Genomic DNA, 234,387 nt, shown 5'->3' on the forward strand with positions numbered 1-234,387 from the left:
GGCCTTTGCCCCGCCTTGCCCTCTCTGTGGAACCTTCTGCCCCTGGCTTCTTTTTCATGACTCCAGTTAAATGTCACCTCCCCAGGGACACTGCTCCATCTAAATTAGGTCCTTGGCCTGCTAGTCGTCCTTCCTCCGTGACACAGGTCCCCGTTTCTGATAGCGCTGTGGATTTGGGCTCCCTGGGTGGAGGCTGTGGGTCAGGGTGCTCTGCTCCCCACGGCGGCCCAGGGAACTGGCCCACGAGTAGCCGCTTCCTGGACCTTCTTTGAAGGACCCAGTGGCTGCCATGTGCACCTCCCAGGAGGCTGAGGTGCCACCAGGGTAGGGGATGCTCTGGGCTGTGTGCCCCAGGGGGGAGGGGCGGGTATCTAGTTTCTGCCCCCCCCAACTCCTGCCAATCCCGGCCCCCCCCCCCCATGCTTCCCTGCCTCTCCCTAATGGCCTGACAGAGGAGGTCCCCGTGACAAAGCTCCCTCTGATAAAAGATGCAAAACTAACATCTGGCAGTTAATTAATAAAGAGCAGCAGTGTCTGGCGGGGGCGCCGCGTGCTGACGCCGGCATTTCCCGCCCTCCCAGGAGACGCTGAGGCCCGAAAATGGGGGGAAAGATGGATCTGCAGCAGGTCCTGCTGACGAGGCTCCCCTGGGGCCGGACAAGCCACCACCCTGCCCCTACCCTGCAGGAGGGATCCTCAGCGCCCCTGACCCCCCGAAGGCACAGGGTGGGGGAAGGGGATGTCATTTATTAAACACCTACTGCATGCATCCCCCTCCCTCCTCCCAGACGCCCCAGAATGAACACCTCTCTCTCTTCCCACTTCAGCCCAAGGGCTACCTACTGAGCCTAGCAAATACCACTGAACACTTATTCAGCACCTACTGTATGCCAGGCCCCGGGGTAATCCTAAGAATCCTAGGAAGGATTGAAGGCTCCACCTGTGCTCAGAGACGGAAGGAATGGATCCAGTTCACACAGCCCCCGACAGGCTCCCCCGACCTCTGGCTGGTTCTGGCTCCAGGGCTTCCTGGGGATCCCCTGGGGACGGAGGGAGGGGGCGCTGCCTCAGCCTACAGAGCTGCGACCCGGAAAAGGGCCACTCAAACACTCAGTTAATGTCGCAGATCTAGTAAGGGTACCTGGGCGGGCTGGTCCCAACGTCAACCACTGCCCGAGGGTCCTCGGGTGACCCTTAGCAAGCAGGGGGCCCACCAGAGTCCTGTGGCTGGTTCCCCAGAGAGCGGAGGTGCAGGCTGAGAATCCCAGCGGCCCTCCTTGGCTCTGTGGGTCCACCTGGACCTGCCCCCCAGAGCCACCGTGCTGGCAGCCGGGGGGACTTGGGAGCCTCCAAACTCCTCTGAGACTCCTCCTGCAGGCAGGCGCTTCAGGCCTTGGCCCCCCAGCTCTGGGGCAGCAGGAACGCTCTGCCTGCCCTCCCGGGGCCTCAGTGTGCCCTCCGTCCCTGTCACGGGGCAAGGCTCAGCACAGGGCCCGACGGGGACCGTGCCCACAGACAGAGTGGCCCGGGCACAGCCTGCGGTCCTCTGGGGACAGTGCCCACAGACAGGGTGGCCCGGGCACAGCCTGCGGTCCTCTGGGGACAGCGCCCACAGACAGGGTGGCCGGGGCACAGCCTGCGGTCCTCCTGCTGCTGCGGCCTCAACATATGGAGAGCTCCTAAGTGCATCCTGCTTACACATTTGGGGACTTCCTGTCCCAGCAGAGCCCGGCCCCAGGACCCCCACTTGCGTGTGAGTGGGGCGCAGTCTGGCTCTCCGTGCAGGGAGGGGCACCAGCCGGCCCAGAGCCTGTTGCATAATTGAATTGTCACCGACTGACCAGCCCTGTGACATCCAGGGATACGATGTCACTCCAGGGCCTAGCTGGGGTCCACTGGGAGGCCTCCAGGCACCCCGAGGGTGGCCATATCCTGCTGGGCATTGGGGACTTGCAGAGGCTTCTAGGCTGCATGTGTGCTTGGGGTCCCTGGCTCTGTCACCAGGTGATGTGTCTCTGGGCTTTAAGCTCCGCCTCTTGCCTCAGCTCCAACCTATAAGAAAGGAGGGAGAAGGGCCTCCACCTGGGCTCCTAGCCTCCCTAGCCCAGCTGCCTCCTTCCCAGACCCAAGTCAGCAGCTGATGGCACAGTGGGTGAGGCCCCTCTGCCACAGACACAGACGGTCCCCAATTTATGGAAGTTCCACTGAATTTTTTAAAAAAACCTTATGGGACCTTTCCATGATGATGGTGATGATGATGGTGATGGTGATGGTGATGGTGATGATGGTGATGGTGATGATGATGACGGGTACTGGGAATTGAACCCAGGGGAGCTCCACACTGAGCCACATTCTCAGCCCTTTTTATTTTTTATTTTGAGCCAGGGTCTCACTAAGTTGCTCAGGGCCTTGCTAAGTTGCTGAGACTGGCCTCAAACTTGCGATCCTCCTGCCTCAGCCTCCGGAGCTGCTGGGATGACAGGTGTGCACCACCACATCTGGCTATACCATAGAAATTTTTAGATGGTTTTGCCCAACTATGGGCTGATGTGAGTGTGAGTGTGTTGAAGGTGAGCCAGGCTAAGCTGGGGTACTTTGTAGGTCGGGTATATTCAAGTCATTGTCAACCTAACCACAGGGTTCCACACATGCTGGGTTTGGGGGGGTCGTGGCCCTGCCCGCTGTAAGTTAGGGAACCTCTGTCACAGCAGCTGACATTCACTGCCTACAAAGAAGAGCCTCATGTCGGCCCATTTTTTCAGCTGGGTAAACTGAGGCTCAGAGGCAGATGGTCAATGTCCACAGCAGGAAGGTATCAGACCCTGGACTTGAACCAGCTCTGTGTGGCATCTGAGCCCACATTTTATTTGTTTTTTAATGGGTGCATTATAATTTTACACTGGAATGGAGGTACCTGCATCCTCTCCTGCCTCCCTGGCCTGGATGGAGGCTCGGGAGGGGCTCACCTGGTTTCCTGCCTCCCCACCCCCTCCGCGGTTCTGCGCTGGGCAATCAGTTTCTTCTGAGATGATTTGGGATTCTAATGAACGGAATGATTTGGCATTTAAATAATTATCCACTCTCTAACTGTTAGCGCTGCTGAGTCGGGAGAAATTTCCGCCTCTTATTTATGAAGATGGTTTTCCCCCTCATGGGGTGGAGGTCTCCCAGCCGGCCTCCTCCCCAGCCTCCCTCCTCCCCAGCCTCCCTCCTCCCCAGCCTCCCTCCTCCCCAGCCTCCCTCCTCCCCAGCCTCTCCTCTGCAAGGCCTCCGCTCACAGGGAGCCCCCCAGGCCGGCCCTAAGTGCCCATTAACAACTTTCCCTTCCTCGTGCGTTGCCCATTCCCGCCCCTTTTTATCTTTACATTTCAATATCATTACAAATCCTAGTGTTATTCAAATTGCATCAATTATTCAATTTCTCCTCCCGGAGTGGAGGCTGCGGCTTCCCAGCGGCTGCTCGGGAGCAAGCCGAGGCCTTTCAAGGAGGGTTTGGAAATCGCGGGGGACGCGGCTCTGTTCCATTAACCTGGGCTTTTTGGCTGCCACAAACCGTGGAATTGATTAAACACACGCGCAGCTTCCGTGCGCTTGGGGGGGGGGGGCTGCCGAGAAGCGCGGGAGGGCGGGAGGGAGGGCGGGAGGTGGGGGGATGCGTGGCTCCCCTCCTGAGAGCCAGCGCTGCACGTTTGCTGAGCTCCTGCTGTAAAGAACGGCAGCCGCCATTTATTGAGCACTTACTGTGTGCGAAGCACTGCTGCAAGCTCTTTCCAGAAGATTCCTCCCGGACTACTCAGGGCGACCTGGCCAGGGGGCTCTCATCATGGCTCCATTTTACAGAGCAGGAGACTGAGGTTCAGAAGAGCGAGGACTCCAGCCCAAGGTTGCACAGCGGTAGAGACGGCTTTCATCTTCAGAAACTGGGCAGGGGTGTGGGGGGACAGGAGGGAGTAGAGAGGAAAGCGAATGAACACCTTCCTTCCTACAGGGCTCATTTTTGAAGACTCCCAGAAACTACTCACCTGTCATCCCAAGAACAGTCCATTGCTTCTTTTAAGCGACTGATTACGGTCCCCTTTCTCTGCCAGGAAACTCTGAGCCCGTGTACAGTGTCCCCTGCTGGAAATCAGAATGGGCCTTCTCCTACCAGCCAGTGACCCCGATCCCCTTATCTGGGTATTTCCTGTTTGGTGGTAGGTGTTTGTAAGCCTCTTCTAAGCCTTTTTGAAATGAGGGCAGATATAAACACCTTTTTTAAAAAGACTCTTTATGAAACAGGCAATTTATATAAGTTTTCATTCAACATTGGTGACGAGTTATTCCCATTTTACAGATGATGCAATCGAGGCCCAGAGAGGGTAAGTGACTTGTCTGAGGACACACAGTAAGTGGCAGACCAGAATGGCACACAGTTCTCAGGCCTGCAGAGCCATCCTCTTTCCATCTCCCAGGGGATAGGGAAGGACGGGAGTGGCTTCTGCCAACGTCCCTCTCCAAGTCTTGATGGCAGGAAATTCTCACAGAAGGCGTCAATCTCAGGTCAGCAGACCTGCGTCCCCCACCTTGCAGAGCGACCTGCTCTCCAGGCTCCGGTTTCCCTACGAACCCTGCAAGCTGACCTCCAGGGCCCCGCCATCTCTGACTCCTACCCCTCCTTCTCCGCCTCCTTTACCTGCACAGCGTCTGAGCCTGGTCCGGCCTTTGAGTCACAGCCGCCTCTCCCGACGCAAGTGCAGGCCCCAGGGAATTGTGTCACCTGGCTCCTGGGGTTTCCTCGTGCCACAGATGGGAGGGAGCAGCAATAGCAGTGGTGACAGTAGCGACAGGTGCCACCTGCGTAACTCTTGATCCTGGTCCCTGGGCCGACAGGAGGGGTGGGGTGGGAGGGGCTTGTGTCTGGGTGGGGTGGGCGGGGCTTGTGTCTGGGTGGAGTGGGGGGGCTTGGGTTTGGGTGGAGTAGGCGGGGCTTGGGTCTGGGTGAAGTGGGCGGGGCTTGTGTCTGGTGGGTGGGCGGGGCTTGTGTCTGGGTGGAGTGGGGGGGCTTGGGTTTGGGTAGGGTGGGCGGGGCTTGGATTTGGGTGGGGTAGGCGGGGCTTGGGTCTGGGTGAAGCGGGCGGGGCTTGTGTCTGGTGGGTGGGCGGGGCTTGGGTCTGGGTGGAGTGGGCGGGGCCTGTGTCTTGGTGGGGTGGGCGGGGCTTGGGTCTGGGTGGAGTGGGCGGAGCTTGTGTCTGGGTGGCGTGGACGGGGCTTGGGTCTGGGTGGGGCTTCCCCTTCTGGCCTGGAGGGTTCTGGGTCTGGTCCTGGGTTCCTGCCTGGTCTTGGGAGGTGCGACTCCAAGCAGGCAGGTAGCGGCAGAAAAATGGGAAGCTCTGGGGACTGGGGACAGAGAGAAGGGGAGGAAGAGCCAGAGCTTCCCCAAGGGAAAGGGACCCCACTTACTGAGCACCTACTGAGTGCATTGCCGTCCACCCGAGGCTGCGAACTCTCCCTGTGCTGCTCCAGAGCTTGTACTCATTTCTAACACGAGGGGGGAAGTGCCATCTAGGACCCGGATTGGGGGTTCTCCTGAGCAGCTGGAAGACCAGGCGACACCGGGGGCTGCGGGGCTTGTGTTTTCCCCTCCTGCCCTCCTGCTTGGCCTCCCTGCCGGCCCCTTTCACAGATGGGAAGACTGGATTCCTGCAGTTGGGATCCTTCACACCAAACCCCACAGCCGCGAAGTTTGCCTGGGAATCAGGTTCAGCCCCAGCCTCAGCCCCCTCCCCTTCTGTTCTCACCGTGCACCCCCCACCCCATGGAGGCTACTTCCCCTTTCAGTGGGTGTCCCAAGTCCTCTCTGCTTCTGCCTATAAAGTGAAAGTTCCTGGGGTCCTTTCCAGCCCCAAAGTGGGGTGTCAGAAAGTGAATTGGGCCTCCCTAGATTTGGAACTGGGAATACCACCAACCATCCTATAAGCCAGTGTTAAGGAGAGCTCAGACTCTGCCATTTAAACACGTCCTATCATTAACTCTCACAGCCTCCAAGAACAGAGATTCTGCTGTTACGCCTCCTTAACAGATTGAGAAACCAAGGCTTAGGTACTTGCCCAGGGAATATGCTCTTAGCTCAACCCTCTGACTTCCCTTTAGCTCCTAAATGTGGTCTTGCCCCTTCCTACCCCAGGTCCTTTGCCCATGCTACCTCTGCCTTTGCCTGAAAGGCTTTTACCCCCTACCCCCATACAAACCTCAATTATCCTTCAAGTCTTTCTCGGCTCCCCCTGTTATTGCCTCTTAGGACCCCCCTATACTGCAGCATTAGTAATGACAGCAACACCAGCAAGACTTATCAGGCACTTGCTATGGTCCATTAGCTTCCCTCACCCTCACATGGCTCCATGGAGTGGCCATTACTGTCAATTTGCAAAGGAAGACTGAGGCACAGAGAGATTAAGTCACTTGCCCAAGGTCACACAGCTGATGGTAATGGTTGGTTGGGTTTGGGCTTTTTTTTTTTTGTTTGTTTGTTTTGGTAGCAGGGATTGAACCCAGGGGTGTTTCACCACTAGGCCACATCCTCAACCCTTTTTATGTTTTTATTTAGAGACAGGGTCTCACTGAGTTGCTTAGAACCTCAGTAAATTGCTGAGGCTGGCTTTGAACTCGCCATCCTCCTGCCTCAGCCTCCTGAGCTGCCGGGATGACAGGCGTGTGCCACCACACCCAGCCATTGTTCAATTTATTTTTTCTTGTACCAGGGATTGAATTCAGGGGCACTTAACCCCTGAGCCCTATCCCCAGCCCTTTTTATGTTTTCTTTAGAGACAGGGTCTCACTGAGTTGCTGAGGCTGGCTTTGAACCTGTGATCCTCCTGCCTTAGCCTCCGAGCCGCTGAGATTTCAGGTGTGAAGCACGGCACCCGGTGGTGGTGGAGTTTTTATTCTGGGTTGTGTGATTTTGCGAACCACAGGGACTGTGTCTCACCTGGCCCAGGCTGTGGCTCCAAACTTCAGGTCCTGTGCCTGCGGCTTCGCCTCCCTCCCCTCACAGTGGCTCCTGGGGACAGCACCCAAGACCCCCCCAAGTCCTCTCCGGTCCCACCCCCAGGGTCCCAGCAAGAAGGCAGGAGGTGCCAGCAGGTGCCACCTGGTGACACGGTGGCCCCCTCCTCCCACGGCAGCCTGTAAGACCCCCCCATGCACACCTCACCAAGACCCGGGCCTCTGGGAAACCCCCTGGGGTGCCCTGCCCCCTCTGGGTCCCCAGCCCCGCCCTGCGCACCCCTCCCTGCGCCAGTTTACTGCAATGACATTCAGATAAATGGCCGCTGTCAGCCGGGCGGTGCCCCGGGAAGGCGGGCCGAGTGATGTATGGCGGCATCTCCAGGAAGCCGGGCCTCCCGCCCAGGACCTCGGGGGGGGGGGGGGGGTGCTCTCTGCCCCCCAGCCTCTGACCCTGGGCCACAGCTGGGCTTTGGGATCCCCTGTCGCCCGCCCTGGGGACGAGTCCCGTCAGACACAATCACTGGAGTCTTTCATCAAACCCTAGAAGCCAGGCCCCCCTTCCGCCTCGGGGTCCCAGCCCCACCCCAGCACCCCGTCCCGTCCCTCCGGGGCTGGGGACCAGGGGGCAGTGGCCGTGGGCTCTCCACTTCTGGGCCCAGAGGAGGGGACCTGGCCCTGCCCTGCTTCCCCAGGCCCGTCCCCCTTTGACTGGCTGATGCGCATCTGGACTGGACAGGGGCCCCCAGGAGGGCCGAGTGTCGGGACCACCCTGTCCTCCCCCTCAGGGACACCGAGGGCCCCCTCCTAACCTTGAGCTTGTGCCAGCTGCCGGCTCTGTCCCTGTCCGTCATCTGTAAAATGGATCAGCAAGGACCAAGCTGCCATTTCTGTTATCAGTGGTCAGGGGCGTCAGGGGCAGCTGAAGCCCTGCCCAGGACAGAGACGGGACCCAAAGCCTCCAAGACAGAAAGAGCCCCGTGTGATAGGGACAAAGGGACCGGTGCGGGGGGGGGGGGGGGGGGGCACAGGCACGTCCTGTGCTGTGATTCCGACTCAGGCCACCAGGCCTCCCATCAGCCCTTGTGACAGCCACCGCGGGAGGTCAGCATGGTCCCCTGTCACAGACCAGGTGCACTGAGGCCCAGAGAGGGTCTCCCAGCCAGCAAGTGAGGGGCCGGGACTTGAGCCCAGGGCACAGGCCCCGTCTGTTACCCACCACCTGACGCCTGGCAGGGGCGGATTCCGTGAGCTAACGATAAAAAGCAGGCACCAAGGTCCTCTTGGGTCCCAATCCTGGGCTCCCATGCCACCAGCCCCCTTCAGGGGCACCCACAGATTCTCCCTGGTCCTTGATTTGATCCTCGGTGACTCAGAAATTATCGAATTACATCTCTTCTCCCATTTCCTCCGAGAGGACCTGACAGCCCTTTGTATTTCCTGATCCAGGTAATGGGAATCCGCCTCCCCAGCACGCAGCACCCACACTCAGCACCCAGCACCCCACGGGCCACCTCTCCCAGCAGAGGTTGGAGTGGGGAAATCCATAAACTTAAAGCACATCCACAGCCTCCAACTTCCCGGGGGGGGGGAAAGCAGAGGAAAACCCCCCACCCACAGCAAATGAATACGGACAGATTTCCCTCCGGCCTTGTCCTTCCTTTTTAACGATTTATTGAACACCTACTACACACCTGGACTGTGCATAGTAAGTGTTCAATACAGGAAAAGAGAAAATGCTTTGAAATGCTCTCAAGGGTTTACCATGTGCCCAGGAGATAAAGCTTCCTCACCGGGCATCTGGTGGTCAGACGCCACCCCTGTACTGATGCAGACTAACCAGAACCCTGCGGAGCCTGACTGTGAGTGAAACATCACCCTGGACCCGGGGTGACAATGGCGAACCAGACAGACCATGTTCCTGCATTTCAGTGTAGGAAGGGCCAGCACAGTGCACAGAGGAGAAGGAAACAGGCTGACATGAAAGAGACCGATCGAGGGGTCAGAAAGGACCTCTGCAAAGAGAAGACTGGGGCTAACAGGGGTTTGGCTGCCTAACAGAACGCCTAGCTGTGGCTGCGACCATAGATCTATTCTCTCACGGTTCTGGCGGTGGCAGGGGCCGCTCCTTCTGAGCCTCTCTCCCTGGCTTGGGGATGACCATCTTCTGGCATCTTCTCTGGAGGAGGATGCCAGCCATATTGGATGAGGGCCCACCCCAAGACCTCATGGGACATTAGCTGTGCTGGCTTTTCATCACTGTGACTAATAACTATGACTTAAAAGGAGCAAAGGTGTATTTCAGCTCGTGGTTCCGGTCCCTGGTCCCTTGGCCCTGTCGATGGAGAGAGCACGGTGAAGGACCGAGGCTCACCTCGGGGACTGTCGGGAGGTGAAAGAAAGAGGCCGAGCCGGGGGTCCCAGTGGCCCCTGCACGAACCGCACTTCCTCTAACCAGGCCGCGCCCCCTAAAGCTTCCGCCACCTCCCAGCAGCCGCTCTGCTCCTCTGAACTCCAGTGCAACAGCGTTAGGAGATCTCACCCCTGTCATCCCACGGCTGGGGAGGCTGAGGCAGGAGGATGGCAGATTCAAAGCCAGCCTCAGGAACTCAGTGAGGCCCTAAGCAACTTAGCGAGACTCTGTCACTATTATATATTTATAAAATATAAAAAGGACTGGGGATGAGGCCCAGTGGTTGAGCGCCCGGCTTTCAATCCCCAGTTAAAAAAAAAAGATTCTAGCCATGACATTAGCTCTTGAAAGATTATTAGATTAGTCGTGTTCTTAAGTCCCAGGGGCTTAGGGCATCAACATATGAATTTGGGGGACACGATCAGCAAGAGCACTGCCCCATCCGTGTGCCCCCTGGACCCAGTGCCCGTAGCCCCAACATTCCTGGGCCCTGAGTCCTCCTGCGAAGCCCACCAGGCCACCCGCGCAGGGCCCACCCAGAGTGCTGGAGTGAGCCACCTGCCCCCGGTGTGGGGGCCTGTCCACCAGGACGCCATCCCCAGCCCGATTTTGTACTTTACTTAGAGACAGGGTCTCGCTGAGTTGCTTGAGGCCTCACTTTTGCTGAGGCTGGCTTTGAGCTCGAGATCCTCCTGCCTCAGCCTCCCGAGCCCCTGGGATGACAGGCGGGCACCACGGTGCCGGTGGAGGGTTCTTTTCCTAAGCCCCCAATAACCCCATGAGGGAAAGTCCTGTTCTCTCCCCCCTCGCCGTCTGGGAATGGAACCCAGAGCCTGGCGCAGGCCAGGTGGGTGCCCTACCTCTGAGCCACGCCCAGCCCACGCCTGTCATGAACTCTCCTTTTACAAATGGAGACAAAGGGACAAGGAGGCTCAGGGAGGTCCACTCGCTTTCCAGGGGACGCAGAGCCAGGCTCTCCACCAACGTCCTGTCTACGGCTTGATCAGGTCGGAACCTCAGTCACCCAGGCCCTGGCTGCCCAGGGCTGTCTCTGGGCCGGTGACGGCTCCCGCCCGTGTGCCCCTGCACAGCCCCTGCCCAGCGGGGACCTGTTATCTGCGGTGTGCACGGCCTGCGCCATCAGGGTAATGGACTGTGCTTGTCCTAGCGGAGGTGGCCTCTGGCAGGGATGATGCATGAGGCGCTATTGTTTGATGGGAATGCATTAGGCGACATTCCCGATAAAGACCTTACACAGAGCCACGCTCGCTGGCAGCGCCCGGGGAGGGGGGCAGAGGCAGGAGTCTGCTCCAGGACACCCCCACGGGCACGCCCCCGTTCCTGCTCCTCCCGCCACCCCCATGGCGCAGGCTCGGGATCTTCATCCATCCCTGACCCTGAGGTCCACCTTGGACCGTCCTCTCCACCTGGAGCACCTCATCCTTTAGAATTCAGCCCTAGAGGTGCCTCCTTCCAGAACCTTCCCCGGCTGAGGCCTCGGCCCCTCAGCGTTGCTCAGGACCTTCATAACCCTGTGAGGAGTTCTCTCTGGGAGGGTGGAGGCCCAGCGTGGTCACGGCTTCTTCACGTTGTCCTCACCCTGCACAGAGTTAAAATAGCAGGTTCCACGTCTTCGAAGGAGATTGGAAACATTTTGGTTGTTGTTGGGTGATTTGTGCCTGGGAGTTTATGACTTGGTTCTTTCTACTTTCCTGCATGTTTAAAAAAATTCTGTAATAAAAAGCTGGGGGGAAAAGAACCACCTCCAGATGTATTTAGCAAATCTAAGTCACTTGTGGGTCCACTTTGGAGAGGAGAAGCAGCGGATCAGAGAGGTTAAGAAATCTGCCAAGATTTGCACAGCAAGTGCGTCTGTGGTGGGGCCAGGATGCCCTCAGACCTGCCTGATTCCTAGCCACGGCTCTTTCTCCTAACTGAGGTTCCTCCAGTGGCTCTTTCTCTGGACACCTCAGGGCTCCTGGGCCCTCAGCCAGGTTGACTGTCCTCGTTGAGAAGCTGCCCATCTTTCAATCCACAGTCACTCAACGACCCCGTTGGGGGCAGCAGTGGGGTGTCCAGCCCTGAACCCGATGGACATGATGTCTGTTCTCCTAGACTCGAGTCCCCAAAGCCACCTCCCTCGGGAAGTCCATCTCCGGGTGCTGTGACCTCAGTCTCTTAGGACACCCACCAGGTCCAGCTGCTGCGCTGCCACCTTCCCCGCTGGGCAGGAAGCACCTCAGTGACCAGGGCCCCGTGTCGCACCAACAATTCCCCAATCGAGGAAGAGACACCTTGAGTGGGGGCCCAGGGCACCATGGGCACAGCCACATTTCTATCCTGGAACTTTCTGGAGAGAAAGTAAAGCTGGCGGTGGGGGTTTGGGGCCCGCCGCGGACCCCCCTGGGCCCTCCACCCACCCGGCCCACCCAGGGTCTGGCAGGAAGCAGACAGCCGGTTGGCGGCCCCAGATGTGGTTGTTCAGGCTAATTTATGCTCCGTTTACACTGGCGCCAGATGCCGCGGCTCCTCGCTGGATCCACCCGGATGCCAGGGAGGGAGGGCAGGGCCGGGCACAGGCTGAGCCTCCCCCGCAGCCTGCTCCCTTCCCTGGTCCAGATCTGAGGCCAGCACCACACCCCTCGGCCTCTCGTCCTGTGCAGAGCTGGGGAGCCACTGGCCACCCACCGACTCTCTAAAGCCACGAGCCAAATACACCTCCCCTCCTCTAAGAGGTTTTCCTCCGTATTTGTCAGAGCCACGAAGAGCTGAGACGGGTGCTTCTCAGAAGCTTCTAGCAATGGGGTGACAGCCCGTGTGACAGTGGCTGCTGCGGGTGGAACTGCGCCTCCCCCAAAGATATGTCAAAGCCTGGTCCCCTGGTAAATGTGACCTTATTTGGAAATAGGGTTTGAGTGACGGTGTCACCTCCAGGATTCATGTTGAAACTTCCTCCCCACGGCCACAGTATGAGGTGACCTTCAGGATGTGTGCGGAAGCCACAGGGCTCTTGAGTCGGACTGACCCCTTTACAAAAGGTGCACGGTGGGATCAAGAGCCTCCTCGTCCCCCTGTTCCTTGTGCCACGTGAGGACAGAGTGTTCTTTACCTCACACCAGCAGGGCACCACGCTGGATGCAGAGAGCAGCCCCCGTCACACAGTGGAGCCCCTTGATGTTGGACTCCCCAACCCCGGGACCATAAGGAAAAACCGTCCGTTCTTTATAAATTACCCAGTCTGTGGCATTTTGTTATAGCAGCACCCATGAGCTCAGAGAGGCCTTCGCAGATGGGATCCGGTTAAGATGAGGTCATACTAGATTAGGGTGGGCTCTGATCCAATGACTCGTGTCCTTAAAAGGGAAGGGAAATGTGAGCACAGATGCAGAGACGGAGCCACGTGACCTCGGAGGCAGAGGCTGGCGAAACGCACCTTCAAGCTGAGGAATGCCAAGGATTAGCAGCAACCATCAGAGACTAGGAGAAAGACACAGAATGGCTTTGACCTCGGGGGCTCCAGGAGGGACTAATCCTGTTGGCCTCTTGATTTCCTCCAAGACCTTGAGGGGATAAATCACAGTTGATTGAAACCACCTTCTGCGGGGTTCTTTGTTATAGCAGCTCCAGCAAACTCATACAGTGGCAATGGGGGGAACTGCCCTGCTGACCAGTGGGTCCAGTCTCCCAAGTCTCCTTGTCCATGGCCCCAGCTCTAGGTAGGGCTGCCACGCTGTCCCTCATGAAGACTGTACCCACATCTGATGGCTCAAACTTGTCCCCACCCCACCGTCACCTGTTGTTCACCCAGTAGCCTGGGAAATCCTTCCAGTGCCTTCCCACCACCAGTCACTCCTCACTCCACCGGGATCTGGTCCAGCCCTCCCCCCACGGAGCTGGACACCCACCAGCCCCCCTCCAGGCCTCCCTGGGGCCTTGGTGAGGCAGCAGTTCAAGTATCTATTGGGTCTCGCTCTCTGCCAAGCTCTGTGCTGGGGACTCGAGGCCAAGGTGGCACGTGTGGCCTGTCTTCAGGGACAGAGCGAGGCCCCGTGGGGTGGGGCTGGGTCCCGGGAACCAGTCGGTGCAGCCTCCCGCCTGTCCTGGTCCTCCCTCTCCCTCTCCTCCCAGGCCATACGGAGACCCGTCCACCCACCCCCACCCCTGTGCCTCCTTTGAGGACGGAGGGGACCTGCAGACCCCCTGTGCGCGGCCCCCTCTGCCCCGGTCTCTGCATCTCATTGAAGAGGCTGAGATCTCCAGCCTGTCTCTGACACCTTGATTACACCCATTGTCACAGAGCTGGGGACACTGAGTGATCCCTGGAGGGTGGGCGCTAACAGGCCGTCAGAGCCTTTGATTCCTTGTGGCAGATTGGAAAGTGACACAAATGGGGGACTTGCTCCAACCGAGGCCCAGGGCAGCCCCTGCGGCCACCTTCCCACGTGCCCACCTGCCGGCCGCACAGGAGAGGGGTCCCGCGGGCCTGGCCTCCGGGGGGTCTGGGGTCTGTGTCGGTCACTCTTGGCTTCCCCTAGAGGAGACAGGACGGTGCTGCTCTGTCTGTCTGTCTGTTTCCCTGCTAAACCCTTCCTGCCTTGGTGCGCTGCATGGCACATCCCCAGACCTGTACCCACCCCCCCAGGTCTGAAGGCCACCCCTGCCCACCTCCCCGTGTTGTGCTGAGAGCCAGGCCTGGTGGGTCGCCACCCAGAGGTCTCCACCACCACTCGGGCCGGGGGCCGTTATTCTCCCGTTTTATAGATGGGGAGACTGAGGCTGGGTGCGTCTGAGCCACGGGACGCCCGCCCAGGACGAGCACAGCAGGTACCTGGTCCCCCCACCGCAGCACTACCGGGCAGCGGCACGATCGTCCCCACCACGCAGGTGGCCCCTCGGGGCTGGGCAGAGGGGGCTTCACCAAGGCTGCTCAGGGGGGCCCTGTGGCAGAAGGGCCAGATCCACGGAGGCACCCGGAGCCTGGGATCAGTGAGGGATTCCCCCGAGGAGCACCCCCACAGCGGTCCTCGGGACACAGGGGTTGAGAACTTCTGATTCTAGTGATTGGCCCCATCAGCTCTAGGCAGAGCAGGCACCCATCGCCCCCCAGGTGGGGAGGCCACGCCCCCACCCGGGAGGGGAGACCACGCCCCCACCCAGGCGGGGAGACCACGCCTCCACCCAGGTGGGGAGACCACGCCCCCACCCAGGAGGGGAGACCACGCCTCCACCCAGGTGAGGTTGCGGAAGTCGGCTGACCGCACCCAGCGTGGGAAGGGCACCTCCAGGGCCAGGACCCATGGCTGTGGACGCTGTCCTTCGGGGGGACTCCGCCCCAGGCCTCTAAGTCTGCTGTCCCCTCCCCCCACATCACCTTGGGGGACGAGTGGAAGCAGGCCCTGGGCGCTCACCCCAGCAGCTCTCAGAGGCTCAGCCCTCAGACGTCGGTCACCTCTCAGAAGACGAAGCAGAAGAGGAGAAGTCGGGCATCTTTTCAGAAAAGTGATCGAGTGCCCACTTGGTGCCAGGAGCTTCCCTGGGCCCTGGGGCCACGCCAGGGGATCAGCCAGTGCAGTCCCGGTCCCCAAGGGCCTCACACACCATCAAAGCCTGGTCCTGGTGTCACTCCTGCAGGCTGGGGGCCGGCCCCGTGACCTCCGCAAGTGACTTGGCGTCAGATTCCTCCTCCAGTATCCCAAGGTCACCCGCTCGCAGGGCCACAGGGTCAGTGCCCAGAGGCCTGGCACCTACCACACCATTCCCGGAGGTAGGAGCCCTGGCAGCCCCCGACGGTCGACCCTGCATTTCCAGCCCCTTCCCACACCCGGTGAGGACAAGTGGCTCTTCGTGAGCCTTCTCCCTCCAAATTGTCCTTCCGCGGGTCCCCCGCAGCTCTGGGAAGCACCTCGATGGCACCTTCAGCAGATGGGGAAGTCGAGGCTCAGAGATGGGGCCACACCTAACCCCCCAACAGCCCCCATCTCCTCTGGGCATTCCCTACCCTGTCCCCACCTCCAGCACGGTCCCTCCTCGCCACCGGGAGGCCACTGGGAGGCCACCGGGAAGCTTGGGATCTGCCAAGACGCTGTCACAAAACCCAAACACTCAGCCGTTGCACTCCTCAGTCTCCCCTTGTCCAGGCCAGGCCTCCAGTGAGGGAGCAGCACTCTCCACGCCAGAGAGAAAGACGACCAGAGCCCAGTGTCCCCTGACTGCTGGCTGGACCAGCAAACCGAGCCACCGTGGAGTGTCCCTCAGCCTCAGAAAGGAGGGTCCACACGTGCTGTGGTGTGGACGGCCCCTGAGAACGTCCCTCGGTGAATGACGCAGGGATGGCTTCCTCCACGAGGGCGGGGCAGGGTGGGCAAACCCAAGGCGCAGGGCGCTCGAGGACCTGTGGTCTGCGGGTCTGGGGGCCGTGGGGGCCTCCTCTTGGGGAAATGTCCAGAATCGTTCTGCAGTTGATGAGGGTCCGGATGCAAAGCCAAACACACTGAGAACCCTGGTGTCCTTCTCCGACACCTTGAGAGGCTCTGTGAATCAGCCTCACTAAACCCACTCACCGGGTGGCCATCCCCTGCCCAGAGTTTCTCCAATGCACATCCTGTCCCTAAGGTGAAGGGACAGACTGTCCGGGGCACCCCCAGCTCTTCAGACCGTCTCACTGGAGCTCGGCAGGGCCACGTGACCCAGCCAGGAGGTGGCGGTGCAAGGGCTGCCAGTGACCCCCGGCTCACAAGCCTGTCCCCTGCTAAGGGCTGACAGCGCCCAGGCCCCACGCTGGGGTCGGGGACATGGTGGGGAGCAAGACACAGCCTCTACCTGCAGGAAGGCGGCCCTCGGGGTGGCACCGCTACCATCAAGGCAAGGGACCCTGACCTAGATTATTTTCTGTCACCACCACTGAACACCACCCACTCTGGGGGCTGGGAGAGGTACGTAAGGCATCGAGGGGCACCTGGTCCTGCTCTGGAGCCTGGGAAGCCCAACGCACCGCTCCCGCACTCGGCAAGGTCCTCCTTGTGACATAGGAACGTGGCACAGGGGTCCACGGTGGGACAGCACAAGTGTGCCCGCTCAGGTCTCTCCTCCTCTTTTTATAAAGCTACTAATGCCACCCTGGGGTCCCCCCATCCTTGGGAATCCGTGTAATCCAAACTAGTCCCCCAAAAGCCACCTCGAAATACGGTCAGTGGGTGAGCGTTAGAGGACCATACAGGACCCTGATCCAGCCCAGGCCCAGGACAGGGTCCCAAAAAATGTACCCACGGCTGGAGGAGCACCAGGATGGGACAGGAAGGCACCCCAGGAATCCAGCCAGGTGCTGAGGACAGTGACATCTTCACAGGAAGAGCCCCCGGCTTGTGAGGAGGGACCCAGGAGGGGACATGATGCAGCAGCCCTTGGCCAGCTCAGCGGACCCTGCCACTCCTGGCCACTCTCCGTGCCCTGCGGCCCTTCCCTGGTCTGGAAATCCTATGAGAGTGAGCCTGGCCGGCACAGCTGAGGTCCCCTGACCTGGTCCCCACCACACCCCAGCCACCTCTCTGGTGCCCCTGGAGCGTTCACCCCAGCAGGGGAAAAGGCGAGACTGAATTTTAATGAGACCTCTCTGGGGCGTCTCAAGCAGCATTTAAAAGCCTCTAAGTGTCCCTAAACAGGGGACCAGAGTTAGGAAGGGCGGGTATTTACGGCTCCACTGGAGCAGCTGGGCCCGTTTTTCACGCAGGATTTTCACGATATAGATCAGGCCGAGGGGAGACGTGAGCAGAGAGAAATGAGACCGTGGGAGGCCGCGGAGCCTGGCCCTGAATCACGGATATGAACCTGTCCCCAACTTCTTGGTTTTAATTAAAAAGCCCTTTTCGGTAATTCAGCCTAAGAGGCGGCTGAGGGTTGAGAGTCTGTGGCTTCTGCTCTTTAAATGATGAAATGTCCCTTGGCCTCGTCCACCAGGGGCCAGAGGATGGGAGGTGGGGCCGCAGGAGGGTTCTGGAGGCCGTTAGTCAGGCCCCGAGTCCCCTCCCTGCCATCACGATCCACCCCTGCCTCACCCTCCAGCCCTGCACCTACTGTGCGCCTGCTGTGCGCCCACTGTGTGCCAAGGGCACCATCTCTACCACCTGCTGCTGCCCAAACACCTGGAGAGAAGATCCCCAGGTTACAGGGTCAAGGAGTCTGTCTCCCAGAGGGAAGATGTGGCCCAGAGGCACACACACAGTAAGGGACAGGGCTGGTGCCTGGACCCACGGCCGCCCGATGCCAATTCTCTTATCTAGGCCACCTTTGTCAAGGTAGAGAGGGACTCAAGTCCCCGTGCCTTTCACTAGAAGGGCCTGGAGGGGTGGAAGCCACAGGGCTTTGGGGACTGCTTTGGCTGCTGCAGCACATGTCTGGGCACCAGGGCTGCGTGGGGACCCAGGGCTGGGGGTTTGGAGCAGAGACATGCCCCCTGCTACCCTTCAGAAGACATAGCACCATCTTTCTGCACATCTGTAGGGTGCCTCATCCTAGGGGGACTTCCTGACCAATCAGCCGTCCCTCCCTCCACCCAGATCCTCGCCTCATACCATCCCCCACCCATCCATTCTTCCAGTCAGCTTTCCCCACCATCCACCATCCATCCACCATCCACCATCCATCCATCCATCCACCATCCATCCACCATCCATCCATCCACCATCCACCATCCATCCACCATCCATCCATCCACCATCCACCATCCACCATCCTTCCACCATCCACCATCCATCCACCATCCATCCTCCATTCACTGTCTATCCACCATCCATCCACATCTCCATTCACCATCCATCTACCATCTATCCACCATCTATCCATTATCCATCCACCCACCCACCCACTCATCCATCCACCATCCATCCACCATCCACCCATCCATCCATCCACCCATCTGTCCATCCACCCATCCATCCATTCACTCATCCACCCATCCATCCACTCATCTCTCATTCATCCATCCATCTACCATCTATCCACCATCTATCCATTATCCATCCACCCACCCACCCACTCATCCATCCATCCACTCATCCATCCACCCCATCCACCCATCCATCCATCCATCCATCTGTCCATCCACCCATCCACCCATCCATCCATCCACCCACCCATCCATCCACCCATCCATCCATCCATTCACTCATCCACCCATCCATCCACTCATCTCATTCATCCATCCATCCATCCACCCATCCATCCACCCATTCACCCACCCACCCATCCGCTCATCTCTCATCCATTCATTCATCCCTCCATCCACCCACCCACAGTCCACCTCTCTGTCCACCCACCCATCTTTCCACCCACCATCCATTAACCACCCACCCACCACATGTCCCTTTCATTCATCTATTCTCACATCCATCCATCCATCCATCATGAAAGGAATGCACACACCTCCCGCCATTGCCACATGTCACTCAGCGTGCCTCCCGTACTGAACCCTCCTGGCCCCTCTGCCCAGGTCTGCCGTCTCATCCTACAGATGGACACAGTGAGACCCTGAGATGGGAAGGGCTTTCCCGGGGACAGGAGCGGAGAGATGGCTGGACCTTGAGGCAGGGTGAAAGCTACTGAGGGTGGGGTGCTTGGGCCGAGAGAGAGGCCTTCCAGATGGCACCTGAGTGGACTGTCCATCCCCCCATTTCTGCTGGCCCCGCCTCTGCTCCCAGCCAGGCACAGGCTGCGTGACCCTCTCCTGTCCCAGAGGGTGCAGGGAGGGGCCCCCACACAGGGTGCTGTTGTGGTCCTGGCTGCACAGGCGCCCATTGTGCCGAGGAGACGCAGGTGGGCTGGGGCTGCTCCTGAAGCCCAGTGCCCGTCCTCTGGCTTTGGTTGTCACTATTGTGTGACCACAAGGGCCCTTTGTCCCCAAAGGCCTCTCTCTTGGCCTGTCGGACCCTCCCCTCAACCCAGCCGTGGTGACTTGCACTCAGGGTGGTAAAGAGATTGGGGAGGAGTGGGGACTATGGGGTTAGGAGTTGGTTCCCTCCCGAGCCTCAGTTTCCCCATCTGTAAAAGGGGAGGTCACGCCGGCCCCGCCCCGCCCACACTGGATCAGGTGGGAACCGAGAGGGCATTCTGGGGGGGGGTCTGGTCCTATCCGTCGCTCTCTCCCTGTGTGTCCTCAACACAAGCCGTGTGTCCTCCGTGAACCTGTCTCCACCTCCGCCCCGTGGAAGGCAACAGGCTGCCCCCGAGGAGCGGCAGTGGGCAGTGTTTGACTGGACACTGGGCTGGGACGGCAGCTGCCATCTTATCACTTGTAGCAGTGACAGCCTCTGTGCACGGAGGAGCTCGCCCCACTGCAGGGCACTGATTTTCTTGCCACCCTTCCAAACCATCAAAGCCCTTGCTGAGGTCATCTCGTGTCTCAGCCCAGAGAAGTTAAGCAATATTCCTAAGGTCACACAGCAAGGAGGTTACCAGCCAGGCTCACAGACAGTCCTGGGTTCTTGTTCTAGAACATGAGGCTTTGGCTGTGTGATGGGGGGGCTGGACAGGGATCTGCATCTGGGGGTGGTCTACGGGGGGTGCACAATGCACATTGTGACGGAGACATGAGTAGGCCACTGAGGCAGATGGACAGTCACACACACACACACACAAGTCACCCAGGGTCATGGACTGATAAACTGTGTCACAGAGATACACAATGTTCTCCCAGTTGGTGTCATGCAGGCAGATGAACATGGTCACACAGACACACACAGGCCACGTACCCGGTGTCACAGAGACAGATGAACAGCGTCACACAGACACACAATGGGTGAACAGTGTGACCCTGGCGGTGTGGGTGCACGGGGTATGTGTCACACAGGCTGACCCACAGTGTCTTGAGACGGTGCCCTGTGGACTGGCTGGGTCACCTGGGCAGTACCCTGCAGACAAAGATCAGCCGTGACACAGAGGCAGAGTGGACCGCAGCTCCGGGCAGCACCACGGGGACACTGCTGGGCAGCATCCCTGCACCTGCTGGGGCCAGGCAGCAGTGTCACACTGATAGGGATTCACTGTGTCACACAGACAATAGGGTCATCCACCAGAGTCCCTAAGACATGATCAACAGCATGTCACCTGACAGCGTCGCCCCAGCCAACAGTGTCCTACGGCCTCTGCTGGCGTGACGTCCAGAGATAGCGTCCCACGGGGTGCGAGACACACGCTGCCTCTCACAGGTGGGGCCAGGCCACGCACACAGGTCCCCTTGCCCCACAGGGCCAGGACCTCCCGGGGGACCCACACCTGGGCCTGGACCCTGGCCCAACCCCTTGGTGTGTCCCCTCCCAGCTGGGCCTCAGTGTCCCCCCTGAGCTGCAGGCTGGCGCACTGTGGGGGCTCAGCAGAGGCCTTGTTCCTAGGGTGATGGGACACGGGAGGCCCCACCTCAGGTGACACACGGCTGCTCTCCAGCTCTCCACCCAGGCCCTGGACGTGGGCACCAGCACGGCCTCCTTGGCCGGGTCTCACCCACCCCCAGGAGCAAGGCTGGCTGCGTGTCTCCCCCCCAGGGGACCCAGGCCACCTGCGTCTCAGCAGCCAGCGAGCCCCTCCTCGGGGAAGGCACTGGGCCAGGCCGGGGGCTGTGTCCTCCAGGAGCCCGCCCCTCCTGACCACACTCGGGATCCCCATCCCCTCCTCTGACTGCCTGAGTCTATTTCTGGGGTCTGCAAGGGTCTCTGAGCCCCCAACTTCCATCTTCCCAGGACAGACCTGTCCGTGTTGGGAGCCTCTCCAGGCCCCGGGGAGGGGACCAGGCTTGGCAGGTCCCCAGGTGTGTGCATGAGGCCCCTCTGATCCTGGAGGCAGCCTGTGGGCTGAGCTGGGCCTCCATGCAGACGCTGCCCCAGGCTGGTCCACCTGAGCATGAGAGATCAAGGGGGGAGTGTCGGGTTTGTACAGGAGCCCTGGAGTCCTTGCTGGCCTGAGTGACCCAGTCCAACCCAGCCCACAGCTCAAGGGCCACCAAGGATAATTCAAGACTCAGAAACTCCATCAGGTCTGGGTTCAAATCCTGACCCCACTTGGAACCAGCTGTGTGACCTCAGGAAAGCCACTCAGCCTCTCTGAGCCTTCGTTTCCTTTCCTTTGCAAACTGGAGATAAACCCTCTCTGCTAGGGATGTTATTGGGGTCAAATAAAATCATGCTCTCAACTCTCTCTGCACCCAAAGGCCACCGATGTCCTTGGCAGTCCCAGGGAAATGTTTGTTGAATGAATGATTTAAAAAGATAACCTGAAAAAGGGGGGGGGGGGTTCAGGGAATTTATAGATCTCAGCCCAGTCCCCTGCTCCCGATCCCTCCCTCCCCCCTGCCTGGCTCTCTGCTGTGGCAGCTGCAGCCCCTTCCCGGGGAGGGGACCCCCCCTGCCCCCTCTCCCAGCCCCTCCCCAAGCTGCAGGAGGCACAGACACGTGTTGGGAGGGGGCATTATCTGTGCTCAGTTGACTGTAAACGTTTAAGCGGCATTGACTGTGTACTCAGCCACTTTCAAACACAACTAATCTTCATCGGGGCGACGGGAAGTGAAATATGTTATGTCGGTGGCAGTAAATTACCCGTGCCAGACCCGGCGTGTGAGGCATTACGGGCCGGGCCCCGCACACTCATTCACCCGGCCGCCACCCTCCCGCCATCCATTACCCCAAACGGCCCTGGTCATCTCCGGGCCAGGCCTGGGGACCTAGGCCTGGCTGCCAGCCACCCAGGGCCTGTCCCCCATCCACCCTGGACAGGAACATCACGGGGCCGAGGGGTCAGGTCTGGCTCTGTGCTGGCCTCACCTCCCAGATGCTCCGGCGGGGGACATTAGAAGAATTTGCCTTTGCCCTTCAGATTCTAGAAGACCGGATGGGGACGTGGAGGTCTGGCGGGGACTGGGATTGGACCCAAGGCCTGGTCAGCTCTGGCTCTTCTGAGACTCAGTTTCTGCCCCTGGAAAAGGGGGTTGGTGCATGGATTTACAATTGTGCAGAACATGCTGGAATCCCCTGTCTGCCCTGCCTCCGAGTTGCGGGGCCACGTGGGTTTGGTTGACGTGCACGAAGACGATCAGGCTTCACCTGCAGCTTCAACAGGGAAAAGGACCCCCGCTTATCTTCTAGAGAAGTGTGGCTCTTCTTTTTAACACTAGACCAAAACTCTATCGGTAGCAGTTTCCTGGTGGCTTGGTACAGTGTGGCCCCTGAAACCACACGGAGGGATCTCCAAGGCTCCTTTGATGAGACCCCCCCCCCGCCCCCCCGGTCCACTTTGCACTCTGATGGGCTCCGTCCTTCTCTCTGGGACGTGGTGCACTGGCCATTGGGAAAAATACGAGGTTTTTTTTCCCCCCAAGGTTTGCAGCTCTTCCAAATGTTGACAGATTTCAAAATACGGTATAAAAAAAGCCACCGTCGCTAATATTACCACCCATCTCTTCGGGGGAAAGTATGTAAGTAGGAAGCTGTCAGACTCACGGTGGCAGATACAAGATCTCCAAAATTCTAATTTTCGCTTGAAAGTCAAATTTTATCGTTGGCAACAAATACTGTCATTTGACAGGCAACTTTGTTCATTTCGGAGAAAATATCTGACAGATATCCAAGTCGGAAAGGCTGGAGTTTGTTTGTGGGTCCTTCTTTCAATTAAAAAAAAAAATGCTATTCCATACAAAGTGGGAGGGGGGCTAGTGTGGCTCAGGACAAGGGCCGGCCACCTTCCTCAGGCCACCAGCAATAATGCTTTCCATTCTCTCTCATAGAATATTTAAAAGCAGTAGCAATTTTTGAAAGTTAATAATGTTTTTCCTCTCATCAAGGACGTTCTTAAGTGAGAGTGCTTTTTTCCTTTTTTAACTGGGAGAGGGTTGGGGTAAAGGACATGATTTCTGTGACAGCTGGGTGGCCAGGCGCACGTCTCGAGGTCAGGAGTTCTGGCCCTCTTTTGCAGCATCGATGCAAATATCAACAGCGGGAAAGGCGAATGGTGCCTTAGCATTATTATAAAACTTGTTCTGACCTTCCAGAGCCTCCGAAAGGGACTTCAGGATCCCGGGGGGGGGGGTACCTGGTCCAGGGTGATGGTCTTGGGGCTCTTGGGGATGTGGGGAGGGGCAGGTGCCATCTGATGCATGGAAGGACCTGAAGAACCTGGGCCTCCTGTCCACGTGGGGGCGCTGTCTCCCACATCCTGCCCACCCCGCGCTCCCAGAGGCTGCAGTGGAAACCCTTCGGTTCCTTCAAGGCCACGTCTTATGGAAGACTTTTCAAACAAGAGCCCTCAGTGGGGATCTGCCTCCCCCCTGAACCTGCAGCCCACTGGACTCTCCTCCTTACAGCCTGGCCTCCTTGACAGCACCTTGCCTGGCCATGGTAAGCCCTCAACAGAAGGTCGCTCCGTCGATGGCTGGGACCGATGACACTAGATTAGGGGCCACAGAATTCTGGGACTTCCTGATACACATCCCAACCTGGGCACATCCTCACCAGCTCCCTGGAATGCAGGCTGGAGGAGAGGGTGGGTTAACAAGACCAAAGTGTGATCTCAATGGAACTTCATTTAGGCTCCTTCTTGCTGGGTGACCGTGGGCAAGTCACCCAACGTCTGGGACTGAAGTTTTCTCCTGTGTCAGGTGAAGTCTGGAACCACACCTCAACGGCCGTGATGTTGAAATTCCAGCCTCCTGTGAGCAGGACACTCAGACTTGGCAGGCTGCTGACATCCGAATCTAGCGTGATGCTGACGTTCCAGGGCCCTCTGACATCATCCAGTGACACTGACATCACACCTGCGGTACCGGTACCGCTAATCTGCCACTCAAAGGTGCCAGTACTGACGCTGAACTCTCTGGGCTATTTTTCAGCCTGTGTAACTGACTGAGAGCCAATGACCTGCTGATCTCACCTGCAGCCCAAGAAACCTGTGAGCTCCTAAGCCAGGTGTCTGGACCCCCGTGGCAGCTTGAGGGAGTGGCTTTCTCTCCCCCCATAATCCATCCCCTTATCTGGAGAATTAACGGTGTCCCAATGTCCCTGCAGGTGCGACTTGAACACAAGCCCCAGGACCCTCCTTCTAAGCAGACCCTGCCCCGTGAAAACCCAGAGCCTTGCCTGCTCCCCAAGTTTCCTCTGTTCCCCACTCTCCATCTAAGTCCCTGCCACCTGGAAGATGCTGCTGGGGACATCCAAGGACAACTCAGGCTTAGGGGAGGGACCCATAAAGGGCCCTAGGGAAAAGGTCTTGGGACTGTGATTCAGCTCCTCCTCTTGCCCCTTAGTCCCCCCAGCTGAGGCTGCAGGGGGTCGTCAGCGCCTTAGTGGTGTCCCCCACCCCTTCTGATCCAGGGGCTGCCCAGGCAGAGCTTCCACGCCCTGGATTGGCCTCGCCTCTTTTTTTTTTTTTTTTTTTTTTTTAAGAAAAGAGAGAAAGAAAGAAAAGAAAAGAAATTCCTGCAACTTGAGCAATCATTGTGTTGGATTGGGGAGATGTTATTCCTAGTGACAGACAAGGGCAATTATCTGCAATCCGCCAGCAGTTGTAGCCTAATTTCATTACAGCTCTGCAATCCTCCCCGAGCTGCTGGTCTATCAATGTCTCGCAGAACGGATTAGCGGGCACTTTCTTCATCTTCAAATGAATTTTAGCTGTCATGCCCTTGATGAATGGAGCAGGGACAGGCAGCTGACCCGGGGCCTGGGAGTGGCTGTGGGGGTGGGGGCGGCAAGCAGGCGCCCTGGGGTCCCACTGGGAGGTGACAGGCTGGGAGGTGGTCCCCAGAGGTGAGCCGAGGGGCAGGCACTTGAGCGGCCGGCCTTCCCAGACCCTCCGCCCGGGCCTGGGCCGCTCTGGCACTGGGGTCTTGCACGCCAAGCCCCGCCCCCGCCCTTGATGGACAGCTTCTTAGGTCCCAGGCTGACAAGACAGCAGGGGGCTCTTTCTCTTCTGACCCACATCTGGGCCATCGCCACCCACCCCATCAGCAACCGAATTCCAGACACTAGTGCGTCGGGGGTCCTCCCTGAGCCTCTGGCGGTCATGGGCCACCGTGCGTCCTGACCTGGGGCTGCTCAGACAGGTTTCACGGCGGGACAAATGAGTCTCGGCTTCTCTGCAGCTTGGGCCAGGGCCCCGTGCAGGCCTGGCACCGGGCAGGGATCCAGTGGCTGTCAAATGAATGGCCGATGCCACCGGGGGCTGAGGAGGAGGAGGGCGGAAGGGGAGGACAGAGATGCCTTAGGCGGGGACCTGCTGGTGTGCAGTGGCAGCCTCAGGTCATCCCAGCCGGGCGAGGCCGCTCAGCTGGGGCAGGAAGCAGGGTGGGCACCGGGCCTTCTCAGCTGCCCCGGGCACCTGCTGCAGACCAGTTTCCAGAGCCTTGAGTGCAAGGTGAGGGTCTCTCAGGGCCAGGGGAGGCCCCCTGGGGAGGGAAGAGGCCTGAGGACAGACCCCAGCGTGGGCACCCTGGGTGAGGCCCAGGCCTGCTCAGGACCCCTGCTGCCTGCTGCCACCCAGAAGCCTCCCCCTAAAACATCGATCCCAGTTCCAGCCCAGAGGGGCTGTGGTGACCTGACCACCGTCCACCTCCCTCCCCTGCCCAGCTCTGTGCCCTCCATGGTACACCTGGGACCCCTGGCCTCTCGTTCCACCAGGCTTGTCTGATGGGAGGCTGGGCGGGAGGAGGGAGGCTCAGGGGACTCCTCCCCACTCTGCTGATGTCCCTGCAGCCTCCTGGTGTTCCTTGCTGACCACAGCTCCCCCTCCCCCACCAAGGGCCCAGTGCCACCCCTCCATGGCTCTAGCTCCCGCTGAGCTCTGGTGACCCCATTTCTGCCCTCAGTCTGGGGTGTGTGTCGGGAGGTCCCGCTGTCTCCAGGTCCTGGGGGACGGTCCTCACCTGCTCTGGCTGGTTTGGGCCTGTGTTCGGGGAACCCTTGACTAAACTCTCTGGACCTGCGGGGACGGCAGCCCAGGGGGAGACGCCAGGTCCTGCAGGAAGCTGGGGCTGGTGTGTCGGGTTCTAGAAGCTCCTGTGACAGCAACTTTCACTTGTCGCCCACCTGCTCTGTGCAGGTGCCAGACTGGCCAAGGGACACCCCACCAGAGACTGCTGGCCACCCGACAGGCTTCCTTGGCCCCCAGGACAATGCCTCGCCACAAAGGGAAGCCAAGTCCAAGGGCAGAGTCTTTCCTCCCAGAATCTCAGGGAGCGGGAGCAGACTCTGAGCCGGGAGACCGAGGACCAGCGAGGCAGAGGGACCAGAGTCACGAGGGGTGGCGCAGACTCAGGCCCGGCTGTGCCCGGGCTGTGACATGAGGCTCAGAACCCTGGGTGGGACCTCCTGCCCGTTTCCCAGTTCCGCTCCTCCCCCCGCCCCCTGGAGACTCTCAAGTTATCGATCAGCTGGGGCAGCCTCCAGTCAATGGAGAGCACTTGGCTAATTAATCTTTTCCAGATAATTGCAGGAAATTATTGGTTGGTGTAGACGGGGCCTGCAGAGGCAGCCTCGGTCCCCTAACCTGCCTGGAGCAGCGTTTGGCGGAGCCCAGGAGGCCAGCCTCGCCCCTCTGCCCACCCCCCAGTGCCCCTCTCTTGCCTCTCTCTGCCTCCAGCTGGGGACAGGACACCCGACCCAGGCCCCCCGCCAGCTCACTCCCCAGCACCTGGGGATGCCGCAGGGAGCCCTGGGGAAGGATGGTCCTGGGCTCAGACCCCAAGTCTGGCACCGACTAGCTGCGCGACGGCCGGCGGGTGGGTTTTTCTCCTCCCCGCGCCTCAGCTGAAAGACAACATAGAGTTTGCAATCTGTGCATCTCCAAGACAAGACAAAGGAGGCATTTTAATACAGATTCTGGGTGACCTCTAAACCAACAGGGGAAGCTGCAGCAGCTGCTGACATTTAGCAGGGGTTTTGCCATGTTCCCGGCGCCTGGAGTGTCTGATGGGTTCCATCATTTTCTCCATTTTATAGAAAGGGAGACTGAGGCCCAGGTCCAGGGTCGCAGAGCCCAGATCCCCGAGCACTCAGGGCCTGCGATGCTGACCGCTGCTCCCTGCTGTCAGAAGCCAGTGGTTCTGAGCCTCATGTCACAGCCCGGGCAGGAAGCAGGGGCCGTGGGTGCTGGGGCAGAACGGGGCTCAGAGTCCCCCAAGGCTCCGTGCTCTCAATCCCAAAGCTCTGGCCCCACATGGAAGGGCCTGGGGGAGTCCAGGTGAACTCAGGGGCCCCCAAAGGCCTCCCCCAGGGCCCAGGGCAATGAATCCCAACTGGGTGCCCCTGGAGGAAGCTCTGCATCCCTTGGGGGGGTCTCTGTCTCTCTCCTGGATGTCACTGAAGACACAGCCTCACCAGGCTCTCCCTACCTGCTCCTAATAAACCTCCAAGACTTTAATGAACTAAATAGCAAATTACTTTTTTATTCAAGAATGAAATTTCATCATATTCATAATTCATATTTTATTTCAGACATCTGCTGCTGATTACATTACATTTAACTAAAATTAGATGATGCTCAGAAGGCAATTAAAGCTGTGCCAAATTCTACGGCCCACCAATGCCGGCGGAGCTCAGCGGGGGCCTCGAGGAACCTAATATGTAATTAGGAGCTATTTTCTGGCTGTTTTTAAAGTCTGAAAATTAGCCGCCTTTATTAATCACACAGACAAATATAAAGTGGAACCAACGCTCGCTGAAATTTCTAAAAGGGATTTTTTGTTTAATTATACACCACCGAGCACCGCGACTCGTTTTGCATGTTGATCTGTTGTGCGCTGACATTTTGACAACTGGTTCTCAATTTGTCTGTCGTAGTTAGGCAACAACAAAGCCCACGGTAATACTTTAACTTTCAAAACCTTCAGTGTGCCGCGGAGAGGAGAGTGGCACTCCTTGCTGTGGGCCGGGGGCGCCGGCTCTTGAAGCCACCAGGAGCCGGAGATGTAGGGAGAGGGGTGTGGAAGGGTCAGAGGGGACTTAGCTGCCAGAGCCAGGCAGCTGGGTGGCGGGAGGGCTGGACCAGGCATCCAGAGGCCCAGGCACGAGCATCTGCATGGAGGGGTGGCGACAAGGCCTCCGTTTCCTCTTGCACCCCAAAAGGGCTTGGGGTCTGAGATGGATGAGGAGTCTTTTAGATGCTCATATTCTTGTCTTCTCCGTGTTCCAGTGTTTTCTGAGCAATGTCACTTGGCCCCTTCAACCTTACGGGGGGAAAAATCCTTTATGGTCCCATTATCCAGAGGAGATTGGGTCTGAGTGTGTCCCATCTCGTCTGGTCTTGGAAACTGATGCCTAAGGAGATTTGGCAAAGGCGTCTCTGAGGCCGGAGTCTGTACCGGAACCTGATGTCACTGGCTCCAGAGACTCTTCTGCCTGCCAGCCCCGTGGCCCTTGGAAGAGGCCGGTGTCTGGGGCTCAGTTTCCCAGTGGCGCTGGTTGGACATGGAGAGGAGCCTGCGGCCCTGCCGGGGGCAGGAAAGGGGTGCATAGGCAGGGCTACAGCTTGGAGCAGACGAACCCCTGAGGGGGTCCAGAGCAACCCCTGAGCTTGCTCCATGACCTTGGAGATTACATGGGCCGCCCCACGACGTCACCACCCAGGGACATCCAGGGAGTCCTTGGGACAATGACACAGAAGCTGGATGTCACCCAGGCTGACAACAATAAGGACAGATGGCTTTCCCCCACGTGCCCAGCGCCGCAGTGACACGTTATGGTCCGCACGCTTCTCACTAACCTGAGACGTGGAGTCACAGCGGGGAGGGTCAAGGTCAAACCCAGGCCCTGCCAACGCTCCACTGTGGTCACAGGGCCAGGCTACCTCACACCTGGGATCCTCAGTCTCCTCATCAGTAAAGTCAGGGTCTTGCATCTGAACACACACCTGTAATCTCAGCAACTCGGGAGGCTGAGGCAGGAGGATTGCAAGTTGGAGGCCAGCTGGGGCAACTTAGCAAGGTCCTAAGTAACATAGCAAGTTCCTGTCTCAAATAAAAAAAAAAATTAAAAAGGAATGGGAAGTAGCTCAGTGGGAGAGTGTCCCTGGGTTCGATCCCCAGCACCACACACATGCTTAAAAAAACAGAAGGGCATCTTGACCGCACCCACCTCTGCAGGTTCTGGGGGGACAGACATGCTGTCCCAGGCTTAGCCTCAGCCCATGGAAGCCCCCTGTCCATCCGACCTGCAGAGGGAAGGCTCGCCCTGGGGTGCCCATCCCTGAGCTGGGACCCCTCACAGGGAGCCCTCCCGGATGCCCACCAGGATGCCCACCAGGAGGGCTGCAGGGCTGGGCTGCCCTGTCCGGCTCCTGTGTTTCCAGATCCCTTGTGGCGCCCACCCTCCTGTCTCTCACCTCCCTTTGCCCCTGGAGGGGCGATGAGCAGCCGCACCTGGAGCAGAACCCATTCTGGGGGTCTTCTGTCCCCAGGGACCCCAGGCCACCACCAGCCAAAGCCCGAGTCAGGAGCCCGCCCTGCCTCCTCGCTGCCCCCACCTGAGCAGAGTGCCGCCGAGAAAAAGGTCTTTGTGGGTGACAATGAAACTGCCAATAAACTCTCGAGCGCGGAGCTAGGCGACGACTATTTCACTTGTTCTGACAGTTGGGACTCGGCGCGGGGAGCGGGTGACAGGCACCTGCTGACATCCACACCTTCTTTGGGAGAACAGCCTCTGGGGAGGCGCTCGGGGACAGCTGCCCCGCCCACATGCCAAGCCGGACACCCCGACTCTCCTGGCGTCCGTCCCTCTGAGCCAGGGGTGGGCAAGGAAGGACGTCACTGGGTGTCGCAGAGGGAGCGGGCGTCCAGCCTCAGAACCGCGAGCCCATCCCCTCCTGATGCTGCTGGGACATGGCCCTGCCCGCTCTCTCAACAGGACCGATGGGACCCCCCAGCAGGTCACCTCGTCTCCTCGTGACCTTCGTGCCCCTGTGCAGCCAGTGTGCCTCGCACCTCCTAATGCATCTCCCCCGCTGCCCGCCAGGCACCAAGCACAGCCAGAGGACCCTCGAAGGCAGAGATGTGACCGTGCCCTCCCACCCTGACACCCACCTGGGGCCCGGGGGATGGACTCGGCTCCGGGCAGGTCCAGGCCACCTCGAACGACAGGCTCCATCTGGACACGGAGCCGTTGGTGGCTCCCAGTCCTCTTACCCCTGGGACACCCCCCTCAGCCCTGGCCCGCTGCCCCCTCCTCCAGGAAGCCCTCCTCGATCCCACTGCAGGCTGGGACCCGCACCCCTCTGCCTCCTGGGTTCCCGTGAACAACCTGCTGCCCCTCATCGTGACCGCCAGTTTGCTCAGCTGGCTCCAATCTGCAGACTCTGGAGGGCAGAGATGGGTCTCCTTCAACCCCGGGGGACCCCGAGACCACTCTCAGGCCTTGGACAAGAAGCCTCTCCAGGAACAAATTTCAACCCAGGCCAGACCACCTGCTGCTCAGGACACTCTGAGAGATCGTCCAGGGCCAGGGGACAGAAACCTGCTTTGCATTAGAGGACCTGTGCCCCAGACGACTGGCCTCAGACACGTCACTCCATCCCTCTGAGCCTCAGCGTCTTCATCTGTGAAGTGGGAACAGCAAGACCTACAACACGGGACTGAATTTGAGGGATTATTGTCACTATAACAATGATTGACGTATTGTCATTGCGATGATGATTGTGAGCACTTCTCTCTCCAGAATGCATGTGTCTTTCAAGGCTGGCTTCTGCCCAACTGCTCAGAACTGTGGGTTGTCTATGCAGCCCATGAGGAACCCAAAGTTTCTACTTGTCATTGAATTCTTATAACTCTTTACATATTTTTTTTTTCCTCTCGAGGAGATGGCATCTCCCTTACCAGTAGGGGCTGTGTCATACTTTAGAGACTCTTGAGGGACTCAATCACTCCTGGGTGGTCAGTATGACCTTTCACTGTCCATCTACAACTTAATACAAATCTGGAACAATCCTGAGACATGAGCTGGGATAGAAACCAGGAGATGGAGATGACAAACTGGATGTGAACTGAGGCAAACCTCCCTGGGTTTCCATCTGGCTCTCCTCTCACAGACTGTGCCATTCCCCTCTCGGGGCCTCGATTTTCCCTTCTGCAAAATGAGGGACAGAATACCCACGTCTCGGGCTGTCAGGGGACAGAGTACGTGAGGGTGTCTGCCTCACAGCAGTGTCCAACGGATCAGCAGGTGTCTGACCTCGGAGACCCGGGTTCAGTTCCAGCTTCAGCTCTTCATGACTGGGGGACGCTGGGCAAGCCCCAGGCCCTGTCTGAGCCTCAGTTTTCTCTTCTGGAGGTTGGAGACAATACCAGTGGCAACTGTTGTGAGAACCTCATGAGGTCACCCGTGTCCAGTGGGGCACGGAGGACACAGGCGACCCCATACTTATAAGTCGTGGCCATTTTTTTAAAAAGTATCTATTATTTTAGGTGTAGATGGACACAACACAATGCCTGTATTTTTATGTGGTGCTGAGGATCGAACCCGGGTCCTGCCTTGCTCCACTGCTGAGCCACAATCCCAGCCCCCAAAGTGGCCATTTTTAAATGCACTGAATTTGATAAATGTCCACACCTACCCTTCCCCAGGGCCATGCTTTCCCTGACAAAGATCTGGTAAATGGTGCGAGGAAGGGGTGCAGATGAGCACATGTCCCCATATGAGGACAGTTCTTAGGCCTGGGGACTTCAGGTCGTCACTCCAAAAGACTCCCCAGCCCCCGCCATGGGAGTGACCCCCTACTTATTTTGTAGCTCCTGCACTGCCATGGAGCCTTCCTAAGGCAGAGCTAAATGCCCTCCACCCGCCACCCCACTGGGTCCCCACGATGCCCGATGAGTTGCCTTCATTTTCTAGATGAAGAAACAGGCTCAGAGAGGTGGTGTTTCTTGCCCGGCGTCACACAGCTGCCCGGGGGGAGAGTTGGAATTTGAACTCAGTTCTACTCGTGCTCTTCTTCTGGTCCCCCTCCCCCGGCCCTCAGGCCCCAGGATCAAGAAGGGGAGCAGCAGAGAACAGGGTCCCCAGCCCACCCTCTAAAGGAAGCAGTTCCCAGAGGGACAGTCCTGTGGCCGGCTCCGTAAATAACCGGGGTCCCTGGGCTGTGCCGGCAGCCAGCAGCGAGAGTGTGTGTCCCACAGACAGCACTAATCCCCTGTCAGTGAGGCTGGATATCGGAGGAGACAAGCTTCCGAGCGGCAGCCCTAATTGAATCGAATTGAAAGGGCGGAATGGGCAGTGGGCAGCGGGGAGGGCCGGGGGCGCAGGCCTGGCACAGCTGAGGGCCTCCCCCGCCCAGCCGGGCCAGGGCAGCCCCACTGCAGGGAGCCAGGCCGGGGAGGGGCCACCGTCCGGGACAGGGACCCCAGCCAGGGCGCCCGCCCCCTCGGGCCTCCCCTTTATGTGCCGTGGCTGCGTCCCTCCCTCGTGGCTGACCCTCTTTCCGCTCCCTCTGCTATCTCCAATAATGTCACTGCCTCTTTAGAATCTAGTCATCAGAGCAGAAAGAAGCCACGCTGACACTGATGAAAAAAAATGCCATCTGTGCCTCCTGGGGACGGCGGCCGGCCCTGGCGCCCCCGCTGCCTGCCGACTCAGGGCTCCGAGGGGTAGGCGGACCCGGGAGGAGTCAGGTCCCCCCAGAGCCCCCGGAGGTCTCCGAGGAAGTCTCGACCCCAGGCCCTTTTCAGTCTGCAGCGTGTCCCGTCCTGGGGACTGAACCCGGGGACTCTGCCTCTGAGCCCCAGTCCCAGCCCCGCTCTTTCTCGTTGGCTGATTGTAGACAGCGTCTCCCTCCGTGGCCCACACGGGCCTCGAACTTGCAGTCCTCCTGCGTCAGCCTCCCCAGGCGCTGCCATTTCAGGCACAGGTGCCACCACACCCGGTTTTCTTAATCGGCTTTCCTTTATGGCTCGGCATCACCTAAAAACTAAACCTTAGCCCTGGGCCCTGGTGCACACCTGGAATTCCAGCAACTCGGGAGGCCCAGGCAGGAGGATTGCAAGTTCGAGGTCGGCCTCCATGATTCAGCAAGATTCCGTTTCAAAGTTAATAAAAAAGGGGGGGGGCTGGGATGTGGCTCTGTGGTAGAGTGGCCCTGGGTTCCATATCCCAGGACGGCAAAAACCTATAAATATGTAAATAAAAACTAAATTGACCTAAAACATTCAGATTTTGGAATCCTGTTTTAAAACTACATATGGGGCTGGAGGGTGGCTCAGGGGTAGAGCGCTTGCCCAGCCTGTGGAGGCCTGGGGTTCTGTCCTGCACCACAGAACCCACAGCTAGACAGCAGGACGTAGTGGCGGGTCCCCCCCTCCCCGAGGGGCGACAGTGGCAGGAGCCATGGGCCACTGGGCGCCTTCCCCAGCTGACTTCTCTAGGTCACCTGCTGGCTCCAGACCCCAGGACAGGTAGAGTTCCTCGCAGTGGTGGCGGTTGCCCTGGGAAACAAGACCAGGTCACAGCCCCAGAGCAGGAAATGACAGCCTCAGAAACGGCAAGGACACGAGATCCAGAGTCGGGAAGCCACTGCCCCGTGCCACACAGCATCACAGGAGCCTGCTCTCCTGCACCACGAGGGAGAAGTATGGAGAGAAGCCGGGTCCTGATTCTGGCCCCTCCATCCCGCCCCGCCACTTCCCAGCAGAGCCCCGGGACTCCTGCCTTCCACCCTCCTGGGGCCGGCTCTGCCCAGAGCTCCCTGAGGTCACAGTGTAGGCACGGGCCTCTCCTGGGCCAGTGGGGACATATTAGGAGCCCCTGCCCTTCCCCGAGCTTGGCCCAGCACCCCAGGTGCCGGGGATGCGTGGCTTGAGGCCCCAGCTCTGCTGCAAACCTGGCTCCGTGCCTCGGTTTCCCACCCACAGAGCTTGGGACATGGTGGCTCTTGAGGGACAGTCCTGATGGATGACGTCCCTTCCCAAATAGTGGACTTGCCTGGGAGGCAGATGGCGGGAAAGTCAAAAGGGCGTGGAGTAGATGTGGCCTCCTTGGCAACAGAAGGCAGCCACCGGGCTCCAGGGGAGCCTCTGTCCCCAAGGTCACAGAGTGACAGAGGCCAGCTTTGGTCAGACCCTGCTGTGGGCAGCTGGACCCAGGGGGTTCAAAATCAGGCAAGTACCTGGAGCCGTCTGAGGGGGTGCCTGTCCGTCTGCTTCTCCACAGAGTGGGAGAGAGTCAGGCCCACCATCCAAGACGCGTGGAAACCCAGCAGGTTGGAGCTCCCGTCTCAGCAGATGCAGCTGGGCTGACACAGGACTTGGGGACTTTACCCACTTGGTGGGTCCGTTCGTACCATCTGAGGACCAGTCAGGTGGTCCTTGCTACCCAAGATGCCACGGGGAGGAGACGCGCGGGCGCCAACACTAAAGCCTGCAGCATCTTCAGTCCAACCTGCACCTGGCCTGGGGCCTCAGACCGGGCATCGCAGTCCTGTGGTGCCTGTGCCGTGGGATTGTCACGGGATCGAGTCTGAGGACACCTGCCTGGGATGTGGCATTCGAGGAAGCTGAGACCCAGGGCACAGAGGCGGGGCCGAAATCCCTGCTCTGAGACACGCAGCCACCAGGTGCCAAGCCAGGCCCTGAGACGGACGGGTCGCTGGCCTTTTGGATGCTCTTCCTGTGACACCTCAGCTATGACAGAACCAAAGGTAAGAAAGAGGACGTGGCAGCCCAGGAGTCCTCCTGACCCCAGTGTTTTTGGATTCTAATGGCCAGCAACTGACACATCCAGTCAGTGACGTGGGGCGAGGGCCCTGTGTTTCAGTTCTGAGAAGATGCTGTGCTGTGCGGGTCTCCCTTGGTGGTGGCAGGCGGTGGCTCCAGGCAGTCCCCTGGTGCTCTTTGGCATGACAGTCCCCGTCATGCTCTTTGGCAGTTGGGTCCTCGTGCCTGTGGTGGGGTGGGCAGGGCCACAGGGGGCCCAGGGTGTGCAAGGCAGCAAGGGCCTGGGGGGCGGGGGGGGGTGAGCTGGGCCGTGGCCACTGGGATCAATGTGGCCATTCAATCATGTCAACTGGACAAGGGGGACTTGGGAGGTCACGGTTCTTCGCCCCAAGGAAACAGCCCAGAATCCAGGCTGAGAACAGATCTGAAGTACTCAGACCTGCATTCACGTCCAGCTTTGCCAGGTGCTGGCCTTGTGACCCTGGATAAGTCACTGCCCTGGGCCTCGGTTGACGCACCAGTAGAACAGGCACAGAATCCTAACCACCTCAGTGGACTCAGAGGAGTCCCGGGGATGAGGCCCAGGAACCAGCGGCCCAGGCTGGGCACATGGTAGGTGCTCAGCATAGGCTGGCCGTCAGCTCTGCGGGAGCTCCAGAGGGTCTGATTCTGATGGCCAGGGCAGAAGGACGTCCTGCAGGATGGTGGCCGCGATCTTGAGCAAGCCGTGTCAGGAAGGCGGAGTGTGGAGGGCGTGGGCGGGGCGTGGTGTGGGCGGGGCATACGAGGGGCGTGGTGTAGGCGTGGCATGATGTGGGCGTGGCGTGGGCAGGACTGCTTGTTGGGCTGCGTGTTGGATTAAAAGAGAACTCGGGGCTGTGACAGCCAGACAGTGGCTCTGCATAGGGTTCTGGACACTCAGGGTTAACCGGGGCAAGGTGGCCACACCTGCGCACTGGAGGTGAACTGTTGTCACAGATGCCAATCCTGAACAGCCACAGCGGTCGCCAAGGGGCCCTCACAGCGGGGTCTCGCGTATTGAGCGGCACCACGCATGTCACGGGAAAGGAGGGCGCTCTGGGGACCTCCGCGGGGTGACGACTTGGGGCCTTGCTGTTCTTACTTTTGTTCATCTGTGTTTTCTTTCCAGTGTCCTCGCTGTCTCCCAACGGGGAACGACTTTCTGATATTCCAGCTAAAGACAAGAGCACCCACTACGGAAGCGGTGACCCAGAGCCTAGTCCCTCGGCCCCTCCTGGCAAGTGGTGCCAAGAGACCACCAAAGCCCTGACCAGAACTAGCCGGAGGCCAGGAGGGGCTGGGGAAGGGAGCCAAGGCCCCCACCAACGAGAATGGAAACGCCCCCACAAGGCAGAGGGACCAATGGGCGCCAGGCCACCCTGAAGGCAGGACCCGCCTGGCCACTGATCAGGGGCGCCTCCCAGCGGGCAGCTCGCGGGCAGCGTTCTCTGGGAGAGATCGGGCACGGTCACCGCAGCCCAGTCTCCCAACTACAGACCCGGGCCGGAGCCAGGGAGTTCACAGCATCCTGAGTCTCAGGGGTGGCCGCGGAAACACAGGCGGCAGAGGCAGGAGCAGCTCCACTGCCAATTGTCCCCGACCTGGTGAGAGGGCAGTGGGCTAGGTGCCGACTCTGCAGGGGTCAGGAGGGGCAGCGGCACTGGCTGTGTTGCTGCGGTGAACCTGGGGCCTCCACCTGGGGGGTCTGGACCAGCGAGGGGCACTTCAACCTGGTGGCTCACGTGGCATCTTTCAGCAGACGACAAGGGCGATACTGAGCATTTACCACGCGCCAGGGAGAATCCATGGGTGTCTTCTCTTCCAGTCCTCATGATCCCTCTATAAAGGGGCACTCTTGTCATCCTCGTTTTCTAGCCGGGCTGAGTTGTCCCAGGTCATGAGGCTGTAGGCAGCAGAGCCCGGCAGAACTAAGTGCCCAGCCACCATGGGGGGCTCCTAGTTCAGTGTCCTCAGCCCTGGCTGCACATCAAAACACCAGGGAGCTTAACAGGCTACCAGTGACGGAGTCCCACGGAGACCAGCTAAAGGAGACTAACCAGGGGTGGGCCGGGGTTCCTGGATGTCTTTTGGGCACTCCCCAGTGACTTCAGTGTGCAGGTGACTGAGAACTCTGCAGGAGGCAATGAGGCAGCAAGTGTAACCTCAAAGCCACGTGGCCAGGGGAAGGCGGCAGTGGGCTCATGTGGTGGCCGGTGGTGGCTGAGGTAAGGCCTACCTACAGGCCCTTCACTGGGGCAAGTGGGTGGGGCCAGCCTACTCTAGGGCTGATGTCCTGTCTCTGGGGGGTGGCAAAGAGGCAGGCCCTGGGAGCCTCGGCGCTGCACAACCTCCAGTTCTAAGCTGCTGTGGGCACTGAGGCTGCCTGGGGAGACCCAAATCTTCCTGGCCTCTGACGTTGGGAGACCCGCTGTCAATCAGCATGCTCGCCACCAACAGCTCATCCACATCATGTGGGTAGAAAAACCACCAAGCCTCACACCTACCCTGACCAAGTACATCAAAAAACAGAGGAAATGATGAGCGTGAGCACAGGCAAGAGGAACCGTGTGGTAGGACACCTGCGTGCAGAGCTGGGCCAGGCCAAATGGGGCAGGCTCTGGAGCCAGCCTGACTGACTCTGATGCTGATGAGCTGTGTGACCTTGGACAACTTACTCAACCTCTCTGGGCTTCAGTTTCCTAATCTATAAAATGGGGATGACACTAGTGATTGTGCTCTGAAGTTGGATAGAAAGGAAAAGAAATGATGAAGGTACAGTGCTTAGAACACTGCCTGCTCCACGGGAAGTGCTTAGAATTAGCACTGTCGACGCATTATTTGTTTTGAAGTGCAGGGGCAGGGAGCCCCATGATGCTGGGGCCACCTTTACAAGTCAAGCTGGGTTGGGTGCCTCCCTAGTGCTCCCACATTCCTGGAAGTGACCCTCAGGGCAGGGCTTGGTGCTGGGTGGTGCCCAGCCTCTCCTTGGGCCAGGTCCAACCCAGCTCCCAGCCACCCTCCTTGTGACGGAGCTGGGAAAGGCGCCAGCTGCCCCCTAGCGGCCAAGGGCAGACGCGCACTGAGCCTGGAACCATATCCTGTCACCCCTGTGGCAACCAGCACCAGGGGCCTGCTCCTGAGGAGCAGTTAGCAATGAGCTTGCCACGCCAGTTCTCTCTGTCGGTACCGGGACTGAACCCAGGGCGCTGAACCACTGAGCTCACCCCAGCCCTTTTTTATTTGGAGACAAGGTCCCACTGAGTTGCTTGGGGCCTCGCTATTGCTGAGGCTGCCCTTGAACTTGTGACCCTGCCTGGGCCTCCCCAGTCGCTGGGGTCAGAGGTGTGCACCTCCATGCCTGGTGCTCCAGGGCCTTCTGTGGATCAGCTGCATTGCCTGGGGACTGAGCTCACCCAGGGCCAGGAGGGGCCAGCCAGGGTGGCCAGGGTGCATCCACTCTGCCTGGGGGCTGATCTCAGAAGCTGCGCCTGACTCAGCGGGTGCTGCTGCGGTTCTTCCTGCCCACCACACTGCACTGCTGGGTGCTCGTGACCGGGGGCCAGGAACTTGACATTCCCTGCCAGACAGCAGCTGGGGCTGTGCCAGCGGACAGTGTCCCATGTCGGCGGACACACCCCGTCCCTGTGCAGCAAGGGCCACCTGGGAAACCCACCGTCCCTGAGACACAGCCTGGTGACCAGGCCCCTCTTCCTTCCCTCCTGCGACGCTCCACTGAGCACAGCTGGGGAGCCCAGGGGTCTGCGGAGCCTTGCAAGACTGTCCCGAGTCTGTTACCTCCCCGCAGCCATCTCCTGTCCAAGGCCCCCAGACTGGGGGACGCTGTGCACCACTCACACGGCCAGCCCTAGCCTGGGGCAGGAGGCGGACACCACCAGCTGGCCCCAGGCAAGTCCAGCCAGCTGGCCCCGAGGGCAGGGGGCACAGGCGGCCCATTCCAATGCCTGGAAGGTGCAGACAGCCCACCAGGCCGGAAGGCTTCCTGGAGGAGGCGGAGGGAGACAGAGGAGAGAGGAGGCTCCACACCCCAGCCCCACGTCTGGCCCAGCGCTGGGGTGTCCAAGGGTGAAGGTGTGGCCCGGGCAGATGGATCCATGGGAGCGGGACCCAGGGAGGAGGCCTCAGTGGCTGCTACTGGCCCCTCCTGGCTGGCTGGAGGGGAGGCAGGTGGTGGCCAGCAGAGGCTTCGTGGAGGCTGGAGCCTCCAGTCAAGTCAGGAGCTGGAGGATGCTGTGGGGCTGCCCAGAGGCCGACTGTGGCTCCCGCAGAAATCCAGGGGGGCTCCTCTGCAGAGCGGTGGAGTTGGGGCCCCTCTCAGAGGATGCCCAGGCCTTGACGGACACGTCCCTCCAGGGAGGTGGCCGAGTGGACGGAGACTCCAGGGGCACCGATGCTGGTCTCCCAGCAGTCGAACCCGCAGGCGGCCAGGGCCTGCTTTGTGGCCTCCACCTCGTCCTGCTCCAGATCTGGGGGAGGGAAGGCAGGTCACCATGACAGTTCTCTGCCTGCCACCAAAGAGGACGATCATGCCCCTCGAGGAAAAGGCTGGGGACAGGGTCCTGCCCTGCCGTCCTGGGCCAAAGGCCTGGGCCTCAAGAGGCCACCCCTGTGCTGGCACTCGGAGCCACGCACCCTCCTGGGGGTCACGGAGCGGGCTGTGACGGCCACCCTGCAACCGCAGTGACCTGGGAGGCTGGGGCAGGGTCACAACACAGAGGCCAGCCCTGACAACTTAGCGAGACCCTGGCTTAATATAAAGAGGGGTGGGGGCTGGGGGGTTTGGGGCCCGGGGGGTGGCCAGCGGCTGGGACTGGGGGGCGGGGGACTGGGGGGCTGGGGGCAGGGGCTGGGGCTGGGGTCGTGGCTCAGTGGCAGTGCACTTGCCTCAAAAACATGAGGCACTGGGTTCAATTCTCAGCACTGCATATAAATAAAAAATAAAGGTTCACCCACAACTGAAATAAATAAATGAAACTTAAAAATATAAAAAATAAAAATAAAAAGGGCTGGGGATGGAGCTCAGTGGCAGAGCGCCCCCTGCCCCCCCCAAAAAAAAAACACCAAAAAGTTTAAAAAGGCGCGCGTCCCACGGAGCCCGCCTTGCCACACACTGGCCAGGTGGCGTTTCCTCCCTGGGAATGGGGACAATGACATCTGGATACCTCCAGAGCTCCCGGGAGGCTGAGCTGGAATAACTGCAGATGATGAGCCTGGCCCTGCATCTGGGACCCCACGCACGCTCCACAAGTGTCACTGTCCCCAGCCCTGAACCAGGAGCCGGCATCAGGGGCTCCTGCAGCCCTTCCCAGGGCCCTTCCTCCCCGGAGGCCAAGGAGGAGGAGGAGACCCCTTCGTCTTGTAGCCAAGTCAGGGGTGGGGTGGGGCAGAGAGGCTGACAAGGTGGAGACCCCATTCTCGCTCTTTCTCAGGCCACAGGCAGGAGCAGCCACCGTGAGAGGAGCCCTACCCGGGCCAGCCCCAGCCGGGCTCTCTAACTGCACGATTCTCTTCAAATCTGGGCAACTTGATGCTTTACCATCCGGAAACAAAGGCCCAGAGAGGTTGATTAATTTGCCCAAGGACATACAGCCGAGCTGATATCTATCCCTAGGCCCCTGCCCACCGAGGGAATTCTCCAGGTGAAGCCTGAGCCCTGCCCCGCCCCAGGTACCTGGCCTGAGGAGCGTGATGCCGCAGCCACCGCCGCCTGCCCCCGTGAGCTTGCTGTGCAGTCCATGCGCCGCAGTCACCCGGCAGAGCTGGTCCAGGGAGGCGTGGCCCACGCCCAGGGCATTCAGGTGGTGCTGGTTCATGTCGATGAGCTCCTGGGGAGGAGATCCACTGGTTCCTGCCCGAGGCCGAGGCCCTGCCCACTGATGACCAGCTAAGGCGCTGACTACAGGCACTGCCCCCAAGGACCCCTCCTACCTGCAGGACTTCCCATGGGGCCTGAAAAGAGCGGAGCTCACCCTCCTGTTCTCATCCGGGCCCTGAACAGGACACTCTGACCCTCTCCACCTGCTCAGGGATGGCCATGGGACCCAAGTTGGGTCGACCGGGTTTTCTCTACCTCTTTCCACTGGAGCTGCTAAAGTTAATGACCGTGGGACACGGGCCTTCAGAGTTCTCTGCCTGCCACGTGCCACAGATGGCACGAAAGACAGGTTCCCAACACAGTGTTCCAGCTGCTGGATCAAGCAGTGCCTGAAGCTTTGGTCTCCTCAGTTTGGAGCCAATAAATATCTTTTCTGCTAACACCTGGCTGACATGCATTCCTGTCATTTGCAAGAGGAAAAAGTCACAAGTAATATGCTACCCCGCAGCTGCCTCAGAGACTGAGCAGAATAAGAACTAGGCCGCATCTACTGCAGGGTCATGGCGGGGTGGGGGTGGGGGACAGCTAAATATCTGTCTAGTTTCTTCAATTATGCAAAATAAGATCCCTGTTCTCCAAGGACCCAGCAGTGACATATGGGGCTCCACTGTTTACATTTCACTTGCCAAGCACACACAGCTCGCTGGGTCTATGCTTGGGCTCTGGGGCCTCATCTTGGCCTCTCCTTGGTCGTGTGTCCCTGGGGAGGTCCGTGGCTCTGAGCCTGTCTCCTCCGGGCAACAGGGATCACAGGGGTCTTCTGCTTCACTGCCACCGGTGACTGCGGGGAGTCTTCTGAGAAGAGGCTCCGTCACCACCATCCTGATTCTACCAAGGGGGAAACTGAGGTAGAGCAGTGACCTGCCTAAGGTCACCGTGCCAGCAGGTGCTGACTGAGCGCTACTGCCTGACACGGAGCCCACGACCTGTCGGCCAGTGCCCCTGGGCCTCCCGCCCCCTCTTCTCCAGGGAACCCCGCAGCTCCGCTCGCTGCTCCACCAAGACACCTCCGCTACAGCCACCTGGAGGTGGGGCCCAGCCGGCAGCCTGGGGTCCCCACTCCGTTTCCCACTCGCCCAGCGCTTGTGACACCAGGCAGACAGGCGTGAGGGCCCCGGTGGCAGCCCCTGCACCTCCCACCAGCCCTACTGGCTGCAATGTGAGATGACTCTGTCCCCACCCCCGCGCCTGAGCGCCAGGTGTCACGTGGCCAAGGCAGGTTCCAGACACCTGTCACATTCTGATCAGATATGTCAAACCTGTCAGGGATCAGATGACAGGCTGTGACACAGGAGAACAGCTCGCTGGTTGGAGTGCAAGCTGCCCAGGAGCAGAGCTGCACACTCCAGCGGCTGCCACGGCCCAAAATACACACAGCGTATAATCAGCTCGCGGTTCCTGGCGCTCTTGGGGCCGACGGGTACGTTTGAGCAGTGCTCTGTCATTATTAATTTCCTTCTCAGGGGACTGCTCCTCCTCTCTACGTGGAGGGAATGGAGAGCCAGGAAGGCAAAGGCTGCGGAATTAACAGACTCCCGGAGCCTGGCACGTAGTAGGTGCTCATTAAAGCTCTGCTGAGTGAAGCAATGCATGAGCCAGGCTGGGTGACCCTGGCTCGGTCACTCACTGACTGGATGACCTAGGAGGAAGCCACTTTCTTTAGGCCTCGGGTTTGTCTTTTTGTTCTTTTTCTTTTTTTCAGTACTGGAGATGGAACCAGGGGCACTTTACCACTGAGCCATGTCCCCAGCCCTTTTTAAAGATTTTGAGACAGAGTTTTGAAGTGGCCGAGGCTGGCCTCAAACTTGCACGCCTCTCGCCTCAGCCTCCCGTTTTCACGTCTGTCACACGGGCAATCCGCCCGCCTCACAGGTTGACAGAAGGAGAGCTCATCTGTGAAGGCCCGTCCCCAGAGTCCACCTCTGCTGGGCCAGACGAGCCGTGTCAGGGGAGCAGCCCTTTGACTCACTGAGCTGGTGGCACCAGGCACTGTGCTGGTGTGTCCCCGTGGGACCTCAGGGCCTGTGGCCTCCAGCAGGGAGCGCTCGGGGGCGGGGACTCAGACACCAGCCTGCCCCAAGCAAAGCGGGGTCCCAAGTGGGGGTCATAGGGTTATGCAAATGACAGGGGTGACGACCACAGAACAGCTCTGGAGCCTGCCGGACCCAAAGCCGGTGACACGGGAGTCAGCAGGGACGCAGGACGGAGCCAGGCTGACGGAGCCTGAGGCTGCAGCAGCCGGGGTCTCCCTAGCCCCAGCCCAGGCGGGGCCGGCTGTCCTGCGCCCTGTCCCTCAGGGCGGCCGCAGCTCTTACTTCCAGCAGGAGGTACTGCTCGGGGGCCGGCGCCGAGGCCATCTCTCCCAGCACGCGCTCGCACTCCGCCGATATGGCGTCCACGGAGGTCAGGAGGGGCTCCACGATGTCTGGGAACTGCAGGGAGGACAGGCGGCCGTTGAGGGGCCATCCCGGGTCTGCTTGCTCTCCCTCCAGGCCGCTGTCCACCCTGCCCCAGGCTGCCACGTCAGGAGCGGCTCCGGGCTGCACAGCTCATGTGGCCAACGACCCCCATCACCTGCTTCAGGAATGCCCACCCTGCCTTCCGGCCAGACTGTAAGCACCCACAGCACCTCCTTTTCTGTCTAAACTGCCTCTCCAGGCCTCCCTGCCCCACCTACGCACCCCTCCAAAGCCCATCAGCTAGAAGGACAGCTCCAAATCCAAACATGATTGTGTCCTGCCCTCCCCAAAGCCCACCCAGGAGGGGCGTCAAGAAGCACCTTGATCAGCCTGTTCCTGACACCAGCAACCAGGGCCTTGGTGCTTCGTGGGACCTTGGTGTTGGTGAGCAGGATCTGGAGAGCTGGGATCCTGCAGGGTAGAGAGGAGACAGGATGGAGGAGCTGCACCAGGACAGGCAGTGAACTCCACCCTGATAGACAAGAGGAAGTAGAGGCCTGGGGAGGTGACACTGGATTGGGGGGCACAGAGCTCCTATCCCTGGCCACAGCTGCCTCTCCCCTCCACCCCTGGCTCTTCACTCATGCAGTCATCCATTCAATTTCAGCGGGGCCCCTGTGTGCTGGCCACCTGGGGAAACCCAGCTCATCCTGGGGACCGGGGCAGGGAGGGGAGGAGGTGAAGGTCCATGGAGTCAGCTGCCAAGTGGCTGAGATGAGAGGGGTAAGAATCACCCAGGGCGGAGGCGGGACACACACACACACACACACACACACACACACACACACGACACACAAATATTTCCAGCAGGGGAGTGCCGTGTGCAAAGTCTGGAGGCGGCGGGGGGGGGGCATGCATCTAGGTAGAAGTTCCAAGTGGCCACAGCAGAGGGTGTAAGGGGGGGCTCAGTCACGCGGCCATCAGGGAGCGGAGCAGAGGGTGCTAGGGATTTAGAGACAGCAGCAACAGGACCAGGACGGGTCCTGCTGGCGAGGTGCAGATCCCAAGGTGCAGGGGGTACAGGGTGGCAGGGGTGACATGCACAACAGCTAGCGTGGGTGCAGGTCAAGGGTCTCTTCTCCTAAAGTGTGGGGCCAGACGGGTCTCAGACTCCAGGTTTTCCAGGTTTGGGAATATACACAAACTCCCGATCAGAGAATCGGAAATCCAAAAGGCTGCAAACCTCTGCAGTTTCTAAGCTCAGGGCGGATTCTGGGATCAGGGATGCTCCAACCGTAGCAGCATCACGGAGCTGGTGCGCAGGACGGCAGCAGGAGGCCGGATGCTGAGGACAGCTTCCAGCACAGCAGCCCAGCCCTGCCCGACCTTGGTGGCCCCCAGACCAGTGGCCAAGCACCAAATGGCTGCGGTTACAGGGAGTCCATCTCCCCCTGGGCTACCCAGGGAAGGGAACGGATGTGCCCAGCAAGACCCCTAGACCCTCCTGAGCCCCGACTACTCTGTAGGGCACTGTCCGCGGGGGCCTAGCCGCCCCCTTTTTGGAGACGGAGGGCAGAGCCTCAGGACGAATAGTGGCAGAGCCGGCTGCAGGAACGGGGACCCACGACACCGTGGTTCACGGCTTCACAGTTCCAGATTGGAAACCCACGGGGCTGGGAAAGGCTGCCGGGACGGCTCTATCTCACCGCCAGGAGCCCATGAAATTAATATCGATCCCAGCCCCAGGCTGGCTCGCTTGGTAGTTGTTGTTTTTTTAACTTTACAAAAGATGAACATTCTATTTGGCTTTTCTCTTCCCTTTAAAGACAAGTCATTGCTCAAAAGGGCAGCTCCTGAAGGCGTGGTGACCCACAGGCGGTGCGTTTCCCAGGGAGAAGCTCCCGCTGATGGGGCGCCAGGGCTCCGCTGCACGACCCCGGGATCAAGGTGGAGCCTGGCCTCCCGGCCCCTTAGGGGACCTGCCATCTGTTCACTGCAGTGCCCTGCAGCCAGCAGCAAAGGTCCCCGCTCTGTCCCCGCCCACGGGAACTCATCCTTCTCAGAGTCCTCTGCCAAGGGGCTGCCAGCCCGCGAACCCGGCGGCCATGGCTCAGGGCTCTGCCCTGGAAGCGCTTCGGCAATGTGGGCCTGGCCGCCCCCAGCCCCGCCTCCTCCGTCCCCTGGCCCCCTGGCTGTCCCCTGGCTGTCCTCTGCCTCAGGGGCAGGCACTGGCATTCACTCTGCAGAGCCTCGCTGCCCTGCAGCCCTGCGGCTCACTCTTCAGCCCCCGAAGCCCTGTCCACTGTGCTCCCAGAGGCCCCTCCAGCCCCAGGACAGCATCCCATCAGCCCCTCGGCTCTAGTTCCTGGCCCAGCTTCGTGTCCTCCGGGCGCTGGGGACTGCCCCACAAGCCCTTTGGAACATTCTACTTGGTGGCTGTCTCCTCCCAAGGTGACGCCCAGGGAGGCAGTTCCCTCGAGGCCACAGTGCTCAGCACTAGCAGGCGCTGGGTGACACTGGGGGAAGGGCGGGTCTGTGTGCTCAGCAGTTGGGCACTTTAGGATGGCACTTCTGACATGCAAGTGACAGATGGGCCTCAGAAGAGTGACTTCCTAGGGCACCGGCTGCCGGGGACACAGCTGGGCGCACACCCAGGCCTGGACCCCACAGCCTCTCTGTCATGGCTCAGCTGACCGGTGCCCTGTCCCCGTGGCACCTGCAGGGGGGTGTCCATCTGTGGGGCAGGTCCCATGCTTAGGTACAACTGGCTCTCAGGAACCAGGTGAATGAAAGGCCACCGCCCCGAGGGCCATCTGCAGCTGAGCCGCAGCTCCGAGCCCTCGGCTGCCTTTGCTCTGACCACGACAGCCATGGCTGCCTCCGCCTGTCCCCGTGGCTCCTGAGGGCAGGGGCCGACACTCAGTCCACCGACTCTGGCCAGGGCAGAGGCCTGGACTTGCTGCCCAGCTGCAGAGAAGACTTCCTGAGTAAAGAAGGAAGGGACACAGAAGGACCCGGAGGCAGCAGCAAGGTCCCTGGGACACGCTGCTGCCCAACTCGGAGGGTCAGAGCCCCCCGCTTGCCACCCGTCTGGGCCCGGGCACCTGGCGCCTCACCGGGGTGCCCACAGAACGCAGGGTGTTGAACTGTGACCTCGCACCTGGGTTCCAGTGGCTCCAGAGGGAGGAGAAAGGCCCAGGAAACAGGTGAATCGCCAATGTCCCCTCTGTCAGCGCCTCTCTCAAGCCTCCCAGAAGTGGGCTTCAGTCCTGCCTTGGCCTGTGCCCCGTCATGGAACCCTCGCTGTCCCATAGAAGGCTTTCTGTCTGTCTGTCCATCCCCCATTCAGACTATTTTGCCAGGCCCCAGGACTGGTCACCAGGGCACGGGGAGAGTCCCAACCTTTGTTTACTAAATGGACAGACAAACCCGCAGCCAGGGGTCTGTGGGAACGGCTGCCTTCTGGAAGGTGGGCGGGACGGCCACGCGTGGCCATCTACGAGCTAAGGGTCCAGAGCCAGGCCTTCCTCGCTGCACCCAGGGGCACTGCCAGCCAGTATGAGGCCACGCAGGGGTGGGAGCGCAGCTGATCAGACGCAGCACCCCCCACAGCGTGGCCCAGAGAAGGACGCAGCCGAGCCCCTGCCCAGTTACCTGTCCAAGGACGAGATCTTCCCCTGCTGGTAGCGGAGGGCTCCCCCTGGGGAAGAAGCCAGCGTCAGAGCTCGAGGGAGAGCTGCCCGTGCCCCAGGCTGGCCCCCCAGGGGACCAGCAAAGCAGGACAGCTGGTCACCCCAGCCCAGCGGCAAGTGGGCCAGGAGGCAGGAAGGCCTGCGGGCACTCCAGGAGCCCCCTCCTCCTCCACGTCACCCAGTGTGGCTCCACGAGCCACCCAGCAGAGCCGGAGCCTGGGCCTTGGCATCTAGGCCTGGAGAGAGGGCACCCAGCCTGCTCCCCACAGGGGTGGCCGCCCGGCCCCACCAGCCTCTGAGGGAGAATACGAGGCAGGCGGGAAGCGCCATCTTGATCAGAACCCGCGGACCCTGCACCTCCCAAGCTGGGAACGCAGGGAGACTCCACGAAGAGCAAGGAGGCAGCCCAGGGCCACCTACCCCACGTGCTGACGGCGTTGTCCACTCCCGAGGGGTTCCCGTGGATCACCCTCTCCCCCTGGAAGGCCCACTTGTTGATGAGCTGCAGGTTCTCCTCGGACCACCTGGGGACACAGAAACACACCTTCAGCAGGTGGTGGTCAGTGGGGACCAGGGTGACCTCGGGCAGCAGAGGGCCGGAGCAGTGGCCCGTGCAGGGTGGAGCACGAGAGGCGCAGGGCTTGGGCCCCAAACCAGGAAGAAGAGCCAACGGCACTGACCGCTCAGCTCGAGAGCAGACGGAACCTCCTGTCCCTTCCCTTGGAAGCTGCCCGGCGCAGTGGCGAAGCCCGGCTGGGGGTCCCCACAGTGCCACTTTCTAGCTGAGTGACTCTGGGCCAGCTGCTGACTGCTCTGCTCCTTGGCTCCCTCAGTGGAAGAAGCCCAGCTCCACCCTCCCTGGGGCTGTGGACCTGTGTGGCCAAGGCTGGCACAGTGCCCTGCAAGATGTCCACACACAGTGGGCGGTCACCGTCACGGCGGAGACCTCTGCCTGCTCCTGAGCCGAGCTGGAGCTCAGGAAGAGCTGCAGGGAGAGGACTCACGCCCCGCGAGCAGGCAAACCAGCCACCGCCAACCCCACCCAGAGGGCCCTGGGGGGCCAGGCTGGCACCCGCCGTCTCTGAACCTCCCCAAAGCACCAGCAGCCCTCCACAGAGTGGGCGAGGGCTCAGTCCCTGCCCATGTGGACAGACCCCAAGCACCACATGGGGACGGGAGAGGGAGCAGTCCTGACCCCAGGCTTCCTCCCTGCCGATTCCCTTCCCCACGGAACGGCAGCAGCCAAGGGCGGTTGTGCAGCCTCTGTGAAGGGCCTGGCTCAGGGCAGGGCGGGGGCTGATGCAGCGAGCTGGCCAGAACTCAGAGTCCCTCACAACTGCTCCAGCTCTTGCCCCAACTTCTCCGTGATTTGGGAAGAACCCATGAGTCCCTGCATGTACCTAGGGGACAGTAGGTGCTCCCCAAAACACACCAGCAGGGATCACAGCTCCTGATGCCCTCAAACCCAGTTCAAGGGCTGGGGACGTGGCCAGTGGGACAGCACTTGCCTTGCGTTTGCTGGAGAGCCCTGGCTGAGTCGATTATCCCCTCTGAGCTGGGTGCGATGGCACGCACCTGTCATGCCAGCAACCTGGGACTCGGGAGGCTGAGGCAGGAGGATCACAAGTTTGAGGCCAGCCTCATCAACCTAGCGAGGCCCTAAGCAAGACCCTGCCTCAAAACTAAGAAAGGACTGGGGCCAGGCACAGTGGCACACACCTGTAACCCCAGTGGCTTGGGAAGCTAAGATAGGAAGATCACAGTTCAAGGCCAGCCTCAGCAACTTAGCACAGCCCTAAGCAAAAAGGACTGGGGATGTTGCTAAGTAGTAAAGAGCCTCTGGGTTCAATCCCCAGTACCCCCCACAAGATGTGTATGTGTATCTGTATATATGTGTGTGTGCATTTATAGCCACCTATATACGTATCTCCCTCCGGAGTCTACCTACACATATGTATGTACACGCATCTCCCGAGTCTCCTTCCTCACCTGCCAAGTGAGGATTCATGTGCCTCATGCGCTGGTTGTGGCTCTGGCTCAAGATGAGCTCACACTGGTCAATACCACTGAGTACCAAGTACTGAGGATTGTGCTCAGTGCCTTCTCAGATGGACCAGCTCCTGCCTTCCTCTCAGTAACCCTGCAGGGAAGCCACCACTATGATCCCCTTTCCCCAGAAGGGAAACAGGCTCAGACGGGCAGAATGTCCTCTCCAAGATGGCAGAGTGCCTGTTGCTACTCCAGACCACCCCTGCCAACTCGGAGCCTGAGCCCTGCGCCATGAAACTCTATGGTGCTGAGATCCGCTCGCTCACCCTTTCGTATTTATTGAGCAACTAGTAATAGACCCATAACTAAGTTCACTGCCAGGAGCTAAAAGAGACATGGCTGCCAACTTCCTAGAGCCTGGAACGTGATGGTTACAAGGAGCTGTAAGCAATTGATTTTTAGTCACAGACGAGTCACATTGCAATATTTACCTCCCAAATGAGCCCTTAGATAAGCGCAATGCAGGCTCAATAGAGCGCACCTCACGACAAATGGGGGCGGAGGGCAGCCAGACAGAGGCAGGGGACGGCACCCCAGCCAGAGGGCCCTGCTGGAGCCACGCCTGGGACTGGGCCAGGGACTGAGGGGCAGCAGCTGCCTGGAAAGCAGCAGGGATGGAGAAGGACGGGAGCTGGCGGCTGACCTCCCTCAGAGGCTGGCCCTCTGGGCACCATGGGCCTCCCCTCCTCCCCTCCACTGCAGGCCCTGCCCCAGGGGCCCAGCCTCAAGGCTCCAGAGAGAACTGGGCCTGTCCTTCAGACAGGAGAAGCCAGGGTGCAGGTGGGGCGGGGCAATGACAGGTCCTCAGAGGCGCTGCAGGAAAGGCCAAAGGCTGCCTGAGAGAGCACACGCATGCCTGTGTCACTCACACACACAGCCACCTCTGCCGGACTGCTGGCCTGCATGTGGCCAGGGACCCGGGAACCGGCCTTCACTGATCTGGTTATGGCCAGCAATTATCACAGGATGGCCAAATGCCAAGGACAGAAGACCCCACAAGGGAGCCTCGGGTCCCGTCCCTGACTTCCAGAGGAGGGAAGGGAGCCCCAGAGAGGAGTCACCCCGGCTACGCGGCCAGTTCACAGGCAGAGCCCCGACACCCTGGAGAACAGCGCTGCCCAGAGGCGCCATGCCTTCTCCTGCAGATTTCTCCCTTGACCCATGACGGCTGCTGCCCTGTCCCCACCCAGGGAACCCTTCAGACGGACTCCAGCTCCACGGGGGCTGTAAGGACTCAAGTGACCTGGGGCTCCAGCTGGATTCAGTTGACTTCAACCTGCACGTCTCAGGGAGGGGACAACTGGATGGGACAGCAGCCTTGCCAGGCGCCTCCAGGGCTGGGGGACAGAAACCGGCCTCTCTGTGCCAGAGAGAAAAACTCGACCAGAACAAACTCAGGCAGAGGACAGAGTCTGCAGCCACAGGGAGCCCTCGTGTCCTTGGGCCTCGCTCCTCCCTGTGGCCTGCTGAGGGCCGCGAGGTGCGGAGGCACTTGGGGGGGGTGACACTTCCTCCACTGGACGCCCCGCGCACCTGGAGGAACCAGCCCAGCCCAGCAGTCCACCTGACGGTCACGGCGGCCAGCAACACATGGCCGGTGCCCTGAGTCCCCAGCTGGGCGGGTCCCCAAGCCACATGGGCCCAGGGGACGCCCCACGATGAAGCTGCGGGGACTCTGGGGCCTTTTCCACAACCCACGAGGCCAGGACGAGGCCACGGCCGCTGAGCTTGGGTGGTGTCTCAAGGGGCCTTTCCAGGTGACGGAAGAGGTGCCCCACCAGTGAGGCCAGGCCACAGCCCCCGGAGGCGAGGACACGAGCAGATGCCCCCCCGGCAGCTGCCTCCTGATCTGCTCGGGCACATAACGCCTTTCTGCATAACCAACTGCCTCAACCACACTGTGACCCGGGGGCACTCTCGTCACCAGGCAGAGTGACCAGGCCCAGCCCTCGGGAAGTGAGTCAGAAGTGAGAGGGTCCGTCCGACCTGTGGCCACCAACACCTGACTCGAGCTCTTTCCACCACGCACACAGGCCCTCAAAGGGCCCAGAGGGGGCGAGGGTGGGCGCAGAAGTGGCTCAGCACAGGGGTGAAGGCTCAGACTCTGGGTTCAGACAGCCGGGGCTCCAATCCCACTCTGCTGCCTCTAGTTGTGGGGACCCTGCTTGGTCTCTGTGGGCCTCAGCTTCGTCACCTGTGAAGTGCCCATGACACCTCGAGCCACAGAGGGTGGTGACGAGGTCCTGAGGAGGCTCCTTGTGAAAGCCTGGCACCCAGGAAGGACGCGGACCACGGTTACCTGCTGGTGAGCGTGCTGTCCTCCAGCGGGTTGGGGATGTCCTCACATGCGGTCAGCAGGGCAGCCGCCAGACACACCGAGTACGCGGCGCTGGAGCCCAGGCCGGCTCCGGTGGGCAGCTCCGACCACACTGTGATGTCCAGGCTCGGCAGGGCCCTGCAACAGGCCGGTGCAAAGTGGGACCCTCGTACAAGGATGGCGAGGTGCCAAGGCTGAGTCTAGGGCCGGGGACCAGGTTCAGACTCTGCGTCTAGCCCAGTTTTCTGAAGTCAGGAGGGTTTCCTGACCCCAGAGCCTTCCCGGTTGGATGGCGGATGCTCCTGGTGGACCAGACAACAGGGAAACAGGTACCAGGTCCACTCAGCCACTGCACTGTCCACCCAGAGCTGTCCCTCAGGTCCTCCTGACCACCAAGCCCCCTACGACGGCCCTCCTGCCCCCTCCTGCTAGGCCTCACCCCCCTGCTCTTGGCCCCAGCTGGGCCTGTGCCACTGATGCCCTCATACCTCTTCCTGCCCCCGAGACCCCGACCCATCCTTCAAGACCCTCTCAGATGTCACTTCCATTGTGACCCTTCTGGACCACCACAGGGCCACTCCGAGCTGCCCTCCAGGACCCCCACAGGTGGCCTTCCCCATGTCACCTCATTGTGGCACACCTGGCGGCACGCTCCCAGGGAGGCCTGTCCCCCGAGAGCTCTCCCCAACACGTGCAGCCAGGTCTGCTGTGGATCGCCACGAAGTTTGGACTCACACATCTTAAGTGTACCCCAAGCGACACCTATCAACCTCATGCTCGGTAATTGCCATTAAAGCATCTGCCACATATAAAAATGACAAAGGAGCCTTCTCAGATCCACCTGCCGCCCCTCCTCAGGGTGGGAGGTTTTGAAAGACTCCCACCTACTCAAGGACACGCCCCTCCCAAGCTGGAAACCCCTGCACTAAGCTGGGCCAGCCGCCAGCCTGTCATCCAGAGGCTCCAGAGGCTGGGGCCAGAGGATCACAATTCCAAGGTCAGCCTCCGCAAAAGCGAGGCACTAAGCAACTTAGTGAGACTCTGTTTCTAAATAAAAAATAAAAAGGGCTGGGGATGTGGCTCAGTGGTTAAGCACCCCTGGGTTTAAGACCCAGTACCCAAAAAAAAAAAAAATCCCTGCATGAGACAGCAAGTGTTGGCATTTACGAATGTGTCCTTGGCACAAGGGATGCCGAGCCAGACTATGAGCCAGAAGTTGAGCCGGTATTTGCTACTCGCTGTGTTCTGCATTAAAAAAAAAAAAAAAACTGTATCCTCACTGTGTGCCAGGCACAGTGCTAAGTCCATTTTATGTGGATTTTTAAAAATATTTTTCAATGGTCGATGGACCTTTATTTTATTCATTTATTCACATGCAGTGCTGAGGCTGGAACCCAGTGCCTCAAACATGCAAGGCAAGCGCTCTGCCCCTGAGCCCCAGCCCAGCCCTGATGGGTTTCCAACCTCCCTGTTTTCTGTGGGATTCTCCACAACAGAGCACTGAGGAGTTCCTGGCCAGGCTGTGCGCCAAGCACTTCAGAGAAACCCAGCCACAACAACCAGCAGCAGGTCCTCTGCCACACCCACTGTGCGCACAGGGAAGCTCTGGGGACGAGCAAGCGGCGCGCGGCAGGAGCTTGAACCTACGCTGTCTGCCTGTGGAGTGTGTCATCGCCTAACAGTACTGTCACCCACGGGAGCTGGCTTCCCTACATCTCAGGGTAAGAGGGGAAGGGACGCAGGGTCTGCTCTGCTGACCAGTTTCCCTGGAGCAATAAGATGTGGACCCTTAGCCGAGCCACGGAGAGGCCACCTGGGGACCCGAGAAGGGGCTTTGGCGCTGGCCTCGCAGACTGAAGAGAACAGGGAGGGACATGTGGGGTGGAGCAGGCAAAAGGGGGACTGTGTCCTTATGTCCCTGAGTTTCGGCTTCCCCGGGTGTAAACCGGGTAGCGCCCTGTCCTCGGGCTGTCATCTACAGAGCATCTGGAGGGCGCTGGCACAGGTGAGACAGCCGATGCTGCCCCCCAGAGACCGAGCCTTCCCCAGCAGGGTGTGACGGGAACCTGCCGCCTCCCTCCCCACCGCGCACCTCTGCCTCCGACAGATGGCCAGGTACAGGTACAGGAAGGCCAGCACCGCCAGGGGCTCGGTGGTGGCCCAGTTCTCAGGGAAGTCTGCCACCTCCTTCAGCTTCTCCACTTGCTCTGCGATGGGCACCGTGACGTCATCTTGCTCTGTCAGACACAAACACAAGTGGGCCAGGGGCCTCACAGGCCTTTATAAACAACATACAAGTGGTCACTGGAAGCAGATAGGGACAGACATGTCCCAGCAGCAGAGCCGAGTCTACCCACTGGCCTGGAGCCTCGGGAGTGGGCAGGCTTGGGAATGGTTCCCAATGTGCCATCCACTTGCTGTGTGGCCTTGAGCCCGTGACTTACCTTCTCTGTACCTCAGTTGCTCTCAAGGGACCTCGTCAGAGGTTGCCATGGAGATAAAGTGGGGAAAGGTGTTGTAAAATTCTGAGCTCAGTGTGGGTTGGGCAAGAGGGAAAGGTGGGATTGTAGGTTTTTCCCAGTGACAGGTGGGAGCCTGGGCCACCTGTCTGTGAGACGGAGGAGGCTGAGCGAGTCTGACCAGTTCATCTTTACAGACCGCTCCCTGGGCCTCAGGCCAAGTTCGCAGGCAGTCTGAAATGGAGTTGGATGTGCCAGTGCTGGGAAACTTTGGGCACCTATTAAGTCTTGGCACAGGTGTGACAGAGACCTAGACACTGCAGACTTCTGCACAGAGCTGCGACAGGCTTAGAATTCAGGGAGACTGGATCTGAGTCCTCTCTATAGCGCTGACACGTGGGGTAGCTCAGGCCATGGGACCTCCATACTCCAATCCTCACGTCCATATAATGGGCATGAATAACACCACCCACTTCCAGGAGAGCTGGAGACTTCCAGGACTTCCCAAGGTGGCAGAGGCTTGCAACCTCTTAGACATGAATCCGAAGGGCTCAGACTCCTGTGTTTCCTTCTGAAGTCAATGGACAGCCCTGACCTACCCACGGAGCTCAGCAGCACGGCCTCCAGCCCCGCTGGAGTTCACAGTCACCCCAACCCTGTTCACGGGGGCCTGGGAGGTGAAGTGACCTGCCAGGCTCACCTAGGAAGTCCGAGAGGTACCACTCCAGGCTGCTGCCACCTCATGCTACTGATTTACCAAAGCAGCATCGGGTTCTCAGGGAATATGTCTGCCCTGGCTGGGTGGCCCTGGGCTCCAGAGAAGGCAAGTCCCAGGTGCCATCTTCTGAGGCAAGCTCCAAGGCAGTGGCACTTAACTGAGGGTGTCCCTGGTATCACTCAGGGAACCCCTTTCAAAATACACACGCAGCCCGTACCACCACGAACAACTCTCAAAAGGAGACGCACAGGGCCAGGAAGCCATCTGTACTGGTAAAAAACATAGTAAGCATGTCCTCCCGTGATTCCAAGGCATGACAGTTTAAAATGGCTGCTGTAAGATTTTTTATTTCTATTTTTTTAATTTTTGGTGGTGCTGACTGAACCCAGAGCCCTACCACTGAGCTACTCACAGCCTGAAGACTCCCAACTCTATCCCCTCTCCTATGGGAGCAGTTGTGGCTCCTCAGGGTTCAAGTACAGTCTGGGAGAAAGCCCTGGGGATTCTCATTTGCCCAAGGCTTGCTGAGGAGCATTGCGGCCACAATGAGACATCGGCCCAAAGGGAGATGCGGAGGGAGAAGAGAGACTAGCTCCAGCTCTGGGCAGGTGGCAGCTCCCCTGACCGAGGAAAACAAGCCACTACCCGCTAGCTTGTGGGTGGACACAGCCTTCTCCATCGTCAAGAGCAACACTCTTGCTTACTGGCATGGAAAGATGATCCTGCTACACTGAAGGGAAAACCCACACATTCCAGAAAAGTGGATAATGGACTGACCCATTTTTTTTTAAATACTTTTTTTTAGTTGTCGATGGACCTTTTATTTATTTATATGTGGTGCTGAGGATCCAACCCAATGCCTCACACATGCTAAGCAAGCACTTTACCACAGAGCCACAACCCCAGGCAAGACTCACCCAATTTTGGTAAAAAACAAGGTCTCTCTCTCTCTCTCTCTCTCTCTCTCTCTCTCTCCATCAATCTAAATATTTCAATATCAACAAAAAATAACTCAGAAGGATTAATACCAAATTGATTAGAGTGGTTACTGGGAAAGAGAAAAGCAATAATGGGTGAATTTTTTTGTCATCTGTCATTTGTTAATTAGGAGCATGAGCTTTGGGTTCAGACAGAGCTGGGTTCACTATTATGAATAAACACAAGTTACTTTCATTGTTAATACTTTGTTCTTCTTTTTGCACTGTGGTTTGAGCTCGCGGCCTCATGCATGCTAAACACACGGTGCGCCACTGAGCTACACTCAGTCCTAGTTTTAAGAATTTTAAACTGCCAGCCATGGTGGTGCAATCCACTCCTGTAATCCCAGCCACTTGGGAGGCTGAGGCAGGAGGACTGCAAGTTCAAAGCCAGCCTCAGCAACTTAGCAAGACCCTATCTCAAAATAAAAAATAAAAATGGGCTGGGGAGGTGGCTCAGTGATTAAGCACCTATGGGTTCAATCCCTCTTACCAAAAAAAAAAAAAAAAATTAACACATAAAATGCCCACACATTCATCTTCCTTGTTGAAAGCCACATTATAGAAGGCTCTTTCTGTCTACTCCCAACCCCTAGGATCCTCCCAGGGGTCAGCTTGATGTCTGTTACCTCACACATTTTTCTATCCCTTTTTCTTTCCCTGCAGTACTGGGGATTGAGCCCAGGGCCTTGCATATACTAGGCAAGCTCTACACTGAGTTACACCCCTAGCCCTCTTTTTACTTTATTTTGAGGCAGGGCCTCCCTAAGTTGCCCAGGCTGGCCTTGAACCTGCAGCACTTCTGCCTTAGTCTTCTGAGTAGTTGGAGTGCACCACCATGGTCAATGTGTTTCTATGCATTCGCACACTGACTCTCCCATAAGTGTGCATGGATGCTATTTTACATCCTGTGTTTTTTTACTGAACAGTAGGCCTTGATAATATACCCACGATAGCCCACAGATATCTGGTGCATAGTTTTACACTTTTAAATTAAGACAACATACTGAATAAGTGAAGCTAATTGTACGGGGTCAGAATAGAAAATACCCCTGGAATGGCTTGCTTCTGGCTCCCTCTGGAACAGCCGGAACCCACCTAGGGGCCTTCTCTCCCCCTCTCCAGGGCCCAGGCTCTCTCACATCTGGGGCTTGCACTTACCCATGAAGCTTGTGTCCAACAGCTGAAGCCTGGCCACATCCCAGGCCTGTGCGACCCCGATGTTTGGTAAGTTGAGGCTTACTTTCCCATTGCTTTGGGGTTGAAGCCGGAGGAATGTTCTCAAGTTCAAGGCCACTGCCAGTGCTACCTGTATAGTAAAGGGCAAGAGTAGTTAGCCTGAGGGTGGGCGGGGAGGGGACCAGAGTCAATATACTGGGAAGTGAGGGCAAATACCAGCACACAGGCCACTTCCACCTATGCCCTGGCAGACCTGGGGATCAGCTTTGCCCTGCTGTCCCACTGACCCTGGGCACAGCCACTACCACTGAATTAGGAGTTTCTTTCCACTTATATCTGCCTTTTCCATGGAAAGCTTCAGAGGTTCTCAACACCAAGGAATTTTGCTTCCCCATGATCTCGACATTCTCGAAGAGAAATATAAATAAGAACATAAAGAATGGCCCTTGGAATGAACGAGTGGATGAGCATGAGCTTTGGGTTCAGACAGAGCTGATTCACTACAACATTCACCAGGGTGTGGGGAGCTTGGTCAGGGTATTGATTTTCTAAGCCTGAGCTTCTCCATCTGTAAATAGGAAACAAAGGAATGTCCCTCCAGAGACAGGTGCAAAGGTTCAATGAGCTGATACATGTTTCTGACTTGTTTGCTGGATCATTTTTCCAACTCCTAAACATGGCAGCGCCCCTGTGCTCAGTCCTCAAACATCTTCTCCTGTCCATCAGCTCATTTCCGAAGTAATTTCATTCCACATGCAGGGGTCTACATATATCATCTTTTGCTGTCTTACTGAGTGAGGCCAGGGAAGCTCTTCAGTGGGCATAAGATCTGTCTTTGCCTCATCTGGCCGGGGAGAAATGAGCCTCCTCTCTGATCTGCTCCCAAGCTAAGCCTCAGAGCCTTGCTTCACCTTCTTGCCGGATCAGTGTCAAGGAGAAGTGAGATCCAATCCTTGAAAGCTCTGGGGGATTTTTACCTTGCCATGGACCACAGCATGTTCTCCATGAAGGATGACTTTCCCTGGAGAAGACACCAGTAGGACTTCGGACAACATGGCTCTTGGGAATCCTGAAAGGGAAAGCCAGAGAGAGGAACAAAGGTGCCTAGATGTCAGGACAGCAGGAAGAGATCTCAGAGGAAGCCCATATTAAGCACATCTCTGTAACAACCACAACAGCATAAAGAATACTTGCTACATACCTGAAAGTAGTGCAGTAATACGGTCAACTGGACAAATGAGAAAGACAAGAGTTCAAATGCCAGCTCTTCTACTCCCCAGTGATATATCATCTTTGCTAACTCACTTAAATGGCTATGAACTTTATATAGAGACAATAATGTAACCTACCTCAACACATCATTGGGAAAGTTAAGTTAATCTAAAGAAAATAGAATTGTCTGGCATACTGTTATCACTTGATTACTGAGAGCTAATTATTACTAGTTTGTTCTTTTATTATGATTACTATTGAAGGCAGAAATTCACATGAAGGTTGGGAGGGTAGGTCAGTGGTAGAACACCTTCCTAGCATGAGCAGTGAGCAAGGCCCTATGTTTGATTCCCAACAAGAAAGAGGGGGTCAGGCAGAAGAGGGAGATGGGGAAGGGAAGGATTGAAGAAGGAAGAGGGAAAAAGGGAGAGAGAGGAGGAGGAGATTGATTCCCATGAAATCGTGGACGAAAAAGAACTCTTCCCTGGACATTGAGGCTGTTTCCAAGGTGTCACAATTATAAACATGGTTGCAGGAAACACCCGTCCTGCCCCGTTTTGCACACTTCAGCGGAGATTTCTGCAACAAGTGCAGCCAGTGCCTTGCTGCGTCTCCGGGTGTGCAGCATTTTACACTTTTACAAATAATGCAAAATTACCCTTCGCTTAAGGCTTTCCGAGAACCGCCTTGTTTATTCCCCGAAGACCTCAGTCGCACTGGGAGCCAGGAACCCGGCAATCCCTGCTCTTAGGGAGGGGGACAGCCAGATTTGAGGCTGCCCACACCTCAGGACGGACTCTCGGAGTTGGGGAAACTGAGCCAACGAAGGGGCCGTCTTTGGCCTCGGATCTCGCGCCATCCGGTCGTGAGACCCCTGCGTCTCACCTGCTGCCGCCGCCGCCCCTTCGCTCCGGAGCCTGATCTACTGCTCCGGGTCTCCTCCATCCCCAAGAGCTAGTGCCCCGCGGGAGGCGGCCTCTATTTTCCGTCCAGCCAATCAGAGCAGGCAAGCAGGGAACCCCTTCACGAATTGGCTTGCATTGGCCAATAGGGATCGCAACCAAGCCGTCAAGGGTTTTCCCGCCCCTCTCCTTAGGCGAACCAATGGAAAACAAGTCCTTTAGGAGGGTCCCGCCCTGGTCCGAGAGCCGCGAACCAATGGGAAACGGCATCTGAGCGGTGGCGCGGCGGCTGTGGGTGGAGTCATCCCCCGGGCCTGGACGGTGGCCTGGCTGGGTCAGCTCCTGACTAGCGGCCCAGGGCATGGCTGTGTGGGTCCGGGGAGGCCGCTTTGGCCTTCGCGGGTGCCTCGGCGCTAGCAAGCTGCTATGTCCCCGTTTTCAGAGTCGCGGCCCTCAGGGCGTGGAAGACGGGGACAGGTGAGTGTCGGGCTGGGTGGGTAACTCGAACACCTGCAGAGTGCATCGTGATGTCGTCACCTTGGGTACGTCAACATGACGTCCCCAGTGTACTGACGTCACCGTGAGCAACGTGGAAGCCAGTATTTCTTTGCCAGATTTTAATGCAGCCCAGCTGTCATCAGTCAGGGCAGGCCATGTCCCTTGTGGGCCAGGAGGACCCACAGTCGGATTTTGACCTGTCTCCAAAGCAGTTTGTACAGACACACTGACATTATCTCGAGATGGCACTCTTCATGTGCTCTGAAATTTGCACCACTCCCCAAGACCACCCCAGCCTCAGAACCTGTAAAATACCACGAATTAATAATGGGTTAATATATTTTATAGGTTCAGTAATATAACTTTTGAATAACCATATAATGTCACATTTTAATTTTGAGCTATGTAAATTTTATTTTTAAATTTTATTTTTTATTTTTTTAGTTGTTGATAGACCTTTCTTTATTTTATTTATTTATATGCGGTGCTGAGAAATGAACTCAGTACTTCACACATGCCAGGCAAGTGCGCTACTGCTAAGCCCCAGGCCCAACCCCAAGCTATCTAAGTTTTATGTTGCTATTTGAAAATGTTAGTTTGGGGGAATCCTAGGGATGTAGATCAGTAGTAGAACATTTGCCTAGTATGCATGAGGACCTGGGTTTAGTCTCCAGCACTGCCAATAATTAAAAAAGACTGAAGAGGTTGGGGTTGTGGCTCAGTGGTAGAGCGCTTGCCTAGCATGCATGAGGCACTAGGTTCGATCCTCAGCACCACATAAATATAAAATAAAGATATTGTGTCCACCTAAAACTAAAAAATAAATACTTAAAATAAAAATAAAAGGCTGTTGTTCTTAAAAAAAAAAAGTGAAAATGCATATTTTCAAATCCTGTTTTAGTAGTACTTCGTTTCTGAATGTACCTGAAGCCTTGTGGAATGGAAGTGGCCCAGTTTTCTTTCCCTCCAGGAGGCCCTGACTTAGTGGTAGAAAGTAAGAGTTTGGGGAGGGTAGAGGTAACAGTTTAGGCCCTGGAGTAGGACAGTCTTGGAGGTGAATCCCAAGCTCTGCCTCTTCCTCCTTAGGAAAATGAGTCTCACTGTGAGCTACAGTTTCCTCAATAGTAAAATGAAGGTAACAGGTCGTGTCTACCTTTGGGGTTACTGGAGGATTTCAGGATAAATCCAGGAGAGAATGCCCAAAAACTGTGGTACAGGAGCTATGGGGGGATTAGTCAATCAGTTCTTTCAGCAGATATTCATTGAACATCTCCATTGAGCAATGTTACATCATCTCCAGACACCTGTGGGCAAGGTACAGAGCTGGTTCACAAAGGACTTGAAGTAGAAAGAATAGGGGGGACAGAGGTCAACAAGATATTGCCACCCAAAAGGTGGGGTGGGGGTAAGGGCTACTGCTGAGGTTGCAGGCAGAAAGCTGGGACCCACAGAGGTGCCCCTCTGTGTAAGATCTCTCACTCATGACCTCTTGGTGTCTGTTTCTCATTAGGCTACAGCCTCCATCGAAGAGCCCCAAGACCCCCAAGATTTACACCAAGACAGGAGACAAAGGTAGGGTGAAGACCAGTGAAAAATGCAACAAAAGACATACAGCTGACCTCTTTTCAAAGTTCTTCTAACCTCTTTGTAGCCATTAAAAAGTATGTGACGGGCTGGGTGCTGTGACCCATGCCTATAATCTCAGCAGCTCAGGAGGCTGAGGCAAGAGGATCATGAGTTCATAGCCAGCCTCAGCAACTTATCGAGGCCCTAAGCAACTCAGCGAGACCCTGTCTCTAAATAAAATCACAAAAAGGACTGGGGTTGTGGCTCAGTAGTTAAGTGTCCCTGGGTTTAATTCCCAGTTTAAAAAAAAATTATGTGATAGATCTGAATCATATCACAAAAATGTGATGTGAAATGAAAACCCCCAAGGTATGTCAAGTGATGAAAACATGTTTGGGGTTGGGGAGAGGCAGACAGCTCAGTGGTAGATCTACCTAGGTTTGGAAAAAATATGTCTATCAGAATGATACCATTTCCTGAAGTTTAAAACCATGCAGATCACATTTTTTTTTAATCTATACTTAAAAGTATATACATACACCTAGGATATACTTAACGCCATTGAACTATAGACTAAAAGAAAGACCAAAATGGTGAAGTTCACGTTAAGCATGTATTACCACCACCAAAACAAAAAGAAACGTACCCAGGGATGACAAGGGTCAGGTGGTAGTGTCAATGACTGCCAGCCAAGGACCTCCAGGGACCACCAGCAGTGAGATACAGGGGCAGTTGGCTCCTTAGCAGGAAGGAGGTGGCCCAGCATGGGACTCTGAGACACTCCATAAAAGAATGGTGGAGGGGCGGGGCTGGGGCTCAGAGGCAGAGCACTTGCCTGGCACCGGGAGGCACTGGGTTCGATCCTCAGCACCATGTTAAAACACTAAATTAATAAAATAAAAGTATTGTCCATCTACAGCTCAACATATATGTGTATATATGTACATACCTATTTACATATAAATATATTTTTTAAGGAGGGTGTGGAAAGGACTCATAGGGCTGGGCTTGTGATAGGTGGCGTGCGGGAGGGTTCCGGGAAGTGGGGCTCTGCTCTGGATGGGACGCTGTTGGAAAGCAGGGCTGATTATGTCATTGGGTATTTTAATTTTCCCTAGAAGGTAGGAGAGAGGAAGAGGGGATATGGATGCAGCCATCACTCACCTTACCAGGAAAGCGGGTGTTTGGTATTTACATTGTGGAATTGCTCAGCTGTCGCCTCTTTCGTTTTGGTCCTGATCTGTCACAGTCATGGTGGACCATCCGATAGCATTCTGTGAATTCATTTGTGTTCAGCAGAGCAGCCAACCTACCTATGAGTGCCAGGCCAGTGTTGCCAGGCAGGGACCATGACCCACGCAGAGAACCATGGCCCAGGCAGAGGTGCGGGGGACTTTGATTTCCTGTGAGATACAGTGATGATGGACATGTAATATGTCTGAAATGGTTTTCGTCTTAACAGGCTGCTTAGTACATGCTTTTAAAGTTTAGAAGCATACCAGGGAAGAAGTGAGGCTTGCCGTCACCCTGGGAGTGATGGCTGAAAGTGGTGGCAGGGCTCTTCTAGGGCACTAGTCAAGTTTTGTCCTTGGACTGGATGCAATTCATGAACTTGTGCACTTCGGGTTTCAGTTCTTTTCTTTCTTCTTTATTTTTTTGTTTGTTTATTTAGGTACCGGGGATTGAACCTGGGGTGCTTTATCACTGAACTGTATTCCAGCCCTTTTTATTTTATTTTTTTATTTTGGGTCAGGGTCTTGCTAAGTTGCTTAGGGCCTCACTAAGTTGCTGAGCTTGGCCTTGAACCTGCTATCCTCCTACCTCAGCCTCCTGGGATTTCAGAAGATTTCTGGGATGCATGTACCATCACATCTGGGTCAGCGTTTTTCTTTCTTTTTTTCAAAAAATTTTTTTAGACATTGATGAACCTTTATTTTATTCATTTATTTATTTTTCTTTTTTTGTGTGTTTTTTATTCATTTATTTATATGCGGAGCTGAGAATTGAACCCAGCGTTCAAATGCTGGGTCAGCGTTTTTCTGTGTCTCTTGAACTTCATTTTGAACACCTTCGGGCTGGCGGTGAGGTTCAGTGGTAGAGCATTGTCTAGTGTGCACAGACCCTGGGTTTGATCCCCACCACTGCAACAAACACACAAACAGAACACAGCAAGTGGGGGGGACCCTTAATTTGGGCGGCTGTATGTTTTTTCCACAGGGTTTTCTAGCACCTTCACAGGAGAAAGGAGACCCAAAGATGACCAGGTCTTTGAAGCCGTGGGAACTACAGATGAATTAAGTTCAGCCATTGGGTAAGGGAGGTGGGACTGGCCCTGAGGTCGGGTCTGAATGGGGGAGAGTGAAGGCCACGACCGTGGAAGTGTCTGCACTTGAGCCTGCCTGAGCTGGGCGCGTAGGCTGGTCCGCCCCTCCAGGTGCCGGGCTGCAGACACCCTCCTTCCTGGCCCTGCTTGCGCCTGCTTGTCTCGCTGGTCACCGTGTGCAGCTGCCTTTCCCTCCATCCCTGCTTGGATCTCTCACTGCTCAGGTGAGCACTGCACCACTGAGCTGTGTCTCTGAAGAGACAGAGACAAGTTAGTCTGAAGGGCGGTGTGCCAAGTGCCATCCCGTTCGTGAGTGATAATTGTGAAACAGCCAGTGTTTAGAAGGTTGACGTGAAGAATTAGTTGGGATCCGCCAGGCCACACTGTCCCCCAAACCTCAGAGCTTAGAAACCAAAGTTATATTTCCGGCTCGTACCTCAAGCCCATGTCTCTGCTCCACGTGGCCTTGACTAGGGGACCCAGGAGGGCAGGACAGCATTTGTCTGAGACCCTACCAGTCATGAGGGCAGAGGGAAGAGGAGTCCTGGTGAAGCTCACACTGAGTCTTAGATGTCCCAGAGCCATTCCTGTGGATATGCCTGGCATGGGTGGGGTGGGAGGGGCAGCACCTGCTGAGAATCATAGCACAGCCCCCCACGCTCAAGGCTGTGAACAGTGTGAGCACAATATCTCGAGTGCTGGTTTCCAGATCTGACATGGCTCTGTGGTGATAGGGGCACGGGAACCAGGCAGACCTGGGTTCAAATTTAGTACCACTGCCAGGTAGCTGTGTGACTTCAGTCAGACCCCTGGCCTCTCTGAGCTTCAGTTACTGCTCTGTCAAATGGTTGTAGTGATCGTACCCATCTCACTGTGTACTTATGCGATTAAGTGAGATAATTCCATGTTTCCTCCCTAGGACAGTGCCCTGCTTAGCTATTATCATTATCATGATAACTTATGTGTTCACGGCTACCATTTCTCAGCGATGTGCAGACGAGGTGAGATTTTTCAAGGCAGATAACGTCAGGGGTGATAGTCTTCCAGCAAGGCAGAGAAGGCAAAACTCTGTCTGTGGGGCTGGGGAGACAGGGTGAAGTGGGCACAGTGGAGGCAGGATGGGTGCTAACATTGGCCATTCAGAATTAGCAAATGACCTGGGTGCAGTGGCCCATGCCTGTCATCCCAGAGACTCTGGAGGCTGAGGCAGGAGGACTGTGAGTTCAAAGCCAGCATCAGCAACTTAGAAAGGCCCTAAGCAACTCAGTGAGACCCTGTCTCTAATTAAAATGCAAAATAGGGCTAGGGGTGTGGCTCAGTGGTCCAGTGCCCTGGGTTCAATCCCTGGTATGTTAAAAAAAAAAAATTAGCCAATCAGTGAGCAGCATCTTCCAACCGATGTGGGGCAAGAGGTCAGTCTAGAACCCTGACAAAGTCTGGAGTCTTTTGTCAGATATTGACCAGGCACCTCCGTGTGTCAGACACTGCAGACAGCCTTAGCCCTGCCCCCAGGAGGCCACAGACGCCAACGGGGCGCTGCCTGCGGTGGGACGTGGCAGGGGACCAGCACCGGAGGAGCCCTGCTGGCAGCCATCTCCTCGCACTGGCAGTGCCTGGCTGAATTCTGTGCTCATTTCATGCTGATTGGCGATGGCTGGGCAGGCGCTCGGGTCATTTTTGTTCTCCTTTTGTATCATTGTCCACCTCCTCTTTCCTTTCTGTACCTGGGCAGCGGGCCTTTTGACTGGTGACCAGCTCCCTGGTTTCCTGGATTTCTGGAGTCCAGCCCGTGGGAGGCGGCAGCAGGAGGCTGGAGAGGGGTGCAGGGGTCTGAGGGCACGCAGGAGCCTGCGCTCTAGCTGGGTGGCGCCTGGTGGCCCTGGGCGCCTGCCTCACTCGCTGCCTGGAATCCAGCACTCTGTGGGGTGGGGGCCCCTCCCCGTCCCTGCCCCTTCAGGCTCCCCCTCCTGCTATCTCTGGCATGATCACCAGTTCCCGGAACTGCTCACACCTCTGAGCCCCCTGCCTTCCCGCCTCTCCTCCTCCCAGTGCATCCCGGTCCCCTCCAGGACGCTGAGGGGTACAAGAGAGAGCGGGGTGCAGAGGAGGCCAGGGGCAGCATCTTGACCAGCAACTAGGCAGTCCCCCCCCATCCCACCTCCCTCAGCCCCCAGAGCCCCCCTCCAGCTGCCCTGGAAGCCCTCCTGTGCCCTGGCTGAGGCCAGCTGAGCCTCCCTCATCTCCCTCCGCACTGACCTCGGCCTGCAGCTTCCCATTTGGTAGAATGGTCCCCAACTAAAGTCCCCCCACTGCTGGATAGGCCTGTGTCACCTTCTGTTCCTCACCAAGTCCCCAGGACTCTGCCAGGGCAGGTGCTCAAAAGGGAATCACTGGGAAAATGAGTGTGAGAAGAGGCAAGGACGCTCCTGGTGTCAGCAGGAGACAGGGCCCTGGGCTGCGGCTGAACCAGTGGATGGCCTCCACCTGGGGAGCGGTGGCGCAGCCCTGCCCTAGAGCCACATCCTTTCTGTTCGTTTCCTCACAGGTTTGCTATGGAATTAATTGAAGAAAAGGGCCACACATTTGCCGAAGAGCTTCAGAAGGTAAGTGCCGTCCTCTCGCCCCAGGTCGGGGCAGCCGGTGGCCATGACTGACTTCCTCCTCTGCTCCTGCTCCCCTTTCATGCCTCTGGGGCCGGTCACTCCTGTCTGCATGCCTCGGTTTCCCCATCTGTGAAAAAGGGACATGTGGAGATGACCCTCCTCCTCAGGCAGGACAGAGGACAAAGGGCAGCAGCCTCTCCGGCTACAGCTCTGCCCCGGGGGGCATTTGTCAATGCTCAGAGGCATTTGTGATGCCACATCTGGGGTGGGGCCGCTGCTGGCATCTGTTGGGACAGACCAGGAGTGCAGCTGAGTATCCTACGGTGCACCCATCTGTCCCCTCCACAAAGGGTGACCCAGTCCCAAAAGGCAGTAACCCCCAGGCTGAGAAACCCGGGATGAAGTGCCACAGCTCGGGGACACCCTGCAGCAGTGAGCCCAGCTGGGCCTGCTCACTACCATTTCTGAACGTTCCTTGAGAAGGAGCGGGTCGCATGGGGTGGCACATGACTGTGACCCAGATAGCCTGGAGGCTAAGGTAGGAGGATCACAAATTTGAGGCCAGCCTGAGCAACTTAGTGAGACCCTATCTCAAAATAAATTGGTAGTGGGACAGGGTTGGGGTCCAACTCAGTAATAGAGAACCCCTGAGTTTAATCCCCAGTCCCTTGAAGAGGAGAGTTGGGGTCTCTGACTCCTGGAGTGAGTGTCAAACACAGAGATGGGGACAGCAGCTCCAAGGTTTCCATCTACATGTCCCCTGAGGGTAGGCAGCCCAGGCATGGGCTCCAGGGAGCAGATAGGCCTCCTGCTCCAGAGGCCCCGCGGGCCTAGCTGACTGTCTCTGCAGCATCCTGTACACATTGGGCTGTAGTGTCCTGTTGGCGTCTCGGCCCAACCAGTCAGGAAACCAGAGCGGTCAGCTCAGAGAGGAGCAGCACAGGGCACAGGTGCACGGGAGCCAAGGACAGAGCCAGAAGGTTCCTCTTGATCTCCACGGGGGTGCTCCCTGCTCACCGCTGGACACCGGGCCTTGTCCTCCCACAGACTCTGAAACAGCCTCACAGGTCCCCTCCACAGGGGTAGCAGCCCACTACGGGGCCACATGCAGGTTCTGACGGTTTGCCCTTAAGTGTCACCTCATTGAGAGCCCGACAGTCCCACACTCTGTGGCCAGGTGGCACCCCTGCGTGTGGCTCTGTCACTTCTGGCCAGCCTCACGAGTACGTCTTCCCTCTCCTCTTCTCCCCAGATCCAGTGCGTGCTGCAGGACGTCGGCTCCGCCCTGGCCACCCCACGCTCCTCGGCCAGGGAGGCTCACTTAAGTTACTCTCCCACCTGCCCGGCGGGCGGGGGTCTCTTGGGAGCCCAGGGCCACGCCAGTCGGCCATGAAGCCCCGTGGCCCCCGGAGGGAGTTTGGCCCTGAGGGTGGCTACAGTCTGAGACCAGGCAGGCGGAAGGGACTTGGGGTGTTGCTTCGAGGGCTGGGCCTCACGGCTGTTCCTCCTGCTCCGCGACCCTTAGGACACACAGCCTTCGAGGCAGGGCCCACCCTGGAGCTGGAGCAGTGGATTGACAAGTACTCCCGCCAGCTGCCCCCGCTCACGGCCTTCATCCTGCCAGTAGGTGTTGGGGGGCTGCGGACCAGGGGTGCTGAGAAAAGACGGGCCTTTCCACATCCCCCTCAGTAGCCTTTAATAGTGACAGAAGCTGTCCTCCAGCCCCAGGCCCCTCCAGTCCTTCCTGAACCCTCCCCAGCCCTGTGCCCGATGGAGGTGGGTCTCCAGGGGTGCCCAGTAGAGTCCCCCAGGCCAAATATCGCCCAGCCAACACCCACTTTCTCCTTTCAGTCGGGAGGCAAGAGTAGCTCTGCTCTGCATTTCTGTCGGGCTGTGTGCCGCCGAGCTGAGAGACGGTAAGCCCCCCCAGCTGACAGACGGTAAGATCCCCAGCTGAGAGACGGTAAGCCCCCCCCAGCTGAGAGACGGTAAGGCCCCCCCCACCTGGCTGAGAGTGTGAGCCCCGGAGAGGGGCCTTCACGGCAGGCAGGAGGCAGGTGTGGCGTCCTGTCCAGAGGCAGCTCTGCTCCTGGAGACTTTGTCAGCGGGCCAGGGCAGGCCAGCCCCGAGCCCCGTCCTCAGAGCCCACCTGCAGAGGGGAGACAGGCAGAGAAACCAAGGGCTCACTACCCGTGGGCCAGAGGGGCCTGCTTTCTCCTGAGAGCAAGAAGAAGCCAGTGGTGGGTCCCGGCTACTTGAAAGAGTGGCATAAAGGACTCCTTGAGCTCATAGAGAGAAGGAGGGTGTGGGGGCTGCCTGGCTGCGGGGGCCCTGCGTAGAAGTGGTCATAGCCCAGCCACCAGCTGCCGGGGCCTTTCCTTCACCCAGAATGGAAAGCCACCAACAGCCTTTTCAAGGACTTGCGAAGTGCCCAATCACACCCCTCCTCCGCCCGGCTGCCACCCACCTGGAGAACAGAAAGACAGGTCCCCCAGGTACAAGCACCTGTGGGCCAGGCGCTCTGCTCATAATCTCATGGGTTCCTCATTAGAGCCCTGAAATACATGGCAGCCCCTCTTTATAGGAGCCAGGAAATGGGCTTAGAGAGGTGACATCATGACTAGGGTCACCCAGTGGTCCCTGCAGAGTGCAGAGTGTAGTTCAGCCCAGGTCTGTCCAGCCAAACCCTGAGCTCTCCATGACCCCACACCACAAAAGCTTTGTCCTTCGTGAAAGGTTCTTGGTCCAAGACAGGCAAAGGGATCCTGGTAACAGAAAGTTTTAGCTTCAAAAGCAAAAAATATGCTAGGCCCAGGGGCACATACCTGTCATCCCAGGGACTCGGGAGGCTGAGGCAGGAGAACGGTTAGCTCAACGCCAGCCTGGACAACTTAGGAGGACCCTGTCTCCAAGTTAATTAATTAATTAAAAGGGCTGGGGATGTAGTTCAGCATTGAAGTCCCCTTGAGTTCAATCCCAAGCACAGAAGAAATTAATTAAAAATAAAAGTTAAATAAATAAAGGGTTGGGGATTTGACACCCCTGGGTTCAATCCTCATAAGTATTGAACAAAAATAAAAAAGCAAAAAATGTCATTTGTTCGAAGTCGCGTACATCAGTAGAGCTCATAGCAGCAAGAAGTCAGAAACCGCCTAGAGGCCCAGCGAGGGGAGGGCTGAGCAGATGGCAGGTCCCAGAGGCAGGCGGCCACTGCTGTAGCCATGAGCAGCCGACCATCGGGGGCGGGGGGGACAGTGGCTGGGACACTTCTGGTAAAGAACCTCCATGCTGAGTGGGAGGCGCCCCCCCGGGGCAGGCTGGACCCACTTCCTACCTGGACAATCAGCCAGTTGTGTGACCTTAGATGGGGGCAAGAACCCCGAGACTGGGTCTGGGGACAGTGCCGCCCAGCAAGGGTCCTGCAGCAGCAGCAATATGTATGAGGGGCCTGGCAGGGCCCTGCACCTTCTCAGTGCTTAGCAGATTGCAGGCCACTGTCTGAAATGTCCACACAGACTGGTGTGGACCCTGGGAACTCAGAATCGTGGAGAACCGGGAGCTTGGTTGGCTTCGGTCTTTTCTTTCCCATGAAGTTGCTCTAAGCCGTAGTTTAGAACTGGCAGCCCCTTGGGGATTAAGGGTTAGCTTTCCCCTTGGAAGGCTGGGGTGGCTACTCCATCCTATCCAGTTAGGGGCCCAGACCTGGGCCCTGTTGCCCCAAAACCAGTGCACTGGGATGCCGGGCAGCTATCCCACCAACCTCTGCTCTGTGCTCCATCCCTCCTTGGCCAGGCCCTATCTGATGTGTCCAAGGAAAGGGGATTGAATGACCTATTAAGCCCACCAGGGACGGGGACAGTTTCCACCTCTGGTGCTGGCGAAGTTTGTACAGACTGAAGTCGACCAGGGCCATCTGGGAAGAGCTGTTTGGGAGAGGCTCCAGGTCCCTGGGTGTGCTGGGTCCTGCAGCATGGCGTGACTGTGTTTTCTCTTCTCAGCGTGGTGCCTCTTGTCCAGACGGGAGAGACGGATGCCAATGTGGCCAAGTTCTTAAACAGGTACTTGAACAGGGTGGGGGCGGGTCTCTGCTCTGACTCTAGGCATGTTTGTGGGACAGCACCCCAGTGGTTCGGGTCTGCGGAGCCCTGCAGGGGCCGTGCTCACTCGCCCACCCCTCTGCTCATGTTTGTGGGTGTCTGCTGCATGCCAGGCACGGTGCCAGGTGTTGGGAGCAGCTGTGGAGGAGACAGACATTGTCCCTGTCCTTGGCGAGGTTGAGATCTGGTTGGAAGAGACCACTGTAAAAAATAGCAGAAACCAATAAGCACAGAGGGACAGGCTGGAAGCAAGCGGCTCCTGGAGGCCAGGTGGTCAGGGGAGTCCTCACGAGGCATCTGACAGTGACTCCCAGGGAGACCAGCCAGTCTCCCTTCCCAGAGACACTCCAGGGCAGCAGAGAGGCAGGCCCGGCCAAGCTCGGGAGCCCTGGTGCAGGACCCAGTGACCCAGGGAGGACTCCCTCTGCCTCAGCAGCCTGAAGCCTGCTCCACTGGATTCGCACCCCAGAAGCTGTCCCAGCCGTGCTGTGAGTGACTGCATAGCAGGCGTGGCTCCTGACAGTGGACTCCCCTCTCGCTGGGTCGTGGCCTTGGCTCGGCTGGCTCCTGACCAGCTCCTTCCTCCTGGGAGGCGCAGACCCCCGACCAGCAGCTCCATCCCACCTTTGCAGACCCCCCACCCCGCGAGCCCCTAAGGTCTGCAGTGGCATGTGGCCAGGCAGCTCCTCCCCCGGCAGATGCTACGGAGCCAACAAGAAACAGCACGTCACTGCCTCCAGGAGTTATAGGAGGGGGCAATACCCAGAGCAGTCTCCCCTACTCTCCCCAAAGAGCCAGCAGTGGGCCACCAGGAGTGGGGGGGGCGGGCCCAGGGGCTGGGCATGGTCAGGGAGGTTCTGTGGCGCTGACCTCAGGGAGGGGGAGGGCTTGGTGTGGCAGCGGCTGACGGGGACAGCCTAGATGGACCTGAGGAAGCACCTCACGGCAGGCATGGCGTCCCATCCTGCAAGCTCTCCACCAGTTTCCCTGCAAAAGGCCCCCTGCCCGGAGGCCACCACTGCTCGGGCAAAGGAAGGAGAGAGAGTGACTGTGTCCTGGTCACTAGAACACTCCAGGCCAGTGCTTCCCAGGACACCTTCAGTTGTCACAGCTGGGTGTTGGGGTGCTACTAGCATCTAGTGGTAGAGACTGAGGCTACTGATACCCTACGATGCCTAGGACCACCTGTCCTCAAGGAATGATCCAGAATGTCCTACTACCAAGGTCAAGAACCCTTCCTTCTCAAAGTGTGGTAGCTGACCAGGACTCCACCTGCAGAATCCCCCTCCAGAATGGGAATCTGCATGTCACACGGTCCCCGGGTGATCCGTGCACCCTCGTTTGGGAAGTAGCAGTCCTGGTTACTCAAAGTGCACGAACCAACCCAAAGGGTGGTCCAGAGTTCCCGCCCGTGGGGTCAGGGCAGGTCAACAGCAGGTCTGGCAGGAACTGCCCCACCCTGGTACCAAAGTTGGGCCCCTGGCTGTCACAGAAGCTGACCTCAGTGCCACCCGTCTGACCCAAGAGGGCTGGGCACATGCTGTCCCCACACACAGTGCTCCCGGGGCTTCATGGCTCCTCCTCGTAGGCCGCAGAGGAAGGCCCATCGGCACTGACCCCGTTTCTCTTCCTCTCTGCTCCTCTGTCCCCGCAGACTCAGCGACTACCTCTTCACGGTGGCCAGATACGCAGCCATGAAGGAGGGGAACCAGGAGAAGATATACAGGAGAACGGCCCATCGGACGGAGACCCAGGCTCCTTGAAACGCCACCGCGGGGGTTGTGGGTCCCTGTGGTGACGGGCAGCTTGCTCTCCAGCGTCCTGGTTCCTGAGGAGCTCGTCTTGAGGTCTTTGCCTCGCAGCCCCTGCCACCTCCCTCGAAGGACCATGGCCCCTGAGATTTCTGCCCCTGCGTCCCCAGGGCGTCCTGGGTCTCAGAAAGGTCAAGGACAGCCAAAAAGAGGAGGGGCCACGTGGGAAAGAGAATAAAAGTGGGGAGGCTTGAGCCACGTGTGTGCGGGTATGAGGGGGACAGGGAGCGGGGACAGCGAGCGCTGCCGGGCCAGCCTCCCGCTCCAGCTGCGGTTGTCAAGGATTTGCAGTGGCACCAGAGGCCCTTGGAAGTGTAATCATGATTTACCTGTGCCAACGGGGCTTTAAATGTCACATTTATAAAGGGGACAGCAGGCTGGATTTGGAAGTTTAGTTCACCTCTGAGCCACCCATCACTGCCACCGTGTGGGGGAAGGACAGCTGCAAATTGACAGGTGTGGCTTCAGAAACGCCACCCTCCATGAACTGAGTGTGGGGTGCAGCTCAGAGACCCTCCATAGTGGGGAGGAGGCCCTGGGGGAGCGATGCCGCTTCACATAGAGACGCCCCTTCCTGCCAGGGGCCGCGTGCCAAGGGCAAGTGGCACTGTTCAGCTTAAGGAAACGAGACCTTCAGGCCGGGCCAGCCAGGGAGACTGCGAGGCCTGCTCTGTGCTCTGAGATCCGTGCCAGGCCGGGTGTCATCGCGTGTGTCACCGCTCCCCTCCTGCTATGAGATGACACCGCCAGTGCCAGCTGTGTCCTCGGGAAGAGGGATATGTATGAAGGGGAAAGGCAGCCGTGAGAACCTGAGGATGTCACGCTGCTCATCGCAGGAAGTGACTTCCAGAAGGGCAGGAGCAGCCGGGCTGAGGTGCCTGGTGAGCTGGTCCCGCAACCGGTCCTTCCTCGAGCTCCTGCTGAGGCCCGGGCGGCTGCTCACTCCAGCAAGTGGGCAACATGGCTGCCAGCTGCGGGCACGCGTCCACCTCCCCCACCCTCTGCTCACTTTGCCAGCGAGGCAGGTGCATTGGGTGCCGCTGGGTCCCTCTGTGGCTGATGGGGTGCCCCTCTGAAGCCTTGGGCAGAGAGTGAGGTCCAGGTGCCCAGGAGCGAGAAACACTCTCTCCAGGAGGCGGCCACATCCAGTGCCACCCACCCCCTGGTTAGCATGGGCTGTGCAGAGGTGGGTGCTGGCTGTGCCAACAAGACTGGAAGCGCCCCCAACTGCTGTGCCACCTGCACGCCCAGATGGGGAGCAGGGGTCCGAGAGCCTGCGGCCATCACAGCGCTGCCCACAGCGCCAGATCCACCAGGAAGGGGGACGCTGTACTTGATGAAGCAACAACCCACGCTGCTGGCCAGGGTGAAGGACCAAGGAGTGCCCAGGGCCTAGGACGTTCTGGAATAATGACCTGGAAACGAGGGATTTCGCCAGACACCCGCAGGGGGATCTTACCTCAGGTTCCCAGGCCCCGCCTCTGGCCCCATCTTCCCTTCCATCAGCAGACCTTTCCCTGGGAGACCAGCCAGGGACACGCAGGCAGTTCAGTCTGTGTCCCCAGCCCAGGGGGAGCAGCAGGTTGGCTTGGGTGACCCAGAGAGTGGGCTGTTTGAAAGTGGGAGGGCCTTCCAAAGCCACAGAGGAGCCCCCGCAGAAGGAAAAATGTGTCCCACTGAGTACACTCATCAAAATAGCCTCCCAGATTTCAAATCAAGTGGGAAAAGTTAGTAAACGTTCATAGTCAAGACATCTAGCCAGGGTTTCCCAACATGTTAGCGCACAATCGGCGACCTTGGCTGGCCTCCACCTCACAGGGTAGCAGGGGGTTGTGACACAGCAGCTTGTTTTATTTAGAATGGCAGTACCCACTGGGCATCGTGGTGCACGTCTGTCATCCCAGCGGCTCTGGAGGTCGAGCAGGAGGATCTCGAGTTCAAAGCCAGCCTCAGCAATTTAGTGAGGTCCTAGGCAATTTAGTGAGACCCTGTCTCTAAATAAAGAAGGACTGAGGATGTGGCTCAGTGGTCAAGCTTGCCTTCATCCTCCAGCCCAAAGTCAAGTCAGACGGCAATACCAGAGGTATCGGGGGTTTCTGTATATTTTGAAATCTGGACCTCACTCTCTGCCCAAGGCTCCAGAGGGGCACCCCGTCATCCACAGAGGGACCTGGTGGAGCCCAATGCACCTGCCTTGCTGGCAAAAATAATCAGGAGGGTGGGGAGGAGGAAGAGCAAGGGATGGGAAGCAAGGGTGGCACACATGTAGTCCCCGCAACTCGGGAAGCCGAGGGAGAAAGGCAAGTTCAAGGCCAGCCTTGGCAACTTAGCGAGACCCTGTCTCAAAGTAAGAATCAGGGCTGGGGCTGCAGCTCAGTGATAGAGCGCCTGCAGGTTCAACCCCCAATACAGAAAAAAAAAAAAAATATATATATATATATATATAAAATTTATGTATATATAAATTGCATGAAAACTCACCTTGATCACCAAGTGTCTTGGTGCTCCCATAGCGTGCACCCCAAAAAGTGCCTCGCCCACCCTGCCACGTCCAGCCAAGCTCCCTGGAACCTGGTATCATTCTGGAGAGGAACCCGTGACAAGGACGCCAGCCAACCTGGCAGAGGGTCTGCCACGTGCTGAGCCCCCAGCGAGTGCCCCACCCCTGCGGTCTCCTGAGCCTCACTGCCCCCCCAGGGAGGCAACCTAGGGGCTCTGTTTGGCAGGTGGGGGACAGGCTCCGAGAGCCAGCCTTGGTGTCGAGCCACCCAGCCCCGCGCCTTGCTCCCGCCGGCCGCCCCTTGACAGTCCCCTTCATCACGCCCTGGGCTGCAGTGAGCAGGGCCAGGTGCTAATAGATCCTGCTGTCCCATCGCTCAGCCTGGTTTCCCTTAACTGATATTTCATGGCCATTGTTAATGTGCGCTCTTCACTGAGTGATTTCCACAGCCCCAACTTGTAACACATCCCCATGACAAACGTCCCCAGCTCCGAATCCCTCGTCCGCTGCAATGTCACCCTCGCCTCCTCCCGACATCTCCCGACAGCCCCTCCAGTTTTATGATCGCTCTGTCCCAGCGATCACTACTGAACCTTTAAGGATCCAGACCCATTTCAAGTTTAATTGAATAAAATTCCTTGTATAATAAATTCCACAGGAACACTACATAAATCTGGGCCTGGAAGGATTTGTGGCTCATCCCTCCCCCACGACGGGGACCTGAGCATCTCGCTGGCAATAGAGGGCCCTCGCTGTCCTGTCTTGATCAGCCAAGGAAATGAGTCCCCTTCGCCATCCGGTGGGAGTGTTGCTGCCCGTGCTTTGATCTGTTGCTTTTCTTCTCTGACAGCCCCTCGCGGAAGATGGTACTTCAGGCCAAGGAGAGCAAGGGATGGGCAGGCTGGGGACCAGGAATGCAGGGGATGTCCCTTGTGTTCCATCCACTCCTCAGAATCAGAGTTTCCAAAGTTGTCATTCATGTGTCACCTTTTTTTGGATGGGGGACTACCAGGGATTGAACTCAGGGCACTCGACCACTGAGCCCCATCCCCAGCCCTATTTTGTATTTTATTTAGAGACAGGGTCTCACTGAGTTGCTTAGGGCCTCGCTGTTGCTGAGGCTGGCTCTGAACTCACAATCCTCCTGCCTCAGCCTCCTGGGCTACTGGGATGACAGGTGTGCACCATCCGGCCTGGCTGTTTGTCACCTTTTGAATTCCAACAAAACTCCCTCACACTCCCCCTAGACAGAAGCACACACATGCTCGCACATTTTCATACCCATTCCTGGAGTCCCCAGGTAAAGTAACCCAGGCCATCGGAGCATGGTGGCACTTGCCTGTAGTCCTGGCTGCTTGGGAAGCTGAGGCAGGAGAATCTCTTGACCCCAGGATTTGACCTCAAACTGGACAACACAGCAAGATCCTGTCTCCAAAACAAACAGTGAAACAGCCCGAGACACCCTCTTCAGGAACTTGGTGGAGATTCACGGGCCGCCTTCTCCAGCAGCAGGAGCACTTGGGCCCGGTAGGGAGAGACCTCTGACGCTTGCAGAACTGTGGGGGCAGCGAGCGACCCGCTTGGCCTCGTCCTAGTTCCATGATTCGGGGCCAGGCACTCCGTCTTCCTCGCTTGTCTCTCCACCTGTAGAACAAGAATGATGGCATCCACCGTCACCCAGGGATCACTTCGAGAATTTAATGAGGTAGTATTTACCAGGGCTTAGCAGCTTCCTGGCAAACATTAGCACTGATGGTCACAGTGCTCTTACTATTATTCTTCAAATCCAGAGTCCACTTGGCCCCTTCCATGGGTCACCTGGAGCAACTCGTTGGCCACTCTGAGCCGCACTTTCCATCTTCTACACTCGGGAATGATGGTGTCAACTTCCAGGGCTGGGGCTCAGTGGCAGAGTGCTTGCCTAGCATGTTGCCTAGCCCTGGGTTTGATTCTCAGCACCACCAATAAATAAATAAAATAAAGGCCCACTGACAACTAAAAGAATTTTTTAAAAAATGTCCACCTCCAAAGGTTCAGGAAATAAGTCCATGGGTCTGGCACAAGGTAGCAGCTCAAAAAAATTAGAAAGCTATTGACGTTGAGTTGTGTCTTACACTTTTCTGAACAACGCTGCCCCCATTTAATGGAGGGAGAAATTGTGGCCTGAAGAGAGGAACTTGATAGGTAAATATCAGTAATAACCTCAGATTGAGCCCTGACAGCCATCCCCCGGCACGTCCTCCCCACGACAGCCCCCTCAAGTGGACATCAGCATCTTTGTGTCCCAAATTCAGAATCTGAGGCACAGAGACCTGGCACTTTGGCTGTTGCCACACAGCAAGAAAGAGGCCAAACTTGGGGACCAGGAGAGACCCTCAGTGCCAGGAGGGCCTGGTGGAGAGATGAGAAGCAAGTGCCAGTTCCTGGTGGCGAGGGGGTGAGGACACCCTGGGAGCTGCCTGAATAAACAGCACAAAGACATCCGGCTGGTTCAGGACGCTGGGGGCACAAGGTGACCTGTCCCCGACCAGCCCCACCAAACAGCTCCCAGCAGCTGCTCCCAAGGCCGGGTCGTGGGCCGCCATCGCTGGCCATCTGCACTGCCCACGTCCCTCCCCGGCTGGCAGGTGCCTGTATTTGCGATCACCTTGGAAGGGTCGGGCAGACATATGTTGCTAAGGGTCGTTTATTCTTGTTTATAAAATTTATGGCTTCGCCTCCATTACCCACTGTCGAAACGGGAAGGATCGGCCCCAAAGCCTCTTGCCGCATGACTGCCTCAGACGTGGGACATCTGTCAACTCCGTGGGAGCTGTACGGGGGAATGAGCGTCACCATAACTCAGAGCTGGTGTCCCACCACGGGGCCTGCAGGAGCGACAGCCTGCCGGGCCGTGGGAGGCACGAGGGTGGGGCTGTGGGTGACCCATCCAGGTGGCCTGGAGACCCTGCCCCAGCCGGGCCACTGACATTCAGAGTTGGGGAGGGGGAGAGGGCACTTGATTTCCATGGCCTCGGGTCCAGATGCAGGACCCCAGCAGCAGGAGAGAGGTCTGAGCCTGCGGCTCTCCACCTGGAGACTCCAGGGAGACAGAATCTTGGGCCCTTGCGTCTGGTTGAGGGGGACGGAGACGGGCACCGAGCCTGGGAGGGCGATTTGGCAACATGAACGAAAGACCCAGAAATGTGCGGGAGAATTCATGAAGGAAAGCCCTGAATAAGGACAAGGAAACATCAGCAGCCACTGGAGACAGTGGTGCCGGCAGGTGACGCTATGGGAGAGTGGCCCCAGTCCTGAAGTGCAGAAGAATGGTGACAAATGATCTAAGCATCATCCAGATCCTGGGAGAGAAATATGGAAACACAGAAAGATCTCCAGGGTCCTTTCCAGATGTTAATGACACTCACCTCTAAGGGATGTGACTACGGGGGATTTTAGCCTGTTTCAGTTTTTCTGAAGTTTTTAAGTTTTCTACTATGAAATTAGGTTAGATTTGAGAAGGACTTACCTGTGTAATAAACACAAGTGTTTATTACACAGGTAAGTCCTTCATCGTCCTCCCTGGGATGACTGGAGACATAAGAGGAGCCCCTGGAAGATAGAATCCCCCAGGCTCCCCACCTCTGCCCAATGGACGGGGGACCCTCCAGGAGCCAGAGCCAGGGGACTGTCCAAAGTTGGAAGGCTGGAGAGCAGCTCTGTGCCCGCTGCAAGGGAGACAGCTGGCCACCTGGCCTCCACCCCAAGGCAACAGAGGAGGGAAGGGAAATGACCCTGGAGGAGCCCCAGGGAGCGGTCACACCAGCTTCTCAGCAAACTGCGCAGTGCCCGCCCCGCCCTGTGGGCAGCGCTCCTCCACCCACACGGGGCTTGAGAGTAGGCAGCAAACTGTCCTATTAATTCTGACGTGGACTTTCATCCTGCAGAGTCATCATGAGGTCCCCAGGCACAGAGGCACCCTGAGGGCAGACTATGGGCCCAACGTGCTGCAATCAGCATGTGGCAGAACCAGCACTCCATCCGGGCTTCTCTATCAAAATCCAGCTTCCTTTGACCCAGTTATTTCACTCCTTGGCATGTACCCAAAGGACTTAAAATCAGCATACTAAAGTGACACGGTCACAACAACGTTCATAGAAGCTCAATTCACAATATTTAAGCAATGGAATCAACCTAGGTGTCCTTCAACCGATGAAGAGATGAAGAAAACGTGGTATTTATACACAGTGGAATATTACTCAGCCATAAAGAAAAATGGAATTATGGCATTTGCTGGTAAATGAATGGAACGGAAGACTATCATGCTAAGTGAAACAACCCAAGTCCAAAAAACCAAAGGCCAAATGTTCTCTCTGACATGTGGATGCTGACTCACAATAGTGAGGAGGAAAGGGAAGATGGGAGGTTCACGGGATTGGGACAGAGGGGGATGGGGAGAAAGGAGGGGAGATGGGAATAGGAAAGACAATAGAATGAATCGAACATAACTTTCCATGTTCATATATGAACACACGACCTGGGAAACTCCACATCCTGTGCAACCACAAGAACAGGAAGTTAGACTCTAGGTACATATGATATGTCAAAATGCATTCTACCATCATGTAGAACTAAAAAGAAAAAAAAATAGATTTAACCGCTCCCCCCCCCCCCAATTTCCTGTCTCTTCTGTTCTGCAGGGAGCAGGGAAGGGCTTATCCCAGGAAGGAAAGAGACACCGATTCCAACTGAAAAAGCCCCAGGCCGGGCCAGATGTCACAGGAGGGAGGCTGGTGACCCAGTGGTAATGCCTGCCACGGCCCTGGAGGGAGGAACTGGAGTAAGTGGCGAGCTCTCGACATTTCAGCAAAGCCCTACTGATTTTGAGGGAGGGGAGACTCCCGAGGGAGACGCAGGGTACTCCAGACTGCCCTCCAAGCCCACCCCTAAAAATGGCCCTCCCAGCCCGAGGCTCCCCAAGAGCGCCAACTAGCAACAGAGCAATTTCTCAGCGGTCTGAGGTGCCACATCAGGGCCATCGATCTCTGAGAGCCAAACACTTACAAATCTGACTAATTAATGAGGCGCCTGATGAGCTCACCATCATAATTCAATATGAGTCACACTCTACAGGAAAGCGTGCAAATCCAAGACTCGAGCCCCTGGGACATGGCGTGCTGTCCCCCGCCCAGCCTCTGCCCTCTCAGTCTCCTCCCTGGGTGGCCATTCCAGAAGCTGCCTCCCTCTGGCTGCTTTGACACCGCCCCTAGGGTGCTGTCCCCGCTGTACGAGGAGCCACTTCCAACTCCCTTCCCTTGAGGTGGCAGCATTTTGGGGGACTTTTTTCCAGGGGGACATTTTTGGGTTTACAGTTTATAATGCCCTCCAGTCAAAGACCACCAAGGAAACCCTGGCCGGGTGCAGTGGCACACGCCTGTCATCCCAGAAACTTCGGAGGCTGAGGCAGGAGGATCGTGAGTTCAAAGCCAGCCTCAGCAACTAAGTGAAGCCCCAAGCAACTCAGTGAGCCCCTGTCTCTAAATAAAATATAAAAAAGGGCTGAGGATGGGGCTCAGTGGTTGAGCTCTTGGGTTCAATCCCCTGTACCAAAATAAATAAAATAAAATAAACATATATATATATAAAGAAAAGAAAAACCTGGTAGGTGAAGAGTCATAGTATTTTTTTCCAGAAAACACACACATCAAGGGGAACTGTGGGGCATTAGGAAGAGGCTGTAAGAAAGGACTTGAGGATTTTGACACGTGTGGGTGACTTGGGAGGGCTCAGGGAGGCTCTGGGTTGGACGGTGTCAGGGAGCAGGGCTAATCCCAGGGCAGGTGCCCAACAGTATTTACAGAATGAATGTGAAAGAATGGCACAGGGCTCAGGGCAGAGCACTTGCCTCGCATGTGTGAGCCCTGGGTTCGATTCTCAGCACCACATATAAATAATGAATAAAGGGCTGGGGATGTGGCTCAAGCGGTAGCGCGCTCGCCTGGCATGCGTGCGGCCCGGGTTCGATCCTCAGCACCACATACCAACAAAGATGTTGTGTCCGCCGAAAACTAAAAAAATAAATATTAAAAATTCTCTCTCTCTCTCTCCTCTCTCACTCTCAAAATAAATAAATAAATAATGAATAAAATACAGATTCATCAACATCCAAAAAAAAAAAAAAAAAAAAGAATGGCCTCAGTTCCCAGCCTCGGTTCCTTTCTTCCTGGGTTCTCTCTGAAGACTCCTGGGTGCGCTGAGGGAGAACAGGCCACTGGTTGTCCTGAGCCCAGCTCTGTCTCTGCTCCCCAGGATCCCGGGCGTCCCTCTGCCCATGGCCTGGCCTCCAGCCCTCGTCTGCCCATACATTTCTTTTCTGAGGGGCTGAGCTGCTGGCAGCCGGAACCCCATCTAACAGACGGCCCTCGTGGAGGTTTGGGTACAGGCGTCCAAACATCCAGCTTAATAATTTGAGCCCCTCCGGGTGCACATGGTGAGCTTCTGGGACAGGCCACTCAGCCCGTTCACCAGAGACCACTGTTCTAGCAACCACGAGGGAAGGCCAGGGACTCAGGCCACTGAGCAGTGGCACATGCACTGTCACTGTTCCGGTGCCTGGGGGCTGAGGGACAAGGCATTGGTAGAGGAGACCCCCTGTGGTGTCCCCTTCAATGAATTGTGTCCCCATGTGCAGCAGAGAAGTCGGAGTCTGCAGTGGACTCCGACCGACCGTGTCCCTCCTGGGTCCCTGTCCCTCCCGGCACCCGCTGAGCTTTACAGGGTGGGCGGGAGGGGTGCAGCAGAGAAGGAGGGCCCTGTGCTCAGGCACATCCCAAGTCCAACTCAGTCTTTCAGCTGAGTAACCGGGGACCATGGCTCCTCTGCCACCTCTCCTGGTTTCACAGGACACGGGAGACCAGAGCTCTGGGGTCCTCGGCAAGTCCTTTGAGATCCTGTGGGAACCATGGGCGTAATGCGGGTCGCTGGCACCCCTCCCGAGGGCCGGCGGTTTGCTGCAGATCCATGGGCTCCAGACAAGGGAGAGAGCAGCCCGGGCTGCGCCCCAGCTGGCCCTTGCCTAGAAGGCTGTCACCTCTGTGTGCACTCAGCAGACACCAGGTGGCGGTCTCAGTGGAGCAGCCCGGGGTTTGGACCCAGGCTCCGCCATTCACTGCCTCTGGGATCCCCGACGACAGATGCCATCCCTGGTGCCCAGGGTGTTCGCGGCCCTGGCAGCCAGCACGGCCTGGAGTGGGGAGGCCTCCATGTTCATTTTTTGGATGACTGAAGGCCAGCCTGGGCTCCCTGGGCTGGCTCCTGGCTGGGACTCTTGCCAGCTGTCCAGCCCATCTGGCACCATCTGTGACATGACACAGCCATCAGCAGGCGGCACGCCAAGCCCTTGAGTGCCCCACACAGGGTGCTGCTCCCTCCTTGGGGCAGGGTCCTGGGTGGACAGGACAGGTCAAGGATGGCCATGGGGCAGCATTTATGGGGTCAGGATGGTGAGGCTGACGCTCAGGTGTGGTGGCTCACGCCTGGAATCCCAGCAGGAAAGCGTCACAGCGTGTCTTCCTCCCCCAACTCTAGATGTGCCCGCCTGTCCAGGGGGACCGCTCTCTGCCTGTTTCCATTGACTTCTAAACTCCAGCTTGGAGAGGGCACCCCGGGTTCCCCAACATCCAGCACAGACCCTTCCCCAAGGCAGTGAACTCAGAGTGAGGGATGAGAACTTGCGATCCTCTGGCCTCCGCCTCCCGAGTCACCAGGATGACAGATGTATGCTGTGCACCCGGCCAGTAGAGACCCTTGTTCACCTTTCCTCAGAAGAGCAGCCTGGCTGAGTCCACAGGGACAGCTCCACCACTACCCATGCTGTGCAGTAGCGGACAGGTGCTGTTACCAAGTACTGAGGAAACAAGGCTCTGGGAGTTAGAAACTGTCCCAGGGTCACTCAGTTGAACTGAGCCAGTTTATGATGCCACATTCAGAGTTTATCCCTGGTTCCTGAATAACCAGCCAGAACACAGGGCCACTCTTGGTTCTCCAAGTGTAGCTGTGCGCAGCAGCACCGAGCCTGTCACATGTGGATCCCAGTGAGCCGGGGTCACCTGTGACTCGGGTGTGCTTGGGTGTTTGAGCAACACTGCCCCAAACGCCCCAGAGAGGGGGACTGGGGGCTTGGCCATGCTGGGAAGAGGAGGACTGTCCCATGAGCCTGGGCAGGCCATGTTCTGCACCAGTGTGACACAACCCCAGGACTCCAAGCTCCCAGCAGATGGGCCTCTGGGGGCAGAGTCACTGCCTGCCCCCCACACTTCCTCCAGGACCTCTGGTCACGGGGAGGCAGTGAGTGAGGTCCCTTTTTGGTCGTGAGGCTTGAGTTGCAAAGATGGTGGCCTTGGAGAGATCCTCAGGGACAAAGAACCAGAGAGAAGCAGGAAGGGCTCTTGTGGCCAGAGAGGAGCTGCCCACCTTGCCCCTGGTGGCCCTCAGGCTCCGCCCACCCGCGCTTCCTGACTGGCTTCCGAGAGCGACCCTAGTGCCTTCTCCCCTCTGCCACCCAGCCTGGGGGTCCTGCTCCTGGCACTGCACAAGCTCTGGTGACGCCGACCTCCTGACAGGCTGGCCGGGGGTGCTGCAGGAGGGTCGGCTCCTGAACGGGTGGAGCGCGGCCTCAGAACAGCCTCCTTCACACATGGAGGCCTGGAGGCCAAGGCACCCATTTCTAGCACATGGAGGTTTTAAGATCATCTGCCACCCAGACGAGTGAGTGTCTTCCTTTCTTCCGTGTCCACTTCCCAGAAAGCACCAGCCTTAGAAAGAAGCCCTCAGAGAAGGCGGCCTGCTGCGGCCCTGCTCACAGATCTAGGACAGGGACATTTGTGGATCCGGAGCAGAACTCTCAGTAGTAGAGCTCAAGCCTCTGCCTCCTCCACCGCCATCTTGGAGCACGGGGTTTCTGGCATGGTCACTGGGGGACTGTCCTGCTGCCTTGGTAGGAGGTCTGTCAACTGTCCCAGGACCCTACTCCCCTCCCGAGGACCCCAGGACCACTGGCTACCAGGGGCTTGGAGAAGCATGAAGGAGAGGTGCTGGGAGCTCAGGGCACAGCAGGGCTAAGGCACAGGGGACCCACAAACCTGGGGTTGAGTGGAGCTCAGCAGAAGCTCCCCAGGACGTCCTGCTGTCCCACCAAGGCATGGGAAAAACAAAGCAGAGAAGATGTCTATTTGGCCCCTGTGATGACAGTATTGGTGACAGTACTGGCAACTACGATCACTGGCGGCCTACCAATAGCACAGCCGGGCCTACTGTCACAGCATGGCCGCATGGTGGCTGCCACTGGGCCTGCTCATGGGAGAGGAAAGGGCAGCGCAAGGAGCAGGGCCTGCCTAGGAGCCAGCTGCGGGTGCTCCAGATGCCCTGCTCTGAGGCCTGCACACCCGAACCCTCAGCGGGTGCTCTGGAGCCAGAGCGTGCTGTTACGCACACGTCTTAACAAATATCAGCTCAGATGAGGACAACATGGAAACGACTTCATTCTGACCCCTGCTCCAAGGGCTGGGAAGCAGGAGGTCCAGCCTGACCTCAGCTCAGCATCTTCTATGTCAATCTAACCCGAGGGTGTGGGGGGCAGCAGTGAGGCGCCCCAGGGCCGCACCAGCCTGCATCGGGCCAAAGCGCCCCTGCTTATGTGTCCACTCAGATGATGCCGTGGGCAGTGCAGGGAGGGGTGTGACGTCCCTCCATCCTCATGAATCCCAAGGAGACATCACAGAGGACTTTCTCCACTGCTCTGCTGTGGCTGGGGGTAGTGACGAGAGCTGCCCTGGAGGTGTGGTCAGAGCCTGATGGATAGGGCCACGGCAGCCCGGGCCTCCTGAAGGGAGAAGGGGCAGGAAGACTGTCCTGGAGACGCTCGTCTGGCCCAGGAACTGAGTTGGGCAGTCTTACATTTACCTGATCAAACTCCTGCGCTCCTAATCAGGCCCAAGGCATAAGGAAACAGCACTGAGCTGGGCTTGCAGGTCGTGGGACCAGGAGTGGGGAGGAGGTCTGCACCTCTCTGATTCCAGGCCCAGGGCACGGAATGAACCATTTTCTAGAGTCTCTCAGTCATTCTGGAGTTTGAAGAGTGACTTATGTTTTTAGGTGAATTTAAGAAGTTTTAAGAAGTTCCAGGAAGTAATCCTGAGACCTAAGGGTGCCCTGGTTTTATGCATTAACCAAGATCCCAGAGTGCCCACCCGCTCGCCCACACGGCCACCTCAGGCCAGAGCGGGGCCAGCGGTTCTCAAACTGTGTTCTGCCTGGCTGCTGGGAGGCACTACAGTCCCGTCAGCATACTGAGACAAAACCCCACTCATTTTCCCCAGTTAGGAAGACAAACTTCCTCTTTGCAGAGATGGCTTACAAGGGAAGCCCCAGTATCATAGAACAGAGGTGGGCTTTCGACTGGAAGCTGCTGCTGTGTCGGGGGCTCTGCAGCTGCTTCCCACCAGGTGCTCATATTCTGTGGGAGAACACTCCTTGGGGAGGGCAGCGCCTGCCTCTCGAGGCCCTGCCCGGGTGTTGAGTCCTGAGGTGCTCCCCGGCCAGGGAGGGCAGAAAGAACTCGCTGGGATCCAGAGCTGCTGGGATCCAGAGCGAGGGTGAGGGGAGGAGCCACCCAAACAGAGTCAGGAAAGCCACAGGTTAGAACAGGCTCCTTGGGCTGAGCGCGGGCGGCGTAGGGGAGGGTAGCGAGCGCGGGCCTGGCTGGGCAGCTCCCAGGAGTGGCTGCCAAATCTCAGCCCGCCTGCACCTGAGGTGTCTGGACTTTTTTTCAACAAGCATTTCAGCTTTTGTAAGTTTCTGTCACTGCAAGGACACACACCCAGTCCAGGGTGATGGTGGCCTTTGGGAAGGAGGCAGAGGAACAGGCCCTGAGGGTGCTCCTCTGCACGGGTCACCTCCGCTAGCAGAACTGGAGGTAGGCAGGACAAGGGGCCAACGCTCCTACCAGGCGTCTTCCCGTCATGTGGGATGTCTGTGCTTCCAGGGCCCAGAGACCCTCTTGAGCCAACCAGGCACCCAGCTAGATAAAAAGCACAACAGGCATCATGTGCTCAAGTACAAATTTAATAAAGCCTCTGACATGACTTAATAAGTTACCTACAAAAACAAAAACCCACAACATTTTAGAGCCATCAAGAGCCATCAAGGTGCCAGTGACACCAGCTATAAAAGTAGACTCAGTGTTTTAGATAGTGCAATGTCCCAGCTGCTGAGAAGGAACGTTTAAGTGGAACCATCAAGTACCCTCCTCGTCACACAAACAGGTGAAGTTGACATTGGTGCTTTTGGACCACTCTTCAAGCCCCCACTCTGGTTCTCAGTGCAAACAAGATGGGCCCCGTCTCCCTGGGCAGGCAACACACCACCCAGCACCTCCACACACAGGGCACAGCTCCGAAGGCATCAGGTCCACAGGAACAGAGATCACCAACTAGTCTTAAGCCATGATGACAACTTTGTGTCTTAAAATTCCTCACCACCTTTTCACCAAAGTGAAGCACACACCGTCCCCCAGAAGCCCGTCTCCCAGCAGCCCGGGGCTCCTGCAGGCCTGAAGCAGCACCTGCGGAAGCCCTCGGGGCGGGCAGGCACCGGGAGAAGGCCACGCCTGCTTTGCTACCAATGTGTAGGATGGCGCTGAGCGGGTGGGCACTAAACCAGCGCCTGGAGCAGAGGGCCCGGGTGCTCCTGGCTTCTACTCTGGGTTCAACTGGGTGGTGGGGACGCAAGAGGAACGTGAGGAGGTGGGAGGGTGGGTGGCTGTCACCACAGACCACTCCCAGGGCCTCGGCCTCAATTCCCTGGATCTGGAGAAAGTTCTCGGGATAAAGGGGAGAGGCAGGCAGAGGAGCACAGCAGCCGGAAGAGGAAATGAAGTAAGAAAATGAAGTGGAAACAGAAAGGAAACAGAGAAGTCCACACAGAGGCGGTGAAGAGGTGAGTGATGTCCTCGCCTCCCGAGCCCTCAGTGCACAGTCCTCCCTGCCGAGGACGAGGGGCGGCAGGACCCAGATGCTCAGGAACAAAGCCACTGCCCCTGCAGATGGAAGGAGTCCCTCAGGCCAGGGTGTGCTTCCTCATTAGGTAACAAGTGGGCCGGGAAGCAGGGAAGAAGCCATGGACCTCTGGGCCAAGGCCATGTGACAGCCATGGGTGCCGGAACGAAGCAGCCCTCAGGGCCAGTGGGCTCTCTCCCAAGCTAGGATGCCAGGTGAATGCATAGGATAGGAGCCCGCCAGCGAGGCTCCCTGACGGCGGCCTGCTGAGGACTCCGGGAAGGCTGCGCGGGCGTGTGGCTTCAGCTGGGAGTTGAGAGCACCTGGACTCCCGGTGCTCTGGGCCTCCTGGGGCAGCAGCTGGGCCCAGGCGCCTGGGCAGAGACTCTGTGGGGTGCATAGAGGCTTGGCAAGGCCTTACCTGAGTAGGGTTCCCAGAAAGGAAGGAGAGGATCTCCTGTGTAGGGGCGTCGTGTGCTCAGACCCATGAAACCACTCCAGACTCAGTTCCTGGGGCTGCTCCACACGCAGCTCACTCAGAGGGTTAAGAGGGGAAAGACTCCAAAGAGACCCAACTATCAAAAAGGAGCCCCTTTGCAATCGCCAGGCCTGGGCCTCAGGCCCCTGGAAAGTAGGAAAGAGGACCCAGGTAGGCAGAATCGGGAGGTTTATTCTCCACACCCTCTTCTCCTTGGCATCGCCGAGAGCGCTGGTAGCATCGCCCTGTGCGTCTAGAGTTCTTGAGGCCACAGGGGAGCCTCATGGCTATAGAGGGTTTGGGGGCTGATGTCACCTGGTGTGTTGCTCCTGTTCCCAGGGCGTGCTGCCTCCAGGAGCCTGAGAGGGCAGGCGGGCAGGGCCGGGTGGGAGCTAGGAAAGCTCAAAGCCCGTGTTCATGCTGATGGCGTAGCGCAGCTTCTCCCGGAGGACGCTCTTCTTGCTGTAGTTGGGCAGCTTGAGCAGGTTGAAGCAGGTGGAGGAGGTGGGCAGGCGGCCCCCGGGCTCCCGCTTGCGGATAGTGAAGAAGCCCCGAAGGACACTGCCCAGGGTGTCTCCAGTGTCCTGTAAGCACACACCATAGTCCTGGGTCGAGAGGCACCTGGCAGGGCCCATAGCAGGGAGGGGACCTGGGCTGTCCCTGAGTACTGGGGTAGAAATGGGTGCTGTCCTCTGGGCAGGAAAACACTGCCCTAGGTCAAGCCCCAAACTCAGGACAACCGAGTTGAGAGGCCGAGGATCCGGAGGCAGGCCCAGCCCCCAGGGCTCTAGGGGAATCCTTCTGAGTTAGCTCTCAGAAATGGGCCCTCTGCTGCCAGCCAATGACCACTTAGCCAATTCTCAAAGAGCAGAACACTGGACAATTACTCTAGGGAGCAGAACATTTCTGAATGCAGACTGACATCTCCTGCCTGGCCTCACCAGGACTGTGGCCCATGGCAGACGAGAACGTGCATCAGCTTTCCCTTACGTATGCAGGCTGAGGACTGCATCTGTCCTACATGAAGAGGGGATAGGTGCTCAGACTGTGCATGAGGAGAAGCGGCCACACCCAGAGGCCACGGGGCTTTTATGGAATGGAATCCCATTATACACACAGAGTAGGCAGACTCACGACACAGAGCAGCTGACCCCAGGCCACTCTTTTTCAACAGCAAAAGAAATGAGGCCACTTGCCCAGATACATATGGCCAGCAGGCAGAGGAGCCGGTGTGCTAGCCTGTATCTGTCCACGTCCTGAGCATCCGTCCTCACCTACACTGCCCCTCAGACATGGAGCCCTGGCCAGACCAGCAGCCACTAAAAACAGCACATCCCCACCTCCACCCAGGTGCCCATCATCAAGGAAGGGAGAGAAAGGATTTCCAGACGGTTGGGTCCCACCGCAGCCTAGGTCTGCGGGCACCCTCTGGCCCTCAGGCCATGAGACCTGTGAAACCTCACCAGCTCCCAGGAGCCCAGCCGTCACCTTGCTGACGTGCACAGCAGGGGAGGGCCCCACACAGCGAACACAGCAGACCAGGGGGAGGTCAGGGAGCAGCGCCCAGACCGCTCTTTCCCCTGTTGCGGTACCTGATCATCAGACACTTCTACGCAGCGGATGGAGAACGGGGGCTTGAGGTAGGCAAATCCCAGGAGTGGGGGTCTGGAGCAGCTGGTCACAAACTGCAAGAGAAGCTGGGGTCAGAGGGCACAGGAGCACCTGCTCCCAGTCACCTGGACACGTGCACCCTCTTGGTCACTGCATCACTGACCACTGTTGAACCAGGGGAGGGGTGACAGGGTGTTGCTCTCTGGGATGAAAGCACATGAAATCCTCCTCACTAGACAGCACTGGGAGGACGGGTGACTAAAGGGAGCTTAGGAACAGTGCCAACTCAGGAAACTGGTGTGACATCCCCAGGAGGCAGGGCTCAAAGAGGATTGTCACGCAGCCAGGAACAGAATGGTGACCGACACCCTTCCTTAGACCATACAATGGCAGCACTGAGAAGGGCCAGGCTGAAACTGATGGTGCTCCGTGGGTGCCCCCGAGTTGGGGCCTCAGAGCTGGAAACAGGGAGCCTGGTGTGAGTGGTACCAGTGCTTTACTCAATGGCACTCAATGGACACCCTCAGTGTCCTGCTGGGTTCTCAGCCACACGAGGAGACCGTGGGCTGCTCACCTGAATGCTCTGGCCTGCTGGCAGGCACAGTGATCTGAGTGGGGCTCCTGCGGTCCCCCTCCAAGACACTCATCTGCTCTTAGCACACTGGGAAGGACCATGGCTCTGGAGCCAGCAAGGCTGAGGAGCGGACAGGGTACCCAGCACTGGCTGTGAGCCCTGCGGAGGGCAGCCACACTTCCCTCCACAGCCCAGACTCCAGGCGTTCTCCAGACAGCAGCGCCTGTGTTAGAGCCCCAACCGTGCTGGCTCCTGTCTGGACAGATGCATCAGAACAACCTGGAAGTCCGTGAGGGAACTGGCCTCTCCTTAATTCAACAGTGACCAAAATGCTATTTTCTAGAGGATACAGGCATAGGCTACTTATGACACCAAGCCTGGCTCCAAAATTCAGTGGCCACTTTGGAGTTTGGGTCTTATAAATATGACCACTTAAACAATGTAATGCAGGGTTGTGAGATTCCTGAGATCATGCAAAGACAGTTTTATGTATGTCATACTTCAAATAGTTAAAGGTCTTGAATATATTTCTATTCTGTTTTATCTATAAAACTACCACAGCAGCTGCTGCTGCTCGTATGTGGACTGCATTACTGTGCTTTCCTGCTGTCTCCCCATGCTGCCCCAGGCATCCCAACACAACCTCATCCCCTCACTCCAGGGACACTGTGCTTCCAGAATGCAGGTGGTCCTGTGCTAAGGATAAGGGACACACAGCATCCGCACATCCAGCCAGGGGGGCTCAGCACTGCTGCCTGCTGCAAGCCGGGGCTGGCTGCCACAGGAAGGCCCTGGTATTCGGCTCTAACAACGTTAAAAGACACACAGTCAGCCGGGGGCGGTGGTGCACAAGTGTGATCCCTGTGACTCAGGAGGCTGGGGTATGAATTCAAGGCCAGCCTGGGCATCTTAGAAGTTGTTTCAAAATAAAATTTAAAAAAAGGGTGGGAGTATAGCTCATCGGTAAAACATGGCTGGTCTCAATTCCCAGTACAAAAAAAAAAAAAGAAGCAAAACGCAGTCCCATCATTGCAGAGTGCAAGTCCCATTTCCCCCACCTGGCTCTGCAGCCTGTGTGCAGTCCCTGTGAGGGAGGCTCACACGCAACCAGGAGCGCAGGTCTGGTGACAGGCTACTCAAATGCACACTCACGCCCACAGTGTGGGCCAGCAACTGCACAGCAAAGAGCCCCCGGCTGTCCTCTCCCCAGAAGAGGCAGGGCGTGAAGCCCCGCACACCAGAAGCCAAAGCATGGGAACGTGAGCCAAAGCTCCCAGAGTCAACTTCTGAAGTCATGTCCGCCTTCTGTCCTGAGTCCCTGAATGAGAATGAGTGGGTGGGAAGGTCTCGGCAGGAATGAACTTTCCCTGAAACGAACCGACCAAGGAGAAGGAAAACCAGCAGCCATTTGAGTTGGTGGCGACAGTGGCACAAGCCTCACCAATGGGGCCACACAAGACTGTCTGAGAGGGGCTGGGGTTGTGGAACACTTGCCTAATATGTGTGAGGCACTGGGTTCAATTCTCAGCACCACGTATAAACAAATAAATAAATAAAGGTCCATCAATAACTAATAAAAATATTAAAAACTAAAGACTGACTGAGACCCAAATGCCTAGAGGAAAATATTTCAAGGCACTTAATTTACTGCCAGAGTCTGGCAAGGTGTTCACAGTATGCTGCCAGACAGAAACATAGGAAGCTAAACAATGACTCCGTTTTCATAAAAACATACATACATAACACAGAACAAGTCTGTGTGCCACCCAGTGTTCTAAGGCACCTACACTCAGCGGATGTCAGTTACCAAAACACAGTGCGGTGGGCCTGGAGGGAACACTGTGAGCATTCACAACGTTCACAGGCACCAGAGCAGGGAACTGGCCAAGGTCAGTCCCTCTGTTTGCAAAATATATACTGATACCAGACTGAGGAGAGTGTTCCCTGGGGACTCCGAGTGTGTTGCATGTACATGTTTCACTACTGAGAAGAAGGGGACAAAGAGGTCGTCCTGGGGAGGCAGGAATGTAGACCATTTAAAATCCTACATTACTGGACTGTTCAGGACTGTAGGGCTTTTTAAACATCCCTTGTCCATCTTTCCTTAAGGTAATAATCGTCATTTACTTCTATACTAAAAGGAAAAAGGTAAAATGATGTCAGCGAGGCCAGCGCAGGTGAAGGGAAGAGGGAGCCCTGAGCCCAGAAGGTACATTGGTGGCCCGTGCAGGGACTGTTCCACAGGCCTCGACTCAAAACCCCTCTCTGGTTACTGCTTCGTAGGCTGCCTGGGGAAAGGAGGAGCTGGTGACATGAGGTCCTCCTAAAATCCCACCTGTTCCAGTATAAATTGGTATCAGCTGCCCTGGGTTTATGAGACTATCCATGCCCCCAGGAATAATAAAATACAGGTAATAATAAAGTACCTTCAAAAACATGGCTCTCTCCTCAGGTGTGAAATCAGAGGCCAGAATATCCCAGAGCCAGATGATGACCCTGTGACTTCCATGAAAGCCACCGTAGTACACCGTGTGCTTCCTGAAAACAACCAGAGAGGGCTCAGCAGCACCGTCAACACAGGAAGGCAGGGCAACGCAGGCGAGTGGCACAGCCGCACAGCAAGCCTCGGCAGAGTACAAGTTCACGCCTCGGTGACCCCAGCTCCCTGGAAGCTCGATGGGCACAGAGAAGCCCAGAAGCCCAGTGGAAGCCACCTGAGATCCCAGGACACCATGCTCCAGAGCTCCGGAAAGCCCAGTACGTGGGCAGACACGTGGGTGGGCTTTCCTCCAAAGCGAACCCGCAAGTGCAGGGAGGAGGTGGCAGTGTGGCAAGGGGCTCTGGAATTCTCTCCAAGAGGAACCCAGTGAAGGAACTGCTTGCCTTCTAGAAGGCCTAAGAATTTCAGCTTTCCCTTCCCACCACCCTTACTTTAAATCTTCCAGATCAATCTCTGCGTTGTCACCGGAGATGAGACGCTGCAGCTCAGGGGTAGAGAACATCCGGATCCACTCGGGTTTGATAATGGAACGGAAACCACTAATGAGGGCGGCTGTCTGGTTTTTGATTTGGGTGTGCATTCGAAAGTGTGCCATCAGATGGATGTAACTAATTCTGTTAACAAGGAACAGAAAAGAACGGGAATTAGAGGACATGGCAGGCTGTAATCAATGCACTCAAGGATGAGTCTGGTCATTTCTGAACCATCTTACAAAACACAAATAACACCAGAGCATTTCTCCAGACCAGTAACAGTGACAACCATGGTGACAGTTCTCCTGAACAGTACATTCTGTGCCACTCTGAGTGCACCCAAGGGCATGCTCCCATTCACTCACCCGGAGGCCCCTCCCACTACATTAGGAATTGAAGTGAGATTCTCACAGGTAAGAAGAGGGTCCTTTTGTACCAAAGGTACTTTTTGGACTTCTATTTAATCTCAGCCTCCTGGACACACCAAGTATGATATGATTAAGTCCTGCAACAAACCTTAAAGTAGAGAAAAACGGTTTCATGTTGAAACCTTAGTGCAAACTTGCTGATCCGGCCCAAGAGTCTAAAGTCATAAGAAGGCAGACCCGCAGGACACTTCCCACAGATGCAGTCAAGTTACACCTCAGTTCAACCTGGAAATCAGAGCAACTGCCCAGCTGAGGAGGTCTCACGGGTTGGCGTTTATGAACACCTGGTCTCATCCAGCACCGCAGGGGGTGATCTGAGCAGGCTGAATGTACTCCAACAAGCTGGCTGGCACCAGTGACTCAGGGCTTAAAGAACATGAATCCAGCCCAGCTATGACTCTCACAAATTTCAAGTAAGCATAGTTCAAATAAATTGGTTTTGCCCCATCATGCTCAGGTGTGAGACAATAACATTGAAAACATTCCTATTTTAAAAAATCTGGTAGCACACCTGAACATTCACACATTAAAATATGAGTCTTCCTAATCACTGCCACTCCTCCTGGGCAGTCTGTGAAGCAGGCTACTGATACTGTTTCAGTTTCTGCAGCTGGTGAGGGCGGAAGCATGGGAGACTTCAACACCCAGTAAGTGAGCAGGGGAAGTTTCTGGTCAGTCTGCAGGACTGACTTAGGCTTGCGGCTTAGAACACAGGAGTTGGTGAAATGAGTTTCACGTTAGGCTTCACAGCAAGGGAGGAGTCTCACTCCAACTCAGCCTGCACAGACCTACCTTCTTGGCCAGTGTCAGCATGCCACGTGTACACACAGCTCAAACCATTGTCCCTATGCTATGGCTCCCAGCAAAGGTGGCCCCCTGGGGGGCCACACCCCAACCCATACCATGTGACCATGGCTGTCACTGACAAGTCTTTCTTTTCAGCCAGACATTCTGGAAGCTGTTGTAGGCAGACATTTCTCAGATAGCCCTCTCAAGAAATGGTTACAGGTGGCGTGCAGGCAGGACCAGGACCCCCTGCTCTTGGTGACGCTCCAGTCTGGTCCAGTCTCCTCCCCAGGGAAGTCCCTTCAACCTGGGCTCTTGGTTCTTTCAAAGTTTTCAAACTGGTGCCCCGTGGCCAAGCGGCAAAGCTGGTGTATTTCAATCATGATGAATCAGGAATCTGTTCTGACTATTCTGACAGTTGAGATAAAAAATTCCCCAAACATACAGACTGACGGAAGCACCTAATCTGAGAGAACAGGATGCTTGGGAACACTGGGCTATAACAGCCATCCGATCCAGATGACTCACCAGGTGGGACTGAGCCCTCACCTGTCACTGAAGAGACTCATGCCCAGATTAACAGTTCAATCCCAGCTGAGATGGCACGAAGACTGACAAGAAGGCCGAAGTCTACTCCTCCTGGCAGGTCCCACTGTTTAATTAGGCAAGAACAGGGCTGGGTGGACGAGAGTGCACTGAGGGGTTTTGCTTCTAGGTACCCAAAGGCTTTGACATTTCTGACAGATTCCTAAAAAGCACGTTATCTGAGACAACAGCTGCGGGGCCTCAGCTCTCCCTTGGTTCCCCATGTCTAAGTACGTGTCTGCTGCATCTGAATTCATCACTGCGTCTTCTCAAGAACAGCATTTTCTACAACTGTCACAGGCTGTCATTCCAGTGTGAGCTGTCTCTCCAAGGTATCCCTGCCTCTGTGCATTCCAGGTTCAGGAGCGTGTGCCTCAGAACTCATCTGACTGCACCCAGGGTCACCATCACACTCCCACCAACGCCATGGCCTGGGTGCCTCTGACCTTAGAAGAGCTACCGCAAAAAATAAATCGTCAATTCTTATTTTGCAAATCGAATTTAATTCTGGCCTATGAACTGTAACCAGTAAATTCCATTATGATATTTATGGCCTCCTTCTACTTCAATCTATCTTAATAAATTCTCATGTAAGCCCAGAAAGCCAGAATGAAGTCTTTTCAAGTGGTGACCTTAAAATCTAATTGCTGTACTCACTTATTTTCATTTGTAACAGGAATGGTCTTCCCTCCAGGAATCAGTTCATGGCAAACAAGCTGGGGAGAAGATGGAGTAATTACTAGAGAGAATTCTAATGTGGAAGTAAAGCTGAAAGGGCCCGACACCAAAGTCCATAATAATGATGGAATTAAGATGGTATGTGTTTGGTAGCGATCATTTCTCACAAAACCTTCAGGCTAAACATCAACTGCACGGGCAATATAAAAGTGTTCTTCTCGTCTGATCTTTCAATATTTGCATGAAGGCTGCGGCATGTCACAGAAGAAAACCTGGTGGGCCCCGGCAGGATGTTAAATAAATGTTGGTAAACCATACTTGGGAATACTGTGCAGCTATTAAAAAATATGGGGAGTGTATATTTATTGAAAAGGGACAAACAGACGGTATGCCAGTATACATGGTGTGAAAAAATACTCATATATATGCCCACGGGAAAAAGTCCAGGGGGACACAGGCCTGCAGGGCCTCCAGGCTCTGAGTTCTAGGTGGTTCTTATCTTCGTGTTCATATTACAGTTGAATTTCTGGGTCATGTTTCACCTGTTTCCCACGGAGGGTTTTAGGGAACACCCTGACTGAAAGCCAGCTGGGAGAATCATTCTGTTAGACAGCAACTTCTTTCTTTCAAAGAAGAGTTCAGTGGCCAAGTGACTGTGGGGACTGGAGGCCCACACACAGAACCAGGGTTCTGGTCTCCTAGGCTCCTCAGACCCTTGCCCAGCAGCATGCTCAGGGCCTCTGCGGAGAGGGTGGGCGTGCAGGTTCCCACAGTCCAGTCAGGATTCATGTTTGGTAGACGATACTTTTGCAAGATAAGCAAAATATGGCTCAGGGACATGGAGTGACCTCTCTGAGATGACACAAGCCTCAAGTCCAAGAAGCCAGCTCTGCACTAACTAGCTCATGGTGTGTCTCCAGAGCAGCCCTCAGACCTTGTGCACAGAGAGCCTCACAGGTGTCTCCACTGGACACTACTGGAATGGGCAGAGGACACTTCAGAGACAAGCCAAAAGGAGCATCTGTGGCAGGAACAAGCCCACTGCCACAATTTCCTCTTCCTCTTGATGAATGCAAACAAGGACAGGGCTGCTCCTGGAGACACTTCTTTGGTGGCATCTCCCAGCTTCAGGCCATAAGGCTCCCTTTGCAATGGCCAGTCCTCAACGTGGAAAAGCAACATTAAGTGTGGGGACCTCCTCAAGGGATGAGCACACAAGGTCCACATGGAAGGAAAGGGGGAGCCTTCCCACCTGACCAGGTGGGAAAAGGCATGTGGGAGGGGACAAGAGAGCAGCTAATGGGCAGACCTTGGTTCCTGGATGTCTTTCTGAGGGAAACACAAGCTGGGCGGGTCTCAGCCATGAAGAGCAGGAAGAAGCCCAGTCAGGAAGGTAACCTACCTGACCCATGACGTCCTCATCATAGGATAGTGTCAGGCCCAGGTCAGCGATGTCCCCATCATAGCGCTAAGGGAACAGAGAAGGAGAGATGTCAGAGGCAAGGAGGCCTATACCTCTTGAAGAGTTCCAGGAGCCTTCCCTGAGGTGCTGCTAGGGCAACATTAACAACCAACTGGGAGCGAGGGCCACTCATCACCCCTTGAGACGGGGTGCCAGAAGAGGAAGTGGGGCCCCCAGCAGTTACAGGGAGAGACCATGACAACAGGGTGAGGCTGAGCCCTGGGGGCTTGGTTCAGTCACCAGCCATTCTGCACCAACCTTAATAGAGGTGAGGTTTTTATAGAACTCTGAGTCCAGAGAGGGAAGTTCATCCACGGAGCTGTAGAAGATGCTATGGTGGTGCCCGAGAAGCTGGCTCAGGAAGAAGGAGGCAAAGGGCACATCCACCACGATTCCCTGTGGGACAAGAGACATGAAACTTGTGACTTCACTATCCAGGATTCTGGCTCAATGACCAGACTACAGCATCTCTAGGTCCCACCTCAGTCTTCAACTGGAGAGCTATGCTTTTCCATCATTTAACAAACACAGCTGAGGGCCCCTGGGGACTTTGAGTGCAGGCTTTGAAGCCACATAGCGCAGGGATGAGATCCCAGCTCGGCCACGCCAGGCCAGTGTGTCGGCTTTCTCACTGTGAATGGGCTCAGAGTAAGTCTCTCAGTACAGGACTGAAGTATAGCCTCAACCTCTGCCGGGCTCTCTGCAGCTGCAGGGACAGAGCTGGGCTGTGGGCACAGGCAGAGGGCACAGAGACAGGCTCTCAGACGCCAGCAGGGAAGCTTCCAGGAAGAGGAGATTCTAAGTTAGGACTAGAGGAGCGCCAGGCCCTCGTGTGAGGCCACAGGCACCCGTGTGGGTTTATCTGGTCACAGCTCTGCCTGGGGAGAGGGCAGGCGAGCCACGAGGCCAGACAGGAAGGCCCTGTAAGCTCACTGCCATCTGTGTTTTATCTCTAAGGATCCAAGCAGGGAAGTGACAGGTTTGCACTTTACGTGGGAAATGGACTGGAGGAGGACAGGAGGCAGGGACACAGCTGGGCAGCCACTGTATAATGTCACAAGAAACATGTACAGACTGAACTCTGACAAAGGCTGAAAGGAATGGAGAGAGGCATGTGGACTGCAGAGATTCAGAAGGTAGGGTCACTCAGATTGTGACAATGACCTGATGAGATCTAACGGATCTCATCACTGCTGTGACTGCCAGAGGGAAGGGAGAAGGTGACAGAGGTGAGGTCTGGGACATGGGGAGGCTGCTCAGAAAAGGCAGAGGCCAAGCTTCTTGGCTAGCCTGGATTAGCTACAAGCAAAGTCATGGCATGTGTCCAGGTGGCCTCGAATGTCTGTTTTGAAGATGGGAAGCCACTGAGTAACTGCTCCCATTTTGCAGACAAGGAATAAGAGGCAAAGAAAACCCAGGCCACCCCCCAGCACAGGGCAGGAGGACTGGATAGTGTCTGCACAGGGACTCAGATGGCTGGGGTCTGGGGCCACAGAGGTGTTCAAGGAGAGAGGGGGAACAGAGGCACGGAGTCAAAGCAGTTTCCCCATGAGGCCTCCCTCCTGCAACTTGCCCAGCTGTCGAGGGTGGTGGTCTAGAGTCACGGGGGAGATGAGGCAGCTCGGGCAGCTCACGTCTTTGTGCCACACCAAGCTCCCCAGGGCCAGGGCTTGTGATGAAGCAAAAAAGACTGGCTGCTGCTGAATTATCCTCCCTCCTGGGGAGAAGGTCTCTCAAAGCCTAGAGAAAGCTGGAGAAAGTCCAGCCTCTTCCGGCTTGTTGTCAACAGATGGGGATCAGGAGTTGTGCGGGGGCCTCCCCTGAAGCCAGCAGAAGCCACCACGGCCCTTACCCCAGGGGCCTGAGCAGCAGAAACTCAGGATTCCTCTCAATGATAAAAGGGCCAGGGTAGGGTGCTGGCGCTGAAGGAGAGGAGGGCTTTACCCGTGCTAACTCACTACAGAGGGCCCCAATCCTGCGACCACAGGCACACCCAGCCTTCTCACTCAAGCCTGCAGGCCAACTCCAGGAGCCTTGGGTGGCTCTGCAGTACTTGCTCAAATCATAAAAGATTTAAAAGCTGGGCTGGAGGTATCGCTCGGCAGTAGGGAGTAATCACTAGCATGCAAGGTCCTGGGTTCTATCCCCAGCACCACAAAACCCAAACCAAAAAACTATCAAAGCCCATAAAATGCTGCTTTCCTACAACACAGACCAAGCTTCCCAGGGCAGTCAGGCTCGGCACATCACCCCTCACACCTCACACCTCAGGGAACGGAGCTGGCCTGGGACGAATTCTGCTCCTACCACCATCTGGACAAGGGCTTCTCAAGCCTCAGTTCTCTCATCCTTCAATAAAGAGGACGCAGAGCACAACACAGGGCTGCTGAGGATTCGAAGAGACAACACATGCAGAAACCCAGCATTTATGTCAACCCCCTGGTTCCTGCCCCTTTCCTGGAATCCGCCCTGATGACAGGCTGTTCCCATAGCTGGGATGACGACATGGATGTACGTGAGGCCCCCGTCCTCTCACACCTCGTTTCCCATGCTGCCTCCCGCTCCCTACTGTGCCTACCTCATACACAGCCTTCCCCAGCATCTTCCCCACGAACTCGAAGAGCTGCAGGTAATTCTCATGAATATAGGATGTGGGCGAGGGGTACAGCCTCTCATCCCCACTGGTGGTCTGTTAAGCAAAAGGACAGGGGGTGCAGAGGTCAGTGCCCTGTTCTCATTTCTTATCCCAGGTCTGGCTGCTGCCAACCCAACCCGCAGCACCAGCCACCTTGAACAGATTAAGTGCCGGGTCAAACACCCTCTTGATGATCTCTTCCAAGAACTCCTTGAAAACGCCATCCTGATCGATCCCAGCCTCGTCCACCCCGAGGTCATTGACGAACTTCACGCGGATCACACCCTTCATGGCGTGCTGGGAGAGCTGCCGGAGCTGCTCATAGCCATCCTGCCAAGACAGAATGGTGGCCCTTAGGAACCACGGCTTGCTGCACAGTTCAGGGCTCCTCCCCCCTGCAGGAAGCTTTCCCAGTGGAACTGCAGGACACGGGAAGAGCGGTCCTCACTGGCTTTTGAATGAGAGCCTGCTAAAAGGAAAGATCTATTAGGAGGATGTGATGGCTTTGCTCTCTGGCCAGGGGAGACTGCCCTCAAGAGGACACACAGCAGCCAGACAGGGGATTAGACAAAATGAGTCATGACAAGCTCTTGGCCAGCAGACAAAGGATGAAAAAGGACAAGATAGTTCTCTCTTTCCTTTTAATGCTAAGAGTATCTTTTAGTTCATGGGCAAAAAATCTAAACTTATGAAACACTATAAAATGAAAAATGCAGTTCCCACGTCACTCAGCTCTGGTGCTTTTCCTGAGATCACACAGGACCTTGTGAATCTTGCTGAGGAATCAAGGTTATATCCTGAGGGCAACTGGGGTGGTGGGGCGGGGGCAAAGAATTTAGTCAGGAAGAAACAAGGCTGAGCCAGGTGCAGCAGTGCACGCCTGTAATCCCAGCAGCTCAGGTGGCTGAGGAAGGGGACTGCAAGTACAGAGTCAGCCTCAGCAACTCAGTGAGGCCCTAAGCAACTCGGCGAGACCCTGTCTCAAAATGAAAAAGAAAAAATCAAAAGGGCTGGGGATGTGGTTCAGTGGGAAAGCACTGCTGGATTCAATCCCCAGAACCAACTTAAGAAAGAGAAAGAGAGAGAAAGAGAGAGAGAGAGAGAGAGAGAGAGAGAGAGAGAGAGAGAGAGAGAGAGAGAGAGAGAGAGAGAGAGAGAGAAAGAGTCTGGCTTTCTGTTTTAGAAAGATCTACTGGCAGCAGAGCAGGCAGATGGCAGAGGACAAGGTGGGAGGCAGAGACAAGGGTACAGGAAAGCTGCTGGGCATCAGCGAGGGCAGGGGCTGTGGGGAGAAGCGCCAGCACATCTCTGCCTTGCGGTCAGCTCCCTCAATACACAGGCACCTGCTGGGTGTAGCTCAGTGGTAAAGTGCGGCTTAGCACTTGCATGGCCCTGGGTTTTATCCCCAGGACCAGGAAAAAACCAACCAACCAAAAAGAAAAAAAAAAAAAAAAAAAAGCCGTCACTCCTCAGTCACTTAGCCCATATCCCTCATCCAGAACTCAGCAAGTGTGGCCCCAGGACAGAGTTTCAGAGTTCTCCTACTGGGCTATTTTGTTTTCTCTCTCTCTGGATTCTCACCTGTCGAGGTCGTCCCGGCTTCTAACTCGGTCATTCAGTGAATTCCTTGTATCAGGGCGCTGAGGTTTTTATTTCAAAGAAGTGTTTATAAAAATCAGGGAGCAGGACAGAGGACAGGGCCCGGGAAGGAGACGCCCAGCATAAGAGGACCCATCATCAGAGTGAAGCTAATGTCTTTACATACTGTCACACAGTGAGTTACAAGTCAACCTTAACATGTTCCTGAGGCCATGCCACAGTCACCGCTGTAGCCGTGTCCCACGCTTTCCTGACATTTGTACAGACCATCTCTGCAGCACCTAGCCATCCACCCATCTATCAGTCTGCTCACCTGGTCACAATGCAAAAGAGCAATCTGCTAGAATGGCAAGACTTGTTCTGGGGAACCCTTGGTGCCTTCCTGCCATACTCATTAAGAGATCCAAAGGACTGCCCTATATGTGTCCCAAATCCTATCAGGGGTCCTAGGCTGCAAAGTGTGAGTCAGGAAGAAATTACCTCTTAAGTCCCAACGGTCACCAGTAGGAACAGAAACACAGTTTTGTGCACGCATACTTGAAAAGTACTTTCTATGCATATAAAGTCTGAGAACCATTAAGGTAGATGAAAAAAGGGGGAACTAGGATGGTGCCGTGAGGCTGCAGCAGCACCGTGTCCACCTTGACAGCTGCGCCCTACAGTGAATGAAGGAGGTGGGGAGACTCCAACATGGTCCCGGGGAGTGGCGGGGTCTTTCCATTCTGCTTTAAAGCCAGCTTCCTAACTGAACCTTTGCCAGCAGGTATGTGCAGGGCCACAGGGACTGACCAGGATGGTACCGGGAGGCCTTCGCCTTCTGCACGTGGCTGTGCTCCGGGAACGTCTGCTGGATCCAGACCTCAGGCTTGCTTCGTGAGCCCCGCATTAGCCACTCCTTCCAAAAAGCTTAGCCTGGTGCTTGCCTAGTGCAGGTGAGGCCCTGGGTTCAATCAGAACCAAGTAAAAATAAATAAATAAAATAAAGGTATAAAAAATAAGGGTTGGGGATGTGGCTCAGTGGCAAAGTGTCCCTGGGTTCAATACCCAGTACAAAAAAAAAAAAAAAAAAAAAAAAAGGAAAGAAAGAAAAGGAAAAGCTGTAGAGAGGAATTCATAGCCTCCTCCTCTGGAATAGTTCTGCCTTTCAGGTACTGGTGTGTTTGTGCGAGGTGACACATATGCCTCCCGGGGAGACGAGGGGAGCCTGGTGCTCCTCTCTCCACTGCATCTCAATGGGCAGATGCAGAAAACACTGAGCTGGGAAAGGGAGACCTGGTTCCTGGGCCTGGCTCTGTCACTGATTCCCAAATGACCTTGACTGAGAATCTCAATTTCTCTGGCCTCATTTCTGCCTTTGACAGGGGAAGGGGAAAGGTTGGAGGAGTCTGTGTGAGGTTCTCCAGTTCTGAAATCCCAGCGCTCCAGCCCAGGCTCACTCTGTGGGGAGCTTCCTGCGGGTCCTGGACTAACCCTGGACACCTCTCAGGTGGCCGTCCACAGTCTCTGGAGGAGGCGGCGGATAAAAGCTCAGGATAGCCTGAGTCTGACAGCAGCCTCCTGATGCCCCCTTGTGTCCGTATCAAGTAAGGTCCACTGGGCGCTCATATGCTAATAACCAAGCTAGCACACCAGGAAAACGACGGGGTGACCGAATAAACACTCCTCTCCTTTCGTAACTGGATTTCATGACAAAATATGATCTCATGGAAAGGAAAGAGAAAAAGGACCGTGCCTAGAACTAAGATAGCCTTTCTCCTCTGGTCCCTCTGAAGGGCGGATTTTAAAAAGTGGGTCCTGTAGAACCAGGATGCTGAGTGAATTTCTACTAGCCAGGAGGTTCGAGCAGAAAACTGAAGAACTCATCCCTCTCAGGAGACACTAGTCTCACTTAACTCCTCCAGGGGTGGGTGCTGGACACAATTGACTGGGCACGACGGGTGGTGGGCCTGAGTCTTCTACAGCCAGGGGAGCTGCATCTGGGTCTGACAAAGAAGTGCTGGAGAAGGGAGTTTTGTAGCATGACAAGGTTGCTTCTTCAAGCCAAAGCAGAGGCAGAAAACTGGTGGCCACAGGCTGAGTTCAGTGGGAAACATCTGTTCTTCTGAGCCCCCGGTAGAATCTAATCAGTTCACAGCATAAGAGATCTGAGGGTCACAAATGAAACCCTGAATTTTGGTCTCAAAACTTCAGAGCATTCTGGAGCCCACACCTCCATGTGATGAGCCAGGAAGGCTGGAGCAGAGAGGGCCTCTGTAGGGAGAAGTACCTACTCCCACTTGCCCACCCATGTCTACTGCTCCCTGACACTAAGCTGGATGAAACTTGTCACTCGGGGGGGTTGTTTTCCTTAGGTAGAGGTGCTCAGAGTGAGAGGTCATGTTTTAGAAAAAATGGGAGTGAAAATGGAGGGTATTTCCATTTGTTCAGCAGGCAAACAAAATACTCCTGGGATGAGACGCCCGTGGCCAGCTCTGCTCATGCACAGAACCTATACAGGGTCCCTGTGGGCACTTAAGTTCCTTATCTCTACTTTTAAGAATGTTAAAAACATCAACTGTTTGACACCCACTGCCTTTTCTAACCGCTCCTAGTGTCAATCATCAGCGGTCAGGGAGCTAAAGTAGGCTTGCCCGTAAGGAGTGACATAAATGTGGTGCAAACGCACTGCTAGAGGAAATAAAGACATGGGAGGAAGGGCTACTGTTTGACGCCATGTGCTGGTGGCTGGCTATGTGGCCTGGCTGTGGTGGGACCCCTTGACTGTCTCACTCTGGCAGAACATGCAAATGAGGAACTGCGGCCAGAGTGTGATAAAAGTCTGCAGAGCAAACAGCAAATAAATCAAGCCAAACCCTCCTGAGAATGGAGACTGGCAGCTCAGCCATCAGTGTCCTTGCTGGCAGGACCAGCACACGCAGGCAGGATGCACACATGCGACCCAGGGGAGGGTGAGCTCCGACAGCACAGCTGTGACGGGGAGGCCCACTGACCACAACAGTGCTCCAGCAGTCTGCAGTCAGTGTTAAGAGTCCTGTTTTGCAGGGCATATTTCTTTGTGACAGGCTTCCACAGGCCTTGCCACTCACATCCTAACAAATCATCATATAATTTCCTGACACACAGGTAAAGTACTTGAGGACAGAGTACCAGGCTCTAAATTATATGAAGTCTCTGCTTAACTCTGGAGTCCAGAGTTAAGGACTAAGGAGGGCAACGATGCTTCTACAAAGACCCCCAATTCTGTGTGGCTCAATGGGTGTGTCACAGCCTCTCTCCCTCTGCTGCATTCACAGGTAGTGGCCTGGGCACTGTACCTGCTGGGATGATGAAGTCTGAGGATGGTGGAGTGGTCGCTGCAGCTGAGATCTGTCCTCATTTCAGAGACATGAGGAGTCTGATGCTCTAGCTAGAGACCCTCACAGGGACCCTCACTATGGGTCCCCAGCCCTGAGGACATGTTTAATTGAGCAGCTGTTCTGAGCAGTCAACAGGAGAAACGACCCCTTTCCCACTCTTGGAGTCTTGATTTCAGAGCCATGAGACCAAGAAGTGATCACAACAGTTCTGAGGCAGTCGGCCATCCACCAGAAACCCTCTTTGATGGGAGCACACTTCCGTGATCAGCCTCTGCAGGACTCACCACTCACCTCCAACATCCGGGAACGACGGATAGTTATGTGAGTGACGTGGGGGGAGGCGGAGCTGGTTTCCACAAGCCCCAGTTTCTCTTTCTCCTTAGTAACCATGTTTCGGAACAGGAGAACTCTCTGAAACGAGCAAAGGTGAGACCAGAAAAAGAATCAACAACTAATGTTTCCATAAAAACCACTCCACAAAATTACTGAAATTTAAGTCACACAAAATTCAACCATAATGGGATGGCTTGGTGTGTGCTGCTGGTCAGGGGAGTCCTGTGAGACGGGAATGTCCCCAATAGCACTTTTGGGAATTAGAAATATGGCAGAACTTGGGCCAAGGGAGGAGTGGTGTGTCTAATGCTGTAGTCCAGAGAGGAGCAGAGCAGGAGAAGATTATTCTCCTGCAGTCAATAATCCACAGCAGGAATCTGGCGGCAGAACAAGTGAGAGGCTGCTTTCTACAGCCACACATGCCTCAGAGGAAATCAATACTATGAATTTAAAACACAGCAACAATTCAAAGACAATTTTTCCTACTGTCAGAATGTAAAAAATGATCCTTCAGTAAAAGGTCCCTGGCCCACTGTGCCCTCAAGCACACAGCACTGTCCCACCAGTAATATTTCTCAATTATCACTTAACTAGAACCCTTTCTCCTCAGCCTGAAGATTGTGATGAGCCCCTTTATTGTAATTTTCCCCCTAGTACTGGGGACAGAACCCAGGAGCATTCTATCACTGAGCCACATCCCCATCCCTTCTTATTTTCTATTTCAAGACAGGGTCTAGCTATTGCTGAGACTGGCTTGGAACTTGTGATCTTCCGGCCTCAGCTCCTTGAGTCACTGGGATTATAGGTGGGCACCACTGTGCCCAGCTTACTGTATTTTTTGCTTTAAAGAAACAGGATCTCACTATGTTGGCTAAACTGCTTGAACTTCTGGGCTCAATCAATCCTGTCTCTCAGCCTCTCAAGTAGCTGGGACCACAGGCACCCTCCACTGTGCCTGGCAATGAGCCCCTTCAGAACAGCATAATTCATGACAGCATTCACCTGAAGTCAGCTAAATGGATATACACACCAATCACAGTGGGTTTTTCCTTGTTCTTTCCTCTCTCCCCCCTGCCTCTCTCTCTCTCTCTCTCTTTCTTCACCAGGGATTCAAGACGGGATCCCCACCCCTTTTAATTTTTTTAAATTTTATTTTGAGACACTATCTCAATAAGATGGTTAGGGACTAAATTACTGAGGCTGGTGTCAAACTTGCAATTCTCCTGCTTTAGCCTCCTCAGTCGCTAGGATTACAGGTGTACACTAGCACACCTGGCTTCACACCTGCTTTTTTAATAATTTGGAATTTTCCTAAAAATCTGGAATTCAGTAAATATAAAAAAGAACATAAACAATTGTAACAATAGTACAGGATCCACCAGGGGGAGGTTAGTTCGTGTTATTCAACCCTTTTATTAATGCTAGAAAATTATAAACAGAGTTGTTAACAGAAAGAGCAATTGCCAGGGGCAGCACAGGATGGGAGGCATGCGGGGGTGAGGTGGGGCTGCCGTTCACCCTGGCACCCTGGGTTTAGAAATAAGGACCGAAGTGCTCTGAGCAGCACCAAAAGCCTTAAGGGCTCCAGGGCCCATAGAAGGGAAAAACCCAGTGAGGGGGGCCCTTGATATGGTCAAAGAACATGCCCACCTCTCTCTTCTGTGGTGGAGCTGCTGTGGGACTTTCTATAACAGGTTCTGAGGTCAGTCATGTGGTTTGTGACACACTGCTTCCAGTGACCTGAATCTCCAGCATGACCACCTGAACAGGGGCTCTTCCACAGAACATGAGGTGAAAATGCGGGTCTCCTCCAGTCAAACCAGTGTGGCCCACGGCATGACTCAACACTAAGCCAGCCACATCAGTAGTGGCCTCTGGAGTTCCTTCCACCTGGGAAGCTCTCAATTTCCTCAGGGTGTGGAAGGAGGCCTGAGGCACCCTTATCCAGCTTCAAGGGGCTGGGAGGCCTCGGAATCCTCGACAGACATCTGGGTAGACACCACCCCCATTTTGCAGATGAGGGTGTGGACTCAACCAAGGTTATATGACTTGGGAGCCAGATTCAAATCCAGAGCCCACTCATAGACCACCACCCCACACAGCCTGGCCCCCCACCTCACTTAGGTTTTCTGGGCTAAAACAAGAAGGCAAAGTCTCACATACCAATTGGGAGATGAGTCACAGGTAAATAGGTGAAAGCAAGGCGGTGAGGACAGAGAGTGAAATGCTGGGTGTGAGCAAGGGAGAGCTGAGTCTTTGAAAAAACGTTAAGGGAAACAGCAAGTCACCCACTGGAGTAAGAGCAAGAAAGAGGGAGGGGTGCAGTGTCAAAGGGCGATGGCACAATGGCAAAGCTGAGATCCTGCTTCCCTCCTGGGCACCCCAGCAAGACCATGCCAGTGGCAGATGGCAGCCTACACTCCCAAGTCAAGTGGGAAGTGAGGCTGCAGACGGGAGGAGACAGCAGGAGAGCCCTCGCCATTCGGAACACAGCACGCCTGACCCTCCCAGGACTGCTGGGGGCAGGACAGGGACCAGGAGATGAGGAAGGGTCCTGTCCTCCCAAGGAGGAAAATTTTTTTTCCATTTTTTTATTGGTATGTTGTAATTATACATAATAGTTGTGCATTATTATTATTATTAAAAATTATTTTTTAGTTATAGTTGGACACAATACCTTTATTTTATTTATTCATTTCTATGTGGTGCTGAGGATCGAACCCAGGGCCTCACAGCTGCCAGGTGAGCGCTCTATGGATGAGCCCCAGCCCAGCCCAGTGCATTATTATTTCATCAGTACATTATTATTATATCTAATAATCACTGTTACGTATTTGTACATACACTATGTATATAGTTCAAGATAGCTTTAATTTCAACATCTAGTTACACTACATTCTCCTGCTGTCTCCTCCCATCTGCAGCCTCACTTCCCACTTGATTTTGGGAGTATAGGCTGCAAATATAACATCATGTTATATGCATGACACAACAATATAATATGGTCAATATCATTCCCCAGTATTTCTCCTTTCCCTTCAAAGGGAGGAAACTTTAGGAGCCACGGACAGATAACCTTAATGATGACCTTAAGTAAAATTCCCCCCCCCCCCAAAAAAAGTCAGCATATGGCTTGGACTCACAAGTCACTCCAGCTCACCTCAGTGTTCCCACACTAGGTTGTTCACGGCACCCCTAGGATGGCAGTATATATATTTTTTTGGCCCTCCTAGACCAAAAATGCCTACTAGACCAGTTCATTAGGTAGTTAGATGCTAACAACTTAAAAAGTATTTCTATTCTAAGAAATTAGTTGTATTGGGGCTGGGGATGTGGCTTAAGCGGTAGCGCACTCGCCTGGCATGCGTGTGGTTCGATCCTCAGCACCACATACAAACAAAGATGTTGTGTCCGCCGAGAACTAAAAAAATAAATATTAAAAATTCTCTCTCTCTCTCTCTCTAAAAAAAAAGAAATTAGTTGTATTTTAAAAATGCACATAAATTGAAATATAAAACATTTTTATCTCATTCTGAAAACCTAACTTTGCAAATATGACATCATGGAAAAGAATGTAGTGTGATTGAATGTTGAAATCATAAGCTACCTCAAACTAGTAGTTCACGGGTGTTCCACTGCATTCTTGAATACTTAACACATCCTTCGGTAACTCCAGTGCCCCAGCATGCCGTCTGTGGACACAGACATGTAGCAAGAAGACTCCAGTCTATGCAATACGCAATGCCAGGATCAAAGCCTGAGTTCACAGACACAGGGACAAGCTGAGGTGCTGTGTTTTAAATCAGCCACCACCAACCAGGAGATGAGAGGTCAGAGACTGCTTTAAATGAGGAACAGATGGACTCAGAAGCAGGACCTGTGTGCAAATCTCAAGAGATTTATTCCACAGATTAAAGATGCCACCCCTGCGGGTGGTTCAGAGACCAAGAGTAGAAGTTAGAAGTAGATCAGCTTCAGATGAGGGAGACTGTCCCATCACTTGGAAGAGTACAGCCACAGAATGGTCTGCAGGGCTGTGCCTTCCCTATGGGAGACAGGCTCAGGGGTCCGCTGAGGGATTCCCTCAAGGAAGGTCCCTCATTCCTGAGAGTCTGTCAGGTGCAAAAAGAATTTTAACAGCCACACTGTTTGCACATCACTGCCTGAGGGGAATGAATAGCAACCACAGACATTAAAGTCAAGGTCAAAACGGTATGGGGGGGGGGATGTTGTGGTTTAAGTGGTAGAGCGCTTGCCTAGCACGCCTGGGGCACTGGGTTCGATCTTCAGCATCCATCACATAAAAATAAAATAAAGATAGAACTAGAACTAAAGGATAAATATTTTAAAAATTAAATAAATAAAAACAGGGCTGGAGTTGTGGCTTAGTGGTAGAGCGCTCACCTAGCATGTGCAAGGGCCTGGGTTCGATCCTCAGCACCACAAAAAAATAAATAAACAAAATTGCCGCCGTCTGGCTGGGCACAAATCACAAGCCACTCAAGCAGGAACAAACTTTATTTCGGAACTCCATCAGCACACTCTCCGGGAACTCCCCCAAACGCCACCAGGCTCCTCCAGGAACACACCACACACCAACCGGAACTCCCTCCACCAGAACTTCACCAACCAACTCGAACTCTCCAGGAATTCCCCAGAGCTCAACCTCGAACTCTGCAGGAATCCCTGCGAGAGCTCAACCGGAACTCAACGGAAACTCTGCGAGAACTCAAAAGTACTGGCAAAATCCTAGGTGCCATTCCAACTCGGCTGTGGCTCTCAACACAAAATAAAGGTATTGTGTACAACTAAAAAATAAATATTAAAAAACAAATAACAGTATCAGAGCAGTGAGAATTAAGTATCTCTGAATTCTGAGATATAATATACAAAAATGGGATTTATGCTCTCTAAAAATATGTCTATTTTTAAAAGAAAGAATCAAAAAAAGGGGTAAGAAAAGAAAGGTACCTCTGGACTCTGAGGAGTCTCTTCTGAGACAGGCACAGTATTGTCACCCACCAGCAGTATTGCTGAGTGCCAGCTCCTTCCCAGGGATTCGAGCCACGTTTCCCATATGGCCTGGAAGCTCTTGCCACGGTTAGCAAGCTTTCCCAATTCTCTCTTGTCCCCTGGAGTGACACCATACTCTCCTGGATCCCTGTTTCCTCAGATTCCTCCTTCTCTCCTCTCAGGACCTATCTGATTCCCTACCTGCCTTTCCACACTGCAAGCTCAGGCGGGAAAGCTTTCTCTAACTCAGGCCTCCCTCCTGAGCGCCAGAGCCATCAGGAGCCACAGCCACATGCACCCACTCACTCAGAACTGAATGCACCACCATATCCCAGACCTGCCCTCACCTGTTTCTCCCTCAGGGAGCAGCCCACCCAAGCACCAAGCACCAAGCTTCAGGCACTAAGCCAGAGCTCAAGAGTATCTCCATTTCTCCTTTCCTTGCTCTCTGAAGGTAATCAGGCTCCAAGGTCTTAGGTGCTGGCTCCTTGAAAGTCTCTTGCCTTGGTCATCTATCTACTTTGGAGGCCTCTCTCTAATGCAGGCCAGCTGGCTTTAATGCCCTCTACCTCCAGTCACCTCTCCAGCTCTGTCTTGGCACCTTCTAAGCTTAAAACCCTGCAATGACGTTGGCTAAAATCTAAGCTCCTAGCCTCGGTTTACAAGGCCCTTCCTGCTCTAACTCCTGTTAACTCCTCAGCTGTTTCTTGACTTTTTCCAGCCAGACCAGCTGTTTGGCTTCTCTCTCACCCTGGACCTTTAAGTCATGTCCATTTCTGCCTTGGAGCCCTCTCTAATCCCTTCCCCTTACTGAGAGGAGTCAGGTTCCTATGCCTGGGCTTAGCCCTGTGGCACACATCTCACTCCACCTAAATACCACTTCACGTTGCCTTCTCCACCCGGCACCCTCAGCACTTGGTGTAACCTGCCACAGAGAAAGAAATGCCATCACTGCACTTGCAAAATCAACCACCTCATTCCGGCGTTCCGCACCGCTATAACAATGAGAGAGTCAGGGACCACGCGGGACAGCAACACACCAGGAGCCCAGCTGGGGGCAACTCACGTTTTTGTGAGGAATGACATGTGGGATGTACTGCAGGATCAACTGTGCCCGTTTTCGGTCCTTATCGAGTTCTTGGAAGAGTACACTAGGCTTGAGATCCCTTAAGAAGAAAGACAGGTCTGGGGTTATGAAAACCGTACACTAGTGCAGGGTTCACAAACCACAGCATGCAGGCCAAGCTGGCTGCCTGCCTTTGTAAAGTTCTGTGGGAGCAGCACAGACTGCCTATGGCTGCCTCATGCTACAAGAGCAGAGGTAGTGGCTGCAACAGAGACGTGAGTCCATAGGGCCTAGAGCCATTTTTCCCTCTATGCCAAAGTCTGCGAAGCTTTGCTCTAGTACCAGAGCTGCAATGGTAACCTAAAAGTTGATGCATCCCTGATAAAAATGCGGACATGCTCTTAAGTTTAGGTACTGCTGGAGGACTGCTGCCTCGCGCCCTCCCCCATCCAAACCCTCAAAGCACTTTTTTACCACCCCATTGTTCAGGGCAGCTGAAGACCCTCTCATCCCAGTCTGAATAAGAAACAGCGGCCGAATGTGATCTGGCTTTGTTGCCATTAATTAACTGATCCTCCTGGTGTAACAGAAGTGGTTGCTGGGATGCGTCCCAACAGGAGCTTTACAGAACAGCAGCTCTTTCCACAGATGAATGGCCAACATGGAGGAGAAAGAAAAGGCCCTCCAACATGGAACAGGAGTGGCAAGTTCTCGGGTACCTGCTGTGTGTATGTTGTTTATGGGGTGTGTGTGTGTGTGTGTGTGTGTGTGTGTGTGTGTGTGTGAGAGAGAGAGAGACAGACAGACAGACTGTGAGACAGACAGACATGGCGGGGGGAGGGAGAGAGGGAGGGAGGGAGAGGCTGAGACAGACAGACAGAAATGGAGGCCCCTGGCTGCCTCCCCGCCCCATGGTGCTCACTTTCGAAGCCAGTGGTCCTCCGGCGCGAAGCGGCGGCGGCAGTCCCGCTCATAGAGCACCATCAGCCACCCATGCACAGACTGGAACAGCTCCAAGGTCTCGCCCTTGGCGTTCTCTGCAGGGGAACAAACAGGAGAGTCACACTTGCAGGAGAAGGGTCAGAGCTAGAGGACCTGGAGGACGGCTTGTTTCCTGCGGTCCCCAGCAAACCCTGACCTCTCTTGCTCTGAATTTCTATAGAATGAAAGGAATAAAAAGGTCCCTGGGAAGGTCCTAAGTGTCTGCAGGGCCTTGGTGTCTCAGACCCTCATGCTAGCTCTCACTAGTCATTGTCCAAAGATCCTTTGCACTGAACACCTGGGAACACCACAGGGGGGGGCGCTCATCTGCAGTGTGAACTGGCATGCATTGCTTATGCTTCCTCTCTTAAAGAGGTCTTAGTAAGAGAGAAAACTTCCAGTTATGTGAACAAATTGGGTCTTTTGGAGTGCTACTGGGGAATGAACCTGGGATGCTCTATCACTAAGCCACACCCCCAGTCCTTTTTATTTTTTGATAGGGTCTCGCTGTATTTCTGAGACTGGCAACAAACTTGTGGTCTTTCTGCCTCAGCCTCGCAAGTTGCTGGGTTTACAGGTGTGAGCTACCATGCCTGGCTTAAATGTGAATTTTTATTAACTTTGGTACATAATAGAAAAGCCTCCCTGGGAGCAGCCTCAATGAAATGTTGGCGAGCACCTCCACCTTACCTACAATTCCATCCCAGATCATCTTAAACACGAAGGAATTCAGGAAAGAGGAGATGGTGACCAGCTCTTCTAGTTTGAATGAAATTTGTTCTTCATAAACTTCAATGTCATCAAGGATTCTAAATCAGACAAAATTATTTAGAATTTCCCACAGAGAAAGGGAAAGAAATAAGATCTTTCTGCTTATCAGACAATACAATCAGGTTAAGAAATAAGTTTTAACTCTCAGAGACACTTCCTGTAAAGTTAAAATGATCTAATGTCTAAGATGGGCTTCAAAGACACTGGAAGAGGAGGACAGGGAGGGGTTCGGATGAAGCAAAACTGGCCATGAGCTAAAGCTGGTGATGGCCACGAGAGTTTGTTATTGCTTCTACTTTCTATTTATTTGAAATTGTCTATACTAAAAAGATAAAATAAAATTAAAGGGGGGAAAAAGCCCCACTCTTGCAGTTTTTCTTTCTTACAAGGAACTGGCTGTGACACTTCCTTCTTTCAAGTCTAAATTCCTGCCTCAATGTGCCAAATTCCTGTCTGATATGCAGGGCTCTTGACTGAGTGTCTGTTCCTCCTCAGGAAGGCTGCAGAGCTTCATTCCACATTGAGGACAGACACTAGTGGTACTTATTAAGTATACGTGAGTGAAAGAATGCTTGAAAGAATAAATGGATGAATGAACACGAGACACAGTTCTAAAAGAAAATTTACTAAAACCACTCCATGCACCTTCAGAATGTGACTTACTATCAGATTACCCTGTACTCAGTGACTAACCATTAAGGGTGTCTTTCCTGGTCCTTACAGACACTGCTCTCACCTCCACCTGCTCACTCAGCCTCCTCACGTTGCCCAAACTGCCACTTACGAGTCCCCTAACCCTTCCTGCTATGGTCTTCTAGGCTGAACTTCATTGCTTGAGGTCCAGTCTATATTAAATTAAGAGAACGTGGGATTAGAGGAATGCCAAGGACACCAGGAGACACAAAAGCCCGAACAGTCAAGGAACTGGATGAGCCTCTTATTAGTTCTCCACTCACATCTAGTGCCATACTACCTGACACTCCTTTTCTCATTTGCTCTTTCAGATTGGTAATAGTATCTCCATGCTCCTAGCGAGGCTCACAGAGGTTAGGCAACCTTCCCAGAGCTAGTTAGGTAACAATGACAACAATATCAGCCGACACACACTGAGCTTCTCCTCTGTGCCAGGGACTGTGTGATGCACTTGGCATTGATTACCTCTAAATCCTCACTGAAATGCCTACATGTATACATGAGGAAAATGAGTAGCAGAGAGATTGAATTCCTTGATCCCTTGCCCAGGGTATCCTAGTAAATTGCTGAGCCAGATTTTGCTCCCTGGTTGACTCTGGAATTTTCCATTAATCTAACTAGTATAGTAAATAAACAGTGGAGCTATGATTTGAACCCATCTCCAGGAGGCCCCAGAGTTCACACTTGGGGGTCCCACCCAGTTGTCCTGAAAGGATGAGAACAACTGCTGCACACCCCATGCATGCTGCCTGCTTTGTCAATGTTTTGTTGTCTACATTTTTTTTGGTGTGTTCTTGCTATGTCATCTAGGTGGTCTTGACCTCCTGGGCTCAAGTGATTCTCCTGCCTCAGCCTCCCAAATAGCTGTCACTACAGTCATATGCCCCCATGCCTGGCTCTTGTCTAATGCTTATACTGACCCTGCCACGCAGGCCAAGATGTATGCAGTGATCCTATCAGCAGTTCCTTGCCTCCTGACATTGTAGTTTGGTGCCCTGAATCCTAGGAAAGTATTCCGCCCCCCAGCAGTTAACCTACGTGATGAGGTGCCGGGAACAGTCACAGAACAGCATCAGCATGGCCAAGAGCTGCTTGGACTCTTCAGTGTCATTGTTCAGGCATTCCAAGAAGAGCTTTAACCCTCCGTGGGGCCCCAGCTCACAGATAAACGCCCACAGTTTGGGCAGTAGGTCATCAAGGTAAGTGAGACCTGGAAAAGGATAGAGAAACCCAAGCTTCAGGTGGGGGCTCCATCTGGTCTGTTATTTCTCCTTCCATTGGGAAAAGGAAACACTTAAGCTATTAGTGAACATTTACTGTGCATGAGAAGAAGGTGCAATCAGGAAAGCGGTGTCACCCTGAGAATCACAATGATAGTAACAGCCAACGTTTAATGGTGCTTCCTGAGTGCAGATAACAGGCTCAACACTTTGCACGCATCGTCTCCTTTCTGCCTGTGAAGTCCAGTGTCATCTTTGTTTTATAAGGGAGGAAATTGAAGCACAGCCAGGTTAAATAATTTGCCCCAACTCACAGCCAGCAAGTGTCAGAGCCAAGAAAAGAACCCAGGTCTGATTTAGCAATTATATTTTAAATCAGGGATCAGCAAGGTTTTTTTCTGGAAAGGGCTAGAGAGTAAATATTTTTAGGTTTGTAGGCCAGATGGCCTCTGTTGAGACAAATAAAATTTAGCAGTTTAATTGAGCAAAGAACGACTGGCACATGGGGCAGGCCACAGGACCAGAAGAGCTTCAGAAAGCTCTGCTTTGAAAGCAGGCAGGCAGGATTTATTACAACTCAGCTATTCCTTATTTGAACACCTTCTGATCAGTTGGCTGCTGTGGTTGACTGAAGATTGTAGCTATGATTGGCTTAGAATCAGCAATTTGTTACCAAAGTATTTTCCCATGTCAGGCTTTCCGTTAGTTTATATATTAAGTTAGGATATGTACGGTTCAATGTATGGTGGCCTCCTCTGGCCAAGTTTTAGTTCAACAGTCACAGCTACTTAATGCTACTGCTGTAGCACCACAGCAGTTGATATTACACAAATGAATGGATTTGTGGTGTTCTAATAAAAGTTTATTTACAATTTGCAGGCTCACCCACATTTAGCAAAGTTCTCCTCCTATCAACTTCTATTCCTCTACATTACAAATAAGAAAGCAGTGAATGACTGTAGCAGAGACACTCTGAAGTACCGCACAAAATCAACCCAGGGGAAGCAAAAGGTAAAGCAGAGGACGTTCTAAGCCTGCTTTCCAAGGCCTACATCACTAGTATATTTTAATTCCAGTAACGCAGCTAGTGACTTAGAAAGTCTGGATCTAAAATTCTACATGTCCCTGAATAAATGGTGTGTTCCTCAGAAATGCAGTCACCTACACTGGAGCCCTTATAATGCCTCTCATTTTACATGGCACTGTCTGTAATTTAGTTTGAATAAAGGGCTATCTGGGGAGGATACAAGAGCCTGGGGAGGGTGTGGGGTTCCATCAATGCTACTTAGGACACTGAGAGGTGAACCGAAGGAACTGCACGGGAGTCAAAGAAATGTACCATCAAGCAAGTTACTATTCTTAAAGGTTAGACCTTACACTTGCAAGGGAAGGAGGGTATTGTTATAAAGAAACCTTTAAAAAGTAAAAGTTCCTTGACCAGGTTAGTGGTTGCATAGTTCCTAGCTTATAATTAGTTTTTAGGTAGCCCAAGTTATTCACACCAAAGAACACAGGAACCTCGCAGGTTAAAAGTAGAGAAACAGTAAGTAATTACACTGTAGAGGTCATAAATATGCTCCTCCTGGGCAAAAGGAGGAAAATAGCTATCCTCACATTCTATGATGGGACTCATGATATAGACTAAAACTCAGCCTCATACACTGACTCAACAGGGCTGCATCCTGGGCAGCTGAGACAGAAAAGGGGAAGCTGTGCCCAGAGAGTGGTATCAGGAGCTCCAGGGCCTCAGGGCATGTGGGGAAGAGGAACAAAGGTCTTCATAAAGTAGAATAGAAAAACAATATGGTCAACATAACAAATGTTACTTTCTATAATCTGATTTAAGATGTATACAGCTAATAGACTGAATGTCATCCATACACTTCAGACTAGTTTATTTTTATTTTTGAAAATGTGTATTTTCATATTAGCCAATAAACCTTAGTTTTGGATTCTCTCACTTGGGAAAATGAGCTTAGTTGTGAGCTCATCTTAAAAGCTGGACATGGATGTTAACCTCGAAATCCTCTCACCCAGGATGCTCCCAAGCCCTCAGGTGCTGTGGGGCCAGGCAGGGTCTGGAACCTTCGGAAAGCCTTCATTCTATCCCTCCGCTGATGGCCCCCCTCTGTCCTCAAAGGCCTCTGGACACCTCTGCCTGCAAGCCTAGCCAGCAGCTCACATTCACCACAGCCTAGCACGACTTCCAACTTTCCGCAGTCCTCACCCCCACTGCCCTGTCCCGTTCTTCCCCAGCTCTGCAAATGGTGTCACCATCCACACAGGCAACACCTTTGGAATCTTTGGTCCTCATGCATCAAGTCCAGTCCCCCAGTAGGACCCACAGAGGTCCTTCTCCAGCACATCTGCTTCCATCTTCACTACCACCACTAGGCCAGAGCACTTGACCACAATGACCTCGGCCTCAGGGGGCATTTGCCCATGTTTGGAGACATGTTTGGCTGTCACAACTGGGGAGGAAGGTGCTGCTGGGCCAGGGGCTGGTGAGCATCCTATGATGAATGAGAGCCCCTACGACAAAGATCATCCAGCCCCGAATATCAACGATACTGAGGCAGGGAAACCCAGTCCTAGCCCAAGCCAGCATCATGCCTTCTCATTTTCATGGAGCCAATTTTATACAGTTGACTTTTAGGTACTGCTGGTCTCCCCACTGCTAGAATATGATTCTCTCAGGGACAGAGACCTTGGCTGTCTTGTTCACCTCTGTATCCTCAGTGCTTTGCACATATGAGTGCTCTATAAGTATTTGAAGAGTGAATAAAATGTATGAAAGCCAGAAGCAGCAGCAACTTAAGATTTTAAAAAGTCATACAATGCAGCCGAGAAGTTCTGATCCTTCTGCAGTTACCAGCTTTCATGGCTCACAAGGACCCTCTGGACTTGTGGTTCTGATGTACACTAACGAACCCCTCAAAGCCCTTGCTGCTCTGTGCTCACAAAGCACTTTCTCCCTTGCTCAGGTAGAAAATAAAGTGTTGAGCGTCCCCATGCAATGAGGGATCATGCAGCCAATAAAAATGAGGTTTTTGAAGAGTTGTTGAATGATAAAATGTTTGTAAAATAATTAATGGAAAAGGAAGGATAAAATATATCAGTTTCAATATATTTATAACTTATGTATGACATGCTTGGGCATGAATTGTGGGATTAGGAGTGGTATTTTTCCTGTCTCCCTACATTTTCTAGTTTTTTTTTTAATTTTTAATTTTTTTTTTTTTTTTAGTTTTTGGTGAACACAACATCTTTATTTTATTTTTATGTGGTGCTGAGGATCAAACCCAGTGCCCTGCGCATGCCAGGTGAGCATGCTACAGCTTGAGCCACATCCCCAGCCCCTTGTTTTCTAGTTTTCTACTCAGAAAAAAATAACATTTTAAAAGTTATACTTCATAACTAAAATAAGAGCCAGGTGACAGGAACAAGATGGAAGTACTATGACTAGGACTGGCTTGAGCTATTTAACCACGGTGTACCAATCTCTAGGAAGAAAAAACTCAGAAACACCCTCCTTCAACATCTATCTTCTGCATGAGGAAGCCAGGAAAGAAAATCAACTTTTCCTAAGAAAACTTGTCTAGCAAATTGACGAGATGGAAGCAGCAGTCTTGGGCCTCCAAACCTGTGAGAATCTGCAGGCGGATCTGGGTGAGCGTGGTCAGCGAAGTCTGGTAGAGGACACAGATGTTGCAGACCTGCTGAACCTCTGCAGAGTCAACGCGTTTGCCCCCAACAGGCCTGAGGATATTCCGAACCGATGCAGACTTCTGAAATGCACGCTTGAGGAGACCTGGCGTGGAGAAGAGCTGTGAGCAGAAGCTCAGCCATCTGCCAAACCTCATCTGGTCAAGGGAACAGCATTTTGACAAAATTCCAAATGTATAGCAGGGCAAGGCAGTGAGGCTGGTGCTTGGACCCAAGACATTTCTCTGGGATAACTTCGAAAAACATTAATGATTGGATTTTAGGTACAATCCAAATACCTCCTCAGAACATCAGAAAATTTCTGATTAAGCCAGATATATTCAACTCTGAATATACCATGGGATTCTTTGACTGTATTACCTAATTTCAGAAGCTGCAAAAGGAAAAGTTCAGAGGGGAAGAGGGTGCAGGGTAGGGGGCCAGCTGAGTTTGAATTTTCTGAGCTTTGGGAGGGAAGTGAGGCATAACCTCCTCAAGTGCTGACATTTGGTTCTGAACAGTATTCTACTTTGTTAAGCCTTCCCATTTACATCCTGCTGAAATTATATCTACTGAGCCTGTGCCCACTAACTAACTACAAGACATGGATGTGTGGTGCATGGGAGGCAGAAGAAAAGCCACCCCGTACCGAGAAACTGCTGTGGGCAAGTAACTTTATTTGTAGATTCTGTGTTGGTGTCATGTCCTTAACTTTGATCAGAGCAGGCAGCAGAGAGCCTTCCATGGTACCCACTTCTGACCCTACAGTTGGGTACTGTTGAGGTGTTTTATAAGGAGCTCCACATGGGAGATTTATTTTATAATTAGGACCTTAAAACAGCTCTATGTCCCCTAAGATATGGCTCCTTTCCCTCTTCTGGAATATGAAAGTTCAAAGGGACTGCAAGACCCCGTTCTCTCTGGCTACTAGAAGATTCACAGCCAAACTGAAGTGGCCCTCATGGAATGTGTACCTGAGAACATTCTTCTACACACTGTTACCTAGTTATATCTCCCTGGCCCTTGCTTTCCACTTGTACAGGGTTCCTGGGACTGTTGTGCAAAATGTGGACCTGACTTAAGCAGATTTAGGACCTCTGTGGGAGAAGATAGAACATCCCCAACACAGAGCATTCCCCTACGCAGAAGCAGGGGCTGCCTTCTGGCCCAGCAGAGCCCTGGCCACTCACTCTTCACTGGGAGCACGTTCTGTGGGGACGCCGGCTGGGCGGGGGCTGGCTCCTGGTGCTCCAACAGCTTCTTGCTTAGGATGTCACTGAAGAAGATGCGGATGAGAGGCACCCCCCACAGGAACTGCAGCTGTTTGGTGATCAAATACATTGACTCATTGAGGCTAGGGGAGAGCAAGAGAACAGTGCATTGGTGCCTCTGCTGGCCAGGACGGGCCTGCTCAGCTCCCCTCAAGGCCATGCTCTTGAGGTGGATCCTGTAAACCATCACCAAGGTCCAAGTGTGGTGAAGGCACTGAACCTTGTCTGTCACTACACCCAAACCTGTGCTGCCATCAGCATTACTGCTTCCCCAGGTCCCCAGGCTCCACACGCCACGGTCATCTTGGACACCCACTACCCAGTAGGCAAAAGCTATCTCAAGTAGCTGCACTGCCTGCTTCCTCCGGGCTGGCTGCAGCCAGCGGCTTCACATGAAGCAGACATGACACCCGAGTGCTCCCTTGCCTCCGAAGCTTCTGTCCCCACTTCAGGCTGCACCCCAGCACCACCCCATGCCTGGCATCTACTGGCATGCCCCTGCCACTCAAGACCCTAAGACGGCTCCTACCACGGCTCCTTCCACAGCATCATGGCGGCGACAGCCACCAGTCACTGGGCATCCGCCAGACCAAGCAGCGGGCACACGTCACCTTGTTCAGTCCTTTAAGACAGCCCTAATGGACGGACTGTAATCCCTCCACATCTCTGATGAAGAAACTGAGGTAAGGCAAGTTGTTCAAAGGCCCTCAGAGAAGAGCAGTGGCCACCAGTGGCTCTCTGCCTACACCCCGCCCGGAACAGCCTCCAGGCTCCAGGCACAGGTGCCTCGCTGCCCAGGTGGGCTGTTGGGGCGGGTTCCTCGGCAACGATCATTTTAACTAGTCAGGACTCAAAAATACCACTCAGGCACAAGGAAGAGGGAGCCCTTCTCTGAGACCTCAGTTTTCTGCCTCAAGAGTATATGCCATGGACACCATGCAGGGGTGGACACCAAGCAGGGGTAGACACCTGAGAGGAAAGAGCTGAGCCCAGGCACTCTCTCCACGTTTGAGATGCTCCCTTCTTGATCTCTAGTCTTCTACTCTAGTGTTCCTAAGGTTTTTGAGTTTGTTTTTTTTTCAGTGCTGGGGATTCAACCCAGGGCCTTGGGCACACTAGGAAAATGTTCTACCACTGAGCAGTACCCCAGACCTGCTTTTGAGTTCTTAATTTAAAATTTTTAAATTCATATTCCAGTCTCTTGAAAAGGAGGTGATTTTATCCTTTTAAGTCATTTGTCTTGTTTCAGCATCTCCAAAATATGGCTGTCTAGTAAATCAATAAAAGTGATATTGAAGAAGAAAAACTATTGATAAGATTCATAAATTTTTAATGAACAGGACAAAATGCAAAATCATATGATCTCATTTTTATACAAAACTATTGATGTAGGAAAACACTAAACAGATGTTCGTTCAGGTCATCTTTGGATAGTAAGATTATGGGATGTTTTGTTCTCATGATCGTATCCCTGTTTTGTTCAATAAATACATCTTATTTTTGCAGTAAGAAGCAAAACAGAAGCTGACAGACAGAAGGAAGGAGGGGAGGTGACGTGGAGAGAGCCAGAAGGCAGCACCATGTCTCCAGGACTTACCCATAATCCACAGACTGGGAGAACCAGCCAAGGACAGGGTGCCAGTGGGTCAGGTTGGATTTCTTCTGGGACACGTACTTCTGACAGTAGCACAGCATCTGGGTGAGCAAGCTCACAAAGCCGTCCGTCTCCTCCTCTAGCACTCGGGGGCTGAGGGAGCCCAACTGCAGGAGGTTGCCTATGAGGAAAGAAGGCCAAGTGTGAAGGGACAAACAGAAGCACTTCGGTGCCTCCTAGTCCTGCTCTCTATGGCTTGGGCAGCCCTGTTGCATGTGCAGCAAGATTCCAGGGAAGGGCTCTTGCCAGTGCTGGGGGCTGCAGTGTGGAGGCCAGAAACAGGTCAATACTGACTTCAAATTCTGGCTCTACACAGGTGAGCTGTGTGGCTCTCGACCGCCTCTCCTTTGTCTCATCACCTCTAAGACTAGAACATGGTCTCCTTTCTATGAAGACTACGTGACGTAACGACAGACATCATGCACATAGAGGCACACGATAGTTAGTTAGGGGTACACTTTAATATCATACTAATATTTAAAAATCAAGAGAGAGCCAAGAAATGACAGTAACTGAATGTCCTGGGGAAATCGCTGTTCTCCAAGGTTTCGCAGAGTTCCTCATTATCATTGTGTGAAGACCTATACAGGATATTCCCATTAAAATTTGGCCCCAAGGACTTTTCCTAGGTAAATTTCTTCCCATCAGGCAATGCGAATCATGCATCTCCACTGTTTCCAAGTGCTTCCATCACAAACCCCTTCTCCATCTGCAGTGACAGCACTGGAGAGCAGGTGATGAGGCACAACTCGCCCTAAGCCCTGCCTGAGCACAGCCTCCCTTCTCTCTGGAGGTAAGACCCACAGAGGCAATTCACCATATTTTCATTCTTTCCTTGGAAAGCCCAGGGCTGAAATCCAAGGTTCACTTATGATCACTTACCTAGCTTGCTAGAGGTATGTTCCGTGTGATTTTTAACTTTACATGAATATTTTAACCTGCTGCATTTGTGTACATGCTTTTTATGGTAATCATGTCTAGTTGTTACTAAGTTACACCCAGGCTTCCCTTGATGGCCAGCACCAGTTAAACCCCGCTGCTGTGGGGCACTCACCCATCAGGCACAGTGTGTGGCAGCCTTCTAAACTTTCACAAATGTCCCGGCATCGGTCTCTGTCTCTTAAAAATACGATGAATTTGCGAAGCATGTCATGAGATTCTAAAACAGTGAGACGCTGTAAACAACGGCAAACAGTTAAAGTGAAAACTGCAAGGAAATTTCCCAGCACAGCACGAGCTTGATCACACGCAGATTGTTCCCCAAACAGCAGAACAGGTCCTCAAGCACCAAGCAGAGGAACCTGCTTCTCTGGGCTACTAACCTGAGCGTGTCTACGCTGTCTATTAGTTTAGAAGAAAAATCAGGAGGAGTGAGAACTAACATAGCAATCCTTTTACTAAATTGTGAGGAAAAAAGCAAAACCAGAATTGGTTTGGGGGGAAACTCACAGAGCCCACTTACCTCAGGGGTCACTGTGCTGAGATGAGTCACAAGCGCAGGCACAGACATGATGTGGATGAGGAACGGCCGAATCAGATTGTCTGAAAATTGTGCAGCAATCACAGGGCTAGACACAGACAGATGGGCTTACTGAGACAGGTACGCGGGCACACCCGAGCTAAAGAGCAAGCCTGCCAATGCCCTCAGACCCCCAGAACTGCTTCCCGGGGCTTCTAGGAAAACTAAAAGGTGAAAACGGGGACACACCGGAAGAATGGTTAAGTCAGTGACGGTGCAGTCACATGATGCAGCACTTTACAGCCATGAAAAAAGGAGCCTTAACGTTTTACTGGCTTAAGAAAATGTCCATATACAAAAATTACAAAGTAAAGCAAGATACAAAACAACATAAATGGGAGAAGGGGGGCTCATGATGGGAAGGACACACAAAAGGGCTTCTAGAGTCCCAGTGTAACCCATTTCCTCAATCAAGTACTGCTTACCCAGGGGTCCACTAGGTGATAACACCAAGAACTCACCAACTAAGCAGCTTATTTAATAAATACATATGGTCTGATATTAACATTTAAAAATATAGGCACAATACAAAAGGTATATTAATTCAAAAAAATTGGTTTGGGGGGAAACTCCAAAGAGAGTCAGATCAAACTCCAAGGAGACAGATCAAAAAATGTTAACGATGCATCTCTGGGTTGTAGAATCATGAGAAATTTTTTCTTCCTTACACTTTTCTGTGTTACTTAGGTTTTCAGCCATAAACATTTATTACTTCCATATTCAGAATAAGATAAATGTTAAAATAAGATCATGACTTCTTTCTCACAACACATCCAAAAATGAATTAAAAGCAGATCACAAGTTTCAATGATCTAAATGACCTAAATTTTATAGCTAAAATTATAAAATTCTCAGTAGAAAGCACAGAAGTCTAAGGTGATACAATGACTTCTTAGTATGAAACGCAAAACAAAGACAACAGGAAAAACACAGATAAAAGTTTTGGGATTCAAAAGACACTATCATGAAAGCAAAAACCTCCTGGCAACAACCACAGAACTCCTCAGAGCTTTCAGCAGGAAGGTGGGCTGGGGTTAGCAGGAACCTGAGGGCCGCGGCTCTTCCCAATATTTCCTCCTACACAGAGTGCGAGGAAATATTTGTATATCATGTACCTGATGGGAGCTCACACAACTTGGCAATAAAAACAAACAACCCCTTTTAAAAATGGACAAAGAATCTAGAGGGACATTTCTTTTTTTTTTTTTTTATATAGTTTAGTTGTTGATGGGCCTTTATTTTATTTTCTTATTTATATATATGGTGCTGGGAATCGAATCCAGTGCCTCACATGTATGAGGCAAGCGCTCTACCGCTGAGCTACAACTCCAGCCCCTAGAGGGACATTTCTTTAGAGAAGATATACAAGTGGTTAATAATCACCTAAAAAGGCAGTCAACATATTACCCATCAGGGAACTACAACTATATTAAAGTGAGGTTTTGCTGCAAAAATGGATAGCCATCCTCAAAAAGACAGATGACGACAATGTGGTGAGCACATGGCAAAGCTGAACCTGTACACGCTGCCGCAGCCACTCTGGAAAGCAGTTTGGCAGTCGTTCCACGAACCCGCCATTCTACTCTAGAAATACTGTCAAGAGAAATTAAAGCTCACGTGTGCACAAGAACCTGTATGGAAATGTTCACAGCAGCAAAATTCATAACAGTGCAAAAGCACAAACAACTCAACGTGGTATAGCCCATACAACAGATTATTTGGCCATAAACAGGAAGGACGTGTGGACTCATGCTACAGCACAGGACGAGCCTTGGACACATTATGCAACGTGAAAAAAGCTAGTAACAAAAGACTGCCCACTGTGGGGTTCCAGTGTGTGAAATATCCAGGAGAGGAATCCACAGGGACAGGAAGCACCATGACAGGGACAGAAGGGACAGTGCCTTCTCTGGGGCTCATGCAGAAACCCAAGACTCCACCTACAGAAACCTGTGCTCCAAGTCACTCAACCTGCCGAGACCAGGGAGACCAGGGCAAGGTGCAGGAGGACACCTGAAGGACTGCAGGGTGAAAACAAGGTCGGCCATAAAGTCCACCTTATTCCAAGAGCTGGGCAGACCCACAGGAGAAGCAGAAGCCAGAGGCGGCAGGCCCAAGGCAGTGCACCTGGCGGGGCTCAGGCTCTGGAAAGGCTCCCATTTATTCAAGGTGTGCATATTGTTCTTAGACTATAAGAATGTGAACACTGTGTGAGGCAGGGATATTCTGTTACAGCTTAACGGAGAAGAAATGTGGTAAAAGGATCAGTTATGACCGCGTTGACTAGCCACACTGGGAACTACGATGGCAGAGTGGTCATGACAGGCCATGTGGCCCACAGAGTGGGACATATTTACTACCTGTCTACAGAAAACATATGCCAGCACATGCTGTATACCATCATTTCCCAAAGTGGTGCTCCCTGGGAGTTTGACATGCTCTGCATCCAAACAAGAGGCAGGGACATTCAGTGCAGATATGCCTGGACTAACATCAGGTTAAACAGGATCAGGACTCCTGGTGACAACCACAGGACTCCTCAGAGCTTTTGGCAGGAAGGTGGGCAGGGGTTAGCAGGAACGTGAGGGCCGTGGCTCTTCCCAAGCTGATGGACCTCTCCCTAAGTCAGTAACCCCTCAACAGTTTAGGAATATTCTGGACCCATCAATGACACAGCAGGTGTAATCTCAACAAGGAAATCTTTTGTTTCTTATGTATTTCACATCGACAAACCAATTAACCCATTATGTCCCATTGTCTTTTACATGTGACACACCTACAAAAACTTATGCTGATCCATTTATAGGTGTCCCATAAAATTTTTATTGATTTTTATAGGTGTCCCTTATGTAGGACAATGGGACATATTCAGTTAAGTGAACACAAATGTCATACCTCTCTACTCCTCTTGATCCCAGCATTTCCAGCCTCTGCTCCTAAAACCACTCCCTTGGCCCTTTTCCTCTGCTCCCAGCTGGACCTCCTCCAGCTCTCATAGGCTTTTTCTCTTTTTAACAATTAAGAACTCAAAAGTGATCATATCTCAACCGCTGGCAGAATGAACACAATTTGTTTCCCCTCAGATCACACTAGAAAATTATTTATGGGTAAAGACTAAAGTCCAAGAAAAATCCTGGGCTGTCACACATGCATTCCTGTGAACCCTGACGAGGTGGACAAGGCCACACCTTAAACCCCGCCACCAGAGAAGAGTGGAGAGGAGGCACAGCCAGAAGCAGCCGCCCTCTCGCCCCACTTCTTACCGCAGTGCCAGAGAAAAGGCTGCTGTTAAGGTGCCCTTGGACAGACAAGGCCGGGGTCTGGCCAGGCCTCTGGTGAGCAATACCTGAAAAGAACATTTAACTGGTTAGGGGACAGTACCAACTTTATGTGAGTTTGTATATTTAAAAAACGAAAATGAGTGCTTCTGATAAAAACACTAATTTGCAATGTCTCCTGAAAAGGAAGGAGAAAAGGTGTTGGGCACCTACTACTCTCTACTCTCCCTGCTTTAAATGTTAATATAAAAAAAAATACACAGTTAAAATTTTTAATAGCTAAGCTGGGCACAGTGGCATACACCTGTAATCCCAGTGACTCGGAGGCTGAGGCAGGAGAATCACAAGTTCAAGGTTAGCCTCAGCAACTGAGTGAGACTCCAACTCAAAATAAAAAATAAAAAGGGCTGGGGTTGTGGCTCAGTGGTAAGTTACCTCTGAGTTCAATCCTCAGTACCAAAAATAAAAATAAAAATGTGGCGAGCTGGGCATGGAGGTATGCACCTGTGGTCTCAGCTATTTGGGCGGCTGAGGCAAAAGGAGCCCTTGAGCCCAGGAGTCAGGACCAGCCTGGGCAACAGAGCAAGACTCCAGGTCATTAAAAAAAAAAAATTTACAGTTAATAAAAATAATACCTGGCTTAAATTTCAAGATGCCATGGCAATTAGAAGCAGTTCAGAGTTACAGTGTCGAGGAGAAGCCTCCTCTACTGAGATAAACTGTTGACAGACCACCTTTTGCTGGTACACCACCTCGCAGGGTTGTCATGAAAATAAGCGACCAACTCAGGAAATGGCCCATCGCAGTGGCAGGCAGAAGGGCGGGCCAAACCAATGTCACTTATCAGACCCAAGAATTTCACAGTATTTCTCAATGGCAACTGGGCTTCTGATAATTCCTGGGAGTATAAATTGGCACAATAAGGTGCAGAGTGGACAGAAGGCCATTTGAGGACACAGAGCTAGAAATATAATTCCAGATACCAACAAAGCAGGAACCTGAGGGAAGAAGCCCTGAGGCCTTCTTGAGTTTAATTTCAAGAGAATTGATTTTCTCTGCAGCCAAAAATATAGAGCATTAAAAAGATCCTAGGTCACTGTCCTCCCTAAACTTAAACTAAAGGTGACCCACAGTAGGTGGAAGATACAGAGGACACTGGGCATTAGCTCTTCCTGCAAAAAGTATTTCTGTGATGAGGGCGTAAGACGTGCCGAAACCAATGTAAAAATCCCAGGTCAGGATTGGAGGGTGGGAGCTCACATATTAGGGAGGGGGCCACACACCTGCAGCACAGAGTAAAACCCATGCTGGTTGAGATGTCCCATTATATTTGCACAGATATGGTTCATGGCTGGTCGAAGGTTCTCACCTAAATGAAGAAAAAATAAAGTTTCTTGCATATTGTGACCTGTTTATGTGGGACAGAAAATTTATGCCCTAGTCCCAAGGCCATGAGGAAACACAGTATTCTCTGGCTTGCTGCCCCATTCCCTTGGGTCTGAACCAGAGCATAGGAAGGCACTATCTGGAATTCTCTCTCTCCTGGAAGGCATGACTCAAGTTCTACCTCTTGGGAGCTGCCCTTTCCCTTCCCTTCCCTTCCCTTAGTGAGAAGGCACATTGCTGAGCTCCTGTCACACCTTCTTCAACTGTGTCCCATGGCGTGGCACTTTATGCTTTCCCTGGGTGCCTCCTGTGCCCACTGAGACACAAGCTTCCTAGCCAAGTTCAGAACTCAACAATTTTTAGACTCCCCCCAGAGTCCAGAATGTTCCTAAAATAGGTTCTCCTTGCTTACCTGGGGTTTTTGCAGTCTTCTGTTTCTAGTTTCTACCCCTCTTCACAGGAACTCCACCTCTCCCCAGCTCTAAGCTCAGACATCACTCCCTTAGGAGAATCTGAGCCCCAAGGTCCCAGGTGGAACCCTTCCCAATCCCTCTGAACACTTTCATCCCCTCTGGACTCTTCTGAGTACTACCATATTTATTGTCTTTTTACATACGATTATCTCCTGGTATTTATGGGGGATTGGTTCCAAAACCCCCCTTCGACATGAAAATTTGTGGGTGTCCAAATCCCTTACATAAAATGGCACAGCACATGTTTTGAACAATCAATAAAAAAAAAAAAAAAAAATGGCACAGCACTCACATATAACCTACACACTTGCTCCTGTATACTTTAAATCACCTGTAGATTACTTACAAGACCTAATACAATGTCAGTCCTACGTAAATAGTTGTTATAATGCATTACTAAGGAATAAGACAAGAAAAGAAGTCTGTATGTGCTCAGTACAGATGGAATTTTTTCAAGTATTTCTGACCCAAGTTTGGGTGAGTCCACAATATGGAATATGAGATACAGAGAGTAAACTGTACAAGAGTGACTTCTATTCAGTATGTTTCATCACCAGACTCAGCACGAGCACCTGAAGTCCCCAGAGGGCAGTGATCATTTCTGTTTTGCTTATCAGTACATGGCCAGTGCCTGGCATGGTGTCTGGCACATAGCAGGTTACTTGCTGAGTGGACAGATGACATGAATATATGAAGCACTTAGGGAGCAGTTTTCAGGGAAGGAGGCAGCTTTACAAAGCAGGTTTCATGGGCACAACACAATTATTTGCTAACGATTTTCCAAAATGAAGTGATAAGGTTCATGTGACTACCATCCTTTGCAGGCTGAAGCACTGGGGAAGTTACAAAAAATGAGATCAGAGGTACAATGTCTCTAAAAATAAATTCAGACAGGAGAAGAGTGTGACACACACTACTAACACACTGTCAGGGGCATTCCCATTCTTTTGGGGTTTGTGGTGGCAAAAATGCTTCTTATGAAGGAGAAAAGGTGCTCTGCACTCACTATGGAAATGACAACTGGGAAAAATTTGAAAATAAGTTCTACAGACCTTTTCCCCGGAGGATTTTCCATGTTGAAGTGTCAGTGAAGGTGACAAGCATCGTGAGGTACAGTGTGATGAGTCTGGAGTCTTGTAAGATTTCAGGCTGGAAACAACAAAAGGGGCAAGACTGACACGGGGCCTCCAGCCCCGAATGGCGGAGCATCCATGTCACAGCTCCCCTAGGTGCCCTCAGACAGGAAGGAGTCAGAATTTCACGGCTGTTCTTTTCTCTTGGAGCGGGACCACCGTAGTCTTCGGCACACTACTGCTTGACCACAGTATCAAATACTCCTGGGAACCGAGGGTTGCCTTTGGGCAACAAGGCGACAAGGCATGGCTTGTCCTAAGGGCATCTCTGCCTGTGTGTTTGAACACTCAGCAAACAGCAGACACGGAACCAGGCCTAACAGGCTCTGCCCTGGTCCATGGCTCACTGGCTGTGGGACCCCGGGCATTCCTTAACCTCTCTGTCTTGGTTTCCTTATCTATGATTAGAGATAGTAATATTTATTTTCCTCAGAGAGTTGTTATGAGGATAAATGTATTAATGCACACAACACTCCAAGAACAGTGCCTGGCACACAGATAATTCTATGTATTGTTGTTGTTACAATGATAGTTCACTGGGCAGGGCAGGGCGTGTTCAGGGTCACATGGGAATTCAACAGCCGAGTTAGGACTAAATCACAGAACTTCTGGTTCCAGATCCAGTGGCTTTTCTCCCAGCATCTGCTTTTGCACATAAAGTTACGTTTTCAAAGTAGAAGGGTTTCATTTCAAAGAGAAAGCTGCTGTGGGACACAGACACAGACAGCAGTAGGAAGGTCTGCCTGCTCCAGTGGAGGCAGGGGATAATCCATCTGCTTAGCCCTGAGGCACTTCAGTGGAACCCCAGGATCCCAAGGACCAGAGGCTGAAGACCTCTGCTCCACGTCCTAATGCCTCACCTGACAAGATGCAGGTGGCTTGCTGCTGGCTTGCTGCTATTTTACAATAGACTATAACCAAACATCCTTTTCCTTGCTTAGCCTATTGGATTGCCTGCTGCACTCATGTTGGGCTTCTATTACTTTTAACAGGAGGTCCGACTAGTACAATGACAGATCACAAAATAGTCACAGTATCAAAATGATGGAAAAGATGACAGGATTCCCCGGCATCAAGACTGAGGCAATTAATGAGTCAGTGTCCAACATATCATACCCAAGAAGGGCTCAAATGATTATATGTCTCTCCCAGGACAATGGCTCAACTAAAACTTCTTTGCTAGACTCTGATAGATCTTCAAAGCTATAACCAATGAGGAAATGATGGGAGCTAGAAAGTACACACTAAAGGCTGCAGGGAAGAATGACAGATTGAGTTTTAGTTTGTGTGTGTGTGTGTGTCTGTGTTTTACCTTGAGCTGCTCAAGAAACTCACAGCAATACCACAGAATGTCCTTGATTTGTTTAATCCATAGGAGAGTGAGATCCTTGGAAAGAGCGAGGGATACATACCACGCCTACAAGTAGGGGAAAAAAAAAAAGGATGTCATGGGCAGTTACAGCAGTCATTCTACGTATGGCGTTAACAACTAGAACTGGGTCTATGAGCTAGGTCTAGTGCCAGATAGGACAATGGAGAAGAACGGAAAAATAAGCAGCATGTAGGACTTATTTTTATACCAAACTCAAAGATAAAATAGCTTAGGAAGGGAATTTACTATCCTGAGTAAGATGCAAGAGCAGAACATAGCTTCTTAGACAACAAGGACAAAGGAATCATTTGCACTTTATCAGTGTTTTCCGATCTATTTCTTACTTGCATGTGCAAACAAAAGCCCAAACATTCAACAGGAATTTTCAGAGCCAAATGAGCTAGCCCCCAGGAGTTTACGGAGATTTTCTAGCCCCTAACCCACATACCTTAGGTTCATTCTCAAGATCCATGCTGCTCAGGATACAACGGCACAACTTCTCGAGTCTCTGCAGAGGCAGAAATGAGCTTATAAAGTCCCACAACTACAAAAAGTGAGGAACAGAGGGGAGCACACACTTGGTGGGCACCTGGCTTGTGCAGCTTCTTACAGATGTGGAAACTGAGGACCAGAAAGGCAAAAGACAGGTTCTTAATGAGTGGCCCAGAGGCTGGCTGAGCTCTACAGATGTGTTTAAAGGTTAGTGTCTTTGACATAAAAATCCAGAATGAAACTTCTTTTGAAAAACAAAATCCATCTGGAAAACTGGGCTTGGAGTCATGCAGACTAGCGGCTTCCTCCTAATTTGGGCCTGCCAATTGGCGGTTAGGGGAGCACCGTGGACACAGACGTCTGCTTTGTTGTACCATCCCTGATATGCAAAAGGGAGAAAAGTGGAAACCAGAAAACAGCTTACACCAGACCCGTCCTTAAGAACGGCATGACCTCAGAGTTCCTCCTCTGTAAGATGGGGACTCTCTCTCCACAGGCTTGTCTGTCCTCATCCATGAGACAGGGGTTCACTGCCTATGCACCCTCTCTCTCCTGCTGGGCTGAGAGCACCTCAAGAGTAGACACTCTGACTGTATTGTTTCCTTCTAGGGCCCCAGTGGTATCCTTAGTACTGTCTCCACTGTCACTACTGCTTTACTGGGATTATATTTTCCAGCTGATCATTCCAATCCCAAGGCACCAAGTGGTGTGTTTTGTTTGGTTTGTGGGATGTTTAAAAAAATTAAAATTAGCTACGAAGTTTTACAAATTAAGCATTAAGCATAATGACCCATATCTCCAGCATCTGTTAAAAAAAAAAAAAAAATCAGAGTATGGGTCAACCACTAGTGGGCGCCTGGTAGCAATGCTCTCTTGGATGTCCTCCCTAGAGCACCCTGTCAGTTACTGCTTATTATGATTTGTATTTCATCTATGTTTTGTCCCACGTAGAGCAGCTATCACTCATATCCTGGCTCCTGTATGCATTTGAGTCCAACCTGTGCTTGGGACAGCCAATGCAAAAAAGGTCCCAGAAGCACTGTTCATAATCCCTACAAAATAGGTCCCAAGAAAACAAAGTGGGCAAAAATAAGCACCTCACAGAGCTGCTGTAAGAACGAGTTGACGTTTATAAAATACTTACAAAAAGTCCTGGCATGTGGGGAGCACTATGTATGTTTGTTATTAATATTTACCTCATTATCCTCTCTCATTTTGAACAAGAACAGCAGTTTCCTGGCAATCTTGAAAATACCAAGTGCGCTTCTTTTACTGGACCCAGAGTCATCTGCTTTAAAAAACTCATCAATCTCTCTCCTACGGAGGGAAGGATTTAAAAAAGAAAAAAAAAAAAAGGCATTTTAAAATTCACAGCATCTGGAAGGCTCCTCAAGACGGATAAGAGAAAACTTATCTATTTCCTGATGGTTGGGAGTGAGAGAAATATGCGGGGGAGTTTCTGAACCCCACCTGATGTCTTTGTGCAGTCGACTCCGACAGAGGAAACTCCGGACGTGGGCCTGAATCTCCACAGCGGCTCGCTCTCGCTCTTTCTGCACTAACCTTTCTTCTCGTGCCTGACGGGCTCTATCAATGAACCACGCTCTCGAGGTCTGAGAGACAGTGAACATGTTTGCAAACTTGCACAAACCCTGCAAGGAAATAGCAAGAAGCCGTGGCAGACTGTGTGAAAGACACACACACAAGAAAGGGCTCGAACAGAAAGGGCTCAAATGCAAAGGGTGGGCAAGGACCTGGGCAGCAGGAGAGAGATACTTGGGATCCTCTAACAAATTCCAAGGGGTTCATACCTCTCCTGGCACAAGTTTCAACTTCATATCAATTCATTTCATACAACTCACCAAGACCAGGGGTGTTATATCCTGTATTAATTTTCTTCAGAGAAAGAGCTCAGTGCCTGGCATACAGTACAGGCAGGCTCTGAATAAGTTTAACAAGTAAACAATCCCATCCATAAAGGTCCAATTCACACCAGGGAGCCTTTAAGTTGAATGTTTCCAGATATTTGAATTTTCTAGAGCAATCCATCATGTTTGGGAAGCCAACAACAAGCAGTAAACTCCTATTTTGCCAAGACTTAAGGGAAAAATCAAATATTATTACAGTCACTGTTATTTTAGTTACCTATTCACTAAACAAATGATTCCTGGTGCCTATGTGGTCCCAGCACAAAGAAGTTTCATTTTTAAAGAAAGGGACATTTTAACATTAAAAAAGTGAAAGGCATTGTACATGACTTCAGAATGCATGATAGTCCACTAAATTGAACACATCTGACATCATGTGTCACTTATTCTGTGGTCCTTACTGTTCTCATACTGCCAAGAACCAATGAAGACTTTGAGAAGAATTTCTCCTGTCCACTGACAGGTGCTTTCCTGGACAGAGGCTTTAAAGTATATATAATAACTATCATCTGACCATGACTGTCCATCCCCCAATGGGTGGCTTTGGCTAGCAGTCAAAAGCACACAGCAGGGACCCATGGAGCCTCCCATACTGAGGTGGCATCTTTACAGCTTGACAACTCTTGTCATTCTACCTAAACTAAGATAAGAAATGCATAAACTAATAAGAAATGAATGACTCAGAAACCCAGACTTTTGGAAAACCATCTCTTTACCAGTTTCGCTCAAAGCAGTACCCGTGAAGAAATATCATCCAGAATAAAAAGTTCAGGCTAGGTCCCTGTCACGAGAACATATCCAGGGACTTCTGACGCCCCCTTTCAACACTGATTCACACTTGTCAAACAACTTCAGGGCTCTGCTAGCATGTGGGTCTATCACCAGCAACTCCTGAAACAATGAACAAAGCCTGCCCAACCACTCTGCTAAACAATCAACAGCGCCTGCTGTCTTCTGCATCACTCTCTCTTCCCACCAATCTGGAGAGCTCACCTGAGGACCCGCAGAAATGCTAGGTAACCATTAGTGATCTCCCGAAGGACACACAGCCGAGGATGCTTCAGAGGAGCTTGCTATTTTCTGAAAGATAAACAACAACAACAAAAAATCTACGGTTAGAGTCAAATTTCATAGGTATGGCATCATATATCTTCCTCACTGAGTATAATACAGTACCCACTGGTTTAAAAAAGAAATACTTCTGTCTCATCCAAATGTTAGACTCTTTCCCCAGTCCTCACAATTTGTAGGAAATAGATTGAAAACAATCTCAAAGCAGTTGTTGAATCAAAGTTTTCCATGCTCTGTGATGTTAAGCAAAAATAACAGAGAGAGGTGATGGAATGTTAATAAGTCACTGAAGCTGGGCATGTTAGCGCATGCCTATGATGCCTGTGACTTGGGAAATTGAGGCAGGAGAAGCATAGGTTCCAGGCCAGCCTTAGTGACTTAGCAAGACTCTGTTTCAAAATAAAAAATGTAAAAGGACTGGGGATGTAGCTCGGTGGCAAAGTACCCCTAGATTCAGTCCTGCCTCCCCAAAAGCTATTGAATGTTGACATTTCTGAACAATACATAAATTTTTATGCCATAAAAGTGAAAAAATTGCTTAGACTGGGTGTGGTGCTCACCTGTTATCACAGCAGTTTGGGAAGTGAAGGCAGGAGGATTTCAAGTTCAAGGCCAGCCTTAGTAATTTAATGAGGCCCTAAGCAACTTAGTGAGACCTTGTCTCAAAAAAAAAAAAAAAAAAAAGGTTGGGGATGTGACTCAGCAGTTAAACAACCCTGGGTTCATCCTTGATAGGAAAAAGAAAGTAGGTCAAAGCCATGAGCACAATGGTGTGTTCTCCCCATAACATGTTCTTTATTAACAGGGGAGACACAAGGATCAGGAGAGGGCGTCTCTTCACAGTGGACAAACGAAAATTTGCATGCAAATTGTGCTCAAGTATCTATCAGATTTTCTCAGAACTTTCACTTCTCTGGGGGGAGGTCTCCCAAGATTAAATCCCTTCCTTGAGATTATTCTCTCAGCAATGTCACTAGTTTGTTTCTGTTTACGATGTGTAACAGTCTATTACAGTTTTCCTTACTCTTTCCTGTATTCCTCTTCCATTTGCATGGTGTGTACCATAGCTCATTAGTCAAAGAAAACAATCAAGTATTAGGTACTTATTTTGACAAATGCCACAGATAATAATTTAAAAAGATGTATGCAACATGATTAGAATAAATAAGAAAATATTTTCAAGGGGTATCTCAAAACAGCATGAGTTTTACTGTATTGTCATGAAGCTTATAATCCAGTTAAGGAAACAAAAATAATACAGGGGAAAAATATAAGAAAAAAGGAAGTTAAGATAACCAAGATCATTCAAAAAGCAAAGTTAAGTGTCCTCTATGTATCAAGTCCTTTCTTCTTTTTTTTATTTTTTTGTTGTAGTTGGACATAGTACCTTTATTTATTTATTATTTATTTTTATGTGTTGCTGAGGATCAAACCAAGGGCCTCACACACACTAGGCAAACGCTTTACTGCTGAGCCATAACCCCAGCCCAAGTACCAGTCCTTTCTAAGTATCTCACCTAAAAGACAGCAATTACAGGAAAGTCCAGCTTAGATCATTAGTAAGTGGCAGTATCATGGTTTTAATACCAATAGGGTTCTGATTCTGCACTACCTCTATATTTCCACGAGACCTGCTCAAAATTAGTGTTTTCTGGATGAGGTCAACTTCATGGAGAACTACAAAAGCACATGACAGTCCAGAAAGTATCATTCCCAAGTTGAAGTACTATAAGTGCCAACTGCTGAGTGATTTTTTTCCTGAATGGTGGAAATAGCTGGGCTGCCAAGTTTAATGACCACTTGTTAAGGGAAGACACTACACTAAATAAACAGATATTTATCAACCCTGTATCTTCAACAGCTGCTTCTTATTAGGTCTCCATAATCTTATTTCTTTTTTCTTTTTAAAACTGGGGATTGAATTCAGGGGCACTTTACTACTTAACTACATTCCCTGGTCTTTTAAATTTTGAGTTAGGGTCTCACTAAGTTGCTTAGATTGGCCTCAAACTTGCCATCTTTCTGGGTCAGACTCCTCAGTTGCTGGGATTACAGGCAGGCGCCACCATGCCTGCCTCAGTAGTATAATTTCTTAAATCCAAGAATAGTCAACAAAACTTGGAGAAACTATTAATAATACTGGGTATTATTTACTGAAAGCTACAGCCTATTGCCTAAACTAACAGCCTAGGTGGGATGCTATTATCAATCCAACCTTCCTGTGTGTGGGGGGGAGAAAATGTACAGAGGGGACATGACCTGCCAGAGCCTCTGGGATCCTTTATTTGAACCTCAAAGCAATAGTTATTGGTAAGTAGACAAGATCCAGGCCTCCCCATTTACACAAAAACAAAGTAAAGAGAGGTTGAGAATGGGAGCTGCCCATGGGGCTAAACTAGAGTCCAATTATAACCAGGTTTCTCTTTATTCAGAGCTGAGTGTCAAGCAGGATACTAAAAGGTAATATAAAACACTCTTGTGAAACAATTACTACGTTTTACAGAGAAGGAAAATGAGGGTCACAGAGGTGAGTGGACTCATACAAAGTCATACCACAAGCGAATCGGGTTCGAACTCCAGTTTAGGTGACCGACCCCTGAGGCCCAGCACGTTCCCTTAATATCAACAATCACACTTTTCGCCAATAATTACTATCTTTATAAACGCCTACCGCCTCGATAAGAAGTGGAAAGAGCCACGGGGACGGGGGGAACACCCTGGAGCCCCCAGAGCAGCTGCAGAACCCGCCCCTCCGACCTGTCCAAGCACGGACTCGGCCCCAGAACACCTCCCTCAAAGTCCCCGGCCCCACCGCCCAGAGAACCGATGACCCTGTTTCTACTCGCTACCCGCAGGTCGTAGACCTTTATCCGCTCGAGGCCCCAGCGCTCTGAGTCCGGGCCACAGCTGCCGCCGCCTCAACCCAACACCCCAAAATTCTGCCAGACCCAGGGCAGCGGCAGAACCCCGACCGCCATCTTGCCCCGGGGTGTTCGCTCTCCGAACTCCGCCTGGAAGCCAGTATCCGGTTCCTGGAAACAACAGTTCCCACGAGCTTATTTGCCCCGGGGGAAAAAAAACTCCCTGCGTCTTGTCCTCTCTTCTGGAAGCTGAAAAAGCGTCACATTCAGGAGTTGGATAAATGCCTGTCCCAGAGGAGAGAAGATGAAAGCTATTCTGTTTGAGGAGATGGCAAGGAACGTGGTCGACGTCTGGGGCCCCGGCGGACGCTTTAGGAAGGTGCCCTCTGCGGGGCGGAAGTGGGGTGTCGACAGCGGAAGTTCCCGCCCAGCCCCGCCTCCGCCCCCGGCTCATGTAAGCTGGGTGTTTCCTGCCTCTCTCAGTCCGGATTTGGAGACTTCGTCGTCCTCCGACTTTTCATGGTAAGGAGGGCGGTGCCCATCCTGTAGGGTCTCTGGACGGCCAAGGGAGCCGGACACCGGCCGAGGGGGAAGGGATCGCGGGGAGCGGGTGCTGTGGCCGTGAGAGGAGAAGCGGCCGTGGGGGGTGGGATGGGGGCGAGGCCGGGTGGGGGAAGGGCCTTGGTGGCGAGTTGGCAGGGGCGGGGGGGGTCTCTGGCTGTCGCGGATCCGGGACAGGCTGCTTGTGCTTGGGGAGTAGATAAGTATGTGACTGAGTGGAAGGTGGCGTCTGGGGTGCTGGTGTCTGGGTGCTGTTTGAACACGGGAATAGAGTACTATGGGAACAAAGAGGTGTCATTGTAAACACATTTGAGGTGGAAAATGAGAACTTGGGGCATTGCGAAGGTCAGTGGTGGGGTTCGGAGAGGGTGAAGTGGGAGTCCTTGGAGCAGAGCGTTTGGGGGTCTTTGAAGTGGTAGCCAGAGTCGCTGGATTTGGAGGAAGTGGAGAAGGGGCTCCCAGGTTGGTCTGAGGGCACAGGCAACAGGGAGCCGGCAGGCGGGTGTGCAGGTCATTGCTTGGAATTCCAGGCAGGGATGCCAGGGTCTGAGGTCAGGGTACCTCCACCATGCAGTGGAGCCTCAACTGGCACTTGGGCACCTATCCAGTCATTTCCTTTGAGGCCCTAGGTGGCCACACCTCAGGAGCCGAGTGTGTCTCACATTGCTGTCTCACCTGTGGGAAGGTTTCTGTTTACTTGGGATCCTCCAGGGTCTGTTCCTTGTCCTTGGGTGGGGGTGACCAAAGATCAGCTCAGATCCTCTTTTTCCTTGTTTGTCACTTCCCTAGAACATTGCCATCTTTAGGGAATATCACTCCCTGAAGAAAAATGAATCAATCTGTGTTCCTTTTCGATGTGCTCTATTTTGTGCAAAATAAGGGCCATCTGAGCCAGTGGTTCTTAAACTGGTCCCCAGACCAACAACAGCATCACTCCCTGGGAACTTGTTAAAAATGACCAAATTTTCGAGCCCTATCAAGATGGTCCAGGGCCAAGGCCCATTGATCTGTTCTCTTAAACACTATAGGAATTTAGAGTAATGATTTCCTGATTTGAGCTCTGAAATGAAAAGGGTGTGTGAGTTGGAGTCAGAGGGCTTATGGTTTTGATTATAATAGTTTTCTCCCCTAAAACGTGGCATTGATGGTAAAATCTTCCTCACTAGACTGTTGAGAAAACAGTCTCTCATTAAACTAAAGATGGTTCATGTTTGTCTGCTAAATGGGAACACATTCCACGGGACACTTGGAATTGGCAGTAACTGTCTTATAAGCAAGTTTTGGATGCAAAATAACGCCAAAGTTATGTGACTGATTCAACTTAGTTTGGTTGAAATGGTACAGCAGACTTTCTTGAGTTGTAGTAATGCCCTCGGTTTAGAGAAGTATCAGGCCTAATCTAAATGAAGTTTCTTAAATTTCCCTGCTGTAAGGATCATCACACTCATATTTTTTCTTCACAACCCCCTTGATTCTTAGATCAAGCTGATTAAACACTTTACTTAATGGTTGAGCTCTGGTAGCTCCTGAAGAACTTTTGATATCGTTTGAGATCTGAATCACCTGAAGAAATTTTTACACTCTAGATATAGAGCTTCCACCTCTACCCTTCTCAAAGATTCTGATTATCCCAGGCAGATACCAGTGTTTATTAAGTACACCCAGGAGATGGGTTCTATTAGCCAGGGTTAGAAACAACTTGTCTTAAAGCTTGAAGGGTAGGAGGGAAACTAAGGACTAGGTGCCAAGTGCTTTACTTTCATTCCCTGCGGGGATTTTTGAAGATTATGACTTTAACACTCCATTTTACAAGTTAGGAAACAGAAACTTGGGTTAAATGGCTCATCTGAACATCATGCAGGCAGTGGACTGGGATTGCCATCCAGGTTTGTTTCCCTATACACACGAATGAGATAGTAATACAGGAATTTGGTACTTTTTTTTTTTTTTCATACTGTACTTGCTTGGGTCTCCGTTCAAGACAATGATTTTCTTCCCTTTAGCTGATTTTTTTTTTCAAGCACGCATACAGTTACTTCTTGCTTGTAGCTCTGAAGTGGGAAGGGGGCCTTGCCTTTATTTAGGGTGCTTTGGTTTGTATGTAAGTGAGGGTCAGAAATTCACAGGGCCAATAGAGCCAGAAGTTGGAGAGCTTTTCTAAGACTTAATTATAGCCTAATTAAGGGTCTAGAACATCTTAAAATAGTGGCTTGCAATTCTTGGCTGCACCTTAGAATCATTTGGGGATTTTTTTAATTACCATAGGTTGGACCCAGACATCAGTATTTGTAAACTCCCTTGGTGATTCTAATGTGTGACTAGATAGAGAGCCACTGTTTAGAATCTGCAACAGTATATTCAGGGCAGATGGGAAGGAGAGAAGCCTAGACTTACCCATCTAACTGGAATAAACTTCTGATTGAATAGAGTCCCAAACCAATATCTCAAGTATTAATTACCTCTCTGCCTTGTAACCAGTTTTGTTTTCTCCCGTTCCACGTCCCCAACCTCATTAATAATGAAATCAAAGTTTTGAAAGGAGCAAAACAGCAGGGTCCCTGTAGAGATGCAAGGGGAGACCTGGCAGTAGAGAGGGTTGCTGTGAGAGGTTTATTGTCCACTGCTTGTGTCCCCAGTTCACTGAAACTCGAGCTCAGGGACATGAACAAAGCTCAGGCCCTCTCTCCAAGACCTCTCCTGGTATTGGGCTGACTGATGAGAGCTCTCCTTGATTAATCTAGAGTCTCCGGCTCCATCAGGGTGGCTTCTGCCTTTATCTTATAGTAATTCAGTCTGTCGTTAAAGCTAGAAAGGGTCTCTGGAGAGAAGATAATTTGAGCCTTTGTGAGCATTCCCAAATAATCACAATTTAAGTGTTTCCTGTTTGTGTGATGACTCTGAGCCGGGTTGTGCTGAGAGCTTTGTGTCTTTCCTGTGGCAGGGAGGCGAGACTGGTGCCCCTGTTTGATAGATAGAACTGGATTCATGCATCTGCTTGTGTTCCCATCACCACCACGTGGCTGGGCTGGGGACTGAAACTCAGGTCTGGCTCCTAACCTTTAACCACACATTGCCTTCCACCTCTTTCATACATCTATATTATACATTTAAGGAAGGGGTGGGCCTTAGCTCTAAGTATATCACAGGTGAGGGGCCCCAGGCCAGCCCAGCCAGGATTTGCCCATGTCCTTCCCTTGTTCATCACTGATGCACCTTCTGGCTTTGAGAAGAGACCAACTATCTCTGGACAGTGGTATCTGAATCCACAAAATGGAAAAAAAAAATCACAGCTGTCTACTAACATTTCAAAAAGTCACGAGGTGATAGAAATGAATTGCTGAGGGGGCTTGGAGGGTCCTTCTAGAGCCCTGGAGTATTCTGTTTTGACTGGACCAGGACAGCACAGACGTACAAATTGATTACACGTCATCCAGCTGTACGCTTAAAATACACTTCATTATACACAGATTACCTTTATGAAGGTACTGGACACCCAGGAAGAGTGTACGAAGTATACTTTGACTTTTTTCTTCATAGTAGCTGCCTTGTAAGATGTTAGTCCATTTTCCATAAACATATTTGGGGATACTAGAAAAGTATTTCCATTTTGGGGCAAATTTCCCTTACCCCCCCCAAAAAAAAGACTCCTCAAAGCCACATAAGCCTCTTTCTCTCCAAGTCTTCAAAATTTGGGGAAACTCGTTATTCCTATAAGCTACTTCTGTCATCACATGGACAGAGATTTTCTGGAGGGTATGGTGGCCATCACTGTTAGTGTAGGGTCTCTGGGGACTGATTTCAAAGGGAAGCTAGAAGGGAGAGGTCATTGCTTCCTCGTTGCCTCTTTATGTCTGGCACAGGCCTCAGAGACCCCAGGTGAGCTCATCCTGACTTTGAAGACTTCCCTTCTTGTATGTTTTCACTTGAAGGAGCAGGAACAGTTTAAGAAAACACTTACTTGCAGGGGGCTGTTTTGTTTTGCTCTGCAGGAACCTCACGCAAGTTCCCCGGCCCCTCTTGTGCGGCTGGAGTTGGGGAGGGTTGGCCAGAAGAGTTGGGCAGCCTTGGTTGGCATGTTGCCTGTGGCTGTAGCTCAGTCATGGCCTCTGCTATTATAGGTCGGCATTGTTTCATCCCCTATCCCATTTAAAAAAACAAACAAAAAACCCAGCATTTCTGTTCTAAGTGTAAACGTAAAAAACACGTTACTGTGGAATCTCCCTGGAAAAAATAGAAGGCATAAAGAACATAAAAATGATCATTTTTTCAGTTTAGTTCAAAAAAGTTCTGTGGCCTCAGTGCCCTCCAGTCAGAACTCACCAGAAGCATACCTGAGGTCACATGCAGCTGTGTTTGGGTTTGCGTGTTTGTGGCACTGAGGAAGAGCTAAGGCATCTCAGAAAGCACAAGTGGGACTTTGCCCTGCTCTGTGTTGCAAGTGGCTAATTCTGTGATTAGGTCTCAGAGACTCCTGTCCTGGAGGTGGGAGAACAGAACTGGGCCAGGTCTGCCCTTGGTAAGGAAGCAGCAGTTACCTGCATTAGGCTGGATGGGGGATGTTTGGTCGTTTGTTGTGGATAACGTTCATGTTGTTTTCTGTGTCCAAACATGAGTGTGGAATGGTTTTGTTCTTGTCTTGCGGCAACATACTCACAGAATGGTCTCCTCACAGTGAAGTGCTGTGAACCTGGTCATGTGCCGTGGGAACACTGAAGCCTCCCTGTGAGGGCCAGGCCAGCGTCTGGAGGTCAGGGCCGCTTTCTCTTTCTCAGTGCTGGGCCCCAGATTGGGCATCATACCCAGCTCTAGAATCTTATCTATTCGTTCAAAAAATGTTTTCTTGGAGTCCCTGCATCCGGGCTGCAGTCTCTCTTCCCAGGCCTGCTTAGCTCAGACATTTGTCTGTTCATTTCTTTGGCTGAGTGTGCACAGGAGCTGGCAGTGCTGTCGAGAAGACTCACAAGTTCTTCTTTTGAGGACAGCACTAGTCCAGGAAGCCTCTCGTTCCGTAGAAACCTGCTCCCAAGAGTTTCTGTGCTTTAGTGCTCGGAAACACTCCCTCTACCCCAGAAGTGTTAGGCTGGGAGTTGGGATCCCACTCAACTTCTTGTGAGCTTCCTTCATCTGTAATTGCTTGTTGGTGTGTGGCAGTAGGACAGGTAGAGAGACCCAGGCAGTGTTGGGGGCCAGTTTGGGATACAGTGAGGGCGTTTATTTGAATGGGTATTAGGCAGTCCCTGTAACACAGGGTCAGGGCAGACCCAAGCCTGTGGAGTCAGCAGCCAAGGCCAGTGCGTGAGACTCTGTGTGCAGGTTAGTGCAGATCGGGAGGTGCGTGCCCCTCTCCATGGGACAACCAGTGCCCTAGTTCCCACCAGTGGTTGCCCTCCTGACCCAGTTGGCCTCTGACTTTAAGAGAAGTCAGAAATTCAGATTTTTGCGGTGAGCTCTGAGTTGCTAACATTGGGAGCACCATGCAGAACCCACCTGGAGGCCAGGTTTAGCCCCTGGGCGGAAAGGGGTGATGGTGTGACCTGTGTCTTCTCCACTGGCAGGAAGAGATGTCAGGAGAAAGTGTGGTGAGCTCAGCGGTGCCAGCGGCTGCTACCCGCACCACTTCCTTCAAGGGCACGAGTCCCAGCTCCAAGTACGTGAAGCTGAATGTCGGGGGAGCCCTCTACTATACCACCATGCAGACCCTGACCAAGCAGGACACCATGCTGAAAGCCATGTTCAGTGGGCGCATGGAGGTGCTCACCGACAGTGAAGGTAAGCCACGGGCCGGCTGCTTCTGGTTGTGCGTGCGTGTGTGTGATTGGGGACCTATGTCTACTTCAGAAGACCAATAGTAAATGGGCAGTTGCACACACAAGTAGACTTGCAGCTGTGTTTAACGTTCTCAGAGTGTGCAGGGAGCCCTGAGAGTCACAGGGAGACCCATCTAGTTTATGGGGAGTGGTCAAGGTGAGACTTCCCTAGGAAGTGACATTGGAGCTGAGACTCTTAGAGTCTCTACCTGGTTGTTGCTTTGCTGTGTGCCTTTGAGAAAACCTGTCCCCAGGCCAGGCCTTGGCTGGATTGTTTGCAAAGTGGAAGTTAGCCTAGCTATCCTCCATGGTTCTCTTCCTGTCCTGTGACTTCAGAGTGACAGTCATTCCTGGAAGAGGCATAAGTACTTTCTCTGGACCCCCATCCTCCTAGGACAAAAGCATTTGTCCTGTCAAAAACTCACAGGCCTGGATATCAGCCCTGGTCCCTCCATTGGTATTCAGCGATCCTCACCAAGCGGCTGAGCCTTCCGATGCCTTTTTCCTTATCGATGCCCAGCCCTCAGTGTGGGGGCTGTTGGCCCACAGGAAGGATCTGGAACATGATGTTCAGTGTATGTGCTGCTTTTTTTATGGGAAGTCCTGTTAATAAAAAATAAAATTTTAAAAGTGTTCCACCTGAATGAAACTAAGCACCTAGCAGGCGTATGTCCTTACCTGGTTGGTAGGTTATATGAAGTTTCAAAACACCCACATCCTTCATTCCTTGACTTGAGAATGCTTTAGACTAGGCCAGGCCACAGCATAGCTTTACGTATGTTTCTGAGACTGGCCTTCTGTGCCAGTTTTCCCCACTCCCCACTTTCAGGGATGTGGCTTGGGAGAGTGGGAGAGTTTGGACACGACGTGCCTGTGAGACGGAGACCCTAAGCCTGGCATGCCACGTCTCACTGTCTGACTTTAGTGGGGATAGCTGGCCAGTCAGGTATTTCCCACTGCACCTTGGAGAAGGCCAGACGGAGTGTGGAGGGGTGGGGCACTGGCTCTGCTTCCCCATGAACTTGGGTTTCTGGTCAAGCAGCAGGTAAATCAGAGCCCCAGGGCCACTGTTGTACCTCACCGGAAAACGCTTGGTGTTTTATGAGTGGGCGGCTCCCCTGGCTGGCCACACCCTGCATTGCCTGGGAAATCTAGACAATAACCCCCAAGCAGCAGGAGGAAGCAGAGGATCTGAGAACCCAGGATTCTTATGGTTTTTCTTGGGCCCTGCCCAGTCTCCTGGGCGGGGCTTAGGAAGAACTGCTAAGCCACTTGAAGGCCAAGTGGAAGCTCTTCTAGAAAGCCCTCACCTGGGCAGTCTGTGGCCATGTTACAAATGAGATGGAGTCTCCTGCCCCATCCCTCAGTTGCACAGAGCATGACAGTGCCAGCAGGACTGCTCCTAGAGACGCTGCCAAGGAACAGCCTCGCCCAGTGCTGCTTGCAAAGCCCAGCACCTCAGGAGAAGCAGTGTTATCTCTGACACACCGGTCACATACATCATAATGAGTCCCTCTTATCAAGAAAAAGCTCTTGGCATGGCATTTTATGGTGTTATTTCATTATCCTCATTGTGACCCTTTGAGTGATTTGGAAATCGAGGCTGCCTTTCCAAGGGGGGAATTGGCATCGCAAGTAAAAATGCTTTTTTCAAAAGCTATGGGCGGGCTGGGGCTGGGCTCAGTGGTGGAGCACTTACCTTGTACAGGCGGGACCCGGGTTCGATCCTCAGCACCACATAAAAATAAAGAAGTGCAATAAAGGTGTTGTGTCCCACTACAACTAAAAAAAAAAAAAAGCTATGAGGCCGGAAAGGCAATTGCCCTCCCCAGGACTCGCTCTCATGACATCTGCTGCCTGTGGTTTGACAAGGGCCTGGTCAGTCAGACCACTGGAGTGTGTGGCAGCATTATGGGTCACGGGCTGGTTTTGTGCTAAAGCCCTTCAGGGGCCCTGTGAGGGCCTGAGCTGTCAGGTGGAGTATTTGGTCCTCGGCCATCATCCCCATCAGGCAAAGCAATCCTGTTGCCCCAGAGAAAACTCTGCACACCTGACCTGGGGCCTGCTTATTGTGTGGAAAGCCCTCTTGGGCACAACGGAATACACTTCCTGCATCTTACAGCTTCACCCTGGCCTGGGGGCAGCCGTCAGCTGTAGAGAAGTTTGCCACAAACAGCAATATCAAGTGCACTCGATTAGGAAGCTCTACTGCTGGACTCAGTTGCCTAGGAAAGAACAGGGGCTTTGAAGGTCCAGAGCAGTGCCGTATCATGTTGCCGGACATCTGTGAAGGATGCCTGAGAGAGTGTCTGTTTCAGGAGAGGACCTGGGCTCCATCTGGGTGTGTGGGGGAGCCTCCATCCCCTTTTGCTCTCTGGCCATCTGCCTGTTGGAGCTGTGAACCATGTACAGGTAATTCCTGAACAGAAGAACGTGGGTGGGAGTTAGACCTGGGTCTGAGTCCTGGCTCTGCCACATGATAACAATCACAGCTGAGGAAGTTATTTCCAAGTGTCAGGCATTTTGTGCTCATTTTGACTATTTGCCATTTATTGGAATTGTGACATGGGGCAAGTGGCCTTTTCTCTTATCCTCTTTCCTCATTTTGCAATGCTAGGGATGATGCTTTGCAGGGCTACGGGGATTGAATGGGGATTTTAGAAGACGCTCGAGGCTGGGCATGGTGGCCCACACCTGTAACACCAGCTATTCAGGAGACTGAAGCAGGAGGATGAGAAGTTCGAGGCCAGCCTCAACAACTTAAATTAGAACCTGTTTCAAAAAAGGGGGATGGGGGGCTTCAGTGTAGCTCAGTGTAGCTCAGTGGTACAGTATCTACTTAGCATGCACTGGACTCTGGTTTTAATCCTCAGTACTTGAAAAAAAAATTCAGTGCCAGCTAAATTGAAAAAAACTGATCAACGGGTATCATATTGACATTATTGATGGCCTTAGTCCTCTCTGGGGTGGGGGTGTAGAGAGAAGAGGGAAGAACCCGCTGAAGAGAAGCAGAGTAGGAGGGGATGGCCCACCTTGGCCTTTAGGAGTGGTGTGCTCTAGTTCCTTTAGGGGTGGCTTTTCTGAGAGGCCACTGTGGCAGACAGCAGGCTGTACCTCGCAGTGCTGTGATTTTTACCTGAGCTCTTGTCAACCTCACCGGGTCCTGTGGATTTGTGGTGCTTTTCCTAGTAAGAATTAGATTTCGTGTTGGCACTGTCCTGCAGTCGCCTGAGGTCCTTGCGCCTTGGTGTGGCACTCCTCCCACCACATGGGTCTCGCCTAGTGCTCTTGGAATTAGGGAGCGCATGAGCTAGATTGAAGAAGAGCCCTAGGAAACCACGCAACAGGTAGAAAGTGCCACCTATTGTGATGGGCCCTGTCCCCACTGGTCTGTTCACCTGTCTCCCCGCCAGAGGTGACCTCTTAAGGGTCACTGATGGATCTTAACCTTGTCATCCAAGGACTTCAATACTGATACTTGGGTCCTAGCCCAGAGAGCCAAGTATTGCTGGGGCGTTGAGACCTTGAGGAGCTCTCCAGAGGACACTACTGTACAGGGTTGGGGACCACAGGTGTGGCTCTTTCTAGGTATTTTACTACAGCTGTTTGTCCCTATACGACGTCCTGCTGGTGTGCTTTAAAATATTGTATAAACGGTGTACTGTGTGTGTCTTTCTTTTCTTTTGCTTATTCAACATTATGCTTGTGACTTGGAACCATGGAGTTTGATCATTTCCCTGTGGTGGATTTCCATTCTAGAAACTTGGGGAAGGCGACAGAGCCACATGCTGTTAGTGGCTGTATGCATTGCTTTCAGCGTCCACCATGAAGAATGTTAGTGCTCCTGAACATTCTCCCTTGCACACGTTTCCCAGCCTTTGCCACATCGTGGCGTGTGCAGAGGATCCTGTCTTCACCTTGGTAGGTGAGGTGGCTCAGGAGTGGCAGTGTTAAGAGCTCACCCACTCCCGGGAGCTCTGCCCCAAAGTGTATTCCCAGAGGGCAAATTGGGACCAGCATCTTCAACTTTATGAGATATCGCCAGTGCCCTCTCAGATGGCGTGTCAGCTTGCCCTCCTCACAGTGGCTGGGTTTTCGCCAGCACTGGGCACTGGCAACCATTTAACCCTGGTCGAGCTGGTGATTTTGATATGATAACTTGTTTTATTTCCCATTTCCTAATTTCTAGTGCATCAAGTATCTTTTTATAGTTGTTGGTGGTTTGGGTTTAGTCTTTGAGCTGCCCATGTCTCATTTATACATTTTCATACTATTTTGCAGAAGTATACACTCTGGATCCTGTTTCTTTGTGGTTGTGTGTTGCTTCTCTCCCAGCCTGACTTGACCTGTCATTGCTTTTTTAATTAAAATAGCCTTTTGAGACCTCAACATTGTCCTTGCTTTTTACAGTCAAATTTTTTGTTGTTGTTTTGTCGTTTTTGTTTCTTCCAGTGCTGGGGGTCAAACCCAGGGTCTTGGGCAAGCCAGGCAAGGGCTCCAGCTACACCACCTCAGTGGTGCGCAGACATAGGTGACTTCTCTATCGACCCATGGGACATTGGCAGTGTCTGGGGATATTTTTGGTTGTCACAGCCTGGAGTGGTAGTGCTGCTAGAAGCCCAGGTCAGTCCCTCTCCCCCATATCAGTTATCCAGTCCCAAATGTTAGCAGAGCCAAGTTTGGAGGCCCTGCCCCCAAGATCAGTGTTCAGGAATGAGGCGGGTTCCTGGAATCTGAATTTGGAAGCAGCAGCTCAGGTAACTTGTAAGACTGAGCAAGCCTGGGAGCCACACAAATGTAGAAGTGTTTCCATATGGCGAGGAGAGCTCTGTGAACTGTCCCCAGAGGAAGAAAGGAAAACCAGGGACGAGACCTCCCAGGGAACGGAGTGCGAGGTGAGCTGTAGGGGTGGGAGCCGGGAGCCGACCCCAGCACCCCTGGCCCCAGAGCAGCCTTCTGCCCTGGCACTCTGGATGCCACACACACTCCCTCCTGGGTTCTGGAACTTGCCCCCTCCAGATGCTGCCGCTGCCCTGTTCTTTAATGACAATGATGAGACGTGTGAAGGTCTCATTGTCAAAGACCTAGAGCAAATTTTAGTCTGCCAACAGACGCACCGTTTGCGCTCTGTGCATCTGGCGTCCTGTCCTTGTGCTGACCCTTTGGGAAACCCTTTTTTAGAAGAAACTGCTGCTGGGCTAAGGTTGTGGCTCAGTGGTAGAGTGCTTGAGGCACCGGGTTCAATCCTCGGCACCACAGAAAAATAAACAAAATAAAATAAAGGTATTGTGTCCATCTAGAAATGAAAAAAATATATATATATTAAAAAAAAAAGAGAGAAGGAACTGCTGGACAGAGCCTGAGTGAAATGCTGATGCCACCTGGCAGGTGGTGGCAGAGCTGAGTTCCAGCACAGGCAAGGGCTCCTAGCCACCGTGCAGTGCTGCATGATGTCCCAGGGCCCAGCCATCCTGCCCTCTGGCCTGGACCCAGAGACCTCCTTACCAGGACAGACGCCCCACTGGCAGGAGCTGCTCGCCGTCCCTTTGATTTTGTGAGCGCAGCCCTGTGAGCTTTTCTAAGGGCCGGATTCCTGCTTGAAAGCAAGTCAGAGTGCTGACTGAAGCCTCATGGAGAGAGCGCCTGAGTCCTGTGCCCTTATTTGTCCATAGTATGATTCCTTCACCACAAGCATTTCCTGACGACATTCTTGAGCTGGAGCCCAGTGTCACGGTCGGCCTCTTCATTTATGGAAACTCTGGGCTGTCACTTGGATAATTGATTTCGGGGCCCTCGCTCTTGTCTGGCAGCCGTCAGAGGCGGAATGTGGATGGTCTCTTCCTGACAGCCGAGTTGAACTGGCTGCCGTTTCTCTTAAGCCCAAGGTTCTGCCAGTTCCCGACTTGTCCTGATGGTTCTGATTCTTACCCCCCCACTTGAGAGTGTCACTGACCCCCCTGGGACTCTCTCTCTGTGGAAACACAGGGAGGGAACCTCCCCCAAAAGATCAGTCGGGAAGATAATACCATCTTTCCATACCTCGACAGATTTTTGGAAAAAATATCTGATCCTGGGTAACAGGTCACAAGCTGGTAGCCCGTGGGACCAGTTCAGCCTGGACATGTATCGTGTTTGTCCTGAGGTCCTTGCTCAATTGGTGTTTTTCTTTGTAAGTTACTTTACAAAGGAGATTCACAGAAGAACCTGGTTTCTAGCCTTTCTTGGAACAGCAGGGTGCAGGCAGCCCTGGCCCCCATTCCTGCTGGCCACCCTTGGCCAGAGGTGAGAACACCCCTGGGTGGGGGCGGGGCCACGCTCCAGCTGCTGCACTCATTTCTGCAGCTTGCAGGGCCCTGTGGGCAGCTGAATCAGGAGGATATTAAGTCCATATTTTGTTGCCTCAGATGTGGAAAGAAGCAGGGGTTGGGGGGACATGTGGAGGTCACGGTCGGGGCAGGGTGAGTGACCGTTGCCAGCAAAGGCCTCTTCCTTTCTCAGCACCGGGGTGGCTCCAGGCTGTGTCTTCTGGTGTTCCCTCCAGCTGGCATGGTCCCTCCTGCTGCACTCGGGACACCACGGCGGGTGGCAGACCAGGTGGAATACCTGGGAGGGAGGCCCAGGGCCAGTGAGCGGAGTAGTGTCATAAGTTTCAGGAGAGGAACATGGAAGTAGTCTTGTTACCAAACTCCTGATTATTGCAAAAAAAAAAAAAAAAAAAAAAACGAGAAAGTACACTAAGGTGAGAGTGACTAGGCAGGGGCTGGCTGTGGGGATGGGTACAGCAAGGTGGACAGGCTGTGCCTTGGCATGTGAAAAAGGCAGATTTGCTGCTCTCCACTTGTGCTGCCCTCTGCCTCTAATATCCAGGGCCCAGGGATTTGAGGAGGACTCAATTGGGGGGGGGGCAGGAGTGCACGTGTCATCCCCTTTCCCCAAACTGGGAGCAGAAGGGAAGGAAAGGGGGGAATCAGAGGCCTGGTTCTGTTTAGGCCTCCTAGCCACCCGGTGCTGGCATTTTGTCCCCGTGAGGTGGGGCAGAGTTGGTGAAGCCCCTTGCCTGACGTCATCCCGCTGGTTGGCACGGCTGAGGCTTCACAACTGGCTTCTTTTTATACTCCTCATTGTCTCTCGAGATGGTCTTTCTCCATCACCATCTTCCCAGGCTCAGTTCTAGCTACTCCTCCAGATGTCCCACCCAGGAGCGCGGCACTGCAGGGGAGGGATCTTGAACCCCCTCAGGCTCTCTAGTGGAAAAGCAGCAGCTAGTGACAAAATTAAAGAGAATGTTGGGAAACAGCAGGGTGGTCTCCCTGGCCCCAGCCCCTCAAGAACTTTCACTGTGCCTGGTTCCGGTCAGCAGGTGGGAGTGGCACGCTTCCCTTTCTAGTTAAAGCAGGTTCCATCCCCTGGTCAGTCGGGCTGCTTGATGGCCATCTCCTGAGTTCACCATGTATGTCTCACTGCTGTCCCTGGCCAGTTACTGGAGTTGTAGATAGGATTTGTAGATAGGATTTCCTGTGGTCTGGAGAGTGTCTGGGTCACCCTCAGGAGCCTGAGGTCACGTCACAGTCTGGAGACGAGTCTGTGTTCTCCTAGTAATGACTCTACTGCTGCAGAGTCTGACTGGCACCTCCCCAGGAGCCTTCCTCTTGTCAGTGGATGGTCATTTAGTCCCATTTGATCCAGGGGCAGAGGACCGCAGGAATCCGGAGTTGGGCCCCACAGTGCTGTCTGCAGGAGGCAGCTGTGGCTGCAGCGCTCTGCTGCTGCTCTCAGGAGGTGGAGGGATCCAGGAGACACCTAGTTCCGCTCCCTACCTCCCGTGGGAACAGTGCCACGTAACCACCCCCTCCCCCCGCAGGCTGGATCCTCATTGACCGATGTGGGAAGCACTTTGGTACAATACTCAACTACCTTCGAGACGGGGCCGTCCCCTTGCCGGAGAGCCGCCGGGAGATCGAGGAGCTGCTCGCAGAAGCCAAGTACTACCTGGTCCAGGGCCTGGTGGAGGAGTGCCAGGCGGCCCTGCAAGTAGGCACCCCCTTCCCGCATGGGGGCACCAGACATACCTGCCTTCTTCATTTCCCTTCCTCAAAGTGGGGGCTGTTCCTCCCTCAGTGAGACATGTGGGCGTTCACCCTGGGCCTCTCCCCCGCAGTCAGAGAGGCCTTCCTGCATTGCCCAGGCCACCCAGCTACTCCCTGTCTCAGTCCCCATGGTGCTGAGTCGTCTCACATGCACATGTAACCCCTCAGTAGTGAAAGACCCCTCAGGGTGTTAAACTGGACCATTTTCTGGATCCACTTGGAACTTGTTCTGGCTACATTTATCATTGTTGGGAGCCCAGCAAAGTCTTTACAGACAGACGCCTCTCACTCCTTGGCTGGCCTGGGGCAGGACCATTGGAGTCAAGTCTAGCTGGAGTCAAATGCCACAAAACAAATGCTTCTAGATATGGCCGGTAGCCTTTTGTTTCAAGCACAGTCTGCCACGGCAGAGAGTCAGAAGCGTCCCTTTGGGCTGTCAGAGGCCCACGTGTGTGGGGGGGGGGCGGGGCAAGGCTCTGGTTTGTTTCCCCCATGCCACATGGCTGTGTGTGACCCACTACTGGAGCAGCACCCTGATGCCAGGCTCCTGGAGGCACTGTCCTTGTCTTAGAGTGGCAATCCAATGAATCTAACAAATGTTGCAGCATTTGCATCCTTGACACTTCACTGTTAGATTTGTTAAAGTGAAGCACATGTCTCGTCGAGGAGGTCAGATGGGACTGACTGCACGGTCGCTGTGGAAGACACCATCCCTCATCCCCAAGGCAGCCTCTTTCAGCAGTTTTTTGTTTTGTTTTGTTTTTTAAATATTTTTTTAGTTATAGTTGGACACAACATCTTTATTTTCATGTGTGTGCTGAGGATCGAACCCAGTGCCTCATGCATGCCAGGCGAGCACGCTACCACTTGAGCCACATCCCAGCCCTTTTTGTTTTCTTTCTTATTTCCACATCACTTGCTTGCACTGCTGTGTGTGGGCTTTGCAGTTTTCTGGGTTAGCTACGAGCATTACTATAAAAAACAGGGATTTAGCTCACACACCACCCCCACCAAGCCTTTTCCCAGAATAGTTTATAATCGTTTTGCTTGAACCAGTATTCAGAGTTTACCTTGTGCAGTGTAAACATGGTTAACAGTTCAGCCACAGCTGATCTGCTGGCTTGGTTTCCCAGTTGCTCATATTGGACGTTCAGACACATCCCGGGGCCTGTTCCTCTTTGACGTGGACACAGCCCTCTGGGGTTCTTTCCATTAGGCTGAGGCCCAACCCTCAGGGCTGCCCTCCCCTCTCTCTTTCCTCCCAATAGCTCTCACTTTATCTTTCTGTTCTTTCTTGGCCATTTTTATTTATTTAATTTTTTTTACTTGTCTTTTCAAGCCCTCTTGAAGTTCTCATTTCTGCTGCTCTGTTCCCGGGAGCCTTTTCTTGTTCTTTGAAAGCCGGTTTCTCCAGCCTGCTGACTTGTTCCCAAGGCTGCTGCATCTGCTCTGTCTTGCTGATGATGCTGGTGAAGTTTCCTTCCGCTCCCTTGTCTTCGGACTTCTTCCCCTGCTTGTCACCTTTTATGTTGGGCTCTCAGGTTGGAGAGGCTCCCTCCAGTACTCTGACGCTCTTGGCTTCCACTGAAGCTGAAGAGTAAGATTCTGGGAAGGGAGGGGCAGCCTTTGTAGTTATTGGCTGGATGATAGGTTGACTTTTTCAGCGCGGATACAGATGTCAGACTCAGGGTGCCTTTGGAGGGCGCGTATGGCGATGCTCCCTGGAGAAGTCCTCCACTCCCCTGCTGTGTGGTGGGGTGCGCTTGCTGGCTGCCTCCTGGAGTCTGAGGGAAGAGGCTGGGACTCTCCACACCTAGCATGCAGCTGCTCATCTGTCCCCACTGTGTTAATCAGCTTTCTCACTGCTGTGACTAAAGGACCCAACCGTCAAAATTGTGGAAGAGGAAAAGTGTTTTTGGTGGCTCATGGTTTCAGAGGTGTCAACATAGAGACAGCAGGCCCCATTCTTCAGGGCTAAACACTATGGTGGGAGAGTGTGGCACAGGGAAGCAGCTCACATGATGATGAGGAAGCACAGAGAGACTCGACTCTCTGGATGCTACAGAATATATCCCCCACAGCCATGCCCCCAGGAGCCACCTCCTCAAGCCACACCCACCTGTCTCAGTTACCACTCAGTAAATCCCATCGGGAATTAATTCATTGATTGGGTTAAGGCTATAGCCCAGTCTTTTCTCCTTCAAACCTTCTTGCATTGTCTCACATGTGAGGTTTTGGGGAACACCTCATATCCAAACCATAACACCCACTTTTAGAATAGTAACAGTCCTGTCCCCTCTTATGCAAACCACTCCAGAAAAAAAATAGGCCTTCCTTGCTTAGAATGGTGACACAAATCTGTTATCCTAGTGCCCGGGAGGCTGAGGCAGGAGGATCACAAGTTCAAAGTTAGCCTCTGCAACAGCGAGGCCCTAAGCAACTCAGTGAGACCCTTTCTCTAAATAAAATACAGAACAGGGCTGGGGATGCGGCCCAGTGGTTGAGTGGCCCTGAGTTCAATCCCCAGTAGAGAAAGGGAAAAAAAAGGGGGGGGGGACCTTTTTTCTGTTAGGGGTGAGGGAAAGGGCGCAGATCTTTGGGTCTCCCTGGTGCTTCTGTGACGTGCCAGCAATCCTCTGCCCTTGCTCTACTCCCTCCAGCATTCAGAGCTCTTCTCCAGGGACTCTCTGGGCTTCTCTCCTGTCTGCCAGTTTGACTGTCACTTTCTGCATCTCCGTGGTCACCACTCTCCTGAGATCTGTTCCCAGACTCTGGGTTTTGACGTCTCTCGTCTGCTGCCTTGGCGCCTGTCATTCCTTTCCTCCTCTCTTGTCCTCTGAAGTCATTAGAGTGGGATCGTAGGAGCTTTTGATTACCCATGTTTCACCTGCCTGTTTGGTTTTGAGTGTCATCTGGGTGGAGAAAGTGTGTCATTGTTAGCATTCACTCAGCACCTCAGACTGGAACAGCCTTGGCCCAGGACTGTCCAGAAAACGACTCCTCGTCTTTCCCGTCCCTAGTTCCCTGGTGGGGAGAGTCTTCCCCTCCTCCCGCTGCGCCTGCCCCAGCTCCCTCGCCCAAGCCTGTCTTTGCCGGGCATCAGCTTAAAAAATCCAGTGCCCGGCAGGCCTCCTAGGCTGAAGGCATGTTTTGTTTCGGCAGAACAAAGAAACTTATGAGCCTTTCTGCAAGGTTCCTGTCATCACTTCATCCAAGGAAGAACAAAAACTCATAGCGACGTCAAATAAGGTATGTTGGCTGCACTCTCCTGGGCTTTCGTTAGCCGCCCAAAACCACAGGGATTCTTCTGCCTAAGTTCTGAGATCAAACCGTGTGTAACTGCCTGAGCGCGGCCTCGCGTGGCTCCAGAGCGGAAAGCTGCAGCTCATCTTGTGTCGCCCCACTGCTGGGCCACACAGTCCCCTCCAGCCAGCAACCTGTGCTTGACACCTCTTTGCCTCACGGCAGGGTCCTGGCCTTGGGGAAGTCTGCAGCTCCTTGCCCCAGCGAGCCAAATAACTGTCTTCTTCCTTTTTCCAACACCCCACAGCCCTCCGTGAAGCTGCTCTACAACAGAAGTAACAACAAGTACTCGTACACCAGGTAAGGTGGCCGCCAGCAAAGACCCTGGCATTCACTAGGGAACACACCAGCCAGGCCAGCCCCTCTGGGTCCCTGCAGATGAGGCTCACCCCTGCGTCTCTGGAAGGGGGTAGAGAGGTGGACAGTAGCTACGACTGTGAGATCCAGTTTACATGTGCCATAAGGTTCACCTTTTAAAGTGTATACAGTTGAGTGGGTTTCCAGCTTCTCCACAAGTCCTGCAGCCTTCAGCACTGTCTAGTTTTAGGACGTCTTCATCACCCTAGGAAAAAAACCTTCTACTCCTTAGTAGTCACTCATCATTTTACCTCAGTCCCTCCCCCCAGAGCCTTAGTAACCATTAATCTACCTTCTGCCTGTGGATTTGCCTGTTTGGGACATTTCATCTGAATAGGATCAGGCAGTATATTGTCTTTTATGACTGGTTTATTTCCCTTAGCATAATGTCCCCAAGGTGTACCCATGCTGTAAAGTGAATCGGTGTGTCATTTCTTTTTGTGGCCGAGTGATTGCATTTGTGAATAGACCCCATTTTGTCCACTGGGCGGTTGGGTCATTTCTGCTTTCTGGCTGCCGAGTGTAGTGCTGCTTTGAACGTTCATGTGTAAGTGTTTTGTGTTTTCATTTCTCTTGCATAAATACCTAGGAGTGGACTTGCCAGGTCACATGGTAACTGAGCTTAGTCATCAAGGACCTGCTAAACTCTTTTCCATAGTTGCTGCACCCTTTACAGTCCCACCAACAGTATGTGTGGGTTTTTAGAATGCCTTTTGGCTCTCTCGGGAATATGTGGCTCTAAATCAGGAATTTGAGGATAGAGGGGGAATTTCATGAGGTTATTCAAGGCCCAGGAAGTGACTTAGGATCAAAAGTCTGCCTTGGGCAGTTCCATTCTGGCCCTTCTGGGTGTCAGTGTGGTGCTGTCCCCCACGGGTGCCTATGGCCAGGGGCCCCACATCTGCAGCATTCTATCTTTGGTTGTACAGGGCAGGCATGTGTGCCACTGGTCAGGAGCATGGGTTTGGGGGCCAGAGCTATTTTCTTGAGGCCTAGCTCTGCCATTTATTAGTTTTGGCCTTGGACAACTACCTCATTGCTCTTTTTTTTGGTACCTGGGATTGAACTCTGGGCACTCAACCACTGAGCCACATCCCCAGCCCTATTTTGTATTGTATTTAAAGACGGGGTCTCACTGAGTTGCTTAGTGCCTCGATTATGCTGAGGCTGGCTTTGAACTCATGACCCTCCAGCCTCAGCCTCCCAAGCTGCTGGGATTACAGTCATGCACCACCATGCCCAGTAATAACTACCTAATCGCTCTTTCTTTTCCTTCTTTGAGCAATGTGTACTATAGTGCTTTCCCATGGGATTGTTATTAGTTGAAATGAGATGAGGAAGATAGTGACCGAATAGGATCCAGTGTGTTGAAGTGCTCAGCAAATAGTGGCAGTTTTTACTAGCTCCTGGTCACTTACTGGATGCTCTTTTGCAGCAATTCGGACGACAATATGTTAAAAAACATTGAGCTGTTTGACAAGCTTTCTCTGCGCTTTAACGGAAGGGTCCTGTTCATCAAGGATGTTATTGGGGACGAAATCTGCTGCTGGTCTTTTTATGGTCAGGGCCGCAAGATTGCTGAAGTGTGCTGCACCTCCATCGTCTATGCCACCGAGAAGAAGCAGACCAAGGTAAGAGGACAGTCCAAGAGAGGGCAGTCCTGAGTGGCTGCTCTGAAACACGGGAGCACTTCTTCCACTCAGACCAAATAAAGGAGGAAAGCTTTTAAATTGCCTTTCTGTCTATGGCTGTGGAAATGAACACTACCTTGGGGCCTTGGAAAGATATAAATGTAGGTCTGGGAGAAACAGTGGCGGGAAGCAAGTGGACACAGTCATGCTACACCCCAGTCCCTTGCCATGCACACGTGTGGTCAGATTTACCCCCATACCTCTGTACTGGGCTGTCGGCATCTTCTCTGACGCTGGTGACCCTTCTGACACTGTCTGTGCCATCCCGCCACCGCCTCCATGCAGCAGCCCACCAGCATGACCCCATCAGGTCTGGCTTACCTGAGATCAGTGCCACGGTCAAGACCTGGTCCTCAGCTCTCTGGTCATGACCATCTGTGTGTCCTCCTGCCTGCTGACTGAGAGCTGCCCTCCGCCTGCACAGGGCCTGCATGGCATTCCTTAGTTCCCGCCTGGGCCACACGTGGCTCCGACTAGGCTGGACTCTAGATCCATCTTTGTATCCTCCTCTCCCAGGTGGACCTGGCCTCTCCCTTGGCTTCTGCCAAGCCAGTCCGTAGAGCAGAGCGCACAGCAAGTGCCTATAGACCTCTGTCTGCACCGCTGGTCACTGAGCTTGACTCTAGGTCTTCTGCTTGCCTCCCCTCCTCGGGCTGTGAGAATAGGCTTGCTTTCTTTTTCTTTTTGCTTGTAAATACACTCTACTCTTTCATTTCTCTCTCAACCCATCTGTGGGAACTCTGATGACCCATGCGGTCAGTAGGTCTGCCTTGCCTCCTGTCACCCACATACAGCCTGTTGGCCTCACATTCAGCTCACTGTGGCTCCCACAGCTTCAAAAAGCAATAGTTCTGTGGGATTTTGGAGCTGACCTCAAGCAAAATGCAAATGAAAGAAAATCACAGGAAAAAATCGCAATAGAAATCTGAGCCTTGTTTCATTGATAATCTGGTGTAAATTTAATTCACTCACAGAATTAGACAGGTCCAGTGATCTCTATCGCCTGTCACCCGGCTGCAATGGCTGCCCTTGCTCCCCCTGTGGCTGAGCTCTTCCCTACACAGGATTAATTGTCAACCTGCTGGATTCATAAGGGTTCAGGATGTATCCTAAAAGAAACTGTCTTCAAGGGAGCCACACAGAGGTGGTTTTCCCTCAGAGATGGCAGACCTACCTGCTCCCCTGCCATAGCTGCAGGCCACGTCAGTCCTGCCCTGTTTATCTTGTGGACTCTCTTTAGAGTGTGAGTTCCTCCCATAGCTGGACCTCCACGTTCTCATGGTCTGGTTTTTCTGTGTCTGGTTTGCCTCTGCGAGCATCACAGGATAATGAGTGTATTAAGTGGAAGATACTGATTCTTCTCTCTTAGAGCTTAATTGGAGGCAGAGGGATTTGGAGATGAGTGGTTTGGTCCAGCTCTTTGTAGACGAGCGGGCTACTCTGAGCTGCCCTGAGCTTGTGTTTATGAAGCCGCTCAGTGTCGGGGCCGGGGCCAGGGCCCCTCGCCTTGGCTCCTTTTGCTGTGTAGCCCAGGGGAACCTGTGACCGACTTTCCAGGGAGTCGGGTTAGGGTGGCCCTCGTAGAAGAGGCCACTCCTTCATCTAGCCCAACTTCTTGTTGGTGAAGTCGCTGTGCAGGTGTCCTGTAGTGGTGGTGTTTTAGTAATGTCCTTCTTGGCACAGCACTCCACGTGCTCTCTGGCTCTTCAGTTCATCACGCAGCTGTCCTGTCGTGATGGGAAAGGGCGTGGCTTGCTGAAGTTGAGGTCCACGCAGGTGTTTGGTGCCTGTGTTGTCCGTTTGGTTCTTCATTCTGATTCACTGAAGACCAGATAATAATTGAGCACAGAATTCCGCTCTCCGTTGGTCCGTCTTTCTGTCCTTCAGACTGGATTACTTCTGCTGGCCTCTCCTGTCGTGGAGCCCTTCCAGTGAGCTGAGGGTCCCCTGGTGTTGGCTTTAGTCACTATAGTTCTCAGTTCTAGTTGTCATTTGGCTCTTTCTACCCCGTCCCTTGCTGGGGCCTGGTGCTGCCCTCTCCTGGAAGAGCATTGCTCTTACTCTCCTGAACACTTTTACAATGGCTGCTTTCAGGTTTTTGTCAGGTAATGGATTCCAGCACCTTGTGTCACCCTGGCACTGGCACCTGTTGGTGACCTTTTTCCAGGAGCTCAGGTTTTCCTAGTTCTTTGTTGCTGAGTCATTTTAATTGTGTCCTGGACATTTTGGACGTGATGCTGCCAGACCCCCGGGTCTTGTCCTTTCCAGAGAGAATGTTGGCAGTAGTTGACCCAGCTGGGCTCAGGCTGCAGGTTCCAGCCAGCCTTCCGGGATTGTGGTTTCAGCCATAGCTCAGTTTTCAAGAGCTTCAGATCTGTCCATCTTTGTGCTCGTGCTGTGGCCAGGCTGTGAGGACAGTGCCCGTTGCCTTGTCCGGTCTTCCCATCTGATGGTGCTGTGGAGGGCAGGCCCTGCGGCCGGGGTGACCCCAGGCATCCTGTGCAGCCTTAGAGAACACTTCCTCAGGCTCTCTTCCTCCCAACTGCCTGAGCAATGTCACTTCCCTGGGTTTTCCCTTCCCCTTGTCTGGCCAGAGGGCCAGGGCCTCAACTGCCTCTCTCTGCTCCCCACTTCCTGTGGCTGAGCCTGTGTCTGAGGCCACCCAGTGTGAAGACTGGGGAAAAAATTGGCAGGGGTTCTCCCCCAGGTGCTCAGATCACAGCATTTCTCCTCGAAGGGAAGGTCCTTGGTCAGGGAGTGGCTCACGGAAGATGGCTTGCCCAGCGAGTGTGAGGGCCTGGGTTCGCCTCCTGTTGCCACAGGGAAAAAGGCCTCCCTGAGTTTTGACCCCTGCTGTGTATGGTTGCCACCACAGGTTGGCTGGGGCTAGGGTATGAGAAAACAGAGGGCAGAATATCAGGGAAGTTCCCTGTCCCCGGGCCCCAATATAGACTGTATTCACCCCTCTGGCCACGAGTGACCTTCTGGAGTTTTCTCTGTCCCAGTGATGGTCTCAGGCTGCATCAGTGCTGGCTGGGGATGGTAGACATGCTTCTGCTTAGGGTTTACCTCCAGTACCACCTGCCCCCACCCCCACCCATCTGTGCCCCGCTAACCTCTCCGAGTCCTGCTGAGTGGCTGTGCGTCCCCTCCTGGCTTAATTGCTTCAGTGAAAACAGGGTGGGGTGGCTCACTCATCTCCCCAGAACCTCAGAATTCTGCCCTTTAAAAGCCAAGTCTTGGTTGTGAGTCACATATCTGGGAGGAGCCGTGCACCCTCCTCCTCTTGGAACACTCAACACAACCCTTTGCCAATCAGACGATCCTATGTTTTTCCCGGGTCCCAGCTGGTGCTTGTTCAGAAACACAGTTGCTTCACAGCCTGCTCTAAGTCGAGGTGAACATGGGTTCAGGCCACAGTGTTAGTATCAATCTCTTGGGGACAACCTCAGCGCCCATCAGTGACCCCTGCCTGATCGCTTTGTCCTAATCCCTGAGGTGTCAGAATCTCCAAGCTAGGCCTGGGACAGGTGGTACATGGGGATCTGCAGGGTGGCCACCTTTGTGTGAGCGTGTGGAGGTCCACATATGTTCACACGCGTGGGAGTCAGGGTAAAACGAAGCCTGGCCTCAGAGGGAAATGAGGGGTGGGAGGCCTGTCCACTGTGTCCCCTTGGTGTCTGGTGAACGTAGCACTGAAAACAAAGGCTGCCTTGACAGTGGCAGCCTTCACTGTCACCCCGGGCGTGTGGGGTGCTGGTGGCCTGCTCAGAAGTACAGGTGGGAGCCAGCTCAGGGCTGGGGGTCATGCTAACCTGCCGCCCTGTGTTTTGTGGGGATACAGGTTGAGTTCCCTGAAGCTCGGATTTATGAGGAGACCCTGAATATTTTGCTGTACGAGGCCCAGGATGGCCGGGGACCTGACAATGCACTCCTGGAGGCCACCGGTGGGGCTGCTGGCCGCTCTCATCACCCAGATGAGGACGAGGACCGGGAGCGGGAAAGGATCGAGCGTGTGCGGCGGATCCACATCAAGCGGCCAGATGACCGGGCCCACCTCCACCAGTGACCAGGCGGCCGAGCCACCCTCCCGCTCCCGCCTCCCCACCCCACCACACTCAGACCCCGTCAGGCTTCAGGCCCCTCCACCCCTGGGGCCTGAGGTCCTTCTGTAGCAAGCCACGTGGTTATTTTGCTGTTTCTTGACCAGGCGCTTGGGTGGCTTGGACCCAGGCGTTCGTGCCCCTTTGAACCAACCGCCGGAGGCTCTGCATTCCAGGGAGCCGAGTCTGCAAGCCGGGCTCCCGGCCTCAGAAGAAACGTCTGAACGAGTGGAGTGTTGAGAACTTTGTCGCAGTATTTATTGTTGTGGGTGTTGACTACCTATTAGGGCTCCTTGGGTGACTGACACTCCCTAAAGGCTCACGTGACAGTTCCTCGGTGGTCCCTGCACTGCCTGCTGGCTCCTAGGCACTGAGCAGGCGTTCCGCGGCTCTGCGGAAGTCCCTAGTGTGACAGGGCTGTGTGCGTGGCACTTACTGACAGGTACAGCTTAGAGCAGTGCAGCTGGGACCTAGGGACTCCTTGCTCCCACTGTCCCGTAGCCTAGGCCTTCAGGGGACGCCTCTAGCTGCCTTGAGCTTCCCTTCTGGCTCCTCCTCTGACTCCTGCCCCTCCTGGTCGCTGTCTGACCCACTCCATTCCAAGAAGGTCACCAGGTGCAGCTCACAAGGTGCCGCTCCAAGGGCCCACTCCTCTCTGCCCCTTCCCGGTGGAGCTGAGCTTGTCTTCCCTTGTGGTGACAAATTAAGTGTGGCCCAGCTGCCTTGCCGGCTTGGCATCAGGCGGGGACCCCTCACACCCGCCCCAAGGGAGCTTGCCTATCTCGGGTGGCTTCCCTGTGATGAACAGCCGTCCCCTGGAGAGCCCCTTGTGTCTTTCTGATTTCTATGCAGAATACAGTGGCCGTAGGTGAACAGGTGAGGAGGTACAGATACCTTTGGGTCCCTTTTGTGTCTGAGTTCACGATTGTTGAAGGAATGTGTGTGACTGTGGGTGGGGATGTGTGTGTGTGGCCCTCGGTGGCCCAGGTTGGAGCCTGGCTGTGGCCGGTGCATGTGTGGGACGGACTTTCTCAGTCACCTACCTCCCAGCTCTCTGTGCCTGCACAGGGACAGCAATGAACTGTGACTGACGGATGGCTGGTTGAGACAGGTAGAGTAGTTACAGGAGAGGTGTGTGGCAGGGACGATGGGTCTGTGTGCTTCCTAAGGGACCGTTGCTGTTGTATACCAAAGGTGTCAACGTGGGCAGCCTTTGACAGGCGTGTTCCTAAGGCGATTGACTTTGTGTGTATCTCACGGGGTTTACACCTCACCTTCCTGTGCCTTTCTTTTGTATCCAACAGTGACTTTGAAGTAGAACTTTAAAGCAATCATGACTGAGCCTGAAAGTCACTTCCGGTAGGCGCTTTGTGAACTGTTGTGTGGGGAACTTTTCTATTAGGCCATTTGCATTTTATTAAGTGCTGGGACAGGGAGCTTCCAAAACGTTTCGTATTTTATACTGTGTGAGTTTTAAACGCCAGCCTGTCACTGGGGTTAAACTTTTTTAGAAAGTTAAGGTGAATGTGAGTCCTGATGTTTTCTAGAGGAATGGAAAAGCCATGTGTGAGTTGTTTGGTGAGCGTTTGTGTGAACGAGAGCTCGAGGCGCGTCTGATGGGCCCCATGCCTTGGGCCCTGCCTCCCCTTTCCTCTGACTTGGCACCTATAGTTTTTTGTTGCCGCTTCCCAGGGATTTTGAACAGGTCTATAAAACATTCCATGGTGAAAAACAGTGTTGGCTGGTCCAAGTTCTGCTATCGAATACTCTCTACAAAGACCTCATCTTTCTGATGCCAGCGCCCAGGGCAAAAGTCAGTATTTCTGAACCATCCAAGTAAAACAGTGGCCCTGGGACTGGTGAAGAGGAGGGTCTTATTATGTTGTAGCTTAGCCTTAAAACAAATGGGAACAGCTTTTGGTCTGTGGTGATCAAGTTCAAGTCATCTGACTGTGGTGGGGGCCTGTGCCTCCGACCATGCCTGGCACATCCTTTGCTGCTTCCTGCGGCTCAGCTGGCTGACCTCTGCGGCGGCCCCACCCCTGGTGTCCACCTGGACCTGGACCCTCCAGCTGCTACCCGGCATCCTCATGGGACACCGATCGCCCGTCCCTCTGGAGTGTGCATTGTCTTTAGGGCTCCACCCAAAGTCTCCAACAAGTTAAGCATGCCATTGGCTTTCCCGTCTGTGCTGAAAAAGATGTGTAAGTTCTAGAAGTGGACACCTCCTTGTGCAAGCATTTGTGGGTCTATGTAAAATAAAAGTCCTATTCTGCTTCTCTTTCCATGTGATTTCTGGGTCTTTTCAGGGATGTCCAGCACAACCAAGCCCCTGCACCAGGCAGTGGCCAGCAGAGCTGGCAGAGCACCTGCGTCCTGTTGCACACCTGTGGTTGCTGCGGTGGGAGGGGAGGGGAGGAGAGGGGAGGGGAGGGGAGCCAGGCCCTGTGGTGTGGGACTGAAACCCAAGTCCTGGGTGAGGAAGCAGAGTCGTCCTTCACCGTATGGGTGCTCACTCCCCCCATCAGAAACTGAACCCAAATCCTTGAACTTGTAAGTTTCATTTATTTAAAGCAAAATTCAAGTCTTTGAAACTTTATGAAATTTCATTTACTTACTCATAGACCACACAGTATTTCATCATGTCTTGAATAGCTTAATGGAGGTAGAGAATCCGTCATCCACCCTGGGACATGCCCTGTTGAGGGGGGTTCTATTAGGGACGCTGAAAACAACCCCCGTGGACAACAAGGCGGGCTCTCAGAAGGCGTCCTAATATGAGTGCCACTGGGAAGCTGGGTCGGCCTTTGCTGTGACATGCCACTCGGTCTCCGCACAGGGGGCCTTTTCCGATAGGTGCTGGCATTTTTCCTTGAACACGTAGCTAACTGGATTTTTTCCTGCTTTTCCGGTCCTTTTCTCAGTTGGAGCACAAACAGCGCTGGTGCGGTCAGGCGTCACGCCGTATCAGGACTTCCTCCGAACAGACACCTAGGAGAGTCGCCCCTTAGACACCCAGCTGCTCCCTTGCATCATGCAGCCCTCTGCACCAGAGTGAGGGGGGGGGGCTGAGGAGCCAGCCCCACCCCCCAGGGGACAAGGTAGATGTAGAAAGTGGCTCACAGGCCTGTCGGCATGGTCAGCCTGAGCCAACTGCCGAGGAAGAGGGGCTGTTGGACTGAAGGAGAGAGGGTCAGTCTCTCAGGTGTAAGCTTGAAAACATGCATGTCAACTGAAAAATCACCCCGTCAGCTGACATTGAAAATGGTCCTCCCTTGAACTTATTCCTAAAGGGGGCCATTGAGTTATAAAAGTTAAATCCACAAAACACTTTTATTGGTAAACAAGTTCAAGTGTGTAGGAGATTCTTTGCTCTCTAAATGGTATCAAATAATAATTCTTGGTATAAATAGGAAGGACATTTTAATGATTTAGCCTCCAGATTTATACATCTCACTTCCAAGGAACATTAGGTCCAGACAAGCTGGTCCTCCTGCTGTGTGGACTGGGGACCTTCGGCTCAGCACGGGGCCTGGTCAGGGAGGTCCGGGTCCCTGAGTGCCCAGCCTCGGGTTCTCCTCCCCGTAACTAAATTACGATTTATGGGGGACTCCAGCACATGGGCTCCATGTGGAGACAAGTTTGAGGGGTGAGTACTTCGTGTCAGCCTCTTGTTCACTGGCAGTTAAACATGGTAGACTCTTTGCCTCCTCCAGTGTTTAATTTCATGCTTCTAGTGTCCATTTTTTCCCCTCTCAGATGTGGAATTGGGGATGGAGGGGAGAAACAATCCACTTTCTAAATCTATATTCTCTTCTGAAAGGCTTCTCTTCCCCCACCCCCAAGGCAGCCACTCACCACCGTTAACTGTCCATTTTTATCTTTATAGATCTGTTCTTCCAGTCCAGTATGGAAAACTATTGTGCCTTCTTTCCCAGGACTAATATAAAACTGTAAACTTAGAACACACAAAGTGACAAGTTACTGACACATGTTTTTTTTTTGCCCCCAGCTTTTGGTCTGGAAAGTAAACTCATGTGAAATTTTGTTGGTTTCAAGATGAGATTCCTGTTTCGTCATTGTGTTTATTGCCTATTTGAGCAATCAGAAGAAGAAAACCAGTTTTACAACTGGATGATTTACATGTTTCTGTAGTTCAGTCAATTTTTCATAGGGCCAATCTGATGCCTGAGGAACAAGCTACACATCTTCATGCCAGAACTTTCTTGTGGGAGGGCACCAGGGATTGATCTCAGGGGCACTCACCACTGAGCCCCATCCCCAGCCCTATTTTGTATTTTATTTAGAGACAGGGCCTCACTGAGTTGCTTAGGGCCTCACTTATGCAGAGGCTGGCTTTGAACTCATGATCCTCCTGCCTTAGCCTCCCGAGCCGCTGGGATTGCAGGCCTGGGCCACTGGACCCGCCTGCCAGAACTCTTACAGCCGCCTAAGTCTTGCCTCGGGTACAGAAGGACAGACAGCCCTGTTAAAGTGCCCAGCGCTCTCTCCCTGTTCCCCCACAGATCTGCTCATCATCCTGTAACAACTTGGAGCAGAGGAAAGGAGCCCTTCTCTTCAGGAGCAGTCTGCTTCTGTGGGCTGTGCAGGAGTCCGTGAGAAGGAGTCGGGGTGGCCTCAGCCATCCACACACCCTCACTGGCCACTGCAGTGCCCCCTAACAGGGCATGCTGGCTAACCTCCTGTGCTTTGCTTGCCTTGTCTGTGAAATAGAGAAGGTGGCAGCAAAGGACAGGCACAGCAGTGCCCACCTGCAGTGACTCTGGAGGCTGAGGCGGGAGGATCATGAGTTTGAGGCCAGCTGGGGTGTAGCTCCGTGGTAGAGTGTTTGCCTAGTGTGTGCAAGGCCCAGGGTTCCATCCCCAGTACTAGAGAAACAACAAAAGGTGACAGTTGTTTCACCGTGGAGAGAATTAGGGGGTATTTCATATCTGCATGGTAGGTATTTTTATACTCCCTAAAGAGACTAGCATATTCTTTGGTTAGTCTGTAGGCAGCCATCAAAGCTGGGGCCTGGTGCACGGAACAGGTCCCACCAGGCATCCATGGCAAAGGTGGGCTGCCGACACTGAGGCCCAGTGAGCCTCCTCTTACTTGGGGATGGTGTCCGTCAGGAACATAAGCACCTCTTTTGAAAACTCTGGAAACACTACCACTTCCGAGGTCAGTGACCTGACCTCTTCGTTTCTCTGGATCCCAGGGCGGAGGGGCAAGGATGGGGAAAGCCCTTTATCAGGGCGGGCAGGGGACACCACTGGAGACTCCCTCCCACCCCACTGGTGGACCGTGTTGTCCGCTGTGGGGGGGGACACAGGCCTGGGCAGAAGGATTAACATCTCCGTCTCTTAGGCCTGTTGGTGTTTGGACACTGAGTTACTCCCCAGGCTGAAGAAGAAGCCACCTACCTTCCTTGAACAACGTTTACCATGTTCTCCTTCTTAACCAGCATGACCAGTTTAGTAACCGCCTCAAACGGGTGTTCACACTGTAAGACAGCGTCCCCCTGGGGGAGAGGGGACGGCCATGGTGTCAGTGTCAGTGGTGTCAAAGGAAAAGTTCAGCTCTCATCCTGAGGTTTGGTGGCACTTGACACGTTAGAGGCTGGCGGCCATGCATTACCTTCTGCTTGATGTCTTCTGGTGACACATGAATGACCAAGATCCCATCACTCAGACTACTGGTGGAAACACCTTAAGACAGAGGCAGTCAGGGGCCGGAGGGGGGCAGCTCACTAACAGACCTGAAGGGCTGCACCCGGGGCTCCCCAGCCCACCTGGCTCCTCCCAGACACTGGGGCAGAGGGTGGGGACCCTGCTGTTGGACTGTGAGCCCAGGCAGAGCCAGTCATTTTGTGGAAGGCGACTGTTGCCCAACCTGGATGCTCGGAGCAAGAGGCCCAGGCCCCGGCATCCTACCCTGAGCCTCCCGTTTGTGGGCTGCTTGCTCGCTGGCCCCTCAGTCCTGGGTCACCTCCGGGAGTGCCTGAAAGTCGCCCGCCTACCCTTGAGCGCCGAGTACTCTATCTTCTGCTTGATCTTGGCCATTTCCACCACATAAGCCGCTTTCCGAGTGAGGATGAGTTGCCGCTGCCGAGCCTTGAAGCCTTTCCTGTCGTACTTGATGACTGGGACACCATACTGCAAGGAGGCTGGCGTCACCACGGGGCGGGGGACGGGGAGAGGTGACCTCCCAGGGTGGGAACCTGGGAGACTTGCTTTAAGCACAGAGACTCGGCAGGTTTTGCATGAACAGATCTTTTCTCTGCCAGGCTCTCTGTGTGGTAGACTTGGGGGCTCAGCTCTGCCACGTTGCCCTCTGGGGAAGCAGAGGCTACGGCCACCAGCCCCAGGGCTCTGCTCTGAGAGGCCAGCAGAGAGGAAGACACTCTGGGCTTGAAAACCCTCTCAGCCTGGGAGGAGTCCGTCCCACAGACTCCCAAAAGGGCAGGAACAGCCTCCAAGCACACCAGCAAGGCCACGTTCACGTCAGCCAGGGGGCAGGCTCAGCAGGTACTGTCACCTCGGTCGTCCCCTTAGTGACCTCATCATCCACATCCACAAGACGGCCACTACACTGAGAAGACAGACCACCCACTGCCCCTCACCAACACGGGTGCTTCCTGAGTACGTTCCAGGCTGCATCAATTTCATACAAAAAAACCAAATCAGATTTTAGGATGACAGAGAAAAACCTCAAGAACAGCCACCAGCATCTAATTGCCATTCGTCACCCTGTCACTTTTAATAACACCCAGAGCAGCTCCCAGCCGCACCCCTGCGGTTAAGTAGTGCTTCAGACGCTCCTCAGAGAACAGGTGCCCCCCCCCACGGTGAGGGAATCCTGCTGAAGGCTGCGATGCCCGCTCCCGTACCTCGACTTTCTCACTGCCGATCAGTTGGAGCACCTTGGGGTGAATGTCTCCTTCATCTAGAGAGAAGCAGACACCTGAATCACCACTGAGTGCCAGCCTCGGGGGAGGCACAGCCACCTACGGGTTTGCCTTCCTCTGTGCCAAGGTCAAGGTCTCTGCTGGGGAGACTGCTCTTGGGAAGTGCTGGGGTCCTCGAGCGCCTTCCTTGACGTGTTCAGAACTGGATAAGCACCTCGATAGGAAGGTACTTACCTATCCGACTAGTAGCAAAGGGCTGGCGTAAGCTGTCTGCGTAGCCTTCTTTCTTCCCCCTGAATATTTCACTTGTAACCACCTTTTGCTGCATCTGGTAAAACAAATGTGCCAAAATGGTAGCCCTGGGACTGTCTTAGGGACAAAGGAGCTTTAGATCCATGGTTGGCTAAACCATAGGATTAGCTGACCAAAAAACCCCCAAAGTTACATTGGTAGAGACTGGGATCAACATTTGTGTGGCTTCCCCAAAGTGGAGTTTTCAAAACTTCAGAGAGCAATTGCCCTCTTCTCAGATCAGAGCTCAGCAAACTACAGCCCCAGGGCCAAGTGCAGCCTGCAGCCTGTTTTTGCAGAGTCAAGATGTACTGGGACCTAGCCGAGCCTGTCATTTACATGAGCCTGTCATTTACACAGGCGCTACCCGCCTGCTGGAGCCGCAGAGTGCTAACTGGTTAGATTGTCACAGAGATCACAGAGATGGCATCGCTCACGAAGCCTAAGGTACTCGCACTCCAGCCCTTTACAGAAAAAGCCGGCCATAGAAAGGGTCCTGGATTGTCTCCATGGTAACCACACAGAGCTACCGACTGGAACTTGAGCTGACACTCAAGGCTCGTGCTGGGTCCTCGGCTTGGCTGCAGGTCATGGCTGGCAACACCCTTCACTTGTAGGGGGGATGCTGGACAAAGCCTCCTGACACTACCAGTCCCCACTGCAGGACGGGCACTCGCCCCTCCTCCATCCTGCCCCCAGCAGACGCCACGTGCCTACCATGGCTCTCCGCTCATCCGTCACCCCGCGGCAGTACTTGCGAACCAGGTTCCTCAGGCACATCTTCCTGAGCAGGTCGGAGGCCTGTGTGGAGAGCACACGTCCTTCTACCCGCCTGGCCCACACCGTCCTGGGTGGAGCCACCACAGTGGAAGCTTGGAAAACACACTTGGATGCGGTTTAAGTTCAGTGTTAATATTGTGGCATCAAAGCAGCGAGGCTTCTGGGTGCTCACTTTTCAAATTTGCTTAAGTAGCGGATCACAAACTTGAACATGGTCATGGTCCCTCTGAGAAGGAGCAGGCTTGATGTTCCTAAAGATTCTCACTCAGTGGGTCTGAGGTGGAGCCCAAGAAGAATCTTATAGTGGCCTCCACACCACATCTGGACATCCTTTTTTTTTTTTTTTTTTGGTATCAGGAATTGAACCCAGGGATGTTCAACCACCCAGCCACATCCACAGCCCACCCTTTTTTTTTAAAGGGTCTCACTAGGTTGCTTACAGTCTCACTAAATTGCTGAGGCTGGCCTTGAACTTGAGATCCTCCTGCCTCAGCCTCCCGAGCTGCTGGGATGACAGGTGTGCACTACCACACCTGGCCTCGGGCCATCTTTTGAGAAACTTTTTAACAATCATTGGACCTACTGGGAAAGCTCTGTCAAGGATAGAAATCATTCAAACAGACCCCGGTGGCTTTATAAGTTAGGAAGGAGACCATGTCACTTGCAACAGAGCCCCTCTTAGTCCTCACGTGTTCCAGGATGCCCGGAGGCCGCAGCCAGCTCTTGTCCAACACATTCTTCGGAACATGATTCCGAAGATTCAGGATGTAATTCTTCCGCACGAACACTATGAACTCCTCGTTGTCAGGGCAGAGGGGTCTGTGGCGATGGATGAATCCCTTGATGAACCTCAGAAGAGAAGCCTTCCGTCAGCTTTCTGGCCCATTTCCTCAGAGATGCGCCTTCTCTTCCCCATTTGATTCAGAAGCCAAAGTCACAGGTGGTTTAGGTGACCACATGGGACAGAAGCCAGGAATGAAGCCCACAGACCAACCGTGCCCCAGAGACATGTCCCGCTTCACCCACGTGGCCTTGTGCTTTGACTTGTCTGAATTAGCTGCCAATTTAAAAAGTCGGGAGGTCTTGCATAAAAGCCAGATCTCCGCTCTCCTCAAATGATGGAGTGATCCGCCAGCTGTGGCCTCTGTGTCTCCAGGCAGCAACTGACTGGCACAGTCACCGCCCCACTGACGTAGACTGAGGTCCAGTTCACCACAGTCCCCACCACGCCCTACTGCCTCGTCCCAGCTCATGAGACTCTTTACCTGCCTGGCTTCAGAGGGCATTCACCCATGTGACTCTGAACTAGGCCAAAAGAAGGTACAAATGCACGGACTGGGATCACTATCACATTGGGGAGCTCAGAGCAAAGAGGAGGAACTGAATTCCCAGCAGCTTCCAGAAAAGAAGATCTTTGTGCACAAATTCAAACACCCCAAGAACCCAGCCACGCCCAAGACCCTCCCCTGCAGCACACCACGTTGAGTGACCTCTGCTCCCTGTCGGCTGGGAACTCACCTTCTTATTACCTGCACTGCCCACCTTCTCCGCTGGACCTCCCTTCGAGCCAGGACTCCACGCCAGTGGGCTTCCAGTTTGGTGGCTGAAAGAGCCCATTGCTGACATTAGCGAGTGGTCACAGTCACAGGTAAATACAAACGGCTGCTCCAGGCCTCGTCCACCCAGGGCACGTCGGGGTCACCCCCCCATGTGCCCTGCTGGTACAGAGATGGAAAGTCCAACGCATGTCATTAGTTCTTACCTGGGGACGCTCAGGCCGACACCTAGACCAGGGAGTCAGAGACCAGGGTGCCCTGGAGGACCCAGGGAAGCTGGGAATCACACAGGGGGTTTCCCCAAGGTCTTTTTTGGGGACAGGAGTGGCTCTTGTGATAGTATAGATTAGTCATACCACACATTTAGTCAGCCTCACCCAACGCTGGCTTTAGTGGTCAGCATTTAAAAATTGGAAGAAAATAGAATGCACAAAAATCAGATCCTGGCCAATATCCCCAATTTTTAAATACTTTTCAGATTATTTTTTGGTAATTTGGATTTTTTTAAATGCCTTTCTTTTTCCCTCGCTGAACTGCACTGTTTCTTTTACAGAAGCACAAGCAACTAGAAATAACCCACATGTCCCCCAACAGAACTGGATTGTGGAACACCCAGCTCAGGGGCCAACCAACATAAATAAAATTCAAAGGCAGCACAGCTAGGCACGTTCATTTACATATTGTCTAAAGCTACTTTCATGCTACGGTGTTGAGTAGCTGTGGCAGGGGTCATCTGACTCCAAGTCTAAAATATTTGCCAAGATCTTGTTGACTGCTGACTTAGAGGAATACAACACAGCCATGGAAATGAGCCAATCACATCTGGTTGAATTCCAAAAAACAATTTAGAATGCAAAACTGTGGCCACAAAATACCAACAGTATGATTTTCTTAAGTTCAAAACATGCCAAACGAGAAATATATTGTTTGGTGATGTGTCCACAGATGGTAAAACAGAAAAACAAGGAAATGAATATTGGAAGATTCAGCAGAGACTGCATCTTAGAAACGGAGGTTATTGTTTGAGAACGTGATGTGGGAGGCGCTTGGAGGCTGCCTGTCATGTCTGAACAAAGTGCCTGTGGAGCAAACATTGCTGGTCCATAAGGTAAGTCTGAGAAGGGGCCAGGTTTCCAGGATGGGCAGGGGGAGGGCAGGGCGGCCATGGGGCCCAGGCACCGCACACGCAGGCTCCTGCCGACTGCTTACCTGCCTGTCGCTTCTTCACGTATTCCCTTCTTCCTAGGCGGCCCTTGTACGTGGCTTGGATTCTCGCAACTTAAAGTAAAACCAAAAGTTTTGGTGAAACGACTTTCATCTGGTTGTCTTTGCGGTTGTGACCTCCAAGAGGCACCGGGCATGGCCTTCCCAGGCCGCGAAGCCCTGGCACAGGCTGCCGACTCAGCACCTGAGAGCAGGCCTGCTCGTGGGCCTGGGGCCGGGCTTCTCTGCCTTTCTGTTTCCTTCCCCAGGTAGGGGACAGACCCAGTGGTGGAGCCACCAGTTCCGGGTGTTCTAGTCCATCCCCAGGCCACACCCCAGGGGCAGGCAGCACCCGCACATTTCCGATAGAGTCAGGGGCTCTGAGCGTGGAGACACCTGCTGGGCCACAGGTGACACGGCCACTGAGGTGGGTGGGCCACAAGACACCCCAGCTTCTCCATCCACCATCCCCCCACATTCATCTGAGATCCCACCAGAGGCCAGGTTCATGGAGGGCCTTGCCGATCAGTAGCACGTCCCCCAGGAGCTGGGCAGAGATGCCGACTCAGGCCCCCTGCAGCCGGCTGAGCCAGCACCTCATGTCCACCTCATCCCCAGCCTTAAGTGCCGGCGGCCAGCACATTCGTATGAGGTCAGGAATGAGATCAGTGAGCTCTGCCCCATGACCAAGCCCCCGCCCTCCTGCTCAGGAGCCGTGTGGCCTTCAGTCGTTACCAAAGTCTCTGTGTCCCAGAGTCCCCGAGTATAGAGTGGGGATGGTAACACCTACTCCAGGATTTGTCCTGAGATGAGATCATGGGTATCAAGAACTTAGTGTGCAGCTTACAGCGAGCATCAGTTACTAGTGGTGACTAGTTAGTCACCAGGCATGGTGGCACACGTCTGTCATCCTAGAGGCTCAGGAGGCTGAGGCAGGAGGATCTCGAGTTCAAAGCCAGCCTCAGCAACATAGTGAGGCCCTAAGCAAGTCAGTGAGACCCTGTCTCTAAATAAAATGCAAAAATATAGGGCTGGGGATGGGGCTCAGTGGTTGAGTGCCCCCGAGTTCAATCCTTGGTACCCCTGCCCCACCCCCCAAAAGAGTGGCTAGTCCATCCTAGACCAGTTTAGATTTCCAAGAAGTCCCCCGTCCCCAGTGCTTTGTAATTCCCCACCACCAAACTTTTCTCATTTATGGGCTCAGCGGTAGAGCCCTGTCCTCACATGTGCAAGACCCTGGGTTCGACCTCAGTACCACTTATAAATAAAGTAAAGTTTAAAAATATATTTTTAAAAAAACCTTTTTCTCATTTATAATAAACACCCTGGCCGCAGGCTTGGAAGCTATGCCTGCCAACATCAGATACTTACTGAGTTTTAAAAACCTGAAGGCAGGGGTGATGGGCTCTGGTGGTGTTAGGGCCCACCTGCCCAGCCAGGTGGGGTCCACAGGACAAGCAGGCACTAGGGCACTGGAGTGTCTGCCTGCGCCCAAGGCTGCCCGCCCGGCACTCCCTCAAGCCCTCAGTGCACACGTATCTTATCCTAATTCTGTGTCTCGTTCCTGGTTTCCAACATGAGTATCTCCAATACCAAATCAGACTCCCATGTTTAATAGTTACTCCCCCAAGCTGGACTTTCTCATTTTACCTTCTACTGCAATCAGGGCAGAAAAAAGAATCATACCTAATTGATGTTTACTAAATTCAAAGGCATCTTCCGTAGCAAACAGGGTTCTGGGGAAACGAATGAATATTTTGGTTCTAGAAGTGAAAAGAAATGTGTGAATTGGTGGGTTACCCCTGTCGTGGCTGAAGAGCATCCCCCTGAGATTCATGTCTGCTCAGAAACCTCAGAAGGTGACCTTTGGAAGGAGGGTCTTTGTGGATGAGAGGATGCGAGGAGCTCAGACCAGGTGAGGGAGGGCCCTCAACTCCAGAAAAGTGTCCCAGCAAAGAGGCCACACGACGACCAAGGCAGACCAGCCTGCTGCCACCAGCCCAGGGAGGATCCTCCCGTCGGAGGTCCAGAAGGGGCGCAGCCTTGCCAGCACCCTCATCCTGGGCTTCCGGCCGGCGGAAGCGTGAGAGAATGAATTTCTGTTGTGAAGTTCCAGGCCATGAATCCGCCATGCTAACCTGAAATTGCTGCAGGCTGTGCTCCTGTGCCTTGAGGAGTGATAAGGAAGAACACAGGTCCCAGCTTAGAAGGAGACCCAGCCCAGGTGAGTGCTGGGCTCAGGTTGCCTGCCCTGCCCCACACCTGCCTCGGGAGGGAAACTTCCCAGGGCAGCCACTAGGGCGCAGTAGTGAGCAATGCCCCTGCTCCTACTTCCCCCTCCCGAGTCATCCCATGAGGACAGACCTCCTAACCCTGACCTCCAGGACCTGCTTCCCTAGGAAGTGCCGTGCCCGATCTCCCCAGGGATCTGGAATGAGTAGCCGATTCTTGGGACCCAGAATAAGCACCCCAAGATAAGCCTCATACAAGCAGGAGGTAGGAGCCAGCAGGGAAGGCCCATGGATAGGTTCAAAGGCAGCTGTCCCTGAGGTGGGGGCCCTGCATTCTGGGAATGGGCCGTCTCCATGCCTCTTGCAACCAAATGAGTCCTGACCACAGTGACTCGCAGAACAGACTCCGATCATCCCCCTCATCCTACCAAGTGGCGCCCAAAGGCTTCCACTGTGTATAGAAGTTCTCTGCCCAAGGGTAACTTCAACTCTATTCTAGAAAGCACTTTGGGGGATGGTAAAGATGACTTCACGTTGCACAGGTCCTAATGCCACCTCCAGGAAGTCATGCACCCATTTTAATAATGAGAGAATCTAGGCTCAGAGGAAGGGGGTCCACCCATGGCCCCCTCTTCATTTTGCAAGCAGAGATTCATTCCAGCTACCGAGTCAGGTTCAGAACCCAGGGGCCCCTTAAGAACTCCATCTCCTCTTCTAGCCATTGGAAGCCACGTTTAAATTGGGCTTATAAATCTACAAATGAGTCCCCTTCAAAATGAGGCTGTAGATCAGGGTGTGACAGCAGGGGACAGTCAGTGGGCAGTTTGCTGGCTACTCACTTCCCTAGCTTGTACTCCTCGGGTCTGTAACCGATGTACTTGATCAGCCGTTCTACGCCCTCTCCCGGAGGCCCATGCCAGTGTGGCCAGGTGTCTGGGCACAAGGACTTGTACCTGCCAGGAGAGGAGATGACACTCAGCAGCCTTTCCTGGACAGTATCCACCCCCCACGCCATCCGAGTCTGCTGAGCTCCCTGACGCCGTGTGACATCTCACACCAACTTCCTCTGATTCAGCTCAGCAGTGAGGTGAGTGGTCCAGCAGAGCGGGCGCCCTGTGTGTCCTTAGGAAAAAGGACATCGTTGGACCTTCAACCCTCGTAACTGCATTCCACCCCGAGGTGGGTCCCTAGGAGAAACAAAAGCCCTGTCCACACACAGACTCACGCACCAACGTCCACAATAGCCAAAGGCCAACAACCCCATGTCCTTCCAGGGGCACCAACAAACAAATGTGTCCCTCGCCAGAGGAAAGAGGACTACGGTTGGAAGTGACTGAGGACTTTCCTGTAGGGTCATTCCGACTCCAGAACCTAATCCCGCATCCTCCCCTTGCTCCTAGGCAGCAGCCCTGAAGATAACCCAGCCCCTCACCTAACCAGGGACCCCGTTCTCACCCTCACCCAGATTCACTCTTGCTCACACAGAACGTCCCCAGCCGGCCTCACATATCTCACCAGTCTCCCCCACTCAAGGGCAAACTCCATAAGGCAGGGGAGGGGCCTGTCCTGTTCTCTGCTGTCCTCTCCCCACACCCAGGCGCAGGAGAGGCGCCCACTAGTGCTATGGCCGGAACAGAGGAGCCCCAGACAGCAGCCTGCGGAGCCGCAAAAACAGTTCAAAACCTGCAGGACCATGGAGCACCGTGCGTGTGGGGGTGGGTGGGGGGACCAGGTTGGGCAGGGACCGTGGCTCCCGCCTTCACCAGGACAAGGGTCACCAAGCCACTGGGAGCTGACGGGCAAACATGGTGGGCAACGGAGAGGCCAGTCATCTGACAGTTCCTGAAGCAAACCCCAAAGACACCCTGATGACAGGCTGAATGGAGTTACCAGTGACACGGCCACTGTGACCTACACCATTACCATGCCACTCTGCTTCTCTTGAGCACCCGTGGTTGTTTTAGTGGTACAGAGTCCTGCGTGGCCCATCACCAAGGAGGTGTCGGTCCAGGCACTCTGGGTGTCGGTGGGAGCGGGGTGAGTCCCCAGGGCTCCCAAAGCCCCTGATGGCAGACTCCTGAACCCCCACCTGACAGGTAGGGAAAGAGGTCCTGGCCCTAAGGAACATCATGGGGATTCCCAGCCAAGATCGTGTGTCTCCAAACCTATGCCCCAGCCCCACCCCCGTTTCTGACGGCTCTGGCACCCACCCACCCAGCACCTACAGCCACAGAGGCCCGTGGTCCCCACCCCTCCCCCAGCGCTCAGACCCTCGCAGGGCGCGGCCACGCCTGCCCCCTGGTGGCAGATCCGCGCATAGTTCCCTGACGTCGGAGGTCAGGGAGGGCTCCGCGGGCGAGCCCAGACCAGCCCAGTGCAGGCTGCGTTCTCTCCTCCCGCGTGTTAGCGCTGTTTTCCTGCCACAGCGGTTGCCATCAACCGAGAAAGTGCCACCGTTGGAATCCCACGGGAGGCGACGGATTTTTAAGGGCTCGGGGTCACCGTGGCGAACTCTACCTTTGCAAGAAATGCTCGTATCACCTGCGGTACGCAAAGCCGGCCCGCCGCACCCGCAGGTGCTCCATGAGCCCCAGGTACTTGATCTGGTGTCTGATGAGGAAGTCATCGAACTTGCCTTTGCAGAAACAGAAGAGGGAGTGACCCTAAAGGACCGCGTGGCTTCATTTCAACCAACCAGACCAGGGGCTCCAGCTGACCGGCCAGGGGCTGAGGCTGGCCCAGACCATTTTTCAGGCCTAATTGTGCTCCTTAGACAGGGAGTGTTAGAGGACATTCTGGACTTCTGGGGTCTTCTAAAAATTCACCAGATTTGGCCACCCTGGGCCCAGAGTCCCATGTGGCAACTGGTTACAAGGGGGACAGGGCCATGACCCTTTGAGATGAGGTAGCGGGGTGGGGGGCGCCCTCTAGTTTGCCACAGTCCCCTCCACTCCCTGTTGCTCACTCCCGGTCACCTTCGCTCATTGGCTCAACCTGTCTGGCCTCTGTCGCCTCTGACCGGGGCCCTCCTGAGAGGTCATGGCAAGGGCTTAGACAGGACCCAAGTCGTGGGCCATTTTGGAAGCCACTCGGCTGGGTGGAAAGCCGGGCTGCTTCCCTGGCCCCCCGGGTGGCCCCTACCTGACCCGGGCTCACCCTAGAGCACCAAAGGGACCCTCTCCTGGTTCTCCTGCTTTCTATCGTCTAAAAAGGGAGGTGGTTCACGGACGAGGACCAGGTTCCCCGGTGGCCTTTAGGCCCCTAACCCTCGGCCACCCTGGCTCACCCCCAGCCTCTCCCCGGAGGCCAGCGTTCAGCGCCTGGGACTCACTGGGCTCCTTGGTGTCGTTGGGCTTGATGCAGCGGATGTAGGAGGGCTCCTTGCAGATGAGCATTTCCAGGAGGCTGCCCAGGCTGTCCTTAAACTGAGTCCCCACCTGGGGCCCAGAGGGCGCGGAGAAGGCCCTGGTCAGACTCCCCACAGACTGTCCTGCTGTCACCACGTCGCCTATGGGGTCCCCTCACCCAGCAGCCCCCGGGGAGCATCTCGCAGGAACCAGCGCCGTGGCTGAGCTGGTCGCCACCCGCTGTACTTCCCCATGCTTCTGTCAGACCCCTGAGCCCCCGTCTAAGTCATCATGGCCGCTCCTCCTACGCCCTCTCCCACCAGGTGGAAGCCCCTAGAGGGGAGGGACCTTGCTGCCCTGCTGTTGCAGAACCCGAGCCCAGTTCTGTGCCTGGCACACAACGAATGTCTGCAAAAGGACCTGGACTGGAACTCAGTGCAGAACGATGCTTCCAGAATCGCAGGAGGGTGGCTTTAAAAGCGCAGGTCACTGGAGGTCCCTCCATCCCCAGGGATTTTTTTCCCTTTCCAAATCTGCATAGGCATTTTTTTTTTTTTTTTTGCCACTCACTGTTGGTGGCCTCCTCCGGTTTTCCAGCTCAGCCACCAGGAAGCATTCCCTCAGGATTCTGTTGCTGGACCTGCACAGCACCTGTAAGAGCACAGAAGGGAGACCGCATTTGCTGTTTCCGAATCCACTAAGGGACCTTCAGGACACTCAGAAGTGTGTGTGAAGCCGGGGGCGGTGGTGCCCACCTGTCATCCCAGCAGCTCAGGAGGCTGAAGCAGGAGGATTGCAAGTTCAAGGCCAGCCTCAGCAACTTAGCAAGGCTCTAAGCAACTCAGTGAGACCCTGTCTCAAAATAAAAAATAAGCAGGGCTGGGGGTGCGCCTCAGTGGTCAAGCCCCCCTGGGTTCAGTCCCTTAATTTTTTTTAAATTAAAAAATTAAAGAGTATGCATGTGACAGCAGAGTCCTCGGCTTCTTGGGCACCTGAAGATATTTCTAAGTGAAAAAGAAAAGGGAGGAAACACAAACAGGCGTGGGAGGAGAGCCAGCCCTTGCCCAGCAGGCCCAGGGGCCTGGGTTCCATCCAGCATCACCAAAAACAAGGGGAAACCCAGGTACAGACGCTGTATCCACCCAGTCTGTTTGCCGAGGCGGGCTCTGTTTAATTCTCTGACACGCTGTTATGAAGGTGCTCAGCACTACCAAATGGTAAATGGTCAGTAGGGTAAGATCTTGTGGTATATATGTTTTGCCTTTTTTTTTTTTTTTTTGTACCAAGGATTGAACTCAGGGACTCTGGACCACTGAGCCCCATCCCCAGCCCTATTTTGTATTTTATTTAGAGACAGGGTCTCACTGAGTTGCTTGGGGCCTCACTTTTGCTAAGGCTGGTTCAGAACTCAACATCCTCCTGCCTCAGCCTCCTGAGCCACTGGGATGACAGGTGAGGCCACTTCACCTGGTACAAATTGTTTTTTTAATGGAAACTTGTTTGTTTAGACCATTCTGATTCTAAACTAACAGTGGCGTGGAAGAGTCGTTTTAGATTAGACGAGAAAACAATGACAAATGATCCATCTTGAAGTCAGAGAAACCTCAGGGGACTCCAGCTGGGGATGGTGAAGGGAGAGAGGTCTCTGGGGACACAGGCTTGGGGGGTCGCCCTGTGAAGCGTGTGGCCGTGGCCCACAGAGGGGAGAGCCACAGGTTTCCCGTGTGTGTACCAGGCTGCCCACTCCTGAAGACGGCGTCACCAGATCCCCTGAGCAATAGGCAATCTGCCAGGAAGTCCCCAGCTAGGAGGGCCCGTGCCGACTCAGGGGCAGACCAGTGGCCCGGTGCAGGAATTCAAGGTCAGCAGTCACTAGCCACACGGAACCCAAAGAGGCTGGGACTAACCTATTTAATAAACTTAGCTAATTAAATGAAATGCATGTCTTGGGTCCAAATCAGTTAGCTGTTTCAACATAAAGGCTTTAAGAACCCAAGGTTTCTCTGGTTGGCGAGGTCTAGGGAACAAGATCGGAAATTTCATTGGCGGTTCCAGGGGTGAATCCCAGCTGCATCTCCACCACCTTGTGACCTTGAGCAAGCTGTGACCTCTCTGGGTTTCAGTTTCCTTATCCTCAGGTCATGTCACACCAGTATATCCTCACACTGCATCAAAAAAAAAATCTCCACTGTTCCCTGTGAACCACGTGCTGCTGAGCTCTGGAGCCCCCTTCCTAACAATACTCCTCTAGCCCATCTGGGCCACAGGGCCTTTGTACATGCTGGTCGCGCTACTGGAAACAAGCCCTCATCCCTGTATGGCTCAAAAAATGTCCTCTTCAATCACCATTCCTCGTTTACTTCCTTTATAGCACCTCTCACCGACAGAGAACTTCTTTGTGCAGACATTTCTCCCCTGCCCTCCCCAACTGGAAGCCCCACCGGAACAAGGAATTGGACTCGTTCACTGCTGAATCTGCAGCGCGGGCACCCAGGAGGGACGCCTACACACGTGAGCCAGACCGTGGAGTGAGGAGAACACCCAGGAGACCAGATGTACCCCGAATTCCGTGCCCCAGGGGGAGTCTCACAGGGCACCTCACCACCCTCACAGACACGGGGCAGTGGCCACTCACTTCCTTCAGGTGTCTGTACAAGAGGTCGTTGTTTTTTTCCAAGAATCCTGTAGAGACCAAAACAAAGTTCAAATCAGTGGCTTTTCCCTAAAAAAAGTACGATTCCACCCAACGGGTGGCAACGAGTGGTCCTTGAGGTGGTTTCCCTGGGTCAGAGCAGATTCTCTGCACCTCAGCCCGGTGGACACTTGCGACGGGTCGTTCTTTGTCGGGGGTCTGTCCTGGGCACCCTGAGGCAGGGCGACCTTCAGCACCTCGGCGGGTCTTGCCCACGGCTTCTCTGGGCACCAACTTTTTCCGACTCGAGAAGCTGGGTCACGAGTCTTCATTCCCCACCAAAGGCCACTGTCCATCAAAACTGGCTCAAAATGACAGGCGTCGGAAAAGACATCAGAAACGCCTGGAGTCCTGGGAACTCACCTCTTTGTTCTGGTAAAACATACGTAACATCAACTCGACCATCTTCACCTCTGCAAGTGCCCAGGTCGGTGGCATTGGGTGTCCTTGGGCGGCCATCTCCACCGCCCGTCTCCAGAGCATTGTGTTTTTGTCCTGGGGCCTGAACCCAGGGGTGCTCTGCCACGGAGTTGCGCCCCAGCCACGTCCCTCCTCCACTTTTAATTCTATTTATTTATTTATCTTTTGGTACAGGATTGAGCTCAGGGCACTGGCCTACTGAGCCCCTCCCCAGCCCTATTTATTTTGTACTTTATTTAGAGACAGGGCCTCCTGCTTTTTTCTGAGGCTGTCTTTGAACTCGTGAGCCTCCTGCCTCAGCCTCCTGAGCTGCTGGGATGACGGCACCCCACCCAGGAGTTAATTTTATTTTTGAAACAGGGTCCCACTAAGTTGCTGAGGCTGGCCTTGAACTTGCAATCCTCCTGCCTCAGCCTCCCAAGTAGCTCTGATTACAGGCGTGGCCACAGCACCCAGCTTCCAGATCTTTCTAAGCATACCCAGTTGAAAGTCTGTAACCATGAAAACAACCACTCTCCATCCCCACCTCAGTAGAAAGGCCCTCTACCTCCTGTCTCTGTGAATCTCCTGCTCTGGATGCCCCGGGTACATGGGAACACACGGCGGTCGTCCTAAGTGACAAGGCCCATCTGTCCTGCAGCCTGTAAGACTCAACGGTCCCCGCTGTCTGTGTGTGGCCTGTTTTGTTTATCTGTCCCTCCTGGGGTCCCCAGGCTGCTGCTGTGGCGATGCCTCCGTGAACCTGGGTGTACCCAGATATCTGTGTGGACTCCCCCGACAGTCCTCTGGGGCATACACCACAACTCGCTGTCACCAGGGCCTTTCACCCTGCAGTGCCACAGGGAAATCTATCCTGCAGGCACGATGGGAGAAACTGGGCAGGTGAAAGACACAAAGATGTCAAACAGGTGCTGCTTAGGAAATCAAAAGTGGGACCGGGCAGTGACCGTCTAGTATGGTCTGGTATGTGCTAGGACATGGCCCTCTGGGAGAGGGTAGGCAGCCACTCAAAAGAAGCCCCGCGGAACCTGTGCCACCATAGAGAGTGGGTGCAGGGCCAGGGCAAAAGGCCTGAGTCTGAACCCCAGCTCTACCACTTATGGGCTGTGTGACCCTGGGAGAATTACTCAACTGCTCTGAGCTCAATGTTCTCATAGATTCAAACAGGAGAAATAAACTTATAAAAAGATGCAGAACAAAACCACTGGCACTCACCCTTGGTGCAGTAGGTGACCTCTCCCGCGTAGTGGAGCAGCTGGAACTCCATCCAGCCAATCCTCTTCCGGCCTTTGGGCCCCGCCAGCTTACGGCTGCAGGACAGACCAGACAGGACTGAGCACAGAAGCCACCGGCGAGCTCTCCAGGAACATGACAGTCCGCACGGACAGCTGACCCCATCAGAGCCCAGGAGCTTACACTCTGCTACAGACCAAGGGCTCTCTATAAGTAGACATAAATAAGCCCCAAGGAATAAAAATCCTCAAGCAAGCCACAGAAACACATCCTAAAAATCACATCACCAGCGTGGTGGCACACACCCATGATCCCAGCAACTCAGGAGGCTGAGGCAGGAGGATTGAAAGTTGGAGGCCAGCCTCAGCAACTTAACGAGGCACTGCCTCAAAAGTAAAGGACGGAGGGCATGTCCGGCATCTCTGTCTCTGTCTCTGTGTCTCTCACACAAAAAAATTTCTATTTTTCCCCAATGATAATGAAGAAACAATGTCACTCTCTTACATTTTTATGTCATACAGAGACAAAAACACTCATGAAACATCATGTTTCCGGTTCCAGTGATTCATAATTTCTGGCAGCTTGTTCTTGAAACTGGACACAACAGCTGCACATGCATCCTAAGTGTGTAGATCCGTGAGGTTTTGCAAACACCAGACCAAGAAACAGAACACCACCGGCCCCTGACACCTCGCCAGGGCCCTGCCTGGCCCAGCCCGGCCCAGCCCGGCCCAGCCCGGCCTCCATGGCACACGTGGGTCTCAGTTTCTCAGTTTGGAGGCGTGGGATTCTACAATGAGTGCTCTTCTGTCTGCTCCTCCTGGTCACGTTTGCATGATGCCCCTGACGTCATTGCCCAGGGTTCTAGATCTTCAACTAAATGGTGGCGATATATCTTCCCATTTGTGTCTGGGCCATAATTTATTTTCCCTTCTACCTTCACTTGCAATCTGTCATCCTCACAGCGTTCCACAGAGTTCTCGTGAACCCACGGCCCTGCACCAGGCCTTTCCTGCTGCAGATACCGCACCAGGTGACCTATGTAGACCTTCACTGTGAGGTGTGGCAGGGGAACACAAACGCAGGGCCATTCAGGTGCTTGCCCCACGTCATGTGGCCGGGCAGGGAGTCAAAACCAGGCCTGTGTGTGTGTGTGTGTGTGTGTGTGTGTGTGTGTGTGTGGTGTGCGCGTGACTGAATCCAGGTCCTCACACATGCTTTCCTACTGAGCTACAACCCCAGGCTAAAGCACATGTTCTTAAATCCCCTTCTTTGTCTCAAAGATGAAGTCAAATTTTTAATTTCTCTTCTGGGATCCTAAAAATTTTTTTTTTTTTTTAAAGTACCAGGGATTGAACACAGGGGTGCTCCACCACCGAGCCACATCCAGAGCCTTTTTTATTTTTTATTTTATTATTATTATTCTTTAACTTTGAGAAAGAGTTTTACTCCATCACCGAGGGCCTCACTAAGTTGCTGAGGCTGGCCTTCAACTAGCGATCCTCCTTCCTCAGCCTCCCAAGTCTCTGGGAGTACAGGCATGCGCCTCCACACCTGCTAAAACTCTGCACCTTCTAATCGGCACGATCCCGATGTGGATCCCCGGGTGGAACAGATCAGATTTCCACACGTCACTGATGTGTTTCATCCACAGTTTTAAGAGACACTGTTTCAGGCACAGAGAATGCGGGTCCCAAACGTAGCCACCCAAACAAGGTGCAGAACCTCCAAAGCACCCCGCCCGGGACTCACGGCTGCACTGGGCCAGGACCCCCGCCCACGCCCCCCGGCCCACGTACGTCTGGAAGTGCGCATGCTCGCCCACCGTCTCCTCCAGTTTCTCCAGGAAGCTCAAGTCCGTGGCCGGGCCAGGGCGCAGGCACTCTTCATCCTTCAAGAGAAAACGAGGCGCTCACGCCCTTCCCCCTCCCAGGAGGCTGTCATCTGCCCTCACCCCCACCCCCGCCCAGACCAGGAGGACATTCTGGCAGGAAGGGGGCCTTCGTCCCAGGGCTCGGCCTCCACTGTCACCATGGCCCCCTTACTTAAGCACTTGACCTCACTTTTTTCCTCCCTGATGACTTAGTTCCTTATAGTCCTGGGGGTTTAGTGCTGGGGGGTGAACCCAGCCCAGGGCTGCTCCACCACAGAGCTAACCCCCAGCCCTTTCTCTTTGGAGACATGCTCCAAGTTGTTGAGGCTGGCCTTGAACTTGCAATCCTCCTGCCTCGGCCTCCCGAGTAGCTGGGATGACAGGTGTGGCCACCGCGCTGGGCTCATTTTCCCTCAATCAGTCATCACCGACCAAGAACAACATCTGCACAGACCCCGAACCAGGAGCAAAGCCCTTATGAAGACAGTGAGACCTCCCCATTCCTCAAGCGGCGTCATTCCTTACATTTGGTCCTCAATGATGCCACCACCTAATTGACCATCTTAAAAACAAATCAGCCTTGGAGCTGTTATCACAGCCACAAACCTGGGTCACAGGACGGTGAGTCGACTTATACCAAACACATTTCTTTTATTTTTTGGCGGGGGGATTCCAGGGATTGACCTCAGGGCCACTCAACCCCTGAGCCCCATCCCCAGCCCCATTCTGTGTTTTATTTAGAGACAGGGTCTCACTGAGCTACTTAGCGCCTCACTGTTGCTGAGGCTGGCTTTGAACTCATGATCCTCCTGCCTCAGCCTCCTGAGTCGCTAGGATAACTGGCGTCCACCAATGTGCCCAGCAAGTGTATTTCTAAGAGTTCATTACAGCTCCTCTCTGAGGAAAGGGCTGTTATGACTAAGCCCCATTTAAAGATGATGAAATTGAAGCTCAGAGAGGTTAGGACACCTGCCTAATGTCACACAGTAAATCTATGTGGGACCCACGTTCATGGCAGCCACACTCACCAAGCCCTGCTGTGCTCTAGTATGCTGGGTTCCCAGGGCAGTTGGTGGCTGTGTCATGGTGTAGGGTCAGGAGGGCAAAGGGGACCCATTATTTTCATTGAAAAGGAAGCAAAAGATGACCCCAAATGACAAGTAAGGCAAAGAGGGTTGTTGTGGATGCCTTTAGAATGTGTTTAAAAATCGATGCCTGAATTTGACTAATTGTGGATCTGAGATCACCGACATTCCCATAAATTGCAAGAGTCAAAACACCATCAGAAGCCCATTCCCAGGACCCTTGACTGAGGACCCGTCACCATCCTTTGCAGAGCTTTCCTCTACATTTCCTGGATTCCTGCTTTGTATGAGCAAGAAAGCAGCCCCTCTCCAATTGCCACTCCATTTTCTGGTACTATAACAATATACCTGAGGCAGCGTGCTTTATAAAGAAAAGAGGTTTAGTTAGCTCCCACTTCTGGAGGTCTGAGGGCAGGGTGTTGGCCTTGGCTCAGCTCTGGGGAAGGCCCATGGTGGATGCATCATAGTGGCAGGGGTGGATGACAAGACAGGAGGCCAAAGAGGGACCAGGCAACAACTAACCAGGTCCATGCCAGAACTTCAGCTATTCCTTCCAAGAGCCGTGCCCTCAATGACCTCATTATCCCCTGAGAGGCTCCACCTCACGGTGCCGCCACCTCCCAGCATCAGCATGCTGAGCACCAAGCTCCCAGCACACGAGCCCTTGGGGTCTCACTCAAACTCACTGGACCACAGCAGCCCAGACACCTGTCTAAACCGGGTCCCAGCTCTACAGCGACGGAAGACATCTGTCTCGAGGTCTTTCCTGCCGTCTCCCCAAGGGCAAGAGCTCAGCAGAAGAGCTCAGCCTGCTCCTTCTGGACCCTGATGGGTTGAAGCTCAGAGAGGTTAGGACACCTGCCTGATGTCACACAGTAAATCTACGTGGGACCCAGGAGAACAGGAGCCCAGCCGACCCGCGTTTCTCACCAGAATGGAGATGATCCCTTTGTGCCTCTCCTCCACCAAATCGCAGATGATCTTGTTGTTGAAATACTGAATGGGCTCCCACTAGAACGACAAAGGAGAGCGTTCCCCAGGGGGACGTGGCGGGGAGGCTCCATGGCTGAACACACGGTGCAGAAATGGTTTTCGGAACCTGATTTTTACATCCACATGTCACAAGGGGGGACCTTCTGAATATCAAAGTGGCCTCCCAGGCCATCGGCAGAGGAGGCCGGAAGACGACCCTTGACCAGGACAGTCTCCGAGGAAACCTCCGTTCTCAGGGAAATGGTTTTTATTCTAAGCTGGATCAAGAAATCAAATGAGGAGAAAATAGCAAAATGGTTACCTCGATCCCTTCCATCTCATATTCTGCCTGTTCTGCCTTCAGGGTCCTCTCTATTAACAGCTGTTGGAGCTTCTCATTGCAGTAATTTATACAAAACTGTTCAAAACTAGAGATGCGAGGGTTGTGAGTGACTCACGTTAGGCAAGTAGAGCAGTGTTCACAAAGGGTGCTGACTGGTTTTTAAGGGTGCATTTTTTTTTTTTGGTACCAGGGATTGAACTCAGGGGCACTCGACCACGGAGCCCCCTCCCCAGCCCTAGTTTGTATTTTATTTAGAGACAGGGTCTCACTGAGTTGCTTAGGGCCTCACTTTTGCTGAGGCTGGCTTTGAACTGGCGATCCTCCTGCCTCAGCCTCCCCAGCCGCTGGGGTGACAGGCCTGCGCCACGGCACCCAGCTAAGGATGCTTTCTTAATACAGAGAAAAATAGCAAAGCCCTTATCCATAAAGTAATTGACTAAATAAGTCCTGAGAGTCAAGTGGAAACAGGGCTACGTTTTCCTCGGCTGTTTCGCTTCCGGAACAGTCCGTGATGGGGGGCTATGCAAACCTGGAGACTTTCTGGAAAATCAGTTCCAGTAACACGAAGGTGACTAAGCCTCAGTGACAACTGAGAGAGGAGCCGGGGGGAGGACAGGCGCGGGAAGTGAGCAGACTCACCCGTTTTTGTCAAAGACCTCGAACCCATAGATATCCAGCAATCCAATCACGGTTTTTTTGGTGACATCCTGGTTAAAAACACGAGCCATTAGTGGTGAGCGCTGACTCTGGATGGTCAGCGTGTGTTGGCCCGGGTCCCTGCACTGAGATCCAGTCTCCACTGTGAGGTGCTCAGTGGGACCAGGGGCAGGTGACGGGCGCCAGATGAGGTCTCCAGGGTCGGGCCCCGTGACTGAATCCTGGTGGCTTTGCAGGAGGAGAGACTAGAAGAGACCAGGGCACTGCTCTGCCTCTGGCCACGCGGTGCTCCCCACAGCCTTGGGATCCTGCCAGCAAGGCCACCCAGGTGTGGGCCCTGAGCCTCCAGACCAGGAAGCTAAACAGAACTCTCGTCCTCATCCAGTGTCCGGCGCCAGGTTGTCCATGAGAGAACAGAACTTTAGGTTTTCCCCTGGTGATTCCCAAAACCCTCCGGCTGCCCCCAAAGCTGGACTCAGCCATGAAGCTTCTCTCGCCTCCACAGTGACTCCTAGGAAGACCCCTGGGGACCTGCACCCACTCCCGCCTGCAGCCTGCCCAGATCCCACGGTGGCTTCCCCGTCCACCACCCGGGAAGTGACACCTGCCCCTTCTTGTTCAATCAAGAAAGAAAACAGACAAGGACCTAAAGATGGCCCAGGGGATCCCCATTCAGGTGAGGGGACAGGTGGCACGGGTGTCATTTTACAGAGGACAAAGTGCCACCTGGAAAGGAGAGATGATTAAAGATAACGCTGTACTTCGATCGTGCCCCTCCAAAGTCCACGTGTTGGAAACACGATCCCCAAATTCACGTCACAGGCATTTTGAAGTAATCAGGATTCTATGAGGTTCCCATGATGACATCCGTGGCTTTGTAAGAGCAAGAGAGAGAGAGAGACCCACGCTCACGTGCACACACACACACACACAATTCAACTTACAATGGGAACGGGGCAGGTGCTTGCCTACTATGTGCAAGGCCCTGCATTTGATTCCCCAGCACCACAAAAAAAATAAATAAATAAAATAAGAAGGAGACATGCCCTAAACTTGAGTCTGAAGAGCAGCTGTGTATTTTCACATAGACTCAAACACACTGCTGGGAAAAGCCTGGCAGGGTGGTGCTCGCCGGTAATTCCAGCTACTCAGGAGGCTGAGGCAGGAGGATGGCAAATCCGAGGCCAGCCTCCGCAACTTAGCGAGAGCCTGTCTCAACAGTAAGAGATTAGAAAGGACTGTGCGCAGCTCAGCGGCAGAGAGCCCCGGCCTCAGTCCCCAGCACCGGAAAGAAAATCAAATACAGACGCGTGGAGTGGAGCAGGCCGATGCGTGTGTCCTCGCACACCCAAAGCCACCTGGCACACGGCACCTGCTGCGCACCTCACTGTGGGCCACGCCTGTGCGTTCCTGTGAGCCTACTGTGCGCCTGACAGGGGCCACGAGGACGTGGGGGGACAGCACCCCCCTCCGGGAGCTCGCTGGCCGTGCTCAGTCTGTACCCACGAGGGTCAGGGGCGACCTCAGGCGCATCGCCCGAGACGCGTGACTCACCTTGTTCACCAGGGAGGAGTTGATCTTGTTGACCAGCCACGTGAAGGTCCGTCCATACACGGCCTTGGCCATGGCGTCCCTGGCGTAGACAGAGTGTCCTGGGGTCAGCGGGCAGATCACCTGAGGTGACAGAACAACGTCCCCGCGCTTCCACACCAGCCTCTAACGTGGGCACTAGGGGAGGGGGATGCCACACCCTATGGCTCCTGGTCACCCGGTGGCCATCTCCCAGGCGGTCACTGTGTGCCAGGCACCGTGCTGGGCGACTAAGACCCGGCCACCCACACCCACCCTGGGTAGGCTCCCAGGGCCACTGGGGCAGGGGAGGGGAGGGCTGGTGGGACAGGTGGGTGACAAGTGCCAGAAGAAGGACCATGTGGTGCTTGGAGGTAGAGGAGGGATAATCAGGGAACTTCCTGGATGCAGGGGTCCAGTGGCCCCAGAGCCTACGAGAGGAAGTGAAGGGAACAGCAGAAGGAACAGCATGTGCAAAGACCCCGGGAGGGAGGCCAAAGGGAGTTGGAGGCCTGAGCACAGCGCGGTGGCCAGGGGGGCTGGGGGGTGAAGCAGGAGGGCCTGGTGGGCGGGGGTCCCAGGTAGCCTCCGGAGGCTGGGTCATGCTGTTGGCCAGGGCAGGCAGCCATGATGGGGTGGGCAGGTGCGTCTGTACCCAGAGCCATCGTTACCTCCTCTGTCTTGGCTTCGATCTTTCGGTGGGTGAGAGCGTCCAGAAGGACAGATGGACAGACCCCCAGGAGCTGGACAGAAGGAACCCAACATGGCATTCAGGAACTCAGTTTTCCTCACTCAGAGAGTCCACCGTGTGTCCAGGCCCTGGGTCAACTGCCCTGACTCCTCGTTGTGTTTTAGGGCAAAATGGACAGACAGGATCTGTGCGCTCTGCACCCCGACCAGCACCAGCAGAAGGCCCAGGGGCTCCAGGCACCGGCCAGCGGGGCCCAGCGGGGGGCATCCACCCGCCTGGTGCCCCCTCCGCCCCTTCAAAGGACTGAGTCCCCCTCTGTCCTCTTGGAAAGAGGAACGTCACCTTGGCGATCCACTTGATCTCGTGAGTGTCGGGGACGGTGGCACAGCCCTGGGGGTCCTCCTCAAAACAGATGTTCCCCAGGTGCAGGACACTGGCGATAATGCCAAAGAGATTCTAGGAGCGCGGGAAGTGGGGGGACAGAGGCCGGGGGGGACGTCAGTGGCCACCTCACTGGTCAACAGGCAGCAGAGATGTCCCCAAGAAACAGCCCCCTCCCGGCTCCAGGCCAGCCCTGCTCCCCAGGAACGGCCCTGGGGCCACGTCTGGGCTGGAGAAGCGCCTGGGGGGGGGGTCGTGACCAAGAAACAGAAACGTGGACCTTTATGTCTCTAAAATAAGCCACTTGTGTAAAATAGGTTCTAAAAACATTTTACAAAACAACCCCCCGCCAGGGGACCCTTTCATTTCCAATGCCGTGGTCTCCGTTAATTTTTTTTTTTAAACCTACCCCATTCTCGACCTTGAAAGATTAACAGTCAAAAGGAAAAAATAAAAGAAAAACCAGTTCCCATTTGTTCCAAAACAGGAATGCAGGTAAACGAGATCCTGTGATTCTATGGGGTCTAAATTATCGAGACTGGACTTAACTGGGGGGAGAAGCGCCCGGTCCCTCCTTCCACACAAGGTCGGGAACACTAGGAGGTTGTCACATGAAGTTCCACACGTCCAGCTCACGCTGGGATTTCAAAGCAGCCATGACTGGATGTCAGTGGTTTCTGTCCCCACGCACTATGTGGGACATAACTGTGCTGAGGACCGAGTTTCACCGTGTATGTGAAGTCCGTGTCCTGGGCACCCTTGTCACTGGGCTGAGTCTGGCCACCCTGGGTATGACCCCACACGTCGTGCCTCAGTGCCAGGAGAGAACACCAGGCCCGTACCTCGAGGTCGGCTTTGGTAAAATCAATGACAGAAAAGGCATTGGAAACAGTTTTCCAGTCGTTCTTGTCATTAAGAGATGACTCCTTGGCACGATGACCCTGTGACAAAATTGAGCCACATCATGGCATTTGAAGGACAGTGAAGCACAAACACACACCTATTCCTAAACCAAAATGATTCTCTCTCCAAACATGCAAAAGCTATTTCCATAAAGGATGGAATTGAAAGCAGATAGACTTTACCACTCCAGCATAAGGTAATTTGCTGACTGATACTTTTTTCAAATTTATTTGGAATTTTATTTTAAATCTCTAAGGCCTAGTGCAGCTGCACACACCTGCAATCCCAGTGACTTAGGAGGCTGAGGCAGGAGGATCACAAGTAGGAGGCCAGCCTCAGCACCTTAGTGACGCCATGAGCAATTTAGTGAGACCCTGACTCAAAATTAAAAAAATAAAAAGGGCTGGGGATATGGCTCAGTGGTGAAGCTCCCCTGGGTTCAATCCCCAGTACCATCAACCAATCAATCAACCACAATTCTGAGAAAATTTGCAAAGTTCCATAGCCGTGGAATACCTTTTCCTATGTGTTTGTAAACCGATTTTTCCCTGTCGTTTTTGCTAAACAAATGGAAACCATTTGTCTTAATAAATATGTGCTGAAACATGTGGGGAAACTATGTTGCTTAAATTCAGAATCAATCTTGACTCACTTAGGAATTTCCAGAAAACCCTCACTGCAAGATTAGATGGAAGGAGGTCCTCACTCAAGGAAATGATAGTTTGGCTTTTAAAGAAATACAGATTAGCCAGGTGTGGTGGCGCATGCCTGTCATCCCAGCAGCTTGGGAGGCTGAGGCAGGAGGATGGCGAGTTCAAAGCCAGCCTCAGCAAAAGCAAGGTGATAAGCAACTCAGTGAGACCTGTCTCTAAATCAAATACAAAATAGGGCTGGGGCTGGGGCTGGGGCACCGTAGTTGAGCATCCCTGAGTTCAATCCCTGGTGCCAAAAGAAAAAATAAAGAAACACAGATTATAAAGACATTTCCATGTCATGGAATCTCACTAGCAAAGATGTGAAGAGACTTTTCTCACTAACCCTGGGAGTTGTTTCTTAGATAAGCAACAGATGGACGACCGATGTCTCGATTTTAAGAGAAAACATTGCAGACAAGTGCTTTTCATTATTTTTCTTTTATGCTCTGGGGTGTTCCCAGTTTCCTGATTGTCTGAAGATTTATTATGGGAAAAGATTTCCTTGCCGTGTGGCGCAAAGCTGTCACACTGTGAAAATCTCCACCCGCGACTCAGTCACAAGTACAGTCAGCCCTCCGTATCCACAAGCTCCTCATCCGCAGACTCAACCAGCCCCAGATCAGAAATAATAGAGAAGAACCAGTAATAACAACTTTTTTTCCTTGTCATTATTCCCAAAAACAATATAGTATTTCATGGATGTACACAGCATCCGCCTCGTACTGGGAAGTATAAGTGACCTGGAGATTATTTAAAATATAAGGGAGGATGTGCTATCTGTGGGCTCTATGCAAATACGTTGTCATTTCATATAGGACTTGAGTGTCCTGGCTTTTGTTATCTGTGGAGTCCTGGAATCCGGACCCTGTGGATACGGAGGGATGACTGTGTCCCTTCCCCCTAAGGGCAAAGTCTGGGCAAGTCACTTCCTCACTGGACACCTGTGAGTTTGGAATCAGAGAAAATACATGGCAAAGGAAAGCCAGACATTTTTCCAAAGTTATAGGACATCATGATATCGATAAAAATGATAGCCAATCGCTAGAACCATTTCCAAAGCCATCAGGTCTGGAGGAACTAATACGGCCAGGAAAAAAGAAAAATCTGTAGGCATAAAGACATGATAAATTCTAAACAGGGGTGACGTGATTATTGAAGGGCTAGAGAAGCCTTGGGGGAAATGATGAATGCCCACATGTATTTTTATAATTCAGTCTGCTCTGACTGTGCCTTGAAAATCCAAGCATGAAGCAGCCATTGACTGTCAGAAAAAATAAGTGACCTAGAGACCATCTGAAATCTACGGGAGGATGGGAAAGAGCTGAAAAAAGAGACAGTTGATGTGTCCTTCACTCTAAGAATTAGTTCAAGGTTGATGACATGGAAATGGAGATGGTGGAATTCTTTTATCTTTGTTAGTTCCGTTTTTCAAGGGAAACTTTGGTCAAGATTTCTTTGCCCCCCCAAGATTTCTATGCAACACTGGTCTTTGTTTATGAGATTCTCTTTATCAGGTCTCGTTGTGTCTCAAGTGATGCTCCAGCCTGCGCTCTGCAAAATGGACCTCAGTTCAAAGCCAATAAAAAAAAATATCTTGGTGCTGGGCGCGGTGGTGCATGCCTTTGATCCCAGCAGCTTGGGAGGCTGAGGCAGGAGGATCATGAGTTCAAAGCCAGCCTCAGCAAGTTAGCGAGGCCCTAAGCAACTCAGTGAGAGCCTGTCTCTAAATAAAAAAATAATTAAAAAGCCTGGAGATGTGGCTTGAAGGTTAAGCACCCCTGGGTTCAATTCCTGATACAAAAAAAAAAAAAAAAATCTTGGGGAAAAAAAAAATCAACGCTAGCAACATCAAATGCTACCTATGCAACCCGGGCATTCTAGAATGTTAGCACAGCAAACATTCTAGAATGTTTGTAAACATTAAAGTAAAGTCAGTAAAGTAAATCAATAAATCCAGTAAAGTCAATGCTGCAAAATCAAATTCTGAATTCACTAGGATTGCTAATAGGGATGGCCTGAGCTATGTCCTCTAAGGTAGCGTGTTCACTTTGCTGCTAACAGTTCTCTAAGGTGCAAGGCAGGAGGCGGGGAAAGCCCTTCTCACAAGGAGATTAGAAGCAGAACGAGGCGGAATAGGCTGTGGGGTACAGAAAGACGGTGAATTTCCATTGCTTCTAGACCAGCCGTTCTCCCCTTGGCTGTGAGCTTCATCACAGGGGACTATTTCACTGTCGTCCCCCCACCCCCCTGTAGTGCTGGGGATCAACCCAGGGCCTCACCTATGTACGCTCCACCTTGAGCTACGTTCCCAGCCCTGGGCAGCCCCCAGTTCTGCTAAATGCAGACCTCGGGATGCGGGTAAGACTCAGGCCTCTGTGTATTTTGCAGAGTTACTTTTGCAGTCCTGGGGCTGATCCCAGGGCCTGGTGTGCGCTAGGCAAGTGCTTGACCCCGGAGCTACCCACCACCCCCAGCTTAGGCATCTGTGTTTCTAAAAGATTTCTTAAGGGATTCTAACTTTAGCGAGGTGGAGAAGCCCTTGCCTAGACGCGAGGGTCTAGCGGTAGGTAGCTCACTGGGATCAAGTCAAGTAACCAGCCCGCAGCCACATCCAGGGGGGAGAGACAGTTCTTGAGCATCCTGCAGCAGCCCCCACAGACACCCCAAGTCCCCTCGTCCACAGGGCTCCCAGGGTCCCCAAAGCCAGGCACTGGACCGTCCAACCTGCGAGAGGTACTTATACAGCCGGGGGTCTCGCTCGAGGCCCAGGTGAGCCAGGCGATCGGCTTCTCCGCCGGCCAGCAGCTGGTAGAAGATGTGGAAATTCCGCTCACCCTGGTTCTGATAGACGACTCGGGACTTTTCAATCAAGTAACTGATGATGTGCCCGCCGACGGGAATGCCCTGGGAAACGGAATCAGAATAGGGCAGTGACCACTCAAGCCACTGGTGTCCGCTGGTGCCCAGATGTTTTAAATGTGGAGAAAGTCCCGGCTCTCCAGCTTCTACTATCCATGTTTCCTGGGCTCTACTTTAAAAGATTTCTGCCTGCTCCAAGGTCACAAGTACATTCTCTGTTTTAGTCTAGAAGCATGATTGTTGCTCTGTTGGTGTCTAGGACCCTGGTCCATCACTGCTGGGATTCTGATGTGCATGGAGTGAGGCAGGGGTCCAAGATCTCCCTTTCGTATTGATATCCCAGTCGATCAGCATCATTTACTGGGAACGTGATCCTATCCCCACTGAATCACAAGGTGCTTTGGCCACACATATGTGTGTGTGTGGGGGAGATCTTTCTGGACTCTATTCTAGTCCACTGGCCTCTATAGCCATCCTCATGTCTTAATTATCCACATTGTCATACTTACTATTTTAAGTAATGCATCCAATAAAGCCTCTTTTTTTCAGACCATATATAGAATTCTTGCTAATTAATAAGAAGGAACAAACAACCCAAATAAAATTGAGCTAAATACTTGAAACAGGCATGGTGGTGCACACCTGTCATCCCAGTAGCTCAGGAGGCTGAGGTAGGAGGATTGGGAGTTCAAGGCCAGCCTCAGCAAAAGTGAGGTGCTCAGCAACTCAGTGAGGCTGGCTCTAAATAAAATATAAAATAGGGTTGGGGGTGTGGCTCAGTAGTAAAGCACCTCTGAGCTCAATCCTCAGGACCAAAAACAAACCAAAAAACCCTCAATAATTCCACTTTTGAATATCTACCAACATGAATAAGTTCTTCTACTTATTAAAAGAAATGTGCAAGGATGTTCAGAGCACTGTTTGCAATAACTTCCAATTGCAAACAACCCAAAAGTTCATCAACAGGAGAACAGACAAACTGCAATATATTTGTACAATTAAAAAATGAGCAGCTCCTATCAGCAAGAACATGGACAAATCTATAGAATGTCGATTGAGACAAACCAGATATAAAATAGAACATACTGTATAACTCCACTGATATCCAGTTCAAGAACCAGCCACATGAATCTGTGATTCTAGGGTCAGGATACTGGTCACCCTGGGGAAGGGGGTTGTTATGGGAGAAGTTTCTGGATGCTGGAAATTTTAATGTCTTCATCTGACCGGAAAATACACGGCTAGATAGAAGTGCAAAAATTCATGGGGCTATCCCCAAGATTCGTGTCCTCTCCAGTTTAGGGCCTATGTGTTGAGCTGTTATGAATTTTAAAATATGCACAATTATCAAGTGTCTTTCAAAGTCTATGCACGCTTCAGGCAGGACCACGCACCAGCCTTAGGAGAAGGACAGCCTGGGTGTTTCCATGGCTGACTTGCACCCCCAGAGAGCTGGTGTCCTTGAGAAACTTGTCTACCCCTGTGCAATAGCCCCATGTCAATTCTGGGTGCAAGGCAAGCATACTCATTCGGGATGCTCGTTCACTTATGTACCATCAGTGACGACTTTGGCAAAACCTCAGAGATGAATCGTGGCCAAAGAAGCTGTGTGACTTGCAAAGTCTGAAACATTTCCTCTCTGGCCCCAAGAAAGTTTGCTGACCCCCGCCCCCTCACAGGTAGGCACACCTACATTGTACGTTGCTTACTTTTATTTTCAAGCTTTAATGTCATCACACTGGCACCTGGTGTAGTACCAAGACCAGCCACGTTATATAAAGCTGTGTTCATTTGCCGTCCCCACGGTATAATGCTTTGTGTGAATACACCACAATTTAACTAGCCATTCTCCTGTTGGTAGACATCAAGTCCTCTCAAAACAGGACTGCTGGCCGGGCGCAGTGGCACAGGCCTGTCATCTCAGCGGCTGGGGAGGCTGAGGCAGGAGGATGGAGTTCAAAGCCAGCCTCAGCCAAAGCGAGGCCCTAAGCAACTCAGTGAGACTCTGTCTCTAAGTAAAATACAAAATAGGGCTGGGGATGGGGCTCAGTGGTCGAGTGCCCCTGGGTTCAATCCTTGGTATCCAAAAGACAAAACTAACTAAATAAAGGGTTGGCACACATGGGTAATAGGGATGTGTATTTCAAGTGGCAAAATGACAGAATGGAGAAGAGCAGCCCGCGGAGGGTGCAGGTCAGCAGTGCAGACAGACGGGCGAGCACTGTCCCTAGATCTTTCACCTGTTGGAGCCGCCTTCCCACCTCAAGGTACCGCGGGTTGGGTCTCCTCCTGGCAGAATAAGAGGACCCCACCCACCCGTAATAGGAATCCCGAGTACCTGAAAGTCAAACTGGATGTCCATGTATTTTCCAAACCGGCTGGAGTTGTCATTCCGGAGTGTTTTGGCATTTCCAAAAGCCTTGGGGCACAGAGTGTCATGCACTGTCATTTAAACCCATCTTGCTTGTCAAATTCCTGGCCCCAAATAACATGCTCATCATGAAAACAGAGTGGGGGAGGGACACACCGTCTCCTTCTACGAGGGAACTGCCACCCACAGAGGACTTCTTGCCAACAATGGCAGGGGAAAGGTCTGTCCAGAACCCACCCAAGAATACATTAGAAATGGCCTAAGGAGAGGTGCACGGGCCCTGCTTGCTCAGCTGACATTCCCCAACACCAGACCCCTTCTCATAACAAAATTGTTTGGCTCAAAGGGTCTACCGGGAAATTCCCGCAGCCAGAAACGTCTCTTATATCAAAAGCACAGGAGAGATGGACGTGCACGAGATCACCTAGCAAGTGCAGGAAATGGAATCAGAGGGATGATGGCTGTGATAAGGAACATTAGCTGGGTGCAGTGATGCACGCCTGTCATCCCAGCAGCTGGGAGGCTGAGGCAGGAGGATCAAGTTCAAAGCCAGCCTCAGCAACAGGGAGGCCCTAAGCCACTCAGTGAGACCCTGTCTCTAAATAAAATACAAAATAGGGCTAGGGATGGGGCTCAGTGGCTGAGTGCTCCTGAAATCAATCCTCAACCCCGAAAAACAAATATATTAATAACAAAGACCACTGGTAACTCTGCGGGTACTTTTTGTGCATTCAACTGTGTAACCCTCAAACCCTCTTAAGAGGCAGGTGCTATGACTAGGACCGTCCTATGGATGGGTGAGAGGCCCTGGGATCCCTGCTGAAGTTACTGGTGACTGTCCACCCTGGATTAGGATCCAAGCTGGCCAGATGCCCTCAGCGTGACACTGCGGGTGAGAGCCCTTTCCTCAACAGTGACCTGCCCACTTCGACTGTCCTGCCTAGGCAGAGGAACTCTGCCTGGAACTCCCCTCCGTGGTCCTCAGAGACTGGCCACTTACCTCCAGCACTGGATTGGAGAGCAGCAGCCTGTCGCGGGCTATCTGTAGCGACTCGGTCATTGGGCAGGTCACTGCGAAATACTGCAGGATCTTCTTGGAGGCCTCGGTTTTCCCCGCCCCACTCTCTCCAGAGATGAGGATGAAGTGGTTGTTGAGCTCCGAGCACATCATGCGGTAAGCGTTGTCCGCTATGGCGTAGCTGGAGAGGGAGGGGCCGAGACAGGGTGGTTTCGGTGCTGTTATCCCCTGGCAGTGACAAAGGACCCTGCCTCCGGGAAGCCACGCCCTACTGTGGGTACCAGGACACTGAGCTGAGCCGGACAGTCATGATCCAGTGACTGATGGAACACAAGGAGTGGTCAATTTTAAAACTCACCCAACGAAAGGGGTAAAGTGAAGGATCTCAGCAGTAGTGGGAATATGTTTCCAAATTTACCAAGTATATTTACCTGGTGCTGGGGATGGAACCCAGGGTCCCATGCATGCTAGGCAAGTGCTCTGCCATTGGACTACAACCCTGACCCCACCAATTTAATCATTTTTTTTAAAATCCACCTACAGTTTGTATAAGAATAAGCCGGGTACTACGTGACGTCCCCAGGAGACGTTCTAATAACTATAGGTGGAAATAGGATCTTGTCTGAATATCAAATAATTCAAGAGATAGAATATCATCTCTTTCCCTCGAAGCCAAAAGTAGTCAGAATGTAGAGACAGGAGACCAGTGAGGTCTGCAAACTTCTGCAATAACTTCAGGACAAGAGGTGGAGGAATCAGAGGGCCTTCATCTCCAAAATCAGAGAGAGCACAGATGGGGAAGGGCTCCCAAGAGCTGGACGCGGTGGGGGAGGCAGAAAGGTTTATCAGCATCGTGGGAAGTCGGAAAACTGAATTAAAGACAAGTGGGGGGAGAACAGAAGCATCAGCCCAGAAGTCCACCAGAGAGAGAAGAAATTCAGCCCAGCCTGCAAGCACCTGTGGATGAGGGTGGCCTGCTGAGGTCCCTCCCGGTGGACATCCTTAGCCTCCCTGATTCTCAGGCACCCACAGATGGCCCTGTAAGCAGCCCACGTCCAGAGAAGACACCGCTCTGGCCGCACTCGGGGTTCCCAACCTTGACACAAAGATTCCATCTCTCTTTAAGCTGAGATTCCAAAATGGCTGTGACATTCTAATGCTCTGACTTATTTCCCACGTTAACGACCATGGAGGAAGAACCTCAGGACAGGCATGGAGGGTTTGAATGGGTGGACGGTGGGTAGATGGATAGAAGGATGGACGGAGGGTTGGCAGAAGGGAGGGGGCCGGGGAAACGCGTGGCTGTTACTCACACATGCGGCGGCAGCTCAAAGAAACTGACCCCTTGGTAGAGTTCCATCTGGCTCACGGTGTAGATCCCCAGCTCCTGGTAGGGATTCACAGACACCAGGAGCGTCCCGATGTAGGTCTGGAGGAAGGGACCACAGGACAAGTGAGCAGCTCCACCAACCAAAGACGGTCGCACATTATGCTCCCCTTGTTTGCTCGGGGCTGGGGCGAGGGCTCGGCAAATGGGACAGGTGGGGCCTCTGCGGCCCAGGGTCTGTTTGGGGAGGGCTGGGAGACAGCTGGGGACAGGGAAGTGTCGAGAAGGTGGCTGACGGGTAGGAACTGAGGGCGTGGAGACTCAGGAAGGCCACGTCAGCTCGTGGGCTGAGAGAGACATCAGAGTGAACTCCAAGACGCAGAGCTAGTGGTGAATGAGCAGAGACGGTGTCCAGCTGACGGGCAGGCGTGGCTGTCCCCACCACTGAGAGCTGGAGCTGTCATGCAAATGAGCAGCTTTATGAGGAGCACCGGAGCTGGTCCAGGCCTCACCAAGTCCCCCCGATGTGCAGGGCCACAGCACCTACCAGCCTTCTGAACCGGGGCGAGGTACCCCTACACCAGGCCGGCTTCTCCAGACTTGGGTGTTAGCCTCTATCCCTACCCCAATGTTCAAGTACTTACATTTTCAAGGTAGCCACTGACCTAAGACTAATTAGAGACCAAAAAGCTCTAAGATCTTTTACAGAAAAGATGACTATTTGGGCTCCTTTGAAAACGCATCCGGTATTTTCAGATGCTGAGTTGGTTGGTGTCAACGCTGGAGGTACCAAAGCTCTGGGTAGGACCCGGCTCCAAGGGTTCTAACCGACGCTTCTAATCTCCAGGACAAACTCGAACAGAACCGAAACAAAGAAGAGGGTTCTGACTAAAATTTGCATCATTCAAATCATAGAAACCTGGTCTCAGGGGTGGAAGATTGTCCTGGAATCTATCTGTTTAAATTGGTCATGAAAATCCTATCATCCCATTTGTCCTTCATGTGAGGTTATTTCTCCTTTGCTTTTATAGAAAATTAGCTTGATTTTTTCCTTTTTGTACAATTAAGGGTTCTAATTCTGAAAGTTGGAAGCTATAGAATATATATTCTAAGGAACACCTTGTTCATTTCTTCTGAAAAAATTTGGTTTCAACAGCACATTACGAACTAGCTACGAGACACATTATTTTTAGACTTCGTCTGATTATCTCATTTACTCTTAACAAAAGCTAATAAAATCTCAAAAAAAATTAGCACACCATGACACACACAGAGACTCTATCAATTTACCTAGGGGGAAATTCACTTGGAATGCCAATCAAATTGGGTGTGATCATAAATGGTAATAAAAACTGGCCACTACTCGATGCAACAAGATCAATCTGAGAAGAGGTTTTGAAAAATGTCACAGTGTTGACCTTTGAAGATTTACAGGATGTGGTGGGACATCTCTTATTTTCCTCTCTCTTTTTAAAATTTTTTTAAGTAGTTTCATCTAAGCTATTCTGGGGTCATCTGTGCAAGATGGATCTTTTTCTTTTCTTTCTTTTGGTACCAGGGATTGAACCCAGGGGGAGTTAACCACTGAGCCCCATCCCCAGCCTTTTTAATATTGTATTTAGAGACAGGGTCTCACTGAGTGGCTGAGGGGGGCTTTGAACCTACGATCCTCCTGCCTCAGCCTCCCGAGTTGCTGGGATTACAGGTGTGTGTCACCACGCCCAGCTTATGTCCCCTTTCTTTCAGCTGATTTCTTTAAGGAACGCTCTTCTCCAGCTCTCACTCCGTGTAGCGGGGGGCTCTGCTCCTACCTACCTCTCACTCAGGGTGGGTCTGGTGACCCAGGCTGCCCACTCTGGATGCTCCTCATTCCCAGTCAGGGGGACTGGCCAAGACAGGCAAGTGACCCAAGATGCGGCCATCAGAGCCAATTTCTTCAGCTCTGGGACACTTGCTAAACCTGTCTCCTGGAAGACGAGCTCCCTTCTCAATACTGAGCTGACAAAATGTCACCCTGGAGCTGGCGCCCATCGTGCCACAAAGCAGAGAGGCGGCCCAAGACAGAATCAGGTACCAAAGACAGCAGAACAGAGAGAGGGAGAAGGATCCTCTGGACATCATCCGAAATCCTAGATCCATTCCTGGGCCCTAAAGGCTATGTGGGTCCATTCCGTTTTGCGACCATGGCCAGTGTGAGTGGAGACTCTGTCACTGGCCACCAGAAAGCCTCAGCATGAAGGATCAGAGTGCGTCTGGCAGTGATCCCTCAGCCTCCTCTAGATGGCTGATGGACAAAGTGACCCGGTTCCCATCATGGAGGCTGTGAAGGGCGGGGGGGGGGGGCGGGGGGAGAGCAAGTAATCTCGGGGCTCAGCTGAGGAGGGGGTTAGTTACGTAGATGAGGTTCTCGTTGAAGCGCTTGCGAAGATTGTCCACGAAGGCGGATTCGCTGGTGTGCGCGTCCAGCAGCACAAAATCCTGCACCCCGACCTTGTCGCGGGCCGTCAGTGTCCCCTCCATGTGCAGACGGATGTGCTCCCTCCTCACCTCTTCTTTCTACAGGAGACAGAACATTCAGAGTTTTTACTCCACGTCTCGTGCTCGGCCCTGGGAGAGCCCTGAGCCAGGGTTCAACTGCAGCCAGAAAGTTCCTGTAGGCTATTTGGACAGTAGGTCCCCTTTTCTGTTTAGATTCACACGTGCCACAGGGGTACTGCTGACTGCGGGGTCTGGACAGCCGCCTGCTGTTTGGACGTGCAGCCAGAGGTAAAGGGCCATCCTCTAAGGTCCAGGTGTGTGTAGGCTCTGCCCTCAAGGCCTGTGACATTCACAGGACGGAACTGGCTAAGGATGCATTTCTCAACACCTCCTTATCATTCAGTGACACACAAGTGTGTGTCTGTATGTGTGTGTGTGTGTGACAATAGCAACAGCGGCTTACTGACACCGTAAAATGGTATGCTGAGGGCTGGGCGAGTATCCTCTCAGGTAACCCTCGTTCTGACCCTAGGAGCTACTGTTCTCACGCCCCTGTGCAGACGAGGAAACTGAGGCACAGGAATGTTGTGAGCCATGACCACCATCTAAGGGCGAAGGGCCATCCCCCTGGGAGTGGCCAGCTGTAGGTGTGAGGCCCGGAATCTACCACACCTGTGTCAGGTAGTATATAGGACTATGGCAACATGATCATCAGGCCTTAGGCCAGGGCTGCGAGGTCACCAAGAGACTGTGGGCTCTGGGCACGCAGGCCTATCCCACCCCCCCCACCCCTGCCCAGCCAAACCCGGAAAAGCAGAGCAGAACCAGGGAACCAGGAAGAGCCATGGCACCGTCCCTCCAGCGCCCTCTAGGGGCTAAATTCACATCACATTATTGCAAAGCAGGTGCTGAGGGTGAATTTGGACCCCAGGGGCAGACAGGCAGAGGTCCTAGACAACCAACCCCACCTTGGAAACAAAAACAGAGTCCGAGGACTCACATTTCCTAGCTTTAAGTAATCAAGACGGAAGTAAAAGGCTCTCCTATATAGTCCAGGTGTTTTTTGACCCAAGTACCAAATAATTCAGTGCAGAAATGAAAATTCTTCTCAAGCAACGGTTCAGCTACTACTGCAGACCCACAAACAAACAACAGACAGACAAAAAAATTGCATCCAATCCCTACCTGACACCATGGGTCTACCCATAGATAAGATAAATATATTTATAAACTTGAGATGGATCTTAGCCCTAAATGTTAATGTAAACTCTAAAATGCCATTAGAGGAAAACAAGACGAATATCTTTGCAACCAAAAAAGACAAAATGTTTTGAGGACACAGGAAGAAATAATAATTAAAGAAAATAGACTTTAGCAACTATAAAAGCTTCTCATCAGAAAGGCATTGTTAGAAAATAAAAAGGCAAAAAATATTCATAAGTACGTAGCTACAAGGATTTGTATCTTGAATAAAGATAGCTATGGCTGAATAATAAAAAGACTATCCCCATAAAACTTGGGCAAAAGACAGGAATGCAGGGCTGGGATTGTGGCTCAGTGGCAGAACTCTTGCCTCGAACATATGAGGCACTGGGTTTCATCCTTGGCACCCCATAAAAATACATAAAATAAAGGTATTGTGCCCATCTACAACTATTTTTTTAAATTTTTTAAAAAGGAATGAACAAGTTACAAAGGAAGGTAAATGACCAATAAGAACATTGAAAAGTATTCAGCTCATTTATCTTCAGGGAAGTGCAAATTGAAATCACAAGGAGATACCCCAGAACGGTTAACATTAAAACAATCTGCACACCAGGACAGGTGTGGTAGTGCATGCCGGTAATCCCAGGGACTCCGGAGGCTGAGGCAGGAGGATTGTAAATTCAAAACCAGCCTCAGCAATAGTGAGGCCCAAAGCAACTTAGTGAGACCCTGTCTCAATATAAAAGGGCTGGGGATGTGACTCAGTGGTTATGCACCCCTGGGTTCAATCTCCAATGGTCCCCCGCCCAAAAATACTTACACACCAAACTGGTGAGGATGCAGAGCTGGCTGAAGTGCACGTCCATGGCTGGCAGGAATGCAAAAGGCATGTGGCCACTCTAGAAAAAGGCCTGGCAGCTTCTAATGAAGTTAACCCAGGCCTCTCTCCTTTGATCCAGCAATCGCATTCCCAAGAATTTACACAGAGAAGCGTGAGCACGAGCCACAGAGAGACTTGAATGCGAAGTTCGGCCCATGCTCCGCTTGGCTCATAATGGCCCCAACTGGAAACGATCCAGATACCCTTCAGCCGGAGAATGGAGGGGAACATCTGTATCACACAAGGAGCTCGCCACAGAAGGGACACAACGCGGACACGTCATCGCTCGGATGACTCTCGCTGGACATTGTGCCCGCTGAAAGGACCCGGACACAAAGGCGTGCACACTGTGTGATTCCGTTGGTGTGACATTCGGGGACAAGCAAAGCTAATCTACAGTGAAAAAAACACAACAGTCATCGCTTGCTTGGGGGATTGTGGCCCAGAGGATGTTTCTGGAGCGATGGAAATGTCCTGTAGGTTGATAAGGCGTGAGGGCAGCTGTCTGCCAGGATCCTTAGGGACAGTTTGGTGCATGTCGGTGTGTACTTTTTAAAAAAAATTATATATATATATTTATTTTTTTTTTTAGTTGTTGATGGACCTTTATTATATTCATTGATTTTTATGTGGTGCCTGGAATCGAACCCAGTGCCTCACACACGCCAGGCAAGGGCTCTGCCCCTGAGCCCCTGGCCCAGCCCATGGGTATGTGTTTAATAACACTGAACTGAAGACCCATGACCCAGGGCTGGAGGGTGGGTGCAGGGATCAGTGAGAGCACAAAGGCAGCCTGTTAACAGCTGCTGAAACTGGATGATGGGCCCGGGGAGGGGGTTATCACACTCTCCTGTTCACTTTGTGCAAATTGGAAAATTTTCATAATAATGTCTTTTTTTTTTTTTAAGAAACAGACCGGCCACCAGATGTCTCCCTACTCTAACCAAACAGGTTCCTTTTTCTCCTACATTTCCCGGAGGCCTGAGCAGACCCAGGATGGCTCTGCGCTGGCCTATCACAGGCAGCGGGGCGGGGAGCGCTTCCCGCAGGAGGTGCGCAGGGCAAGCCACTTTTTCCAAGATGCCAGACCTAGGAGTTTGCAAAACCAGGGACATTCCCAAGCTGTCCTTGGTCCCGTGTTTATGAGGCGGCGATTTCCTTGTCCGTGTTTTGGTGGCCCTGGAGTGGAATTCATAAAGGGAAGACAGAATCAATGCTTGGCTGGTAGATTTCAGAAGAGTGAGTTGGCCCAGAGTGACTCATTGTTCCAAGGTGACAATGAGCTCTCGAACAGCATTCTGTGTGTTCGTGGGCTTATGTGTATTTGATGGTTCTATGACAATCATTAGCTTTATTGAGGCTACCATTTTGGGCAGCTGGGAACCTGTGAAGGGGGATATCAAGTCCTCTGGACGTGCCTTTAAGGATACTGAGCCTCGTGTTCACAGACCTCTGATCCCGGCTCTGGTTTCTGGGTGGGAAGACAGAGGCTGGGGGCTCCCTGCTCCCGGAGGGTCCGTGTTTCTAGGTGTTTGTTAAAATATAACACGAGTTCCCTCCGATTCTAGCAACACGATACATCTCTGAGAGGTTTATATTTAAATTTTCCTTTATCTCTTCCCCTTTCTTCCATTCCAATTCCAATTCAGTGATACGAGCAGTTTCTCACTGGCCATCTTCCACACCAAATACACAGGAGTCTCAACAACATCGACCCCATCACCAGCGTGATCACAGCAAAACATTGAGATTTTTTTGAATTCCTTGTCCTTAAGGTACACTTCGGTGCATGGATTCACGTTTCTGAACTTCCTCGAGAGAGCTGATCTCCACGTAGCTGTTCCAGAAACGAGATACACTCAACTGAGGTCCATTTCTTTCCTTATACTGTTTATTTGGGGAAATTGATTTCTAAAGGTAATTTTGTTTTATTATTATGTAAAACATTCAATGGTTCCAAAAAACAAGGTGAATTTAGAGAATCAGCCCCCTACCCTTCCCCCCTCTATTCCTTCCCTCCTCCTGTGAACGACCATTTAAAAATGTTAGAATTGCTAAGAATTGTTTCTTTAAAAATATCAGCAGATTCCTGTGTCAGTCTGCTTCCCTCCTTTGTAGGACAAATGTTTGCAAACTCTACATGCTATTTTTTCCCCTCGGCTTTTCACTGGGATATTTATCTCGGATATCACTTTGAAGTTGATTAGAGAGACATTCCTCGTTGTTTTTCAGAATTGCATAGTACTCCACTATTTGTACTTACTGAGCTGCAGTTTACTCAAGTGGTCTCATCGTGAGGGATCTGATAGAAATTGGCAGAAAACAAAGGTAAAAAAGAAAAAACAACCCCCCCCAGCAAGACATTGAAATCTAAACACCACAATTAACTGACACCCGAAGAACACTGTACCTGACAACCTCAGAATACTTATTTTAGTTCAAAAGCACACAGGATATTTACAAAGGTTGACATTATCCTGGCCCACAGGGAAAATCTTAAACGTCAAAGGATTTAAATCATAAAAATGTGCCCATCATCAAGCTTCTGGGCCAGTATTGTCTGATAACTAGAATATTCTGAGATGAAAATGTCCTACAGCCTCGCTGTCCAGTACGGCAGCCACCAGCATGTGTGGCCTCCACGCACTTGCGATGTGGTCAGTGAGTCTGAGGAACTGGGTTTTTAGTTTCATTTGGATGCATTTAAACAGTCCTGGGTGGCTGGGGACTCGGGCCTGGGCAGCTCAGGTGCAGATCCGACTTCCAATTCCAAGGACAGTTAGGATGAAAACCACTTAGAACAGGGCAGCTGTGTGCGACCACCTGAATCCAGGCTGCAAGACTCTCCAGGACAGACTCTCTCGTTTCTTCAATATTTGTTGAGAAAAACTGCAAAGAAACCTTTTTTTTTTTTCTTTTTTCTTGGTGCTGGGGATTGAACTCGGGGGCCCTCAACCACTGAGCCCCATCCTCAGCCCTATTTTGTATCTTATTTAGAAACAGCGTCTCACTGAGTTGCTTAGGGCCTCATTAAGTTGCTGAGGCTGGCTTTGAATTCAGGATCCTCCTGCCTCAGCCTCCCGAGCTGCTGGGATGACAGGTGTGCGCCACCGCTCCCGGCAAGAAACCTATCTTTTAAGAGATGAAAGAGGAGAATGCAAATCAAAACCACAACCACTTCCTGCTCCCACTTTGGAAAACATCTGGCAACTCTTCCAAAGGTTGGATAGAGCGACCACAGGACCCAGCAATTCCATTCTTAGGTGAAAACCCCAAGAGCCATGGAAGGATCCAGGACGTGACCATGGAACTATTCCCTGAATGTCACGAGGACCACTGAATGGCACACTTTGAATAGGTGAGTCGTAAAGGCACGTGAGTTAGGTTTCAGTAGTGTCACTATTGAAAAAAGAGATGAAAGAGTTATCAGTGCTCACGATGCGACTATCACATCGGTCCTCATTCAACTTTTAGACTCATTATGTTCAGGAGTAACTGACTTGTGTGATTTGAGGTGGCCCAGGACCCCCAGGGGACTTGAGGCCACCGTGAAAGGGTGTGGTGGTGACACATCCTAAATCAACTGCACGGCCCTGGAGTATGCCAAGATCCTCAAGCTACTCATTTTAGTGGTGACTTGTGTGGAATGTGAATCGTGCCTCAGTCAAGCAGTTACAGAAAAGGACACCAAAGAAAGTCTGGTGGGCATCCTTTCGGGGAGACGTCACGAGTTTAGGACAAGGTGAAATTTATCTAACATGAAATTAACCATTTACAAGGGAACAGATTCAGGGGCACTTATTACACTCACAACATCCTATGAACGCTTTCAAAGGAGAAAAAAACAACCCATAAAAAACATGAAATATGGAGATTAAGACCCCGCTGGAATACAATTTTGTATTTAACAAATTGACAAGAATTAAAAAGCTACGGGGAGCTGGAGATGTGGCTCAGTTTTAGAGCCCTGGCCTAGCCCATGGGAGGGCCTGGGGTTGATCCCAGGCACCAACAAACACCACGAAACATTAAAAGTCTCCTGTGGCCAGGGCCAGCCAGGACTCTCACACCTTGATGTTAATGGAAATGGGTACTCGGCCTCAGGAAAGCCATCTAGCACAGCTTCAGCCATTTCACTCCCTTGGTTGATGTGCAGAGGGAACAACCATAAAAATGCACACTCAGCAGAACTTCTGTGACATCTCAAAATGGGACACACCCAGCTTCACCGGCCAGAGAATACAGGACGCGTTACCCAGGGTTGTGGAGAGCTCGTGATGTACCAGGCGCCACCCCAAAGGTCTTCATAAACAGATTCATTTGAACAATCCTGGGAGAGAATACTTCAGCTCTCATTTTGTAAATGGAAAGTTAAAAAAATTGTCACATAGCTAATGTTCACTGAGATGGAAACCTAAAAAGTCTGTCTTCAGAATTTGAGCTTTCTGGGTGTATGCGGTGCTAGGGATCAAACCCAGGGCCTCACACATGCCAGGCACGTGCTCGGCCACCGAGTTACACCCCCAGCACTTTTTAAAAATTTAAGATAGGGTCTCATGATTTCCCTGCTGGCCTCCAACAGGTGATCCTCCTGCCTCAGCCTCCTGAGTAGCTGGAATTACAGTTGTGCCCCATCATGACTAGCTTCTAAGCTCTTTTAACAATGTCTAAAAGGGTGAAGAAAAAAAAAAGAACTTTAAGAAATAGCAACTCCAAAATTATAATAGGAAGATTCAACAAAGATTTTTTACGGTGACGGTCACACTATGCACAGTTGTAAAAACGAATGAATTCACCATTAGGCTCATCGACATGGTTTGATCTCAAAAAAGAGCATTGTTCAAAGAAAGTTGGTCATGTCAGAGTATATATAGTTTGACTATTTGAACAAAGGCCCTCAAGAAAGCAAAATTAAGCTATCTATTATTTGGGATGTAATTATAGGTGCTAAAGCTACAAAGAAAATCAAGGGTGGTACTTCCTGTGTTTGGGTGGAGATAGTATTTGTAATTCTTCAAGTTAGATTTGTATTATACACACTCCTCTATGTCTAATATTTTATAAGGCTATAAAGGAAATCAGACTAGCCCCAATTAGGAATATCAATACCAAATGTCTCAATAAGAGATTAGCAAACTCAGCCAGGCACAATGGTGCACACCTGTCATCCCAGCATCTCCAGAGGCTGAGGCGGGAGGATCATGAGTTCAAAGCCAGCCTCAGCAATGGCGAGGTGCTAAGCAGCTCAGTGAGACCCTGTCTCTAAATAAAATACAGAATAGGGCTGGGGATGGGGCTCAGAGGTTGAGTGCCCCTGAGTTCAATCCCTGGTACCCACCTACCCCCCCCAAAAAAAAAGAGAAATTAGCAAACCACGGGCTGGGGCTATAGCTCGGTGGCAGAGTGCTTGCCTAGCATGTGTGAGGCACTGGGTTCGATCCTTAGCACCATATAAAAATAAAGGTATTCTGTCCATTTACAACTACAAAAGAATTTTTTTTTTTTTAATAAAAGAGAGTAGCAGGGCTGGGGATGTAGCTCAAGTGGTAGCGAACTCGCCTAGCCTGTGCGAGCCACTGGGTTCGATCCTCAGCACCACATAAAAATAAAATAAAGATATTGTGTCCACCTAAAGCTAAAAAATAAATATTAAAAAAATTTTAAAAATATAAATTAAAATAAAAGAGAGAGTAGCAAACCAAATTCAAAAGAATGTTAAAGGAATAATAAAACAGACCAACTGGGATCGATTCCCAGAATTTATAACAGAAAATCTACTAGTAAAATAGATTAATCTGGGAATTCAACATTAGAAAACATTAATAACAGATTTACCGTATCACTAGATCAAAAGTAAAAGAATTACACATCTCCACAAATTCTAAAAAAGGCATTTGATACATTCAACTTTTATTGTTGATAATTAGCATTCATCAAAATCTATACTTATTTAACATCATAAGAATATAGCTCTATTCCACAACCTAACATTTTACTTAATAGTTTAACATGGAACTGTACTTTTTAAAGTCAGGGGAAAAAAAATCCACATCCCTCCTTCCAACTTCATATGTTTGGGAGGTGACAGCCGACGCAATTAGATAAGAGGAGGAATGGGAAATAGCAACGCTGGAGAAGAAAAAGACAAAAGCATTCATTCACTGAGTATTTAGATGGAAAATCCAAAAAAAAAAAAAATCAGCCCAAAATCACAAGTACAAAATTAATGGACAGAAGTCAATAGCTCTCATGTAACCACGTGATTAGTAGTTAGAAGATGGAATGAAAGACAGGACTCCAGTTACCTACTAAAGATGAAACATAAAATAAACTTACCAGCAAATGTGGCAGCGCCTAGAAGAGTAAGTTTAACGTACTCTTGAGGAACTCCAAAGAAGGTCTGAACAAATCGAAGGCTATGTCTCGCTCCTGAGTGGGAGGATTCAGTCTCCTAAAGACATCAGTTGAACTACGTTTGACGACACAGTCAATAAAATTTCTTTTAGAAAACTACCAGATTTTTCTGCATAGCTCAAAAACTGAACCTAAAATTTGTAATGGAGTGATAAGTAAGAACATGCAGGAAGTTTCTCAAAGGTGGGATGGTACCAGCTTTAGCAGATATTAAGACACAAAAGCAACAGCGTACTTGATTAATTCAATAGACACGGCGACACGTGAATAGGCGAGCAATTCAACAAGATGGGTCAAAAAGAACAGGGCTTGTCCCAAACACATAGGAGAATCCATTCAATGATTAAATCAGGACTAAAAATCTATGGTAAGAAGGTGAATTATTTGATAAATGGCACTATATACTGGTGGGAATTCAGAGACATGTCATCTAAAAAGAATGAATTTGGGGCTGGGGTCATGGCTCAGTGGCAGAGCACATGCCTTACCCATGTGAGGCACTGCTTCCCTCCTCAGCACCACATAAAAAATAGACAAATAAAGATATTGTATCCCGGGCTGGGGATGTGCCTCAAGCGGTAGCGTGCTCGCCTGGCATGCGTGCGGCCCGGGTTCGATCCTCAGCACCACATACAAACAAATGTTGTGTCCACCGGAAAAAAAAAAAAAAACAAAAACAAAAAACCTAAGGGGCAAAAAAAAGATATTGTATCCCTCCATAACTAAAAAAATTTAAAAATATTTTTAAAATAAAGAATGAATTTTACTGTATGTCAACTGTGCCTTGTTACCCTGACTTTTAACGTAAGTGATGGGACAAAAAAAAAAAAAAAAAAGATGGGTACTTGGCACCAAAACAAATTCTGGAGGAAATCAAACACCGAAAAATAAAAGTATAAAAAGGAAGCACTAGAAGAAGATGTGGGTGAAGCAAGAAATGATTTTAAAGTATTATATAAAAGTAAAGCCACAAAAGAACAGATCTGTTCAACCACATAGAAAAAATGTCTGCCTATTAAGGAAGCTGGGGCCTGTCCCACATGGTAGAGATGAGGGCTACTTTTTCTTCCATTAGGCACAAGGTCCCTGGTATATTCCTAAGTCCTTGATCCATTTTGAGTTGAGTCTTGCACATGGTGAGAGATAGGGGTTTAATTTCAATCTGTTGCATATGGGTTTCCAGTTTTCCTAGCACCATTTGTTGATGCTCTCTTTTCTCCAGTGCATGTTTTTGGCACCTTTAATATAAGATAATTGTAATTTTGTGAGTTAGTCTCCGTGTCCTCTATTCTCTATCACTGGTCTACAAGACTGATTTGGTGTGAATAGCATGCTGTTTTTGTTACTATTGCTCTGTAGTATAGTTTAAGGTCTGGTATAGTGATCCCACCTGTTTCACTCTTCTTGCTTAGAATTACTTTAGCTATGCCAAATGTTTTCTTTAATATAAGGAGGCTGATTCATAGTGGGATAGGCATCAGGAGCATGAGAGGAATAGATGAACTCTAGATAGGGCAGATGGGTTGGAGGGAAAGGGAGGGGGCAGGGGATTATTAATGATGGTGGAATGTGATGATCACTATTATCCAAAGTACATGTATGAAGACATGAATTGGTGTGTATATACTGTATATACAACCAGAGATATGAAAAATTGTGCTCTATATATGTAATAAGAATTGTAATGCATTCGACTGTCATATATAAATTAAAAAAAGAAAAAATGTCTGCCTAGAAGAAATAACATAAGCAGAGTCAAAAGATGAAACAACTTTGGAAAAATATATTTGTAACTCACACCCAACACAAACGACTGGCTTCCTTGACATATAAAAAGCTTCTACAAAACAATAAGAAAAAGTCCAACACAGACACACACACACACACACACACACACACACACACAAATGAACAAAGGATGTAAACAACAATTCACAGGAAACACAAATGTGTAACACACAAAGAAGATAGGTTAACTCAGCTCCACCCAGAAAAGAAGTGTTATTAAATAAATTGAGATACACTTTCCAGTTTGGGAAATCTTTTTTTTGGGGGGGGGGCGGTGCTGGGGATTGAACCCAGGGCCTTGTGCATGAGAGGCAAGCACTCTACCCACTGAGCCACATCCCCAGCCCTCAGTTTTGGAAATCTTATAAAATTTGAGAATACATTCTTGGTGAGGATGTGGGTATTTCCTGCAGGTGACAAGCATGTATATTGTAGAAGAATCTAGCATTTGAAAAGGTATTTCAAAAATCAGATATATACTCTTTGGGGAAATAATTTAAATTTCTAGATATTGATCCCCATGATATGTTCTTGCATGAATGAAATCATAAGCAACCCAAACATCCATTAAGAGGGAACAGGTGCATTGAACGGTGGCTCACTTATACAATGGAACCCAACAGAAGTGCAGAATCTCCTGGACAGATTGGTACCATTTGTAGGAAAGGTCCACCTTCATGTACACATAGGCTCACAAACTCATGCTGTCTCCCTGACGCTCACAAACTCTGAACACTGGAAAAGGAAGCTTCAGTTTCACTGTGCGCCCGTTTAGACCTTCAAAGTTTCGTAATGAGGATAGGTATCACCTAATCAAAATTTGTAAGTACATCTCCCCATTATTCTCTCTCTGTCCCTATTTCTTTGTACTATTTTGTTTTACAACGACTGGATTCTTATTCCTCAATCTTAGGCAGACCCTTAGGAAAGCACTTCAGGGTAAATCTCGTCCATTCATGGTTGTGTTCCCTGCTTTTAGCTTAAGTCTTGCCATGATAGTTGCTCAATAAATTTGTCAAATAAGTGACTTAAATTTTTTTTCCAGTTCTAGGCCTTGTACAGAGTTGAAAGTATCTAGAGAATTCAAAGAGGAGGCAGTCTAGCTAAAGTCCCTGGTTGGTAAGAGGGCACAGGAGAGACAGACAGAGAGAGAGAGAGAGAGAGAGAGAGAGAGAGAGAGAGAGAGAGAGAGAGAATCGATGTTGGTTTCCCCCAAGGTATTCCTCTCACCAACAGAATGTAATATTAAATAGTAGAAGAATAGTAGCTCATTTAAACCCTATTTACTGCGTTTTTACTATGCATAGCACATAGTAACTGGGCTGTTTGCAAACCACTGCCTCAGGCTATACCTAGGACAAGTTGGCAGGTAGATGGTATTTTGCTCACTTTGTGAAAATAGAAACAGAAAAATTAAGTGACCAGGGAGGCTGTGGAAAGGGCTTGGGATTTGGATCGCTCTCAAGCCTTGCTCACTGCTGAGTAGCTGTGATTTTGGCCAATGACACTGTCTCCTTTGAACTTGGACCTGGGAATTCCCTCCCTCCCTCCTTCTCCTTTGGAGGGAATCTGTCCCTTCCTCACTCCGGCTGAAAGGTGAGGCTGAGCCAGTCACGTGAAGACCAGGGCACAGCACTTCCCTGCCCCAGCTGGTCGGGGGAGAGACCTAAACTGGGCAAGACTCCAGCCTGGGGGTCGGTATATGCCTCCTGCATCTTGCCATCCACCCATCCACCCATCCTTGGGTACTGGGGATTAGACCCGTAGCTTTATTACTGACCTACATCCCCATTTCGTTTCAAATGTTTTTACTGTGGGGCTCGGTCTAAGTTGCTGAGGCTGGCCTTGAACTTGGAATCCTCCTGCCTCAGCCTCCTGGGTTGCTAGGATGACAGTCATGTAACCCCCCACCCCCCTGGCTTGCATCTGGCCCCACACAGCACACTGCATCTCGCCCACGACACCCGTGCAGCCTGCACCTCACCTTACTCTTAACAAGATGCTTCTCCTAGAGCAAGGACACAGCACATTGGGTCAGCTAGAACGACTTTGTTCTTTGCAGTGAGTGAACACTATCCCGTTGTGTACTACCATCAGGGATGGCCTCTCTCGTGTCAGCACCTGTCCTGAGGTCAGAAAACTCTCCCTGCCTTTGGTGAGCAGACAGCGCCCCCAACAGTTAGATTGCCTTTTAGCGTTCAGCACACACTGACCAGCCCTGGACATGCTCCCCGTGGAACCTGGCCTCTTCCGTGAGGAAACCAGGAGGAGGCATTTCCCCAATGGGGATTGCTGGTCCAAGGACATTTGGACCAAAGGGCGGCTCCAGCTTCCCCTCTGACAAACAGGGTGTGAAGTGCAGTTTCTCTTGAGCTCTCAGGACCCGAGTTGTGGGGCTTTTTAATTAGGTTTGTTTATCCCGGGATGCTCTACCACTGAACGACATCCCCAGCTCTTTATTTTTTATTTTAAAACAGGATCTTTTAAATTTTAATTTCCACCAGTCATAGAGCTGGAGATTTTGATTATCTTTTGGGGGAAGTAACATTGTCATATAAAAGAATTGTGAAGCTGGGCACCGTGGTGAACGTCTAAAGGCCCAGCTATTTGGAAGGCTGAGGCAAGAGGATCACAAGAGCCCAGGAGTTTGAGGGCCTGTTTAGGCAATATAGTGAGACCCCCATCTGAAAAAGAAATCATTAAGATGATATCATTTGGACAGGCACAGTGGCGCACACCTGTCATCCCAGAGGCTTGGGAGGCTGAGGCAGGAGGATGGCGAATTCAAAGCCAGCCTCAGCAAAAGTGAGGCCCTAAGCAACTCAGTGAGACCCTGTCTCTAAATAAAATACAAAATAGGGCTGGGGATGGGGCTCAGTGGTCGAGGGCTCCTGAGTTCAATCCCTGGTGCCACCCCCCCCCCAAAAAAAGATATTATTTGGCCTAGTAATGCTATTCCTTAGAAATTCTAATAAGAACATATTAGGGGCTGGGGATATGGCTCCAGCTGGTATAGTGCTTGCCTCGCATGCACAAAGCCCTGGGGCCCTGGGCTCAATCCCCAACACACACACACACACACACACACACACACACACACACACACAGAACATATTAAACAGTTAATAAGATATCTGTATGGGGCTGGGGATGTGGCTCAAGCGGTAGCGAGCTCGCCTGGCATGCATGCGGCCCGGGTTCGATCCTCAGCACCACATACAAACAGAGATGTTGTGTCGGCCGAGAACTAAAAAATAAATATTAAAAATTCTCTCTCTCTCTCTCTCTCTCTCTCTCTCTCTCTCTCCTCTCTCACTCTCTCTTTAAAAAAAAATCTGTATGTCTAGCTGTTACCTTGAATGGTGATTTTTGTTAAATTTATAAAAACAAGATTTACCATAAATGTCAAGTACTTTACACCATTAGGCAGAATACACGCAGTAATGCTCATGGAAATTTGTAACAGGATGTTTTCTCCCTTTTAAGGGAGAGCAGAATGCAAAGGTGCATGCACACCCATGATCACGAAATCTACAAAGGGCTGGGAGTGTTGGTGAGAGATAGATCACCCGCCTAGTATGTAGGAGGCCTGGCTTCCATCCCCAGCACCCCAAAGCAAACACACACACACACACACACACACACACACACACACATGCAGATTCATCTATTGGTATCCAACAAACCCTGGGGATGCCCAAATCCACAGCTGCTCAAGCCCCTTATGGAAAATGGCATGGTGTCAGCATCCCGCCTGCCCACCTCCCCTGAATACATGGAATCACCTCTAGATGACTCGGATACTGACCACGACATAACTGCGATATGCACGATGGTTCGACTGTACAATGACAAGAAAAAAGTCTGAACGTGTCCAGCACAGATGCAAGGTGTTTCTGAACATTTTGAGCCACAGTTGAAACTGCAGACAAAGAACTCGCAGAAACATAGAGCGCCAACTGTGTGCACGTACATGCTATGGACATCAGCTGAACTGGGGTGTGAGCCAGACACAGGTCCACTGTCTGCACCATTCCTTCTTCCCACGTCCACCTGCTTTCCCCACTGATGCACCGGACACAGGCTCCAAGAGGGCAGGCATCTGGTTTTCCCCTCCCGGCACCTATACCCTCCTCTGCCCTCCCCCAGAGGTGCCTGATGTCTGTTGAGAGTATCCAGCAAGACATTCCTCCCTATTCTGGCCTAGGGACGGGTAGGACATGGCTCAGACATCTAGATTCCTCGTCTGGGCACAGAGACCTCCACTGGAGGGGCATGAAGAAGAGAGACAGCCAAGACCCTGGCCCTCTTGGTTGTCTTGTTAGCAACAGAACAGCCAAGTGACATTCACGTGGCCACACTGGGCCAAGAAACACCATCAGTTCCCTTCCGTGTTGTCATAAAGCAATCAAGATGGTAGATAAACCAGAGCGTCTCAGCCCTGAGGAGGACCAGGACCAGCCCTTCCAGTCCCAAGAGGGTCCCCAACAAAACACACCGGGAAATTCCTCAATAGGGTCCCAACAAGGTGACATTTGACAACCTCTGCGGCCTCCTATTTATCCACAGCCCGTCCAGGCGAGGGAAAAACTGACGTGTCGCCAAGAGAAAGTGCCCACACCCATCCCTGTGCTCTCTTGCCTGCTCCTGAGAGGCTGGAGGAGTCTTGTAAAGGCTGGAACTGGCCAGAGGTCGGGGTTTGGGGGGCGGGGGGAGGCCCCTTCACTTTCCCGAATCAAAAGGGGGTAAAGTAAGTGAGAAAATCCCCCGAGTTCAAACATTCCTTTAAAAACCCCGCAACTTTAAATACTAAATGTGTTTCATGGCTGCCATCTTGAAAAACATTCGTTTGCCAAAGGCGCCCTTTGATTCCCGTTTGGGATGGAAACGCTCGCGGATAATCCATTGAAACAGGCCCGGCACAAAAGCCCGTTGGCAACAATCATGGTGCTTGTGAAGGACAACATTTTTGTGAGCAAAATAAAACATTTTAATGCGCTACAATCCATGACACATATAGCCCTCCATTTCCTTTCAGTAATTATTCATTAGAAAACATTTAACGTCACTGTGGATTTCACACTGGGCAGTCTGGACACAAAGAACAAGGGATGGCCCATTTATAAGGGGCTAGGGCCTTCTAATCTGAGAAACTCCACGGAGGTGGGGCCCACAGGACACAACAGGCTGGCTAAATTGTGCGGTTAACGGTCAAAGCCCCCCTGCCTACTTTGACACTCATTTAAAGATGACAGGGAACAATAGAGATTTGTTCTGTTCAGCCCTTCTTGTTCTGTCATCTCCATCAGCCCCGCACATGAAACCACCCCGTACTCCGTCCCACCTGCCATCTCCCTCCCGCCTTGGCCGACTCTCTCTCTGCTCCTTTTTTGCTTGTTCTCCCTTTAACACAAAGAGACAGGTAAAGAATATCGTGAAAGGGGGCCCTTTCAGCATGTCAGCTTTCATAATACAATTGCCTGTCAGGTTCCCTAGGAGCTAGGAGGCGCTCAAACGTCTGGGCTGAGTCCAGAAATTCAGGCCCGCAGTTAGGTTAGTTAGCGGGGCAGGACCCGTTCCCCGGTCACCTCCCGATAGCGGAAGGCCATCTCTCGGCCACAGATTTCTGCGAACCATCTTTAATCACAACAGTTGGAAACACTGGCCCCCATCGGCAAGGGACCCCATGCCCACTCCTGATGGGCCCTCCGGGGGATTTCTGGAGGGAGCCTACATTTTTCAGCTTTTTCTAAAACCTCCCAGGCAAAGCTCCAGACGCCTCTTTGGTAGTGGAGGTTGGGAAATACTGCTCTCAGAGCCACCGCTTTTGAAAGGTTCTCGAGATCTCTCTCCCCCAAAGTGATGGGGGTCAAGAATCTCAAAGGCTCTGCCAGATGATCTGCCGTCAAATAAATGTTCTTGTCATACAAGAACACTTAGAGACCCCAGGTGCTTCTAGGATTGTTGCTGCTCTGCAACCTGCAGACGACTCACCACCTAGACGTGATTCTAGAATGCACTGAGAGACCAGCGAGCAAGAGCAGGCGGTGGCGTTCACAGGCTCTGGAGAACGACTCCTGCCAACCTATTGTTATTTTTCCGATGGCAGCACTCCCGAGGCCTGTGTACTCTACGAGCTTCTGTGATTATCATGATGTGTTATCAGAAACTGCCTTCGGGAGAAAGCAGAATCTATCATAGGCCCCTTGTAGGAGCTTAGGTCAATGGAATTCCAACAGCCACCTAGCTAAGGATCAGCAAGCTACAGCCTGCAGGCCAAGACAGCCTGTTTGTAAAGAGCCTTAAAAGCCAAGAATTGCCCATCAGGTTCCCTGTGAGCTATGATTGGCAAAAAATGGTAAAAAATAAAAAGGGACTAATATCTGATGAAATGCAAAATCATACCTCTATGAAATGCAGACTTCAGTGTCCATAAAATCTGACGGGAACACAGCTGCCCTTATTCACGCACGTGTGTGGCAAAGATATTTTCTATCTGCCCCTTTGCAGAAAAAGGGTGCCCTCCCCTGCTTCAGGGCCTGTTTGGTCCATATTTTCCTTTTGCTCGGGAGCTAGGTTTCCGAATCCCTGTATTTGAAAACTGTACACAGCCGGAGAGGCCAGGTGGGGTCACACACAGAACCTTGCTCCAGTTCACGTTTAGAGGTTTACAATCCACCCCTCCCTCTTGGAGGTGCGGATGCGGGTAAATGAAGATCTTCTCTGTAAGCAGCGCTACTTTCACCAGCACCTAACGGCGTCGAGGAGCTACGTCACCTAGAGCTGCAGTTGAGATGTCACCTCTCCCGGCCCATTGTTGTTCCCTGCCCTGACACCAACCCAATCCGAGATCTGCGGAAGGAAAAGCAGCAGTTTTCGACACAGAACTTCAGTGAGTGTTGGCTCAGGGAGCAGAAGGGCAGGTCTGGCTCTCAAGGAAGCGCCGGGGACGCTGCTGTCCCCAATTTCCAAGTGCTGGGTGGCAGCTAGAATTGAAAATCAAACGATGTCAGGAAAGAAAGCACCGTCTGACATTCAGATTCCAGGGGTCTCAGCCAGGGGACCGGCAAGGATCAGACTTGCATGATGCTACTGCACGTTTTTATGTCTGATTGAGTCAACGTCGACGGCTCCACAGTTGAAATGGAGGATTATCTTTTTTATCTAACGACCAAAAGACTGTTGGTGTCTTATTATCCAGCGGCAGCCTCTTAGTCACCACTCAATGAGGATAATTATGAATATCAGCAAACAGAATAATGCTTCTAAATTACCCTAGGGATCAGACGGTCTCCTAGTAAAACTGAGGAGAGTGTGAGTCGGCTCCTGGGAGTTCAGGTGGAGAGGCGACAGTATTTGTAGCATAGACAGAGAGCAAAGGATACTGGATGCAAGGTCTGGGTTCTTTCACTACTTCTAATAATACGTGTTGGGGGGAATAAAGGTCTTTAGAAAGTTTTCTTTTTTTGTTTTGGGGACTGGGGGTTTAACTCAGGGGTGTTCAACCACAGACCCACATCCCCAGTCCTTTTTTTTTTTTTTTTTTGGATTTTATTTAGAGACAGGGTTCGAGTTGTTTAGGGCCTTGCTAAATTGCTGAGGCTGGCTTTGAACTCGTGTTCCTCCTGCCTCCAGCCTCCCGGGCCCCTGGGATTACAAACCTGCACCACCACGCCTGGCTTTAGAAGTTTACAGGAGCTTTAGGTGGAAGACATTGATACATTGATTCCAGTCACATGCAGCTGTCTCTGAGGTCCTTGCAAGTTCCTTGTTTACCTAAGAGTTTGCAGAAAAATTTACTTTTTGCTGGGGCAGGGGGTGGGGGGTGGGGGTGGTGGTTTAGGGAGCAATCTTTAACTAAGTTTCCCTAGAATAAAAGATACTTCATGGTTTGGGGCTTGCAAACACTCACCCAAACTGAATATTGACAATGGGTTATGCTAAAACCTGTTTGGACCGACAAATGCAAAATATTTCCCAAGGGGTGTGTGTGTGTGTGTGTGTGTGTGTGTGTGTGTGTGTGTGTGTGTGTGTCTGTTTGCACATGCGCGTCTCCTTTCCCTTCACTCTAAGTCCCTTTGGGCGAATGAGGAAATTAATAGACTCCACAAATCAGAGAAATTTTAGCATGGCTTTTTAATTATTCCCCATCCTGGGTAATAAATGGCTATCTCTTGTGGCCCAGTTAAAAATCAAAGCTTGACTCTACAGGCTGAATAGTCCTTCTCTGAAATACTTAGGAACAGAAACGGTTAGGGGGTTTGGGATTTCTTTCACATTTTGGAATATTTGCATAAACATCATGCAATATTTTGGGGGTTGGGCTCAAGTCTGAATAGGAATTTATATTGCATGTTTCATAGCCTGAAGGTAATTTTAGACAATGTCGTTTAGTACAGCTGCATTTTGATGGTGACCCATCACAAGAACTCAGGTGTGGAATTTCCAAAGTGTGGCCACGCGTCAGCCCCCAGAAAGTTTTGCATTTTCTAATGAGGGATGCTCAGTCTATAGTTCTTCTCAAACTTTAGCAGGAACCCGAATTACCTGGGGAATTCCAGCAAAACTGCCGATGTTGGGCCTGGGAATCTGAATGTTTCCCAGGTGTGCTAGATCATTCCAAAGAGAATAGCCTCGGGTCCTCTTTACAGCCCCATCTCCTCAAATTGGGGTCCACAGACCAACATTTCCAGCATCCCCTGGGAATTCATTAGAAATGCAAAATCTCGGTCCCTGGTCCTAAAACCAGAATTTGCATTTTTCCCAGATCTGCAGGCGACTTGTCTGTACCCTACTGACCATAAGGCCTGGCCCAGTAACCTAGAAACAGTGTTAAAGTGAAATAAAGAAGACTGAACGTGAGGGTAATGATGGCTTCCCTAGAGAGCAGGTCTGTGAACCAGAGATGGGCAGCCAGAGGCGGAGAACTCGCTCACAGTCAGGGAGACCCACCAACATGGGTTCCTACCGCCCCAGCTAGCAGGAGCCAAGAGCCTGTGGGTTGCACCCATTGTGAGACCAATTCCTTTTTTCTCTCCCTATAAGTAGAACTTACTAGAGGTTTCCCAGCTAATTCCCTCCCTCTCTGATGCTGGCCAGGTATCTTGGCTTTGGGGACACTGAACTTGCAGAGCAGGGCAGGTCCCTGTTATCTTCCTTCTGGAGAGGTGGCCCAAAACCCTCACCTCAAAGCTATCCAAGAAAAGGCAAAGTCCCTCTTCCTCCAGAAACGTCCCTTTATGTCCCAAAGGTGTTTTTTAATAATATGATTATTTTTAATGCAAACTGTACCAGATGTGATCTAGTTAGTTAGTGGAAACACTGGCCACCCATGGGCGATTTCTTGGACACCCACCCTGGGCATCTCGGGCTGGGATTTTCATGCTTGCTACTGAGAAGGGATAAGAAAGAGAGAGAGAGCAAGTTTACACAAGCCTCCTTAGGGACAAATATTCAAGGAAATAAAAGTAAATGTGTGAAATTACTTTAAAATTTGACTTTTTCTGGATTTTGCAAGGAATGATTTGAGATGAGATAAAACAGGAAGACAAGGATGAAATGTATACTCATCAAATAAGCAGCTATGAAAAGCTCCCAATGGATAGAGCTCTTTTAAATGATATTATCCTTTTTTTTTTTGGCTGATTATCAAAGAATTATACATTTATTTTAGATATTCTGGAAAAATGCAATAACAAGAATAAAAATAATCCATAATCTTACCACTCAAAAACTAGCACCATTTTCTCTTTATTTATGGATGAATGGATAAAGAAAATGTGGTATTTGTACACAATGGAATATTATTTATATTAATGATATTTATATTAATTATTATATTAATTATAGTATATATAAACAATGAAGTCCTGGGCTGGGGTTGTGGCTCAATGATAGAGTGCTGGCCTAGCATGCATGAGGTACTGGATTTGATTCTCAGCACCACATATAAATAACCTTTATAAATAAGTAAAAGGTCTATCAACAACTAAAAAATTTATATAAAAAGAGATGGCCAAGCCGTTAAATTATCTTTTTAAAAAAGAAGTCCTGTCATTTGCCACAATACAGATGGACATTTGTTTATTCAGTTTCAGGAGGTGCTGAAATTGAACCCAGGGCCTCACACACACCAGGCAAGCACCCTACCACTGAGCACCACCCAGCCCTCATATTATTTTTAAAAACATGCTTCATCTTCATGAATCGGAGCAACGCTTTCGAATACGGCAGTGAAATCCTCGTATCTGCGACACCCAGGATTTCAAGGCTGGAAAGCAAAATCCAGGGGACATTTGATTTCCCTGCAAGGTCTGTGGACCACAATGGTGGCATTTGTGAGTTTTTTGGCCAAGTGCCCCTGGGTACGGCATTCATTCTAAGCACTCGGATTGTTTTCATCAGTAAATGCCACCATTTGACGATTCCGTTGAAAATGGAATCATGAGCAAAGCAGGCTGTGGGACATCAGGGGTCTAGCCCCGAAGAGAGAAAAGGGAAACAAAACGACCCTTATCTTCTGAGCCACGTGACAAGCACTCGCTTATCCCACCCGGTACCACTCCAATTCTGAAGCAAAGTCAGAGAGCAAGGCTCATCAAAGGATCCTGAATATCTGGAGACCCCGGGGACAGCAAGTGCTCAACCCAGAACCCCGTCGTCAGTTCAAGTGGTTTGTCCCTAAGGAGTCATGTGCTGGAGGCTTGGTCCTCAGTTTGATAGTATAGGGGTGGTGGGACCTTTAAGAGGCGGAGCCTAGTAGGACCTCCTTAAACCATTGGGGAGGCTGTTCTCAGAAAGGATTAAGGTAGTTCTCAGGGGACCCCTTGGTGAGTTGAGCAAGAGAGTTGTTATAAAAGGAATAAACCTGAACCTTCCCCTTGCTCTGGATTCCTGTCTGGAAATAGGATCTTTCCCCAAATGCCTGGCTCTTGAACCTCCAGAACTGTGAGCTAAACAAACCTCTTTTCTTTATAAAGTTATCCAGGCTCAGGGTATTGCATTATAATAGTGCAAAACACACAATTGCATTGGACTTTTGAGTGATTCTCAACAGTAGGAACACGAACACATGATTGCAATCATAAATATAGTCAGCAAATCTTTTATCAACAAGGCATTATGGGAGGTATCTAGTCTCTAGGAATTTATAATCACTTCAGAAATGAATTACAGAAACAGTGAACAAGGCAACTGTTTTGGACTCAGTGACTGAACTTTTAAGCAGCTTTTAAGTAGATGCTAATAAAAGTATGATTAATTTGGAAGGGACTTAGTGTCAAAAGTTCTGATGGTAAAAATATGTGCACTTTGACTTTTTAAAAAAAATACTTCAATATAAAAAATGCTTATTTTCAAGTCAAAAGATAAGGTGAAATAGTGGAGGTTGACTGGAGGAACATGTTCACATTTTTACCTGGCATAAGGGGTTTTGATACACACACACACACACACACACACACACACACACACTCACACACACACACACACTCACACACACACACACTGGCCTATTCAGATTCCCTGGGCTTTAAAACTCAGCCATACCCAACATAGAAATAAGGAAATATGTCTTTAAACAACATAAATTGTGATTTCCAGGACAGAAATGCAAATGTAATTGAGCCTTGAAAAGGTAAAAAAAATAATTTGTTTTAAATCTGGAGGTTGGGGAAGGGATAGTGGGATAAATGGTAACAGTTCTCACTTTCCCCATTTTCGTACTGTGATTCTGCCTAAGGGTGGCACCTTTGGTACAAGCAAGCCTCCAACTTAAAAAATGTATGTATCTGTATACACACATATATATTTCAATAAAATAATCTCTCTCAAGAAGAAACTTTGCTTGAAATACAGCAATTCTGTTTCTCTTTGGTCTTTCTTTCTTTCAATTTAAGCCAAATTTGTTTTATAAAATAGATCATCTAAGTTTTTAAGAACACATTAACTTGCCAGGCACGGCAGCTCACACCTGTCATCCCAGTGGGTAGGGACCCTCCTGCCTCAGGGTCTCCCTGAGTGGCTCAGGGCCTCACTTTTGCTGAGGCTGGCTTTGAACTCACGATCCTCCTGTCTCAGCCTCCCAAGCAGCTGGGATTACAGGCGTGCACCACCATGCCCAGCCTAAAACTAGTGACTTTTGATGTGGTGGTGGTTCTAGGAATCCACAGAGAGGAGACCCTGGCTCGGAGCTATTCACACCTAGGCCTATTCACACCTAGGTAACCACTGAGGAATACGGAGGAAAGAGTGCGTCGGTGGGACCTCTTTGTACCATTTATGCAACTTTCATGGGTCTGTCATTTTAAAATTAAAATATTTTAAATCACCTAGTGCATTTTAACTCATGTGACAAAGCCATAAAAATATATCTGAAGCATGGCCAAGAGCTCACTGGGAGCCTGGCAGAAGTCCCCTTCTACACACATGGTTGGAAGCCTTGGGTCCCTTCCCTGCCGACAGGGAACTTACCAATTTCTGACCAAGACCAAGGAACTTGGAGAAAAGAGGCGATTGCCCAGATGATTTGTATAAAGGGAGCTCGTGAACAAATCACCCACGAAGCAAATACGCCAACCCGCCATCGGTGACCACGGAGCGGCCTCAAACAAGGGCACAGCTGTGCAGCCTCCGGTACCAGTCTCTGGGAGCCAGGCTGCTTTTCAAGGTTGGTGTGTGCAGCCCGCCCCTCCAGAAAGGATCTACGTGGTTTGCCCTGGGTAGGACGAGGCAGGACAGACAGCCCCGCTGAAGCTCCAGGGCCTCAAGGGATCTGGGCTGGAAGTGATCAACATAGGATTTGCCAGATTTTGCAGATCCTCCAAAGGAAGGCTGGGAATTCAGACAGAAGGAGAGCGTCCTTCCTTCCTTCTTTATTTATTCACTTGTTTTTGTTAGGATGACCACGCACAGATGACTCGGCACATTGACTTCAACGTGGATTTCACGTAGCCACGACCATAAGAAATGCCACTTGCCCAGAGAAACACCTCCCCCGCAGCATTCCCTCTGCAGGTCTGGGGACAGCGGATATCCGTCTCTTGGGATCCACAGACACTCTTCAGCCCCCGAGGCAAGCTTTCCAGAGTCATCCCTGGGTGACAGGATGCAGCCTTGGAAAACCAAGCCAGGGCTTTGTTCCGGGTGTCCGGGTACCTGTCCGTCAAGGACAGTGCCTTTGTGCGTGACCAGTTGCCGAGGCAACAGGACTGGGTGCTATAGAAATGGATCATTGGCTGAATGGATCGGTGACAGGTGGTAGCTAGAGTTTCCTTGTGGCTCACGAAGCCTCTGTGGATGGCTACTAAATCATTCCACCCGCAGATATGGACGTTTCTGTAACCCTTTCAGCTAAGGAGAAACCATCCATCAACACACGGTGCTTTCTAGATAGATAACACATTGAGATCGGTCTTTTTTTTTTTTTTTTTAATTGTCCTTGTGAGTCTCTATGCCTGTAATTAACTTCTAGAAAAAGGTCAGTTTGGGCTGAAGTTCTGCCTTCCCTCTCCCCCGGGGGAGAACCTTCTCCTTGTCCACTTAAACTCTTACCTGGACGATTTGATGTCACTGCCATTTGAAAGTAAACAGAATGTATCCGAGGGACTAAAGAAATGTTGCTCATAGACTTACAGGTTCAGGCAGATATCACCTAGGATTTTCTTCCACGTCAGCTCACTATAACTTAAAGCTTTACCTGCACTAACCCAGTGACCGCCAGCCACATGTGGCTGCTTAAATGAACAAGGACTCAGCAAAACTCAGGGCCTCCGGTGTGCTAGCCCTGTTCCCAACAGGCTGTCCTCACACATGGCCCGCTGACCCCTGTAACATAGACCATTTCTATCATCACAGAGTGTGTTACTGGAGACCTGGCTGCTCTAGAACAATCTGAAACCAGTGGGCAACACCCGCCCCCCGCCCCGCACACACACACAACACACACAACACACAACACACACACAACACACACAACACACAGAACACACAAACACATACAACACACACACACAACACACACAACACACACACAACACACACATAACACACAACACACAACACACACACAACACACACACAATCCTACTTTCTCCCAACCTACAACAACCTCCTCCATCATCTTAAATAAAAATGTCCACCAAACAAGTTCAGAGTGTTGTCTGCACGTCTCTCCATGCCCACTGGAGGCCCAGGTGACTGTCACTTAGACCCAGTAGAGAGGTCAGTCCCTGCAAATCCGTTACCTTGGGGTCCATTGTGCGAGGGTGGGGGGAGAAAGTCAGGAACAGCGACTGGCTCAGGTCACTCCAAGCTGGCTTCCCACTGTGATCCGCGACAGATGAGGCTCAGCATCCAGGTCTGAGGCCACTCAGGTCTGAGGCGATTCTAGCCGGCTGGGCGGAGCGGAGTTAATAATTCACAGCGGGAGGTGGGGACGCTCCACCTGTGGGTGCAGGGGCCACCTGGGAGAACTGGAAACCAGACCTCCCTTGAGATTCTGTTACAGCCACTGCTGATCTTTGATTAGTCCTTCTCCTCGGGGACACAGGGGATACGGGCAGGACCCTCGGCCAGCCACGCTCAAGAGGAAACCTTCTCCCAGCCTCTTCCAATCCTCAGACTCCAGGGCATTTAAAGTTGATGGGGAAATTTCAAGATCCATACTACAAAAACTCTGGGTCTCCCAGGTTGCTTTTATTTTCATTTTAGACTTGTTGACGTTCAGATGCAAAAGTAATGCATATGCATTTATGCTCTTGGTAAAAGATCATAACATTGTGGGTATCAGAGGTCAGTTCAGATGGGTTTTCTTTGAAGTGCAGGGTCTGCTCCGTCCAGCCTGGACCTATATTTGGTATTTACAAAGTTGTATTCTTTTTATTTGAAAGACACTGTATAAGCCACAGGCCCCCCAAATCGGAGTCTGCAGTAGGCTGAGAGCATTCACGTTCATGTTTGCTTATCACGTTCTGCAATGGGGTTTTTTCTTTTTTTTGGTGGGGAGGGGGTACCAGGGATTGAACTCAGGGGCACTCGACCCACAATGACCCACATCCCCAGCCCTATTTTGTATCTTATTTAGAGACAGGGTCTCACTGAGTTGCTTAGTACATTGTTTTTGTTGAGGCTGGCTTTGAACTCCTCCTCCTTTGATCCTCCTGCCTCAGCCTCCAGAGCTGCTGGGATGACAGGCGTGTGCCATCACACCTGACTCTTTTTGAGTTTTTTCTTAAGTCAAAGGGGCTTTTATTGAAATTTGCTTTCCCTTGATACTTCATCCTGGTGCCCTAACGTCCACCCCTGGACAGCCCCGTGTCCCTCCACTCAGCCCTGGGATGGTGACCTGCAGGTGTCAACCTGTCTGGATCCACGGGTACCCAGGCAGCTGGTCAAGCGTCGTGTCTATGAGGGCATTTCTGGAGGAGACTGGCATTCGATCGATCATCAGAAAGAGGAGGAAGGTCTGCCCTCCACCCCTGGGGGCACCATCTCCTGGGCAGAGGGCAGGAAAGGGAGTCCCCTCCTCTCCCCTGGGGCTGGGAGGCCTCTCTTCTGCTCTTGGACATGACGAGTCCAGGTTCCCCGGACTTTGGCTATCAGAACCGGAACCAGCAGCCCCCAGGTGCCCAGGCTTGGGGCTTGGACTGAGCTACACAACTGTTTCTCTGGTTCTCCAGTTTGGATGATCACAGAAACCCATAAATCTTCTTTCCTCCCTTTCTCTACACCCACATCCTATGGGTTCTGCCTCTCTGGAGGTTCCTATTCCACGTTCCGGCCGACAACAGCAGAAACAGGTTCACAATTCTTTGAAAACTCTAATTTTTAACCAGCAAAAATTTACGTAGACATGATTCTACTTTTGGAACTGGATCGTGATAACAGGTATCGCCAACTTGGTTACAAAGGAAAAACCAGAGCCGTCATCACTGGGAAGGCTTTATCTCCTCCTGTGGTGATGGGTGAGATGAATCACCTGAGGACCTGAGGACCTCGCATTTATCTCATCCCCACAGTCTGCCTGGTGTCTTAGACCCTGTAGATACCAGAGGGAATAAGAAAGATGAAATGATTTTTATACTATTATTTATCTTTTTGTGTTTCCGATATGTGTATATTTCAATGGAAGTATATTTCCCACATTCATGGAATTCGCCTATTTAGAAAGCATGCAGTTCAGTGGATTCTTCTTTAATCTATGCACGAGGCTGTGCAATCATGACCACAGTCGCATTCTAGAATATTTCCGCCATCATCCCCACAAGTGCAGGCCTGTCGGTCATCAGTCCCTCCCAATTTCCCACCGTGAATCTACTTTCTGTCTCCACAGACCTCACACCTTTCAGCTCCTGAGGGACCAATCCCGTGAGATGTCCTGCTGGTGGTCACCTGCGGCTCCCCCTAGGTCCCATCTGGCACCGCCCTCTCCCCTCCCCCATCTTGACATTTTCTCATTTTTCCACCTGCCTTCCACGTCAAAATGCATGTGACAGGCACCGACCCCCTGCCCCAGCAACTTGACAGCGTTTGCTTGTTCTCACCTGGCTGGCCTTCATCTATGTCCACGAGGCTGCCACTCAGCTGTGTCACCTAATTTCTGCCGAAGTGGAAATCCCAACGTTCTTACTTGACGTAACAAACATGCATGATGAATCCTCTAGTGAAGGGGTCTTCGTGGGAATTCTCCGACCGTGGAGACGTTGGAAAGTTGCAGGAATCGATCTGAAAAAACACAGGCGATATTAGCACTTTTGGATTGTGTGGTAGAGAGGAGTTTTTATGAATCTCTACCCAGTGTGTCCTTATGTTAGAGAACATCCCCAGCTGTTTGCATAATAGTTGCTTCATATCTAAGATCAGTACCGATAAAATCATTGACAGATTTTGCAGAAGAGTTAAAAAACAAACTATGGTAACAGGTATATCTTCTTAACTTTTGTCAAAAATGAATTAATGTAGCCGGGTGCAGTGGTGCACACCTGTCATCCCAGCAGCCCAGGAGGCTGAGGCAGGAGGATTGTGAGTTCAAAGCCAGCCTCAGCAACTTAGTGAGGCACTTAGCAACTCAGTGAGACCCGGACTGTAAATAAAATACAAAATAGGGCTGGGGATCTGGCCCAGTGGTTAAGTACCCGGGTTCAATCCCAGGTACCAACAAATCAATCAATAAATAAATATTGATCTAATTGAAAAGGGCCAATTCTTTACCACCACCACCCATACTTTGCACTATAATGTTTATTTCAGTTTTGAATTTTTTCCACTGGCATGGTTTTTATTAATGGAGAGCTCAATAAAACACTGCCCTCTCTCCTTTCTTATCTGGCTATCATTGCTCCTCCTTTCACTTCACCATTATCTCTGAAGACAACTTGTTGTAGAGAGGACTGGTGTGTTGTAAGAAGTAGCCTGTTGCACATGTTGAGCACTGCAGCTCCACCGCTGTGGGCCTAACGTTCTTTTTCACGGCCCTGTAAGACCTCATTGTATGAATTCACCACAAAACATGGAGCCAGGCCCTGGAAGTATTGTCTAGGTTATTTTGAGCTTCTTGCTACTATGATGCTCTAATCTCACTCTGCAGCATACGTATTTGACAGAGTGCAGGATGCCGAATTTCTAAAAGTGGAAATTCTGAATCAAATTTTATGTGCATTTAATCAGCTTACTATAGTGAGATGGTCACATCAATGTTTATAGCAGCTCAATTGACAATGGCCAAACTATGGAACCAACCTAGGTGCCCTTCAACAGATGCATGGATAAAGAAAAGGTGGTTTATATACACAAAAAGAGAAATGTAAATATGGCATTTGCTGGTAAATGGATGGGACTGGAGACTATCGTTGTAAGTGAAATAAGCCAGTCCCCCAAATCCAAGGCTGAATGTTCTCTCTGATTTGCGGGTGCTGACTCACAATGAGGGGGTGGGGGCGGTAAGGAAGAACAGAAGTCCTTTGGATTAGACAAAGGGGAATCAAGGGAAGGGAGGGGGAACGGGAAAGATAGTGGAATGAGTCAGATGTTGCTTTCCTACGTTTATATATGAATACACGGTCATACATGACCGACGTATCTCGTATCTCCACATCAGGCACGACCAGAAGAACAGGCAGTTCTACTCCTGTGTGTACCATGTGTCAAGGTGCATTCCACTGTCATGCATAGCTAAAAAGAATTCTTAATTTTGTGTGCATTTAATATTTTGCTAAACACTGTCAGAAAGTCCACCAAAAGATGTACAAATTTACGCTCTCAGTTCTATACTTACTTTGTTCTATACTTACTTTGTATCATCAAAAGCCTGGAGAGCTGTCCATCTAATGGAGATAAAGTAGGGCTTCCTGAATCTTGAGAAAGGTTAGTTACATTTAAGCCCATCTGAATTTCTTCACCACTATTTCTTCTTCATCTCCCTTTCTTCTTCTCTCCTCTTTCCCTTCCTCTTTTGGGACTATTGTTTCCCAAATTATTCCTAAGAGCTCTTTATATACTAAGGAAATTGGTCTTTTGCTGTATATTGCAAATAAGGCTCCCAGGTGGTTTCTTGTCCTTTGACATCATATAGGATCTTTCGGAAAAAAAAAAATTGATTCGTTAAACCAAATTTCAATCAAAAAGACTTACACAAGTCTTTTTCCATAAGGGTTTCTAGGCTGGTGTTTTGTTCAGCCAGGTCTTTGATTTGGCAATACACAGGACTTTTACGTGAGAACAATGGCCCCAGGTGGAAAGGTTGATTTATTAATAGGAAGTGCTCCTTTGCCCCTCAAAACTTAGATATGAAGCCATAAGTTCATGAACAGATCAGCCTCCTATGGAAAAATACAAAGAATTCTGAAGGCCACCTATAAACATTAGCATCCTGACAGTTCACTGCTGTCCACTAAAAGGAGAATTTTTTATCCAGTTCACTTCAAGAAATGGGGGAAGGGGACAGGGGAAGGGGACTGAGAGCCTGCTTCTTGACTCAGTGGCTTGGGGAAGTGGAATCCTGCTAAGGCTCTGTTTTTATATCTGTGAAACGGGAATAAATGATCTCAGGGTTGGCTTTGGATGACACGATGTTATTAGCCCATGGAGTCCAGCTCACCATAACAGCGCTGGGTAGAACCAGGGAGGGTGCCAGCTCTTCCCATTTAATAAGCAACTGCTGTGTAGGAGGTGAGAGGCACCAACACCCACCCAGGAGAGCACTGCAATCCGAGCAGGTGCGGGATCCATTTGGAGACCTTCACACAGGACAGGATATCTGAGATGGCCCTTGTGAGGCTGGCATGAAAAATGCTCTCCAGGCAGAGGGGATTTTAGAAATGGCAGAAAAATCAGTAAAGTGTTTAGATGTGGGTACCTCCAAGTGACAGGTCAGTTGTAGTCGGTCTGATCTGGTCTTCTGTAAGATCCTTCAGGAATAAATAATATATCTGTCTTATTGAAAAAAAAAATGGGATTCAGCGGGGCACGTCCCCCTTCTGTGTAGGAGTGGAATCCTTCCTGTTAGATGGGCACCTTGCTGCCCAGTAGGAACTACATCACCCAACATCCCTTGCGGCGAGGGAGACCATGTGACTGGGTTCTCTCCAATGGGACAGGAGCACATTCCGTTCTCCCTCCTGTTTGGTTTCTACCCCTCATTTCCTGCCCCTCCCATGGCTGGAGGGTTCCACCGATTCCTGGGACCTGGTTTTCCTTGGAAGCCTGTGACCCCCAAACTCCTGAGAAATCTTCAGATCTTGGAGCTACTGTAGATCCGCTCAGTTATGAAAATGACCTTATTTTGATCCAGGTCCCAGGACACGTTGAGCCGCCTGCTGTATTTTCAGAGTAGATAAAACCCAGGAGATGAGTTTTAGGAAACGGTTGGTAGAGGCCCATTCTGGACATGATGTCACAGAGGAGAGGACGATGACCTGAAGCCACCGCAGCCTGCCATCCTCCCTCCGAGCACTGGGCGTAGCAGGCTGAGGTCACCCCTCAGTCCTCCCACGCCCACCCCTCACGAAGTCCCCGTCAAAGGAGCCCGACACCCCCCATCTGCAGCCACTCACTGCCCATGAGTTTACGTGACAGTCAGGAAGTGCCATGTTTTACTTACAGATTTTAAAAATTAAAAGGATTTCAGACGAAAGGATGAGGTACCCAGAAAACCTAAGAGAAACCCAATGACCACCCTAATCTTGTATTCAGCAAAGTGGTTGAATACAAGATAAATACATGACGCAATATTTGCATATATATATTTACACATTTTTTTTTCCTAACAGAAGAAAATCTCATCAAGAAAGGCAATAAAGGGCTGGGGTTGTAGCTCAGCGGTAGAGCGCTTGCCTACCACAGGTGATGCACTGGGTTTGATCCTTAGCACCATGTAAAAAATAAATAAACGAATAAACAATAAAGGTTTGATTCTTTACAAAAAAGAAATCTAAAAAAAGAAAGGCAAGTTGAGGTGCGGTGGCACACACCTGTCATCCCAGTGGCTCAGGAGGCTGAGGCAGGAGGATTGTGAGTTCAAAGCCAGCCGCAGCAAAATTGAGGTCCTAAGCAACTCAGTGAGACCCTGTCTCTAAATAAAATATAAAGTAGGGCTGGGGATGGGGCTCAGTGGTCAAACTTCCCCCAAATTCAATCTCTGGTATCCAAAACAAAATTTAAAAATTTTTATATACATATGCAAATAAAGAAAGGCAATGAAATATCTACTGCTCACATTAAGAAGAAATACACATAAGCCTTACAAGGAAAAACTCAGAACCTTCCTGATGGAAAGACTGAAACTTGTAAAGATGTCAATTTTCCAGTTGATATTTAAATTTAATGCAACTACAATTCATTGGTTATTACATATTTGAAAATTGACAAAATACTGTTAGTTTTTTTTTTTAATAAAAAGACGTAGGAGATAGCAATCAACAGTTTAAGAAAGCTTGGAAAGTATACATGCAACTCAGAAAATATCTGGCTAAGTCACAAAATCAGCAGTTTTTAGTCACCTGTAAAGTGTCATGAAACCTGTTTCTGGGGGGGGGGAGCCTGCGTTAGGCTTTTTTCTCCCCGTTTTTGCACCCGGTTTCTGCACGTGATACAAGAAACCAGGAGGAGCAGGTGGGGCTCACCAATGGCCTTGATAGGTTTTTTTGAAAAAAAAAACTGATAATATCTAAGGAAAAGGCTAGGGTGTGCCCCCCCCTGGATATTAAAACTCCTCTAGGTTAAAATTCCCTGTGCTTTTCTGTAAGGCCCACCCCCTGGATGGAGGGGCCCCCTGGAGTGTGCAAGTTGAAGGAGTGAATCCAGGGTGTGGAATCCAACTCTGATGCCTGGTGAGGAATCCACCGCGGGGCCAGGCGGGCACGGGCTGCCCTTTCTGTGTGGATGGTGCGAATGGTCCAGGTGACCTCGAGGGACCTAGAGAAGCCACGTGGGCTCCCGCACATCAGCATTCACATGCCTTTGGAAACCTCCCTCTGGATAAGTGGGTGTTCAGTCCATCTCAATAAACCTATTACATAATCGAGACCTTGAGGAACCAGAGAATAAAGGCGGGTTCTGACCCTAAACTCAAGCGACTCATCTCACTCTTTCCACCATCACCCCAGCTCTGATGGATCCAGCCGGAAGGGAGGGAGGAGAGCACAGTAACAGGGGATTTGGGGAATATAGGATCTGGGAAGAAAAAAGCATGACCCGAGCATTCAAGGGCAGGAGGGGACAAAAGGTGTGGCTGGGACGGAAACCAAGGTGCCCAGACCTGGAGAGGCCAGTCCTGTGTCCCCCCCACCCAGGAGCACAGCCTGTTACCCAACCTGTCATAAGATCGGTTTCCTCCTAATGCGGACACCTGGCTATCGGGCTCAAACATCTCCCTAATACAAACACAGTGGACGTGGATGGCTTACCATTCCGCCCCAATGTCCCCTTTGCTGGCCCCAACAATGTCCTAGTTACACATCTGCATGGAAGAGATTCTGCTCCTTCTGTGCCGGGCTCAGCCTCCACAACAGTCTCTCCCATGGGCAAAGGACTCAAAAGGGACAGTTAAAAATAAGGAGACCTTCTCAGAGCCTCCAGGACAGGAGTAACCAGCCATGATCCCTTCCTTCCTTTTGTTGGTGAAGTATAAGAATAGGAGGCCTGGGACTCTTAGAGCCACTGATGCTACCAGGAGGGGAACCAGCCTAAGAATGAAGCCTACACACAGAGGAGGGCAGAGCTGAAATCAAGGGGGCCTGATGCCATTGTGGGAAATGCTGGATCAGTCTGTGCCTGAAGCCCATTCTAACGCTAAGATTTTCAATAATATAAACCTGATTGCAAAGGAAAACCTGATAAAATGGGCAACACCTGTCTCTTTAGGTAAGCTAACATTTCTCAGCTGAAACTACTTTAGTCTACTCAAGAATAAAGAAAAGTGCTGGGGATGTGGCTCAAGCGGTAGTGCGCTCGCCTGGCATGCGGGCGGCCCGGGTTCGATCCTCAGCACCACATACAAACAAAGATGTTGTGTCCACTGAAAACTGAAAAAAAAAATATCAAAAAAATTCTCTCTCTCTCTCTCTCTCTCTCTCTCTCTCTCTCTCTCTCTCTCTCTCTCTCAAAAATAAATAAATAAAAAATAAAGAAAATGCTCTGGGTCCATGGATTTGGAGATATTTTGAGATGCCAAGTGGGTGTACTATGAGTTCAAGGGTGTCCAACCACAGACTTTCTGTGCTTTGCCTCTTTAACTAGCTTGTACCCACCTGTAAATATGCAAATTTAGTAACCTGGGTCACTAGCAGCTCTTGGGGTGTGAACAGATATTTTATTTACTTTTTTGTGGCCCTGGATTGAACCCAGGGGTGCTCTACCACTGAGACAGCATCTCACTAAGTTGTTGAGGCTGGCCTTGAACTTGCGATCCTCCTGCCTGAGCCTTCAGGGTCACTGGGATTATGGGTACGTGCCACTGTGCCCCAGACATCTTAATGACAGATCCCACTTCTCTGAGACTCTCTCCCTCTGATCTGGGGAGAGTGGGAGTGGGAAAGAAATACAGCCATCTCTTCAGTGTGTGTCTTGAGGACTTACTCATATATTGGGATTTGGGCAACAATATGTTTTCTAATTCCATCAAATAGGTTCCATCTATCACATCCTCAGGAAAACCTCCCTTGACTCTTCGCACACTCAGCCTCGGGACCTCCCACCATATGAGCTGCTTCTTGGTAGGATTTGCTACGAAGAGCTTGCTGGTGAGTGGCGTAGCTCTTGGTTTAGGATCCTCTCCTGGTGCCTCACGATCCATCCCACACAGGGCACGGGGAGCACACCTGTCATCCCAGTGGCTCGGGAGGCTGAGGCAGGAGGATCCCAAGATCCAAGCCAGCCTCCGCAACTTAGTGAGGCCCCAAGCAATTCAGCAAGACCCTGCCTCTAAATAAAATACAAAACAGGGCTGCGGATGGGGCTCAGTGTTTAAGCACCCCTGGGATCCATCCCTGATACCAAAAGAAAAAGATCCGTCTTGTACGGTTGACCCAAGAAGAGCTTAGATGCAACTAGTTATTGTTTCCAAATAAGCAAACTGTGTTCTCGGTCCTTTAGCAAGTAGGCAAGAATCCTATGGCATAGGGTTTTCTTTACAGGAAAAATATTCCTTTAGCTACGTGGACAGAGAGGACTTTGAAGAAAAATTAAGCACCATTCAAATTGCCTGATACCAAAAATCACCTGAAGTCCACGGCTGTGGGATTTCTGAATTTCTCTAGTAGATGCACATCCACTAAGACACACGCAAGGGTGAAGGTCAACCTGTGTGGGGACTTGGCTCAGAGCGAATGTGATGTGCTGGACATGGTCAAAGCCCGTTCCACGCATGTCCCAAGATGCCACAAAGAAACCACGATGCTGTGTCATAAAGAGGCACTAACTGAAAAAAGAATAGGAAAAAATTCAACAGATGTGGTACTGAAAGAGCTACAGGGAGCAAAAACCCTTTGCAGAGGTCTGACTCCGGGAACACATCTGTACCACGCATCCCGGCCTGCGTGACACAGAAGCCACGTTTTTAAAGGGTGGAAGCTAAAAAGTTGAGGTCATCAGAGAGAAAAAGAGGCTGAGAGGGTACAGGGGCAGGGCGGGGAGATGGTCCTGGGAATAGCGCACAGCTGGGCAGGTGAGGTGACCTCTAATCTCCTACAGCTCGGTGGGGTGACTGTGGTTCAGAGTGGGTGATGGTGTAACTGGAAAAACAGCCTCTAGAGAGGATTTTGAATGTTCCCAACACAAAGAAATAAAGAATCTTTGAAATGATAAATCACCCTGATCTGATCACGATTCATTGTTACACATAGACTGAAACATCACATTGTACCCTAAAAGTATGTGTCATCTAAATGAATTCTACTCACCCAGCATGGTGGCACTCACCTATCATCCCAGCGGCTCAGGAGGCTGAGGCAGGAGGATCGTGAGTTCCAAGCCAGCCTCAGCAACAGTGAGGTCCTAAGCAACCCAGTGAGACCCTGACTCTAAATATTAAAGTACAAAATTGGGCTGCAGATGTAGCTCAGGGGTTGAGTGCCCCTGAGTTCAGTGCCCAAAACCACTCCCCCCCCAAAAAAATACATACTG

General features: G+C 52.4%; 5 protein-coding genes and 1 non-coding gene across 16 annotated transcripts; 2 read left to right on the top strand and 4 right to left on the bottom strand.

Annotated features, from left to right (window-relative positions):
* Positions 1 to 38,249: 38,249 nt before the first annotated feature.
* Mvk (mevalonate kinase) lies at positions 38,250 to 58,979 on the bottom strand. Of its 4 annotated transcripts, none has more exons than XM_013365094.4 (12): positions 58,859 to 58,951; positions 57,963 to 57,989; positions 57,739 to 57,830; positions 56,744 to 56,891; positions 53,521 to 53,665; positions 51,411 to 51,566; positions 47,483 to 47,586; positions 47,025 to 47,070; positions 43,751 to 43,841; positions 43,287 to 43,403; positions 40,768 to 40,921; positions 38,250 to 39,562 (listed from the first exon to the last, which is right to left on the bottom strand). In XM_013365094.4, exons 3-12 carry the CDS (start codon positions 57,814 to 57,816, stop codon positions 39,411 to 39,413), a joined length of 1,191 nt encoding a protein of 396 aa, XP_013220548.2. In that variant the 5' UTR covers positions 57,817 to 57,830; positions 57,963 to 57,989; positions 58,859 to 58,951; the 3' UTR covers positions 38,250 to 39,410. The 4 variants fall into 4 exon arrangements, with proteins under 4 accessions (XP_013220548.2, XP_021575691.2, XP_021575692.2 ...); XM_021720016.3 differs by lacking the exon at positions 58,859 to 58,951 and adding an exon at positions 58,632 to 58,846; XM_021720017.3 differs by lacking the exon at positions 57,963 to 57,989 and having other exon boundaries at positions 58,859 to 58,979.
* A 186-nt stretch (positions 58,980 to 59,165) lies between these two features.
* Positions 59,166 to 71,967, top strand: Mmab (metabolism of cobalamin associated B). Of its 2 annotated transcripts, XM_021720022.3 has the most exons (10): positions 59,166 to 59,352; positions 60,884 to 60,945; positions 63,157 to 63,250; positions 65,808 to 65,865; positions 67,118 to 67,190; positions 67,391 to 67,488; positions 67,717 to 67,781; positions 68,254 to 68,360; positions 69,864 to 69,923; positions 71,617 to 71,967. In XM_021720022.3, the coding sequence occupies exons 1-9, from the start codon at positions 59,237 to 59,239 to the stop codon at positions 69,917 to 69,919; spliced, it is 729 nt and encodes a 242-aa protein (XP_021575697.1). In that variant the 5' UTR covers positions 59,166 to 59,236; the 3' UTR covers positions 69,920 to 69,923; positions 71,617 to 71,967. The 2 variants fall into 2 exon arrangements, with proteins under 2 accessions (XP_021575697.1, XP_005340168.1); XM_005340111.5 differs by lacking the exon at positions 68,254 to 68,360 and having other exon boundaries at positions 59,169 to 59,352.
* Positions 71,968 to 85,355: 13,388 nt separating this feature from the next.
* Positions 85,356 to 136,031, bottom strand: Ube3b (ubiquitin protein ligase E3B). Of its 7 annotated transcripts, XM_040289356.2 has the most exons (29): positions 135,679 to 136,030; positions 133,390 to 133,485; positions 132,752 to 132,838; positions 131,301 to 131,482; positions 131,027 to 131,147; positions 129,787 to 129,846; positions 129,279 to 129,383; positions 127,886 to 127,982; positions 126,258 to 126,343; positions 124,960 to 125,042; positions 121,640 to 121,745; positions 121,232 to 121,352; positions 120,121 to 120,298; positions 118,443 to 118,606; positions 117,191 to 117,358; positions 113,366 to 113,537; positions 111,554 to 111,672; positions 110,805 to 110,919; positions 109,883 to 109,982; positions 103,762 to 103,881; positions 98,669 to 98,845; positions 98,459 to 98,569; positions 96,139 to 96,276; positions 95,821 to 95,886; positions 94,398 to 94,456; positions 91,900 to 92,082; positions 91,395 to 91,506; positions 88,376 to 88,468; positions 85,356 to 87,367 (listed from the first exon to the last, which is right to left on the bottom strand). In XM_040289356.2, exons 4-29 carry the CDS (start codon positions 131,459 to 131,461, stop codon positions 87,176 to 87,178), a joined length of 3,207 nt encoding a protein of 1,068 aa, XP_040145290.1. In that variant the 5' UTR covers positions 131,462 to 131,482; positions 132,752 to 132,838; positions 133,390 to 133,485; positions 135,679 to 136,030; the 3' UTR covers positions 85,356 to 87,175. The 7 variants fall into 7 exon arrangements, with proteins under 7 accessions (XP_040145290.1, XP_005340167.1, XP_013220561.1 ...); XM_005340110.5 differs by lacking the exon at positions 133,390 to 133,485 and having other exon boundaries at positions 135,694 to 136,030; XM_013365107.4 differs by lacking the exon at positions 133,390 to 133,485.
* A 73-nt stretch (positions 136,032 to 136,104) lies between these two features.
* Kctd10 (potassium channel tetramerization domain containing 10) lies at positions 136,105 to 161,880 on the top strand. Its single transcript, XM_005340109.5, has 7 exons — positions 136,105 to 136,212; positions 141,807 to 142,020; positions 149,920 to 150,089; positions 153,308 to 153,394; positions 153,696 to 153,748; positions 155,241 to 155,436; positions 159,341 to 161,880. The coding sequence occupies exons 1-7, from the start codon at positions 136,210 to 136,212 to the stop codon at positions 159,563 to 159,565; spliced, it is 948 nt and encodes a 315-aa protein (XP_005340166.1). The 5' UTR covers positions 136,105 to 136,209; the 3' UTR covers positions 159,566 to 161,880.
* A 261-nt stretch (positions 161,881 to 162,141) lies between these two features.
* On the bottom strand, positions 162,142 to 225,805 carry Myo1h (myosin IH). Its single transcript, XM_005340108.3, is given in 32 exon segments — positions 162,142 to 162,590; positions 163,458 to 163,557; positions 165,026 to 165,123; positions 165,240 to 165,310; positions 165,622 to 165,757; positions 166,492 to 166,547; positions 166,744 to 166,837; positions 167,518 to 167,601; positions 168,270 to 168,429; positions 169,099 to 169,183; positions 170,346 to 170,414; positions 172,026 to 172,102; positions 173,410 to 173,523; positions 175,088 to 175,205; positions 175,902 to 176,007; positions 176,488 to 176,568; positions 178,553 to 178,599; positions 180,245 to 180,339; positions 182,062 to 182,153; positions 184,151 to 184,231; positions 184,515 to 184,620; positions 185,175 to 185,242; positions 186,747 to 186,866; positions 187,433 to 187,504; positions 187,795 to 187,908; positions 188,676 to 188,774; positions 192,156 to 192,335; positions 194,629 to 194,709; positions 195,662 to 195,860; positions 196,993 to 197,108; positions 199,401 to 199,562; positions 224,016 to 225,805. Coding segments are annotated over 32 exon segments (3,117 nt in total). The 5' UTR covers positions 224,028 to 225,805; the 3' UTR covers positions 162,142 to 162,566.
* Positions 210,042 to 210,114, bottom strand: Trnae-cuc (transfer RNA glutamic acid (anticodon CUC)). The gene has a single exon. It is a non-coding gene; the product is annotated as a tRNA-Glu (tRNA).
* Positions 225,806 to 234,387: the final 8,582 nt, after the last annotated feature.

The sequence above is a fragment of the Ictidomys tridecemlineatus genome, chromosome 2 (assembly GCF_052094955.1).
Source record: "Ictidomys tridecemlineatus isolate mIctTri1 chromosome 2, mIctTri1.hap1, whole genome shotgun sequence".
In the NCBI taxonomy this organism is placed as follows: domain Eukaryota; kingdom Metazoa; phylum Chordata; class Mammalia; order Rodentia; family Sciuridae; genus Ictidomys; species Ictidomys tridecemlineatus.

Coding starts and splice junctions, on each gene's coding strand:
- Mvk (XM_021720017.3), bottom strand. CDS start 57,816: ATGTTGTCCGAAGTCCTACTGGTGTCTTCTCCAGGGAAAGTCATCCTT. Junction 56,892..57,738: donor ATGCTGTGGTCCATGGCAAG/GTAAAAATCCCC, acceptor TTTACTATACAG/GTAGCACTGGCAGTGGCCTT. Junction 51,567..53,520: donor GCCATCTGTCGGAGGCAGAG/GTGCGCGGTGGG, acceptor GGCCTGTTGCAG/GGCCCTGCCGAGCCTGGACA.
- Mmab (XM_005340111.5), top strand. CDS start 59,237: ATGGCTGTGTGGGTCCGGGGAGGCCGCTTTGGCCTTCGCGGGTGCCTC. Junction 59,353..60,883: donor GGCGTGGAAGACGGGGACAG/GTGAGTGTCGGG, acceptor GTTTCTCATTAG/GCTACAGCCTCCATCGAAGA. Junction 67,191..67,390: donor GGCCAGGGAGGCTCACTTAA/GTTACTCTCCCA, acceptor CGCGACCCTTAG/GACACACAGCCTTCGAGGCA.
- Ube3b (XM_005340110.5), bottom strand. CDS start 131,461: ATGTTCACTGTCTCTCAGACCTCGAGAGCGTGGTTCATTGATAGAGCC. Junction 110,920..111,553: donor GATCTGGGATGGAATTGTAG/GTAAGGTGGAGG, acceptor GTTCCCCTGCAG/AGAACGCCAAGGGCGAGACC. Junction 91,507..91,899: donor ATTGATCTGGAAGATTTAAA/GTAAGGGTGGTG, acceptor GGTTGTTTTCAG/GAAGCACACGGTGTACTACG.
- Kctd10 (XM_005340109.5), top strand. Junction 153,395..153,695: donor TCATAGCGACGTCAAATAAG/GTATGTTGGCTG, acceptor AACACCCCACAG/CCCTCCGTGAAGCTGCTCTA. Junction 153,749..155,240: donor AACAAGTACTCGTACACCAG/GTAAGGTGGCCG, acceptor GCTCTTTTGCAG/CAATTCGGACGACAATATGT.